Here is a 288,358-nt window from a genome sequence, read left to right as displayed (position 1 = left end):
ATCTTTCTCAAACTTTGCAGCTTTATTAAACTAACACTTGCATAAAAAGTAATTAACAAACTGATTAGAAAGAAAGAAGAGGTATAGAGAGGTTACTTGGTTTACAATCAGATGATTGCTAATCCAAGATAGTTAAAGCTCACTATCAAAGTCTCCTTTAGGTGGAGAAGCCTCTTACAGCGTTGATAACTCACACATTAATAGAACAGATAAAGAAATTTATTACAAGTGATTGATCTAAACTACTGGGATTAGGGCTATATTTATAGTCCTGATCAAGGCGCCTAGAAGGGTTCCAGGCGCCTGAAGGGGATAAAATTTTATCCCCATCACAATAAATCATGCAACATTGTGTTTCAATAAAGTTTCTGGTGCGGGTGCTCAAAAGGATTCCGGGCTCCCAGACCGAGTTGAACTACCATCAGCGACTCTATAGAGTTGAGGCTCCCAGGGGTCGAAGTGGCCATACCAAGTCCAGGCGCTTGGGCCAGGTCCGGGCGCCCCGGACTAGGTCTGGGCACTTGGACCAAAAAAGTCAATATTTTGTTGACTTTTGGTCTCCGTCTTCCGCTCCGGTTATGCTCACATTGGTCTGGGTCTTCAGCTCCGGTTCCACTTACTTGGGTGATTTCGGCCATTTGGAATAGAGCTCACTTGAACCCATTTTTCGACCTTCTTAAGAAGCCTTCCACTCTGGCTTCTCGTCTCTTGAAAATGTCGCGTGCCTTCTTCTTGTCCTCTCGTGTACTCTTTTGCAGCATCTCATTTCTCACATGCTCCGAGCCAGTCGGCTCTCTCTCATATCGTCCTTCTTGCTAGCTGTGTCTTTCGCTTGACTTAGTGTCCTCCTAAGTTCTTGTATACTTAGACACAAGAGTTAAACCACAACATGACCTAACTTAACTTGGTTGATCAAATCAAATTACCTCGGGATACTTACAATCTCTCCCTTTTTGATGTGAGCAACCCAAGTTAAGTTAGAGTAAAAAAAAACAAATAATAGGGATATTTTGTATTTAAGAAAAATATGCAAAAAAGAAAATCTACCTCCCCCTAGACTCACCTCTAATTCTCCTCCTTTGATCACATCAAAAATAGGGTACTTTAAAATTACTTGGAAATAAAACTAAAACAAAGTCTAAGGGAAACAAAGTCTAAAATGACTATTATCTAGAAACTTAGGAAAATATAAATTTCAAAAAAATCTAGATTCTTACAACGAATTTTGAAAAATATATTTTAAATTGGACTCTTTTTTCTGTGAAAAATTACGATCAAATTAATTTCAATAAAAAATTTTACAAAATATTTTTTTAAAAGCATTAGATAATTTTATAACAGTTAAATGCTTAACAACTAGTCAATTAAACATTCATTTCAGTAATTGACTTCTAAGTTGTGGCAAGACACTAGGCTTCTTTGGTTATTGGAATAACAACCACTTCTAGACAAAGTCTCTTAAAGAAAATAAATATATTTTTTTATGAAAGCCCTAGGTCTACCTTTCAAAAAACAAGGCATGAACAAAAGGATAATTTAATTTAAACATGACTTTGGAACCCAAAATAGATTCCTTCCTACCAAGTTAATCAAAAACTTTCTAGAAACATACTTCTGTGATATTCTTTTAATTTATCCCTCATGGTATCTAAACTGTCAATTCAATCTATTATATTTTCTAACTTGTTGAATATGGGAGCATGCACGATTTTCAAATCTTTTATTTCTACTTTCAATTTTTTATTTTCTATTTTTATCTTGTCAAAATCTTCTAATCGACAAGATGTTCCTAGAATTCCTTTTAATTCATCATTTTCTTTTTCTAATTTACAGGAATTTTTTGATAATATTTTTATAAACTGAAATAATTTATCAGGAAGTAGAGACCGTACCTGACTTACCTTGTCCATCCCATAATCTGAACTCCCCCTGAAGTGTTGCTTCCTTCTGACGATGCTCCCCCTTCATCGATGCTCTCTATGTTCATTGAGGATGAGCTTGCTTCTTCTTCTTCTTCTTGGTGACTTGCCACTAACGCAAGTCTGGCAATGGCTTCGATCTCCGATTCAGATGATGTTTCATCCCACGTCGCCTTTAGATTTTGATACTTTGTCTGGACTGATCTCTTGTCCTTGCTCTTCAATTTAGAATAGTAATCTTTCACGTGTCCTTCTTCATTGCAGTGGTAGCATCTTAGCTTTCTTCTTCTTCTTTTGTTCTGCACTTGATTAAATTTATTAGTTTTAAATAACTTTTTAAATTTCCTTACCATGAATGTCGTTTCATCATCATAGAGAGAAATTTCGGATTCTGGTTCATCCATTTTTGACTTTAAGGCAATATTGTGTTAGAGTTGCAAGGTTACAAACATAGTCCCATATTGAAAACACATGAGAAAGATCATGAGTTTATAAGAAAATGATATCTCCATTGGCATGAGACCTTTTGGATAGAGCCCAAGAGTAAAATCATAAGGGTTTAAGCTAAAGTGGACAATATCATACCATTATTGAGATATCTAAATTCTTTTTTATCCTTCAATTGGTATCAGAGCGAGGTCACTCTTCACTGGACTAACCGTCAGAAGAAGCACGAGCTAAAACTATGATCTAAAATTGAACCATGTGGGTGAAACCTTGAACAAAGTAGGGGAAGCCTTGAGCAGGACAAGAGTGACATGATACTTGAGGGGAGCCCTGTCGTCCTTTGTTGGAGGGGGATTGTTGGGATTGCAATGTTGCAAACATAGTCCCACATTGAAAACACATGAGAAAGATCGTGAGTTTATAAGAAAATGATATCTCCATTGGCATGAGACCTTTTGGGTAGAGCCCAAGAGCAAAACCATGAGAGTTTAGGTCCAAAGTGGACAATTTATACCATTGTGGAGATATCTAAATTCTTTTTGATCCTTCATGTTGTGCTTGGGCTCTTTCTTCAGATCTGCATATCTTGTTTTATGAACTTCAAATGTCAAAAATAACTCTTCTAAAGTACTTACCTCTAGATCCTTAGAGATATAATAAACATCTACTAAGAATGCCCATTCAGAATTCCTAGGAAAGGTGTTAAGCGCGTACCTTAGCGAGTCTCGATTGGTTATCTTTTCTCCAAGATTCGTGAGTTCGGTGATGAGCTCCTTGATCCTTTAGTGAAGGTGTTTAACGATTTCGCCTTCTTCTAATCAGCGGTTGTTGATATGGTTTCAGAGCAGGTCTCGTTTTGCTAGTTTGGCTTTGAACGTACCTTCGTGTAGCTTCAGTAACTTTTCCAAAGCTCTTTTGCTGATTCGTAGGCGCTGATTCTGTTGACTTCTTGTAGAGGTAGCACACTCAGTAAATGAAATTCGACTCATCCATTTGCTACGAAGTCTGCTTGCTCCTTCTTAGTCCATTAATACTCTTCTTTGTCCTTTGGTACTACAAAATCATATTTCAATATTAGTAATAAATTAAAGTCCATTTCAAAGAATACCTCCATCTTTCTTTTCCAAATCATGAATTCCCCCTCGAACTTAGGTGGATAGATGCTCGGTTCGGCCATCTCTTGTGCTTTAGTCGGCGGTTAGTTCTCTTGAAGCGTCCTGGCTCTAATATCAATTGTTGGTCCCTTGGCGGCCGACTAGTGGGGGGGGGGGGTGAATAGTATTGGTGTAGTTTGCACTAACGATCTAACTCAGGTTTTGATGAATGACAAATAAGTTAAGTTAGGTATAATTGTGATCTAACCACTTTACCAAGTGTGCAAGAGTTAACCAGATAGGTCGACGGGCCGACCGAATATCTGGTGAGAAGTCTATATAGGTCGATGAGCTGATCGGATAGAAAATGATTAGGGTGATTTATTCCTGATTTAACACACAATTGAAAATGAAAATTTATTCCTGATTTATTTCAGTAGTTGGTGAAAAAATTTTGTGAAGTCGGATAGATCATCTATAGGATTAGTTGGTTTAAAGAATTTGATACCTGAATTACTAAAAAAAAATAAAAAAGTTAAGAGAACAATTACTAGCTTGTTTCTATCTCAATAATTTTAATCATACCATTGACCATTGTAAGAGGCAAGACAAGACTCAATGGTCTTTAATTAGGGCACAAGACACGAGTGTGGTATTCTCTGAGAGCCTATATCAAAAATATAGGGTTTAGGGTAAAATACCACATGCTTTCAATGCACTACTCTAAAATGTCACTAAAGATAAAATTAAGATTATTTTATAATATCAAGGGTCTCACATAGTAGAGAAGTAGAGATCTATTCTCCTACTATCCTATTGTTCACATGTGGTATGAATCATATGATACGATGTTATTCTCTTTACTAATAAAGAGCGTAAGTTTGTCATAAATTTAATATCGTATTGATTTTGATCTAGACATCTCAACACCTAATCCTGAATTCAGCTCATGAATTCTTATTTGGATTCTAGCAGGTTTAGTAACTTTGTTCATCCCTAAATAACTTTGTTCTTGTAATGTTAGGTCCTTCCTTTTACATAATGGCAAATCCATCTGCTTTTGGAACTTGAATATTTTTGAATTACTACAACTGGATCATACCTGCAACCGCATAAGTAGATCGGCGCTATTTTTCTTCTCGAACCGGCTCTCCCGGAAAGCTTCTTGTGCCCTCTCCACCTCCTCGATTTCCTCAGGCGTGCCGAGGTTGGGATCAAACTCCCACACCGGTCTGCCGGCGTGATTGTTGGTTGTGCACAACCATGGGCTGCCACCCTCCATGATCTTGAGCCTCCACATTGTCATATCATAAGAACTGCGCGCGACTTTATTTGAGTTCATGTCGCGGTCCACGTCCAGCAGATGATGACTCCTCCGAGTTCCATGCTGTCGAATCAATCGAGAGGCTTCACTCTTGCCTCGAGTGACTGACTATAATTTTATAGTTGAATTGCGAGGCTTCATTCTTCGCGGGAGTCCCTAAATTATATGAAAATTAGATGGCACAGATGTTTTTAAAATATATAAAAAGTTCATCCTATTTTTATCAAAGTAATAATAATAATAATAATAATAATAATAATAATAATAATAATAATAATAATAATAATAATTAATCCGTAGATGATGGCGGGTCCCACCCAAGGGAGGGCAAAGTCATGAGAATCGAATGACGTGGAAGGCACGATCTAATGTGTGGCTGAGTAGACAATGTCCAGCATGTGGCCGAGCGGACAACGGCTAGCGTGTGGCCAAGTGGACAATGGCCAGCGTGTGGCCGATCAGACAACAACCAACATGTGGTTGAACGGACAACGGTCTAGTGTATGGCCAAACTGACAAATGAGCCAACATGTGACCAAGCAGATTAACATATAGTGAAGCATATCATAACTAGAAGGAGCAATGTGCGCCCGAGCGGATTAAGGATAAGCCGAGCGAAGGACGTAAGACTAGGCTAGCGCAGGTTAGACCCGCTCAACCCCCATGAGCCTCCTCTCACATCTTTTTGGAAGTTAGACCCGCTGACAGCAGGATTGCTCCAACCGACAGAAAGTACATTCTAAGCTTCCAACCGTCATGCCAGAGGATGGTTGGCCTGCTCAAGGAATAATGTCAGGGACACTTTTTAGAGTTATCTTTTCATAGGACATATGGAAAAACATGCCCATACTTTGAGATGTGTGCACAGACACTACAAGATCCTTATAAAGAGGGGGGGGGGGGGGGGGGGGTTCCTTCGCTGCGGAGGTACACACACCATCTTATACTCTCACACTCTAACTACAACATTTTTACTATTCTCTGCCGGAGACTGACTTGAGCGTCGGAGGGCCAACGCCGGGAACACCTTCTCGGCTCGGCACTGACGTTCCCCTTTGATTTCAGGGAGCGCGCAGAGTCTTCTGGTGGACAGCAGATCCCCATGGTGTCTTTATCGAGTCAAGCTATGAGCTTCGTCATCAGGTCGTCATCTCCTCAGATTTTGGACATGATCAAATTGGTGTCGTCTGTGGGAACGTAGTCTGCATCCAAAATGTGAAGATTGAGTACGGTGGACGGCTCACAACTGTGACACTCAATCAAGAGGATTTGGAGGCCTTGATACAAACCCGTGTGGCAAAACTACATCAGCAGCAACAAGAAGTGGCGCTCGGCGGTCGAGCACCCAATGATCCAATAACATCGGTACTCGATCAGTAGGCCGATCGTGGGTCCCGAACCAACAATCTACCAGATCGGCGGACATTCAATCGATCGACAGGAGGCACCCAACACATCGATCCCCTATCATCAGGTATTATTTCGTACTCCACAAGAGGAGCAAGGATGCGCCAAACGGGCACAAGGATCATCTTTGGAAGAGATGGTTGTTCGGGATAGTCAAAAGGGCAAAGCCCCACAACTCGATGACTCCCCTGAATGGGTCAACCGTTAGTTTTGTAGGGTCATTCATGAGGATGAGTTGTCGTCCAACTTCAGGCTGTTGACGATCAGAAAGTACAATGGGTCAACTGACCCGGAAGACCATCTACTTGAATTTGACACTATGTCCACCCTTCACCAATACTCAGATGGAGTCAAATGCAGAGTCTTCCTTACCACTCTCTCAGGATCAGCGCAGAGGTGGTTCCAATGACTGTTGATCAACTCCATACATGGCTTCAGAGACTTTCGAGCAACATTCGTTCAACACTTTGCCAGCAGTCGTCGTTACCAAAAGACAGAAGTAAATATATTAGTGGTCAAGCAAGGGTCCAAGGAGCCACTCAGGGCGTATATTAAGAGGTTCATCCAAGTGGCCATGGAGGTCCCGTCAGCCACCCAGGAAGTTCTACAGAGTGTCTTTTCCCAAGGACTCGTGGAGGGGGAATTCTTCTGATCTCTCATCATGGAACCACCGAAGAATTTCGACGAGCTACTCAGATGAGCAACAAATTCTATCAATGTGGAGGAAGCCCAAGCAGCGCGGAAGAAGGAGCCGATCACCGAGGTTGTAACTGCGCACAAACGTCGGGTAGTGCCTGCCAATATCCCCCCTGGTCGGGCATAATGCAGTAACACTCAGAGCCAAGGGCACATGCCATTCATCATGTAGAGGTTGAGTAGAAGAAATTCAAGTAGCCCCGACAGTGGACTGCAATGTTTTGTTTATTTCACAAGATAGCGTCCCATAACACCAAGGATTGTTACCACATCAACCCTCCACTGCATCAACCTGAGTGGTAAGTCACCCAACGCTGATTGTCGACACTCGAGCGCCATCACCGCCACCGAGCAGATAGGCAACACGGCGAGGGTAACACGTGAGCGGAAGTACCCCGAAGACGATCGCCATCAAGACACGAGACGGGCCCACTCGGGAGCCATCCGAGAGACCGCATATCTTCGTGTGGGAGGAGTAAAATAGAAATAACGTCGCTCGGGGGCAACATCGGGATGATAGCAGGGGGTCCAACCGATGGAGATTCAAACAAGGCTCGAAAGTCACACGTCCGTCGTTTGGAAATCCATGCGGTCGGGTGTAACAAGGAGAAGACTCAAGGGTCAGAGATTAGCTTCAGTCCTCAGGACCTAGAGGGGGGGGGGTGGAGATCGAGCAGGGATCCTCTAGTCCGCTTTTAGAGTCAGCAAAAAACAAGAAAGAAGACAGAAGGGGCAGTGAGACACTTACCTCGGTCACCCTCTGGGTGAAATTGTCAGCAAGTTGACCGGGAGGGAGGGTGACTGCTCGAACTTTAGCGTCCACCTAGGCTTAAGCCAGGGGACCTTGGATATTAATCTTGTGGCTGGGAGAATGAGGTTCAACGAAGGTCGGGTCCCGCCATGTGTCCGTCGACAGCCTTATAATCGTAGTGAGGCCATTGTACCCACTCCGATTTAAAGGGGCTGAGGTAGCATTGGCTCCTGCCTGGGATCGAGGAAGCGGTCGGATGGTGGACACCGAGCCCTCTAGAGGAAGAGGCTAGAGGCTGGGTGGGAATGGAGCCGAGTGGGATCTCAAACAAAGAAAGCGTCCGATCAGGAGAGGGAGGCGTAGTCCATCGAGTGGCTTGAACGATGGGAACGACGGAGGAGGAGCTCTCTCCCCGTTTGGACAGAGGCCTCGCAGAAGGGCCAACGGTTGGCAAAGGAGCGACCATTGCTTCTAGGCAGGGTTGTTTGCGGTGTGTGATGAGGGGTTGATCGGAGGAGGTGAGCTCGGAGGATGGAGCGGCCAACTCGGAGGCCACAATGATCGGCACCATGGACGACCGGGCTGGTGGTAGCTCAGTGGTGGCTGCTACGACGTTGTTGGTGGTTGCTCGGCTACCCTCAACTTCGCCTGTAACTTTTGAGGGGCCGACCGACAAAACGCCTCGACTCTCTAGCTCAGTCATGACCTTAGCATTTATCTCCTCATCCGCAAGGGCACACTTGCCGTGCAGCCATGCTCGGTTCATAATGTTAGTTGCAGAAAAAGGGATGACAATCAGCTAGAATCAAAAGCATGAAGAAAAAGAGTAGTTTACCTAAGGGAGCAAAGGGTTGCATTCAGATGGGACTTAGTCCGAACACATATAGGACTCCCTTCTGAAGCAGCCTGTGGATATGGTATCTCTGATCGGCCAATATCGCGACTTCTTGGAGGAAGTCAGAAGTGGCTCAGTATTGTCCGAGCGAAGGAGGTTTGGGCAGGTCAGTTTGCCAAGCGGTCGAGAAAGGTGGCCGGTCAGGAAGGTACACGAAAAAGAAATGCTCTTTCAAGTGCTTTATAGAGGAAGGCATTCTGTCAAATAGCACAAAGCTTATCCGAGCTTGAAATAGATAGGTGCTCGGCTCGGAAAGATTGGGGTAGAAAAAGTAATGAAAGATGCGAGGCGGAAGGGGGATTCCGTACAGACGGAACAAGATTACAACCCCACACAGGACCCTAAAGGAGTTTGGGACTAACTGTTGCAAGGGAATTCAAAAATATCTACAAACACTCGAGAAAAAAGGATGGATGGGGAAGTTTAAGTCGGCCATGAGTTGGTCTTTAAAAAAGGTAACCGTGCCATCTCGTGGTGTATGGGGATGGGCGTAAGCAAGGGGGATGACTATTTGGTGAGAATTAGGGATGCGAAACGACAGGTGCACTTGGTCAAGTTCATCACCATTGAAATTGGAGGCAATGTAAGTATACCAGAGGCCGATGATAGCCAAAGGAGGTCCAGAGGGTTCTACCATGAAAGGAGCAACAGAGAAGAAGGAATGAGAAAGGAGAAAGCGATGAGGAAGGAAGTTTATTGAAAGGAGGTACCGGTCAAGTGTGCAAAGAAGAAAAAGAAGAAGAAGACGTGGAAAGGGGACAAGAGAGAAGGGGTTACGCGAGGAAGGAGACAGCAAGAAACGCCCGGGTTTAAAAAACCTGCGACATAGCATTCGCAATCGTCCGATCAAGGGTTGCGAAAAACGAGAACCCCATCTAGTCATGGAATTTGAAGTAGTTGGGGTCTCGTCAATCGAAGAATATACGCCAGTCACATCAAACGTGTGGTGGCAGACATGGGACATTTGGCGTGTTGTTACATGGGACAATTAATGAGGTTTATTGGAGAGGTGTGGGCGGCATGCTCGACTTTAATGATTAAAGATTTGCACAATCTTCAAGAAATCAAGATGACACCAACAACAACCAAAAGGCGGCCAAAGGTAGAGGATAAGGGCGAAAGTCACTAAGTGTCGGTCGCGCGCGCCCCGAGCGGAGCTTCTTCCTTTCCATAGCCGAATGGGATGTCCAGACCCATAACATTCACCTCGACAACCAAATGACAATTATGAGCGTCCGAGTGCTTTCTCATAGGATGAGGAGAGGTAGGGAGCCGCTATAAATCAAGTGTCAGATGTAGTTCTCCTGAGCGGATTCAGAGGGTGTTCTGTGACTGAGCAACACAAACCGGATAGGTTGAGCGGCGGATTCAAGATAGGTGAGGTGGATAGCGGAGCGGACTACTAGTCTAGTCAGTTGGACTTGCAGCCTCCTTGGATTAGACTTGAGTGGAAGGCTTGTGATCCGTAGATGATAGTGGGTCCCACCCAAGGGAGGTCAAAGTCATGAGGATCGGATGACGTGGAGGGCACGGTCCAGTGCAAAGCTAAGCGGACAACGACCAGCATGTGGCTGAGCGGACAACGGCCAGCGTGTGGCCGAGTGGACAATGGCCAGCGTGTGCCCGAACGAACAACAATCCAGTGTATGGCCGAGCGAATAAATGAGCCAACATGTGGCCAAGAGGATTAACATATAGTGAAGCACAACATAGCCATAAGGAGCAATCCGAGCAGATTGAGGATAAGCCGAGCGGAGGACGTAAGACCGGGCTAGTGCAGGTTAGATCCGCTCGACCCCCATGAGCCTCCTCACACATTTTTTCGGGAGTTAGAGCCATTGACAACCGACAGAAAATACTTTAGAAGCTTCCAACCATCATGTCAAAGGATAGTTGGCCTTCTTAAGGAACAGTGTTAAAGACACTTTTTAGAATTGTCTTTTCATAGGATGATCCTGTCCGAATCAAGAGTCAGCGGACGCTAGGCACGTGGCGCTCTCTGCTGGATCCTCGAGTGCTTCGGCGAACCTGCAACAAAACCGAGCCGGGAGGGGTGTCCCGGCGACGGTCCTCCGACTCTCAAGTCAGGCGAGGAATGACAAAAAGGTGGCCTCAAGATGAAGACGTGCATACCTCCGGTGAAGAAATGGAGGCCTTATATAGACCCTTCGAAGAAGCCTGGGCGCGCCAATCAAAGCAACCACCTGCATTTGACCATGCCCAGACATGGGTCTGTCAGAAGGGCCATGCCCAGATATGGATCGGTCAGAAAAGGCGTCCATGAGGCCATACTGCTACTGTATCAACCTTTCCATGATGTGACGGCAAGATCCTCCATCGTGCGATCTTGTGTACGGCCTAATCATCAGACATGCTTCTACCGATATCCCATATCCCGAGCCGAGCGCATAGGCCGCTCGGCCACCTTTTTGTCCCCTCGCCCTTATTTTGTCCGGGCGGGTTGCCCGCTCGGCTCTTTGGCCCCTGCCGTTCGGGCTCCCGGTCGGCCCTTCCATCCTCCTGCCTTGGCGTCGGAAACCCAAACTCATGGATGGGTTAGCTCTAACTCCGCTCGGACCTACTCGGCTGATCGGCTCAGCCATTAACCGCTTAGCCAGCCCTTCATCGGTTCTCAAGCTGAGACCCTTCAGGAAGTGGGTCCCCCATTCTTACTGCCGGCAGTGAGTCCGACTGACTGGACTATATGTGTCCGAGCGGGCGGTCGCGCCATCTTAATCTCTCTTTAGCCGTTCGGCCCTTATGCCGAATCTCCGCTCGGCTCTTCGTTTCGGATGCCTTGTTGTTCAACGTGGATGTTTGCTTGCCTAAATCTTCTCGAAAATCGCGCAAATCCTTCCCATTAAGTCGCAGCATGCGCGGTATGACGCGCATTAATTGCGCCTAGTGGCAAGGCGCCACGTGGCTCTTCTCACGTGGCGGCGATGCTTAGTACGATGGGACGCGATTGCTTTGAAATAGACGGTCGGATGAGGGCCTCGTCTTTCGTGACCTGCATCCGACGGCGGAGGCCAACCAACCTCGGCAGTATAAAGCTTCCGTCTTCTCCCTTCGCCGCATGCTTGCTCGTGCTTCCTCCGCCTGCCTCCCCTGCCGCTGTAGCCTCCGACGATCCAGTCCAAGTTTCCGGCTGCTACCTTTTCCCCGGTGATCTTTTCCGCCCGTTTCCTTCTCAGTGAGTCTTCTTCCTTCACTTACTAGGTTTTCCCTGCCCATTTCACCTCTTTCGCTCCCCTTCTTTCGATTTCTTGCTATCCTCTTGCCCCTCCGAGATGGCAAGTTCCTCTGAACCCGCCACCAACGTTCACGGTCCCTGGTATATGACCATGGAGAGTCGGTTTGATGAGGAGGGTGCTCGGCGCCTTGTTCGGACGTATGGGATTCCCAACAACTATGAAATAATTATAGCCGACCCGACTGACCGACCACATGATCCGCCGATCGGCACAATCTGTTTCTTTTTAGACCAATTCCAGGGTGGCCTTAGATTTCCTACCCATCCCTTTATTTTAGAGGTTTGTAACTACTTTCACATCCCGCTCGGCCAACTTGTGCCGAATTCCTTTAGGCTACTGAGCGGGATGGTCGTCCTCTTCAAGCTGCACAGTATCCCTCTTGACCCTAAAATATTCCACTTCTTCTTCTACCCCAAACAATCCGAGTTGGGGACTTTTATTTTCCAAAGTAGAATAGGCTTTAAGTTTTTTGACAATATGCCGACCTCCAACAAGCATTGGAAGAATTTTTCTTCTACATCCGACTTCTGAGCGGCCCCTTTCGAACCAAATGGCAAACCGTCGTGCCGACTCAGCTCGGCAAATTCAGAAGCAACCCGGCATATCTCCATGCGGCGAACTGGTTGTCCGGTCAGCGGTACAAGATCGACCAGTTGCTTCTCAAGGGGGTGTTGTACATTTTCGGATTATCTCCCGTTCGGGCCAATCTCCCCTACCGCATGGGTAAAAGACTCTTTACTCCCTTCGCCTCTTTTATCTAACTGATTTTAATTTCTTCTATTGCAGCTGAAGTCATGTGGCGCTCCAAAGCTACCGCTCATCTGAAACTGAAGGCCGTGGAGATCGAGGCGGCCACCAAAAAGGAGCTCGCGAGCGGGTCTCATCCCACCGCCCGACGGACGCGGGAGAGGGGGCGCATCACCGAAAGCAGTCTCCCCATCCGCTCAACAGAGGTTGAGGCGATCCTGCTTCTCACCGCCGAGTCGGGGTCCCTCGATCGAGATCCACTGGAAGTTCGCGAAGCGTCAAGGGACTCCGGCCTCCGCCACCACAAGAGGGAGCCCCACGGATGCCGATCGGCGTAACCGCCTCGCCGCACGCCGTCACAGATCGACTGGCTCCTCGCCACATGCCCTTCCGGCTCTCCTCCCGGACTCGTCGCCACGTCGGTTGGGTGAAACTTCCACCATAGGGGAGTCCTCCGCCAGCGATCGCAAGAAGCGCCGACCGGCCACCCTACCATCAGACCACCCTCCGATTCCCATCGGAGGAATATTCTTGTCACCGATCGGCCCTCAAGCCCGTTCACGAAATAACCTTGACGGGCCCGCTTGCCAAGCTTTTGAGGCCCAGATTCAGGGCCCTCATGACGCCCAAGCATCTTGACAACAACAGGCCACTCGGTATTCATTTTCTTCCTGTTCCATGCCACTATTTGATTCCCGATTTCATTATTTCCTTTCTGGTGGTGAGCAAATCGCCACTAGCCATCGGCTAGCCGAGCTGGAGGGTCTCCTGGAAAAACTTCAATTGTCGGGGGGTCCGTCGGCCGAGCGGGAGAAACAAACCCTCGAGGCCGAACAGAAGAAGGCTGCCGATCTGGCTGCGGAGGTGGCCCGACTCGAAGACTTGGTGAAGAAGCGGGACGGGGACTTGAAGCGCGCCAGTGGCCGGAAGAGGCGAGCGATTGCTGATCTGGATAAAATGAAAGTCGAAGTCCGGGCCTTAGATCAGCAGTCTAAGAAGCTAGAGGCTGAGCTGAATGCCGAGCGAGAGATCCGTTCGGCAGAGCGCACAAAGGCCGAGGTGGACTTGAAGGCTGTTCAAGACACCTTAACCGCTTCCCGAGCGGCACTCAGAAAATATAAAGAGGGAGAGCCGAGTCGCCTAGCAGCCGCGCGCCAGGAATACCTCCACTCGGAGAGGTTCGGCCTAAAATTCGGTGGCAACGTCTCTTCCACTTTCGCCGAAGCGGTCAAGGTCACCGTGACATACTTGAAGAAAGGGGGCCACCTTCCCGAGGGAATGCATATTCCCGCCTCCGACCTGGCGGCCATGATTGATGATATTCCTGACGCCTTCTTCAACTTTGAAGACCCTGAGTGAGGCGGGTTATTTCGAGTACCTTCTGTATTTCATCCGCTCGGCGGATGTAAAATTTTTGTGCGTGCCGTTCGGCATAATTCTTCTTCTAAAGAAACGCTGCTCCTTTGCTTGTTTTCCTACTCATTGTCCATAATATTCTTCTGTTTGCTTAACGTTGATACTTAGAGTCAGTCCTGCTCTTAAGGGTTCTCTTTCACGCGTCCGATCGGCTTGGCACATTGCATAGAGTCCGAGCGAGGTAGCCTACTCACTTTGCACGTATCCTGCCTGCGTGAAGTCCACAAAGCCGAGTATCGAAGGACCAACTCCCAATCGGGCCTGAATTTTTTAATATTTATAGTTTCCACGGTTTCTTACTTTGATATTCGTTCTTCCGTTCGGGATGTTTATAGCCGATCGGCGCGGCTCTCGATTTTTAACGGTGCTCGTCGGCGCGGATGTTTATAGCCGATCGCGGCTCTCGATTTTAACGACGGTGCTCGTCGGCGGATGTTTATAGCCGATCGGCGCGGCTCTCGATTGACGGTGCTCGTCGGCGCGGATGTTTATAGCCGATCGGCGCGGCTCTCGATTTTTAACGGCGCTCGTCGGCGCGGATGTTTATAGCCGATCGGCGCGGCTCTCGATTTTTAACGACGGTGCTCGTCGGCGCGGATGTTTATAGCCGATCGGCGCGGCTCTCGATTTTTAACGACGGTGTTCGTTGGCGCGGATGTTTATAGCCGATCGGCACGGCTCTCAATTTTTAACGACGGTGCTCGTCGGCGCGGATGTTTATAGCCGATCGGCGCGGCTCTCGATTTTTAACGACGGTGCTCGTCGGCGCGGATGTTTATAGCTGATCGGCGCGGCTCTCGATTTTTAACGACGGTGCTCGTCGGCCGTTAGGCTAATTTTGACGCTTCCGTCCGGCGTAGCTCTTTGCCTTTCACCCAGCTTGGATAATGCCCTCCTAGCCGAACGGCTCAGGGTCTACTTCGTCGAGCATTTTGGCTCGGATAATATACCTCCGTCCGAATGGTACGGGGCCTTCGATCCTCGAGCGCTTGGCTCGACCAATTTACCTCCGGCCGAACGGCGCGGGTTATTTGCTTACAAGTAACCATATAAACCTCTCGGCCGGTCGGCTCGGGGGCCTTCGCGTTACGATGATAATGCCTTATATTCGCTCCTTTGACTTTTCATCTCTGCATTTCAAGTATTTAGTCGAAAAATGAAATACACAAGGTGATTTACAGTGATACACCTTTCACCCCGCCCGGTAAGGCTGGAGGTGGTTCGCGCTCCACGGCCTATCTAGCTGCCGTCCGTCCTCGTCCTCCAGATAATACGCGCCCGAGCGGAGCTTTTCGATGATTTTGAAAGGGCCTGCCCATGGAGCTTCAAGCTTGTCGACGTCGCCGACCGGCTTGACTCTCTTCCAGACAAGATCGCCGACTTGGAACGATCTGGGAATTACGCGCCGGTTGTAGTTTTGCTTCATCCGCTGACGGTATGCCATCAGCCGAACGGACGCCTTTGCCCTCTCCTCTTCTACCAAGTCCAGCTCCATGTTTCTTCGTTTGGCATTGTCATCATCATAGCTCTGGATCCGGGCTGACTCAACGCCGACTTCGACCGGTATAACAGCCTCACCGCCATATACCAAATGGAACGGTGTGACTCCCGTCCCTTCTTTTGGCGTCGTTCGGATGGCCCACAAGACGCTCGGCACTTCATCCGGCCAACTTCCTCCCAAATGGTCGAGCCGAGCGCGCAGAATGCGAAGAATTTCCCGATTGGCGACTTGACTGACCGTTGCTCTGAGGATAGGCCACGGACGTGAAATGTTGCTCAATGCCATAGCTTTTGCACCAATCCTCTAACATCTTCCCTGTGAACTGCCGCCCGTTGTCGGACACTAGTCGGCGAGGGATGCCGAACCGACAAATGATGTGTTGCCAGATGAATTTTTTAACCATTTGTTCAGTGATCCTCGCCAGCGGCTCGGCCTCTACCCACTTGGAAAAATAGTCTACCGCCACTAGTAAAAATTTCCTCTGCCCGGTCGCCATCGGAAATGGACCCACAATATCCATTCCCCATTGATCGAACGGACATGAGATGGTTGATGCCTTCATCTCCTCTGCCGGTCGGTGGAAGAAGTTGTGATACTTCTGGCATGAAAGGCATGTAGATACTGTCCGAGCGGCATCTGTTTGTAAAGTTGGCCAAAAGTATCCGGCCAAGAGGATCTTCTTGGCCAATGAGCGTCCGCCCGGATGACCCCCGCATGATCCTTGATGCACTTCCTGGAGGATGTAGGCCGAGTCCTCCGAGCTTACACATTTCAGCAAAGGGCGCGAGAAAGCTTTCTTGTAAAGCTGATCTCCGATGAGTGTAAACCGACCGGCTCTTCTTCTGAGGAGCCGGGCTGCATATTCATCGGATGGTGTGGTGCCCGAACGGAGGAATTCTATAATAGGTGTCCTCCAGGTCACTTGGAAACGTGAGGCCTTGCATCCGCGACATGCGCCACCAGCGCTTTTTCAATTGGTTCTTGAATGGCGACCTGCTATTGAGCTCAGCGAGTTTGGCTAACTCATCCAGCCCGGTTCTCCGTTCGGGATCTTCAATAAGCATCTCTGAAAGTAGCTTTGAGTTTTCAAAGGCCTCGCCAGAGTTTGAGCCGAACACGCTGATTTCAAAGGTCTGAAAGTTGCCGAGCTACCAATTGTGAATCGAAAGAGTGTCACCCGACCGCCTCCCACATGTCGTCTGCAATCCGGCATGAGGGCCTCATACTCGCTTCATTGTTAGTAGCACTTTGTAATCTAGCCGACGGATAGGTGCATCTTTTCTTCCCGAGGTGAGAGTAGTAATATTCGATCCCACTTCCGAGCCGAGTGGAGGATCCATCCACATATATTCTCCACATAGCTTCCGGCTCTGGCCTTTGCACTTCGATGACAAAATCAGCCAAGGATTGGGCTTTAATCGCCGAGCGGGGCTGATATTGGATGTCAAATTCACTTAATTCTGTCGTCCACTTGATAAGCCGTCCGGACGCTTCTGCAACAGCACTCTTCCGAGTGGACTGCTCGTCCGGACAATAATGGTGTGAGCCAAGAAATACGGTCGCAGCGCCGAGCGGCTAGAACCAAAGCAAAGGCCAACTTCTGAGCCCTGTAAAGATTCACATCTTTTAAATGTGGCTTAGAAAATACACCTGCTGTTCTTCGCGCTCGCCCTCACAAGTGCTGAGCCTACAGCATGCTCAGTTGACGATAGATACATATAAAGTGACTCACCCCCGACCGGCTTGGCTAACACTGGCAGAGAATTAAGATATGTCTTCAACTCTTCAAATGCTCGGTCACATTCTTCATCCCACTGGAACTTAGTGGCCTTGCGCAGGATCTTGAAGAATGGCAGGCTCCGGTCGGCGGTTCTGGAGATGAATCTCGATAGAGCAGTTATCCGACCGGTCAACCTTTGCACTTCTCTTGTATTTCTTGGGGGCGGCATGTCTTGCAGTGCTTTAACCTTGCTGGGATTTGCTTCGATTCCCCGCTCGGTCACTATGTACCCCAAGAAACGCCCTCCTTTGGCTCCGAACAGGCACTTTTGGGGATTTAGCTTGACTCCATATTTGCGCAGCGTTCGGAAGGTTTCTTCCATATCCTTGAAAAGATCGGCCGCTCGGACGGATTTGATAAGAATGTCGTCCACATAAACTTCCAGATTCCGCCCGATCTGCTCCTTGAACACCTTGTTCATCAAGCGTTGATAGGTGGCCCCGGCATTCTTCAATCCGAACGGCATCACATTGTAGCAATATGTGCCGTCGGCCGTTACGAAGCTTACTTTTTCTTGATCTTCCCGGGCGAGCGGCACTTGATGATATCCTTGGTAGGCGTCAAGCATGCAGCCGGCCGTGGAGTCCACCAGTTGATCTATCCGGGGCAGAGGATAAAAATCCTTGGGGCATGCCTTGTTTAAATCTCGAAAGTCGATGCACCTCCACTTGCCGCCCTTGGAGACCAAGACTACGCCACCACTCGAGAACCACTCGCGATGTGGTGGCCTTCAAGTTTTTCCACCTCCGCCGGATAATGGCATTCTCGGCGCTGAAGTCCCTTTTTCTCCGCTTCACCGCCGAGGCCTGCCTGGACATGCAATTCATGCCGCTAGGCTCGCGAAATTCCGTAACTCATGTGTCGACCAGACGAAGACATCATGATTTCGTTGGAGGCATTGGATCGGCTTCTCCTTTCCTCCCGATCGGAGGCGATAAAAGTCGTGGCCTCCGATCGGGTCGGATGGATCTGGACTTCCTCCTTTTCATCATAACTTAAAGCAGGAGGTTCGGTTATGGCGTGTACCTCAATTCGGGGCGCCTTCCGAGAACAAGCTTCGCTCGGATCATCTCTATATAGCACCGCCGAGCGGCCAGCTGATCTCCCGCACTTCTCCTACTTTGTCCTCCACGGGAAACTTATCTTCGGTGGAAGGTTGAGACAACCGCTCGGAATTCGAGTACCGGTCGTCCCAAAATGACGTTGTAGGATGAGGGAGAGTCGACCACCACGAAGTTTATTGTCCTGGTCCTCCCGAGCGGCTCTTCTCCCAGCGAGGTGGCCAGCCAGATTTGTCCGACCGGCTGAACTTCGTTGCCCGTAAACCCGTAGAGCGGGGTCGTCATGGGCAGCAACTCGGCTCGATCAATTTCGCCGTCTTGAATATGATGTTGACCGAGCTCCCTGTGTCAACAAATATGCGGTGAATGGTGTAATTTGCTATTACCGCTTTAATGAGCAGCGCGTCGTCATGGGGCACTTCTACTCCTTCTAAGTCCCCGGGTCCGAAAGTGATTTCCGGTCCACTTGCCCGCCTGGCCGCAGCCCGACCGGATCCTGCCGGACGCCCGCTGCTCGCCTGGAGTCGCCCCGATCGCCCACCAAGAATAACGTTGATCTCGCCCCGGAAGTATTGCTCCTATTTTCCTCCTCCCGAGCGAATGGCCTGATTCTCTCGATGCCCGCGATTCTCCCGCCTCGGAGATCGGTGCCGATCGGGTGTCTCCGATGTCGCCCCTGCAGTGTCCCGGCCACTTCATGAGTCCCACGCCTCGTCGATGGGAGGCGACTGTCGCTCGGCTTTCACGGAACAGATTGGACACAAAGGGAAGACTTGGCAATCCCTCGTGTTGTGCGTATCCGTGCGGTGGAAGTGCGAACGAGGGGTCCACCTCTTCTTTGGCTTGAAGCGGCCCACTTCTGACGCTGCGATCCGGCGTGAGGATCAATTGCTTCGCCCTCGGTCCTCGGTGGTCACGAGCGGCGGTCGCTTCCGCTCGGCATGAACAGAAGGCCACCGAGTTTCCTTTTTCCAGCGGTTTGCGCTTCTTCCACATTTATATATTCGTCCGATGTAGCATGTGATCATAATCTCGGGGCGCTTTCGGATGAGCGACCGGAAGAAGTCCCCATCCACAAGGCCTTGCGTGAAGGCATTCATCATCGTCTCTGGTCGTGGGGATATCCATCGCCACTTGGTTGAATCGCTGAATATAACCTCGAAGCGATTCTCTCGGCTCTTGCTTGATGGCGAATAAGCTGACACTTGTCTTTTGATAACGCCGACTACTGGCGAAGTGGTGGAGGAAAGCCGTTCGGAATTCCTTGAAGCTCGTGATGGATCCGTCCGGCAACCTCCGAAACCATCGTTGAGCCGATCCCGAGAGGGTGGTAAGGAAGACTCTACACTTTACTCCATCTGTGTACTGATGGAGCGTGGCTGTATTATCGAACTTACCCAGATGATCATCCGGGTCTGTTGTTCCATTGTATTCGCCGATCGTTGGAGGCACGTAGTGCTTGGGCAGAGGGTCTCGTAGGATAGCCTCCGAAAATTGACGATTGATCCGCTCGGGGGAGGAGTCCGCTCGGGGGAGGAGTCCGCTCGGGGAGCTTTCCCCTTCCTGTCATCCCGCCTCGGCATTTCATCTGAGGAAGATCCTCTATCTCTTCGGGCTGGTATGGCTTCAGGGGTGCGAAATAAGGCCCGATGGAATGCGACGGTGGCTGGAGGTGCTTCCGCTCGGCCACCAGACGCAGATGTTGCTTGTTGCTCCGCCCGCTCGGCGGATGCTTTTTGTTTTTGCTCCATGAGTTTGGCGGCCCTCATCTCGACCAGAGCATCGAGTTCTTCTGTTGAAAGCGTCACCGTGTGTTGTCGTCCAGCCTCGTCCATTGTCTCCGATCGGATGCAGGAGCGTTCCCACAGACGGCGCCAATTTGATCCTGTCCGAATCAAGAGTCAGCGGACACTAGGCACGTGGCGCTCTCTGCTGGATCCTCGAGTGCTCCGGCGAACCTGCAACAAAACCGAGCCGGGAGGGGTGTCCCGGCGACGGTCCTCCGACGCTCAAGTCTGGCGAGGAATGACAAAAAGGTGGCCTCAAGATGAAGACGTGCATACCTCCGGTGAAGAAATGGAGGCCTTATATACACCCCTCGAAGAAGCCTGGGCGCGCCAATCAAAGCAACCACCTGCATTTGACCATGCCCAGGCATGGGTCTGTCAGAAGGGCCATGCCCAGATATGGATCCGTCAGAAAAGGCGTCCATGAGGCCATACTGCTACTGTATCAACCTTTCCATGATGTGACGGCAAGATCCTCCATCGTGCGATCTTGTGTACGGCCTAATCATCAGACATGCTTCTACCGATATCCCATATCCCGAGCCGAGCGCATAGGCCGCTCGGCCACCTTTTTGTCCCCTCGCCCTTATTTTGTCCGGGCGGGTTGCCCGCTCGGCTCTTTGGCGCCTGCCGTTCGGGCTCCCGGTCGGCCCTTCGATCCTCCTGCCTTGGCGTCGGAAACCCAAACCCATGGATGGGTTAGCTCTAACTCCGCTCGGACCTACCCGGCTGATCGGCTCGGCCATTAACCGCTTAGTCAGCCCTTCATCGGTTCTCAAGCTGAGACCCTTCAGGAAGTGGGTCCCCCATTCTTACTGCCGGATCATAGGACATATGGGAAAATGTGCCCATACTTTGAGATGCATGCACAAATGCTACAGGACCCTTTTAAAGGGAGGTTCCTTCGTCGTGGAGATAGGCGGAACATCTTATGCTCTCACGCTCCAGCTATAGCTTTTTTTACTATTCTCCGTCGGAGACTGACTTGAGCGTCGGAGGGCCAATACCGGGCTCGATATTGACGTTCCCCTTTGATTTCAGGGAGCGCGCTGAGTCTCCTGGTGGACGGCAGATCCTCATGGAGTCTTCATCGAGTCAAGCCGTGATCTTTATCATCAGGTCGTCATCTCCTCATATTTTGGACATGATCAATAATAATAATAGTTTCATTTTTTTAAATTTTAATTAAATCATTCTAATATTAACCTAAATTAATTCCAACTTATTTTTTAAATTTAATTAAAATTATTTAACTTTTTAGAACTTGAACATTATTTGATAATCTAATCATAATTTTATGTTTATGACTATATAGCTTGTAGTTTCCAGTTTTATCCATAAATTCATTTTCTTAAAAAATTAATCTTAACACCAAAAAGAAAAATTACCTCATTGATGTGAAATGAAATTAATGAAAATTCTAGGAGCACAAGACATTTTTATAATACGATACAGTGCATAAGAGTCGGATCCAATCGTTGGGAGTCAAGCAGACGTGACAATCAGAAGTCAAGGAGACTTGACAGTCAGAAGTCAAGGGTAAATGACAGTTAACAATCAGGAGGACATGCCAGTCAACCGTCGGGAGGACGTGGCAGTTAGCAGCTAGGGAAAGAAGAGGTAAGACCACCTGATGTCGTCAGACGCAGGATGCCCGGTCAGGTAATTGCAGATCAGGATCCTAGATCTGAATCAGGATGTGCAATCAGGGTAATGTCTGACCTGCTCCGACTGGTCAGGTTTTCACAACTCGATTATATCTAGGCTTGGTTCTCTCGGTAGGCCAACTCCCGGACAGCTCTTGAGTGATCTCACCACAACTCTCCTGGCCCCTCAAGACTTAGGCCAGATGTTACACATGACAGATCATCTCGAGCTACCCTAATCATACTCGGGCGGGACAGAAGAAGCTACACAACAACAAGGTCAGGGAATCATAACTGCTTGTGAGAGAATAACTGCTGTATGTCAAGGAATATTCCAATGGTTTGTGGTCATCTATGAATAAAACCTTCTTCCAATCCATAAAAGGGTGCCACGCAGTCTCCATCACTAGACAGGTCCTGACACCAGACATTCTCTGATATCAGTAAGACTCTAGAGGTACACACTATCATATAAAAAGGGATGTCCTTTTCCTTGCGCAGGTATGCACTCTCGCACATTTGCACTTGTCTTTTACTTTTCTTTCTCCTTCGTATACTATTTTTTTGGGGGGAAAAGTACCTGATTTGAGTGTCGGAGGACCTGCTCCGGGGACTTTTCCCTGGTTTTTGGCCTCTAACGTTCCGTGTGCTTGTCTTAGTGTGCGCAGAGCTCAAGTACCACCGGCTCAGTCATCTTCGTCCGTTAGCGCCACATGGGGCTCCGTTCTTGTGGGCACATATGAGAAGGATGTCCCAGTCGCCTCTTCATCAACGTTAGCAACAGTTCATCCGATTTTTGTCTGACTTAGATCCCGGAGAGGATCATAATAGAAACCAAAGATAAATATTATTGTTTTAATCAAGTTCTTATTTTTTATTTCACACAAAAATAGAGATTAAATATTTATAATTTAATGAAAGTTGCTTAAATTGTTTGGGAAACTACACAATAGTATATAATTATAATGCTTGACTTTTTGATTGCTAGTGAAACCCTAGGTTAGATCGATGTTTACTATTCCATTCAAGAGAATGTGTGCTCACCTACTCCTTTCAAGAGAGTTTACCTAACTTACCAAATATTCAATTCTTTAGACCTATTTGAACTTACTACTCAGCATTCGATCGTCTGAACCAAGGACTTCCATCGATGTCCAATCCTCATTGACCCATTGACCCACTAGACATCCAGTCCACTGACTTGTTTAGATTTTCCACCTAGTATATTTAATTTATCAAGTCTTCTATCTAGTATCCTATCTAGTTGATCTGTTAGGGCATTTTCTTGCTTAGTATCCGGTCCAAGTGACCTATTAAGGTTTTCTCTTATCTAGTATCCGGTTCAATTGATTTATTAAGACTTTCCTAATTGAGTTAGCTGCTTAGTCACTCATTATTAGATCACAAAATATTTTAAGTTTAAACCTTTTTCTAATATTAAAACTAAGTCCGATTATCTGATGTTTCCTATACTATCACAATTAACTAAACTTCCACCATACAAGACATGGGCTAGAAATGGGAATGCACATGCAGGGCACGTGCTATTTGATGCTAAAAAATATTCAATAAATAAATAAATAAATAAATAAAATGAGATAGAAAAGTAGGAGAAATTTAAAATGGGCTGCCAAAAGTGTTTTATTCTGAAAAAGAAACTGTATTTTAATATTATAAATTTTAATTAAATTAAATAACTTTAATTAAATTAATAAAATTTTAAATAACTCTCTCCCCTCAATAAATTGTGCTAGGCCAATATCAATATCCCCTAAACAAATTGGATTAGTGACTTGGCCCATATCAATAGTTATTATAAACGTGAGATGTCCTTGGGTTTGACATCTTGAGCACCGAGCTTTCATCATACTCGACATCTCAACCACCCATAATAATTCAAATTTTAAAATTATGCAAAGGCCAATATCAATCTGTGCGGCTCCTCTGTTGATTATCCCACACCACTAAAGAAAGTAAAACACAAAATTAAAATTAATCATCATATGAAATGTTAATTTCTCGATCTCTATTGGGATTTGATGCTGGCTTATAATTTAAAGAGTTCTACATCAGCGCCCATAATAATTTCCTAACTACTTACCTTCCCCGCACCCAACTCAATTTTCGAAATGCCCAACATCCCAAGCACCTACCTCGATCTCGAAAGTGCTTGGCATCTTGAGAACTCGCATGGGGTTCCCAAAGTGCACGGATTCCCTGAGGTACTTCGACTCGAGGCTACGATCAAGCTCCATAAAGTCCATCCCTCCATGCGACTTTACCTTTTGAAATAGATTTGGGGCTCTCTAATAGTTAGAGTTTTAAATGATTTTTTATTTTTTAATTTTTAATATTCCACATGAGAGACATTAAAACTTATTACTCTTTTCATTATAAAAAAATCTCTCTATAAATCTCAAATTTCATTATTAATTAATTACTAACCCCACTCATACGTAGAACTATTAGACAAGTCGACCCGTGATCATTTGATAGGACGGAGTGAGTTGACTCGTCATCTTGATGGATTGAAAATCCCTAACCTAATCCTACTTAAAGTGGATTACGGATTAGACGGATTAACCCATGGGAAAAAAAAATTAGATTAAAAATTTCCTAAAAAAATCAAAGAGTGTGATGATGATAGGAATTGAAAATTTGAACAATATTACTGCTTCTACAAAATAAATATTGCTATTAGCTTTCACCTGTAACCATCTATTACTTGAACCGATGAGATAATTAGGTAGATCAAAATAGTATTTGATCTATTAATTTTTATCGTAAAAAATAACTTCACCTCCAATTTGTAATGTGCCCATGTATCTCCTCACAAAATCAACCTTGGCATAGCCCAAAGTTGTAAAAACACCACTGATCCTGTCTGAAATCTGCGAAGACGTGCGCTGACTCTATTGAACGATGATCCTTGATGAAGATAGCCTCCTGGAGACCTAAAAGAATTTCTCCACGACCCTATACACAGTGAGACAAACTAACAAAGTGTTAGTGACCTAAGACCGAGGTGGGGATCCCTGGCTAGACCCTTCGACGCTCAAGTTAGTTTCTCACTCAAAAGTAGAAGGAAGAAGAAGAAGAACAATAACTGAAATATTTAAAAAGAGAGTTTAGATGCTAGAACTTACGTACCTTGGCAACGGAGAGGATCCTCCTTTTTATACTACCTCATGTGACCTCCATAGTCGTGAAGTAATCCCCGGTTTGTTAGGGTTTGTTAGGAGATGAAGTCATCTCCTGAACTTTGTGCAATAATCTTTTTAAGAAATCTTTTTCGTATCCCAGATGTATCTCTTTTATCGTTTGTGACTCATATTTATGATGAGATATGCATATGAACATGTCATTATAATTGAAGAAGATTCTAGAAGATATTTCCTGCTAAGTTTACTGGACTGTCATACTAATATACTTTTGTTAAGCATATTTCGACCGATTGTTCAAGTCAGTCATATATATATATATATATATATATATATATATATATATATATATATATATATATATAGAGAGAGAGAGAGAGAGAGAGAGAGAGAATGTTTCTTGATAAGCATGTTTCGGTAGAGAATGTTTATGAACTTTAGGAGGCTAAGTGCCCTTACACTTGGTCAGACTTTATCCAGGCGAGTGCATATTGGCCATAAGCTGTCGGCCGATAATATACCATAAGCTGCTATAAAGTTAAGTACTTTTACGCTTGGTCGGGCTTTGCCTGACTAAGCGCGTGTAGGCACTCATTGGTGCTTGCTCGACCTTCACTCGATCGGTAATATATATATTAAGAGCTTCTTATAAGGTTAAGTGCCTTTACACTCGGTCAGACTTTGCCTCACCGAGCATGCGAAGGCACATTGGTGCTCAATCGGCCTTCACTCGGCCGGTAATATACTAAGAGTTTCCATAAGGCTAAATGCCTTTATGCTAAGTTGGGATTTGCCTGACCGAGCACGTGCAGGCACTCATTGGTGCCCACTCGACCTTCACTCGATCGATAATATATTAAGAGCTTCTTATAAGACTAAGTGCCTTTACGCTCAATCGGGCTTTGCTTGACCGAGCATGCGAAGGTATATCGATGCTTACTCAGTCTTCACTCGGCTGGTAATATACTAAAAGTTTCCACAAGGCTAAATGCCTTCACGCTCGATTGAGCTTTACTCGGTCTAGCGTTTATGAGCACATGAGTACTCGCTCAGCCTTCGATCGACTAGTAATGTATTAAAAGTCATACATAAGCTTAAGTGCCTTTACTCTCGGTCGGGCTTTGCTCAGTTGAGCATATATATGAGCACATTGGTTCTCGTTCAACCTTCAGTCGGTTGGTAATATGCTAAGGACTATCTACAATGCTAAGCGCCCTTACACTCGGTCGGACTTTGCTAGGCCGAGCGCATATACGCGCACTAGCTCTCGCTTGGCCTTCAGTCTGCGGGTAACATACTGAGAGCTATTTATAAGGCTAAGTGCCTTTATGCTAGGTCGGGCTTTACCTGACCGAGCGCGCGAAGGTACTTTAGCTATATACCTATCTTATCTTTCTTGATCTTGACTTCTTCTTCATTTGGCAGGCATCTTATCATAACCCGTATCACTAGCCTCACCTTCAAGTCTAGTCGAAGGAAGTATGACCGACTAACTGGACACGAGTTTCAATTTTGTTTGTTTGCTCTATTTGCCTAGGTCATTATTTTTTTCTTTTTTTCTCTTTTTATACTTTGAGAATCAAGCGGTTTTTCAAAATTGTCTCTTTGGTAATTGGTCCTTCAACGAAAAGAGAATGTTAGAGGCACTCGAAAATAGGGTGTCTAGGCATATGATTTGGTCTACTTTGTCTATCATAAATGCCTCTTTATGGGTGATCGCCACGTGAACTTTTTTTTCTATTTCTTCAAGTAATCTTTAACATGCTTTTTTATTGACGTCCTATCACATGCCCTTTAGCAAATCACCACCTTTCCCATCGCGAGCCGTTTCATTTTGACGGAGATCCTTATACCCTCTTAAACCCTAACTCTTTTTTTATTTCTTTACTCTCGTCTCCCTTAACTCATTTTCCGACGCTTCTCTTTTTCGACCTTCTTCAACATTCTGCGCTTTCCCCTCTTCCTCGACCTTCTTTTGTTACCTTCCTTTCCTTAAGGATCCAGTAAGTCACTTATTTCTTAAGCGTTTTTGTTTTTCACCATGGCTGAAGAATCCTTAACCCCTTGGTATGCTCAAATTCATTCTTCCTTTACTACTGTCGATCGAACATCCATCCGCTTTCAATATGAAATCCCTAAAGAATATCGTATTAAGGTCCCGCAACCTGACGCTCATCCCTATCTCCCTCCTCTGCATTACTTTTTTTTCAAAGATCAGCTAATTGCAGGTTTACGCTTTCCTATTCCTCCATTCTTGACAGATATAAGTCAATATTTTGGTATTCCCTTATAACAATTTGTCTCAAATGCTTTTAGATATCTATGTGGGGTGTACATGATATTTCACCTCTTTAGTATTCCTCTTACTCCTCAAAATTTTTTTCATATTCTCTTATCCTAAAAAATCGAAGACAGGAGTATTTTTTTTTCAATCTCGCCTGAAGATGGTGTTCTTTGAAGAAATGCCTTCATCCATTAAGGGTTAGAAATTACGTTTTTCCTTTATCAACTTTCCTAGGCTTGTCACATGGTCTACTAAGTGACAATCTTCTTTTCCCCCTCTTCCTGACATAAGAGAGCTTTATCAACAACCAATTTTCTCTGAATATTTCAACAAATTATTGGGTCATCAATTTTACATTCACGAATGGATATGCGGTGATCTTTTATACCTTTTTGGACTAATCCCTATTCAAAGAGCCTATAATGTTCCTTTGGTAAGTTTTGACATTTTAACTATTACTCCTTTACTAACTAAAATACTCTTTTATTTATTGTAGTGGATGCTGTATTCAGAGCTTTGGTTGACAAGGCAATACGCCTAGAAGAGGATGCATTATTAGCTAAGGAACGAGAGCTCAATGCGGAGCTTAACATTGTATCAACTCAAGCTTCTGATGCTCCTTTACCTGAGCCATCTACCCAACCTACGCTCGCTTCTAGTTCTTACACCACCTCTGGGGAAGCATCCACGAGTTTACCTCCTTTACAGGAGGATGCTCCTTTGGTGCCACTAGAACAGGCGCCAGAAACTACTCTTACCAGAAAACGCCCTGCGCGGAGGTTAACATTAACACCCCTCCCCACGAAACGTGTTATCTATGCTCCTAAGGATATACCTACAGGAGATATTCCACCCCCTTCTCCGAAACCTACCCTCTCTTCCTTATACCTTATGCTTACTTCCCCACCTATTCAACCACCAGAGGATCCTTCTCTTCCAATTGTCAATTTGGATCCTGAGTTTATGATGACCTTTCAAGAACCAATTCCTCTACCTAACCAAGGAACTCAGGGTCCTCCTATTCTTCTCTTCTCTCCTCCTTCACTTCACAGTTGTCTATCATCCTCCTCCTCCTCTTCTTCCACCCTCCCAATATAATTGGGAGGGGGGGGGGGGGGGGTTTCTTTGACCACTGTTTGGGTAGAGGTATGTCAACAACTTTAAAAACTCCCTCTACTGAGTTGGCTGATAAATTTTCTTTCGAAGAAACTAAGGTAACATGCCCTTCGTCTCTTTGTTTTTTCATTAATGCACTCTAACAACAACTTTTCTTTCTATAGTGGTGGGTCATTAATATGAGTGTGACCCGCCAACTATATGATTTATCTCAAGAAAACAGCACACTCAAGCAGCAAACCCTTGGAGTGCCCTCTTCTCATATCTCTAGAGAATTAGCAGAGTTATCTAGCCAACTACAAGAGACTCGCAAATTTCTGGAGGCTGAATCTTAGAATCTGAATCAATGGAAAGCTTCTGCAGAGAATTTTGAGTCTCAACTTAAATCAAAGGTCAATCTTCGTGCTGAACTAACATCCAAACTGGATAAGTATACCGCTGAAAATGCCCAATTATCATCTCAATTACAAGCACTGAAGGACGCTCATGATCTAGAATTGGCTGCTAAATACTCTGATTTACAATCTAAGGATTCTGAGCTAGACCTTTTACGTTCATCTTTAACCACAGCTCAAGCAAACATTTCCTCCAAATAGTCTGAATTAAAAGCCTCTCAAGATGCTCTGGCGGGTTATCAGGCGGGTGAAGATGACATATTTGAGAAGAGAAAAAGAATACTGTTAAAATCTCTTGAATTCAATGCTCCCATTGCTGCATCGATTGCCAGAGCTTTCACTCATGGGGCTAAGGGGAGTATAAAGAAACTAAAGGATAAAGGGCATATAACTTATGATACTCCGGCCAATTTTCTTGACTATCGAAAATTGTTGGATACTATGCCCCCTGACTTGTTCCCTAAGCTGTTCTAATCCTAGATCTAATTTCCAAGATGTTTCTGTAATGAAGAATAATTGTTAACTTTTTTCATATTTCTTATGATGTTCTAACTGTTGACACCATTCGTTGCTGTTTCCATTTGATGAGTACTCAAAAATTTGTATGATTTTAGGTTGACTTTAGTTGATTTAGTTTTATTATTGAAGGGTTAAATTACTATTTTTAATTAGGCTTTGCATTTATTTAAGTTTCATCATTCGCTCAGATTTGTTTCATTGCCTTTATGTTTATTATTAATCTTCCTATAAGCAGATTATCCTTATTTTAATTCACACATCATTCTTTGATAACAATTTTTGTCTAACCTTTACCGGCAAGTCCACTTCTATATTTAATTTTATTCAAACTTAATACTCAACCTATCTTTAATGACTAGTCAAGTTTATATACATATATCTTTAACTTATTTTCAGACTCGATCAGCTATTAACAGCTCACCGATCTTATATATATATATATATATATATATATATATATATATATATATATATATATATATATATATATATTCTAAACTAGTCCTAAAATTCGATCAGTTGGTAATAACCGATCGAATTCATAATACAAGAAGTATATAATATTTAATCTCTTTTGGGATCTCAGAATTTTTAAGTTCAACCTTGGTAATGATTTTAATATCTCGGGAATGTAACCTTTTATATCAGCTAGCAATACTATTTCTGAATATGAAAAGGAATATAATATCTGAACGTGCTGATGATCATAGTCGTCAAGCTACTACGGTCAGTTTATGATTAGACTTTCTTAATTGGTAACCACAAAATATAACCATTTTGTTATTCTATTCAGCTATATGCTTCAAGCCTACACTTAGCAAGCTAGTTGAGGATTTAGAAAGGACTAACCGAACTTTGAAAGACAAAGTGGAGGAATTACAAGCTACTTCCAACCTCCCTAATAATGAACTTATTCAGTTACAAGATAAAGTGAAGTCATAGACTGAGTTTAACACTAGCCTAGAAAAAGCCCTATAAGATTGTTGTCAATTGCTACAATCTCGAGAAGAAGAAAGAAAAACTTAGAGTTACAATTACAATGACTTAATTCTAAGCTTGATGTTGAAAAGGCCTTAAAGGATAAAGCTCTCTTGGATACTGCTCACAAAAATGCTCTTCTAGACCAATTACAATTGTCATATAGCTCGAAGTCTCCTGAGTTAGCCCCAGAGTTAGCTTCTAAAGATTTTGCCTTATTTCAAGAATAGGAAGGATTACAAGCCTAGGACTTGCAGAAAAGCTTGCTTTTGAAAGAACAAGAGGAGGCTAAGGCAGAGAAAACTACTTTACAGGGGGACAAGGAATGCCTACAATCTGAGCTTCAAGCATATAAGGCAGGTGAGGAAGAGCGCTGAGAAAGCAGGCGCAAATCTTATTTAAGTTCTCTTGAGTTTGGTAAGGAGTATGCTAGGCATATTGTAGGAACTCTCACCCACTCAGTTGAAGGAGTAATCCAACAACTAAGAGAGGGGGATTTCCTATCTGGAGAACCTCCTCCCCTATTTATAGACCGCCGACGACTTAACCAGGAACTTCCAAAAGACCTCCTAAGCAAATTTGAGTAAACTTCGGATCTTGTATCTATATTTTCTTATAATTTCATAACTACTGTATACTACTTGTTGTTTATCAAATGTTAATAAAAAATCATAATTACTTGTATTTTCTTGTGTAGCCTTCATTGTCTTCAGAACCACCCAAGTATTCATATAAATGAACTTTTTCAATATATTCACCATATGTAGAGAAATCCCATAGAAAAATTATAATCGAAGTAGATCTCATAGTTATCTTTTGAGTGATATATAATGTTGAATGAACTTTTTCTGATGGTCTCTGGGCTTGTATGATAAGTTAAATGTCTTGCTTTTACATATGTAAGGAATCCCCGACCTGTCTAATTGGTTGGTCAAACGTATATTTCCGGATGAAATAACCATACCTAGTATAAATGCTCCTTTGGACTATTTTCGATGATATAATAGATCGATCAGATTTATATACTCGGGCGAGATTAAACATTTGCAATATAAATGCTCCTTTTGACTGTATGATGGATCGGTCGGCTTTGTATGCCCAAACAAAATTAATTTTCTGCACAATAAGTAATGTTGATGCTAAAACCCATGGTTGATCCTAAGGATGATTTAAAGTCTCCAGTTCCCCTTAAGGAAGCTTGTCTGGTCACTCCTTAAGGTCCCCGATCAATTGTATGATGGTTTAAAGTCTCCGATTCCCCTTAAGGAAGCCTCTCCGGTCACTCCTTAAGGTCCTCGATCGGCTATGTGATGGTTTAAAGTCTCTGGTTCCCCTTAAGGAAGTCTGTCTAGTCACTCCTTAAGGTCCCCGATCGACTGTATGATGGTTTAAAGTCTCTGATTCCCCTTAAGGAAACCTGTCCAATCACTCCTTAAGGTCCCTGATCGACTGTGTGATGGTTTAAAGTCTTCGATTCCCCTTAAGGAAGGTTGTCCGGTCACTCCTTAAGGTCCCCAATTGACTATATGATGGTTTAAAGTCTTCGGTTCCCCTTAAGGAAGCCTATCTGGTCACTCCTTAAGGTCCCCAATCGATTGTATGATGGTTTAAAGTCTCTGGTTCCCCTTAATGAAGCTTGTCCGATCACTCCTTAAGGTCCCCGATTGATTGTGTGATGGTTTGAAGTCTCCGGTTCTCCTTAAGGAAGCCTGCTCGGTTACTCCTTAAGGTCCCCGATCGACTGTGTGATGGTTTAAAGTCTCCGGTTCCCCTTGAGGAAGCCTGCTCGGTCACTCCTTAAGGTCCTCGATCGACTGGATGATAGTTCAAAGTCTCTAGTTCCCCTTAAGGAAGTCGGTCCGGTCATTCCTTAAGGTCCTCTATCGATTGTATGATGGTTTAAAGTCTCCGATTCCCATTAAGAAAGCCTGTTTGGTCACTCCTTAAGGTCCCCAATCGATTGGATGGAGGTTTAAAGAGAAGTATAGGACCCTTCCAAATAATATTTCCTTTACCTTTTCTGTTACTCATATCAACAATGTTTGTACAAAATATATGAATGACTTACAGGCATGTCGTTTGAGTTTTTTGCCTTCTGCATCTTGGAGGTAATAGGAGCCCAATACAAGTTTCTGTATGATTTTATAAGGTCCTCCCCATTGAGGTTCCAGCTTTTTAACTTCTCTAACAGGTTTGATGCACTTCCATACAAGATCACTTACCTGAAAAAAAATCTTGGAATAACTCTTTTATTATAATTTTGTCTCATCCTTTGACGATATGAAATGATCCAGATTGCTGCTTTGTCCCGTACTTCCTCAATTAAGTCAAGTTCCATGAGACGTCGATCCGCATTACTATCATCATAAAGCCTTCTTCGATCGGATTCCACTCCGACTTCAATCATAATCACTGCTTCGCCCCCATAAACCAGGTGAAAAGGAGTAATTCCTGTGGCTTCTTGAAGAGTGGTACGATATGCCCACAATACACTGGGTAATTCATCTACCCAGCTACCACCAATATAATCCAATTTGGTTTTGAGTCCTCCGATAATTTCCCTATTGGTTACATCGGCTTGTCCATTACTCTGTGGATACACCACAGAGGTAAAAGCTTGTGTGATGCCATAATCAGAACACCATTTTTTAATTTTTCTGCCCTGAAATTACCTTACATTATCAAAAACTATTTTGTGTGGAATATCAAATCTGTAAACAATATGCTGTTGGTGCGGGAAGCATCCGACGATCGAACTCAAGTTTTGATAATGGCAAAGGGATTCAAAGTTAAGTTTAATTGTTATCTAATGTGGATGATTGAGTGTTTCAGGAAAATCCTAGCTGTGGTTAGGCAAAGGGAAAACCCTAGGGGGTGGTAACCCTAGGTCATAGGGGTGGTAACCCTATGCGGAAAGTCTTGGCGGGTCAGAGCTTTGGGCAAAAGTCCTAGGGGCGGTAACCCTAGGTTGAAATCCTGGTGTCGCGAACCAGGTGGAAGACTGGACGGGTCAAGGACCGGACATCCAACATGAAGACCGGAAGCATCTGACCGGATGCTGAGGACGCATTCCCCAGAAGAGGGAACAGTAGACGTCGGTTCGACCTAGGGTTTCCGGTTGGAAATCCGAAGTTAGAACTGGACAGTCTGGAGACTGTCAAATTTATTTCTATATATTATCGTTTGTATTCTAACTCTGTTTTGCAGGAAACTAATATTTTTATGCAGGGTTAGGACTAACCGGGATCAGTCGACCGAGCCTTGGGATCGGTCGACCGAACCCCCAAGCCAGCAGAACGGATTTCCAGAGGTTGGACTGGGCTCGACCAGGGGATCGGTCGACCGAACCTAGGGATCGGTCAACCGAACCAAGGTTGTGCATCGACTGGATAAGGTCTGCTGGACTGAGTCAGAGCAGCTGATCGGTCGACCGAACCTCGAATAAAAGTTGACAGGATCGAGGCGGAGCGAGCAGATCAGATGAGGTGGTGGTCATCTGATCGGTCGACTGATCCTCCTCGGGTTAAACTTGATCCCGAGCCTTGGGGATCTGGATCAATTTTTGCAGAGCTATAAAAGGGAGTCTCGGGGTGCAGCTTCAAGACAGATCTCTTGAACAGAATAACCTGTGCTCTTCCGTCTGCTGCTTGATATTATTCTGGTAGTGCTCCGTGGTTAGAGCACTGCTGACTAGTTCTTCGGTGGTTTGTGGCCTATGAACGCCGCCAGCTATGTTCATTGCTATTTCCGGCCTCAGCATCTTGAGCATCAACCGGACTCGTTCTTTTTCTGTGCTGACTAGTTCAGGGCATAGACAAGCCAATCTATTGAATTTCTTCATGGCTTCCTCAACTGATAGGTTGCCCTAACGAAACTCCGTGAACTCATCGTAGTGGCGGTTTGTGACCCGCATGTGAAAGAACTCCTTGAAGAATTCTTTCTCGAAGTCAGCCCACGTCATCTGGTTCACTGGGCGCTTCGCTCTAACTCTCTCCCACCACATACGTGCATCTCCTGTCAAGCAGAAGGAGGCACACTTCACCTTTTCATGCTCTGGCCAGTCCAGAAGCTCCATCGTGCTCTCCAGTGTTTTGAACCAGGCTTGAGCATCCCATGGTTCACTGGTGCCAGAGAAGTTCTCGGGCTTGACTCTCTGCCACTGGATCAGATAGGCTTCTCTTCTTGCCTCTGTTGCTGGGGCTACTGGTGCTGTAGGCTGGACTGGTGAAACCTCTAAGACTACTGGCGTTGCTAGGTTTGGTTCCGGGGTGACTGTGGGAGTATTCTGCTGATTAGCCTTTAAGGTGGCTATCTCCTGTTGCTGTTCAGCTAGCTGCTGCTGTAACTGAGCCACTAATGCTGTAAGGTCTGGGGGAGGCACTGAACTGCCTGCCTCGTGCTGGGGCTCAGTAGCTGGTGCCCTTCTAGCTGGGCGTCCTCTTGCCATTTCTAAAGGAAGAGAGGACATACATAACTAAAGCATCATGTTTACATAGCTAATACTATCATGTTAGTTACTATCACAGATAAGCATACTTTAGTTATCTACAAACAGGAAAGCAATAAACATAACAAAGTGAGAGGTATTCTTACTTGGAAGCTGCAGGTTCAATGCTGATGTGTGTGAAGGAAGTATGGAACTTGCTCTGATACCACTCTGTAACGACCCGCCTTCTACTGGCTGGGCTGTAAGGCCAGACCGTCACACTATGCTGTGCTAAGCTGTATCCATGACCACTACTAAGTTTAGGTGCGGAAAACTATACCAATTTAAAACTTTACTAAGCTAACACAAGTTCTGGGTTCTACATGTGCTAAGGGATGCAATCTAAGGTGTACATGGCATATCCTACATCCCCTGTGGTCAAGGAGCTGAAATACAAGGTCTCTTGGTCGAAACCCAACTTCCCAATCGATCCAGACTGAACTCGATCGATTGCAAGCTGTTGGATCGATCCATGGATCGATTCAGATGGCTACTGTGCTCGGGTAATATTCGGGATCGATCGGCTGATCGATCCAGACTGGCCAATCGATCCAACGATCGATTCCAGGGCTCTCTGTTCGCGGGAGCGATTTCTCGATCGATCGAACGATCGATCCCCAAACTCCCTGTTCGCGACAGAATGCGACTGGATCGATCGGCGGATCGATCCAGAAGCCTACTGTTCGCGGAACCAGGCTCCCAGTCGATCCGCTGATCGATTGAGGGCCCCCAAATGATCCATTGATCGATTGGGGTTTCTGATTTCGCAGCAAAACTCTGATTTCAGTACTGTTTCATGCCAAACGCAACTACAAGAGTTCTATAACAGCTAGAAACATACTAATAACACATAACTAGAATTATGAGCATAAATACTAACAATCTAAGCAAGTCTTTCATGATTCAAGGCATTAAAATAACTAGAGATGCGGAAAATAACATTATATGAAAACTAAAGTCTTAGTTTGATAATTTCTCCAAGATCTTTATTCCAGGTTCCATCCACACACATCTTCATCATTGCATTGACTTCCAGCCTCCACTAGTCTATTTTTCCTTTACCTTTATCTGCAGTATAAGGAAAATGGTATCTGTAAGCTTGAGAGCTTAGTAAGAAACCATCTACCTCACTAAAACATTCATACGATGCAATTTATGTTTTTAAAACATGTTATTTGAAATACGTACTGAAAATGCTAAGCATGGCATGACATACAACACATAGGACCAAGAAACTGATCATGACAATAAAAACTAATCATAAACTATCATGTTGTATCAACAGAAAACTAAACTGATACAAAAGATGAATTAAGCTAACACTAATCTGATGTTAAAGCTGTACTGAACTCACATAACTATTTTGTGATGTTTGAAAACTATATTCATAGGTAGATTAAAATAATAATCATGCTGCTGTTTGGGCCCGGCAACTATACTTGCTATGCGCGCATCCCTAACTAGACCCGGGTTTGCAAGTCCCGAATTTAGTAGGGTTACTAGGTTATCTGAACCTAGGGATGACTGTGGGAGTCCAACCCAATGGATATCTAATCTAGTACAGTGCCACTGAGAAAGTAAAATACTGAACATAGCTAATTATTGCTTGTCTTGCTCTTTCTAGGTTATCTGAACCTAGAGCTAGGTTGTCTGAACCTAGAGGCGACTGTGGAAGCCCACCCATTGGACATCTAGTCCCATAAGAGCTGTAGCAAGACTAAATAAGCTGTAAAAATGCTTCTATTGCATTTATATAAGCTAATAAAATGCCTAAGTTGCATTTTAACTGTGTTAATAATTTAATCGAACACTTGGTATGCGCTAGTTCGCATCCTTTGTGCCGAAAGTCTACATACTATTAAACTGAAGCCTAAAATTCATACGGAAGCTACTTATACTGCAGGTGAGGGGTTTCTTACCTCCTGTTCGGATTTTCTTACAAATATAATCGCTAGGTTTTCCAGAGGAGAGATATATTCGACGATCTTCTCGCGTCTATGCGTTCCTCTCGCGGAGGGGAGCGTCCTCATGTCGGAGTCATCGCCGGAAGGTGCTCCGGGTAGCCTAGGGGTGGAACCCTAGCCTTTGCTTGGTGCGCCGAGAGAAGGAAGGAGGAGAAGGGGTCGGCGTGTAAGGGTTTGAGGGAAAGGTTTTCTCCTTTAAGAAAATAACAATTCCTCACTTAAATTCCTTATTTATATTAAGTGGGTAATTCGGCCCAACTCAAATATAAATATAATTGTTCCCCTTTCGTTTCAGCACGACCCTGCTGGGTTCACTTGGTTTACTAAAGCTATCTATAAGTCATAGGGTTCGCTAGGTCTCGGGTTCAATTCCCGCGTAGGGTGTTTTTGTTTTCTATTTATTTTTGCTACTTCCGCTATTCTAAAAATTCCATAAAAATATCCTAAAATTCCAGAAAAATACTAGGATATTTCTAATAATTATTTTGAGAATTTTCGGGCGTTACAGACACTCTGCTCTTTTTAATAAATAGCTCAAAAAATACATAGATAACTATTCCTTTTCTTCCTGCCTCACTAATATACAACCGACAGCATGTTCATTAGCTGATAAGTACATCCACAAGGTCTCTCCTACTACTGGTTTAGTTAATACAGGGACAGTAGACAGATATTCTTTCAGCTCCTCAAACGCCTTGTTGCAGCCCTCATCCCATGAAAAAGAAAGTCTCGATGGACTTCAAAGCTCTCAACACACTGCAATGCGGGCTGACGAGGGAAGAGCTGAATCGAGTGGGTCCACACCAAAATGCGAAGGAATTATGGGACAAGCTGGTCGAACTACATGAAGGAACGAGCGACGCCAAGGTAACTAAGCGTGATCTTCTTCTAAATAAATTATTTAATATTAACATGCAAGAAGGAGAAATGACAAGTCAACTTCATGTGAGGATCAAAGACATCCTCAACGGACTTCATGCGATAGACCACCAAATGGAGAATCATGACTTAATCAGGTACGCCTTAAACACATTTCCTCGAAATACATTGTGGGCATCCATTGTGGATGCCTACAAGATTTTGAAGAATCTCTCTAAATTGAAATTAAACGAATTATTTTGTAAACTTGAGTTACATGAGCAGACGAATGCCAAAACTGAGAAAGGTATTGCTTTGTTTGCAGGTTCCTCCAGAGAAAGGACAAAAACCAAGCCGGAACTTGAAGATGAGTCTGACCAAGATTCTGAAGACGAAGAGTACCTGGTGAACCTAGTATGGAAGATGTTCACCAGGAGGAAGAAGAATTTCAGCAAAAAGGACCTGTAGAAGATCAACTTTCCAACTGAACTAAGGAGCGTGACTTGCTTCGGGTGCAACAAGAAAGGTCACTACAAGAATGAGTGCTCGAAATTGAAAAGCGACAAGTCGAGAACAACCAAGAAGAAGGCTCTTAAATTAACTTGGGATGACTCGTCTTCAGAAGAGTCGAAAGTCGAGGAGCAGAAGCAGCAAAGCCACCTCGCGTTGATGGCCTGCGAGTCAGAATCGGAAGATGGGTTTGAGCCTGAATCGTGCCACGAGTCCGTACTCATTTCCGAAGGCCCCGAAGAGGTATACCTTAGTCTAAATAAGAAAATTTTTAAAAGTCATTGCTTGTTTAAATAAAAAATTAACTACAATTGAAAATGAAAATAAATTGCTCCTTGAGGAAAACCAAAACCTCAAGGAACAAATCATAATTTCTAATCCAACTCAAGATTTAACACTTGAGGAGGAAAATTCAACACTACAAATAGAAATTAATAAATTAAAAGGGTTTTTAGAAAAATTTACAATAAGATCAAAAAATTTAGATCTTATTTTAAATAGTCAAAAAGTCGTTTATAATAAAATCGAACTTGGCTACAAGTCAAGTTCGAATAAAATGTTTATATCACTAATAACTCAACATAAATAACAAACTAAAGCTTGAGTTCCGAAAGCGTGTTTAACCACGCAAGTAGGAATTAATCAATATTATATACCCAAAGACAAAATATATTATGTAAAATCAAATAAACCAAATCAAAATCCAAAACACAAACTTAGACCAACCAAACCAAAAATAAACTATTTCAGAACCTATCAAAAATTAGACTATCATCCAGTAAAATATAATTATAAAAATAATCGACATAAACCCAAAACTAAAACCTAAATCGGATCAATAATTCAGGGGGGCTCCAGAATAGCTGACGCCTCCAAAACTAACCTACCTGACAGGGTAATTACGACAAGTTTAAAAAGGGATAACAGTTTAATTTGACCAACGGTACTGGTGAAGTTTTGGATGATAGTACGTTAGGAAAACTTTCTCTATGCATGTCTAGGAAGATATGATTTCGACCTGGTGCATTTGGCTTAGTGGAACTAATCGAAGTTACCCCTTACGGATCCTAACCAGTTAGACCAAGATTTTGTATTAAGATCAATGGATAGGACTATTTGGAAAATCTCGAAGGCATGGTTACTCTAATGATGTCCAAGTGACTCACCATAGCCCAGAAGTTTATCCAAAGAATGCTTGTTTGTTGAACTCAAAGCTAAACATGAATCTAACACAAAGTTAAAGCAAACCCTAAAAATTGAATTTAACTCATCTCACAAAATTATAGGATTCCTTGATTGAAAAGTTAGATTGGGTGAGATGACTAAGGGTCATAATCAAACTCATATTAAATTAAATTAAATTAAATTAAACTAAACTAAAGTAAATTAAATCAAATTAACTTAAAAATTATTTTAATTTTTTAACTTAAAAATTATTTTAAACCTTTTTAACTTAAAAAATTATTTAATTTTTTTTACTTAAAAAAAATTATTTTAAATCTTTATAAACTTAAAAATTATTTTTAAACTTAAAAATTATTTTTAAATCAATTTAAAATTTTATTTTAGCTCAAAAAATTATAAATTAATTTAATTTAAAAATTATTTTAAAAATTAATATATTGTAAAAATTATTTTAAAAATTAATCTATCCTAAAAATTATTTTAAAAATTATTTTAATTAATCTAAATTAAAAATTATTTTAAATTAACTTTAAAATGAATTTAACTTAAACATTATATTAAAATTTATTTTAAAACATTTTCTAAAAAAAATTATTTAAAATTAAAATTTTCTTAAAAATTATTTTAACTTAAAAATTTTCTTAAAAATTATTTTAACTTAAAAATTTTACCTTAAAAATTATTTTAACTTAAAACTTTTCTTAAAAATTATTTAAACTTAGAATTTTTTTAAAAATTGTTTTTAGTAAAAAAAATTATTTTAAAAAATTTCTTTAACTTAAAAATTATTTTAAACCTTTTTACCTTAAAAATTATTTTAATTTTTTTACTTAAAAAAATTATTTTAAATCTTTTTAAACCTGAAAATTATTTTAAAATCAATTTAAAAATTTATTTAACTTAAAAAATTATAAATTAATTTTACTTAAAAATTATTTTAACTTAAAAAATTATTAAATTATTTTAAAAATTATTTTTTTAAAAAAAATATTTTAAAAATTAATATTTCTTAAAAATTAATTTAAAAATTAATATACATTTAAAATTATTTTATCTTAAAAATTATTTTAAAAATTAATCTATATTAAGAATTATTTTAATTAGTCTAACTTAAAAATTATTTTAAAATTAACTTAAAAAATTATTATTTTAATTATTTTAAAAATAACTTAAAATTTTAACTTAAAAAAAAGGGGTAAAAAACGAGGGGCGAGAGCCCTTGGTATTGCCTTCCGGGGTGCCCGGAAGGCTCTCCGGGCGCCCCACCCCCGCCTCTACTCCGGCCTCCCGGAGTGAGTCCGGGTGCTCAGACCGTCCTATATAAGGGGCGGCGGTAGCACTCCCTCTTCTTGCACCTCACCTTTCCACTCTTGCCAAGGCTCTCACCGAGCTTTAACACAAGAGGGATTAATATTAAAATCTTATTTTCTTCTTCAGTTAGTATGCTGTTGCGAGTCAACCGAGGTCGTTAGTTCTAGTATTTTTATTCACGATACGTCGATAAACTTTCATTCTTCTTCTAAATTTTTAAATATTTCCTATAATTTATTACTTAATATAGTTTTCTTTAATAAATTAGGAAACACCCTAATACTGGTGCTGGGCCCTCGACCGCTAGTACTGACCCTAGGTTCCCTACTGAAGAACTTAGGATTAAGTTTGACTCTATCATTTATATGTCTATCTGGACTAGGTGTTTAGATAGACAGTTTTTCTTGCGCTCCTGCATTCCAACTATAGAGGTCCTTGACTACTACAGCTTGCAGAACCTTGTTTACTATACCAGTTCAGTAAACATAGGTTTATGTGTTGAACTGTACAACAACTTAGTCAGGGTAGATGACTTTACCTATACTACTAGGGTAGCTGGTACTGATATCACGCTATCCCCTACCGTCATCTAGAGCTTTTTAGGGTTACACCCATCTACATGCACTTTTTAGTGATATCCTCCTACGGATCTACCATTTGGTGATCCTTACTCACATATTACCCTTGATACAATTTATTTGTATTTTTTGGGGGGAGACCGAGTACCTACTGTTAATATGTTTAGGTCAGTATCACTTCGAGTTCACGACTATGTCGTCTATAGGGTTTTAGACTCCTACATTTTGTCGTTGACCACTCGCGATATTGCGATGATGCGCCCATTTCATTCTTTCCTCCTTTATGCCTTTTGCCATAGATTAGATATAGACATTAGCCTACATATCTTTTAGGCTATTATCTACTCAGCTAGAGTCACCACCAGCGTATGAGTTCATATGTCGTACTGTCACATTTTGACGACATATATTCCCTCCCTACGTATTGATGTCACCAGAGGTGATGTCCGAGTCTTGACTATGTTTGACGTTGTAGGATCTAGGAACTTCTCTTTAGGAGGTATCCATATAGATGATGAGGGTGTCCTATCTTGGCGGAGGGGGGCATAGCACCAGCCTGACCCAGATGTTGATCCCTTTGGAGGCCGGCAAGAGGGGAGGGGTGAATTGCCCTACAAAAATTAAATCAAAAAACCTTTCTCGGATATTCAACTAATTAACAGACACTTGTAATAATAAAAATAAGAGACTAAATTAAAAGATCAGACACAAGAGGGTTTACTTGGTTTGCAATCAGAGGATTGCTAATCCAAGGCAAAGATGGCGGACTATCTGATTCTCCTCTGGGCGGAGTAGCCTCTTACAGCGTTGATAGTAAAAGAATAGAAAGCACAGAAAGAAATGAATTACAAGTTCGTTAAAAAAGCTTCTGGACCAAGGCTATATTTTTAACCTTGGTCGGGGCGCCCCGAAGGTGTTCCGGGCGCCCTGGGGGATAAACTTTATACCCCAATGATCAGATCGAGTCAAATCTCGATCCTGGTCAAAAGTCTGGTCCGGGCGCCCCGGAGCCCAAAGTCAACAGATGTTGACTTTTTCGTCCGGGACCTCTTCTCCGGTTCAGCTCGTCTCGGTCTGGGTCTTTCGCTCCAGCTCTACTAGCTTGGGTGATCTTGGCCATCCAGAATAGGACTCACCCGAACCCAAGTTTCGCCCTTCTCCTTGAGCAGCCTTCCTTCCTGATTTCTCGTCCCTCGAACGCCGCACACGTTCTTCTCGTCCATCGGTGTACTCTTCCGCGGTCACCTCGTCCCTCAGACGCACCGAGCCCGTCGGCTCTCTCCCGTGCCGTCCTTCTCGCTAGCCGTGTCTTATGCTCGACTTCCTGTGTTCCTAAGCTCCTGCACACTTAGACACAAGGGTTAGACTACACAGGACCTAACTTAACTTGTTTGATCACATCAAAACACCTTGGGGTTGCAACAATCTCCCCCTTTTTGATGTGAGCAACCCAAGTTAAGTTAGGGAAAACATATGCAATAAAAATAATTTATTTGCAATTAAGTCCAAAGATATTTCAATTTAAAAATTATATTCCTCCCCCTAGACTTAACATTTGTCTCCCCCTTTGATCACATAAAAAATGGGGGTTCTTAAACAAGTCTAAAGTAAAAAAAATTTCCGATGGCAAATCTTAAAAACAATTTTAAAAAAATTTCTAAGTCAATTTTCATAAAAAATTTCGAAGGCAGTTATAAAAAAATTCTTAGTAAAAAAAAATTTTAAGGCAATTTTTATAAAAAAAATCCTAAGGTAATAAAAAATTCTAAGTAAAAAAAAAATTCAAAGGTAATTTTCATAAAAAAATTTCTAAGGTAATAATTTCTAAATCAATTTTAAATATTTTCTAACACAAATTGAATAACTCTTTTAAAGCATTAAGTAAATTAAATTAATATTTTTTCTGTAACGACCCGACCCTCTTGGCCCATTTGGCGACCCTCGGGTCGTCGACCGTCGGCCCTTATGTCATCGGCCCATTTGGCGACCTCTCATGTCGTCGACCGACGACCCTTTGACCGTGCCGTTACTCACTAGGACTTTCCACCCCTGGTCAGTGGATTTTTGCCTTCCCCAGGATTCGAACTCTAAACCTCCAGGCTTAAGTATTAGAGTTTATGAATCCTGGTAACCAAGTGAGATCATCTGGTAACCAAGTGTAACCCCTGGTCAGATGATCTTACTTGGTTACCAGGATTCATAAACTCTAATACTTAAGCCTGGAGGTTTAGAGTTCGAATCCTGGGGGAGGCAAAAATCCACTACCAGGGATGGAAAGTCCTAGTGAGTAACGGCACGACCAAGGGTCGTCGGTCGACGACATGAGAGGTCGCCAAATGGGCCGACGACATAAGGGTCGACGGTTGACGACCCGAGGGTCGCCAAATGGGCCGACGACATAAGAGCCGACGGTCGACGACCCGAGGGTCGCCAAATGGGCCAAGAGGGCCGGGTCGTTACAATAAAAAGGCGCCTTTTTATTGTAACGACTCGGCCCTCTTGGCCCATTTGGCGACCCTCGGGTCGTCGACCGTCAGCCCTTATGTCGTCGGCCCATTTGGCGACCTCTAATGTCGTCGACCGATGACCCTTTGGCCGTGCCGTTACTCACTAGGACTTTCCACCCCTGGCAGTGGATTTTTGCCTCTCCCAGGATTCAAACTCTAAACCTCCAGGCTTAAGTACTAGGGTTTATGAATCCTGGTAACTCACTTGGTTACCAGGATTCATAAACTCTAATACTTAAGCCTGGAGGTTTAGAGTTCGAATTCTGGGGAAGGCAAAAATCCACTGCCAGGGGTGGAAAGTCCTAGTGAGTAATGGCACGACCAAAGGGTCGTCGGTCGACAACATGAGAGGTCGCCAAATGGGCCGACGACATAAGGGCCGCCAGTTGGGCCGCCACAAGGATCGCCCAAGAGGCCAAAGGGCCGGGTCGTTACATTTTCAGTTAGTCAATTAAACTTTTCATTTCGATACTTGGCTTCCAGGTCGTGGCGAGGCACTAGGCCTTCTTTGTTATTGAAGCAACAACCACTTCCTTAGACAAAATCTCATAAAGAAATTAGTTGTTTAATTTCCTTGCTGAAAATGCTAAGTCTAATTTTAATTTTAAATTAAACAGGTTTTTAGAACCCAATAGAGGTTTCTACCTACAGGATTAACCAAGTATTTCCTAGGTACATAGACTTTTGATATATTTCTAATTTGACTTTGATGAAATCTATAATACCAATTTAAACCTCTATAATTTCTAAAAGTAGAAATATTTGAACCATTAGATTTTTTCAATCTTTCTATTTCTTCTTTTAGTTTTTCATTTTCAATTTTCAATTTTTCAAAATCCTCTATAAGACATGATTTTGCCAAGATTCTTTTTGTTTCTAAAATTTCATTTTCTAATTTGGTATTTTTATTTTCTAATTTATACATGGATTTTGCCATTGCCTTAATACCAAAGTAAAGTTCATCAGGGGGTAAGAGGCATACCTCACTTACCATATCAGACTTGAAGCCTGAATCTCCCCCTGCTTCGCTACTTCCATCTGAGGTCACTCCCCCTTCATCGATGCTGGGTTCTGATGTACTTTGTTCTTCGTAGTTTGCCATCAGTGCTATCCCGACATATTCTTGAATCTCATACTCAGATGAAGAAGTGTCGTCCCAAGTAGCTTTTAGGTTCTTGTGCTTCTTGGTAATCTTGCCTTTGTCCTTCTTTAGTTCTGGGCAATCTTCTTTTAGGTGTCCTTCCTTTTGACACTGGTAGCAATGCATCCTTCTTCTATTTCTTGGATTCTTTTTACTCTGCATTTCTTTGAATTTATTAGATCTAAAAAACTTTTTAAAATTTCTTACCATGTATGCTTCTTGATCGTCTTCTGAATCTGACTCGGGTTCATCCTTTTTGGTTGTGTTTAGTGCGATCATCTAGCTTGATTCCTTTGTTCCCGCACACCTGGTTTCATGCAATTCAAGAGTGGAGAACAGTTCTTCTAAAGTACTTACCTCCAGATCTTTCGAAATGTAGTAAGCGTCGACGATTGATGTCCATTCTGAAGTTCTGGGAAATGCGTTGAGTGTGTAGCGTATTGTTTCCCGATTTGTTACCGTTTCTCCGAGGTTCTCGAGACCAGTAATCAGTTCTTTTACCTTTGTGTGTAGACTGGCTACCTTATCACCTTTTTCCTATCGGATGTTCATTAGCTTGTTTCGAAGGATGTCTCTTCTAGCGAGCTTCGCTTCGGACGTGCCTTCGTGGAGTTCCAGGAACTTCTCCCAGAGTTCTTTAGCAGATGAATAGCTTCCGATGCGATTGACCTCTTAAGGCGGCAACACGCTCAGCAGGTGATATTCCGCATGGCTGTTTGCTATAGACTCATTTTGCTCATTCTTTGTCCAATGGCTCTCTTCTTTTTCTTCTCCATCTTGATTCATCGAAGCTACAAAACCATATTTCATAATAAACCGAATTTCGAAATCAGTTCTTAGGAATATCTACAAACGTCGCTTCCAGTCTGTGAAGTCCCCCTCGAATTTTGGTGGAACGATGCTTGGTCTGACCATCTCGTTGCTTCAATCGGCGGTTAGTCCTCTTGAAGCGACTTGCTCTGATACCACTTGTTGATCCCTTTGGAGGCCGGCAAGAGGGGAGGGGTGAATTGCCCTACAAAAATTAAACCAAAAAACCTTTCTCGGATATTCAACTAATTAATAGACACTTGTAATAATAAAAAGAAGAGACTAAATTAAAAGATCAGACACAAGAGGGTTTACTTGGTTTGCAATCAGAGGATTGCTAATCCAAGGCAAAGATGGCGAACTATTTGATTCTCCTCTGGGTGGAGTAGTCTCTTACAATGTTAAAGCTTCTGGACCAAGGCTATATTTATAGCCTTGGTCGGGGCGCCTCGAAGGGGTTCCGGGAGCCCTAGGGGGATAAACTTATCCCCGAACGATCAGATCGAGTCAAATCTTGATCTAGGTCAAAAGTTTGGTCCGGGCGCCCGGAAGGGTTCTGGGCGCCCCGGAGGGCTCCGGGCGCCCCGGACTGCTCCAGGCGCCCCGGAGCCCAAAGTCAACAGATGTTGACTTTTTCATTCGGGACTTCTGCTCCGGTACGGTTCAGCTCGTCTCGGTCTGGGTCTTTCGCTCCAGCTCCACTAGCTTGGGTGATCTCGGCCATCCGGAATAGGGCTCACCCGAACCCAAGTTCCGGCCTTCTCCTCGAGCAGCCTTCCTTCCCGGTTTCTCGTCCCTCGAACGTCGCGCATGCTCTTCTAGTCCACCGGTGTACTCTTCCGCGGTCACCTCGTCCCTCGGACGTACCGAGCCCGTCGGCTCTCTCCCGTGTCGTCCTTCTCGCTAGCCGCGTCTTCCGCTCGACTTCCTGTGTTCCTAAGCTCCTGCACACTTAGACACAAGGGTTAGACTATGCAGGACCTAACTTAACTTGTTTGATCACATCAAAACACCTTAGGGTTGCAACACCAGATGCCCAGGAGGAGGAGGTGTTGGTTAGTCATAGGAAAACGTACCGGTTCCACTGTACAAAAATTTTGTACAAGTGTCAAACCTTTCCTTAAATAACCTATTGTGTTCTTTAGAAATTAAATTAGGAATCGCAGACGGAACTTAACATCATTGATTCCAAATTTAACTTATCTGTTCTTAATGGTTTAGATTTGAATCGCAAGCGGAACATAACACTATTGATTCAAATCCACCTATATTATTAATTCCATTAAATATTAATTTTCAAAATTGGCTTCCAGGACTGCATGGCGAGGCACATGGCCTTCTTGGATATGGGAGCAACCACCACCGCCTAGACAAAGCCTTTTAAGGAAAGCTAATATTTAATTTCCTTAAATAACTCTAGGTTAATCAAAAAGAACAATCGAATCACAAATTCGAAAACAAAGAAAACACAAACTCGAAAAACTAATTCGAAAAACTAGATCTAATGCCTCTTGTGTTGGGAATTCATACAAAGAAAAATAACTAGCATGATACAGAAAACAATTGCTAATTATACCTTCTCTTTGTATGCTAATGACCTCGAGATCTTCTGCCATATTCCTCGCCTTGCCTTGGACATCGTGTGGGTGACGATCCTCCAAGATGAACACCACCCAAGAGCTTTCTTCCTCTTCCTCTAAAATCCGGCCACCACCACCACCAAGGAGAAGAGAGCAAAGGGAAAGGGAGAAGAGAGAGGGCCAACCACACCAAGAGAGACTCCTCCAAGAGAATAAGAATTGTATCTCATGAGGCCTCCTCACCACTTCTTTTATAATACTTGTCCAAGGCAAATAAGGGAAGAATTTTTACAAAAATTAAAATCTTCCTCTAGTTTTCCTTTTCCCTTTTATTTTCTTTTTCTTTCCTCTTGATTGAATCAATCACCAAATTAATTTGGATGATGATTTAATAATTTTGTTTTGGCCGGCCACCAAGCAAGGGTGGCCGGCCCCAATAAGAGGAAGGAAATAATTTTTTTTTAATAAAATTTTACAAAAAGAAAAACTCTTATAAAATTTTACAAGCTCTCTTTTCTAAAGTAGGAGTTAAAAAAGGAAAGTTCTAAAAATTAAAACTATGTTTTAAAATTTAAAACTTCTCTTATAAAATTTTCTTTTTTAACATGGTGATAGAAAATTTAAATTTTAAAACTTCTCTTCCTTTTTTTTCTAAACCATGAGGATGGTTAAAAAAGGAAAGTTTTAAAATCGTTTAAACTTTCTTTTAAAACATGTGGCCTAATTCAAATAAGGAAAGTTTTTAAAATTAAAATCTTTCTTTTAAAACTTATAGTTTTCTATAAAGAGAAGATTTTAAAAATTCAAAATAACTCTCCTTGTTTGATTAATGTGGTCGGCCCCTACTAGTTTGTTCATCAAACAATAGGACCGGCCCCTATAGAAGAGGATGTGGCCGGCCCTTGCTTGGTCACCAAGAATTGGACCGGCCCCCTTCTTGGACACCAAGATGGGCTTATATTTGGATGGACTTGAGGTTTTAATGAGGCTACAACAGGGACCTAGAGGAGAAATTGGTTTTGGCCTTCCAATGAGCTTGAGTATCCCGTGCTCGCCCCGAACACACAACTCAAGTTCATCGATAATAACTCATTCCACTAGAGAGTTATTATCGCACTACCGCACCAATCCCAAATTACATTATGGGCTTCTTATTATCATGAGTGTGTTAGTCTCCCTGTGTTTAAGATAACGAATGCCCACTAATTAAGTAAGTTACTGACAATTCACTTAATTAATATCTAGCTCCAAGAGTAGTACCACTCAACTTCATTGTCATGTTGGACTAAGTCCACCTGCAGGGTTTAACATGGCAATCCTTATGAGCTCCTCTTGGGGACATTCTCAACCTAAATAACTAGGACACAGATTCCTTCTATAATCAACAACACACACTATAAGTAATATCATTTTCCAACTTATCGGGCATATTGATTTATGAAGCTAAACCTCACCCTTTGATAAGTCAAAGAAATAAATATTAAATATATGTGCTTGTTATTATATTAGGATTAAGAGCACACACTTCCATAATATCTAAGGTATAGTTCTTTTACTAAGTTAGTACAAAAAGAACTTACTTAAATGGTCCTACTCAATACACTTAGAGTGTACTAGTGTAATTTATTAATCAAGACAAACTAATACTTAATTACACTACGACTATTCCGATGGTTTGTTCCTTTCCATCTTAGTCATGAGCAACTGTTTATAATTTATAAAGAACCGTCAACATGATCTTCTGTGTGTGACACCACACACCATGTTGTCTACTATATAAATTAATTGAACAATTACATTTAACAAATAAATGTAGATATTGACTAATGTGATTCTTTTATTTCAAAAATAAATGTTTATGAAAGCTAGGATTTTAGTATACACTCCAACAGGAGGCAGCAGGATGAGTTTATGATCGCACTATTCGACGAGGCTGCTCCGGCCTCGACACCGCCTCCAGCCCGAGCACCACGTCTCGCTCCTCGCACTCTAGGCGACCGAGTTATCGAACATGAGTTATCTATGACGAGTCTCTGTCAGGAGGTCTCCAATTTTTATTGAGGTATGCTGCAGGAGGTCTCCGACCTACGATGGGAGATGCAACAGGAGGTCTCCGACTTGCAACGAGACATGTGACAGTAGATCTCCAACCTTTGACGTGACCTATCCAGCTCTCGAGAGGATGATCGGATCTGTCATACTGTGCTGATAGAGATGTTATGCTCCTTGAGGTCCGGACCACCCTCCTCCTCATCCCGATAGGCTAGATCGCTACTGTCTATGTGTACTTTATCTTGACTATTATATTTTAACTCAGTTATATTTCATCTCAGATATTGACTTGTCTTGTTCTGATTAATAGACTAGGATTCTTAAATTACAAAAATTGTTTTCAAAATGTTTTTCTTAAATTCTAGGATAAAACTTTTATGTTTTCAAAATTTTTCATTTTTAGAATTTTTGAAAATCATCTTTAGCCTTAGAATAGACCAATCCCTTAGAAAGCATGCTCTTATAGATCTAAGGTTTGAGCATCTCACCAACACACTAGAGCTAACTTGTTTGTGTATTTCTGAACTTAGAAAGGGGTGCGATGCATATGTAAATTGTCTAGACTTAAGATGCTTATTTCAGTGCATCGACATAAGTCTGAGTGTTAAATACAAACCACACGTCAATCATGTTAAGTTATTCAGCTTAGTCAAACACTAACTGATTGAATTAACTTAATCTGATTAACCCAGTGAAAGCTGCTATCCTCTGATAGTTAGCAAGTAACTAATCAGTTAGATAGTTATTTTTGGTGCCAAGTTCAGGGGGAGAATTATTTCAACTTATTTTCATACTTAGTATCAAAATTATTTTCTCCGCTTTGAAAATATCTTTGAAAAATATTTCCTTAAAAATATTCTTTTTAAATCTGACCTTATAAACTTATTTTTACAAATCTAATTTAATAAATCTATTTTTGAAAACTAGTTTTTATAAAACTAAGTCTTTGAAAATTAGAATATTATGTTTCTTAAAAAAATTGATGTTTATATAAAACTTATATACAAACCTAGTTTTGAAAATTCAATTTTACAAACTTAATTTTGAAAATTAGGTATATTTGAAAGTTCAATTTTACAAACTTGGTTTTTTTAAAGTAGGTATATTTGAAAAGTAGCCTTTATAAAAATTTATGCTTGTAAATCATTTTTAAAATTTTTTTAAAAGGCTAGTAGATAAAAATTTAAACTTTGCAAAGTTGGTTTTCTAAGTTAGCTATTTTTTCAAACTTAGCTATTTTTGAAAAGCTAAAAGATAAAGTTTAAAGTAAATTTTCTATATTTTCTACTTTAAACTCCCCCAAGTCAATCTGACTTTAGTTCGGATTCACAATTTCATTTTTCTCTCTCTGACTTAACCATTCTATATTCTTTTTTGATAAATGTCAAAGGGGGAGGGTTAGGTGTATTTAAGTTAGTTAACAAACAAAATACAAAATCAAACCCTAAACCCTAAAAACCATCTTAAGTGATTGCGTACTTTTTGCATATGTTTTCACTAACTTAACCCAGGTTGTCATTGCATCAAAAAGGGAGAGATTGTTGGTGTGGTTAGCACTAATGGTCTAACCGAGATTTTGATGAATGACAAAGTAGGTTAAGTTAGTTTCATCATGATCTAACACTTTAACTAAGTGTGCAGGAGAAGCCTAGACTGGTCGACGTGCTGACCGGATGTCTAGCACGAAGCCCAGCTAGGTTAACGGGTCGACTTGATAGCTAACACGAAGCTCAGACTGGTTGATGGGCTGACCAGATGTCTGGCACGAAGTTCAGCTAGGTCGATATGCTGATCTAATAGCTGGCACAAAGTCCAGATGGATCGACGGGCTGATCGGATGTCTGGCATGTAAGTTAAGGTAAGTCACTGGAGGGGAGTGACTTGGTGAGGACGCGTTCCCGGTTAGGGAACTTAGGCGCCGATCCAACTTAGAATCATTTTGGAACTTTAGTTGAGATCTTGACTAGATTCCGATCTCGGTGAGATGGAATCTAATTACTAGTCTTTTTCTATTGTGCTAACTTTTGTTTTGCAGGGTAATTTAAACTATTATTTTTGCCTCGGACTAACTCTTTCTTGCAAGAGAAGGACATTCTGGAGAAAGGTGTTCCGGGTGCCCGGAGTTGGTCCGGGTGCCTGGAAGGCAAATTCTATCCTCGACAGCTTGGAGCATGTTGATTGGTCCGACGACGTCACGGTCCAAGCGCCCGGAAGGGATCCGGGTGCCCAGAGCCTCCTATATAAGGAGTGTGAGTCCTGAAGCAAAGAACAACAATGACATCTACTCTACCGCGCTATGCTCCTGCGACACTTCTTCTCCGACAACCTGCGGCTCAAGTTCTTTTTATTGTTGTCGGTATTGTTATTTTTTTACAGTTCTTGTACTCAACTTTGTAAACCTGTTTACGAACTATTAGTGATTTTCCAATAAAAGCACTCGATGAGTACGGACCTTGGAGTAGGAGTCGACCAAGGCTCCGAACCAAGTAAATTGGTTTGTGCTAGCATTGCTTTATTTTTATTTTTTCGCTGCGTACTCGCTTCAAATTTTTCGATTGATATTCACCCCCCTCTATCGACTTTTACGATCCAACAATTAGTGTCCACTCAACCTTCACTCGATTTGTAATATATTAAGAGCTTCTTATAAGGCTAAGTGTCTTTACGCTCGGTTGGGCTTTGCCTGATCAAGCATGCGAAGGCACATTGGTGCTCACTCAGCTTTCACTTGGTCGGTAATATATTAAGAGTTTCTATAAGGCTAAATGCCTTTACGCTTGGTCAGGCTTTGCCTGACCGAGCGTGTGCAGACACTCATTGGTGCCCGCTCGACCTTCACTCGATCGGTAATATATTAAGAGCTTTTTATAAGGCTAAATGCCTTTACACTCGGTTGGGCTTTACTTGACCGAGCATGCGAAGACACATTAGTGCTCACTCGACGTTCACTCGGCTGGTAATATACCAAGAGTTTCCATAAGACTAAATGCCTTTACGTTTAGTTGGGCTTTGTCTGACCGAGTGCGTGCAGACACTCATTGGTGCCCGCTCGACTTCACTCGATCGGTAATATATTAAGAGCTTCTTATAAGGTTAAGTGCATTTATGCTTGGTCGGGCTTTGCCTGACCGAGCATGCGAAAGCACATCAGTGCTTACTCGGCCTTCACTCGGTCGGTAATATACTAAAAGTTTCCATAAGGCTAAATGCCTTCACACTCGACCGGGCTTTGGTCGGCCGAGCGTCTATGAGCATATGAGTACTCGCTTGGCCTTCGATCGACCGGTAACGTACTAAAAGTCATACATAAGCTTAAGTGCCTTTACGCTCGATCGGGCTTTGCTTGGCTGAGCGTATATATGGGCACACTGGTTCTCGTTCGGCCTTCGGTCGGTCGATCATATGCTGAGGACTATCTACAAGGCTAAGCGCCCTTACACTCGGTCAAACTTTGCCAGGCCGAGCGCATATACGCACACTGGCTCTTGCTCGACCTTTGGCCATTTGGTAATATACTGAGAGCTATTTATAAGGCTAAGTGCTTTTATTCTCGGTCGGGCTTTACCTGACCGAGTGCGCGAAGGTACTTTGACTATATACCTATCTTATCTTTCTTGATCTTGACTTCTTCTTCATTTGACAGGTCACCTTATCATAACCCATATCAACCACTATCTGTTGAAGGTTAGGATTTGAATGAGGTTGAGTTGTGTGACAAAAGAGGGTCAAGAACCACTAGTCAACCAAAAGGAGGGGAAATGACACATAGACAACTCCGGTGTGCTAAAACATAGTGATGATCACACAATAAAGTGCAAGAGATAATACAACAAAATGGGGTGATAATACTATTGGTGTAAAAAGCACTAAACGATCGAACCTAAGTTTTGATTATGAAAAAGGGTTCATAGTTAAAGTTTCTTGTTCTCTAACAATGTTGATTGAGTTTGCAGGAAAGTCCTAAGTGATCTTAGGCAAAAGAAAGTCCTAAGTGATCTTAGGCAAAAGAAAATCCTAGTTGATACTAGGCAGGTGGAAAGTCCTAGCTGCAGTTAGGCAAGTGGAAAGTCCTAACTGCGGTTAGGCAACGAAGTCCTAGTGTAATAACCCGGTTCTGAGATTCTGGTTAAGTATGACTTAAAAGGTTAGATGGTACTATCCATATCACCAAGGTGCACCTTTCTTTTCGGAAGCCCAAACTTAAGAACTCCAAAGTTAAGCGTGCTTGACTTGAAGAAATCTGAGGATGGGTGACCTCCTAGGAAGTTTTCCAGAGTGTGTGCGAGTGAGGACAAAGCACGCTGAAAGGACCTCCGGTGATCTATGGAGCTAGTCGTCAACCCGATGGGCAATTCTGGTGGCATTCCCGGTTCGGTCCGGGTGGGGCCGCTCGGGCTGGGGCGTTACACCTAGTCTGGGGGACTGGGCGAAGTCTTGGGGGGTCGAGGACTTTAGGTGAAATTCTAAAGTTGAGGACTCTAAGTGGAAACCCTAGGGATCACAAACACCAGGTGGAAGACTAGATGGGTTGAGGAGCCGACGTTCAATATGAAGTCCTGAAGTCTTGGACACTGAGCAAAAGTCCAGACGGTCTGGAGGACCGGTTTGGCAAAAGCTAAACTCTCTTGAGAGGAGTAGGTGAAGACGCATACCCTGAAGAGGGAACAGTAGGCATCGGTCCAACCTAGGATTTCTGAGAAATTCAAAAGTCAGCACCGGACAGTCCAGAGGTTGTCAAAGTTAATTTTTATATATACTATTTTACATTCTAACTTTGTTTTACAGGAAGACTAACATTTTTGCAGGGTCGAATTTTATCTAGTTCAATCGGTCGAACGTCTGGATCGGTCGACCAAACCCCTAAGTAAAAAGATCAGATTTAAGATCGCGATCAAGTCTTGACCAGGGATCGGTTGACTGAACAAGGAGGTTCAGTCAACTGAACGGTGGATAAACAATGAGTTGATCGGACCTGATAAGCTAGCGAGGATAGCGGGACTAGTCAACCGAGCGGTGGGATCGGTAGACCGAATGAAGACTCATCTGAAGCAGCAGAATCTGGACAAAAAGTCAGGGCGATACAGAAGGATCGATCGACCGATCAGAAGGATTGGTAGACTGATAAAAGTCAAAGTTGCGAACAGTGATCCCTAGATCAATGGATCGGATTAGGTTCAACTTGGCTATAAAAGGAGGCTTCGACCAAACATTCAAAAACCATTCAGAACTACTTCAGCTCTTGCGCGCTGCTCCGGAACGATTCGACAACACCCAAACGCTACTCCGACAATTGATGAATGAATGTTAATTCTATTGTTGTCGATAACTTGATTTTATTAATATTGTAATTCAAGCTTGTAATCATTGTTCAAATTATTAGTGATTGCCCAACGAAAGTCATCAACGCTTGCGGGTAGACCTGACCACGGTTTGGAATCGACGATTCGACGGTTCAGAACCGTCGGTTCGACGGTTCAGAACCGTCGGTTCGACGGTTCCAGACAGGTCGACCCTTAACCTTAACCGCTCAAGACGGTTACGGTTCACGGTTTGGAACCGCCGATTCACGGTTTGATTCACGATTCATCACAGTTCGCCACGGTTCAAGATTATTATGTTAAAAAATTAAAAATGATAAATTAAACAGTACAAATTACAAATTAGAAATTAAAATTTATTGGAAAAAAGACTTGCACTTATTTAAGTTGCCTACACACCCCTTTAGGGGAATCAAACCCACGTAGTTCTTTTACATTTTTATCCTTTTATATTTTCACTCACTTCCATTTCCTGTTCCTGTTGTATTTGTTCCTTCAGTATTAAAATCTTCAACTTCGTCATCTGAAAGTTGCATTCCTTGGATTCTTTTCTCCGCTCTGGTCCAATTGTCTAGTAATGCGGCTTCCAATGAGTCGGGAGATAAAGTTGATCGTCGTTCATCTAATATGTTACCGCCGGCACTGAACGTCTGCTCCACAGCAACAGTTGACACTGCACAAGCTAATATTTCTTTGGCGATCACGGAGAGAACGGGAAAACTTTGAGCCTTCTGTGACCACCACTTTAAGATATCGAAATTTTCGCTATCTGCTTCATTAAAATCAAAAGAAGTCGTAAAATAATTTTCAAGTTCCTATGTGGAACTTGAGGATCCTCGTGGACGTTTTGTCCGTTCTTTTAATAAGAGTTGTGCTTTTATAAGTTTTAAATTACTACTAGTAGTTTGTTGTATTTCAGAAATATTAATTTGTGCTCCATATTTTACATAATATTGATTATAAATATCATATAAATAAATTCTAACATTATATATAATATTAACTAGATCAGGGGAAGAAGAATCTTTAATTGGAATTAAAGCGTCATAATATAAAGTTAACATTTCTTATAAAACTTCTAATTTAAATCTAGGATCTAAAGCGAATGCAATTAAATAAATTTCAGGAATTAAATAAAAATATTTTTCCCATTTAGTTTTCATAGCTAAGATGCAAGGAGATAAAGATTCATTATTAATATGTTCATTTAAAACTAATACTATATTAGAAAAATTTTCTAAAACTAATTGAGTAGTGGGGTAATAAACACCGGAAAGTTGTTCGGTTGCATCATTAAATACTTTTAAAATTTCACAAATACTAATACAAATATTTCATTGTTGTGAAAATAAATATATATTAGTATTAGTATTTTGTGCAAAAAAATGAACATAATAATTCTTTATATTGAAATGAATCTTGTAATAATTGGTATGTTGAATTCCAACGTGTTGGTACATCACGTGGAAATTTTTTAGGTCTCATTCCATTAATTTTACAAAACCTACCCCATTGTTTCATTATAGATGGATGAGACCATAAATAAGAAATTGCAATTCTAATTGGTTTAATATAATTTTCTAAAATTTTTAAACCATCTTGAACACATAAATTTAAAACATGGCATATACAACGAATATGAAAAAATAAACCGCCAATAATAGGTTGACAAACAAATTTTAGATCATCTATACAAGCGGTATTGGAACTAGCATTATCTAATTATATTAAAAATATTTTATGAGTTAAGCCATATTCTTCTAAAATTAAACATAATAATTGTGCGGTGTTATGAGTATTATGTGATTCATCAAAAACTCTATAAGCTAATAATCTTTTTTGGAGGTTCCAAGAGTTATCGATCCAATGGCAAGTCACACCCATATACGAATGTGTTTGCCAATGATCACTCTAAATATTGGAACATAAAAAAATTTTATTATCTAATTTACTAAATTCATCAATTAAATTCTTTTTTCCTTGTTTTACTAATTTTTTAATTGTACGAGTAAGTGTAGTCCTAGGAATACGTTTAGCATATGGATTAATAGATTCTTTACAAAAATCTTCAAATGTGCATTTAGATCCAAAACTAAAAGAAAGATGTTCTACGGAAACAAATTTAGCTAATGATTCTCTTAATTTATTATCCGAATATAAAAATAAACCGGAATCGGTACTACCGCTAGTTGAAGAAAATCTTGATAATTGTGTTTGAGAACGGTCGAGTCCATATTCCGTCTGGTACTTCGTTTCTACATGTCGTTTCAACGACCCATAGCCACCGTCGGCTTGGAATTTGTAGGAAGCATTGCAGTGCTTACATTTGGCACGCAATTCTCCCGACGGAAGAGTGACCTTCTCAAAATGTTTAGTGAAAATAGAAGACTTTAGAGGAGGAAGTTCCCGAACCTTAGAAGTAATTGCATCGGTACTTCCTTGTGTTTCGGGTGTCGGATTCGGAAGATGCTCGATCTCATCATTGGTGGATTGAATGTTGGGGTCCTCCTCCTGCGGATACATTATTTATTTTCCCTTCCGAGCTCGAGATGATATACCTCCGCGGCCTCCTTCCATTGTAATTGAAAATTAGAAATGAAAGCGTGTAGAGAATACGAAATTGAGATTAAGAGTAAGAGTAAAGAAGATGTGCGTGAAAATGATGAAATGAGCTCTCTATTTATAGAGTTTTGATAGTAACGGACACTAAATCATAGTCATTAATCAAAAAATGGTTAATTGATCCTAACCATTGAAAAAAATAACCCAAAAAACACCCCCAACGGCTATGAACCGCCGGTTAACCGGCGGTTCCAACGGCTATGAACCGCTGGTTAATCGGCGGTTCAAGCCGTTACAAAAAAAATTAAAAATTACGCATGAACCGGTGGGCTGAACCGCCGGTTAACCGGTGGTTCGCCGATTTTGCAACAATTGAACCGGAACCGGCTTGACAACTTGCCGGGCCGGTTCCGGTTCGACCCGACCAACCGGGTCAATGGGCAACCGACCCGTTGACCCGGTTACGGGCCCGAGCGGGTCCGGGCTAGACCCGGCTTGGGGTCGGGTCTACTTGCGGGCATTAGAGTAGAAGTCATCAAAGGCCCCAACCAAGTAAAACTCTACCTTGTTAGTGTTGCTTTTGCTTTCTTCTGTTTATCCCGCTGCGTTTTACTCCGAAGTTTTAAACGAATGTGAAAGCCACGAGTGCTATTCACTCTCCTCTAGCATGTCTCGATCCTACAAATACTATAGGACCATTAGTGGTCGGCTAGAGGGGGTGAATATCCCTAAAAAAGAGTTGGAAGAATCTCTTATTTTTTGAACTTAGCAAGGAGACAGTATTAGATAATCAAAAATAACATTAAAGAGAATAATATAAGAAAAATAGCAAGAATTCTTAGGAGTTTATTTGGTTACAACTTAGGTGGTTATAAATCCAATGCAGTTAAAAAGGATCCACTAAAATAAATCCTTTATGAAGGCGGAGTAGCCTCTCATAGATTTTGAAAGCTCAGAAACTAACTAGGAATTGAATACAGTGATCGTTAATTAATTCCTAGCTCCAAGGGTTATTTATAGTCTCATGGGAAAAGTTATCGTTGTGCTAACGTGGCTTGGATGCGCCTCCAAAGCCATCCATGACGTCTCCAAGTGGATAAAGTTTTATCCACGTTACAACGGTCAACCAACAATGCTGCTTCGTTGGAGGTGCCCTCAATGTGATTGGAGGTGTCTCGATACTATTCATCCGAGGTGCCTCAGGCACCTTAGAGGCACCTCGCGTCCTGAATGCGATAGCTTCACTGCCAAAGCTCGAGGTGCTTCCAAAGCCATTGGAGGTGCCTCGAGCATTGTTCATCTGAATGGCCAATTGTTGTATTGACCATTCTTTTCCATATGCTCGCTTGGGTGATGCTCTGGCCGTCTGGAATTGAATTCACTAAATCTAATTCTGGCCTTCTCCTCAAGCAGACTTCCTCCCTGGTTTCTCGTTCCTTAGATGTGTCACACACGTTCCTTCTTGTCCACCGATGTACTCTTTCGTAGCTTCTCGTTCCTCAGATGCATCGAGCTTGTCGACTCATTTCTCGTTTCATCCTTCTCGCTTGCTGTGTCTTCTGCTTGACTTCTTGTGTTCCTAAGTTCCTATACACTTAGACACAAGACATCAAAATAACTCAGGATCTAACTTAACTTGGTTGACCACATCAAAACTAATCCAGAATACTTACAATATTTTCTTTTTTTTAAGTCCATCAACCCGAGTTAAGATTAGAGTTAAACTAACAATAAATTTTAGTACAAGAAATATTGCAATTTAGTACCAGAAATAGATTTGCAATAAAATAATGTAAACACAAATTTTGCAATCTCCCCTTAACCCCCTACAATTTCTTCACATCACATAAAAAAAAATAAGGGAAAAAACAACATAAAACATGAGAAATTTTTTGAGGGGGTTTGCTTGCAAAGTACCTAAATTTCTATATTTTTACAGAGATAATTTTTCAGAGAAAATAATTTTTAAGAAATAATTATTGCTAAAAATAATTTAACTATGTTTAAGTTGTGAAAAATCTTGAAATTATTTTTGTCAATGTTACATAGTATCATTCGGATTAGAACAAAAATTTTCATGAAAATACTATTTTTCGTCATAACCAAAATAAATATTTTGGAACAAAAATATGTATTTTTTAGATTTAATGATTATAAATATTTTTAGACTTTGAAAAATCTTGTTAATTTTTCTTAGCATATAAAATATAATATTTATCCAAAGAAAAATTAAGTTTTTTAATTTTTTGAGAATTTTTAATTATAAAAATATTATTTTTGGTGAATATAATAATTTATATAATAGTTAATAAATTTTGAAAAATTTTATTACAATAGTAAACATAATCTTTTATCACATAAAAATTATGTTTTTCAAAAATTTATTTTCTAAATATTTTAATTTTTAAATTAGTTTTAGTTTAAAATATTCATAAAAAATAATATAATAGTTAAAAAAAATATTTCAATTTTTTTTTCTATTGATAGATAATACCTTCAATTTTTTACAGAAAATATTTAAGTAAAAAAATTTGAATAGAAGGTTTACGAAATAATTAATTTTCCTAACTACTAAATTAAATTTAAGCATGCATATAAAATTAATTTAACTGACTAGAATAAATTTTGGTATCCAAAATAAATTTTTACTTATTGGATTTATCAAGTATTTTGTAAGAATATTATTTTTTGATACTTTTTTAATTTGACCCTATGATTTTTCAAATATCAACTATACCCTTTATAATTTCAAAATTTTGAACTATAAGTAAAGTCTAAATTTCCACATGCCGAATTCTTTTCTAATAATTTTATTTTATCTTCTAAGTTTGTATTTTCAGTTTAAATTTTGTAAAGTGTTTTAATGGACATACATTAGCTTATGCTAAGTTAACTTTTAATTCAATATTATCCTTTTTTTTAAATTAACATACTTGTTCTTAATTTGCATAAAAATTTAGATAACATTTGTATTATATCATAAAGTTGATTAGGAGATAAGAGTTATATCTCATTTACCATATTAAATTCATAGTTCGACGCTTTTCCTTCATCGATGCTCTCGATGCTCATATCAGATAAGCTTTTGTCGTCTTCTTCTTGGTAACTTGCCATTAATACAAGTCCGGCATATGCCTCAATCTTTGACTTTGATGATGATTCATCTTAGGTAGCTTTTAAAACAATCAGTCACGGTTTGAAGGAAGGAAGATATGCTTTATCTTTGCAGTTGTAGTATCTGATTTTTCTCTTTCCTCAAAGAATCTTGTTGGCACATTGCTTATCAAAATTGTTAGACTTCAAGAATTTTTTAAAATTTTCTTACCATGTACGCTTGTAATTCATTTTCATTGAGCGATAATTCGAACTCCGGCTCGATCTTCTTAACTTTTAGGATGATGTTGTCATTTGATTTTTCTATATCTTTAAGAGTTGCACATCGAGGCTCATGAAGTTTGAAAGTCAATAATAATTTTTTTAACGTACTTACCTCGAGGTCCTTTTAGATATAGTAAGAGTCTACTATAGATGCCCATGTCGGTGTTATCGGAAATGCATTTAAGGCATACCTCAATGAATCCTAATTTGTTACCGTTTCTTTGAGGTTGTTGAGTTCGGTGATCGGTTCCTTAATTTTGGTGTGCAGTTGAACCATCTTTTTTTTTTCTTTCTTCTATCTGAAGGTTGATTAGTCGATTTCGGAACAGATCTCATCTTGCTCGCCCCCCTCCCCTCCAAAAAATATTCCACTTTAGTTTTAAGTTTAGGATTTTTCCCTCAATCCACGGGCTAACTCAAATACGCCATGGGACGACTTGCACGGGTTGCGGGCCCAGATGGGTTGGTTCGCTTGGATCCATCTTTAAATGAGTTGATAAAATTTTAACCTAATTCGTTTAAATTATTTGACAGGACGGACTAATCCGATAGGTCCAACTCAAATTGACGATTCTACTCATATCATTAATTTCATATTTTTTTAAAAGAAATTTACACTACTATTAAATTAAAAATCTTAAATTTCATATCCACAATAATTTAATTTTTTTTATTCAACTTTTTTATTTCATAAATCTCTAACATTATGTATACTCTCAGCTCTTGATAAGAGGACAGGATACTCTAGACGTAACTCTGGATCTACTTCTGAACTAGAGGTTACTCATAAATAGGATCATATAAATTCTACCTATATCACACATGGAGTCCAAAAAAAAAATTCCCACCAACACGATCCAAGGATCCAGCCTCCTTTCAACAAGCGATGCATCTCGATCGTACTTCCACATTGTTCTAACAAATGTGGCTGGGGACAGCAGGGTACAATTATAACAACAAAAAATAATTGAAGCGACAACTCACGAGAAATTAAAGGCCACAACAGTTGGACAGCCCACCCAAGCTCGTAGGGCATGGCCTAGGCAATCCAAAGTCATTAATAGGCACAACCTCCACAGAAGTCGTAGCGTTGTAACCACCTGATCCGCTTCTGGATAAAGACAAAGGGATTAATAGAAGATAATGACCCCTATCTATTAGCTAGCTCCCATAATGTAAAGACTGGACACTTCTAGTGCACTCCAATGTATGTTAATCCGTGCAGTTCAACATTAATTGATAAAATACTAAAATAATTTTATTCTATCTCTCTCTGCCACACAAACTGTTTTTTCCTTATTTATCTCTACAGTAGAAAGTCACAGATTAAGTGAATCAATTAGGTCAACAAAAGCCCCGCCCCACTCACACACTATATATATATTCATCTTAAAATTTAAGATAATTTTCTTTTCGTAAAACTCTTACAAATTTGTGAAAAAAAAATTTATCAAGAAATTTCGTGATCTTAAATCTATGATGAAAAGGAATATTTGTCATACATCTGTGATGAAAAAAATAAGTTTATAGTATATTTGCGATGATTAAAGATTCATCACAAATTTACAATGATCTAAGGCGCGTCGTAGATTCAGAAAATTTATGATGAATATATTTTTTCGTCATCATAATTGTTGCAAATTTATATGGAAAAAAGTATCAAATCTACAACGAAAATGATGATTCGTCGCAAATCTGCGACGAATCAAAATTCATAGCAGATTTGTGATAAATCAGAATTCATTCCAAATCTATGAAAAAAACATATTTCGTCGCAAATATGTGACGAAAAAGGGATTTTGTCGCAGATTTGTGATACACAAGTTTGCGACGAAAAATTTTGTCACAATATGCAAATTTTTTCTACAGTACCTATCCATTTGTGCATTTTATTTATCGTGTATACAAATCATATTTAAAACTATTTTTATATAAACACAACAATAAACATTCCAAACACATCCTACACAACAATTAAACAATCCAATACATCCTATATGCACAATTCATCGGAACAAGTCATATTTATACAAGTCCAAATATCCAAAATGAAATCATACAAAAATAAATCAAAACAAACATATTCATACAAGTCATATGCATACAACAATCCATCATATCCATAAATATATAGATATCATAGTTCAACAAGTCTCATACCAAATGGTATTAAAAGGAAGAAAAGATACAAATAGAAATCATCGTCCTCTTCTACCTCGGCAAACACTTCCTTTTTCTTCCATTCTTTTTCTTTTCTTGCGTGAAAAAACAAACAAATTAAAAGTAACATTTATGTCTAACTTATCAATTTATTTATATGTCAACAAATAAAACTTAATTCATCATCATAACATATCAGTTGTATGTCTAATATTTATAATATTTATAACATTTATAACAAATAAAACTTAATTCATTATCTTAACATATCACTTATTATTAGGACCGGTTGAGCTAGAAGGGGGGGGGGCATGAATGACTCACTTCGATTTCTTCGTTGACTTGATTTTGTGTATAGCGGAAATTTGAAGGCAATGCTAACTCGTGTATTTACTTAGTATCCACCTCCTCAAGGAGGTGACTAGTCCAAAGATCCACACCACAGTCACTCTTCCACTATGAAACTTCTTCTTCTCGGAACTATACCGAAAGTGGAGAAACCTTACAAGGTTTACAACTCTCTCTCTCTCTCTCTCTCCAAAGAAATAGCTCACAACAACTAGAAGGAAGGAGAAGAGAATGTTTTACAACCTTGAAATAGCTTCTTCTTTGTAGAGTACAACTTGAGAATCTAGTAAGGAGGAGATCTTGAATTTGTTCTTAAGCACTTAAGAGATCTTGAGCACATGGGAGCACTTGGGAGCAATAGACCAGTATATTTTCGGAGAGTTGTGTCTTCGTTTCGTTGTTTTCGACCTTTTAAACACTTCGAAATATAGCCATTTCTCTCGTGGACGTCACCGTGAATCGATTGGGGTACATCTCCAATTGATTCAAAAGTGTCCGTTGAGCACCATCAAGTCCAGATCAACGGTGTATATTATTTCGTTCGAATCTCAATCGATTGGGTCAGTATTCCCAATCGATTGAACTCATCAATCAATCAGTAGATTGATTCAGAAGCACGTTGAGCTTTTGCGCAGAAGCTTCTTCAATCGATCGGCTGATCGATTGGTTTCCTCCAATCGACCGGCTGATAGATACAGGAGCGCTCTGTGTTTTGTACAGAAGCTTGTTCAATCGATCGACCGATAGATTAGTTTGCTCCAATCGATCGACTGATTGATCCAGGAGCGCTCTGTGCTTCACACAGAAGCTTCTTCAATTGATCAGCCGATCGATTAGTTTCCTCCAATCGATCGACTGATCGATCCAGGAGCGCTTTGTGCTTCGAGCAGAAGCTTCGGCTGATCAATTGGTTTCCTCCAATTGATTGGTTGATCGATCCAGGAGCGCTTTGTTTCACAGCTGTGCGTCTCAATTGATTAACTAATCGATTGCTGGCTTCTCAATTAATAACAAGTGGATTAATACATATTTCTTTCAATAAATACCTCATGCTAGATAAATGTCTATTCCCTGGACTTTCTTGCCTTGCATCCGACCTTCTGACCTGCAAGGGCTTTTCTTGCCAAGAATCCGGTCTTTGACCTTCTTGAACTTCTCTTGCCATACATCCAGTCTTCTGACATGCAAGAACTTCTTTTGCTAAGAATCTAGTCCTCGACCTCCTTGGACTTCTCTTGCCTTGCATTCTGTCTTCTAACCTGCAAGGGCTTTTCCTACAAACTTATAATACATGTTATATTCAAATGTATTAACCTAAACTTAAATAATTGTCAACATATTGAAACTTCCAGGTTATGATTATACCAACAATCTCCCCATTTTTGATGTTTGGCAATTTATTTAAATTTAGGCTAATTTTCAACACACTTTAATAATAATGAAATAATAAACAGTAATAGAAACCACACACTATCATTAGCTAGGCATGAACTAACAGTAATAGCAAAACATATACTGTTATTAACAATGCATGAAATTCATCTTAATTAAGCATAAGCAGTAATAGCAAAACATATATGACTGAGCATGAATTTCCTTCTTAATTAAGCATAAACTTCAACTTATATCTCCCCCTTTGTCAAATATAAAAAAGAAACTAGAAACACTCCCCCTCAATGGATGCATTAGGCAATACTTGAGGGGACTCCCCCTAAACCAAAGGACAATAGGGTAACCCCCACGCATCATGCACATAGACACCACGATAATATGACAAATAGAAATTCATAAAGGGGATATATTATAGAAATAGATATATATCACACACCAAAAGGAAAGTCTGAAGGTCACACTATAGACTACGCGATAAACAAAAAACATAAAGTGCAAGAGCATTGTGTCATAAAGATATATAGAAGTCAAATGAGTCATCTCCAGGAGGAGTGGAAGTTGGGTCGCAAGCAACAACAGTATCAAAAATAGAAGGAGGAGTAGAATCAGGAGCAAGAGTCGCAGCAGGAGCAATAACAATCACAGAGGCATCCACATCAGGCGGGACTGGACTTGCGGGAGGGAGAGACTGAGACGAGTGACCTGCCATCCAAGAGCGCACTAAATTCGCCAGAGAATCAAGGCTCGTCTACATCGCAATCTGTCGGTGGCCAATGGTGGCAACCTCTGCGCGCACCTCAGCGATCTCCATGTGCAGCTCCTCAAAATGAGTATCCATGGACTCCTCGAGTGTCTGAGGCTGAAGGTCGCCAGGAGGAGTAGGCGCCTCAATATCCTCCTCTTGATCAGCTGCCGCAGGAACTGGTGCATGTGCAACCCCCTTAGGGTGAGCCCTCGGTCCCTCACCAAGCACGCTCCAGTCGATCCATCGTACTCCCTCCAGACCAACCTCTAATCCAGTCTTCGTGAAGGATCGTGCAGATATCCTGGAGTAGGCGACAGTCATGGGCTCCTGCCCCCCTCCCCCCGAGAGACATCGATATGCATAGAATCCAGCCAGTCGGTGATGACGTGGCCAAAAGGCATATGGACTGTCTGATGCACCGGCTAAATGAAATGGATAATGCAATGAAAGATGTTCAAGGTAATGTTGATGTCAAGAGATTGTCGCATGGCATATGTGTGTGTGTGTGTGGGGGGGGGGAGGCCAATGAATAGCTAGGGCACACAAGATAATAGGTAAAAGGTAGTTAATGACTACCTTGAATAGTGTGTTGTCCCTAGCTGACAACTCAAGAGAGGAGAATGTGGTGATCTGCACAATTGGACCGTCCAGACGACGATGACCAAATAGACTTTGATGCATAGACGCGATGCTAATATGCTCGAAAGGTGGAGGCAAAAGATCAGGCAGTGTGGGGTAAAATACAAAATCACTGGTAGATGGGCGACACCCCAAAAATGTCTGAAGGATCTCATATGAGAAATCCAGACTCCATTTTGCAACACAAGTGCGATACGTAACACCATCAGAGGTATGCAAGTTGTTGTAAAATTTAGACACAAGACCTACATTCACACTCCTTTCATAGGAAATAATTGACTCAAGTTTGTAACACTCAAAGATAGTGTAGACATCAAAGCGGGAATCTTTATAAAACTGGAGATCAATAGACTGAGGAGGGATGAGCTTGAAGGTGTTCCAGCTAAAAGTTTGTTGCAAAGTAGCATTAGGAAAATGTTGATCAGTGGGAGGTAGAGGGCGGGACTACAGCCGAGACGAATCCTCACCCGACTCACTGACCTTTTGTTTCTTCCTAAACGATGAGGAATGAACCGAAATGCAGGCAACACAATGCAATGAATGAAGACGTTGTGCATATGATGCATGAATGGAATGTGCCAAAAACACAACAATATTAGAAACTTAAGGTAACACTCAGAACATAGAAGTGAAATCTAGAAAGAAAGTAGAGAAAAGGTGTAGGGTTTACTTAGGATTTGGATTCTGCATCCAGGCGTGTGAGTTGTACGACGAGGAGACGAGGAAGACAGTGAACCATGTGTTGGTTGGTCCTAGGAAGATCGTACCGGCTCCACTGTACAAAAATTATGTACAAGTGTCGAACCTTTCCTTACAACCTATTGTGTTCTTTAGAAATTAAATTCGGAATCACAAACGGAACTTTACATTATTGATTCTAAATTTAACTTATCTGTTCTTAATGGTTTAGACTTGGATCGCAAACGATGCTTAACATTATTGATCCAAATCCACCTATGTTATAAATTTAATTAAATATTAATTTCAGAAATCGACTTCCAGGTTAAATATGGCAAGGCACTAGGCCTTCTTGGATATGGGAGCAACCACTACTTCCTAGACAAAGTCTTTCAATGAAATCTAATATTTAATTTCCTTATATAACTTTAGGTTTAATCAAATGGAACAACCGAATCACAAATTCAAAAAGAAAAACAAAAGAAACACAACTTCGAATATCTAATCCGAAAATCTAGAATCACTAGCCTCTTGTGTTTGGAATTCATACAAAGAAAATTAGTATGATGCGGAAAATAATTACTAGCTATACCTTCCTTTGTAAGCAATAACCTCTTGGTCTTCTACCATATTCCTCTTCTTATCTCGGACGTTGTGTGGGCAACGATCTACCGAGATGAGAACCACCAACACCTTCCTTTCTTCTAATAAGATTCGGCCACCAACCAATGAGCTCCAAGGGATGCAAGAGCAAAGCCTCCTTTCTCTTCTTCTTCTCTAAGCTAGAACCGGCCACCAAAAATCCCCTCTAGTATTGATGCCGCCGGCCACCAAGGAAGAAAAGAAAAGGAGAAGAGCAAGGACTAGGGCCGACCACCACCAAGGAAGAGAGGGAGGAAAATAGAATAGAGTTATATCTTATGAAGGCACCCCCTCCCTCTCTTTTATAATCTTTGGTCTTGGCAAATAAGGAAAATTTAAATAAAAACTTTCTTATTCTCTTTGCTATGAAAATAAAATTTTAATTTATTAAAATCAATTTCCTTTTCTTATATTAAGTGGTCGGCCACCTCATAGCTCCAAGCAAAGAAAGTTTTAATAACACAAGAATTAAAACTTCCTAATTTGCTTCCGAAATTTTTAATAAAAATTTCTCTAATCATTTTTCCCTTCATGGTTGATTATAAAAGGAAATTTTATAAATTAAAATCTCTCTATTAAAACATGTGGATGATTTACAAAAAGAAAAGTTTTCTCTAAAAGTAAAATCTCCTTTCAATCTACAAATAAGGAAAGATATCAAATCTTAGCTTAATCTTTTGTAGAAATTTATAAAAGGAAATATTTAATTTAAAACTCTCTTTTTAAATCATGAACATGGTTACAAAAAAGGAAAGGTTTATTAAAAATTAAAATCTTCCTTTAATCTACAAATAAGGAAAGATATCAAACCTTTCACTTAATCTTTTGTAGAAACTATAAAAGGAAATATTTAAATTTTAAACCATGCTTCCACATAAGAAAAGATTTTAAATAAAATCCCTTTTTATTTATCTAGTGGCTGGCCACCTAAGCTTGGGATCCAAGCTTTGACCGGACACCTTAAATTGGCTCCATCCTTAGCTTTGGTCGGCCCTAGCTTGGGCTCCAAGCTAGCTTGGTCGGCCACCTTAAGGTAGGTAGAAAGGTAGGTATGCGATGGGTATAATTCTCTATATACAAGAGGCTACGATAGGGACTGAGAGGAGGAATTGGTTTTGGTCTCCCAATGAAATTAAGCTTCCCGTGTTCGCCCCGAACACCCAACTTAATTTCATCAATAATAATTCATATCACTAAATAATTATTATTGAACTACCGCACCAATCCCAAATTATATTTTAGGCTCCTTCTTATTATGAGTGTGTTGTCTCCCTGTGTTTAAGATGTCAGATGTCTACTAATTAATTGAGTTACTGACAATTCATTTTAATTAATATCTTAGTCTAAAAGTAGTACCACTCAACCTTATTGTCATGTCGGACTAAGTCCACCTGCAGGGTTTAACATGACAATCCTTATGAGCTCCTCTTGGGGACATTATTAACCTAGATTACTAGGACACAGTTTTCTTCTATAATCAACAACACATACTATAAGTAATATCATTTCCCAACTTATCGGGCATTTTGATTTATCGAGCTAAATCTCACCCTTTGATAAGTCAAAGAAATAAATACTAAATATATGTGCTTGTTATTATATTAGGATTAAGAGCACACACTTCCATAATAACTAAGGTCTTATTCTTTTATTAAGTCAGTATAAAAAGAACTTTCCTTAAATGGTCCTGCTCAATACACTCAGAGTGTACTAGTGTAATTTTATAGTTAAGATAAACTAATACCACATTACACTACGACTATTCCAATGGTTTGTTCCTATTCATCTTAGTCATGAGCCCCTGTTTATAATTTATAAATAACCGATAACATGATCTTTTGTGTGTGACACCACACACCATGCTATCTACAATATAAATTAATTGAACAACTACACTTAATATATAAATGTAGACATTTTTGATCAATATGATTCTTTATTTCAAAATAAATGTTTACAAAAGCTAGGCTTTCAGTATACACTCTAACACCATGAGCCCTTTTTACCAAGAGGAGAAGAGCGGAAGTGGGAGAAGAAGAAGAGGGCACTTGTCGCAGGAGAAGACTGTCAGAGAGGGCGGCCGACGAAGTCAGGAGAATCGCCAAGGAAATCGCCTAAGTTAGGGCACGGGATGAGTCGAGGAGGAGAAGTTTGAAATGAGAGTAGACTTAGGTCAACAGTGTTAAGTAAGTGATTTGAATTTTGGATTCCCTAATCGATCGCTCGATCGATTGAGAGCAATTGAATCGATTGAACGATCTATTCATGAAGCCTCTGTGCGATTCGGACATGCAACTCAATCGATCGACCGATCGATTGAAACTTGCTAAATCGATCCAGTGATTGATTCAGCGACGCTCTGTGGGTGAGATGCGAGCTTCCCAATCGATTGACTAATCGATTGGGATTGCTGATAATGCTACAGTTCTGATTATTTTCAGAGCCGAGTTTCATAAATGCACAAATAATTATACACTAATTCAAAAATCATAAAATTTGGGTAAACACTAGGTATGTCTTATATTACCAGGGAAAAATAATTTTTGATGAAAATGATCCTTGTTTTCGAAGATTAACACATAATTGGAAATCGTTTAAAACTTCAAAAATTTTCGCAAGTTCATATCTACCTATGCAATAGTAATTTATATCCAAAACAAACTTCAATAGGGTTTTCAAAAATGAGTTTGATATGTATTCCAAAATAAAATTTCCAATCATAATATTTGGGCTAAATGCACATGATTTATACACTTGCTTTCCCTATGATTGGACAAATGAATGTTTCATATGAAATTCAATTTTCTTGACAAAAAAAATGCATCATAACAAGCATTATGACCAAGAGAATTGTCCCTAACCTCTCACCCCCATCTAAACATTATCAAGAGAACAAAAAATAGGGAAATCCTGCCTTTGTGAGAGGCAAAATAAAGGTTATGAGAACTTCAAGAATTTTACCTTTGAGGTGATCATGGAGGATGTGATTTAGTCAATACAACACATTCCCAATTCCCTTCAAAGAAAACTAAATTCTACTTCGGTAAGAGGTTTAGTGAAGATATCGGCTAAGTTTGATTTTGACTCAATATAATTTAGAACAATATCACCTCAAGTTACATGATCACGGATAAAATGATGCTTAACCTCTATGTGTTTTGTTCTTGAATAGTGCACGGGATTTTTTTGTCAAGTTGATTGTACTCATATTATCACAAAGAACTTGGACATTTTTATAGGTATGTTTATAGTCCTCTAGAGTATGGGGCATCCACAATAATTGTGATACACACTCTCCCATAGCAATATATTCTGCTTCAGTTGTGGAGAGAGCTACACAATGTTGTTTCCTACTTGACTAACTTACTAGAGAGGATCCTAGAAATTGACAACCACCACTAGTACTTTTACGATCCAATTTGCATCCAGCATAATCGGAATCGGTATATCCCACTAGGTTAAAAGTTTCGATTCGAGGATACCAAAGGCCAACATTTTGAGTTCCCTTGAGATATCGAAGAATTCGTTTAACGACACTCAAATGTGACTTCTTGGCACAAGATTGATACCTTGCACACATACCCACGGTAAAAAGTATATCGGGTCTACTGGCCGTGAGATTAAGAAGACTTCCTGTAGCACTACGATACACCTTAGAGTCAACATCTTTTCCCTCAAGATCATTATCTAATTTAGTACTAGTGGCCATGGGAGTAGATATATCTTTTGCAATTTCCATTCCAAATTTCTTAAATAGCTCTTTGGCATATTTAGATTAATGAATGTAAATTCCCTCTTTGGTTTGCTTAATTTGTAAACTTAAGAAAAATGTCAACTCGCCAACCAAACTCATTTCAAACTCACTCTCTATTTGATGAACTCATTAAAAAAATCCTTGTTTGTGGATGTAAAATACCGAAAAAGGGAAAATCACCATAACGGAATTTTTGAAATTTTTAGAAATTTTCTGAGTATTTTTCGAACATCGTATGAACGAATTCACGGGGATAAAACTGGGCCCCGGGAAAGCCGGTTTAGGCTACCCCACTCAATGAGGAAAAGTTTAATTTATTTATTTATTTTTCTTTCTTTCTTTTCCTATTTTCCTTTTTCTTTATTTTCTCTCCCCCGCGTGCCTTAACCTCCCTCCTCCTCGCACCGAGCCGCCGACCCCTTGCCAAAACTGCCATGCGACGGTTCCCTCTCCTCTTCCTCTCCTCTGGCCGACGCGACGCTGACCCCGATCCGTCAGCATCTGAGCCCTAGCGTCGTTGTTGTCGCCACAGTCAACACGGCCGAGACTCCCCTCTGCCCTAGCGTCGACGCCCCACTCCCGACGCCACAACCGTCGTGGCCGATCGCTAGCCACCCGAGCTCTTGCCTCCGGCCGATTTCCTATGCCCTAGGTTGGATCCATAGCCAGCCGACTTCCTCCTCCCTGGGCTCGCGACACCGTCGTCCTGCTCCGAGCCCTAGCTTTCGATCGCAACCCCAACTGTGCCTCTCTGCTTCGCCGACTCATTCCTCTTCGATCTTCGCTGTGCACGTCCTACCGCCGGGCATAGTTGTCGCTGGAAGGAGGAAACAGTAGGGAAGGGCTGAAGGCAGAGCATCGCTGCCACTTGAAGAGTTCTCCAGTGGATTTCACCAGTGGAGAAGAAGAGGTAAGATGAATAGATTTGGTTGGAATTAGGTTATGGTTGGACTAGTGATTTTCATTCCTTGATTTAATCCGTAAACTCCACTGCTTGATCTTGTTCTTGATCCGTTTGATTCCAACAGTGAGGTTCTTTTCTGAAGGATTGTGGGATGGCCTGGAGAGCTTCCTCTTCATCACAACAGCCACTGGATCCTTCACGGAGTGGCTACATGGATTGGGGTAAGAAGTGTGTAGAATTTCATTTCATTTCTGAAATGATAGATTGGATTAGTTGATTCGGAATTATTATGTTAGCAGGAAAAGAGTGGACAACAGTAGATCATCTTTCAATGGTGAAAACCCTTTTAGTCGTGAGCCACCATTAGCTACGACAAATTTGGTGAGTTTGTAGGATTATAAGGGTTCATGGATTGAGTTAAATTTAATTGAACTAACGAGAATGGATCCGTAATCAGATTAGGGTTAAGTTAGCTATTTGGTTCATGATAGATTTAGCTCACTAGTTCATATTTGATCTAGTTGTACCATGCGTTATGTGGTTGCAGGACTTTGATAGGAGACAAGCATCTCGACGTCGGATTTGGACTGGATTGGACCTTCCTATTGGAGGCGGGTACCTTGACTTATCTTTGATAATGTCATGTTGATATGTTTAATAGGTTATAACCTTTAGTAATGATTATGTTCATCTTTGCTTCGGTTGGTCACTACCCGATACCTGTTACATGCTTGTTTTGTTTACTTATTATGCACTTCATGTTAGTATCTACCTGATTATACATGCTTATAGGGGTAGTGACACAACCATGTGTTTATTATGTTCAGGATCTAGGTTTTTATACCTTATCTGATCTGTGTACCTTTGATTTGGTTTATTGTCCTATGGTACACATTATATATATATATGGATATTGCTATGCTACTCAGGATATTGTCATGCTTAGTGTCATGCATCATCTCGCATGATTACATGTTGTGTGATAGTCTGCTCCATTATTGTCGAGAACATTGTCAGTTATATAGATCTGCACACACCACCACTTATGTGTTAGTGGTATATCAGGCAGGTGTGTGGCAGTTCTGCTGTTAGGCTCCGTTGGTCCGGTGACTCAGCGTGGTAGTCGGCAGACAGTTCTGCTCTGTTAGGCTCCGCTGGTTTAGTGTAGCAACGTGGTAGCTGACAGACGGTTGGACTTTGTTAGGCTCTATTGGTCCGCTCATGGGTAGTGCAACGCAGCGTGGCAGCCGACAGAGATTCCTCCTCGTCATCGTGTACCGGGAGATGAGAGCATTGTGCTCCCCCACTTATGATTTGGGGTAGGAGGATATGTGTATTCCGACAGCATCCCATCTACTCGGTCACTCATCAGGAGCAGTGATGGCAGAGTGCACGGTTGTCACAATCCTACCCACTCAGTCTCACCATCGTGTGTGAGATGGCTGACTGGCGTCAGGGGTGACCATGACATTGGCGTCATACGCATTTGTGCATTTACTGATTATGTTTGCTGCACTTATATGCTACATTTGGATGGATGCATATGTTTGACATGCATACAGGATTTATGATACTCTCGGTCTGACGACCTGACTATTCTAATAGGAGGCCCTAGTGAGTACAGTTCTCTTCAGCCTTTTCTATTGTGCATTTCCATATTTTGTCCAGGAGACTGTACTCCATAGTTATTACTATTTGTTATAGTTTACTATACATGTCAACTAGGTATCTGCTGAGTTGTTGAACTCACCCCCGTGGACACTATATTTTTCAGGTACCAAGTTATTATGGAGTTGCTTGGAGTATCCTGCCTACCGGTCCCCACGTCACATCAGAAGACCTGTCTTCGTTTTTTTTTATTTCTATTTTGGTATATGTGAGATTTGTGTATTTAGTTTTGTGTTCCGATTTTGTTTCTGGAATGTTGTTTTGTTGTGTGGTGTAAGCCTAGCCGGCTAGCAGTCTTCGTTTTTAGTTTGTATGTGTTGTCCATTGTATTGCCGCTGTGTTTGGTTCTGGTACAGCTGAGTGAGCTGTTAGTTTTACATATAACTGTGTGGTTGTGTTTTTATTGTATCAGCCGAGTAGGCTACATATAAACTGCGTGGTTGTCTGTATATTCCAGCCGCCTGTGGCTGATGTATATTGTGCATGCAGAAATGATTCAGATTGTCACCCATATAGGGGAGATGCTGCCGGAATTTCCTCTGGCAGGGACTCCTTTGGGGCGTGACAGTGGAACCACAAATAATGTCATCTACATATACTTGGGCCACAAACATATCATTATCACTATTTTTCAAAAATAAGGTGGGGTCAATTTTTCCTCTATGAAATCCTTTTGATACTAGGAATGTTGACAATCGTTTATACCAAGCCCGGGGAGCTTATTTTATCCCATATAAGGCCTTTTAAGTTTATATACATGGTTTGGACACTCCAAAGTTTCAAACTCTGGTGGTTGCTCAACATATATCTCTTCTTTTATAACACCATTTAAAAATACTGATTTTATATCCATTTGGTACAACTTAAACTCCTTATGGGCGGCAAAAGCCAACATCATCCTAATAGACTTCAATCTCTCTACAGGTGCATAAGTTTCATCATAATCTAACCCTTCTACTTGATTGAAGCCTCTAGCAACTAATCTAGCTTTGTTTCTCACAACCATCCCCTTATCATCAAGTTTATTTATAAAAACCCATTTTGTATCAATAATTGAGGAACTAAATCCCAAACTTGACTTCTTTCAAATTGAGATAGTTCATCTTGCATTGCTAAAATTCAATCCGGATCAAGAAAGACATCATCAATGGTTTTTGGCTCTATTTGAGAGATTAGGACTACTTGACTTTCTTCATTTCTACAGTAAGATCGAGTTTTCATTCTTTGAGTGATGTCTCCTACTACTTTATCTAAGGGATGATTTGCATGAATCCTAGTAGATCTTGATTCTTGATTTGTTACAATTTCAGGTTCAAGTGGTAAAGTTTCAATTTTCTCATCATCACTCTCTTGGTTTTCTCCCCCTTGATCATTTCCTTCGTTTAGTGTTAATTTTTCTAACTCAAATTGTAATTCTTCATCATTTGTTCTTATAGGGTTCGAAGGAGGATTTTCTTCAAACACAACATTTAATGATTCTTCAACTAATTTAGATCTTTTGTTGTAAATTCGATACACCTTGCTATGACTTGAGTAACCTACAAGAATGCCCTCATCCGCCTTAGAGGAGAATTTTCCTAAATGATCTTTGGTGTTTAGAATATAAACCTTACATCCAAATACTCTAAGATGCTTAATTGTAGGTGGTTTACCAAACCACAACTCATGAGATCTTTTTCTTAGAAACCTATGTATTAAAGTTTGATTTTGTACATAACAAGCCGTATTAATTGCTTCGGCCCATAGGAAACTATGAAGTGAATATTCATTTAATATGCTCCTAGCGGCCTCTTGCAAAACCCTATTTTTCCTCTCAACAACTCCATTTTATTGAGGAGTTCTAGGGGTGGAAAATTCATGTTTATAATCTTTTCCATGCAAAAACTTGTGAACATATCATTTTCAAATTCACCTCCATGATCACTTCTTATTTTGTTTATCTTTTGATTCTTTTCATTTTCTACTCTTTTACAAAAAAACAATCAAGGTATCTAGAGTTTAATCCTTATATTTCAAGAAAAACACCCATGTATATCTAGTGTAATCATCCACAATCACAAAGCAATACCTACTACCATTTAAATAAATATATCTATTACTATCAAATAAATCTATGTGAATGAGCTTCAAAGCATTTGAGGTACTTACAATGTTTTTACCTTTATGGGTAGCTCTAGTTTGCTTACCCATTTGACATGCATCACACATTTTGTGTTTTTGAAACTTTAACTTTGGCAATCCTTGCACCAACTCTTTCTTCGAAAGTCTTTTGATATTCCTCATGTTGGTGTGAGCAAGTCTCCAGTGCCAAAGCCAAGTCTCCTCTTCTTTAGACATGAGGTACGTACTTAGCAAACACATTAGTAGCACCAAATAACTCAACTTGATAAATATTTTCTCTTCTATGCCTATGAGGATAATGGTGTTTAGTTCACTATGCTTGATTAGGCATTGAGATGAGTTAAACTCAACTCCATAACCCGAATCACATAGTTGACTAACACTTAAAAGATTAAAGACCATGTCTTTCACTAATAACATATTTTTTATCACAAATTTTTTAGAAATTCTAATATCTCCCATTCCCATAACTTTTAATTCACCACTATTACCAAAAGAAAAGATACCTTTACTTTTGTGTCTAAACGATGAGAATTTTGATTAGTCTCCTGTCATGTGCCTAGAGCATCCACTATCTATGAACCATGTTGTTGGATGCTCCCCCTCAGCGCATGCCTGTTTAAACACGATAAACCAAATGTTTTGGTACCCAAATTTTGGGTCTGGTAGCAATAACAACAAATTGCTTGGGTACCCAATCTTGCACAATATTAACCCTTGAAGCATGAGTTCTACTAACTAGAGACGTGAATTTGATTTCTTTATGTTATGATTTAAACTCTAAGCCCGCTTTGTTGTACACACCTCTTTGAGCTCCTAGAATCATGTCCAAATATTTTGAGCTTGAAGTAAACTTTTCTAAAGCACCTCTAAGATCATCAACTCGTAATTTCAAAGATGCATTCTCATTTTTAAGATCATCAAATTCATTCATATCATTTTCATGAAGCATGCAAGTTTCACATGACACAATTTCATTCTTAAGTGATTTCAATTCATTTTGCAACTTTTTAACCTTGCCTTTTAATTTAGCTAGTGCATTAGCTAAGCATGCAATGATGGCATTGTTTTACCCCCATATTGAGAGCTGCTCCTGCCGGTCTTCGGGTGGCGCTCGGCCCCCCGAAGCTGATGTTGCTTGCTGCACTGCCCGTTCGGTCTGAGCTTTCTGTTGTTGCTCCACTAATTTCGCTGCTTGCGCTTGGACGAGTGCTTCGAGCTCTTCAGGAGAGAGCGTTACCAATAGTTGACGTCCAGCTTCTTCCATCTTCCTGGCTCAGATTCAAGTGCGTTCCCACAGACGGCGCCAATTTGATCCTGTCCGAGCGCTGAGTCGACGGACGCTGGGGACGTGGCACGCTCCGTTGTCTCCGACTGGTGTAGCTCTCCGACGATCCTGCAAAGAAGCCGAGTCGGGAGGGATTTCCCGGTGATGGCCCTCCGACGCTCAAGTCAGGCAACGAACGAGGTAGAGTAACGTGGCTACAGTAAATAGTTTTCGCATACCTTCGTCGACGCCTGGGGTCTTTATATAGGACCCCGGGGAAGTGCGGGCACGTTTCTCGATGCGTGCACGCCTCCCCCAAACATACCTTAACAAGCCCGTGTCAGAAAAGTACCTCTGGCGCCATTCCGCAATCGTCCAAGCATATCCCGGATGTGGCGGTGGAAGCTTCCACCGTATGATTCTGTGTACGGCTCGGCCGCCAACTCTGCTGCTTGTCGGCGGCAGGTGTCTTGAGGATGATGTTATCCCCTGTCTCCTTTGTCCTTTTGCGCTTCTTGTCTGTTCCAGGGCCGAGCGGATCGACCGCTCGGCAAGCACATTACTCCTGCATCGGTCATATGCTCGGCTGAGACTGCTCCTGCCTGAGTTGTCTTGTGCCCCGGCCGAACAGTGAGCCCGCTCGACCATTGAAACCTTTTTACCTTGAGTATCGGAAACCTGACCCCTAGTCAGGTTGTCTTCCATTCGGTTCGGAGAATTCCCGGCCGATCGGCTTGCAGGGTCCTGTCGGTAGGCCTGCTCCGTCCGGTCGTCCAGTCTCCGGGCTGACTATCTTGACCTTTGACCTCCCCGTGCCGTTGACCCCCCGCTGACGAGGATCCCCTGTCCTTATCACCGGATCAAACGGGTTGGTTTTAACTTGAAGCGTTGATTTGTTGTGTCAAAGTCATAATCAATGTGGATAGAGGTGAAGTTGAGTGATATGCATTTGATGTATATTTGTTAATATGTTAACAACCCAATGTTTATGCAAATATCAATTAGTTGTTAACTTAATGTGATAGTTGTATAAAAGCGATATGCAATTGGTAAATTTGTTACCTACCGCTATAGCTAAGAATGACTTGTTGGCCGAAGGCAAGGTTGTTCTGATCTATAGTGGATATCAACCCACTTGGAGACAATCTATCATCTCCCAAATTCATAATAAGGGCTCTTGAATTTGATAAGCAAGTGGATTTCGTATTTATATGTAAATTGTTTACATTTACGAAATAAAATCATCTTTCTTAAATATGCTCAATTGTGTATTTCTAAATTATTAGAGTTAGAATGTTTTCTTTAAATTTGTGCTCAACTATGAAAACAAACAAATTGATCGGGCTAACTCCAAAGAACTCATATTACCATTGTGGTAAAATGTGACATTAATGGAGAAGAAACGACAATATTTATCTGGAGTCCATGAAGAACAGAAAAAGGCATCCAATGTCCTATCTCCTATCTTCAAGATTGGATCTCACACTATTTCTTTAAGCACTTGGTATTGGATACTGAGTGTACCTTACATATATGTAATGACATAATTAAGTGATCTAAAGAATAGTAGACAATTAGATAATCAATTAACTTCCTACACGTGGCAAAGCAGTTTCCTTGGTCAAGTAAGAAACGCGTATTCGAATTACACTAGTATGTAATCTTAGAATCATTTGAATTGAATTCATTTGATACGTGTGCTTCATGCTTAAAAGGCAAGATGACATAGTTATCTTTTATTTAAAAGGATACAATAGGAGAATGACATATTGAGTCTTATACATATCGATGTATGTGGACAAATGTCAACTCATGCACAAGGAAGTTATAACTACTTCATGACTTTCATCGATGATTACTCAAGATTAGGGTATATATATTTAATGAAATACAAGTATGAGGCTTGTGAAAAGTTCAGACGGATTCAGAAATTAAGTAGAGAAACAACTTGGCAAAAGTATTAAGATACTTTGATCCGATCGAGGTGGTGAGTACTTAAGCCAAGAGTTTCAAGATTATCCAAGAGATAATGAAACATTGTCTCAATGGACTCCGCCTTACATACCACATGTGACAGTATATTTGAAAGGCGAAACCAAACTTTGTTAGACATGATTAGGTTAAAAGTAAATCATGCAAGTCTTCCCAAAGCCTTTTGGGACTACGTGATAGTGACAGTTGTTTACTTGCTAAACAAACTCACAACTAAGGCAGTCTCGACTAATTCATTTGAGACATGGACTTGTTAAAACCCTTAGTTATCTTATTTGAAGATATGAGATTATCCTTCTTATGAGAAGAGGACTGTATCAGAAAAGCTAGATGCTAAGTCTGATAAGTGTATATTAATTGGTTACCCTAAGGAAACTACTGGTGACCAATTCTATGATCCCATGAAACAAAAAATGTTCGTTTCGAGGCATATTGTATTTCTAGAGAAATTGTTTCTCTGGCAAGAAAACAAGTAGGAGTGAGGTTGAACTTAGAATAGTTCAAGTGACTCTAATAGACACAAAAGAGATGCCTAAATAAGACCCACAACTGATTACTCATTGGGATGAGGTAACAGTTGAACTTGTTAATACACTGCCACTTCATAGATCAAGTAGGGCACGTCTAATTCCCAAGAAATATGAATTTCTCATAAGTGAGTCAAGATGTCTGTCACTCATTGTGGATGAGGTAGTTATGAAAAAGTTCTGACAAGTTTAGAAAGGGACTCGTGGTTGAGAATCGTGAAATCGAAAAATAGATTCCATGTATAACCAGGTTTGGAACTTTGTGCATCCACCCGAAGGTATAGTACCTATTGGGTGCAATGTGAGTTTTTAAGATGAAAAATAGACATGGATGAGAGTTTGATTTCTTACAAAATTCACATGAACCTTGAGTGTATATAAAGGTTAGTGGAAGTGTAATCATGTTCCTAGTATTATTTGTTGTTGACATATTACTTATATGAAACCATGTGCTCCTTCTGTTCTTGTCGAATGAATCAAGTTATTTGCTCCTTATAAAAACGACCTCGTCTTCCTCTCATTAGTAGATCCTAGGCACTTTTATACTTGTTGAATGAATTGAGTTATTTGCTTCTATTCAAAATTAAGTATAGTCATGTGTTGTGTGTGCTTGATAACATGCTCATGGCCCCCAGGGCGTAACACAGATGTGGGCGCATGATATCTCTGGCGTAATGGGTAGGGGTCGATTCTCAGGAACTGACGACCTGGGGTTTATCCCACCATGCGTCTGACGCTTGTGTACTTATATGTACCTCCCTCCATATCCGTGGGGCCAACACTAAGGAGGTCATTAGTTAATGTAGTGGATCTCCATTTGATAACATGCTTGTGTGAGAATTTTTCAGCTGAAGTATGCCACCATCCACAATTTCAGCCACTCGTTTTGAGAAAGAAAATTGTTTCAGCTGAAGTATGCCACCATCCACACACCCACTCGTTTTGAGAAAGAAAATTGTTTCTTCTTCCTTCATCTAGATTAGTAGATTGTAAAAAAAATCATGGGTTTTTTTTCCAGCTGAAATCTACGATATTGGGCTTTATAGTATCCAGTTTGTCTACTCTTCCGAGTTAAAATGGGAACTAATTGAGATGAAATTTCTGAGATTCCAATATAGAGTGAGCATTTAGTCGGAGAACTTTATTTCATCAGTTGGCATAGCAAATCTCTTGTGTTCTATTTATGTGATTGTGTAACCTAAGACACATTTTATGTCTGTGGACAAGCAAAATTGCAGATTAAAACGTTATATATCATGAAAAAGAGCTAGTGATGAAAATAAGTGTATGCCCAAGTAAAGCAAAATAAGCACAAAGATAGAGGATTATGTGGTTTGGCTAGGGCTTTTAGCTCAAGGCAAATGCTCCATGAAGTGTTTTTGGTTAGGTTTCTATTTTACATCCTACACCTCACAATATTGTTCTGTTAAACTCTTGATAATGGTTGGAAGTGAGCAACTGTTACATTCCCTTTCAATTTTACTTGAATTGTTTGTCCCTAGGATTCTCTAAGCTCTACATTCACTTTCTTAGAGGTTGTTCATTCATTTCTTTGACACTGAAATAGTCAAGCTCAATAACTTGGAATCTTTTGCAGGAAAGGTTGTTGAGGTATAGAAGGAAGAAGAGTACTCTAGAGGATTCATCGATATTGATCAAGAGAACTGATCGAGACAATTGTATTGATTGTTTAATTCTTTGTATATGATATGCTTGTATAGAGTATAAATGAATATGAAGAGAAAAATGATTGTTGCATCAAATGATATTATGATGATAAAGGCAAAATTATCACTCAAACAAAAAACAAATATTCATAGACATTTTAAAAATTCAATGAGATACATCTTAATATTCCATCAATTTTTTATACTCGCTATGAGATATTATTTATTATGAAACTGAAAATTTTAAAATCACAAGTAGAGACTTACATAACCAAGCCAGGATACATGATGCAAGATACTAGTTGTTTTTACAATTTAATGGCTTATTATGATCATAATAATTTCAATCATACCAGTATATTAGGTAAGATTTTATGTTCTTTAGGGCACAACACACGAGTGCGATATTCTCCGAGAGCCCATATCGGAAATATATTTCGAAACGATGAATAGCTGCTCATACAATTTTTGTTGAAGACTCCCATAATCTCCTACACAAATAAAAAGAAATGATTGAGTATTACTTTTGATATTGTCAAAATAAATGATCCTGAATAAATGCAATAAATTCAGACCAGACAACCAAAGAAGAGTGAAATAAACAAGTTCTTGAGTAATGCAATAGCAAAAACAGAAAACTTTTTTTTTTATTTCACTACAGAATTTATCTTAGTTTTTTTTCAAATGCACCTAAGAGGTTTAAATTTATAGGAATATGTTCAATATTTTTAAACTATTATCATTTGATTAATAATTGACCTAAAGGAAATGAGGAAGTGAAAGAAGGTTCCATATATGTAATACATTGTTTTTCTATAGGGGGTGTTTGGCTAGTAAGTTTGAGAATGAGGAAATGAAATGATAGCAAAAGACAGTGTTTAGATTGTGGGTTTGAGAATAATAATTTGAGGATAATAGTAAAAGATAGTGTTTAGATTGTGAGTTTGAGAATAACAATTTGAGAATAATTTCTACATTTATCAGAACTAGTCAAGCTCATATAACTAGATGAGTTTCATTTTCATTTCTATTCTACTTTACTATCAAACTCATATCTATAGTTATTCCAATTATTTAATCAAATACCACCAAGTAATGATAAATAGCTTGAGTTTTTTTAATCTATTGAATGGTATTTTGGCAATTTTAAGATTTTAAAATTTTAAAGGACATTTTGAAAAAGAATAAGAGGGTAAATTCTAAGCGCTTCAATGAAAATTTTCCATCAAAGAAAAAAGGAACAGTAAAACAAATCGCAAAAATTAAACAAGAATAACATTATTACTTATCACTACACATTTCACGTATTTTCACTTTATTCCTTTATATCAAAATATTAATAAGTAAAATAAAATTGAGAAAGTCTAAAAGGAAAAAAATTACAATCAAAAGATTGACAAAAGAATAAAAAGAAATAGTGAAGCAGTAAAATGTAGAAATAAAAAAATATTGCTCAAAACTAAAGAACGATTAACAAACACCAGCATAAAATAAAGTAAAATAGAAAAAAAAATATTGTTAAAATAAAATCCAAAAATTTAGAAATGTGTAATAAAAATGCATTGCTCATTTTCTTCCTTGCTCGAAATAGGCCAATTTCCTTATGAAGAATTTTTTTTTTCCACAATTTGAGTTCTAAAAACCAAAGAGCAAACAAAAATATATCAATAAATTCATAAGTTTGATGCTCAACTGTGGCATGTGTTCATCTAAAGCATAAAATATAGACATAAATCTATAAATCTTACAACGATCTCCCGAGACAATCTTGATGTCCGCTTGACATTGGAAGAATGATCATGACACAAGGTCGAAAAGCTCTCCTTTGGTTCATAAACCAAATCCCAATCTCACTAGATGTTCTTTTTGTCGATTGCTTCGATCACCTCCAACTCTTTCTTTTTCTGATTCCTCTTGGACGCATTTTAAAGGAGGATTTGCTTTAATTACACATCATGGAGGGAGATGAAGGTGAATGAATACCCCTTCATTTTCCTAATACTGCAACTATTATAATGTCCAACATCTCTCACTCGTCCAACTTAATTTATAAAGGTTATCTTGTCATAAAGACTATGTAAGTCACAAAGACTATATGATGATTAAGTCTCGAAGACTAGAGCAAAAAACTAATTAGTCACAAAAATTAAATAAGAACATCTAATCCATACTTTAGGGAAAATGGTTCGTGCGACAGCAATCACACTAAACAATTATTACTAAAAACATTGTTACACTTTACATAGTTGCTCCATAGAACGAATCAAAGACATCAATAACTTGCGTTTACCCCAAATTAAATCATTTACATCATTATGAACATCTCTAATCCCTCATAATGGCTATTATGTCGAGAGTATGTTCAACATTTCTAATTCAATACAATTATTCACAATTATATTTTATATATTAAACAAAAATATAATTGGTACCAATAAATAAATGCGAAAGATGTAAATCAATCTTAATATTCCTTTTTAGCTAGAATCTATTCATTCTAATCAGTCATTTTCCTAGTTATGCTCCATAGATCGAATCATCCATGGCCAATAAAATACATACTAATGTAGTAGACACTGATTAGAACTCTAAGTAGACAGTTAAATAGTCGCATAGGGTAAAATTGAGATTAACTTATAATCTCAAGGGTCTCACATAGTAGAGAAGCAGAGATCCATTCTCATACTACCTTTCTTGTGGTCATAGCACATGTGGTATGAATCACATGCTGCGATGTTATTCTCTTTACTAAAAAAAGTGCATGTTCTTCTCAAAATTTAACATCATACAAATTTCGATCTAGTCATACCTAATGTTTAATCCTGAATTCTAATATGACCTTAAACAGATTTAGTAAATAGTGAGCTCATTTACTCTAATCATTACACAAATAATCTCATCTTGACACAATTATCAAGGTGACCTTAACTTATAGGTATGTCTCTATTCACAGCTACATAAGTTGTCTCATAAGTAATAGTCTTACCATTATTTATACTTAATAAATAGAGATGATTGTCCATGTGAGTGGACAATCTCAACCTGCCAACATGCTTATCAAGACTTTATTCAAATGTAACAAAGATATATACATTAAATAGATTATGACATTTTCATATATCTAATTATCTTTGCAATATGTTACATTTTTCGAAGTCTCAAAGACTTCACATGTCCTTAAAATGACTCTTTAGTCAATTGCTTAGTAAAAGAATCTCCAAGCATAGTATGTATAGGGATGTACTTAAGAACTATCTTTTTCTTATCAACAATATTCCTTACAAAATTATACTTAATTTTTATATGCTTACCTTTGCTGTGATATTTGAGACCTTTGGAAAAACTATAGTAGTTTGACTGTCACAGTATACTGTAATAGGACTTCCACTATTCTCGACAATCTTCAGATGCTTTAGGAACTTTCTTAACTAGACAACCTCTTGCACAACCGTTGCACAAGTCACATGCTTAGCTTCTATTGTCGACAACGCTACATAAACTTGTTTCTTGCTATTTCATGAGATGACACCACAATTTAGAAAAAAGGTATAGCCATATGTGAATTTTTTGTCATCAAGGTCTTTTGCCCAATCTGTATCTATGTAGCCACTCAAGCTCATATTTGATCCTTGGAAATATAAATAATAATTCACTGTCCCTTTGAGATATCTGAATATCCTCTTCTTCGCTTTTCAATGTCTCGATCCTAGGTTTGACTGGAAATGACTAACTAAGCTAACAACATAGCTTATATCAGGACGAGTACACAATATAGAGTACGTTAAACTACTAATAACACTGGTATATGGTTTTTTCTTTATTTCGACTATTTTTCAAAAGTCTTGGGATACATACTTTTACTCAAAATAATACCTTTCTCTGTAGGTGTTTGTTCAATATTGCAATCTATCATATTGAAGTGTTGTAGCATATTAGTAATATAAGCTTCTTGAGACAAACTCAAAATATTTTTCGATCGATCTCTAATGATCTTTACTCCTAAAATGTACTCATCTTCTCCCATATCTATTATGTCAAATTATGATAAAAGCCACGATTTAACTTCTATCACACACTTTATGTCACTTCCAGCTATTAGCATATCATTAACATATAATGATAAGATGATAAATTTTTCCTTTTCCTTTCTTAGGTAAACACAATGAGCCTCATTGATCATTTCAAAATCATAAGATAAAATGACTTCATTAAATCTTATGTTGCATTATCTTGACATTTGCTTTAGCCCATATATAGATTTCTTAAGTCTATATACTCTTTTTTCTTGACCTTCAGCAATGTAACCTTCTGGCTGTACCATATAGATTTCCTCATCAAGGTTATCATTAAGGAAAGTCATTTTTATATCCATTTGATGTAATTCTATGTCAAATTGTGCTACTATAGCTAGGATGACACGTATTGATACAAACATCACAATTGGATAGAATGTCTCTTCAAAATCAATACCCTCCATTTGGGTATATCCTTTTGCAACTAAGCGAACTTTGTATCGATTAATCAATCCTTCTACTTTCTTCTAATAGCCCTTCAACCCGGAGGAGGATCGATTAAATCCTAAACTTGATTCTTTCTCATAGATTGTCTCATCCATTGTAATTTTTCATTTTTCTCTAACTGAGCATCTCAAGGCTTCCTCAACCGTTTGAGGTTCCTCATCATCAATTGGAAGAATCATTAATACCTTATTCTCAATGTCAAATCTTCTCCGAGGAATAATCTGATGACTATTTTTTTATAGGTTAGATTATTGAGAAACTAACTCATTCATCAACAAATCACTCACACTAGGTTGACTAGATTCAAGCATCTCTCGTGATACCTGATTTGTTGATAAAGAAACATTTTCCTCTTCCTCTATTACAAATAGAGGAATTATCTTATCAACTGCCCTTGTGTTGGGAACTCAGTTTTGAGAAAAGTAGCATCTCTTAACTCTATTTCAGAGATGATTCCATCTTGTTGCTCACCAATGAAGACATACCCCTTAGAAATCTCAGAATACCTTATAAAGATACACTTCTTACCTCTTGGTCATAATTTTCCATAATTGTGAGTCTTATTATGAACGTAGGCAGCTGACCCCAAGGTCTCAGATTGCTTAAATATGGTTTTCTGCTCGTCCAATGTTCATATAGAGTGGATGGAACAGATCTAGAAGACACTTGGTTAAGTATATAGGTTGGATCCAATAACGTATCTCCCTAATACGAAATTGGCAAATTAGCTTGAACCATCATAGACCTAACTATATCTAGAAGAGTTTGATTTCTTCTTTTAGCAACCCTATTTTACTGTGGAATTTCAGGGATAGTTAGCTACATTACATATTACCTTAAACTGATCAGACAAATATTCACCTCCACGGTTAGTGCGCAAGGTTTTAACCTTACGTTCCAATTGATTCTCAATTTTGTTCAAGTAATGATTGAAGCAATTTAACGCTTGATATTTACGAGAAATTAAATACACATGGCCAAAACGTGTGAAGTCATTAATAAATGTAATAAAATAAGAACTTTTATTTCTAGTCTTCACATTCATTGGACCACAAATATTCGAATGAATTAATTGCAATGGTGACTCAGCCCTAATAGCCTTATTTAATGGTTTCCTAGTTGTTTTTTCAACAAGACAATGCTCACATATAAACAAGATAACTTTAGCATAAGCACCTAAAAGACCCTCTTTAGCTAATATATTTATTCGTTCTTGTCCTAGTCTAGTATGCAAAACTCATCATTAATATCAACATCACAAGTATGAGTAATGTTTGAAAAATAAGCATCATTTCCATAATTATTATTTGGTTCTACATCAATAACCATAAAACTATTTGTTACACAACCATTCTGAATTAACACAGAGTTAATGCGAAGTTTCACACAACGATTATAAAAGTTTATACAATAACCTAAATCAAGAAGACTAGTAATAGAAACCAGATTTCGTCGAATCTCAGGAGCATACATGACATTTTGTAAAAAAAAAAGTACATCTGCCACGGAGATTGAGTTTGCAAGTGCTAATGCCTTTGACTTCAATCCTTATATTATTTCCCACATATATCCATTTGTTATCAGCTAATACCCGACGATACTCCACGTATTTAGCTCGATCACGAGCTACATGGTTTGTTGCTCCTGAATCTATGATCCACAAAGGATAAGAATCAGATAACAGCAGTAAACTTCTAACATAATGCTCATGGATCTATCTTTTTTAGCTCAGTACAATCCCCAGCAAAATGACCTTTCTTGCCACAATTGTAGCAACTCAGCTTGCTTGTACATTTTTGTCCATATTTCTTTTCTTTCTTCTTGATTCAGTCTTGCCCAGTAACAGAACCAGTTTCTTTTCTTTTTGCCTTTCCTTTCTTAAACAACATTTTCTTATTCTTGGAATCAGAACCTTCAGCTACAAAAGCTTGGCGAGAAATCCTTACAGATTCTATTCTCTCTGCCTCTAGTTCAACATAGCGTGAGACATCAGTGAAAGTCTTGATACTTTCACTATGAGTCAACTTCTGTTTTATCATTTTCTAAGAGTCAGGAAGGGAGCGGATAACTGCCTAAACTTGTTGTTTATGAGTCAACTCATGACTGACAACCTTTAAGTCTCAAATCATATTTGTCATTTCCCTCAGATGCTAGGTCATGGCAACATTCAGACATTTTTTATAGCTGTCAAACTTAATTGTCAGCTGACAAAACTTACTCAGACTTAGTCCATGCACTTCTCTCTAAAGGCTGCCCAGACAACATGAGTAGATGGTAATAGCTCATACTCAAATATCATGTCATTTACCATTGAACTAATTAATATCCCCTTAGCAGTGAAGTCCTTTTTTTCCATACCTCATAAGCATCAAGATCACTTCTATGTTGTGTTCTAGAACCATCAGCAAGTTCATCTATAAACTGATTTATGGCCTCTAGAACTTCTTGTTCCTTAAGAACATATTGTATCTTAAGGTGCCAGATTTTATAGTTATCCCTATATAATTTTTCTCTTTTATTGAGTTAAGTTATGATGTTCTTAATTGTCATAATCTACAATAAATAAACACATTATTTATTATTTTATTGTAATTCATATGCGTGTAATTAATTATTGACTCAGTGTAAATTAGAATTGATTTACATAATCAAGTGATAACTATGTTTCGACTAATCATTTGTATATTCCAATTTAATCAACATTGATCAGTTATATTACACACATCTCATCAAATGAACTAATCATGCAATGAACATATTATTAAATGAATTAATCATTCTTTCAAGACTGTTAACACATAACATTCTTTTTCAAGTGTGTTAACGCATAACATAATTTTTTATTAAAATAGCACTATTTGTGCAAAACAACAATTTCTATTATATAATTTTATTAATATAAGCTTAATACTGTCCCACATAGTTATAGTGATAACAACTGAACTCTACTTTGCGAGATAAATTAACACCACTCCTACTAGAAAAAATACTAGTGCAATGGGCAATACTATCCCGTTCATCCCAGACTCGATAAAGGCAAAATCAACTTCAGTATCATCTATCAGATCCATATTTAGATCCATTTTTGAATCTTCCACACATTTTTTCAGATCCTCCTTTCAGGATCTTCCTCCTCAGATTCTTCGGCATCCATTTCTAGATCCTTCTCAGATTCTATGAGATCCATTTCTAGATTCTCTGTAGATTATGTGGGATCCATTTCTATATCCTCCTCAGATTCTACAAGATTCATTTCTTCGAGATATGAATCCTCTTCTGATTCTTCAGAATCTCATGCTAAATGAAGTAATTGCTTGCACATATCTGAATATGATTTAGAAAGATTCCATAGTTGGTGTGCTATATCACTAAGATGTTCTGGTAGTGATTGAACTAGAGCTCATCTTCTGTCTTTGTCCAAAATTGGAAACTCTTCTCGTTCGAGTTTCCAAAACAACCGATCAAGCCGACCAATAAGCCATCCGACTCTATGAACCAGGTCATAATCAAGCTCCTCTCTCAAAGCTCATGTTATCGTATATTGCAACTAGTCGTCGTGTATATTATCTGTGGTATTTGGAATTGAAAATAATAATGTTAATACAAAATCGACATACCAATAACAAAATCGGTTAAATCCAATTCTCATATATGTTTGGAACAATATACATACAACATATATAAGCAAATAAGAAAAATAAATTTTCTTATATCTGGAGAGTTCCAGTTGATTGACACACTAGATTGGTCGATCAAGAAACTGAACCCTAAATTCCTTGTCCTCATTAGAACTAAACCAATTGGAATATTTAGTTGTTTTGTTTAATCTAAGTCCATTTAAGACTAACTCAAACTAATTGATCTAGTTAAACCAACAAATAGTTTGAACCGTATTGGGATCTGTTTGAACCAATCTAATATGATATGATTTAGTTCAAATGAACTAGATAGATTAGAATTAGACCATTAGGTAGCCATGCAATTCCAAACAAAAATAAGCATAATTAATTGAAAAATTAAAAAACACAAAGTTTTATTATTTTTCAATTAATTTTATAAAAGAAACTAACTGTTTCAAAAAAAAAAATCTTTGTCGTGAGAAACTTTCACTTTTTTTATTTGTATTTATTTTTATAATTTTTAAAATCTAACTTTTTCTAAAAAAATATTGTTTTTAAGGAGGAACAGTAAATAATTACTGTTCTTTTTCTTTGCCAAGAACAAGGTTGTCATGATGGTCGATTGTCGATCGTCGGCCTCTCAACGCTATCGTCGGTACTCTCCGACCACGGAAGCAGATAGTCAGCGTCCTTTTGGGGCTTGACAATGGCGGTAGATCGCAACTGCGTCGCGATCTTACCTAGTGACAATTGACACAATTGAGGTTTCGCCTGGCGACGGCCACATATGCTCTTGATCTCGTCTTGACGTCGGAAGAACGATCAGAATACAAGGTCGAAAAGCTCTCCTTTGGTTCACAAACCAAATCCCAATCTCACTAGATGTTCTCTTTTGCTGATTGCTTAGATCACCTCCACTTCTTCCTTTTCCCGATTGTTCTTGATGCTTTTTAAAGGAGAATCCATTGATCTTATAACTGGTGCTTTAATTGCACATTATGGAGCCCTTCATCTTTCTAACATTGCCAACAGCATGAATGTACACCATCAAATAAATTGTACAGATAATACATTCATATTATATGTGCACTTTTTTAAAATCAAGATATGCATGAGCAGTAAACTTGACATTAGAAATAATTAAGCTTGGTCTTTGAGTCTTAAAAAGGTGTCTTACTTGTTGAGGAAACTCGCCATTCTCCATTTGCATATTTATTAATATCTTGGCTGCTTTGTGTAATGGTTTTGGATCTCTGTCACCCTGTTCCAACACAAATTCGAAAGAAGTAATGTTACTTCATCTATTACATCATTACGTTCAAGAACATTTTATTAACACAAAAACTAAGACAACCTAACAATAATTGAGGAAATAGTTAATTAAGGAGAATAGATATATATGACTAAATACTTGGGACTAATGAGGCTTGCTGCTGCGGCTGATTATATGACTGGCTTTAAAAACCTTCAGTTGTGCCTTTTTTGTTTGTTATGCCTATTGCAGCTTAGAATCCTCATTACAGTGAAAGACATCATATTATTCTCTAGCCGTTGAAGTTACAGCTGAACAAAGATATAATATTTCTTATGCTGGCCCTTTTAGCAACCCCCAATATCCAAATTCAAACCTTTTTCCACATGTTAATTTTGAACATTTGAATTATTTCTAGTTCTTTCCAAGATCTTAACACAAGAATAATGTTCATTGAATATAGCATTTGACTCATTTTGCATTAACTTGCACACATTATTTTCTTTCTTTGCTTCCTATAAACCTTACTTCCAATCTTTCTCCATAGGGAAAAGGTATGTTGTGTCATTCACTAGATAAAAAATTGTTTGTGAATTTATAATCCTAGGAAATCCTAGCTCTCATAAGATTTGTGATCATAAAAAAAACTGACCTGTCCAGCATCAATTAGAGCTAGCATTGCCCAGCTTGTATTCACTGCATGAACCCTGTTGCCCTCAAGATTTGTGTAAGCCTGCTCAAAGAGAACACGAGAAATATTTAAGTCACTTACGATATATCTTGATAATGTGAAATATAAAGTGGTCCAATCAAAGATCTGTGACACAATTATAATTGTAGGGTACACATTGGAATTGGAATGAATTTATTTAGTAAACTTATATAAAAAAATTTGAATTTGATGAATTCTGTATAATAAGATTCAGATACTCAAGCAGACTTCCACATGATGCCCCAACTATCTGAGGACTACTGCACCAATATTGTGTTGAACAGATAATAAAACTAAAATATAAAGATGAATGAACGAGAAGAAATCAGTGTGTTATTTCATGGATAAACATCTTTGCTAATTCAAAGACATCAAAAGGTCAAATGAAACTCTCTGTAAAGGCATTGCCTTGTGATCTGCTGAAGATGCCTTTCCTGCTAAATTTGATATCTAATTATAACATAAAAATGTTATAAGGAACAAAGAAAGGGAAAATGACAACAAATAATCATGTTACTGGCTACTACTCCTGATTTGACCATAAACATTCAAATAATCCAAGAATATTGCTTCTTTTTTTTTGATAAAGAAGGATTTATTGGATTTTTTATTATTTTAAATAAATTATTCTTTTTTGTAACTTAAGGTTTTTCTGGTATTTTAAGTATTTTTAATATTTTCTATCTTTTGTATTTTTATATTTTAAATCAGTTTAGAGATTTTAAGATTATGAGTATTTTTTCTTTCTAATAAGATTTTTTTCCTTTCATTACAAGTTAGAAATTGAGGATCTATATATTATGATGTTTTTCCTTTCTTTTGTGTTTTAGGATTTGGAATCTGTAAACATGTATTTAACTGTTTAAAGAATTAACCTCTATTCTTAATAAAGTTTCTTTTTTTTTAGTAAAATTTCTCTTTGTTTTTGGCAGATTCTCTTTTTATCTTCTCCATAATTCCCTCTTCTCATCGGCCTGAAGATAATCACTGTCTTTCCCAATGTGTTAGTATCAAAGCAAGGAGATTCCGATTGAGGAAGTCATCATATCCAATGGAAAATTATTATGGTCATGGTCACGGTCGCATCAACAGTCAGGTTTAGATTGAAAAAGTCGGGCACTGTGATTGTAGCATTCAAGATATGATGATGATTGAGGATTTACAGAGGCAAGTCATAGATTTAATCCTGCATCTAGTAGTGCGAGATCTCGAGGATTGTGAGATCTTATATCATGGATCTGAGTCTTCCTTCGAGAACATTTATCACCAATGGACTACATACTAGGAACGTTGTGGTCAAGAGGAGCCCTATGGAAATCTCGATTTTCAAATTAATCTGCACATATTTTTTGGTACATTACTAGTAGAGAATGGATTTTTTATTGAATGGATCAATGAAGTGAGGATGATTTTTTATTATGAGGAAATTTTTGATCAGGTGAAAGTAAAATTGATTACCTTTCAAACTCAGAGGTCTAGCATCAGTAATGTAGGAGCACTTGTGTTGCTCACGAGACCAACAAAGCCCGACTAAGATAAGGGATTGGGAGAAGATGAAAAAAAAGATGAAGTGTCACTTTCTTCCCTTTGGTTACACTCCAATCTTGTTTCGAAAACATCATGCGTTAAGATAAGGTGCAAGATTGATCAATGATTACATCGAGGAGCCTTACCAGGTGATTGAGGAAGATGTGGAAGACACAACCAAGGTGATTAGCGAGCCAGTGCATGACAATGAATCTATTGATGAAAGTATGGCAAGGGATGAGGATGAAAAGTTCGACCAGGGTGGCAATGGTGAAGAGATATTTGATTCTGCTGCACTGACTTCTCTACTTAAAGCACTGGCAATATTACTCTAATCTTCCAAGGTGGTAATAAGCTCTTCTCGGCTGATCCCCCTTACCGGACTAGGTTCTTCAATTTCATCTTTAAAATCGATGCCACAACGTTCTTTATGTTCAAGCATTTTACTCCCGCTGATTTATCAGTAGTTGGAGATTATGAGATAATGGATGAGGCGGAAAGGAAACATTATGATAAGTTTGAGCATATAAGGGGGAAATTCCTTCGCCGTGTTTCGAAGCGGGGGCATTCTCCTGATGATGTACAGTTGCTACTCAAGTTCTACATCGTCTTGGTCATACAGAAGGCATCAAACGTGCAAGGCAAACTGGTCGTGCATTTATTGCTGAAAGTGCAAAGAGAAAGGCAATGCAACTAGAGGCTAATGACAAGGAGGGTTTGGACTGTTGGATATAATTATCTCTATTCGATGGACTTATTTGTAATTTAGTTGCACATGTAAATACTATCCAAACCCTTTAAAATGATCTAACTTATGTTTAGTGGGTTTCAGGTTATTAGATGTGAGTTGAATGTGTAAAACCCTTCCAAAATGTTATCATTTATGGGTTGATAACAGATTGGTTGCCTACATAAGGAGAGGTTCCTAAGGATTTAGGGTAGAATTTTGACTTAGTTTCTTATTTCCCATTGACAAGAAACTTTTCTGCGCCGTCATCCCCTAAGCCCCTTGGAAGATCCTCCTCATTTGCTTCTGTTTCTTTTTCTTCAGGATCTTCTAGATGACGCTAAATGATAAAGATATGATTCTTCAATCAAGTTCTTTGTCATTATGTTTATATATTTATTTTCTTATACTATGTTCTCGATGAAACGAAGATTCATCGAAGATCCATGCTCATATGTTTTTATTTTTTCTATTCGAATTTTTATTTCGGCCTTCTAGAATTCATACGGCTTAGGTTTGATAAGAACTATCATGGACTTCTCTTGTAATATTCTTGTCCTTGGAAAGAAGAGTGCTGCTACTAATTCTATTGTTGGCCATCCGAAGATTAAGACAAATGCATTTAAGCTGGCCACAACTTATTTGAGACAGATTTCAGGAACTTTAGGAGGGATTAAAATTAGAGTTGTTGATACTTCAGGACTCAATACTTCTGCAATAGAACAGTCATCAAACATAAAGATACTCATCTCAACAAAGAAATTTATCAAAGGATGTCCTCTTGACATTGTTCTCCTTGTAGATTGCCTTGATACTCAGACACGTAATCTGAATAATTTGCCTCTATTACGCTCAGTTACTAGTATATTGTGTTCCTCCATCTGGTTTAATGTTATTATCGCTGTCACACATGCTACCTCTACTCCGCCAGAAGGACCAAACGGTTCTTCTCTTAGCTATGAGATGTCTGTAGCTCAGAAGTCAGATGTTGTTCAACAATGTATTCGTCAAACAACTGGAGACATGTGCTTGATGAATCTGGTTGCTCTTGTTGAGAATCAACCTTCGTGTCGAAGAAACAAAGTTGGTGAAAGGGTATTGCCTACTGAGAGAGGTTGGAGAACAGAGATGCTCCTTTTGTGTTACTCTTCAAAGATTTATCTGAAACTAATTCCCTTTGAAACTTCAAGATTCTTCTGGGAAGCTCTTTAATTTCAGGTTTCAATCTCCACCTCTTCCATATTTGTTGTCATCACTTTTGCAGCCCAGAGCACACACAAAGTTACCTGCTAAGCAGGGTGGTGAAAATGATGATTCGGATATTAATTTGGATGATTTATTGGATGTAAACGAAGGAGAAGATGAATATGATCACCTTCCACCCCTTTAAACTCCTTAAAAAGGCTCAGCTTGCTAAGTTTACTAAGGAGAAATGCAATGCCTACTTTGACGAATACGATTACCAGGTTAAACTTCAGAAAAATCAATGGAGGGAAGAATTAAGAAGAATCAAAGAGATGAGAGGAAAAATCAAGCAAGATGATCTTGGTTATGATTATGGAGATATGCGTGAAGTTGTTCAAGAGGGTTCACCTGCAGCTGCAGCTGTGTCAGAAACTTTATCTTATATGGCTTTGCCACCTTCTTTTGACGTAGTGATGAACTTCGACCGGGTTGAGAAGCCTCTGACTATTGGTGCTGATGCTTTAAATACGTAGGTTGCTGACACAAACGATCAGAGGATTGAAGCCGATGAAGCAACCAACTTGGTTGAAATACAGTTTACTGATGAAATTGATACGTGTGAAATATAGTACCTAAGGTGGCATTTGGTTCTCTCTTACAAATCGGAATGAGAATGAGTATCATAGTATTATGGAATGAGAATGAGTATGAGATTCGATATCATTCTTAAAAATAATATTTAGTTAGTTGAATATTTTCAATCGGAATGAACCTAAATTTTCTTTTTTATCCTTAGAGAAAAATAAGAAAAAAAAATAGATAAAAGAGAAAGCTGAATGTGAGAGAAACATACGATGAGAGAGAATGATAAGAGAGAAAATGTGATGGGAAAAAATTAAAAGAGAGAAAGTGTGATGAGAGAAAATGAGGAAAGAGAGCGTGATAGGAGAGATTGAGAAGAGAAAAAGTATGATAAGAAAGAAAGTGTACTGAGAGAGAAAAGTGATGAGGAAAAAATGAAGAGAGAGAAAGTATGATGAGAGAAAATGAGAGATTAAGGAGAGAAAGTATGATAAGAAAATGTGATGAGAGAGAAAGTGTGATGAGAAAAAATGAAGAGAGGAAAAGTGTGATCAAAGAAAATGAGAAGAGAGAGTGTGAAGGAAGATAATGAAGAGAAAGAAAGTGTGGTGAGAGAAAATGTGGAGAGAGAGTATGGTAAGAGAGATTGAGAAAAAAGAAAGTATGATGAGAGAGAAAGTTTGATGAAAAATGGGGAGAGAATGAAGAGAGAAAATGATATGAGAGAGAGTGTGTGATGAGAGAGAATATAAAGAGAAAATGGTAGAAAATGTGTGATGAGAGAGAATAAGGAGGGAGAAAGTATGTTGAGAGAAAAAGTGTGATGATAGAATGAGGAGAGAGAAAGTAGGATGAGAGAGAATAAGGAGAGAGAGTGAAATGAAAGAAAAAATAAACAAATATACTAAGGGTATTTTCGTCTAAAACTTAATTCTCATTCTCATTCCATCAAAATCCAAGGGAAAGTGTGAGTTTCATCCATATCCAAGTTTTTGGGTTTCATTCCAAAATCTTGATTCTATTCCCATCAACTAAACATAAGGTTTGAAAATAAATCTATTCCCTCATTCTCAAACCTCTAAACCAAATGCTACCTTGATTTCTAAAGTTTTAAAATAAAGTTCCATTGGATTGTTGTGGATTCTGAAAAGCATATAGCTATTAATAGATTTTTCAATTTAATACAGATAATCCTCCTCTTGGGCTACCACCCGACATTACTCTGAATTCAAGGATAAGTTCTTTTCAATCAAGGCGATTGATACAAGAGAATTCGTTGGATTTGTTTTATTCTTGATAATTTCTATCATTTTTTATATTTTTAATTTTGAGTATGTCTAGAAATTTTAAAATTATGAGTATTTATCTTTATGATAGAATTTGTTTTTTCTTTATGAATTAGAAATTCAGGTTTATATGTTTTTCTTTCTTTGTGTCTTAGGATTTAAATTCTATATAAATATTATTTAGCTATTTGAGAAATTATCCTCTTATTAAGTTTTCTTTTTTGGTAAAATATAGAGAACATGAGTTTATCTTTGTTTTCGTCAGTTTCTCTTTTTATCTTTTCTTTAATTTTTTGTTCTCGTCAGTATGTAGGATAATCATTATCATATCCTATGTCAATTTCCTTCTCACAGAGAATATTATACGCAAAAACGAACTAGAAGCAATAAATTCGTGCTGATTCTGGGAAGAAACTTGAAAAGATAAATGGGTAATAACTTAGGAATTAACCTTATCTACACAAGAAAGGTAGCTCTCTCCCCAACCACCAGAGTCCAGTTGTTTAGATAACAGAAAGTTGCATGCCTTTCGAATACAAGAGTTGTTCTCGTATGTCCTTCCAGCAGCAAGCAGTCCCCCCACTCCAAACCATGTGCCATAAGTGAAGCAAACACCCCAAGATCCATACCTATTAGGAGTAGTTAACAGTTTGTCAAAAGTTTAAATGCCTAAATAGCAATTTTGTAATGAATGACCGTAAAGATTTTGTTCTTGGCAATACCAAAATAAGACTAGTTGAGAGAGGAAAATGATAGTTCAGTAAGATGGATCTTTAGGAATTAGTAACCACAGTTGCAGACTATAACACACCAGCTTGATGAATCTTTGAATGAAACAGAATATTTAGATTTTCCAAATATGACTTTCTAACTCAGCATTAAAATTGAATTGTCAAATTAACTTTGCCAAAAAAGATGAAGTATTGAAGTATAGGGATAAATATCTCGAAGAGAAAATAAAACCTCTTTACTCTCACCAAAAGAAAAAAATAATATCTCACCAACAAAATCCCACAACCCCAGAAAAAAAAACTCATTAAATGAACCAAAAAAGAATTTTATTAATTCAAAATATTGTTTTTATATATGGTGATCCGGCGATAAGAATGGGAGACCCATTTCCTGAAGGGTCTCAGCTTGATGACCGATGAAGGGCTGACTAAGCGGTTAATGGCTACGCCGAGCAGCTGAGTAGGTCCGAGCGGAACTAGGGATAACCCATACAGGGGCTTGGGTTTCCGACGCCAAGGCAGGAGAATCGAAGGGCCGAGCGGGAGCCGCTCGGCTGGAACCAAAGGGCCGAGCGGGCCGTCCGTTCGGCCAAGATAAGGGCGAGGGTACAAAGGTGGCCGAGCGGCCTATGCGCTCGGCTCGGGATATGGGACATCAGCAGAAGCATGTCTGATGATTAGGCTGTACACAAGATCACACAAGGGAGGATCTTGCCGTCACATCATGGCAAGGTTGATACAGTAGCAGTATGGCCTCATGAACATCTTCCTGACAAATCCATATCTAGGCATGTCCCTTCTAACAGACCCATACCTGGGCAAGGTCAAAGGCAGGTGGTTGCTTCGATTGGCGCGCCCAGACTTCTTCGGGAGGTCTATATAAGGTCTCCATTTCTTCACCGGAGGTATACGAGTCTTATGAGAAATCTTGATCTGGAGACCACCTTCTTGTTATTCCTCGCCTGACTTGAGCGTCGGAGGGCCGTCGCCGGGACACCCCTCCCGGCTCGGTTTTGCTGCAGGTTCACCGGAGCACTCGAGGACCCAGCAAGGAGCGTCGCATCCCCAGCGTTCGTTGACCCTTGGTTCGAACAGGATCAAATTGGAGCCGTCTGTGGGAACGCACCTGCATTCGAATAGGAACAATGGACGAGGCTGGACGACAACACACCGTGACGCTTTCAACAGAAGAACTCGATGCTCTAGTCGAGATGAGGGCCACCAAACTTATGGAGCAAAAACAAAAAGCATCAGCCGGAGCAACAAGCAACATCTGCGTCTGGTGGCCGAGCGGAAGCACCTCAAGCCACCGTCGCATTCCATCGGGCCTTATTTCGCACCCCTGAAGCCGCACCAGCTCGAAGAGATAGAGGCTCTTCTTCAGACGAAATGCCAAGGCGGGATGACAGGAAGGGGAAAGCTCCCCGAGCGGACTCATCTCCCGAGCGGATCAATCGTCAATTCTCGGAGGTTATTCTACGAGATCCTCTACCCAAGCACTACGTGCCTCCGACGATCGGCGAGTACAATGGAACAACGGACCCGGATGATCATCTGGGTAAGTTCGATAACACAGCTACGCTCCATCAGTATACAGATGGAGTAAAGTGCCGCGTCTTCCTTACAACTCTCTCGGGATCGGCTCAACGGTGGTTTCGGAGGTTGCCGGACGGATCCATCACTAGCTTCAAGGACTTCCGAACGGCCTTCCTCCACCACTTCGCTAGCAGTCGGCGTTATCAGAAGACAAGTGTCAGCTTGTTTGCCATCAAGCAAGAGTCGAGAGAATCGCTTCGAGCCTACATCCAGCGATTCAACCAAGTGGCGATGGATATCCCAACGGCCACATCGGAGACGATGATGAATGCCTTCACTCAGGGCCTTGTGGATGGGGACTTCTTCCGGTCGCTCATCCGAAAGCCGCCCCGAGATTATGATCATATGCTACATCGGGCCAACGAATACATAAACGTGGAAGAAGCACAAGCCGCCCGGAAAAAGGAAACTCCCACCGAGCGGGCACCTATTCACGCCGAGCGGAAACAGCACGCCGCTCAGCAGCCACCTAGAGGACCGAAAGCTGAAGCAATCCGATCCCCCCACGCCAGGTCGCACGTACAAGAAGTGGCTGCCGCTCGGCCCAAGCCAAAGAAGAGGTGGACCCCTATGTTCTGCTCCTTCCACCAGACGAATACGCACAACACGAAGGATTGTCGAAGTCTTCCCTTCGTGGCCAATCCCGTTCCCAGGAATGCCGAACGACGGTCTCCTCCCATCGACAGGAGACAAAGGACCCATGAAGCTGACCGGACCCGCACTGAAAGGCGACATCAATAGACACCCGATCGACACCGATCTCCGAGACAGGAGAATCGCCGGGCGTCCAGAGAACGGTCACGACCGTCCGCTCGGGAAGAGGAAAACAGAAGCAATACTTCCCGGGGCGAGATTAACGTTATTGCTGGCGGGCCGACCGGAGGAGACTCCAACCGAGCCAGAAAGGCGGGCGTCCGGCAGCTACAGATCCACGCAGTTGGTTGTAGCCAAGAGCGGGCAAGTGGACCGGAAATCACTTTCGGGCCCGGAGACTTAGAAGGAGTAGACGTGCCCCACGACGACGCTCTGCTCATCAAAGCGGTAATAGCAAATTACACTATTCATCGCGTATTTGTTGACACAGGGAGCTCGGTCAACATTATATTCAAGAAGGCGTTCGATCAGCTGCAAATTGATCGAGCCGAGTTGCTGCCCATGATAACGCCGCTCTACGGGTTCACGGGTAACGAAGTGCAGCCGGTCGGACAAATACGGCTGGCTATCTCATTGGGGGAAGAGCCGCTCAGGAGGACGCGAACAGCAAATTTCGTGGTGGTGGACTCTCCCTCATCATACAACGTCATTTTGGGACGACCGACGCTCAGTGAGTTCCGGGCGGTCGTCTCCACCTTTTATCAGAAGATGATGTTCCCCGTCGAAGACAAAGTGGGAGAAGTACGGGGTGATCAGTTAGCAACTCGGCGATGCTATATCGAGATGGTCCGAACAGAATCTAACTCTGCTCGGAAGGCACCCCGAATCGAGGTAAATGCCATCACCGAAAAGCCGCCCTCTTTAATTTATGAAGAAAAAGAGGAAGTACAGATTCACCCGACCCGATCGGAGGCTACAACTTTTATCGCCTCTGATCTGGAGGAGGAACAGAAGAAGGAACTGATCCAATGTCTCCAACGAAATCATGATATCTTCGTCTGGTCGACACATGAGTTGCCCGGGGTTTCGCCAAGCCTAGCGCAGCATGAATTGCATGTCCGACCGGATGCTCGGCCAGTGAAGCAGAGAAAAAGGGATTTCAGTGCCGAGCAGAATGCTATAATCCGGGCGGAAGTAGAAAAACTTCTGGAGGCCGGCCACATACGCGAGGTGCAGTTCCCGAGCTGGCTGGCCAACGTGGTATTGGTCTCCAAGCCGGGCGGCAAGTGGAGAGTCTGCATTGACTTTCGGGATTTGAACAAAGCATGCCCCAAGGACTTCTATCCTCTGCCCCGGATAGATCAGCTGGTGGACTCTACGGCCGGCTGCGAATTAATTTGCATGCTTGACGCCTATCAAGGATATCATCAAGTGCCGCTCGCCCGGGAAGATCAAGAAAAGGTAAGCCGACGGCACATATTGCTATAATGTGATGCCGTTCGGATTGAAAAATGCCGGGGCCACCTATCAACGCTTGATGAACAAGGTGTTCAAGGAGCAGATCGGGCGTAATCTGGAAGTCTATGTGGACGACATTCTTATCAAATCCGTCCGAGCGGCCGATCTCTTCGAGGACATGGAAGAAACCTTCCGAACGCTTCGCAAATATGGAGTCAAGCTAAATCCCCAAAAGTGCCTCTTCGGAGCAAAAGGAGGGCGTTTCTTGGGATATATAGTGACCGAGCGGGGAATTGAAGCCAACCCCAGCAAGGTGAAAGCTCTGCAAGACATGCTTCCTCCCAGAAACACAAGGGAAGTGCAGCGGTTGACCGGCCGGATAACTGCTTTGTCCAGATTCATCTCCAAAACCGCCGACCGGAGCCTTCCATTCTTCAAGATCCTGCGCAAGGCTACTAAATTCCAGTGGGATGAAGAATGTGACCGAGCTTTCGGAGAATTGAAGACATATCTTAATTCTCTGCCAGTGCTAGCCAAGCCGATCGGGGGTGAGTCACTGTATATTTATTTGTCGTCAACTGAGCATGCTGTAGGCTCAGCACTTGTGAGGGCAAGCGGCGAAGAGCAATGTATTTTCTAAGCCACATTTTAAAAGATCTTGAATCTCTACACCGGCTCGAGAAGTTGGCCTTTGCTTTAGTTCTAGCCGCTCGACGCCTTTTTCTTGGCTCACACCATCATTGTCCGGACGAGCAGTCCACTCGGAAGAGTACTGTTCCAGGAGCGTCCGGACGGCTCATCAAGTGGACGGCGAATTAAGTGAATTTGACATCCAATATCAACCCCGCTCGGCGATCAAAGCCCAATCCGGCTGATTTTGTGATCGAAGTGCAAAGGCCAGAGCCGAAGCTATGTGGAGAATATATGTGGGTCCTCTACTAGGCTCGGAAGCGGGATTGGAATATTGCTGCTCTCACCTCAAGAAGAGAAGATGCACCTATCCGTCCTGGATTACAAAGCTACCAACAACGGAGCAGAGTATGAGGCCTCATAACCGGATTGCAGGCGGCCCGGCATGTGGGTGCTTGGTCGGGTGACTCTCTATTGGACTCACGGTTGGCGCTCAACAACTTTCGCACCTTTGAAATCAATGTTCGGCTTAAACTCTCGTTGAGGCCTTTGAAAACTCAAAGCTACTTTCGAGAGGTTCTTATCGAAGATCCCGAGCGGAGAACTGCAGCAGAGTTAGCCAAACTCGCAAGTTCAATAACACCAGTTGCCATTCAGCAACCAATTGAAAAAGTACTGCTGGTGGCACACGTCGATCGGATGCAAGGCCTCACGTTTCCAAGCGACTGGAGGACACCTATTATAGAATTCCTCCGTTCGGGCACCACACCCTCCGATGAATATGCAGCCCGACTCCTCAGGAGAAGAGCTGGTCGGTTTACACTCATTGGAGATCAGCTTTACAAGAAAGCTTTCTCGCGCCCATTGCTGAAATGTGTAAGCTCGGAGGACTCAGCTTACATCCTCCAGGAAGTACATCAAGGATCATGCGGGGGTCATCCGGGCGGGCGCTCATTGGTCAAGAAGATCCTCTTGGCCGGATACTTTTGGCCAACTTTACAAACAGACGCCGCTCGGACAGTATCTACCTGCCTTTCATGCCAGAAGTATCACAACTTCTCCCACCGACCGGCCGAAGAAATGAAGGCGTCAAGCGTTTCATGCCCGTTCGACCAATGGGGAATGGATATTGTCGGTCCATTTCCGATGGCGTCCGGACAAAGGAAATTTTTACTAGTGGCGGTCGACTATTTCTCCAAATGGGTGGAAGCCGAGCCGCTGGCAAAGATCACTGAACAAATGGTTAAAAAATTCATCTGGCAACACATCATTTGTCGTTTCGGCATCCCTCGTCGACTAGTGTCCGACAACGGGCGGCAGTTCACAGGGAAGATGTTAGAGGATTGGTGCAAGAGCTACGGCATTGAGCAACATTTCACATCCGTGGCCTATCCTCAGAGCAACGGTCAAGCTGAAGTGGCCAACCGGGAAATTCTCCGTATCCTGCGCGCTCGGCTCGACCACTTGGGAGGAAGTTGGCCAGATGAAGTGCCGAGCGTTTTATGGGCCATCCGAACAACTCCTAAGGAAGGAACAGGCGTTACACCTTTTCATCTGGTGTACGGAGGTGAAGCGGTCATTCCGGTTGAGGTCGGCGTTGAGTCCATCCGGGTCCAGTGTTATGATGAAGGCAACGCCGAGCGGAGGAATATGGAGCTGGATTTGGTCGACGAAGAGCGTGCCAAGGCATCCGTTCGGTTGATGGCGTACCGTCAACGGATGAAGCAAAACTACAACCGGCGCGTCATCCCCCGATCATTCCAGGTCGGCGACCTTGTCTGGAAGAAAGTCAAGCTGGTCGGCGACGTCGGCAAGCTTGAAGCTCCGTGGGCAGGTCCCTTCAAAATCATCGAAAAGCTCCGCTCGGGCGCGTATTATTTGGAGGATGAGGACGGTCGGCAGTTAGATAGGCCGTGGAGCGCGAACCACCTCCAGCCTTACCGGGCGGGGTGAAAGGTGTGCCAATGTAAATCATCCTATGTACTTTTTTCAACTAATACTGGAAATGCAGAAATGAAGAATCAAGAGAACAGATATAAGGCATTGGCAAGAAACGAAGGCCACGAGCCGCTTAGCCGGAGGTAAATGGGTCGAGCCAAGCGCTCGAGGATCAAAGACCCAGTACCTTCCGGATGGAGATAAATTATCCGAGCCAAAATTCTCGAAGCAGACCTTGAGCCGTTCGGCCAAGAGTACGTTCTCCAAGCTGGGTAAAAGGGGCATATGGATTATCCGAGCCAAGCACCCGAATAAGTGAAGGCCTCCCAGCCGATTAGGTTCGCAAGCAAATGACCCATGCCGTTCGGCCGGGCACAAAGACTGTTCAAGCGCGAGATAAGTTATGAAGGCCAATGTCGCTCGACCTGGTAAGGAGTTAGCCTTGAAGGCCGTCTAGCCCAGACGTTAAATCATAGAGCCGACCATAAATAACCGCGCCGACGAGCCCGTCGTTAAAATCGAGAGCCGACCGGCTATAAATAATCGCGTCGTCTAGCCCAGACGTTAAACCAGAGCCGACCGGCTATAAATAACCGCCGACGAGCCCCGTCGTTAAAATCGAGAGCCGCGCCGATCGAATACCCTCTAGCCCAGACGTTAAACCGTAGAGCCGACCGGCTATAAATAACCGCTACCGACGAGCCCCGTCGTTAAAATCGAGAGCCGCGCCGTAAAAATCGTCTAGCCCAGACGTTAAGCAGAGCCGCCGACCGCTATAAATAACACGACGAGCCCGTCGTTAAAATCGAGACCGGCTATAAATAACCGCGCCGACGAGCCCCGTCGTTAAAAATCGAGAGCCGCGCCGATCGGCTATAAAAACCGAGCGAAAAACCGTCTAGCCCAGACGTTAAACCGTAGAGCCGCGCCGACCGGCTATAAATAACCGCGCCGACGAGCCCCGGCGTTAAAAATCGAGAGCCACGCCGATCTGCTATAAACATCCGCGCCGACGAGCCCCGTCGTTAAAAATCAAGAGCCGCGCCGATCGGCTATAAAAACCGAGCGGAAAGATCGACGAACACCGTCGTTAAAAATCAAGTCGGTCCGGCGACTATAAATACCCCGAGCGGACGAACGAATATCAGAGTAAGAAATCGCGGAAACTACAAATATTAAAACATTCAGGCCCGATTGGGGGTTGGTCCTCCAATATTCGGCGTTTGTTGACTTCACGCAGGCAGGATACGTGCAGAGCGAGTAGGCCTCTTCGCTCGGATTTTATGCAATGTGCAAGCCGATCGGGCGCGTGAAGGAGAACGCTTAAGAGCATGACTGACTCTAAGCATCAACGTTAAGCAAACAGAAGAATATTATGGACAATGAGTAGGAAGACAAGCAAAGGGGCATCGTTTCATTAGAAAAAAAAAAAATTTAATTATGCCGAACGGCACGTACAAAAATTTTACATCCGCCGAGCGGATGAAATACAGAAAGTACTTGAAATAACCCGCATCACTCCGGATCCTCAAAATTAAAAAAGGTGTCCGGGATGTCGTCAATCATGGCTGCCAGTTCGGGAGGGGGAATGCTCAGGTCAGCAGGAAGATGCCCCCCCCCCTTCTTAAAGTACGCCGTGGTGACCTTGACCGCCTCGAGGAAGGTTGAGGAGACGTTGCCACCAAACTTTTCGCCAAAGCGCTCCGAGCGGAGGTATTCCTGGCGCGCTGCGGCTAGCCGACTTGGCTCTCCCTCCTTATATTTCTTGAGTGCCGCTCGGGAAGCGGTTAAGGTATCTTGGACAGCCTTCAAGTCCATCTCAGCTTTTGTGCGTTCGGCTGCACGGATCTCCCGCTCGGCATTCAGATCGGCCTCTAGCTTCTTAGACTGCTGATCTAGGGCCCGGACTTCGACTTTCATTTTGTCCAGATCAGCAATCGCCCGCCTCTTCCGGCCACTGGCGCGTCTCACGTCCCCGTCCCGCTTCTTCACCAAGTCTTCGAGTCGGGCCACCTCTGCAGCCAGATCAGCAGCCTTCTTCTGTTCGGCCTCGAGAGTTTGTTTCTCCCGCTCGGCCGATGGACCCCCTGATACTTGGAGTGTTTCCAGGAGATCCTCCAGCTCGGCCAGCCGGTGGCTAGTGGCGATTTGCTCAGCCCAACGCTGTAAGGAAATAATAAAATCAGGAGTCAAACAATAGCATGACACATGAAGAAAGATGAATTTACCTGTGTGGCCTGCTGCATATTGTTATCGCCGAGCTGCTTGGGCGTCATGAGGGCAACCTGAATCTGGGCGTCCTCAAAAAGCTTGGCGAGCGGACCCGTCAAGGTTATTTCGTGAACAGGGCTTGATGGCCGATCGGCAGACAGTAAATATTCCTCCGATGGGAATCGGAGGGTGGTCTTGATGGTCGGATGGCCGGACGGCGCTTCTTCAGTTGCAGCCGCTTGTCGCGAAGACTCCCCTATGGTGGAAGTTTCGCCCAACCGACGTAAACGGCGACGAGTCCGGGGAGGAGAGCCGGAAGGCTGTGCGGTAGGCGAGGCCGCTGGAGTCCCGATCTGTGATGGCGTGCGAGCAGGCGAAGTTACGCCGATTGGCACCTGTGGTGCTCCCTCTTGTGGCGGCGGAAGGCTGGAGTCTCTTCGACGCTTTCGCCGAACTTCCAGCGGTGGATCCCCGACCTGAGGGACCCCCAGCTCGGCGGGGGCTGAGGAAACAGGATCCGCCTCAACCTCTGTTGAAGCGGATGGGGCAGCATCTGTTTCAGGGGCGGACTGCGCCCCCCCCCTCTCCCGCGTCTGCTGGGCGGCTGGGAATGAGACCCCACTCGGCGAGCTCCTTTTTGGTGGCCGCCTCAATTTCCACGGCCTTCAGTTTCAAATGAGCGGTAGCCTTAGAGCACCACATGACTTCAGCTGCAGTAAACGAAATTAAAATCAATTAGACAAAAAAGACTAAGAGAGTAAAGAATCCTTACTCATGCGGACGGGGAGATTTGCCCGAACGGGAGACAATCCGAAAATATACAACACCCCCTTGAGCAGCAGCTGATCGATCTTGTATCGCTGACCGGACAACCAGTTAGCGCATGAAGATAGGCTCGGTCGGCACAGCGGTCTGCCATTTGGTTCGGAATGCTGGCCGCTGGGGAAGTCGGATATAAAAGAAAAACTCCTTCCAGTGTTTGTTGGAGGTCGGCATATTGTCAAAAAATTTAAAGCCTATTCTACTTTGGAAAATAAAAGTCCCCAGCTCGGATTGTTTGGGGTAGAAGAAGAAGTGGAATATTTTAGGGTCAAGAGGGATACTGTGCAGCTTGAAGAGGACGACCATCCCGCTCAGCAGCCTAAAGGAATTCGGCACAAGTTGGCCGAGCGGGATGCGAAAATAGTTACAAACCTCTAAAATAAAGGGATGGGTAGGAAATCTAAGGCCACCCTGGAATTGGTCTAAAAAGAAACAGATTGTGCCGATCGGCGGGTCATGTGGTCGGTCGGTCGGGTCGGCTACGACTATTTCATAGTTATCGGGAATTCCATACGTCCGAACAAGACGCCGAGCACCCTCCTCATCAAATCGACTCTCCATGGTCAGGTACCAAGGGCCATGAACACCAACAGCGGGTGCAGAGGAGCTTGCCATCTCGGAGAAGCGAAAGAATGGCAAGAAATCGAAGGAAGGGAAACGAAAGGGGCGAAATGAGCAGAGAAGATCTAGTAAGTGAAGGAAGAAGACTCACTGGGAAGGAAACGGGTGGAAAGAATCACCGATGAGATGATCGCCGCCTAAAAATAGACACTAGATCGCCGGAGACCGCAGCAACAGAACGAGGCAGAAGGCAACGCGCGAGCTAATATGCGGCCAAAAAAGGGAAGGAGGCTTTATACGGCCGAGGATGGCCAGCCTCCGCCGTCCGATCTAGGTCACGAGAAACGAGGACGCCCTCGGGCCGTCCATTTCAAACGGGGGCGTCCCATCGTAAGTGACGCCGCCATCACACAATGGTCGACACGTGGCGCCCTGTCACCGAGTGCAATTAATGCGCCCATACCGCGCATGCTCCGACTTAATGGAGAGGATTTGCATGATTTTTGAGAAGATCTAGACAAGCAAATATCCACATTAAGCGACAAGACAACCGAAATGAAGAGCCGAACGGCTGAGTTTGGCAGAAGGGCCGAACGGCCCCAGGGATATTATAAGCTACGGAAAGGCGGCGACCGCTCGCTCGGACACATATAGTCCAGTCAGTCGGACTCACTGCCTCCTTCGACTAGACTTGAAGGGAAGGCAAGTGATCCGGCGGTAAGAATGGGAGACCCATTTCCTGAAGGGTCTCAGCTTGATGACCGATGAAGGGCTGACTAAGCGGTTAATGGCTACGCCGAGCAGCTGAGTAGGTCCGAGCGGAACTAGGGATAACCCATCCAGGGGCTTGAGTTTCCGACGCCAAGGCAGGAGAATCGAAGGGCCGAGCGGGAGCCGCTCGGCTGGAACCAAAGGGCCGAGCGGGCCGTCCGTTCGGCCAAGATAAGGGCGAGGGTACAAAGGTGGCCGAGCGGCCTATGCGCTCGGCTCGGGATATGGGACATCAGCAGAAGCATGTCTGATGATTAGGCCGTACACAAGATCACACAAGGGAGGATCTTGCCGTCACATCATGGCAAGGTTGATACAGTAGCAGTATGGCCTCATGAACATCTTCCTGACAAATCCATATCTAGGCATGTCCCTTCTAACAGACCCATACCTGGGCAAGGTCAAAGGCAGGTGGTTGCTTCGATTGGCGCGCCCAGGCTTCTTCGGGAGGTCTATATAAGGTCTCCATTTCTTCACCGGAGGTATACGAGTCTTATGAGAAATCTTGATCTGGAGACCACCTTCTTGTTATTCCTCGCCTGACTTGAGCGTCGGAGGGCCGTCGCCGGGACACCCCTCCCGGCTCGGTTTTGCTGCAGGTTCACCGGAGCACTCGAGGACCCAGCAAGGAGCGTCGCATCCCCAGCGTTCGTTGACCCTTGGTTCGAACAGGATCATATGTGATCCCATTCTTTATAAAATAAATATTCAATTTATCTCAATTGATTTTTTTTAAAATTAAACAACCTTTTAAAAATTCTCCCACTATATTTTAAAAATATAATAAACTATAAGAATTTGAATTTGACTACTTAAACTACTTAGAACTTTTCAATTTTTTTTTTTGACTTCTTTAAACAAATAACAAAAGAGAGCCGTACAAAATGAATTTAAATGAAATAGGCAACTATAAGTGCAAACCATGAGCCGTCATCTCGCTGTATCTTTTCAAGAAAACGTGTTGATTTGTTAATACAATCATCTATCTCATCTCGCCGATGACCTGGATATAACTTTTTAAATGATGTCAATGCCTGAATTGTTGATGAGGTGCATTCGACATACCTGCAAATGACATTTGCATTTCAACTACATATAAAAAACTTGAAGTAAATAAACAAGAATTGTTATATTAAGAAATAGAAGTGACGAAATCTTACGAATAGTCGATAATAATATCTTCAAATGTTTCAGTAGGGTTAAGAATCTGTACAAGAAAAAAGAAAGTTATGACTTTGATAGATGACTGACATATCATGTTCTATCCTAATTTTATAGATAAAAATTCTAGGTTATTTTGAACCAACCAAACAGGCATAAATACTTTTTGCGGTATATCTAAGGGATTAGGCTTATCAAGACCATGATTGTGAACCAAACATGAGGTTCATAGAGAAATTTTTGTTAAATTGTACATCGTTCTCATTTCCCAACTCTGTTCCACGAAATCTCACATTATACACAATTAGAAAAGTGTGAAAAATGTCCCTGGATTTAGTTCTTTCTTCAAAGACCAAAAAAGAGACCAATTTGTTGACAAGTTTTCACTTTTTGTTTTTGTTTTTTGTTTTTTGAAATTGAAAAGGAAGATACAATAAGATATTTCAGATATAAACTAGCCACTTCAATTTGTTTGTTGTCGTGAGAGGTGTTCCTCTCACACTTCCCTTGACTATACAAAATTTCTATGGTTCTTGAATTAACATAACAATGCCTTAAACTAATGATCCAAAAATTTAGTTAATAATAATGACCATAATCAATAGTAAAAAATAATTAATGTCATTTTTACATCTTTAAAATTACATTTAATAAGTGCTCATGTGTCTCATCAACACAATTTAATAGGAAAATTAACAACTTCAAGGATAAGTCCTTTCTATAAAAACAACTCCTATTTGTCCAAAGTGAATTAATCTATGAACAAACTCTAGATACATGATTGAGAAACATATGCAGAATGCAATAGCAACATAATGCTCTTGGAGTACATACCTCCAACCAAGCATAGGACCTTGTAGGTTCCCAAGCAGAAACACCACCATCCTTGTTCTGCAACATAACTACAATTAGAAGAAAAAGTTGCTGTTAAGTATTTGCATCTATTTTTGGTGTTGTTACCATTAGTGAAAGGATGATATTAACAGCATCATAAAGCTTCCTTGTTTCAATTGGATCACCAACAATCTCTGGAGTAACCTTAGATAACAAGAGAGCTGCCTGTAGAAGAAACATCAGCATCAACATCAAGAAATTTGGCTTGCCAATAGAAGATAGCAGTTACCTTAAGTCCTTCTGCTGTACAATCTGAGACAGTCCACCCTTGATCTGCAGTTGCAAAGGTCCATGCACCTTTGGAGATGTGGCGGTGCCAAAAATCAAGATCACCAGGGCAATCTTCAAGGACCTTCCAATGAAAAGAAGTGAAAAATTAATGTATATATTTACATATTAAATAAAGGGTAAATATTCAGTAGAAGAATGTACATAATTTAAGAACTTTGTTAAAAAAAAAAATACTAACCTGTGAACTTTTAATGAATTCGTGAGCCTTCTTGAGTGTTTCACCAAATTCCTCAGAAAGATCAATTGACATAATTGCATGAACAGCAAAAACTGTGTCCCACAACTGGCTTCCATTACAGGCCTGCAAAATTAACAATACGGCAACAATTTCTGTACATGATTCTCGCAAGTGAAAAAAACTAATAAGAGTACATGTGTTGCATATTCTAGTGTACCTGCATTTTCATTCCATCTTCAGCTAACCATAGATAATCATATATTCGTGGAAGATGTAGCTTAAATGCCTTTGAATTTGGGTCTTCAATCCAAACACAAAGCATATTAAGTACCTATATAGATGAAGTTTCAGAAGAAAGCAACATTTCTCACATAATTGCTGCATAAATTGTAAAACATTTACCGTGTTGGTCAGAAAGAAAGACTGGCTTGAGTTTTTCATTCACATTCTATTTAACTCGTATGCTACACTAAAAAAAATTTGGATCTAAGGACGAAATTTAGGGACGAAAAATTTTCGTCCCAAATCTACAACAAATTTAGCGACAAAATAAGAAATCGTTGCTATTTAGCAACGAATTTAGTAACAAAATAGTTTCATTGTAAATTGGCAACAAATTATATTTCGTAGCAAAATTCGTTGCTAATTAGCAACGAAATTTAATATTCATTGTAAACTTTGTGACAAAATTCCAGATTCATTGCAAATATTGCAACAAATTCAATATTCATTGCAAACTTTGTGACGAATTAAGAATTCATCATAGAATGGATAAAAATTAAAAAAAAAAATCAAAGTGTCTAAAATCGGTTGATGGACCTAAACAGCTCGAAATGATATGAAACCAGTTTCAATATGTTCGTCTAATTCTCTTGATTATATCTATGCCTTCAAACATTAATTTGACTTAATATATTGAGATCAGTGAATTTTTAAACATGAATTAGATTTTTTTTAAAATATTTGTATTAAAAAAAATCACGGATCTTAATATATTGAGTCAAATTAATATTTGAACGAATAGATATAATCAGGAGAACTAGAGGGATACATAGAAACTTGTTCATATCATTCCGAGCATTTTAGGTCCATCAACCGACTTTAGACTTATTTATTTTTTAAAAAAGACTCATTCCGTGATGAATACAAGGATTCGTTGCAGAATGATCATTTTTTTCAAAAAAAAATGTCTCAAGCTGGTTGATGGACTTAAAGAACTCGGAATGACATGAAACTAATTCTTATGTGCTCCTCCAGTTATCCTAATTATATTCATATCCTTAAACATTAATTTAACCTAATATGTTAAGATTAGTGATTTTTTAAACACGAATGTGTTTGAAAAATCTAATTCGTGTTTAAAAATTCACTCATCTCAATATATTATGTAAAATTGATATTTAAAGACATGGATATAATCAGGAGAATTAGACAAACACATACGAACTGGTTTCATATCATTCCTAACTCTCTAGATCTATCAACCGGCTTCGATTTTTTTTTTTATTTTTGAAAAATACCCATTCTACGTTGAATCCATGGATTCGTCATAGAATGAGAATTAGACAAATACATAAAAACTAGTTTTATATTATTTCAAGCTCTCTTTGTCTATCAAACGGCTTCAGACATATTTTTTTTAAAAAAAAAAAAACCATTCTACAATGATTCCATGACGAATCGATGGATTCGTCGCCAAATCTATGACGAATCCATGGATTCATCTCTAAATTTGTGAAGAATCCATGTATTCGTCACATAATGGTGATGCCAGACAAGATAGCGATTATCCTGCGGGCTACTGAGAAAGGAATATTAGGAGAAAACAAGAAGAGAATCCTCCTAAAACGAAGAGAAATACGTTGTTCTCTGAGTTTTACTACAATAAAATTTTTTATTATGAATAAAAGATAATTCCTCAACATCTATACATGACTTTTATATAGACCACAACCTAAGATCCTAGGAAAGAAATTACAATTAATATATCTTAATTTCAATCTTGTAAAGAAAAGAAATAGATCTTTTAGCCGAAAAGGAAAGTACATAACTGAATGATCTTAACTCAAAACAAGATGCAAATAAAGACAAATCCTCCCCTATAAATACTAGGAATATCAAAATTATCCTAGATATCCTAAAACAAATATGACTAAAAATAGCGAAAGGGCTTTGAAAAGAGTTTGCATGGTGGAATTTGGGGCCGAAACTTGGCGGTTACGGTTTCACCCAAAACAAACGTAGGTTTTTGAATTCGATATGGCCATCGATAGAGCTTAATTATGAGTTTTGAGTCAAAAGTTATACCCTTTTAAAGTTTAAAAGGTCATATTAGGCTTTATCATGGATTGGGACTGCATCAATCTCCCCAGGTTGAAAAGAACTCACCCTCGAGTTCATATTAGTTCGTCAGCATCTATCAAATAAGGAGTTAAGTGCTTTACATTGAAGACATTGGAAGTCTTCAAACGACTAGGAAGGTGCAACCTGTAAATATTGTTGTTAATCTTCTGTAGTATCTCACATGGTCCAATTTTTTGATCCTTTAGCTTATTATACTCTTTAATAGGGAAACAATCATGAGTCAATATAGCCCAAACAAAATCTCCAATCTTAAATAGTACCTGTCGACAATGACTATCGACCCAAGCCTTATACTTAGTATTGCTTTCCATAATTGTTAGATTCGCCCGCTCATGAATACCTTGAAGATGCTTTGCCATCTCATCCACTTTAGGACTAATTCACCCTACACATGGAACACAGACTAAGTCCAGAACCCCTAATACAATCTCAAAAGTACTCAATCTTGTGGTCATGGTTCTTGATCTGTTGTAGGTAAACTATGCTTGAGGTAATGCCAAGTCCCACTACTTTAGTTTAGTTCTTGTGAGGAATCTCAAAAGATTGCCCAGACTCCTATTCACCACCTTGGTTTGTCTATCTATTTGAGGGTAGTAAGCACTGCTAAAGTTCAACTTTGTGTACAATTTTCCCCATAAGCTTTTCCAGAAGTGACTGATAAACTTAGTATCTTGATTTGAAGTTATGGATCAAGGAATGCCATGTAAATGCACAATCTTCTTGAAGTAAAGATGGGCAATCCAGGCAGCATCCATAGTCTTCCTACAAGCTATAAAATGTGTCATCTTTGAGAATCTATCAACCACAACAAGAACTGAATTTGAGGTTCATTAGCTGTGGGTTAATCCCAATATGAAATCCATGATGACATCGAACCAAGAAGCTTCAAGAATGAGTATGGGAGTGTACAAGCATGCATTTGTGAGAACCTCTTAGACCACTGGCATACAAAACGTTGATCAACAAAGTGAGCCACATTGCTGGTCAACTTAGGCTAATAGAAATTGACAAAGATGAGGGTCAATGTCTTATCACGTCTGAAGTGCCCCTCATTATGAGGCTTACTAATAATTGCTACCGTAGAGAGCAGTCTAGAATGCACAACTATAACCCACGAAACAAATAATCATTATGTAAAATAAAATCATATCGGTGACCATTATGTACCCGTAGAGTATTCTTCTGAATGATGAGTCAGCTGTATACATATCTAGAAAAACCTCAAAGCCTACAACGCTGATTACTCATGGTGGTGAGTAATGAAGAACGTCGACCAGGGCATTTGCGACACAATTCATACTTCTAGCTTAGTGCCTTAGCATAGAGATAAACTCTTATAAGTAAGCCACTCACTTGGCATGCCGCCTGCTCAGCTTGTGTTGATCATTGATGTATTTTAATATTTATGATCAGTAAACAAGAAGAACTCCTTCTATACTAGGCAGTATTGCCAATACTTCAAGGAATGCATAATGGCATAGAACTCCAATTCATATGTAGAACAATTTTTCTTAGACCCGGAGAGTGTCTTGTTGAAGAAAGCAATAGGTCACCTAGATTGACTTAGAACACCTCCTGTACCTATGTTGGATGCATTACAATTGATCTCGAATAATTTGTCAAAATTAAGAAGGGCTAGAATTGGTGCTTCGGTCATCCTCTATTTGACCAGTTGAAAGCTAGCCTTTGCTTCTTCAGAATAATTAAAATCCCTACCCGTGAGACATTCTGTGATAGGAGTAATTAGATTCTTGAAATTTTTGATGAACTGACAGTAGAAAGAAGCTAAGCCATGGAAACTTCTGACATCATGCTAGGTCCTTAGTTGAGGCCACTCGATGATTGCATCTATCTTGTTTGATCTGCGTGTACACCATCAGTAGATATAATAAATCCAACGAAAGTTAACGATGTAGTAAAGAAAGAGCACTTCTTCTTGTTTACAAATAACCACTCCGTTTTTTGCTTTTTGAAGACATCATGGAGATGATCGAAGTGTAATACCCATGTCGGACTATAATTGAGAATGTTGTCAAAGTATACCACCATAAACTTTCCCATAAAAGGCCGCAAGATATGATGCATAAACCTTATGAAGGTGTTGGGCGCATTGGACAGTCCAAAAGGCATGACCATCCACTCATATAGCCTATGATGCATCTTGAATATCGTCTTCCATTCATCACCAAGCCTTATTCTGATATGATGGTATCCACTTTTAAGATTAATTTTTGAGAATACCTTAGTACTAGATAGCTAATCTAGCATGTTGTCCAAGCGGGGAATTAGAAATTGGTACTTTATTGTAATCTTGTTGATGACTCTACTATCAATACACATACACCACGAGTCATCATTCTTCAGCACTAGTAGGGTAAGAATTGCGCAAAGGCTCATGCTCTCTCAGATGTATCCTTTTTCCATCAACTCCACCACCTAATATTGCAATTCTTCAACTTCCTTAGGGATGAGGCGATAAGCTAGCCGATTAGGCAAACTCGACCTTAGAACAACGTCAATCTAATATTGGATATCTCACATAGGAGATAGCTCAGAAGGATGATCCTTTGGCATTAGCTCATCAAAATCCGCCAGCAGCTACTATATTTTAGTTGGTAACTCAGCGTCCATGGCAGGAGCAACGCTTTGGCATGGTAACAAAGCATATACAACTCTATGCTCCACTTCATGTAAAAACTTGGATATATAAAGCATATTAGTATTTTTAGCTACTAGAATTGGAGTGATTCCTTCCCACCGCGGAACCAACACAATTTTTTTCCCTTTATGAGAAGGGTATATGTATTCTTCCGCCCATCATAAACAACACTGTAATCATACTACCAAGGTCGCCCCAACAATGCATAACACACATCCATGACCACCACATCACGCTAAACACTATCAAAATATTTGCCAATTGAAAAGAAAATGAGGCATCGCCTGTCTACTGTTACCTCACCTTCTTTATTCAGTTAGGATGACTTGTAGGATCTAGGATGATGATCTATCTTCAATTATAATTTCTAGACAGCCTTAGTGGATATTATGTTCTCATAACTGCCATTGTCGATGATCAACTTGCAGACTCTATCCGCGATCTTGCAAGTAGTGTGAAAAATATTTGTTCTCCACCAATCATCCTCCGAATCACTCTTGAAAGTCAACAGACTCTTATGAACGACCAAATTTTCATGACCATCACTTTAAATAACTTCGTCAGATGCATCATACATCGGATTGCCAATTGTTATTATATCTTCTATCACATCTTCCTCGATCAACAAGTTTTTACCCTTCGGATCAGTAGAAGAGGGCTTCCTGCATTGGTACACCTTATGCCCTTGTTCACCACATTCATAACATTTGATAGGAGTCTTAGAGTAAATCTATAGTGACCGCTATGGTGGCCGCTACCATGGCCATTGCAGTGGTTGCTGCTGTGAAGGGTGAGAATTTTGAGACTGAGCTAGCCAACTGTTCTGATCACTTCTCCCTGCTAGTTTTTTATTTTGTTGCATTTCAGCTGCCAATGCACGCTGAAAGGACTCTGACATCATTGAAAATAAATGACAACTGAGGGCATCTTGCAAAGTCAAGCGCATACCCCCTAAGTATCGTGCCACCTTCTACTCTTCCATCTCAAATAGATCATTTCAGTACACCAGTTAAAAAAAGTCATCTGTACATTCGTCTATCAATCTCGCACCTTGTCTCAATGAGTGAAGTCGTTGGAACAGAGTTTGGGAGTAGGTGAAGGGAAGGAAGTGTTCCTTCATTTTTCCCTTCATATTCTCCCAAATAGTCACTTGAGATTTACCTTGTTTGTCTCGAGAGTGCTGCATCTATTCCCACCATGCTGATGCTAGCCCCTTGAGTTCGATGACAATTAACTTTACCTTCATCCGATCTGGAACTTGCTTGTAGTTGAAGATTTACTCTATTTCGTTGACCCAGTCAATGAAGTCCTCTACTCGCAATGAACTAAAAAATTCAGGCAGATCTCGTAATCTGAAGTCTCTAGTAGGATCCTCTCACCCATGATGTTCTTGAGTTGTATCCTGCCAGTGATATGGGTTCTTGCAGGAAGACTCAGATCCATGATCAAAAATCTTATGATCACCGAGATCCCACGCCACTAGAAGTTGGGTTAACTCTGCAACTTGTCTCCGTAAATCCTTAATCGTTATTATGTCTTGGACATTACGACCATGGTGCTTGGCTTCCTCTATCGAAGCCTGCCTATTATTACAACCGTGACTACGATGACCCGCCATTGGATCTGACGATGACCTTCACTTGGCTCTGATACTCACTGACGCTAGGTAGAATAGTGATTATCTTGAGAGCTACTGAGAAAGGAAGATTGAGGAAAAAAAACAAGAAGATAATCCTCCTAAAATGAAGAAGAATACGTCATTCTCTGAGTTTTACCATAATAAGAAATTTTATTATGAATAAAGGATAATTCTTCAACATCTAAATATAACTCTTATATAGATTAACCTAAGATCTAAATTAAAGAAAGAAATTATAATTAATAGATCTTAATTCTAATTTTGTAAAGGAAATAGATTTTTTTAACTAAAAAGGAAAGTACATAACAGAACGATCTTAATTCAAAACGAGATGAGGACCAAGACAAATCCTCTCCTCTAAATTCCAAGAATATCAAAATTACACTAAACACCCTAAAAATAAAAATTATCAAAAATAAAAAAAATGCTCTAAAAGGGGTTTAAATAGTGAAATTCGAGGCCAAAACTTGGTGGTTATAGTTTCACCCATTACAAATATAAGTTTTTGAATTCTACACGTGTGGCCACCAATAAAGTTTGATTTCGAGTTCCCAGTCAAAAGTGACATCTTTTTAAAGTTTGAAGGGTCATATTGGGCTTCATCAGAGGTTGGGCATGCATCAAATAATCACTTTTTCAATAAATAAATAAATAAATAAATATATCCAAAGTGGGTTGATAGACTTAGAGAGTTTAGAATAATATGAAACCAGTTTGTATATGTTCCTCTAGTTCTCTTGATTATATTCATATCTTCAAACATCAATTTGACCCATATTTTGAGATTAGTGGTTTTTTGAATACGAAGATATATGAAGAATCTAATTCATGTTAAAAAAATTCATTGATATAAATATATTATATTAAATTGATATTTGAAAGCATGGATATAATAGCATAAACCCAAAAAAACACATAGACTTTAAACTTGGAGTTCTAGAGTAACAATTACATTTGTTTTGCAATACAAAATAGCCTCAAGTTCTTTACACTTACTCGATAACTCATTGTTGACTATGAAAACACTATTATAAAAGGAAAAATACAATGAAAAGCAATCATTTCCATTTAGGCCTTTTATTGCATCTATATGTTCTAGTGATGATCACATAGAGTTTATCAATAGAACTCCATCTTCACTCTCTCTTCATTGATACGAGACATCCTAGAGAATCTCAAATTAAAGGTCTTGTCCAAATAAATTTAATTATTATGAAGCAAATTTGCTTGATTCCGTCGGTTGACCGTTGATCTTGTCAATTAGAATATATAATTAGTCGATTAGAATAATTTTGTTGTAATACTCAATAATAAATATACACACTAAGGAAATCATTTTAATCAAGCCAAATAAAATAAAAGGTTTCAAGAATATAAAAACTTAATATTCAAAATTTTAATAATTGTAGTAATTTAGAATCAGAGTAACATGTAGAAAGAATATCTTTTATTCTTCTTCTTGCATCAACATCTTCAAATGAAGAAAGAAGGGTAATTATATATATTCCAATTAAGAATTTTAGTATTTGTATTATGATAATATTGCTTGAAATGAATAAATTATATGCTTAGTTAATACATGTTTCATCACCATGCTTATCTTATTATTCTTATGGTCAATTGCATGTATTTCTATCTGTCATTTGGTTATTTTGATTGTGTGAAAGAGAAGTGTAGAGGTTAAAGTTAGTAAACCTATGACCACATCAATGGTATCTCACTCCACGATAAAATCTCAAATCGAAGGCAAGCTTAAAGTTGAGAGGGTGCATTAGGTTTATAATTGTTATTACTTTTCATTTAGTTTATGCCCTAACTTAAATGAATTATCAAACTTGTGGTGGCATACATGTGTAATTATCTAATATTTTACTTTTTGTTTGTCTGTTTTCTGATGTAGGAAAAGAAGAAAAGGAAGTATAGAAGAGGAAGTGATGGCCGAGGAAGAAGAGGATGATGATTTGATATCTTTTTGTATTTCCTCTATCTATCCTTTTGAGACTATGTTTATGGGAGATTTGATTTGTTAAACTGGAAGAATGTTGAACTTGCTTTAGTTATGGATATTTGAATTTGTATTTCTTGTGTTGTGTATGCTATGTTGGGATGTTAAACTTGAATTTGCATTTGTTGGTATGGTTTGAACCGGTTTAATTTGTATGTATATATGATTTGTATGAATAGGTTAAATGGGGAGGTTCTGTTGAATATTATACGTTTTGCAACTAATTTAGCGACAACTTTTTTCGTTGCAAAATGTTACTATGTATCAAAATTCTGGGACGAAAATAGGTTTTCGTCCAAGAACCTGCGACAAAAATAGATTTTCATCCTAGAATCTGGGGTGAAAAATATGTTTTCATCTCAAATTTGAAGTTCATGAAGCCGTGCACCGGATTCCTATTGTTTGCATGATTTTGGCGACTAGAACTAATTAGTCGCAAATCAGTCCCAAAATTTGGGATGAGTTGGAGATGAAAAATAATTCGTCACAAATTTATGATGGAATATGTTTTTGTCATATATTGAAATCATGAAATTTTGTGATGAATTAGTTTTCATCATAGATTTGCAATGAAATATGTGACAAAAAATAAATTCGTCGTAGATTTGTGACGAATTTTCATAATTTAGTGACAGAATTTGGCAACAGCTAATTTACGACGAAAAAATTTTAGTCACAGATGTTGTCATAAATTGACTAATTTTTTTTATAGTGAAATGAAACTCTACATGGAAAGTTATTGAGGATTAAGTACTACTATATCATCAAAAGTGGAACAGGATGATGCTCACAATGAAAAGTAAGAAGAAAGGCAAAAAGGGCAAAAAGGGAAAAAGGAATTTCTCATAGAGAAGTCCTCAAGTTGAATTCCAAACTCATAAAACAAATGCACATCTAAAGTTTAATTTTAAACATAAACCTTTGTTAGATAAATATGAAATACATGTAAAACTCAAGTTTACATCCATTCATGATATAGCTTTAAAAGGCTATATATATATATATATATATATATATATATATAAATGTTATGCTACATACCATTATTTAAGGATTGCTACGGACTAAATGTCATGTCATTGTTTTATTATTTTTTTATAAAATTTTTTCTCTTTCTTCTTTGTTTTTTTTTCTTCTGCTTAGTTCGTTCTCGTTTCACCGAGAAGCAGTTCACCGTGCCTCGTCGCGTGCCCTCCACCCGCCCTGCCGCCGGCCATCTGCCCATCGTCGGCGTGATCACGGCCGGAATTCGGATGCGTCCGCATGGCCAGGTCCGTATTTTAACAAAACTCATATACATAAATGTTATGCTACGAACCATTATTTACGTATTGCTACGGACTAAATGTGATGTCATTGTTTTATTATTTTTTTTATAAATTTTTTTCTCTTTCTTCTTTGTTTTTTTTTCTTTTGCTTCGTTCGTTCTCGTTTCGCCGAGAAGCAGTTCACCGTGCCTCGTCGCGTGCCCGCCACCCGCCCTGCCGTCGGCCATCTACCCACCGCCGGCGTGATCACGGCTGGAATCTGGATGCGACTGCGCCGGAATCCGGTTGCCTGCCCACCACCACCATTCTAGGCAGACGGAGACGCAAGATGGCGCCGCAAGGAGGAGCAGCGCTGGCCACCCGCGGAAGCATTCGCCGGAGAGGAAGCCGCCTCCACCGCCGAGACACGTATCGCGGCATGCGCCAGAGAGGAGGAGGAAGAGGAGGAGACAAACAAGGAGGTTGAGGTTGGTCCACACCATGGCTGCCGCCACGCCAGCTATGCCGAGGCGGAGGCGAACGGCGAGAAGGTACGTGAGCAGGCCATGGAGCGCGACGCAGAAAGAGGAGCAGTAGCTGACTGGGAGGGTGATGTTCTGGGAGCGGAGGAAGACGCGGAGCGGGTGTAGTAAGGACAGGAGGAGGAGATTCGGCGAGGCTGCCGCGACGAACACCTGCGCTGCCGTCGCAATCTCCGCATCCTGCCCTCATCGGAGGAGGATGGTGCGGGCGTTGAACCAGAGGAAGGCGATCGGGAGGGAGGCGCGGAGAGGAGGAGCAGGGTGGCGCGCTGCAGGGGTGAGGTCGGAATCCATGCGGCGATTCCCGACGGGTTCACCCCCTGGGCTATAGTGTGGGTGGGTCCAGGCGCGGTGAGCGGATGGTCGGCGGGCACGCGAGGAGGCACGGTGAGCGGATGGCCGGCGGGCGAGGAGTCGCGGTGAGCAGTGGCGAGAACGAATAAACACACACAAAAAAAAACTTACATTTAAAAAATAAAAAAATATTAAAAAAAAAAAAAATCAAATTTTGTAGATCGCGGATGAGTCCGCATGGCCAGGTCCGTATTTTAACAAAACTCTCTCTCTCTCTCTCTCTATATATATATATATATAAAAGATTAAGAGAAAAGAAGGGGAAAGAAACTTCTACTATATTTTATAGGCATTGATTCCATAACGAACAGTTAAAATTAGATGTTTTTTTTTTTTTATATATACAAAGGATCAAGACTTTGAAGTTGAGGTAAAGTTATACTTTAAAGCGAGCATCCCAACTTTTTTATTTAGACATTTGTTCTTCCAGCCTTCCAGGAAATTGCAAAATTACCTCATAAGTCTAATTGCAATCAGCATTTGTAATTAACTGCATTCATCAGCAAAAATAACTCATCTCATAACATCAAAGAATCTGCAACATCAAAATCATAGAGTATCCAGAAGGCACATAAAACGGATACGAGTAACTCAGAAAGGATGATAATTTTTTATTAAATACTTCTCTATAAGCAGCAGGATTTGCATCTCAACTTCTAGAAATAGGTTCGTCTAATGGACATGCTGTAGTTCTTGGCTGTTATGCACTTATGATGAATTGCCAATAATGAATCCTATTTGTGCTATAAAAATTGACAGTAATCAACTTCTTCAAATAAATCTTTTGACTCACCTTGTTAACTGAACCAAGGCAAATATATCTAGTATTCTCATCTTCATAATGAATATGCTGGATAGCAATATTAATAGCCTTCTCTCTCAACTTGCTACAAGGCCAATGCATTAAAATAGGTTCAACAATTTTATGAAGGAATGCCCAAACGATGTCTTGTACAAATGGATGTGGATAGTATAAATCTTCCTGAAACATACATCATCAAGCCACAAAATAATGAGCATTTAGTATATACTAATTGATAAGCATCACAACTAATTATAGTCACCAATTACAGATTTATTTAATTCATTTATTTTAGCATCAGCAGGATTTTCTAGTAAATACACTTTGTAGCCTATCATACCTAATCAGATAATGAGATAAGACTTGTTGTTATTGTTGTTTGGTAAATGCATTTTGTGCTTAAGAAATTTGAGGATAAAAAGGTAGACAGGATCACCTTCTAGTTAATTATGGAGGGAAAATGGAGATACAATTACCTCTATTAAGAGAGAAATTACCAAAGCAATAAAAAAAATGACTAAGGAGTGGGGCAATAGATTTCCAGAGTATCCCATTGAGGGTAAGGAGTTGACAAGAGCTAGATGATGTTACATGAGGAAGCAATTAAATCCTATATATGGAGGGAAGAGTGCTACCACCATCATGAGAGAAGGGCAAGCCTATGAACATTTAAGTCAATGATTCCAAGTTCTTGAGATTTACAACTAGACAAAAAAAAAAACCAATTGCTCTTGAAATCAAATGAGAAATAGAGGATGAGCCAATTCAATAAATCATCCATTTAGCAGCTTTGAAGATGTAGGAAGAAATTATGGAGAACAAAAAGTATAACATTCATGTGGGCACGGCATCCATCATTGTTTAAGTGTCTAGCTCTCTAAGGAGTTATCCATGAACCAATTTTATGCTAGGAATCTCAAGGATGCTCGGATAAGAAGTTATAAGTCAAAGATACTTGGTTGAGAGGATCCTAAATTACTCCCAAAAAAATCTACCTAGACAATGGGAGGAGTAAGGACATGTTTAGAGAAGCTAATTTTAAGTGAAATAAATTTTAAGTTCGTAGAATCAACTAACAAGCATTCTCAACTCATATCTTCAAATAACAATTAGCACTTAGACATACATATATATGTAGCTCCATAATATACATGAAGATAATGTATGCTTCAAATGGAGCATTAAAAAAAAACCATCATCCAATAGAAGTTCAGGATGCCATCACACATATATATATCCAGAAATGTAATTTGGGTCATGCAAAAGTATAAAATGTGCTCATATTACCCATGCTACAAAATAATGCATAAAAGAGTCTGGTCTGTATTACATTGCTAGAAGTCAAATTGCACAAGCCACTCATTATAGATCTTATATCCCCATGCTACAAAATAATGCATAAAAGCGACATGTTCTGTATTTCTACTGAGAATGTACTTATTTGGACTGAATGTACTTATGATAAGAATCATGCAGCCTCAGAATTATTAGTTACTCTAAGACACATTTAGATACACCATAGACACTAATAAAATAGGAAAAAGATATAATGACATGCATGATAATAGTACACCCAATCAGTCAGAACTCGGAGAATAAGGATTATATTTGAAGAATTGCACACCTTTGCGCATTCATTACGAGCCTGATTCCAATCTATTTGGTCATATGGGCAATGGAATAGCTCATTTCTTAATGATAAGATTATTGGTGTAATTGGGCCCGTAAATCTTTTCCCGTATATATATGACATAGGCAAGTAAACCATCCGGCAGTGGCACCACATTCGTCCTATAAAATAAAAATATTTGATAAGTTCATAGCTTTGTTGTACAATTCATTTTATAGTTTGGAAATGAAAATTGATGTATAAATGCACCATACTAAAATGTAAATGCCTAAAAAATATGACCATGACTAGAGCTTGCTAGATTCCTTCTCTTAATGCTATCTCTTCTTTGCACTTATCTAAAAGATACTTATTTGTTGCATCCTAAAGGTCATTTAAACCACTTGATAACAACAATAGTCTAGTCTTTATTTCACTAAGTGGAGCGAGTTATATAAATCCTTCTACACTATTGGACTCAATCTCCTAGTATATCATTATCTATATTTAAATAAATTTCATCTATTTTTATCGTTGTTAACCAAGTCTTATTTGATCTCCCTCTTCCTCTATTAATGTGCATATTTATCATGGTTCTTACATTGCCTAACTAGAGTACTTAGTAAACACGTAAGTACGTGTCATTACCATCTTAAACACATCATCGGACTTTTTCCTCATTCAAACCATAGATTGCTTATATAAATGAAACTTACTAATACATAAATGCTAAGAATATATGACCATGATTATATTTTACATGATGCCTTCCCTTGATGTTATCTCTTTTCCACTTGTTTGAAAGATATTGTTTGCTGAATTATAAATGTCACTCAAACCATTGATGCATCTAGATATTCCTGCCTAGTAGAACAACAAACAAACTGTAAAATACCGAAAGTAGGCGAATATTAATAAGGGAAATTTCTGGAATTTTTGGATAGTTTTCGGAAATTTTTCGGGGCTCGTATGGACGAGTTAACGGGGATAAAATTTAGGTCCTAGGAAAGCCTGTTGGGGCTACCCTATTTAAACGAGGAAAAGTTTATTATCTTTTCCTTTATTTATATCTTTTCTTTTCCTTTTTATTTTTATTTCTCTCGTTTTCTCACTCGCCGATTTCCCTCCTTCTCTTCCCTGTGCCCGACGCCTCCTCCTCGCGCCGATCTTGCCCTAACCGCCGTCTCCTCTTGGGGCGACGGTTCCTTGTCTCGCAATTTAAGCCGTGCCGAGGGTTCTAAGCATTTTCTTCTCCTTCTTCCCGAGCTCTGCCACTTCGCTGAGAGACGGCGTTGATCGCCATCCTCCCGGTCCTTCCTCCCTTTTCTTCTTGTTCTTCGATCGCCGGCCGTCGTCGCCTGTGCCCTAGCACCGCCGGGTGCCGCTCCTCAGCCCTAGCACAAGCCACCATCGGCCGGGCTGCGTACCTCTCCCTCCCAAGTCACTCCGGCCACAGGAGTAAGAGCCGACCTCTCCACGCCGAGCTCTAAGTTTTCAGCGCCGACCACCGCCGGCCATATCTTCTCTTATTCCCTTACTGTGTCGTGCCCTAGTTTTGGGTTTGCATCTGCCGCCACACTTTTGCACAATGCTGCCGTCACTTGACCTAGCCAGTCATCAGGAAGCTTGCTGCCATCGTCAACGAAGCCTTGGTCACCTACTCAAGGTGTTGTTCCACTGCCGGCTAAATTTGGTTTTTCTGATCAGTTGAGCGTCAACAGAAGCTTGGGATTTAGGTATGAAATGTTGGGCTTCAATTTGATTCATCTTGCAATCTTGAGATGTTGATGCAGTGTATTAGCATAACATGTGTTGTTTGGGCAGTAACTTTGTGATCCCCAGCAGCGGCTCTGATCTTGTTTCAGCATCCAACATCTTTGATTTTGGATCAACAGTGATACATACGAATTGAGGTAAGGAGTAGGGATTTGATGCATGATGTAGAGGATTGTTAGATTGGTAAATACATTGAATTAGGTTGGAATTGGATTATTATGATGATGGATATGAAATAGGTTTATGGGTTGATATTGGAATTAAGGATGAACTTATTATTTAATTGGATTAGAATTTAGTTTGACTAATTGTTGTATGATAGAATTAGCTAAACTAGACATTATGTTGGATACAGGACTTTGACGCGAGACGAGTATCTCGATGTCGGATTTGGACATTCCTATTGGAGGCGGGTACTTTTGACTTATGTCATTTGATATACATAGTAGTGAATTTAACAAGTTGCATTAATTATGTCCTTTATTTGTTTCGGTTAGTCACTACCCAATATCTGATACATGATTGATTGATTGCTTGATTTGCATCCCAGGTATACTTTATTTGTTTATACATGCTTATAGGGGGTAGTGATATACCATGCTTCACCATGTTCAGGACCTAGGTTTTTATACCTTCTGTGTACCTTTGATTCGATATGATTCGTTGACCTAGGGTGCACTTTTCTATATATATGGATTAGGTCAGGATGTTTTTATGGTTATTGCCATGCACCATTTGCATGATTGCATGTTGTGCGATAGTCCGCTCCATTATTGTTGAGCACATCGCCAGTTACATGGATCTGCACACACCACCACTCATGGGTTAGTGGTCGATTTAGGCAGAGTGTGTTACAGCAGGGACTCTGTTAGGCACCGTTAGTCCGCTCATGGGTAGTGTGACACAACATGTTATCCGGCAGGGATATCTCCCCGTCATCGTGTACCGGGAGTTGAGAGCATTGCGCTCCCCCATTTATGATTTGGGGGTAGGAGGATAGGTGTACTCCGACAGCATCCCGTCCACTCGGTCACTCATCAGGAGTATTGACGACAGAGTGCACGGTGTCACAACCCTACCCACTCGGCCTCACTATTGTGTGAGATGATCGACTGGCATCAGGGGTGACCAGGACGCATCATTGGCATCATATGCATGATGCATTTATTGCTTGTGTTTGTGTTTGCTGCATTTATATGCTGCATATTGTTTGGATACCTATGTTTGACATGCATACAGGATTTCCCTATTCCTCGGACTGTTTGACCTTATACTCAGGTCCTGGTTAGTACAGTTTCTCTCCTGTTTACTTCAGATGCATTTTTATCTTTCTTATCAGGAGACTGTACGCATGATTAGTGCTAGGTGTTATTTCCCTACTTTGTATATCAGTTGTACCTGCTGAGTGTTGGACTCACCCCGCCTCCATTGTTGTTATATTTCAGGATGATGCTGTCAGGAGAGAGTTCCAGTTGCTAGTCCCCTGCAGACCACCAGCTGTAGTTGTCTTTTGGTTTTGTTTTGTTTCTTATTTGACTATGTTTGGACTTAGTCTTGTGTTGGTTTTACTTATGGATTTTGTATGGATTCTTATCGTTGATGGTTTCGGTATGATTTGGTTTTATTCTACTACATGCCTGCCTGGACGGCCGAAGAGGTGAGTTCGTCGAATTTGAGCATTACGAGTGTAGTGGAGTAGGGTGGATTTGAGTCAGAGTACTATTGTTTTTGTTTACTATTATTAACTGTATGGTTGTGACAGCCAGAGGCTGATTAAATTATATTAACTGCGTGGTGTTTGCTTTTATTTATTGTTATGATTCCAGCCGCCTGTGGCTGAGGTATATGTGTTATGTAGAAGTTTCAGATTGTCCGCCGTACAGGGGAGATGCTGCCGAAATTTCTTCGGACAAGGACTCCTCTGGGGCGTGACAATTTATTTGGTATCAGAGCTTAGGTTTTACGATCGTTGTTTTCGTATTTTGGATATTTGGAATAACCTGATACCAATTTATTTGGTATCAGAGCGCCAGAGTTCGACGACGCTTGTTGGATTTCCGTGTGTTGGATTTTCGAGATTTGTCTGATACCAATTTATTTGGTATCAGAGCGGGTTATTATACCTGCTTTTGGTGTTCTGGAGATTTATCGGATACCTGTTGTTGGTATTCTGGATATTTGGGTTAGCCAGGTTTGAGAGTCAAATTGGGCATTTTCGGATTTTCGATATGGTTATGTTTCAGATTTTCATTTCGGATTTATTTGGATTTCCGGCGATATTCTCGTTCAGAATTTTAAGGTCAAAAGATGGGGACTGGACAGCGACGGAACATCTCCAGACAGCAAATAGGTATGATGTTTATTTTATGATTTTTATACTTGTAGTAATATCTGTAATTTAATTTAACAGATATGAGACGATCTACTCGTATTGCTGCGAGACGTGGTGCTGGACGACCACGTGCGAGGACCACGGGATCTCTGGATATGCCAGAGATGCCCACTGTTAGTGAGCCTGTCAGTCAGGGACAGACTCAGCATGCTGCGGGCACGTTGGGCTCTCAGACCCCGACGGCTCCTATAGAGGTACCTACCTCGGTTGTGCCGAGCGTACCTATCCCTACAGTAGTTCCGGTACCATCAGAGGTACCATTGGCGTACCCGACATCTGCTCCAGCGCAGCCTACAGCGTATTCAGTACCACCGCTGTAGGAACCCCAAGGTTGTTTTGGTGTGATCAATAAGTTAAGTTAGGTCCTGTGTGTTTCTAACCTTGTGTCTAAGTGTGCAGGAGCTTAGGAACACAGGTAGTCGAGCGGAAGACGCAGCTAGCGAGAAGGACGACAGTCCGAGGGACGAGGTGCTGCGGAAGAGTACTCCAGTGGATGAGAAGGAAGCGTGCGGTGGTTTCGAGGGACGAAAGCCGGAGCGGAAGATTGCTCGGGGAGCAAGAGACGCAGCTAGCGAGAAGAACGGCACGCGGTGAGTCTGAGGGACGAAGACTGCGGATGAGTACACCGGTGGACGAGAAGGAAACACACGGCGATTCCGAGGGACGAGAAGCCGGAGGGAAGCCCGCTCGAGAAGACCGGAAGTTGGGGTCGGGTGAGCCCTTTTCAGGATGGCAGAGATCACCCAAGTGAGCGGATCCGGAGGAGAAGAACCGGACCGAGGCGGGACTGAACCAGAGAAGAGGTCCCGGATGAAAAAGTCAACGGATGTTGACTTTGGGCTCCGGGGCGCCCGGAACAGTCCGGGGCGCCCGGAGCAGCCCAGGGCGCCCGGAACCCTTCCGGGCGCCCGGACCCAATATTTTCACCAGATCGAGTCAAAACTCGATCTGAACGTTGGGGGATAAAATTTATCCCCCCCAGGGCGCCCAGAACCCTTCCAGGCGCCCCGATCAAGGCTATAAATATAGCCTTGGTCCAGAAGCTTTTCATCAATTCAGAACAATCACGATCATTCTATTTCCAAACACTTGTATGCTTTAGTTGTAGTTAAGCTTCTGTTTTCTGTGCCTAAACGCTGTAAGAGGCTTCTCCGCCTGAAGGAGTTTTTGAGCTTAATCTTCCTTGGATTAACAACCACATCGGTTGTAACCAAGTAAACATCTGGTGCCTCGTCTTTTCTTTTATGCTTTTATTCATCTGCTTAATTCATTTTACAAGTGTTAGCTTAATCGTTCGAGGAAGGGTTGTTTGTTTTTAATTGACAGGTTATTCAACCCCCCCCCCCCTTCTAGCCGGCCCAACGGTCCTACAAGTAGTATCAGAGCCGAGACGCCTCAGAAGGACTAACCGCCGTCTGAAGCAACAATGGCCGGAGCTAGCGACTACCCACCAGCATTCGAGGGGGAGATTTCTTCATGGAAGCAACAAATGAAGGTATTTCTTAACTCTGATATTGGTATCTCTCTAATAATGAAAACAGGTTATGAAGCACCGAAAGACACGAACAAAGAGAAAATCGGCATACGCCTCTGGAACGAGAAGCAACGTGAAGAGTCCATGGCGAATGCTCGGGCAGAGTTTCACATTCTAAGCGCAATATCAACTAAAGATTTTGACAGAGTCGGAGAGTACAAAAGTGCGAAAGAACTTTGGGAAAAGTTCTTAATGCTCTATGAAGAACCGGTTGAAGTCGTCTCCTCAATAGACATCGAGCCGTCATCAGAAGAATCCGAGACGGAAGAAATTACCAAGATAGCCCCAACAGCCGAAGTACATCCCGAGATCGATGAAGGGGGAGAATCTTCGGAAGAAATTAATTCAATAGGGGAAGAACCTACGGCCAAAAAGGTAAGTCAGGTATGGTCTCCATCTTCTTATCAATTGGTTAAACCAGTCGAAAAGCTGCCTAAAGATTTTTTCAAATTAGAAATTGATTCATCAAAAGAGATTTTCGGTTCAGAAAAACTTTTGTATAACAAATCTTGCAAACTAGATTCTTGCGAATTAAGTACTTTATCAAAAGATTTATTTCCAAATATGTTATCGAAAGAATTTTTCGGATTAAGAGATCGACTGTTAAAAGATTTTTGCAACTTAGAATTTTTGTCGTCAAATTCTTGCAAATCACAAAATAGTCTTTCGAACGAATTTTGCACCTTTCCGAAAGAACTTCTTATATTGTCAAAATTTTTTATCAAGTTAAAATTTATGCTATTCAAATATTTTTGTGAAGTAAAAATTCAAAAAATAGAAATTAACATGATACAAATTTTTACATGTTTAATATTCGTGGCTTTAAATTTAAATAAGTGTAATTTGAGAAGTTATGAAAAATTGAAATTGAAATTTAAAACTTGTTGATATAAGTATCAGTATAAAATAAATAAATAAATAAATGCACAGAATTTTTTTTTTATGCTATCAATTTTCTTAAATTTTCTTGCATAAATTTTTGGGCTTAGAAAGATTTATTTTTTGTGAAAACTTAGAAAATTTTTTCAAAAGTCATTCTTTGACATAGAAATTTTTTTTTAACTTGGAAATATTTTTTCTCCGAAAAACATTGAAATAAATTTCTATAATTTTTCTAAGTGTCAAACCCTTAGATTGTTTTTCTTGAAACCCCATTTTTATTGTGATCAAAGGGGGAGAAGGGAAAGTATAAGTCCAGGGGGAGGTAGATAGATTCAATTTTTTTGTCTATCTTTTTTACTGAGGTAGATAGAGTTATTTTTTTTCTATCTTTTTGTACTTAAATTGCAAATTAAGTTAAGTTACTTAATTTTATTTAAAGTCTATTTTACCCTAGCTTAACTTGGGTTGATCACACCAAAAAGGGGGAGATTGTTGGAACCCCAAGGTTGTTTTGGTGTGATCAACAAGTTAAGTTAGGTCCTGTGTGTTTCTAACCTTGTGTCTAAGTGTGCAGGAGCTTAGGAACACAGGTAGTCGAGCGAAAGACGCAGCTAGCGAGAAGGACGACAGTCCGAGGGACGAGGTGCTGCGGAAGAGTACCCCAGTGGACGAGAAGGAAGCGTGCGGTGGTTCCGAGGGACGAAAGCCGGAGCGGAAGATTGCTCGAGGAGCAAGAGACGCAGCTAGCGAGAAGGACGGCACGCGGTGCGTCTGAGGGACGAAGACTGCGGATGAGTACGCCGGCGGACGAGAAGGAAACAGGGACGAGAAGCCGGAGGGAAGCCAGCTCAAGAAGACTGGAAGTTGGGTTCGGGTGAGCCCTTTTCCGGATGGCAGAGTCACCCAAGTGAGCGGATCCGGAGGAGAAGAACCGGACCGAGGTGGGACTGAACCAGAGAAGAGGTCCCGGACGAAAAAGTCAACGGCTGTTGACTTTGGGCTCCGGGGCGCCCGGAACAGTCCGGGGCGCCCGGAGCGCCCGGAACCCTTCCGGGCGCCCAAACCCAGTATTTTCACCAGATCGAGTCAAAACTCGATCTGAACTTTGGGAGATAAAATTTATCCCTCCCAGGGCGCTCGGAACCCTTCCAGGCGCCCCGACCAAGGCTATAAATATAGCCTTGGTCCAGAAGCTTTTCATCAATTCAGAGCAATCACGATCATTCTATTTCCAAACACTTGTATGCTTTAGTTGTAGTTAAGCTTCTGTTTTCTGTGCCTAAACGCTGTAAGTGGCTTCTCTGCCTGAAGGAATTTTTGAGCTTAATCTTCCTTGGATTAACAACCATATCGGTTGTAACCAAGTAAACATCTGGTGCCTCGTCTTTTCTTTTATGCTTTTATTCATCTGCTTAATTCATTTTACAAGTGTTAGCTTAATCGTTCGAGGAAGGGTTGTTTGTTTTTAATTGACAGGTTATTCAACCCCCCTTCTAGCCGGCCCAACGGTCCGACAACCGCCACTTGGATCTACAGTGTACCCGACACCAGTGGCACCTGTGCCCCCAGTGCCTACAGTAGCAGCAGCTGCACCATATCCGGTACCATTACCTACCGTACCTTCAGCTGCGGCCACTTATGTTCACCCGGCAGTACCACCGACGGCTTATGCTTCAGTATATACAGCAGCACCGGGAGTTCCTCCTCCGGTTTATTCCGCGGTACCACCTGTAGTATCAGCTCCAGTGTTTCCGCCAGTTCCTGCAGCCGTCCCGACACAGCTCACTGATATTGTCGCTGCACGAGCTAGGATTCCAGCATTGGCTGAGTCGATGAAGACTCGTTTCACTCTTTTCCGCGGAGATCTCGATCCGAGTATGGCCTTGACATGGATAGAGACGATGGAGCAGACCTTTTTCTATTTGGCTTGCTTCGAGTGGGAGAAAGCAGAGCTGGCTGCCTACCATTTAAAGGATGAAGCTAATGCCTGGTGGATTACTCAGCGTTCTATTATTGGTGAGCGCAACGTCACGTGGACCAGGTTCAGAGAGGCTTTTGAGAGCCTCTTCTTTCCACTGTCTTATCAGATGGCTCGTCGACAGGATTTTATGAGTCTGAGGCAGAACAACCGCTCAGTGACTGAGTATAATACTGAATTCCACCTGTTGGCTAAGTTTTGTCCAGAGTTAGTTGCGGAGGACAGAACTCGCATGATGCAGTTTATTCAGGGACTGGATGGTTATCTGCATGTACGGCTTGCCGGTTTAGGGATCACATCTTACTCTGATGCACTGGATCGAGCTTTGATGATAGAGTTAGCTCAGCAGACAGCATATCCGGACAGAAAAAGGAAGCATACGGGTCAGGCATCAGGGCAGATCCAGCAGACACAGACGACCGGACAGCAGCAGAGTAGTCGCGGTCGGTCAGGTCAGGGTACTTCTGGGGTATCTCGTAGGCCTCAGAAGTCAGGGCGGTCTTCTTCAGGACGTTCCCGGTTTTCTCAGCAGAACCGGCAACCACCTCCCAGTGATACTCATTGTTTCAGATGTGGATCCAGAGATCACCTCACCCCAGCTTGCTCTCTGGGACAGTCAGTTTGCTTTTATTGCAAACTGCCGGGGCACCAGAGCTGAGATTGTCAGCTGAAGGCTCAGCACACGGCTTCCGGAGGGTCAGGTCAGAGGGGACAGTCTAGTCAGTCAGGGGCATATCGAGGAGGGCAGAAAGCCCATTCTTCACATCGTCAGCAGGGAGCAGCTCCCTCAGCAGCAGCATTTGGCATGCTTGGACAGGAGTACTCTAGTGCTTCTGTAGCACCCCAGAGTTTTGTTCCAGGACCTTATTATCCGACTCAGGGGCAGTACCAGACTCAGTCCCAGCCAGCTGCACAGTATCAGTCACCATCCTCTCTGTCTTCTCTGGCACATTGTCCAGCAGCGCCTCAGTGGCAGGCTTCTGCCCAGCCGCAGCAGCCGCTGATAGCGTTACCACCACCTCCTCCTCCAGAGACTGGACGTATTAATGCGATTACCAGAGAGGATGCGCAGCGAGCCGACGGATCCATTTTTCGCGGTATGATTTCCATTTATGCATTTTCCGCTGATATATTGATTGATACTGGTATCTCGCACTCTTTTATATCCCGTACCTTTATGCGGGAGATTGGTAGATTACCTACTGTTAGATTGCAGCGATTGACTGTCTCCCTACCGTCCGGTGATACATTAGACGTCACCCAGGAGATCAGAGGTTGCCCTTTAGACTTTGGCAACATGATACTTACGGTAGATCTTTTAGTATTGGAGATGGTTAAGTTTGATATCATTCTTGGCATGGATTGACTGTCAGTATATCATGCTACCGTTAATTGCCAGACGAGGGTGGTCACCTTTCGACCTCCGAACCAACCCTCGTGGGATTTCACTGGCATCAGAGATGACGGCATATCGATCATTTCGGCGATTCAGGCGCAGAAGCTGTTGTCACATAGCTGTCAGGGTTTCCTATTATCTTTGATTAGTACAGATGACAGCAGTAGTTCGCAGCTCTCCGACGTTCCAGTAGTCCGAGAGTATCCGGATGTGTTTCCAGAGGAGCTACCTGGTTTGCCACCTAGAAGGCCAGTGGAGTTCGCTATTGAGCTGATTTCGGGAACCGCACCGGCATCGAAAGCTCCTTATCGTATGACACCAAAAGAGTTGAATGAGCTGAAGGTTTAACTCCAGGAGCTTTTAGACAGGGGATTCATTCGCCCTAGTGTTTCCCCATGAGGTTCTCCGGTATTATTTGTCAGGAAAAAGGACGGCACCATAAGGTTATGTATTGACTACAGACAGCTGAATGCAGTGACCGTCAGAAATAAATATCCTTTACCACGGATCGAGGATTTGTTTGATCAGCTCAGAGGTACATCAGTGTATTCTAAGATTGATCTGCGATCCGGATATCATCAGCTGAGAGTCAGAGACTCAGATATCCAGAAGACAGATTTCCGTACGAGATACGGTCATTATGAGTTTTTGGTAATGCCATTTGGGCTTACCAATGCTCCAGCGGTGTTTATGGACTTGATGAACCGCATCTTTTTGGAGTATTTGGATCAGTTTGTTATCATTTTCATTAATGACACATTGGTCTACTCTCATTCTGAGGAGGAGCACGCACAGCATCTTCGCACAGTTTTGGAGATTCTTCGACGTCATCAGTTGTACGCGAAGTTCAGCAAGTGTGCGTTCTGGCTATCCTCAGTCGGTTTTCTGGGACACGTGGTTTCTAGCAGAGGTATTTCAGTTGATCCTCAAAAGATCGAGGCTGTCACCAGTTGGGAGCAGCCGAAGTCAGTTCAGGAGATCCGCAGTTTTCTGGGACTAGCAGGATATTACCGACGTTTTGTCGAGGGTTTTTCGCGTATTGCTATGTCGTTGACACGTCTTACCAGGAAAGACGTGAAGTTCACATGGTCCGAGGATTGCGAGACCAGCTTTCAGGATCTGAAGCGGAGATTAGTGTCGGCTCCAGTTTTGGTTTCACCTTCTGGAGAGGATGGATTTGTACTTTACACCGACGCATCTCTTCAGGGTTTGGACGCTGTTCTGATGCAGCACGGCAGAGTAGTCTCTTATGCTTCTCGTCAGTTGAAGGAGCATGAGAAGAACTACCCAGTTCATGACTTGGAGTTAGCTGCCATCATTTTTGCTCTGAAGCTTTGGCGACATCATTTATACGGTATCACATTTGAGATTCTCACTAATCATAAGAGTCTCAAATATATTTTCACTCAGAAGGAGCTTAATCTCTGACCGAGGACATGGATGGAGTTCCTGAAGGACTACGATTGTACCATTAGCTACCACCCGGGGAAAGCTAATGTGGTTGCAGATGCACTCAGCAGGAAGTCCAGAGGGACTTTGGCTTGCCACCAGACTTCAGTCACGGACTTGATTCAGGGTTTCTCTGAGTTAGATCTTGAGGAGCAGGGACCGACAGAGCAGGGTATTCTGGTTACCATGGTTGCTCAGTCGTCGATCAGGGCTAGGATCCGAGAGGCCCAGGCTGGTGATCAGCATTTGCAGTTCATTAGCAGTCAGATAGCTTCTGGGCAGCAGACCGAGTTTACGCGAGACGAGGAGGGTATTATATACTTCCGAGGCAGATTATGCGTACCTCAGTCTCATCCGGTCTTACAGGAGCTACTCCAGGAGGCACACCGTTCTCGATTTGCGATCCATCCAGGCGGGACCCGTATGTATCGAGACTTGAGGCGTTCCTATTGGTGGAACGACATGAAGAAAGACATCGCAGATTTTGTAGCTAGATGTCTTGTCTGTCAGCAGGTGAAGGCTGAGCACCAGAGACCTGCAGGATTACTTCAGCGAATTCCTATTCCTGAGTGGAAGTGGGATCACATTACTATGGACTTTGTGGTGGGTTTGCCGAGGACACGACGAGGCCATGACGCGATTTGGGTAATCGTTGATCGATTAACCAAATCTGCGCACTTCTTAGCGATCCGGAGGACTGATCCTCTAGATCGATTGGCAGATCTGTATTGTCGGGAGATTATCAGACTACATGGTGTTCCGTTGAGTATCATTTCAGATAGAGATCCACGGTTTACGTCTCGTTTCTGGCAGAGTCTGCAGCAGGCCTTGGGTACACAGCTCCGTTTCAGTACAGCCTTCCATCCACAGACAGATGGACAGTCAGAGCGGACTATTCAGACTTTAGAGGACCTGCTGAGATCATGTGTTATGGATTTCGGAGGCAGTTGGGAGGACCATCTGCCATTAGTAGAGTTTGCTTACAACAACAGCTTCCATTCGGCTATCCAGATGGCACCGTTTGAGGCGTTGTATGGTAGACCTTGTCGGACACCCGTCCTCTGGGATGAGGTTGGAGAGGCCCAGATGTTGGGACCTCATAGAGTTCAGCAGGATGCAGAGTTGGTCCGTACTATCAGACGGAGGATGTCAGAGGCGCAGGATCGCCAGAAGAGTTATGCTGATCGGAGACGCAGACCACTAGAGTTTTCTGTTGGCGACCATGTATTTCTGCGAGTTTCACCCACGAAAGGGGTGAAGAGATTTGGCCTCAGAGGTAAGCTAGCTTCGCGTTACATTGGTCCTTTCGAGATCTTGGAGAGGATCAGAGCGGTAGCTTACCGACTGGCACTACCACCGTCCCTGTCAAGCATTCACGATGTATTCCACGTATCGATGTTGAGGAGATACGTACATGACCCGACACATGTGCTGGCAGATATTCCAGTTCCAGTTCAGCCTGACATTACATATGAGGAGGTTCCGGTACGGATTCTCGACCGGAAGGAGCGTCAGTTGCGGAACAAGACTATCCGGCTGGTTAAAGTCGGATGGCAGCATCATTCGGACGAGGATGCTACTTGGGAGCTCGAGGACACTATCCGAGCTCGACATCCCCATCTTTTTACTTGAGGTATGTGATTCAGTTTACCGTTCAGCATTTATACTTCCTGTCTATTGTTAGTACTTGCTGATGGTAGATAACGAAATTTGGGGACCAAATTTTTATTAGTGGGGGAGAATGTAAAATACCGAAAGTAGGCGAATATTAATAAGGGAATTTTCCAGAATTTTTGGATAGTTTTCGGAAATTTTTCGGGGCTCGTATGGACGAGTTAACGGGGATAAAATTTAGGTCCTAGGAAAGCCTGTTGGGGCTACCCTATTTAAACGAGGAAAAGTTTATTATCTTTTCCTTTATTTATATCTTTTCTTTTCCTTTTTATTTTTTTTTCTCTCGTTTTCTCACTCATCGATTTCCCTCTTTCTCTTCCCTGTGCCCGACGCCTCCTCCTCGCGCCGATCTTGCCCTAACCGCCGTCTCCTCTTGGGGCGACGGTTCCTTGTCTCGCAATTTAAGCCGTGCCGAGGGTTCTAAGCATTTTCTTCTCCTTCTTCTCGAGCTCTGCCACTTTGCTGAGAGACGGCGTTGATCGCCATCCTCCCGGTCCTTCCTCAGTTTTCTTCTTGTTCTTCGATCGCCGGCCGCCGTCGCCTGTGCCCTAGCACCGCCGGGTGCCGCTCCTCAGCCCTAGCACAAGCCACCATCGGCCGGGCTGCGTACCTCTCCCTCCCAAGTCACTCCGGCCACAGGAGTAAGAGCCGGCCTCTCCACGCCGAGCTCTAAGTTTTCAGCGCCGACCACCGCCGGCCATATCTTCTCTTATTCCCTTACTGTGTCGTGCCCTAGTTTTGGGTTTGCATCTGCCGCCGCACTTTTGCACAGTGCTACCGTCACTTGACCTAGCCAGTCATCAGGAAGTTTGCTGCCATCGTCAACGAAGCCTTGGTCACCTACTCAAGGTGTTGTTCCACCGCCGGCTAAATTTGGTTTTTCTGATCAGTTGAGCATCAACAGAAGCTTGGGATTTAGGTATGAAATGTTGGGCTTCAATTTGATTCATCTTGCAATCTTGAGATGTTGATGCAGTGTATTAGCATAACATGTGTTGTTTGGGCAGTAACTTTGTGATCCCCAGCAGCGGCTCTGATCTTGTTTCAGCAGCCAACATCTTTGATTTTGGATCAACAGTGATACATACGAATTGAGGTAAGGAGTAGGGATTTGATGCATGTTGTACAGGATTGTTAGATTGGTAAATACATTGAATTAGGTTGGAATTGGATTATTATGATGATGGATATGAAATAGGTTTATGGGTTGATATTGGAATTAAGGATGAACTTATTATTTAATTGGATTAGAATTTAGTTTGGCTAATTGTTGTATGATAGAATTAGCTAAACTAGACATTATGTTGGATACAGGACTTTGACGCGAGACGAGTATCTCGATGTCGGATTTGGACATTCCTATTGGAGGCGGGTACTTTTGACTTATGTCATTTGATATACATAGTAGTGAATTTAACAAGTTGCATTAATTATGTCCTTTATTTGTTTCGGTTAGTCACTACCCAATATCTGATACATGATTGATTGATTGCTTGATTTGCATCCCAGGTATACTTTATTTGTTTATACATGCTTATAGGGGGTAGTGATATACCATGCTTCACCATGTTCAGGACCTAGGTTTTTATACCTTCTGTGTACCTTTGATTCGATATGATTCGTTGACCTAGGGTGTACTTTTCTATATATATGGATTAGGTCAGGATGTTTTTATGGTTATTGCCATGCACCATTTGCATGATTGCATGCTGTGCGATAGTCTGCTCCATTATTGTTGAGCACATCGCCAGTTACATGGATCTGCACACACCACCACTCATGGGTTAGTGGTCGATTTAGGCAGAGTGTGTTGCAGCAGGGACTCTGTTAGGCACCGTTGGTCCGCTCATGGGTAGTGTGACACAACGTGTTATCCGGCAGGGATTCCTCCCCGTCATCGTGTACCGGGAGTTGAGAGCATTGCGCTCCCCCATTTATGATTTGGAGTAGGAGGATAGGTGTACTCCGACAGCATCCCGTACACTCGGTCACTCATCAGGAGTAGTGACGACAGAGTGCACGGTTGTCACAGCCCTACCCACTCGGCTTCAGTATTGTGTGAGATGATCGACTGACGTTAGGGGTGACCAGGACGCATCATTGGCATCATATGCATGATGCATTTATTGCTTGTGTTTGTGTTTGCTGCATTTATATGCTGCATATTGTTTGGATACCTATGTTTGACATGCATACAGGATTTCCCTATCCCTCGGACTGTTTGACCTTATACTCAGGTCCTGGTTAGTACAGTTTCTCTCCTGTTTACTTCAGATGTATTTTTATCTTTCTTATCAGGAGACTGTACGCATGATTAGTGCTATGTGTTATTTCCCTACTTTGTATATCAGTTGTACCTGCTGAGTGTTGGACTCACCCCGCCTCCATTGTTGTTATATTTCAGGATGATGCTGTCAGGAGAGAGTTCCTGTTGCTAGTCCCCTGCATACCACCAGCTGTAGTTGTCTTTTGGTTTTGTTTTGTTTCTTATTTGACTATGTTTGGACTTAGTCTTGTGTTGGTTTTACTTATGGATTTTGTATGGATTCTTATCGTTGATGGTTTTGGTATGATTTGGTTTTATTCTACTACATGGCTGTCTGGACGGCAGAAGAAGTGAGTTCGTCGGATTTGAGCATTACGAGTGTAGTGGAGTAGGGTGGATTTGAGTCAGAGTACTATTGTTTTTGTTTACTATTATTAACTGCATGGTTGTGACAGCCAGAGGCTGATTAAATTATATTAACTGCGTGGTGTTTGCTTTTATTTATTGTTATGATTCCAGCCGCCTGTGGCTGAGGTATATGTGTTATGTAGAAGTTTCAGATTGTCCGCCGTACAGACGAGATGCTGCCGAAATTTCTTCGGACAGGGACTCCTCTGGAGCGTGACACAAACAAACAAAATGGAGGGAGGAATGCATGATGATGCCATCCATGTCTAAAAAGGCATAGACATGGTAGAGTAGGCCTATCGTTCCATGTAGAGAAGTGAAATTGACACTTGTTTCTCAAAATAGAATGGACATTTTACTTATGTTTTATTTGTCAAAGATTTCTGCAGGTGATATCTGTGAATGATGGAATTACTTAAGTAATACAATTAGGTCTAGGTGGAGGAATAAACCGCATGGAATGATGTTCTTAAAAATTCATAAAGGAATGGAAACCCTAATAGTGAGATAATGGAGTTCTCAAATATATACTAAAAATTTGCACCATGTATAAAATTAATATCTCATAGGAATGCAATTTTATGCAAAAAAAGTAGGAACCATCTCTAATCTCCACTTTAGTAGTCATATAGTTCATCTTAACCCTAGTTAGTATCCTACACATAACTTTTGAATAGTGAGAATGTCTATGTAGAAAATTTGGTCTTTAAATTTCCAAGTTGCATAAAAGTTACTTCTATCCAATAAGTTTTATGCTGTAACAAAAACTATACATTAGGAACATTGCCTGCAATAGAAAATTGTATAGTATATGTTATCACGAATGTATGAAGAGTTACGAAACAAGTCTTGATCAGAATTGAAAAGGTTTCAGTATTGTTTCAGTTGTGCTCGGAATCATATCTGAAGTTCATGTCTAATGAGCAAAAGTCCTCATATATGTTGTTATTTATTATTACAAGAGAAGGCAGTAAGTGATTGTGACAACATTCCCCACAATACAGAATTTTCATGTTCTACTAGTTACCATTCAGCTTATCTAAGACATCATCTTTATTTTTACATCCTCTTTTTTAGTTGGAACTAGATATTCTACTCGTTGTTCTCTAACAAATGCATACCTGGATGAACAGGTACAAAGTATGGCAGTAACCACATTTCTGGTGGCAAAGGGTTGTTACCAGCCCAGTCAAACACTCCAAGCACCTGAATGAAATTCAGTACGCAGGAATAAAGCCTCTTCTCTTGGACATGAGATATAAGTAACAACTAGAACGAAAAGTGGTCAAACAAATCCTATAAGGTTTCATTAGTATCACCAAATGTTTCCATGGCAGGAACCCCATTGGGAGCAATGCATGTGGCTATAACTGAGTGTAACCGACCCACAAATGCTTAGTTTAGCGAGGTAACTATCTTTGGCTTGTGGAATACATGGATATCAAGCTTTAATATAAAAGAAAGTCACTATTACTTACGGATAACCACATCTTTCCCCATGATGTTGTACAAGTTGCACTTCCATGGTCTAAGATCCATTTTCTCCCTCTTTCCATTGCCCCATTTCCATCATCAGGTCCTTGTCCGAGCAACCTTAAAGTAACATAACACAATGTCGAACCAAACATAGTACTCTTACCCTCAATATGCAAACCCCACCCTCCATCTCTGTTCTGCAATACATAAGCAGACACAAATGACAATTTAGCAAAGAATTTAGATCAAGTTATATTATCCAAAAAAAAATGTCAAGAATATGATACCTGATGGTTGTAGAGATAACGACAGATCTCCTTCTGGTGTTCAGTTGTCAGAACACTATTTAAAGTTCCAGTAACTTGTAAAGTTATAATCTGCACAAATCAAAAGGCAAAAATTTAATAGTATGACACATCCAATGCCCAAATTGTGTAATAAAATAGTAGACATCTGATATGCGTAATAAAATTGTGTATCATATCTAGTAAGACACATCCACTGCCAAAATTTAAGTTTGTCTGGCAGTAGATTAAGTCAAGTTTTCAGAAAAATAAAAATTCACATAAGAGCAATCAATGCAGGATATTACAGAAGTATAATCTAAAAAAAGAGTTAAGCCCTTATAATTTTTCATATTAAAAGATTCAAGCAAATACCAATCCCGGCAACAAAAACATTGGGCCTGCATTATCCCCAGGCCAGTGTCCATCGTGTGCTTGGTGAGTGGAAAAAATGCTAATGGCCTTTCTTAAGGAAGTGACTAGAGCTTCTTCCGTGACATCTTCATCATCTTGAATCCTGATGATAGGATAGTCCATCTCAAGTGGATTCTCCTTTGCAAACTGCAATAAAGTAAAGAAAATGATATTTGTAATCACTTCCATAAAAGATAACACACACACACACACACAAACTCACTTCCACATGGTTAAGAAAATTACAGAGGCATTGTTTTTCAAAAATGAAAGACATATTGACATATTTTCCCAAAAAACGTAAAAGATACATAGATTGTCGGTTCATTTCATGAATTAGCAATTGAAAGATGGAATCTGAAATATTTGATTATGCCACATAAACAACTCAAAATTAAGGTGTCATTTCTTTTCTAGTGAGAAAAGAATCTGCAAGAGTTGTTTTTGACCCAAATGAAAGAAGTGGCTTACTCAAAGTTGAGAGTCCAAATATTAGAGTATACTCATTAATTAAACTATTTCCTCTGCATATATAACGTAGCAACATGAACTAATCGTGACCTTTCTTTTACATAATCGAATAAAATAACCATAATAGATATAGGCATGTCTTTCCTTTTCCTTTTTCTTTTCTCATGCCAATGAAGTCTATTATCCTCCTTTTCTTTTCCTTTCATCGTTTCTAATGCAGAAATTTCCAGTTTTTTTATATCCTCTACAATCATACGCAACCCTACAATGAGATCTTACAGAAAAAATTTCTAATGGTATCCAGGGTTTTCCGTCCGGGTTGATTACCTTCCCATAGCCTAGCACAGTTTGAAAGCCCTTCTTCAGTGCTGCTTGACCTAACTTATTTGATCCAGCGACTTCATCATGCAGAGGAAACCTTGCCAAACTATTCCTCTTAAACCCAACAATGTTGATCCCTGTGGATGTTTTGATGTGATCAACCAAGTTGGTTAGGTCATGCTTTGTGTTTGATCCCTGTGTCTAAGTGTGCAGGAGCTTAGGAGGGCAGGAAGTCGAGCGGAAGACACATGTAGCGAGAAGGACGGCACGAGAAGGGAGCCGACGGGCTCGATGCGTCCGAAGGACGAGAGAGCTGCGAAAGAGTACACCGATGGGCGATAAGAACGTGCGCAACGTTCGAGGGACATAAAGCCGGGACGGAAGCCTGCTCGAGGAGAAGGCCGGAAATTGGGTTCGGGTGAGCCTTATTTCAGTTGGTCGGAATCATCCAAAAGAACGGAACTTCGGAAGTTGAAGCAAAGAAACAAGTGTGATGGAAACACTGCTCAAGCCGCCTTCATCATAGCTTGAAGGCGCCTTCACCTTGAAGGCGCCTTCAAGACTTGATGAAGGTGCCTTCATCTGGTCAAAAGTAACCGTTTGAGCGCGGATAAAGTTTTATCCACTGACTTGATTAGAGGCGCCTTGGACCTTGTTGGAGGCGCCTTGGACCATCAGGTTAGACTTTCCAGGAGCTATATAAAGGCCCCTGGAGCTAGGAAATATTCATTCATTCAAGCATCCAACTCTGTATTAATTCCTAGCAATAGTTCTGAGCTGTTAGTGTATAAAAGGTTTCTCCGCCTTCAGAGAATTAGACTTTCTTAGTGCGCTTTTCATCGCCTTGGATTAACAACCTTCTTGGTTGTAACCAAGTCAATTCTTGGTCTTTTCTTTCTAAGTCTTTTTGTTTTATCATTTTATTACTATTGCACTATTTGAGTTGAAATCGTTGAGGAGGGTATAATTTTTATTTTTAGGCAATTCACCCCCCTTTTGCCGGTCCCGCTGTACCAACAAGTGGTATCAGAGCTAGACCGCCTCAGAAGGACTAATCGCCGACTGAAGCATGAAGATCAAGACGATGGCTGGAACAAGCATTCATCCCTCGAAGTTCGACGGAGACTTCGCGACGTGGAAACGTCGGATGGAGGTATTCTTCAAAACGGATTTTGATATTCTTCTAATTATGAAATATGAATTTGAAGTTCCTAAAGACAAAGAAGAGTGCCAATGGACGAAGAAGGAACAAGCAGACTTCGTCGCCAACGGAAAGGTTGAATTCTACCTGCTCAGCGTTCTGCCGCCTCAGGAGGTAAGTCGGATCAGAAGCTACGACTCCGGGAAAGACCTCTGGGAAAAATTCCTGGAACTTCACGAAGGTACCTCCGAAGCGAAGCTTGCAAGCGCGACATCCTCCGGACTCAGCTTACGAACCTCCGGATGAACAATGGCGAGAAGATAGCATAACTCCAAGTAAGGATTAATGAGCTAATAACTCAACTAAACAACCTTGGAGAAGAAGTGACGAACCGGGACTCAATCGGTACGTGCTCAACGCCTTCCCCAGAACTCCAGAATGAGCGTCTTTAGTAGATGCATACTACATCTCTAAGGACTTCGAGGTAAGTACTTTAGAAAATTTATTTTCTACTTTTGATTTCACGAATCTCGAGTTGCAGAGCCCAATGGAGTAGAAAAGACTAGTCAGAACATTGTCTTAAAGGCAAGAATAAACGATTCTGACTCCGAAGTCTCGATCGACGAATCCGAAGCAGCTCTATTAGTAAGACGTTTCAATAAATTTTTTAATACTAATAAATTTATATTGCGGACAAAGAGTCTTCAGCGAAATAAAAGGACAGTTCGTTGCTACAACTGCAACGAAGAAGGGCACATCAAAGATAACTACCCAAAATTGAAGAAAAAGGAAAAAGTAAAGGAAAAGCGACAATTTTCCTCCAAACACAAGAACCTGAAGGCCACATGGTTAGACTCATCCTCCGAATCAGACGTCGAAGAATTCTTGGGATTAGCGCTAATGGCTAATCATCAGTTGGAAGAAGAATCAAGCTCAGAAATGAACATAGATGAAGGGGGAGGAACATCAGAAGAAGAAAGTTGCGATGAAGGGGGAGCTACAGATATATAGGTAAGTGAGGTACGTAATCTAACTCCCAAGCAGTCCTTTAAGTTTATTAAATCTCTTTCTAAAGATTTACTTAAATTAGAAAATGAGAACGCTGATTTAAGTAAATTGCTAGATAATTTAAAATCAAAAAATGATCATTTGAAAATGTAAATTGAAAAATCGAAATCTACTGCATGTTCAAATATGTTTCAAAAATCTAAATTAAGAATTTTTGGTAAATTAAACTGGTATATTAGAAAGCATCAAGGTCAACTTAGGAAAATTTCTAAAACTTATGTACCCCCAGATTTTTTATTAATCCTGTAGGAAGGAACCTTTATTGGGTCCCAAAATCTATGCTAAATTAAAATTATTATTAAATTAAGGCTGTCAGAAAAGAGATTAAATGTTTAAAATTTCTTTATGAAGCTTTGTCTAAGAAAGTGGTTGTTGCTCCAATAACCAAGAAGGCCTAGTCCCTCACAACGACCTGGAAGCCGAAATATTGAAATAAAATGTTTAATTAACTTTCTGGTAAAAACATTAAAATTAGAATTAAATAATGCTTTGAAAAGTTTTTTATTAAATATTTTCTTGAAAATTATTCAAAAATAATTTTTACTTTTTTCTTCTAAAATTAGATATTTTTTTAAACTTACAACATTTATTTTTTTTACCCCGTTTTTGCTATGATCAAAGGGGGAGAGATAAGTCCAAGTTGAAAATTTTATTATAAGGGAGCAAGAAAAGTACACGTTCAGGGGGAGTTTGTTTTCAAAAAATTATTTTGTTTTCAAAAAATTATATGGGTTCAAATTCTGTTTAAATATTTTTTTGTTAAAATTATGTTAAATCCATAATTGGTATCACTTAGTTTTATGTTGCAATTTAGTTTAATTACAAATTTATGCTTAACATGTTAGTTTAGTAATTTTTTCTAAATTACTATTTGTCTATTTTTCCTAACTTGAACTTGGGTTGATGCACATTAAAAAGGGGGAGATTGTTGATCTATGTGGATGTTTTGATGTGATCAACCAAGTTGGTTAGGTCCTGCTTTGTGTCTGATCCCTGTGTCTAAGTGTGCAGGAGCTTAGGAGCGCAGGAAGTCGAGCGAAAGACGTAGCTAGCGAGAAGGATGACACGGGAAGGGAGCCGACGGACTCGGTGCGTCCGAAGGACGAGAGAGCTGCGGAAGAGTACATCGGTGGGCGAGAAGAACGTGCACGATGTTCGAGGGACGTAAAGCTGGGACGGAAGCCTGCTCAAGGAGAAGGCCGAAAAATGGGTTCGGGTGAGGCCTATTTCGATTGGCCGGAATCACCCAAAAGAACGGAACTTCGGAAGTTGAAGCAAAGAAGCAAGTGTGCTGGAAACACTGCTCAAGCCGCCTTCATTATAGCTTGAAGGCGCCTTCGCCTTCAAGGCGCCTTCGCCTTAAAGGCGCCTTCAAGACTTGATGAAGGCGCCTTCATCTGGTCAAAAGTAACCATTTGAGGGCGGATAAAGTTTTATCCACTGACTTGGTTAGAGGCGCCTTGGGCCTTGTTGGAGGCGCCTTGGACCATCGGGTTAGACTTTCCAGGAGCTATATAAAGGCCCCTAGAGCTAGGAAATATTCATTCATTCAAGCATCCAACTCTGTATTAATTTATAGCAATAGTTCTTAGCTGTTAGTGTATAAAAGGCTTCTCCGCCTTAAGAGAAGGAGACTTTCTTAGTGCGCTTTTCATCGCCTTGGATTAACAACTTTCTTGGTTGTAACCAAGTCAATTCCTGGTCTTTTCTTTCTAAGTCTTTTTGTTTTATCATTTTATTACTATTGCACTATTTGAGTTGAAATCGTTGAGGAGGGAATAATTTTTATTTTCAGGCAATTCACCCCCTCTTGTCGGCCCCGCTGCACCAACAAACAATTCATTCAGACTTTCGTTCCTCAATCCTCCTAGCAAGAGATACATGTGATGGTATCTGGAATTATTCCAAGCACTTGGTCTCTCTTGCCAACCCATCAATCTCCTTTCCCAAGCACTCCAGACTCACTAGTCTCTTTTCCTGAGCACTCAGAGTTCATCCAGCAATATCCCATTCGGACTCAGGAAGGCCACTTGGGATCTGTGCTCCAGAGTACTCTACATTTATCTAGCTCTTGTTGGATCACGGTCGGTTAGAGGGGGTGAATAGCCTTGAAAAATTAAAACGAACCTTTCTCGATCTTTATAGCTTAAAAACAATCAACACTTGCATAAACAAAATAAATGACTAAAAAATAAGAGGCACGAAAGGGTTACTTGGTTACAACCGGGGAGGTTGTTAATCCAAGGAAGTTGGAACTTATTAAACAATTTCCTTCAGGAGGAGAAGCCTTTTACAGCAGTTGAAGCACTCAATTAAAGAACAAAACAAAACTAGAATGAATCACAAGTGTTGTTCTAAAGCATTGGGACCAGAGCTGTATTTATAGCCCTGGTTGGGGAGCCTGGAAGGGTTCCAGGAGCCTGGAGGGGGATAAAACTTTATCCCCATCGTAACGAATTGCATTTGACGCGATCTGGATAAGAATCCTGGTCCAGACATCCGGACCAAGAAAGTCAACTTCCTGTTGACTTTCGGTCCCGGTCTTCCACTCCGATTCCACTCGCCTTATTCCAGGTCTTCCGCTGCAGGTCCGCTCGCTTGGGTGATCTCAGCCATTCGGAATAGGGCTCACCAAAACTCAACTTCCGGCCTTCGAGTAATCTTCCACTCCGGCTTCTCGTCCCTCGAAAATGCTGCGTGCCTCCTTCTTGTTCGCACACGTACTCTTCAACAGCACCTCGTTCCTCAGACGCACCGAGCCCGTCGCCTCTCTTCTGTGCCGTCCTTCTCGCTAGCCGCGTCTTTCGCTCGACTTCCTGTGCTTCTAAGTTCCTACACACTTAGACACAATAGTTAAAAACCAACAGAACCTAACCTGACTTGGTTGATCACTTCAAAACTACCTTGGAGTACTAACAATCTCTCCCTTTTTGATGTGATCAAACTCGAATTAAGTTAGGGTAAACCAACAAATACCAATTATATATAAAAAAAAATTTGTTGTACTATCCTCCCCCTAGACTTAATTCTACTACTCTCCCTTTTGATACTTTAGAAATGGGGTACCATAAAAATAACTTTGAAAAAAAAAATCTAAATTTAAGTCTAAGGAAAAATTTACAAAAAAATATGAAAGTTTAAAAATTCTAGATTAAGTTTTGAAAAAAAAACTTTGAAAAATTTGCTTATAGAATTTAAAAAAAATCTAACTGTTGAAGAAAAATTTGTTAAAATAAAAATTACTTTTATGGAAAAACAACTTTTTTACAAATAAGTGATGAAATTATCTTTTTCAAAAAAAATTAATTTCTAATTAATTTCTAACCGATATTTTTGATAAACATTGAATGTATTTGTTAATTATAATTAAATGCTTAATAGATAATCAATTAAACATTTATTTCCGTAATTGTCTTCTAGGCTATGGTGAGACACTATATCTTCTTGGTTATTGGAACAACAACCACTTTCTAGACAAAGTCTCTTAAAGAAAGTAAATATTTAATTTTCTCTCTGAAAGCCCCTAAGTCAAACTTTCAAAAACTTAATTTTTGCATGATTTTGGAACACAATATAAGTTCCTTCCAACTGGATTAACTAAGAATATTTTAGGAATATATTTCTTTGACAATTTTCTAATTTGACTCTTGTAATATTTAAAATGTCAATTTAAATCATTATATCTTTTAATATGTGAGCATGCATGATTTTTCAAATCTACTATTTCTATTTTCATTTTTTTCATTTTTCAATTTCATTTTACCAAGATCTTCTAATCGACAAGAAACAACTAATGTTGATTTTAACTCCTTATTTTCTATTTCTAATTTATAAGATGTTTTAGTCAGAAACTTTATAAATTTAAATAGCTTATCAGGTAGTAAGGATCACACCTGATTTACCTAGTCGATTTCATCATCTGAGACTTCCCCTGTAGAGCTGCTCTCTTCTGATGTTGCTCTCCCTTCATCAATGCTCTAGATGCTCATTGCGGAAAAGCTTGCTTCATCCTCTTCTTCTTGGTGACATGCCATTAGTGCGATTCCGGCATAAACCTCAATTTATGATTCTGATGAGGTTTCGTCCCACGTCGCTTTTAGATTCTTGTACATTTTCTGGGTTGGTCTCTTATCTGTGCTTGTGTCCCTTTCGAATTTAGGAAGGCTAGTGGGAATCTGCGTTCCCGAGCACTAGATATTCATCCAATGATTTTTCATTCAGACTCGAGAAGCCCAGTCACGATAGCCTACTACTTGGCCTCAACTTCTAACAACTCATGCACACCTGACCAACGACCCGATAGCCTTCGATAATTCACACAAAACATGACACCTGGCCAACGACCCTATAATGTCAAAGATATAGTCCAATGGTTGTCACCCCTAGTGCCCTACCCCCCTTTGTGCGGCCAGGATGGGTTGTTGTCTCTCTCGTGTGGTAGTCCACGTAGAGATTCCATTCCATCGGCTATATAAGGACTAATGAAATGAGGATAAGTGAAGGTATGATGGTTTTTCTTCTCGCGCGCGGAGGAAACTCTTCTCTACTAAGCACTCACTCTCTCTCACACACACCTTTACGAGTCCCATATCTTGGCTCAGTGTTAAATTGATCGTCGGAGGGACCATGCTGGCCCAAGTGATGTTCTTTGCTTCGTGGGCCACCGAATCTTTGCCAGCTAGGATATGGTTGTAACTTCTACTCCAAAGGCATCACAGGAGGAGAAGCCCGAGTAAGTACAGGACAACATCAAATTAACATTGTCTATGGAAAGAAATAAAAAAAGCTACAGTGACAAAGAGCGACAGAGCAACATCGCCCTCAACTCTTCTGTTGCTTACCAGTCACAAATCCTCTGGTTTCCTCTCCTCATACTCCATGCTAGAGGGAGAGAAAAATCTTCAGAGGCTGACGACGGAAAAGGACAATGAGTTGAATCTCTCAGGCCTACATCTCCATATTCATTATCTCTTATGATGGCAAAAGACGACTACACTCGCCCTCGGTGCACATCCTTTCTCTCCTATGATAGCATAATAAGAGGCTGGAATCTGCCCAGAACAATCTACTCCATAGAAAGAGAGACAAGTGGCACATCAATGTCTCAACGGACTCAACTGTCAAAGAACTCACAAGAACATGATTTGCCTCATACTCCCCCATGAAAGCCAGTGGAGGATTTCTTGCTCCGTATCCCATTTCTTGCTCCGTACAAATAAATATTGTTCATTCAAGCAAAGCAGGCAGTTTCGTCCCTTTTACACCAAAGGTAACATGGGAAAGCACTGCCCTGCTTCCATTCGGCCATTCACCACTTGGTCACCCAACCATACGACACTCAGCTAGCCATATATCTTGGCCGCTCAGCCTAGATCGAGTTATATCTCCCAGCCACTTGGCTAAGATCAACTTATCTCTCTTGACCTTTCAATTAGGATCGAACCGTCTTTCCTTGCCCTTTGTGACACCGAACGGAATAGCAATTACTGTAGGTTATTGAATATATTGACTCACTCATGAATACTAGAAATTATCTTCTAAAAGCTATTGATTAGAAGAGGAATACAAGAAAATAGGAAAATAACGACACTACAAAAAATATTATTAAATAAAAAAATCTTCCCCTAAACATCAATTTAATCAACCCTTATATAGAAAAAAACTCTAAGACACGCAAGATATGAAAAATCTTAACACAAAGGAAAATTCTAATAGAAAGGAAAAAATCATCACAGACTTAAATCCTAAATATTCTAAATGAACTAAAAATCATAAAATAAAATACAAAAGGATAGAAATTATAAAAAAATATCTAAAATATAAAAAATACAAAAATTATAAAAATAATAATTTACTAAAAAATAATATAAAAAAGATCCAATGAATCCTCCTGTATTAGTCACCTAGATTGAAAAGAACTCTTCCTTGAATTAAGAGTAGTGTCAAGTGATAACTCAGGAGGAAGATTATCTAATATCAACTCGATAAAATCTACTAGCAATTGTTGGACTTTAGGAATCCACCGATGAGCATGACATCGTGGACACTTCTCTTATTCATCTTTGCATCACTCAAGAACTTCTCATTGAGGGTTTCCTTCTTCTTCCATTTAATAAAAGCCTGTTCTCTTTGCTGTTCAACTTCTGTAGGATCATCAACAAGAGGTTTGACTAGCATATAGTATATCAGAGGTTCTACCTTGGGTTTTAAAAAGTTGGAAATCTTCTTATGATGTTCAGACCAGGACAGAAACATCAACTCCCACTTCTTCTCTTATGCCTTAGTAGCAACACGAGCTTAGATATAACTCTCATCAATTGTCAAAGCCATTCTATACTTTCTTCCTGCCTTACCTAGTAGTTCTTCACACTCCTCACAAACATCAATAAGGGCAGAGGTAAGGCTGTTTCTGCTTAAGATTCTCATATCCAATTTCTTAGATCTTAAAACAGTAGACTTTTCAATTAGAATGGCATCACTTTTGGATAAGAGAGCTCTAAGATGTTTTCTAATCTTCATCTTAAGTTCTCCATGCAAAAGTAAAGCAATACCCAACTGACCTACAACCAGCAAACTCATTGGCTTCAAATGAGCAGTCACATAAAGCAATTTCTCAGATTGGTATAACAAGGCATCTAATGCTTCATCAGTTTGAGACTTTATATATATCCTAGCCTACTTTAGAAGTGTAAATGCACTTGGCATTACTAATTGAATTTTGATTTTGATGAATGACAAATGGTTAAAGTTAAATTCTATGTGATCTGATACTTTTACCGAGTGTGCAGGAATTGATGAGTCTAGAAGACCTGATACCAAGATGAAGCCCAGTTAGGTATGAGGACCTAATAACTAGTACGAAATCTAGATAGGTCAAGGTGTGACATGATATTTGACAGGAAGTTTGTGCGACCTGATATCTAGCTAAGTCCAGTTGGGTCTATGAACTTGATAACTGCAGGAAGACCTAGTGGGTCAAGAGGCAAGTTAAGTGACTACAAATGGTAAGTAAAGGTAAGTCACTGAAGGAGAGTGATTAGTGAGGACGAGTTCCAATGGGACTATAGGTGCTGGTCCAGCTTAGAGTCATTTTGGAAGTCTAAGCTGAGACCATGATTAGATCTTAGTTTTGATAAGACAGAATCTAATTAATAATTATTTTATTTTTAACTATTCTAACTCTATTTTGCAGGTTATATTTTATTTTATGGATTAACATTTTTTTATAGGGTTAAAGTGTAAAAATTAGTCTCTAATGAACAGTGTCCGAGGTACCTTAGAGTTGCAGGGAGGCACCTCGGAGCTAGAATGAAAGTGTCCTGGATAGGGCGGCGACGCTCTCGCCCAGAGAAACTTTTGGCATAGAAGTTTGCTATGGGAAGACGCCTTGGAGTGCATTGGAGGCACCTCGGAGAGCATTGGAGGTGCCTCAGAGCGTTTGGAGGCACCCTTGTGCGGATAGAAACTGAAGGTCTTGAAGCTAATAGAATCCGAAGTCTGTGCGATCTTTGAAGTTGGAGGCACCTCAGATGAGGTTAGAGATGCCCTCAACACACTTTATAAGCATTGTTTGGCCAACATTTGATATAAAACTTCCACACGAGCTCTAACGATCAATATGCAACTTCGTCTTCATGCTATGGCTATACTACTGCTCTACTGCGCCCGACTGCTACTGAAAGATTGACATCATCACATGAGCACATTCGGATCTCCATCTTTCGTGCTGGTAACAAATTTACTATGTTTTTTTATTATACTTGTTTAAAGGAAGTGTAGCTTGTTACACTATATTGTATTCTTCTTGTACTCAATTACTCTACCGGGAGTTTACTAGTAGAGAATTTAGTGGATTGCCCATTGATAGGTCAGAGGGGCCTAGGTCTTCGAGTAGGAGTCGTCGAAAGCTCCAAATCAAATAATTGACCGTGTTTTATTTTTTCTCATGTTTTATTTTCTTTTATTCCGCTGTGCACTCACTTTTTGTAAAAATTTAAAAGGAACAATTTTTTTTTAAATACACATGACTCATCCCCCCCTCTCACGTGACCAACAGTCCTACAAGAAGTTACAAGGCTTCTTGGACATTTTGATCAAAATCACCATGCGTTGAAGATAATGAAGATGCAATCTTACCTTTATAACGCTATCAATTGGATAATTAGTTTTCACTCCTGAATCACTGAGATCATTGTCAAATTGTTTGTTAGAACCAATGCTACTTACGCTTTCATCCTTTAAATTTCTACCATGATATTCATTAGAATGCAAATATGATTTATTGTGCACCTCAAGTTTTTATCATAGTTTCTTTGAAGAAGTCTATATCTTTAGTAGCTTTCTGGTTTGAACTACTACCCATAGAAGTATGTGCATCATTCCGAATTAATGGCATCTTCATAATGATACCTGAAAACCATTTTCTGGTAGTGTTCTGTCTTCATAGTATATAACAACAACAGTAGGAATATTAGCTAAACCCAAATCCTGATGCCTAGGCATAAGGGTCTCAGAAGCATACCCTCTTACAACCCCTAGGAGAGGCGATTGAAAGGTGAACTAAGACACGGAATCATCAGCGGTGGGCGAGTCCACCGCTCTTGCAGGATTACTTGAAAAGAAGGCAGACGCGATGGAGTCAAATTCCTTGGGTTTTCTGCCCTTTGAAGAGGAGACATCGATGGAGGTTTTCCTCATTAGAATGGTGGTGTCGGTAACACTAGAAGGAAAGAGAAGATGCATTGAGAAAGCCCGAACGAACCTCAGTGAATTTATTTATAAAACCATAAATGGAAGAAAAAACAATGCTAACAAGTTTATTTTTACTTGGTTCGGAGCCTTTGATGACTCCTACTTCAAGGCCCGCGATCGTTGATCGCTTTCATTGAATAATCCACTATCAGTTCGAATAATTACAAAAACATTGAAATAAAATTTTGCAACAAGTAAAGTATACCGACAACTTTAGGATTTAGAGAGTTGCGCTTGCGCTTGTCGGAGTTGTTGGTGCGGTTAGCACTAACGGTCTAACTCAGGTTTTGATGAATGACAAATCAGGTTAAGTTAGGTTCGTCGTTATCTAACACTCTGATCGAGTGTGCAAGATAAGTCCAGCTAGGTCGACGGGCTGACCGGATAGCTGGCGAGAAGTCCAAGCGGGTCGACGGGCTGACCGGACGCTTGGCGAGAAGTCTAGCTAGGTCGACGGGCTGACCGGATAGCTAGCGAGAAGTCTAGCTAGGTCGATGGGCTGACCGGATAGCTAGCAAGAAGTCCAGCTAGGTTGACGGGCTGACCGGATAGCTGGCAAGAAGTCCAGACGGGTCGAAGGGCTGACCGGACGTCTGGCAGGTAAGTGAGGTAAGTCACTGGAGGGGAGTGACTGCGAGGACGCGTTCCCGGGAAGGGAACATTAGGCGTCGATCCGGCTTAGATCCATTTCGGATGTCTAAGTCGAGATCGTGACTAGATTCCGGTCTCGGAAAGACGGAATCTAAGTCATACTAACTTATGCTAATTCATACTATTATAAATGTGCTAATAATATGTTTTGCAGGATATATATTGCCTTGTACTAACTTTGTTTTGCAGGAAAAAGGAGATTTCTGGAACAAGGTGGTCGGGGCGCCCGGAAGGCAAATTATATCCAGCCGAGTCGTCGCCACTGGAGTATCACGGTTTGTGCAGCTACGTCGCATTCCAGGCGCCCGGAAGGGATCCAGGCGCCCGGAACAGCATATAAAAGAAGCCCCAGGCAGGAGCTTCATTAACAATTCATCTGAGAACTCTTCTACTGTTGGTCTTGCTGCTCGACGTTCAGTGCGACGCCAACAACGCTCCGACAAAGTGCTCCTTCAGTTTTTATTTAATTTCCTTGTCGGTATTGCTTTATTTTCACTAGCATTTCCTGTATTCATTCTGTAATCATATTTCGATTTGTTAGTGATTGCCCAACGAAAGTGGTCAAGGACCACGGGCCTTCGAGTAGGAGTCGTCACAGGCTCCGAACGAAGTAAAAAACATTTGTGTCTATTTTACTTTTCCGCTGCGTTTATACTCTAAGTTTTCGAATCGATATTCACCCCCCCCCTCTATCGAATCTAACGGTCCTACAAGTACTTGTGCAACCACCAATCAGACTGGGGGTGAAATTCTTTCTTTTTCCGATCTTCAGTTTTACACTCAAAACTCCAAACTGGTTTATAATTTTCTATAATTTTTTTGCTAAATTGGTGCAACACCAATCTAGATTTTTTTTATTTTCTCTTCCCGCACTACTAATCCAAGACCAAGTCTTGGGATTTTTTTTGGTTATTTATCTGTGTACAGGATGTCCCAACAAGAAGGCTTCAGCACAGTACGACCTCCACTTTTTAACGGGGACGATTTTCCGTACTGGAAGAAGCGCATGGAGGTCTACCTCAAAACAGACTTCGACCAGTGGATGAGCGTTACGAGGCCCTACAAAATTCCAGCAGACACTTCCGGGAATATACTGGATCCTGAAGACTGGACAGCTGATTTGAAGAAGAAAGCATCAACAGAAAATAAAGCAATCAACACTCTACAGTGCGGATTAACAAGAGAAGAACTAAACAGAGTCGGTCCACACAAAAACGCTAAAGAGCTGTGGGACAAATTGATCGAGCTACAGCGACGCCAAGGTAACCAAACGAGACTTGCTCTTGAATAAAATTTTGAATATAAAAATGCAGGAAGGTGAAACGGCGAATCAGCTCCACGCGAGGATCAAGGATATCCTCAACGGGCTTCATGCGATAGGCCACCAGATGGATAATAGAGACTTAATAAGGTACGCATTAAACGTCTTTCCACGTAATAGTTTGTGGGCATCAATAGTGGATGTCTACAAAATTTCTAAGAATCTTTCTAAATTAAAATTAGATGAACTTTTCTGTGAATTAGAATTACACGAACAAACTAATGCTGGAGCCGAGAAAGGTGTAGCTTTATTTGCAGGTTCCTCCAAAGAAAAGAAAAGCAAGCCTGAATTTGAAGGAGACTCCGACCAAGACTCCGAAGACGAAGAACACCTGGTGAACTTGGTAAGAAAAATGTTCACCAGGAGAAAGAGGAGCTTCAGCAAAAAGGATCTTCAAAAGATCAGTTCTCCTTCAGAACAAAAGAACGTGACTTGCTACGGCTGCAATAAAAAGGGACACTACAAGAACGAATGCCCAAAACTGAAGTTCGACAAACCAAAGCCAACCAGAAAGAAGGCACTCAAAGCAACGTGGGACGACTCCTCGGACGAATCAGAGGAAGAAGAGCAGAAACATCAGAGCCACCTCGCACTGATGGCCCGCAAAGACGAAACAGAAGACGAGTCGGAAGATGAAGACGGGTCTGAACCCGAAACAAGCCACGAGTCCATACTCGTTTCCGAAGGCCCGAATGAGGTATATTTTAATTTAAACAAAATTTTTTTTAGAATTATTTCCTGTTTAAATAGTAAATTAACCAAAATAGAAAATGAAAACAATTCACTTCTTGAGGAAAATCAAAACCTCAAGGAACAAATCAAAAATTCAAATCCAACTCAAGATCTAACACTTGAGGAGGAGAATTTATCACTAAAAAAATGAGATCAACAGTTTAAAAGGAATGTTAGAAAAATTCACAACAAGATCAAAAAATCTTGACTTAATCCTGAACAATCAAAAAGCATGTTATAATAAAACCGGACTCGGATACAAGTCAAACTCAAATAAAACTTTTAAGTCGTTAATAACTCAATACAAATCAACTAATCAAGCGTGGGTTCCGAAAGCGTGCTTAACCACGCAAGTAGGACTCAATCAATATTATATACCTAAAGAAAAAATACATTATATAAAATCAAATAAACCAAACCAAAATCCAAAATACAAACCTAAATTAATTTCAAAATCTTAATTTTAAACTTAATTTCAAAATCTTAATTTTAAACTTAAAAATTAATTTCAAAATCTTAATTCTAAACTTAATTTCAAAATCTTAATTTTAAACTTAAAACTTAATTTCAAAAACTTAATTTTAAACTTAATTTCAAAATCTTAATTTTAAACTTAATTTCAAATTTTTAATTTTAAATTGAAAAATTAATTTCAAAATTTTAAAATTTAAACTTAAAAAAAAATTCAAAATTTTAAAATTTAAACTAAAAAAAAATTAATTTCAAAATTTTAAAATTTAAATTAAAAAAAAAATTAATTTCAAATTTTTAATTTCAAACTTAAAAATTAATTTCAAACTTAAAAATTAATTTCAAAATCTTAATTTTAAACTTAATTTCAAAATCTTAGTTTTAAACTTAATTTCAAAATCTTAATTTTAAACTTAAAAATTAATTTCAAAATCTTAATTTTAAACTTAATTTCAAAATCTTAATTTTAAACTTAATTTCAAAATCTTAATTTTAAACTTAATTTCAAAATCTTAATTTTAAACTTAAAAATTAATTTCAAAATCTTAATTTTAAACTTAATTTCAAAATCTTAATTTTAAACTTAATTTCAAAATCTTAATTTTAAACTTAAAAATTAATTTCAAAATCTTAATTTTAAACTTAATTTCAAAATCTTAATTTTAAACTTAATTTCGAAATCTTAATTTTAAACTTAAAATTTATTTTCAAAATCTTAATTTTAAACTTAATTTCAAAATCTTAATTTTAAACTTAATTTCAAAATCTTAATTTTAAACTTAAAAATTAATTTCAAAATCTTAATTTTAAACTTAAAAATTAATTTCAAAATCTTAATTTTAAACTTAATTTCAAAATCTTAATTTTAAACATAAAAATTAATTTCAAAATCTTAATTTTAAACTTAATTTCAAAATTTTAATTTTAAATTTAAAAATTAATTCCAAATTTTAAAATTTAAACTTAAAAAAAAAATTTCAAATTTTAAAATTTAAACTAAAAAAAAATTAATTTCAAAATTTTAATTTTAAATTTAAAAATTAATTTCAAAATTTTAAAATTTAAATTTAAAAAAAAAAATTAATTTCAAAATTTTAAAATTTAATTTCAAAATTTTAATTTCAAAATTTTAATTTCAAACTTAAAAATTAATTTCAAAATCTTAATTTTAAAATTAATTTCAAAATCTTAATTTTAAACTTAAAAATTAATTTCAAAATCTTAATTTTAAACTTAATTTCAAAATCTTAATTTTAAACTTAATTTCAAAATCTTAATTTTAAACTTAAAAATTAATTTCAAAATCTTAATTTTAAACTTAATTTCAAAATTTTAATTTTAAAAATTAATTTCAAAATTTTAAACTTAAAAATTAATTTCAAAATTTTAATTTTAAATTTAAAAAATTAATTTCAAAATTCTAAACCAAAAAAAAAAAAAAAAAACCAGGGGCGGGCGCCCATGGTATTACCCTCCGGGGCGCCCGGAAAGGGATCCGGGCGCCTCGCCCTAAATCAACCCCGGGCGCCCGGAAGGGATCCGGGCGCCCGGAGTCCCCTATAAATAAGGGGCAGCAGGCGCCCCCAACCTTTGCCCCACCAATTTTCACTTTTGCCAAGGTTCACTCCGAACCTCAGTGCGAAAGTACTTTAAATCAAAATTTTCTTGCGGTGAAGACGCTGTTGCGATTCAACCGAGGTCGTCAGATTTATATTTGTCGATGGCTCCTCGGTAAAAATTCTTCCCCTCTCTAAAATTTTATTAGAATTTGTCTTCTCATTTTTTTTCTTAGAATATTTTATTATATATATACAGTAGGAAACGAACAAATACTGGTGTTGGACCCTCCTATACTAGTACAGACCTTAGGTTTCCCACAGACGAACTTAGGATTAAGTTTGAGTCAACTATTTATAGGCCATTAGGACTACCTGCATAGATAGGTCGTTCTTTTTAGTTTCATGTCCCTCCGTTTTAGAGGTTATGGACCACTATAACTTAAGGAACCTTGTAGAATGTACCAGTCCAATAAACATAAGTCTGTGTGCCGAATTTTGTAATAACCTAGTGAAAGTAGACGATCTCACCTATACCACTAGGGCAGCGGGCACTGATATCACATTTTCCCCTACGACTATCCGAGAGTTTTTAGAGTTGCGTCCATCTACCTGTTCCTTTTTGTGCTATCCCCCCAGGGATCTACCATTCGGAGATCCCTACTCACATATTACTCTCGATACGATTTATTCGTATTTTTTTGGGGGAGAGCGAGATCCCACTGTGACACAGTTTAGGTCGGTAGAGCTTCGAGTCCAGGACTACGCTCTCTATAGAGTTTTAGTCCTTTGCATTTTACCACTGACTACTCGGGACATCGCTGTGATGCGCCCATTCCATTCATTCTTACTCTATGCTCTGAGTCATAGGTTAGATATTGATATCAACCTACATATCTTCTCCACCATTATCTACTCGGCTGGATTCGTGACCGATAGACGAGTCCACATGCCATTTTGTCACATTTTGACAGCCTATATGTCCTCGTTGCACATTGATATCACTAGAGGAGACATTGCCCATATGACCGAGTTCGGTGTTATAGCAGCTCGGAACTTCTCCCTAGCTGGTGTCCAGATAGATAGGGATGACAGGACTATGTCTTGGCGGAGGGGGGCACAGCACCAGCCCGATCCAGACGCACAGGTGGACGAGTTCATGCTCGCACTATTTCCAGAGGAAGCCGCACAGGCTCCACCACCACCCCCAGCTCGAGCACCACGGCATGCTCCCCACACTCTAGCCGACCGTATGACCGGACTAGAGAGAGCTATGGCGAGTCTCCAGCAGGAGAACTCAGATTTTCATCGGGACATTCGGCGAGAGGTTGCCGAGTTATGAGCTGCCGGGGATACCCGACACACTGAGCTGATGGCGCTTCTCCGATCCTTGGGATCTGGACCACCCCCTTCATCATCTCAATAGATCTAGTTATGACTCACTTCTGTAGCTACACCACCTATAAAATATTTTGGATCTATCTAGTGATATTTCAGACTTACATTAATTATGTTCTATCTTTTTTTCAAAAAATACTTTCAAAAATTGTTTTATCAAATTATAAGTTAAACTTGTTTGTTTTCAAAACTTTCCATTTTTAGATTTCAAAAACAGTTTTGGCCTTAGACTAGTTTTGAATCCTTAGAAAGCATGTACTCATAGGTCTAGTTTTTGAGCATTTCACCAACACCTTAGGTTTACCTTGCTTGTGTTTGACAAACATAGAAAGGGGTGAGATGCATAGACAAATTGTCTGGACTTAAGATGCTTATTTCACTGCATCAGCATAAGTCTGGACGTTAAATACAACTCAGATATTAATCAGATTAAGTTGATCAGTCAAGTCAACTTAATCTGACTAACCAAGTGAAAGCTACTATCTTCTGATAGTCAGTTAGTACCTAACTGGTTAGACAGCTGGTTAAATTTAAGTATCAAGTTCAGGGGGAGAGTTAACTAAAATTTGTGTGTTTGAAAAATGTTTTATGTTTACAAAAAGTTAAACTTAACTAAGTGTTTGAAAAACTTGGAAGATTAATTCCACCTAATTTTCAAACCTGATTTAAAAAGTTGACTATTAAACTTTACAAATTTAGCTTTTATCAAATTAGCCTTAAAAATTTATTTTGGCAAAATTTAATCTCACTTTTTGCTTTGTTTTGAAAAAGTGAAAAGTAAAAGTAAATGTTACTTAAACCAAAATTTTTTTTTGAAAAGTTGAAAAACCTGATTTAAAATTTTTTTTTACTTGGATTTTTTCTTGGTTTTTTGAACCAAACTCAAATATTTTTCAAGATCAGCTGTTTTACAGTAACTCTACACTATGTGTATCCTTATTCTTTTTGATGAATGCCAAAGGGGGAGGGTTAGGTGGTTAAGTTAGAGCAACTAAATGCAAACTTGAAAAACTAACTTAAAAACCTCGAAAATCATGCTTGATTTTTGCATATATTTATCACTAACTTAACCAGGTTGTCATTCCATCAAAAAGGGGGAGATTGTTGGTGCGGTTAGCACTAACGGTCTAACTCAGGTTTTGATGAATGACAAATCAGGTTAAGTTAGGTTCGTCGTTATCTAACACTCTGATCGAGTGTGCAGGATAAGTCCAGCTAGGTCGACGGGCTGACCGGATAGCTGGCGAGAAGTCCAAGCGGGTCGACGGGCTGACCGGACTCTTGGCGAGAAGTCTAGCTAGGTCGACGGGCTGACCGGATAGCTAGCGAGAAGTCTAGCTAGGTCGACGGGCTGACCGGATAGCTAGCAAGAAGTCCAGCTAGGTCGACGGGCTAACCGGATAGCTGGCACTCGATCACCACTCGATCACCAGAGTTGCATCGCTCGGTCATCAGAGTTGCGTTGTGGAGTAGCAGGATTGTTCTTGGAGTAGCATGTAGGATAAATATTGTGAAAATCAAGTGTGTTTTGCTCTCTAATCAAACCAGCCTTTTACGGGTTGTTGAAGGCACCTTCAACCTCCTTAAAGGTGCCTTTAGCTCGGATTCTTATTCCCGAATCCGCAGTACCGATAATCTCTGCTTTCTGCGAATTTCATCCATTCGAAGGTTCCTTCAAGCTTCTAGAAGGCGCCTTCCATCCCTAGTTCAAGGTGCCTTCAAGCGCCTGGAATGCAACTTTAGCTCCCTTCCACGCGAAGCTTGGGCTCCTGAGGCGCCTCCAACAACCCCGGAGGCACCTCGAACACTATTCATCCGAGCATTTCCTTGTGCATCTCCATTCCTACAAGGCATATTAGTCCACAAATAAACTATACCTTGCAAAACAAAGTTAACATGATAAAATATGAATACTAAATTATTTGACAACCTCTGGACTGGCTGGTTCTGATTTTCAGATTTCTCAGAAACCCTAGGTCAAATTAACACCTACTGTTCCCTCTATGGGGAATGCATTCTCACCTACTCCTCTCAGGAGAAATTATCTTTTTGTCAGATTGGTTATCCAGATCGTTTGGACTTTTGCTTAGCACCCGAAATTTTAGGTCTTCATGCTGAACGTCTGCTCCATGACTCATCCAGACTTCCACCTAGTCCGCGACCACTAGGACTTTCACCTAGAGTCTCCGACTCTAGGATTTCACCCAAAGTGCTCGACCCACCAAGTTTTCTCCCAATCCCTCGATCAAGACTTCGTGCCTAACCGCAGCTAGGACTTTCCACCTGCCTAGAGTCCACTAGGACTTTTGACTAAGACAACTTAGGACTTTCCTACAAGCTCATTCACACTTGTTAGACAACAAGTAACATTAACTTTAGACCTTTTGTCATAATCAAAACTTATGTTCGATGGTTTGGTGCTCCCTAGACCAACAATTTCTCCCTTTTTGATTATGACAATTTGGTTCAAAGTTAAGTAAAACATATCAATAATGTAAAGAACTTAAGCATGAGCATAAGAAAACAATTTGACATAAAAAACATTAAAAAAACACACTCCCCCTTTTATAAAAAATATGCTTAACTTAACTTTCATCTTCATCTCTTCCTTTGACATATATCAAAAAGGAGTACTAAACTTAAAGAGAAAACTAATTTGCAAGGATAGAAAAAGATTTTAATTTTTAATTATAGCGTTAAGCTACCCATTAAACAAATTTAGTTTCGAAAGGGATTTAAAATACTTAGTTAAGTACTTAGAAAATTTAGCTTTTGAAAGGATTTCCTTAAAAAGTTTAAGTAAATACTTAGCTTTTGAAAGAATTTCTTAAAAGTTTAGCTAAATACTTAAATTTTGAAAGAAGAAAAAAAAATTAACTAAATTCTTTAGCTTTTGAAAAATTTAACTAAATTCTTTAGCTTTTAAAACTTAGTTAAGTACTTAACATTTTTGAAAAGATTAAAAAAACTTAGTTAAGTACATAAAAATTTGGTTAAAAATACTTGTTTAAAAACTTATTTTTTAAATAGAAATATTTGAACTTCCTTTTTTAAAGAAAATATTTAAAGTTACTTCAAAAATAGTTAAATTTTCTTTTAAAAAAATAGTTAAACCTTAAAAAATTTCACTTCCAAAAAAAACTTAAAAGGATATTTGAGATTTTTAAAAACTTTAGAGAATATTTAACCCAAACAAACTTTAGTATCTTAACTCCTTTCACTCCCCCTTGATTAACGCTAAAAAAAAATTAATTAAGTGCTTTAAGTTTCCTAGAGTCCAAGCATGAGAGTTCAAGGTAATAAAAGTCTTCAAAACAAACATCTATTTTCCTTAACCAAATGTCTAACCTTTAGCTACGAGCTGTTTACTATAAGGTGGTAGCTTTCACTTGGTTAGTCAATTTAAACAAGTGTTCTAGTTAGTTTGATTAAAATGGATATCTCAATTTTATCAATTTAACATGGTATTTATTGCCCAGACTTATATTGATGCATAGACATAAGCATTCTGAAGTTCATGCAGTACCCTATGCATCTCACTCCATTCTAAGTATATTTCATACACAAGCAAGGTATTCCTAGTGTGCTTGTGAGATGCTCTGGCTGAAACCTATAGGTACATGCTTTCTAGGAGGTAGATACCTAGGCTAAATCCAATTTTGAAAATACTAATAAAATTAGAAATTTTGAATAAAGTAATTTTCCTAGAATTTTAAACCAAGCTTATTTAAAATAAATCATAACTTTTGAATAAGCAATACTATAACAAAAATAATTTTGAAAGTTTTAGAATCTATTCTACTAAGCACATACATAATTGTCTCTAAGTGCACTGAACTCAAGTTCAGGTAAGTATTTTGTGAAAATATTAGCTAGGTTTCACTTGGACTCAACATAGTCAAGTACAATGTCACCCTTAGATATATGTGTTGGAGGATCGGTGGCCGGCTTTAAGGGGGGTTGGATAGCTAGGTCAACCCCAAATCGATTTCTTCTCTACAAGAGGGTTAGTGGACAGCGGAAATACAAAAACTAAAGCAATTAGAAACAAATAAGAATACAAATGCTAACACGCTCGATGTAACGTGGTTCGGAGATGATGCTCCTACTCCACGACGTGTCCTTGAGGTGGACGAGCCCTTGATCCTTCGGTGGATCAGTCCCCGGCAATCTCCGGCTAAAGCTTCTCCTTCTCAGTGGAGCAAACCTCTCACAAAATGATCTCTTCCTCTTTACAAGATGGAGTTTAGATTGGGAGGAAGAGAGTTGAACTTGGAAGCTTTAGGCAAGACTAAGAAGGTTTACAATTAGCACGGTAACCTTCTTCAAGCCCCCAAAGCATCCCTTAAATAAAAGAAGAGAATTGATCAACAATCAACTCAAACCCCGACACCAGTCGACTGACAAAACCATCAGTCGACTGGTGTTACCGTTAGAGGTAGCCAACGGCTACTTTTCAGCACCAACGGTCATTTACCAGTCAACTGCTAAAACTAGCAGTCGACTGGTAGCTATTTTCTGAGCGAACAGAATGCTTCTATTCGCTGCCAGTCGACTGCTAAAACATACAGTCGACTGGTGCAGTCGATTGATAAAACATGCAGTCGACTGGTGCAGTCGACTGCTAAAAGTTGCAACCGACTGGACTGCACCTTGTTAATACTCACACTCATCCTCTCCGGAGTCGCCCTTGAAGTCCTCTTCTTTGGCCTTCGTCCCTCAGATGCACCCGAGCCCGCGGCTCCTCTCCGTGCCATCCTTCACGTTGCCTTGAAGTCCACTTCCCTCGGCTCCACTCCGTTGCTCCTCGTCCGGCGGTCCCTCGGATGCCTTCCACACCATCCTTTACCGACTCAAGGATCCGAGCCCTAGGATGAACTTCCCAAGCCTAATTGCACCAAGCTCCTTATGTGTGTTTCACCAAGTCTTGCAAGACTCAAACAAGCATATCAAACACATATGAAAATCTAACTTAAACTCTTTGACACACACATCAAAACCATGATCGTACCGATCAAACCTAGGTCGATTGCATCAACAATATGATCCCTTACAAAATTGTAAAATATCGGAGAAATAGGGAATATTAATAAGGGATTTTTCTGGAATTTTTGGAAATTTTTCGGGAATTTTTCGGAGCTCGTATGGATAAGTTCACGGGGATAAAAACGGGGTCCGGGAAAAGCCTGTTTAGGCTACCATGTTTTAATGAGGAAAAGATTTATTTTCTTTTCCTTTTTCTTTTCTTTTTTTCTTTTTCTCTTATTCTTTCCCCGCGAGCCCTAATTTCCTCCACCTGATCCCGAGCGGTTTCCCCTCTTCTTTATCCTCGCCGAATCTGTCTCCTTCCTCGCGACGCCCATCTCCACTGCCACAGCCGACGCCGCCCGGAGAAGTGCTGACGGTCACCTCCTCTCTGTGCCGAGCCCTAGTGCTGACCGCACACCACCGACCACCTGTCCTCAGCAAAGGAGCGCCGACCACCAGGTCCGTCACCAGTCGCGGTTGTGCCCTAGGCTTCTCTTCTAGTGCCGCCACCACAGCGACACCGTCTCGGTGCCCTAGCCGCCGGCGACGCACGGAGCCAGTGCCGCCGTCTGCCTACTTTTCCTCGGCCGAGACTTTCTTCTCTTGTGCCCTAGCGCCGGGCCGCACCGCCGTCGCCACTACCGCCGGCGACGCACGGAGCAGCGCCGGTCATCTTCCTCTGTGCTCGTGCCTAGCTAGTCACCGGCGCCCGTCACCCCTTGCTATGGAGATTTCAGTGCCACCGCAGTTACCACTGCTTAGTTCTTTGCTATGGGGCAGAGCCCTTCTGATCTACCCTAGTTCTATCGAAGCCCTTCAAGCCGTGTCTGAGACCTCTCTATCGGGTCATCCTTCTTCGTCATCAGGTGCCGGTAGGAAGAAAGCTACCGACACAAGTTTAGGGTAAACATTGATTTAATCTTATTTAGTTGAGGAATTTATTGTGGATTTAGGCATTTAACTAGGTTAGGTGTCTGATTTTAGAAATGATGATTTGTTGGGCAGCAACTTGACCTAATGTCACCACCCACCATTTGATTGGATCTGCTGCCATCGTTGAAAAGAGGAAAATTACGTAAGTGCTCAGGTTGGTTTGGGAATTAGGGTTGTGGTTTGATTTTATGTGGCTGATCACAAATCTTGATTCTTGCTTGGACAGTCGGTGGAGTTTCCTGCTTGAGCAGCAACCTTTGTCTCCAACAGAATCTTTGGTCCAGCAACCCTAATGTAAGGGTTTGGAGTGTGGTTGAGTTGGCACGTTCTTGATACATGTTGTTATAGGTACAAATTGTTACATAAAAGTAATTTATTATGGGTGATTTTAGGTACGTTTTGATATATGATAACTTATAGTTCATATTTTGAACTTGATATTGGTTAGGTATGATTATTTTGGTTGTGGGTGAATTATACTATATGGTTAGGTTGATTAGGGTTTACCCTAATTTAGGCTTGAGGATTTTATTTAGCCATTTCTTTGGATTTTAGCTAAATAAAATTTCACATTGATTGATACAGGACTTTGACGTGAGACGAGTATCTCGATGTCGGATTTGGACATTTCTATTGGAGGCGGGTACTTTTGACTTATGTCATTTGATATACATAGTAGTGAATTTAACAAGTTGCATTAATTATGTCCTTTATTTGTTTCGGTTATTCACTACCCAATATCTGATACATGATTGATTGATTGCTTGATTTACATCCCATGTATACTTTATTTGTTTATACATGCTTATAGGGGGTAGTGATATACCATGCTTCACCATGTTCAGGACCTAGGTTTTATACCTTCTGTGCACCATTGATTTGATTTGATTCGTTGACCTATGATGCACTTTTATATATATATGGACTAGGTCAGGATATTCTGTGGATAGTGCCATGCACCATTTGCATGATTGCATGCTGTGCGATAGTCCGCTCCATTATTGTTGAGCACATCGCCAGTTACATGGATCTGCACACACCACCACTCATGGGTTAGTGGTCGATTCAGGCAGAGTGTGTTGCAGCAGGGACTCTGTTAGGCACCGTTGGTCCGCTCATGGGTAGTGTGACACAACGTGTTATCCGGCAGGGATTCCTCCCCGTCATCGTGTACCGGGAGTTGAGAGCATTGCGCTCCCCCATTTATGATTTGGGGTAGGAGGATAGGTGTACTCCGACAGCATCCCGTCCACTCGGTCACTCATCAGGAGTAGTGACGACAGAGTGCACGGTTGTCACAGCCCTACCCACTCGGTCTCACTATTATGTGAGATGATCGACTGGCGTCAGGGGTGACCAGGACGCATCATTGGCATCATATGCATGATGCATTTATTGCTTGTGTTTGTGTTTGCTGCATTTATATGCTGCATATTGTTTGGATACCTATGTTTGACATGCATACAGGATTTCCTTATCCCTCGGACTGTTTGACCTTATACTCAGGACCTGATTAGTACAGTATTCTCTTGTTTACTTCAGATGCATTTTTTTTTATCTTTCTTATCAGGAGACTGTACGCATGATTAGTGCTAGGTGTTGTTTCCCTACTTTGTATATCAGTTGTACCTGCTGAGTGTTGGACTCACCCCGCCTCCATTGTTGTTATTTTTCAGGTTGATGCTGTCAGGAGAGAGTTTCAGTCGTTAGTCCCCTTCAGACCCCAAGCTATATTTGTCTTTTGGTTTCTTATTTAGACTGTGTTGGACTTATTCTATTTGAGGATTTGGATATGGTATAGACATTGTATGGATTTTGTGATGTCGATGGATTTTTGGTATGATTTGGATTTATCCTACTATATGCCTGCCTGGTCGGCAGAAGAGGTGAGTTCATCGGATTTGAGTTTTACGAGTGTAGTTGAGTAGGGTTGTTTTTTTCGAGTCTTGGTATATTGATGTAGTTGTTAATTATTAAACTGCGTGGTTGTGTCAGCCAGAGGCTGAATATGATAATACTGCGTGGTGAATGTTTATTTATTTACATGTTATTATTCCAGCCGCATGTGGCTGAGGTATTGAGGATGTAGAAAAGTTTCAGATTGTCCGCCGTACAGGGGAGATGCTGTCGAAATTTTCTCGGACAGGGACTCCTCCGGGGCGTGACAATTTAGTGGTATCAGAGCACAGTTATACGATCTTTTGTTTTCGTATTTTGGATGTTTGGGATAACCTGATACCAATTTATTTACTTGGTATCAGAGCGCCATGTTTGGCGATACTTGTTGGATTTTTTTGTATTTTGGATTTTCGAGATTTATCTGATACTAATTTATTGGTATCAGAGCAGGTTATGGATACCTGCTTTTGGTGTTCTGGATTTTTGGATGTCTATTTTGGTTTGTACGGATTTCCGTTATGGTTATGTTTCGGACTTCCGTTTCGGATTTATATGGATTTCCGGCGATATTCTTGTTCGGAATTTTGAGGTCAGAAGTTGGGGACTGGACAATGATGGAACATCTCCAGACGGTAAATAGGTATGATGTTTATGTTATGATAGTTAGGACATCTATTAGCACTTTATCTTTATTACCTGTTTGGTTGTTGTAGCCCATATTACATGTGATGGGTTAGCCACTGATCTTGGTCGACCCTAATAGAGATCAAGGATTATAGTCTCTGGTGATTTTTCATATCATACCATCAGTAGTTTTAGCTTCTGTTACTACTAGTAGGAGATGGAGGCACATACCAGCCTCTGCTATTGTTAGCTGGGTAAAGGATGATACCTACATATTCCTGTTGACTTAGCTAGTAGAGTTTTTATACTCATATCTTTTGGATATTAGGGTACCTGATACGATGAAAATTGGTCATTGGAGAGTTATCAAGTTTGATCATTGTTGAGAATGGTTTGAGGTTGAGGGATATTGTGAGATCAGATATTGTGATATGTTGATTTCTAATGGTTTGTGAGAGTAAATGTTATGTGGTTAATTAACAGGATGATAAAATTGATATTTGCTTCCTCTGATATTGGACTATGTGGATAAATAATGATTTGATGTTTTGAATGCTAACTTGCTCTCATGTGGAGTAGAGACTAATTCATCTGATATTATGTGGGTTGATATTTTTGAGGATAAAAATGAGAGTGTCTTGATGATCTTGAATTCTGACTTTATCTTTTGGGTCGTACACATTTATGCATATGGTATTATGTGGTTGGATATATCTTAGTTGCTTGTGGAGGATTAAGGTATTTTTGATTAGTTAGTAGATGAATGATTTAGTTTTTGTTGGTTGATCAGTAAAGGATTGCCATACTCTATTTTTAGAGGTTCGAACCTTTAGGTTATTTGTGCTTAGTTATGTATTTAGAGCACATTTGAGTACATGTTTTGTACTGACGTGGAAAGGACTGATTTAGCCATATATCATTATCGGCTTGGATTGGTTTAGAGGATCGATGTATCCTAGTCCGTGAAGACTTTGACTGTGGACTGTATATACCTGGTGGGATAACTTAGAGGGTGCATTGGGATATGTGACCCCACTGATGTAAGAAAGTGTAGAGCAAATTGCTTAACACTTATCGGATATAATCGTTACTAGTGTATACTGGGAGAGTACATTTGGATTTATGATGATAATTTTTTTTCCCATTAGATATAGTCTTGGTAGTCTATGATATTGACTTGCAATGTTATACCATGGTGTGTATATCTTTCTTGTTCCGATACCAGTTCCTTTGAACCTAGAGCAGGGATGTTACTGGATGATTAGGCTTCTTTATTTTGGGTTGCTTTTGATTGATGTATTCATGCTTGATACATATGCATGAATTTTGTTTAGATATACCCGTAACCCATGAGTGTTGGTAGCATAAGGTTGGTCTCTTTGATTGAGCTGGTATGCTGATTTTGCATGTCTATGTTGGATGTATATTATGATTGTTATGTGTTGTAGGAGTCCTGTGGTAGACTGTCCATTTGCAAGTAGTATATGTATCCATGTTCTGATATGGTTTGAAAGTTCCTTGTGGATTATAGATATGTAATTCGGTGTATGTATCTGAATGTATTATTGAAGATATCTTGTTGATTAAATCCGAGATGTAGTATAAGTACATCGGTGGTGTTTTGATGGAGGCATTTTGTCGATTTAATCTGAGTTGGGATGTGTACATATGTGTTTGGTGTGGTATCTAAGGTAACTTTTTGATTATGTTTGATTTGTGAGTGCACCTGGGTTTAGTATGCTTTATTGGAAGTATATGTTGGTTATACTCTTGGCATAGGTGAAGATATGTCATGTGAGTGTTGTTTGAGGTGTATTGTTGATTTTACCTACATTGATTTTTGCACACGTGTTCGGTATGTATTGTTGGAGGTATCATACTGATTATACCTGAGTTGTGAGTATGTTTGGTGTATAATAATTGGAGGATTTTGTTGATCATACATATGTTGTGTGAGCATGTGTGCTAGGTGCATACATTGGTAGCAGTATGATGATTCTACTTATACTGAATGCAGAATGTGAAGTGACTGCATCATGTCATTTGTTGAATTAACCCATCAACTAATTTTCCTATCAGTGGATGACTCACTAGGATGCTGATAGAGTTGATGATGGTTTTGATTAGTTACTAGGTTGTTATATCCTAGGCTAACCACAGCGAATTGTGGTAGAGAGATCTTGTACAGTCTCTAGCTGGATAGTTAGGTGCCATAGGGGTACTTAGGTATTGTTTTGTGGTGGAGAGTTGCTCCCACATATCACGGATTGCTGGTAGCGGAGCATTGCTCCTATATTTATTGCAGATACATATTTCAGATTATTTGTGGTGGAGTGTTGCTCCCACATATTGAGGATTTCCTGTGGTAGAGCGTTGCTCCCACATATGTGGTGTTTCCTGTGATGGAGCGTTGCTCTCACCCTGGAGGATTTATTCTTTGGTGATTTATGTTATTGATGATTAGATTTTTTGATTTATTATCGGAGATCTTATGGATAGGAATATCTGTGATACGGACATTATGTGTCTTGGTTTTTGCCATATAGGCTTACAGTGCCTTAGATGTTTTCAGGGACTCGATGATCCTGGTATGTCGAGGATGTTTGGATAGGTTTCCATTATCTTTGTGGACGATGTTGTGATCTATTACGGATCCGAGGTGAGTCACGTACACTACCTTTGCATAAATCTAGAGATGATTCGACGAGAACATCTTTATGAGATTATCAGTAGTGCTGGTTTGGATTGTCTTTTGTTATGATGTTTGGGACACACGGTCACCAGTAGGAGTGTACCGTGGTTCCACAGGAGATAGAGGTTGTTACCGTTTGGAGCAGCCGAAATCAGTGTAGGAGATCCGCAGTCTTTTGTGACTCGCAGGATATTACAGACCTTTCGTCGAGGGTTTCTTCCGCATAGCTATGCTACTTTCACGCGTGACCATAAAAGGCGTGAAGTTTACTTGGACTGAGGATTGTAAGACCAGCTTCTAGGAGCTGAAGCGGAGACTAGTGTCGGCTTTGATTTTTGTTTTTTTTTTCCCTTCGGAAGAGGACGAATTTGTCCTCTACACCGACGCGTCTCTACAGGGTATGGGTGCTGTTCTTATGTAGCATGGTAGAGTATTCTTATATGCTTATCAATAGTTGATGGGGCATAAGAAGAAATACCCAGTTCATGATCTGAAGTTGGCCGCTATTATTTTTGCCCTAAGGATTTGGCGGCATTACCTGTATGATATTACATTGAGATTCTCACTGACCATCGGAGTCTCAAATATCTGTTCACTCAGAAGGAACTTAATCTTCGACCGAGGAGATAGATGGAGTTCCTGAAGGATTATGATTGTACCATTAGCTATCACCTGGGAAAAGCTAATGTGGTTGCCGATGCACTTAGCTAGAAGCCCAGAGGGACTTTAGCTTGCCACCGAGTTGTGGTCACAGACTTGATTCAGGGTTTCTCCGAGTTAGACCTTGAGGAGCAGGGATTTACAGAGCAGGGTATTCTGGTTACCATGGTTGCTCAGTCGTCGATCAGGACGAGGATCCGAGAGGCTCAGGCTGGTGATCAGCATTGTCAGTTCATTGGCAGTCAGATAGCTTCCGGGCAGCAGACCGAGTTCACACGAGACGAGGAGGGTGTTATATACTTTGAGGCGTTGTATGGTAGACCTTGTCGGACACCCGTCCTCTGGGATGAGGTTGGAGAGGCCCAGTTATTGGGACCTCATAGAGTTCAGCAGGATGCAGAGTTGGTCCGTACTATCAGACGGAGGATGTCAGAGGCGCAGGATCGCCAGAAGAGTTATGCTGATCGGAGACGCAGACCACTAGAGTTCTCTGTTGGTGACCATGTATTTCTACGAGTTTCACCCACGAAAGGGGTGAAAAGATTTGGCCTCGGAGGTAAGCTAGCTCCGCGGTACATTGGCCCTTTCCAGATCTTGGAGAGGATCGGAGCGGTAGCTTACCAACTGGCACTACCACCGTCCCTGTCAGGCGTCCACGATGTATTTCACGTATCTATGCTGAGGAGATACGTATCTGACCCAACGCATGTACTGGCTGATATTCCAGTTCCAGTACAGCCTGACATTACTTATGAGGAGATTCCGGTACGGATTCTCGACCGGAAAGAGCGTCAGTTGCGGAACAAGACTATCCGGCTGGTTAAAGTCGGATGGCAGCATCATTCGGACGAGGAGGCTACTTGGGAGCTCGAGGATACTATCCGAGCTCGATATCCCCATCTTTTCACTTGAGGTATGTGATTTAATTTACCGTTCAGCATTTATACTTTATACCTGTTATTAGTACTTGCTGATGGTAGATACTGAAATTTGGGGACCAAATTTTTATTAGTGGGGGAGAATGTAAAATACCGGAGAAATAGGGAATATTAATAAGGGATTTTTCCGGAATTTTTGGAAATTTTTCGGGAAATTTTCGGAGCTCGTATGGATAAGTTCACGGGGATAAAAACGGGGTCCGGGAAAAGCCTGTTTAGGCTACCCTATTTTAATGAGGAAAAGATTTATTTTCTTTTCCTTTTTCTTTTCTTTTTTTCTTTTTCTCTTATTCTTTCCCCGCGAGCCCTAATTTCCTCCCCCTGATCCCGAGCGGTTTCCCCTCTTCTTTATCCTCGCCGAATCTGTCTCCTTCCTCGCGACGCCCATCTCCACTGCCACAGCTGACGCCGCCCGGAGAAGAGCTGACGGTCACCTCTTCTCTATGCCGAGCCCTAGTGCTGACCGCACACCACCGACCACCTGTCCTCAGCAAAGGAGCGCCGACCACCAGGTCCGTCACCAGTCGCGGCTGTGCCCTAGGCTTCTATTCTAGTGCCGCCACCACAGCGACACCGTCTCGGTGCCCTAGCCGCCGGCGACGCACGGAGCCAGTGCCGCCGTCCGCCTACTTTTCCTCGGCCGAGACTTTCTTCTCTTGTGCCCTAGCGCCGGGCCGCACCGCCGTCGCCACTACCGCCGGCGACGCACGGAGCAGCGCCGGTCATCTTCCTCTGTGCTCGTGCCTAGCTAGTCACCGGCGCCCGTCACCCCTTGCTGTGGAGATTTCAGCGCCGCCGCAGTTACCGCTGCTTAGTTCTTTGCTGTGGGGCAGAGCCCTTCTGATCTACCCTAGTTCTGTCGAAGCCCTTCAAGCCGTGTCTGAGACCTCTCTATCGGGTCATCCTTCTTCGTCATCAGGTGCCGGCAGGAAGAAAGCTACCGACACAAGTTTAGGGTAAACATTGATTTAATCTTATTTAGTTGAGGAATTTATTGTGGATTTAGGCATTTAACTATGTTAGGTGTCTGATTTTAGAAATGTTGATTTGTTGGGCAACAACTTGACCTAATGTCACCACCCACCATTTGATTGGATCTGCTGCCATCGTTGAAAAGAGGAAAATTACGTAAGTGCTCAGGTTGGTTTGGGAATTAGGGTTGTGGTTTGATTTTCTGTGGCTGATCACAGATCTTGATTCTTGCTTGGACAGTCGGTGGAGTTTCCTGCTTGAGCAGCAACCTTTGTCTCCAACAGAATCTTTGGTCCAGCAACCCTAATGTAAGGGTTTGGAGTGTGGTTGAGTTGGCACGTTCTTGATACATGTTGTTATAGGTACAAATTGTTACATAAATGTAATTTATTATGGGTGATTTTAGGTACGTTTTGATATATGATAACTTATAGTTCATATTTTGAACTTGATATTGGTTAGGTATGATTATTTTGGTTGTGGGTGAATTATACTAGATGGTTAGGTTGATTAGGGTTTACCCTAATTTATGCTTGAGGATTTTATTTAGCCATTTCTTTGGATTTTAGCTAAATAAAATTTCACATTGATTGATACAGGACTTTGACGCGAGACGAGTATCTCGATGTCGGATTTGGACATTTCTATTGGAGGCGGGTACTTTTGACTTATGTCATTTGATATACATAGTAGTGAATTTAACAAGTTGCATTAATTATGTCCTTTATTTGTTTCGGTTATTCACTACCCAATATCTGATACATGATTGATTGATTGCTTGATTTACATCCCATGTATACTTTATTTGTTTATACATGCTTATAGGGGGTAGTGATATACCATGCTTCACCATGTTCAGGACCTAGGTTTTATACCTTCTGTGCACCATTGATTTGATTTGATTCGTTGACCTATGATGCACTTTTATATATATATGGACTAGGTCAGGATATTCTGTGGATAGTGCCATGCACCATTTGCATGATTGCATGCTGTGCGATAGTCCGCTCCATTATTGTTGAGCACATCGCCAGTTATATGGATCTGCACACACCACCACTCATGGGTTAGTGGTCGATTCAGGCAGAGTGTGTTGCAGCAGGGACTCTGTTAGGCACCGTTGGTCCACTCATGGGTAGTGTGACACAACGTGTTATCCGGCAGGGATTCCTCCTCGTCATCGTGTACCGGGAGTTGAGAGCATTGCGCTCCCCCATTTATGATTTGGGGTAGGAGGATAGATGTACTCCGACAGCATCCCGTCCACTCGGTCACTCATCAGGAGTAGTGACGACAGAGTGCACGGTTGTCACAGCCCTACCCACTCGGTCTCACTATTATGTGAGATGATCGACTGGCGTCAGGGGTGACCAGGACGCATCATTGGCATCATATGCATGATGCATTTATTGCTTGTGTTTGTGTTTGCTGCATTTATATACTGCATATTGTTTGGTTACCTATGTTTGACATGAATACAGAATTTCCTTATCCCTCGGACTGTTTGACCTTATACTCAGGACCTGGTTAGTACAGTATTCTCTTGTTTACTTCAGATGCATTTTTTCTTATCTTTCTTATCAGGAGACTGTACGCATGATTAGTGCTAGGTGTTGTTTCCCTACTTTGTATATCAGTTGTACCTGCTGAGTGTTGGACTCACCCCGCCTCCATTGTTGTTATTTTTCAGGTTGATGCTATCAGGAGAGAGCTCCAGTCGTTAGTCCCCTGCAGACCCCAAGCTGTATTTGTCTTTTGGTTTCTTATTTAGACTGTGTTGGACTTATTCTATTTGAGGATTTGGATATGGTATAGACATTGTATGGATTTTGTGATGTCGATGGATTTTTGGTATGATTTGGATTTATCCTACTACATGCCTGCCTGGTCGGCAGAAGAGGTGAGTTCATCGGATTTGAGTTTTACGAGTGTAGTTGAGTAGGGTTGTTTTTTTCGAGTCTTGGTATATTGATGTAGTTGTTAATTATTAAACTGCGTGGTTGTGTCAGCCAGAGGCTGAATATGATAATACTGCGTGGTGAATGTTTATTTATTTACATGTTATTATTCTAGCCGCATGTGGCTGAGGTATTGAGGATGTAGAAAAGTTTCAAATTGTCCGCCGTACAGGGGAGATGCTGTCGAAATTTTCTCGGACAGGGACTCCTCCGGGGCGTGACAAAAATGATGTTTGACTTCTATGTGTTTAGTCATTGAGTGGTGTATTAGATTTTTAGTTAAATTTACTGAACTTATGTTATCAATTAAAATTTTTATATTTTTTATATTCTAATTGATAATCTTTTAAAGTGTGTATCGTCCATAGTAATTGAGATGCACATTCTCTCATGGCTATGTACTCTGCTTCAGTAGTGGATAAGGCAACACAGTGTTGATTTCTATTTGACCAGCTTACTAGGCACTAACCTAGAAATTGACAGCTTCTACTTGTACTTTTTTATCTAGTTTGCACCCAGCATAGTCTGAGTCAGAGTATCCAACTAAGTCAAACGTACTAGTCCTAGGGTAGCAAAGTCCTACACTTAGGGTTCCCTTAATATATCTAAGTATTCTTTTTACATTAGTTAAATGTGATTCTTTTGCACAAGATTGGTACCTAGCACACATACCTATTGCAAATAAAATATCAGGTCAAGTTGCAGTTGGGTATAGTAGACTTCCTATTGCACTTCTATAATATTTTAAGTCTACTAGTTTTCCTTTTAAATCAAAGTTAATTTTAACATTAGTTGTCATAGCCATATTTATATATTTAGAATTTGTCATTCCAAACTTTTTAATTAATTCTTTTACATATTTTATTTGAAAAACATAAATTCCTTCATTTGTTTGTTTTATTTATAGACCTTAGAAAAAATTAAGTTTTCCTACTATGCTCATTTCAAATTCATTTTTCATTAATTTAGTAAATTCTTTTAAAAATTTAGTATTGGCTAGGTCAAAAATTATATCATCTACATAAATTTGAGTTGTAAAAATATCTTTTTCTAAAGTTTTAACAAATAATGTTTGATCTATTGAACCTTGGTTAAATCCCTTGGATATCAGGTAGGTCGATAATCGTTCATACCAGTCTCTAGGTGCTTATTTTAGTCCATAAGGCTTTCTTTAACCTAAAGACATGGTTTCGGTGGTCTAAATCCTCAAATCCTAAGGGTTGATTTTCATAAACTTCTTTGATGAACCCATTTAGGAATGCAGATTTTACATTCATTTGGTATAATTCAAATTTTTTATGTGTTGCATAGGCTAGCAACATCCTGATAAATTCAAGTCTAGCGACAGGTGCATAGGTTTCATCATAATCTAATCCTTCTACTTGGCTGAACCCTTTTGCTACTAGTCTAGCCTTGTTTCTTACTATTTTACCTTTATCATCTAGTTTATTTCTGAATACCCACTTAATGTCAATTATGGATTTCCTTGTGGGTTTAGGTACAAGTTCCTAGACTTGGTTTCTTTCAAATTGAGCTAGCTCCTCTTGCATCGCAGTTATCCAGTATGGCTCAGGTAGGACTTCTTCTATAGTCTTGGGTTTGATTTTGGAAATTAGAGCTATTTGATTTATGTTTCTATATGATGATCGAGTTCAAACTCCTAGAATTGGATCACCCAAAATTTGATCAGATGTGTGATTAGAACTTATTCTAGAAGATCTTGTGTTAGGGTCAATAATTTGTTCTTGTGATTCTCTTGGTTCAGGTCTAACTTCATCATCTTCTGTATTTCTTATAATTTGATTAAGTCAGGTAGGTTATTTTCTTCATCAAAAATTGCATTCATTGTTTCTTCAACTTTTAGGGTATTTTTGTTATAAACTTTATAGGCCCTACTGGTTGTGAAGTACCCTAAAAAGATTCCTATTCTTTTTGATGTAAAGTTACCTAAATAATCTTTAGTATTTAGTATGTGGACTTTACACCCAAATATTTTTAGATAATTTAAGTTAGGAATTTTGTTGTAGTATATTTCATTCAGAGTTTTATTTTGAAATTTGTTGATTAATATTTGATTTTGAATATAACATGTCATATTTATTACTTCGGCCTAAAATTGATTACTTAAGTTATATTCGTTTAATATGGTTCTAGCGGCCTCTTGTAATGTTCTATTTTTTCGTTCTACTAGACTATTTTGTTGGGTGGTTCTAGGATATGAAAATTCATGATTGTATCCTTTGGTTTGATAAAATTTGTTAAACCTATAATTTTTAAATTCCCCTCCATGGTCACTTCTAATTCTTTTGATTTTGGTATCTTTTTCATTTTTTGTTAACTTGCAAAAAGTCTTAAAGATTTCAAGGGTTTTATCTTTGGTTTTTAAAAATTTTATCCAAGTAAATCTTGAGTAATCACCAATTATGACTAAGCAGTATTGGTTTCTGCTTAGTGACTTGACTCTATGTGAATCAAACATGTCTAAGTGTAGGAGCTCAAGTATTGATTTAGTTCGATTCAGATTTGTTGACTTGTGGATTGACTTAGTTTGTTTACCTTGTTGACAAGCATTACAAATTATATTTTCTAAATTTTTTAATTTGGGTAGACCTCTAACTAAGCCACTTTGACTCATTTTTAAAATGAGTCTAATATGAGTGTGACCCAAGCTTCTGTGCCACAATTTAATTTCCTCTTATTATGTCAAAAGACACTTGATTGAGAAAGTTGCTAGGTTAATTGTGTAGATATTCTTTTTCCTAATTCCCTTAAATTTGATTTCAGGATTTTTGACATTCTTACTTAAGCACTCAGAATTTGAAAATACTAATAAGTATCTAGAGTCACACAGTTGACTTATGCTAAGTAAGTTAAAATTAAATTTATCAACTAATAGAACTTTTCGAATAACAAAATTGGAACTCAGTTCGATGTTACCTATTCCGATTACTTTAAGTGTTTCGTCGTGGTCGAACACAACTGACCCTAGGTTTTTGAATTTTAGTTGGTGAACTTCAATCGGTGTCCAGTCATGTGTCTGGAGCATCCACTATCCAACATCCATTGGTCCAAATCATTATGTTCCTACACATAAAGTATTTGATTTGGATCCAATTTAAAAGGATTATATTGCAAGATAGATTGATTGAGTTCAACCCCTATTCTCCATCTCACCCAATTTAGGTTGTCAATCATGTTATACCTATGGGTGATAGTGAGATGGTTGATTGTGTTTCACTTAAGTTCGATTTAAGTTAATTTTTAATTAACTTTAAGTTTGATTAATTGATTGATTTTAATTTGAGTTAATTAATTGAGTTTGATTTAGATTTATTGATTCACCGATTAAGTTTAAATTGGGTTGATTGATTAATTTTAGTTTAGTTTAATTGATTAATTTTAGTTTGAGTTAATTGATTAATTGATTGAGTTTGAATTAGGTTCATTGATTAATTTTAGTTTGAGTTCGAATTATGTTAATTGATTAATTTTAGTTTAAATTAATGGATTAATTGATTGAGTGGCAGGGGGGGGGGGGGGGGGGAATAACGCTTGTGGCTTTTACTTTCATTTCTTAAATACGCAGCGAAATATAGAAGTAAACTAAAAACAATCTAGAGTCCAGACCAACTGAACTTTTGCTCAGCGTCCGAAGCTTCTGGTCTTCATGCTGGACGTCCGCTCCACGACCTGTCCAGACTTCCACCCGGTTCGCAACACTAGGATTTCAATCTAGAGTCCCCGACTCTAGGATTTTTACTGAAACTCTCGACCCGCCAAGACTTTTCGCCTAGGGTTACCACCCCCTAGGACCTAGGGTTACCACCCCCTAGGATTTTCCACCTTCTTAACCATAGTTAGGACTTTTCATCACCTAGGGTTACCACCCCTAGGGGTTTCCACCTGCCTAGAATCGACTAGGATTTTTGCCTAAGAACAATTAGGACTTTCCTGCAAGCTCATTCAAACTTGTTAGATCACAAAACAACTTAACTTTAGACCCTTTGACATAATCAAAACCCAGGTTCGATTGTCGAATGCTTCCCGCACCAATAATCTCCTCCTTTTTTTTTATTATGGCAAAACGGTTCAAAGTTAAGTAAAACATAACAATAAAATTTGCTTAAATGGTGGTTTCACTGATTCGAAGCGACCTTGCTCTGATAGCAATTGTAGGATCAATGCACGCTAGAGGGGGGGGGGGGTGAATAACACTCTTGGTTTTTTTTCACATTTTTTTTTGGAAAACACAATTGAGTAAAACGCAGCAGAAGAGCAAGAATAAACGAAAAAAAATATAATGCTAACAAGTTTGTTTTTACTTGGTTCGGAGCCTTTGACGACCCCTACTCCAAGTGTCGTGATCGTTGATGGATTTTGTTGAGAAATTCACTATCAGTTCGAATATTACAAAAATATTAAAGTACAATTTTGCAACAAGTAAAGTATACCAACAACTTCAGGATCTGGAGAGTTGCGCTTTCGGTTATCGAAGTCACATCGCTTGATCGCCGGAGTTGCGTCTCTCGATCGTCAGAGTCGCATTGTGGAGCAACAGAATTATTCTTGGAGCAGCACGTAGGAGAAAGATTGAGAAAATGAAGTGTGTTTTGCTCTCTAATTGAACTAGCCTTTTATGAGTTGTTGAAGGCACCTTCAACCTCCTTGAGCGCGCCTCCAGCTCGGATTCTTATTCCCAAATCTGCGGTACCGATAATCTCTGCTTTCTACGAACTTCATCCATTCGAAGGTGCCTTCAAGCTCCTGGAAGGTGCCTTCCATCCCTGGTTCAAGGCCCCTTTAAGCGCCTAGAATGCACTTTCAGCTCCCTTCCACACGAAGCTTGGGCTAAGGCACCCGATGCGCCTCCAACATTCTCAGAGGTGCCTCGGACACTGTTCATCCGAGCATTTTCCTTGTGCATCTCCCTTCCTGCAAGGCATATTAATCCACAAACAAAATATATCCTTCAAAATAAAGTTAGCATAATAAAATATGAATACTAAATTATTTGACAGCCTCTAGACTATCCAGTTCTGACTTTCATATTTCTTAGAAACCCTAGGTCAAACCGACACCTATTGTTCCCTCAACAGGGAATGCATCCTCACCTACTCCTCCCAGGAGAAATTACCTTTTTGCCAGATCGGTCCTCCAGACTGTCTGGATTTTTGCTTAGCGTATGAAATTTCAGATCCTCATGCTGAACGCCCGCTCCACAACCTATCCAGACTTCCACCTGGACTGCAACCACTAGGATTTTCACCTAGAGTTCCCGACTTTAGGATTTCACCCAAAGTGCTCGACCTACCAAGACTTCGTCCAATCCCCCGGATCAAGACTTCATGTCTAACCATAGCTAGGACTTTCCACTTGCCTAGAGTCCACTAGGACTTTTGCCTAAGATAATTTAGGACTTTCTTGCAAGCTCATTCACACTTGTTATACAATAAGTTACCTTAACTTTGGACCTTTGTCATAATCAAAACTTAGGTTCGATCGTTTGATGTTCCCTACACCAATAATGGTTGTCTCCACCACTATGGGAGGAAGGGGGATGTAGAGGCGCTGTAGAGCTAACGTTATCTCGAAGTTGTAGGTAATGGGTGATTGATCTTGAAACTCTCAAAAAAAATTTGCACTTCAACATCTCTTCTCAATGGGAAAATAAAGATTTTTCAAAAGGGAAATAAAGGAATTTATGATATTTATATTCTTGGTCACTAGACGTTGGGTTAACTTTGTGATTTATCTGTGTAGATCTTGAATCTCATCTTGGATGCTATATTCATGTTGTGAGGCTTCCTTAGCCGGAACTTGCCTAATACGCCCACAATCTCGACCATGATGACCATCCATGAGATCTTAAACTCTAATACCAATTGATGTCAGACTGGATAACGATTATTTTGCAAGCTATTGAATCCGTTGATTTGCACACGAACATTGAAAATAATCTTCTAAAACCTATTGATTCAAAGAGGAATACTAAAAAATAGGAAAATAACAACACTGTCAAAAATATTAAACCAAAAACCCTCCTCTAGACATCAATTAAACAGACTCTTATATAGACCAAAAACTCTAAGACATGCAAAAAAGGAAAAATCTTAACAAAAAGGAAAATTTTAATAGAAAGAAAAAAATCCTAACCAAATCCTAAAAATTCTAAATAAACTAAAAATCCTAAAATACAAAATATAGAAAATACCTAAAATACCAAAAAAAATCAAAAAATTACAAAAATAATTTACTAATAATAATTAAAAAAAAATCAAACAAATTCTCCTGCATCACTTTAGCTAGGATCTAATATTCTCTCTCAGTCATTCGGTCAAGATCAAACCATCTCTCTTAGTCAATAGATCGAGATCGAGACATCTCTCTAGGTTGTCTTGTGGAGATTGAGTGGTCTTTGCCAACCATTCTATCAGGAACGAGTTGCCTCTCCCATTAGTCTGATCAAGATCAAGTTGCCTCTCTTGTCCATTTTATCAGGATCTAGTTACCTTGAGGGCTTTTTGACCGACATTGGGTATCTTCTCTCCCGATAGCCTAATCATACGACCTACCTTTCTTAGCCTTCCAGCCATGATTTAGTCATCTCTCCAACCTTCGAGCTAGGATCAAGCCACCTCTCCCTATCGTTTGGCTAGGATCAAGCCATCTCTCTTTGCCATTGACAGTGAATAGTCATCTCTCCCAAATTTTATAGTTGGGTATACATTGGTCACGTGACCTTGCTTTGAGCTTTAGACACACAACCCTGCTTTAAATTGACTGCACTACCTTATATCTCATACCTCTAGCTAGGCTACCCAGCCTTAGTGCTTCATTCATCTAGCTCAGTCACACGACCACATAGCGCCACCTCAGTCCTTTATCTAGGTCGCACGACCTCAGTCTCGTTACTTCAACTCTGTCTACATGTTCAAATGCTATCGTTCAACACTCAGCCATTCAATGGTTTCTTGGCCTCATTCTCAGCTGCAATGACTCAAGTGGATGTGTCCATAGCTTCCCAAGTGGAGTGGCCAACTTCTTGACTCGACTACGCCGCTCGACGTCTTCCTAAACCTAGGTTTTGTTTCTTGGACTCTTTGACATTATTTGTCATTTTCTCTAGGGTATTTCCTATTTTTAAGTTGTGAACTCAAAACTTGATTTTCAATCTTTAAATCCTAAAACTTTGATTTTTTTTTAATTATTGCCTTGGACATTTTTAGGGTTCTTGCCTAAATTATTTTATACCTTCCTATCCTTAGTGTTGGGTCCAAAAGAATTCATCTTCACAATGATATGATATTGTTTACTTTGGGCCTAAGCTCTCATAATTTTTATTTTTGGGTTATACTCAAAAGACCTCATACCAATGAAGATATCTTCATCTTTTAAACCTATGATCTTTTCCATGAATTTTCAATGTGGGACTTTTATTGTATTACCAATAATCCTCTTCTCAAATGAAGGACCATCATTACTCTCATGGTCTGAGTCTTTTCACAAGCATCCAGTCATTCTTGACCTACTCTAAGACTTCTTGTAAGTATCCGGTCACTTTTAACCTACTTTGGGCCTCCCTGCAAGCATTTGGTCACTTTGGACCTACTTCGGACCTTCCCTCAAGTTCATTCAAGGTCATCCCACATGGAATCCAGTTTGGACCATGACCTTGTTGGATTCAAAAGAATTCACATATCTCCACAATGATATGATATTATCCACTTTGAGCCAAATCCCTCATGATTTTAGTTTTTGGATTCTACTTAAAAAGTCTCACGCCAATGGAGATATCTTCATCTTTTAAACCGATGATCTTTTCTATAAATTTCCAACGTGGGGCTTTGATTATATTCCCAACACTTAGGTAAGGTTGTTCTAGCATGATATGATTTATAATTTTCCTTAGACTTATCATACTTTCTACTTTCATGATAATAAGAACTAAAATCATAAAACTTATTTCTAGCAGGCTTGTTATTATGATATAAAGTAATACCATTAACTAATGGTACCTTAGTTTTGTTTTTAGAAGCTTCCCCTTGATTTGAACTTTCTACCTTGTTCTTACTTGAGGACCTCCTCTTTGGACATTTATTTTGATAATGTCTCTTGTGATTGCATAAGAAGCACACAATATGATCTTTGCCCTTTCGTATCAAGGTTCTGGTCTCTTTTGATTTATTCTTCACCTTAGGTGTCATTGAACCTTCTTTTCATCAATTTGGGATACTTACTCTTATAGTATCCTTTCTCCCTACACTCAAAATAGATGATATGATTTTTATTTTTAACAATCGAAATTATTATACCTTTGCTCGTAGAAATGATACATTCTTTCTCATTGGTTCTGGAAGTAGAGACTTCTTCTCGTGTTGGTGTCAATGAGCTCTCCCTCTCAATCCTTGAGTTGGATACTTCCTCAATTTCTTCCTTGGATGTTGAGCACCTCTCAACATCCAAGTCATCATGCTCTAGTGTCGACGAATCTCCCTCCTTAGGCTCGTCTTCATTTCGTGTCACCGATAGATTTTCATGGAGCTTGGTTAACTTGCCCCATAGCTCATTGGCATATTGATATTCACCTATTTTGCACAAGATAGTGTTAGGCAATAAATTAACCAAAATTTTGGTTACCTTATCATTAGCCTCCAATCTATTCACTTACTCCTCGGTCCATTTGCTCTTCCGAAAAAGTCCCCTCTTTTTATCTTTGGGAGCTTCAAATCCTTCTATTATAGCAAATCATTGCTCTATATCCATCATTAAGAAATTCTCCATTCTTGGTTTCCAAAGATCGAAGCCTCCTAATATGAAAAGTAGAGGTGCTCAGATGTCATGTCAGAATCTATCCCAAGACTCCATTATGAAGTTGAGCTCTTTTGATGATTAGTTCTTGACTTGTTGAAATTTAAGGCTCAAAATCTCAACTTCTTCTTCTTCCACTAGCTCTTCTTCTAGCGATTAGTCTAGTGAAGAGCGACCTTACTCTGATACCACTTGTTAGGACTTGTATGAGCTAGAGGGGTGAATAACTTTGATCACTTCTCGTAGTCTCTTTGTGCTAATCATTGAATGCACAATGAATCTTCAATTCAAAAAGGTAGATCCGCTACTTTAGCGGTCCCCCTAGTGTCGGCCCCACGGATATGGAGGGAGGTATATGCAGGTACACAGGCTATAGGCGCATGGTGGGGTAAACGCAAAGTAGTCAGTTCTTGAGAATCGACCCCTGGTCATTACGCCAGAGATGTCATGTGCCCACCATCTGCGCTACGCCCTGGGGGCAATGGATCTTCAATTCAAACTTGGACATCACATGAACTATGCTTAGATTTTACTTGATATTCACTTCCTTGAGGTGACTAATCCAAGAGTTCATTCCTCACACACAGCTCCACTAAAAATTTCTTCCTACTTGTTAGGACTTGTATAAGCTAGAGGGGTGAATAACTTTGATCGCTTCTCATAGTCACTTTGTGCTCGTTGTAGAATGCATAATGGATCTTCAATTCAAACTTGGATGTCACATGCACTACACTTGGATTTTACTTAATATCCATTTCCTTGAGGTGACTAATCCAATGGTTCATTCCTCACAGCTCCATTAAAAACTTCTTCCTTCTCAAAAATCTTCTAGAGGTGGAGAAGCTCTTTCAAGCTTGAGTACTGAGAATACAACAAGAAATGCAAACAAAAATATAAAAGAAATTGAACATGGGTTTACAATAAGGAACCTTATTTTACTTGTTCTTTTCTTGCTTTGGTTAGCTTATTGATGATTGGAAAATATAACAACACTTATATCTAAAACCTCAATAATCGACCACTTCAAAACTTCATAAAACCCCTTTTTTAAGGTTTCTTTCGGGTTGGGAAATACCCCCCCAATTGATTGGCCTTAGCCCCAACCGATTGTCACGTCAGATCCAACCATTCAAATCCCCCAAAAGGCTCTTTTTTCCCAACCAATTGATCGATAAATTCCAATCGATTGAGCCAATCGATTCCAAAACTTTCTATTCATGGAGAGAATAGCATCCAATCTATTACCTTATTGATTCATAAGTTTTCACTTCATAGAAAAAATACTACCAATCAATTAGCCTAATTGATTGAAAAGACTGAATCAATTAAGCCAATTGATTCAACAAGCTTTTGTTCTCTGAGAACATACTACCCAATCGATTGCCTTAAGCTCAATCGATTGCTTCAATTGATTTAGAACTCCACTGTGCTCCTGAAATAAACCCTCAATCAATTGAATCAATCAATTTCTTTGGGATAATCAATTGTCTAACCCTAAACTTAGATTTTGAGTTTAGGGCTCCTTTGCACAACATCCTAACATCTGTGACATGTTGGAACTTTCTGTTGCCTAGCATTTAGTCAACCTTGACATGTCAGGGCTTCTTCACTAAGTGTTCAGTCAACCTTTAACCCACTTGGACTTTTTCATCTTATATAAAATGGCCGGTCTTCAATGACCCACGTAGATTTCCCTCTTGCTAACTCTTCATTGGACTTCCAATCACCAAGTGTCTAGTCATCTGTGATCTACTTAGAATTTTTCCTTTATCAACTCTCCATTAGACTTCCGATCATCAAGTGTATGATCCTCTATAACTCACTTGGACTCTTCCCTTGCCAACTTTCCATTAGGCTTCTGATCATTAGGTGTTTAGTCCTCCATGTCCCACTTGAACTTTTTCCTTGCTAACTTCCTATTGGATTTTCGTTCACCAAATGTTTGGTCCTCCATGGGCCAACTCCTATTGGACTTTCCAATTCAAGTATCTGATCCTCCTTGACCTATCGACTTCTTTCTCACATATTGTCAAACATCAAAATCCAAGCTAAAGTCGACCCAAGTTTAGTCAAACTGATCAACCTTGACACAAGAATGATTGCACCAAAAATTATTCCTGGCCAGAATTTATCAGACTTTAGGCCTTCTCAATATTTTTATATACCTACAATCGTGGGATTGAGCTCCTCTCCCCAATCAAGATTTATTGGATTTCTAGTCTTCTTAATTTTCTTATTTATTCCCATGACTGAGGGATCAAGCTACTCTTCTCGGTCTTGACTAATTGGACTTCTAGTATTCTAGACATTATCATCGATGCAACCGAATGAGCCCGTCCGACTAAGATAATTTCTCTACCTGATAAGGAAATCAAGACTCAATCTTAGTATCTTCCTACCATCTCATCCAACTTGAAGGGGGAACCCTATGATGTAGTTCGGGTAAACTCGATCTTATTGTCGCTCTCTTTTACAATCTTACGTGGGCCAATGCCTTCTACAGGCTCCATTTGCTCTCCTGACCTCTCCATCCTTCTCGGTTACAACAACTCCTAAACATACACTCCTACTATGTCGAGGGGATCTTCTCCAACCACAATCTCTGACAAGTACTTGATGGCAGTTGTCGCTACCACATGCTTAATCGAACTTCATTTGACTCAACTCAGTTGGTGCAGCGGGACCGATAAGAGGGGGGGGGGGGGGGGAATTGCTTGCATAATAAAAATACCCTTCTCATTTCTTTCAACTCAAAAAATGCAATAATAATAAAGAAATAAACTAAGCGAAATAAAGAGGAGACAGAGAATTTAACTTGGTTACAACCCAAGGGGTTGTTAATCCAAGGCGATGAAAAAGCTCAGAAAGATCTCCTTCTCTGAAGGAGGAGAAGTCTTTTATGTTAGTGCAACCTTAGGTCAAGGTTGACCTGGGTGACCTGACTCGAGTTGACCTGACTCGAGGTATATTTTGATGTTTGACAAGAATGGAGAAGTTATATTTTGATGTTTGACAAGAATAGGAACTTGGGGTATTGTGGGTGCAACCTTTGGTCAAGGTTGACCTGGTTGACCCGACTTGAGTTGACCTGATTCGGGATAAAGTCCAAGTATGGAGACTTGGCACGGAAAGGTCCAAGCAGGAAGCTTGGCACGGGAAAAGTCCAAGTATGGAGACTTGGCACGGAAAAGTCCAAGCAGGGAGCTTGGCACGGGAAAAGTCCAAGCAGCGAGGTAGGCACGGGGAAAAGTTCAAGTATGGAAGTTTGGCATGGGAGGTCAGAGAGGGCTCGGTAGCTTGTTCTCTGGACTGGATGGAGTCGGAGAGGGCTCGGTAGCTCGTTCTCCGGACTAGGTCAGAGAGGGCTCGGTAGCTCGTTCTCTGGACTGGATGGAGTCGGAGAGGGCTCGGAAGCTCGTTCTCTGGACTAGGTCAGAGAGGGCTCGGTAGCTCGTTCTCCAGACTAGGTCAGAGAGGGCTCGGTAGCTCGGTCTCTGGACCGGATGAAGTTGGAGAGGGCTCGGTAGCTCATTCTCTGGACTAGGTCAGAGAGGGCTCGGTAGCTCGTTCTCTGGACCGGACGTGGAAGTCGGAGAGGGCTCGGTAGCTCGTTCTCCGGACTAGGTCAGAGAGGGCTCGGTAGCTCGTTCTCTGGACCAGGAAGACGTTAGGGTTTAGGGCTGGGAAGCTCTAAAACCAACAAAGGTATTGGATCGGTCTTTTGACCGATCTAGTGATACTTTGGCTGTCTGGATCGGTCTGTCGACCGATCCAGTGATACCTTAGTTATCTGATCGGTCTCGTGACCGATCAGTAACCACACAGTAGCTCTCTGTGGGTTATCTGATCGGTCTGGTGACCGATCAGTAAGAAGAGAACAATAGGGGATCAATAGGGGGATCGGTCTGTGGACCGATCCACCTATGGCCTGATCGGTCCATAGACCGATCAGGGCTCTGCAACCACCTCACTATGAAGAGTTGGGATCGGTCTGGGGACCGATCAGACTAGGGTCTGATCGGTCCACAGACCGATCAGGGATTTCCTGGACCGATCAGGTCATAGCCTGATCGGTCCAGGCCTAGCCGTTGAGACATAACGGCTAGATTTCTGTCTTCTTCGCAGGTTCAAGTTATATAACGAGGTGGAGGGCCTCTACAGAAAAATTCTTCTTCTTCTTCTTCTTCCTCCTTGCGATCTGAGCTTTGTTGAGCTCTCTACTGCTGAAGCTTCGTGTGAGCTTCCCTCGGCTGGGTTTCCAACTGATCAGTTGTTGCTGTGGTTGGCATCCGTGAAGTTGCTGCTTCATCAACAGTCGACGAGAAGGCAAGCAAACCAGTGTTTTTACATTCATATTGTTCTTGGCTTCTTGCTGTATTTCTTGTACTCTGATCTTGCTGTTGCAAGAGAAATTGTGGCGAGGTTTCTCCACCCAGAAGGAGTTTTCATTAGTCGATTTTCCGGGGTCTCATCCACCGACGGATTGATAGGATTCGTCCACCTTACGGACACGCCGAGGAGTAGGAGTATCATCTCGGAACCTCGTTATATCGTCGCGTTTGAGGTTTGATATTCTCCCGTTTCGTTTCTATCTTTTATTTCCGCTGCGCTAACTCAAATTGTAGGAAGAAACGAGAATTTGGGGTCGGCTATTCACACCCCCCCTCTTTAGCCGCATCCGAAGGTCCTAACAAGTGGTATCAGAGCGAGGTCGCTCTTCGTCGGATTAACACCCGGGGGAGCACAAGCTAGAGAATGGATCAACTTGGAGAAGACGTCACGATTCCACTCTTCTACGATCGCGACGACTTCGCGTATTGGAAGGTAAGAATGAAGTATTTTCTTATGACTAACCTAGTAAATTGGAATTGTGTACAAGTATGTTTTATTCCTCCGGTGGATAAAGAAGGAGAACCTCTCGAGAAGAAGAAGTGGATGAAGAAACAAATCCACCAATCCATAATCAACGACGAGGTAACGAAAATCTTTGAATTTTTATTACCTAATGATATCTTGTGTAAGATAGGTGGATACAACAATGCCAAGGAGTTGTGGAACAACTTGGCTAAGTTCCATGAGGAGAGCTCCAATTCAAGTCATGAAGATGAGTCAAGTGAGCCAAGTAGCTCACATCATGGAGGTATGGAATTAGAAGTTGAGGGCTACTCAACATCTAAGGAAGAAGAGGAGGAGAGTTCTTCTTCAAGACTGGAGCAAGAAGAAGAAGCCTCTACCTCCGGAAGGGATGAAGGAGAGCTCTTATATCCATCCTCAACCCTAGGTAACTCAAGCAACTTAATTTCAAGTAAATTACATATAATGTGCTTTGAGTGTAGGGAATATGGGCATTACAAAAGTAAATGTCCAAAGAGGATTAGGAAGACTCCACCGGCACCAAAAGTCAAGGAAGCCGGAGTCCCGATATGCAAGGGCAAGGAGCACGTGGTGTGCTTCCAATGCAAGCAAAGGGGACATTATAGGAGTCAATGTCCAAGGGGGAGGCAACCTCACAAGGACAAGAGACCAAGCACATCTATAGGGGGAGCTAAGGCAAACCCTAAGGTATCCTTTAAGGCACATTCTTGCAATTCTAATAAGACACATGCTAGTAGTTTTATTGCAATTGTCAATAGTGATAAGCATGATAACCATAGAAACCGATACATGTCCTTAGGTGCCAAACATGTTAGCCTAGATAAGGACAATGCTAGAAATGTCAACCCTAGAGTTAACTCATCTAAGGTTAAGGAAAACCTAGTTAGGAATCCCAAAACAACTAGACATATGCCTAGGAATACCTCAAAGAAAAATGGAAAATTAAAGCTTGAGGTATTAAAGAAGGAAATCAAGTCTTGAGGTCAAGACTTGACACTTTAGAAAAGGCTCTTAAGAATTTGGAGAAGTCAACTCTAGGATCTAAGGGTCAAAAATCAAAGCCCAAGGACATGAGAGGTTTGGGTCACAAACCTAAGTCTCAAGTGGTCAAGCCCGCTTATCATAATGTTCCATTCGATTATGGAACAAGACCTAGGGCTAAGAAAACCATCACCAAGGTCACAAGGGGAGTCACCCCTAGAGTTGATCTTGATGAGTCTCAAATGACCAAGACTTTAAAGCCTAGGAGGGTCATTAGGAGGATTGCTAGGGAAGTCATCCCTAGTGAATATTTAGTGAACCCAATGAGCTCAAATAGGTATTAGGTTCCTAGGAACGTGATTCCTTCACGCTAGATGGTTTAGAGTGTGCCAACCTTAATTGGATAGGTAGTTAACCTACTCACGGCAAAAGGTGGCATTTTAGGAATTTTCAAGGTGTAATCAAGCCTTGAAAATGAAATTAAAAATTATTCCTAAGGTGATTAGGATGTGCCAACCACATTTGAGGAGTTTTCTAAGTTCAATCTAATTGGCACATAGTGATCTAAAAATCTTTAGTTTATGATTTTAGGTCTATTACACTTAGGAATATAGAATTTATGGTAAAATGATCAAAATTATCAAAAATGGCAACTAAGGCTAGAATTAGGTATTTTCTATACCTTTATATGTTATTTGCCATACATTGTTTGCCATATGCCATGTCATGACATCATATTTATTATCATTAGAAATGTCATGATAATGCTTAGGTTAGTTATATGTCATGCCTTATTTAAGTTTCATACTTTATGCCATGACATCATGACATTGGCACATATTTCCACTTATGATATTATTTTATGTCATGTCATCATCTCTTGCATTTATGATCAATTAAATTGATTTAAGGATAAAAACATAATTTGATATGGAGATCTAATTGTTGTTTAGAAAATGCATGAGAACTTAGCTTAAGATGACCTAAACCCATATCTCACATCAAAATTGACTTGGATGTGTTTGATACACCTTAGATGTGTGTGAGATATTAGGATTATGAGTTAGGATCAAGGTGCATAGTTCTTGTACCTAGATGAGCCTAATTCGAATTTGAGGATCATAGGGAAAACTTGTGTACAAGTCATGTACATTTAGCCCTAAGCTTGTGGTCCTAAATTGAATGGTTTAAGATCATTTCAAAATTGATTTAAAAAACCTTGATGAAGCTTTTCTAGTGATAGCATTCATCATTGAGCAAGGTGATATAAAGATGGATTAACCTTGAGCTATTTCAAAGTATTTCGAACTTTGTATCAAGATTAAAAAATGGAAGTTATTTTCATAGAAAACTATTTTTCCATGATAATATATGTTATGAGGAATGTATTCTCAAAATTTTACAATTTTTGGAATTTTCTGTAACTTTTTAGGGGTTTCTGAATTTCGGGAGAAAAATCAGAAATCCTTATCAGAGAGTCGTGGACCGATCAGAGGAGATCCTGATCGGTCCAGGGAAGTCTGGATCGGTCACTGGACCGATCTAGGGGCAGTGTGGATCAGTCTGGTGACTGTTCTAGTGGAGTCCTGATCGGTCTGGTGACCGATCAGAGCGTGCCAAAATGCTGATTTTCGACTGTTGTCTGAAATTTCAGCTATGGAAGTTGGTGTTTTAGATTTCTAAAGGGTTGAAACTCTCCAAGACATTGTTGGTGCAATGGTCAAGGAGGAGTTGACCTTTAGGGGGAATTTTACCTATTGGTCAAGGGGGAGTTGACTTTTAGGGGGAGTTTTTACTCGTCAAGATTTCTGAGGATGAGTGATATGGGATTATCACTGAGTTGATTGTTGATTTTAGTATCAAGGGGGGAATTAAGGGTTTCAATGAAAGGTATGGGACTTTCATTAGGAAGAAACTTTTGACCTTGATTCACTCCTTTTTGATGTGTGTCAAAAAGGGGGAGAATGTCCAGAGAATGTTCAAGGAAGAACATTGGAGTTTGGGGAGAATGTTCAGAGAATGTTCAAGGAAGAACATTGGAGAACTATTGGAAAACCTAAGTTAGGTTATCGGGTTAACCTAACTTGATTATGGTTTTTGTCAAACATCAAAAATGGGGAGATTGTTGGTGCAACCTTAGGTCAAGGTTGACCTGGGTGACCCGACTCGAGTTGACCTGACTCGAGGTATATTTTGATGTTTGACAAGAATAGGAACTTGGGGTATTGTGGGTGCAACCTTTGGTCAAGGTTGACCAGGTTGACCCGACTTGAGTTGACCTGATTCGGGATAAAGTCCAAGTATGGAGACTTGGCACGGAAAGGTCCAAGCAGGGAGCTTGGCACGGGAAAAGTCCAAGTATAGAGACTTGGCACGGAAAAGTCCAAGCAGGGAGCTTGGCACGGGAAAAGTCCAAGTATGGAGACTTGGCACGGAAAAGTCCAAGCAGGGAGCTTGGCACGGGAAAAGTCCAAGTATGGAGACTTGGCACGGAAAAGTCCAAGCAGGGAGCTTGGCACGGGAAAAGTCCAAGCAGGGAGCTTGGCACGGGAAAAGTCCAAGTATGGAAGCTTGGCATGGGAGGTCAGAGAGGGCTCGGTAGCTCGTTCTCTGGACTGGATGGAGTCGGAGAGGGCTCGGTAGCTCGTTCTCCGGACTAGGTCAGAGAGGGCTCGGTAGCTCGTTCTCTGGAATGGATGGAGTCGGAGAGGGCTCGGTAGCTCGTTCTCCGGACTAGGTCAGAGAGGGCTCGGAAGCTCGTTCTCTGGACCGGACGAAGTTGGAGAGGGCTCGGTAGCTCGTTCTCTGGACTAGGTCAGAGAGGGCTCGGTAGCTCGGTCTCTGAACCTGACGAAGTTGGAGAGGGCTCGGTAGCTCGTTCTCTGGACTAGGTCAGAGAGGGCTCGGTAGCTCGTTCTCTGGACCGGACGTGGAAGTCGGAGAGGGCTCGGTAGCTCGTTCTCCAGACTAGGTCAGAGAGGGCTCGGTAGCTCGTTCTCTGGACCAGGAAGACGTTAGGGTTTAGGGCTGGGAAGCTCTAAAACCAACAGTGCATTGGATCAGTCTGTTAACCGATCCAGTGATACTTTGGCTGTCTGGATCGGTCTGTCGACCGATCCAGTGATACCTTAGTTATCTGATCGGTCTTGTGACCGATCAATAACCACACAGTAGCTCTCTGTGGGTTATCTGATCGGTTTGGTGACCGATCAGTAAGAAGAGAACAATAGGGGATCAATAGGGGGATCGGTCTGTGGACCGTTCCACTTATGGCCTGATCGGTCCACAGACCGATCAGGGCTCTGCAACCACCTCACTGTGAAGAGTTGGGATCGATTTGGGGACCGATCAGACTAGGGCCTGATCGGTCCACAGACCGATCAGGGATTTCCTGGACCGATCAGGCCATAGCCTGATCGGTCCAGGCCTAGCCGTTGAGACACAACGGTTAGATTTCTGTCTTCTTCGCAGGTTCAAGTTATATAACGAGGTGGAGGGCCTCTACAGAAAAATTCTTCTTCTTCTTCTTCTTCCTCCTTGCGATCTGAGCTTTGTTGAGCTCTCTACTGCTGAAGCTTCATGTTAGCTTCCCTCGGCTGGGTTTCCAACTGATCAGTTGCTGCTGTGGTTGGCATCCGTGAAGTTGCTGCTTCATCAACAGTCGACGAGAAGGCAAGCAAACTAGTGTTTTTACATTCATATTGTTCTTGGCTTCTTGCAGTATCTCTTGTACTCTGATCTTGCTGTTGCAAGAGAAATTGTGGCGAGGTTTCTCCACCCAGAAGAAGTTTTCATTAGCCGGTTTTTTGGGGTCTCATCCACCGACGGATTGATAGGATTCGTCTACCTTACGGACACGCCGAGGAGTAGGAGTATCTTCTCCGAACCTCGTTATATCTTCACGTTTGAGGTTTGATATTCTCCTGTTTCGTTTCTATCATTTATTTCCGCTGCGCTAACTCAAATTGTAGGAAGAAACGAGAATTTGGGGTCGGCTATTCACACCCCCCCTCCCTAGCCGCATCTGAAGGTCCTAACATTTTACACACTGAAAGCTCTAAACTATTGCTAGGAATTGAATACTGAGTTGATTGATTAATTCCTACCTCTAGGGGCCTTTATATAGCTCTTGAAAAGTCTATCTCGAGTGTCAAAGGCGCTTCCAAGAGGGTTGAGGGCACCTCCATTGAGGTTGACCGGATAAAGCTTTATCCGCTTCACAAACGGTCACTAGACTGGGTCTGAGGTGCCTCTAATGTCCTTGAAGGTGCCTCGGACAGGTCTAAGGTGCCTTCAAGTTAATGGAGGCGCCTTCAAGCCTGCAGGCAGCACATGCACCTTCAGCACTTCGTTGAAGGCGCCTCTAGCTAGCTTTTCCAGCTCCTTTTGACTTGTTTACTCCTTCCGAAGCTCCGATTGCTTGGGTGATTATGGCCAACCGAAATAGGACTCACCCGAACCCAATTTCCAGCCTTCTCCTCGAGCAGGCTTCCGACCCAGCTTCTCGTCCCTCAAACACCGCGCACATTCTTCTCGTCTACCGGTGTACTCTTCCGCAGCTCTTGCGTCCTTCGGACGCACCGAGCCCGTCGACTCCCTTCTTGTGTCGTCCTTCTTACTAGCTATGTCTTCCACTCGACTTTCTGCGCTCCTAAGTTCCTGCACACTTAGACACAGAGATCAAATAACAAGCATGACCTAACCTAACTTGGTTGATCATATTAAAACACCCACGGGGTCCAACAATCTCCCCCTTTTTGATGTGTATCAACCCAAATTTAAGTTAGGGAAACAAAATAGATAAACAGTAATTTATAGAAATTACTAAACTAACAGTTCAAGCATAAGGATTACAATAGAATTTGCAACACAAGTTAAAAATAATTTTTAAGTAAAACATATTAAAAATTCCCCCTAAACTTGTACCTATCTTTCTCCCCCTTTGATCACAACAAAAAAAATGGGGTAATAATTATCAAGTAAAAAAAAAATTCAAATAAAAAAAATGATTTTTAAAATCCAAGTGCAGTATTTTCAAAATGATTTCTAAGAAAAAAAATCATTTTTAAAAATTTTCTAAGTAAAACTTAGGTAAGACAATTTTTTGAGAAAAAGATAAATACGCATTTCTAACTTCAGAAGAAATTTTAACTTAAAAAAATGTTATTTGAGATTTTTTTTTTAAGTAACAAACATTTTTCTTAAGAGAAAAAAAATATTTTTGAAGAATTTTAAAAAAGATGTTTGAAATTTTTTTTAAAGTATTATTTAATTCTAATTTTAATGTTTTTACCCGAAAGTTAATTAAACATTTTATTTCGATATTTTGGCTTCCAGGTCGTGGCGAGGCACTAGGCTTTCTTGGTTATTAGAGCAACAATCACTTCCTTAGACAAAGCCTCAAAAAGAAATTTTAACGTCTAATTTTTTCGCTGAAAATACTAAGTCTATAGTTTTAATTTAGATCAAATGCTCTAATTTTTTTTCACTATGATATTTAAATTTTCATTTTAGTTTATCATAATTACTCAAATCTAAAGTAGGGAAATTTGAACATGCAGAAAATTGTAGTATATTTTCTATTGTTAGTTTGTCAAAATCCTTTAATTGACAGGCTATTTTTAACTCATTATTAGTTAATAATTTTTCTTATTGACAGGAATATTCTGATTTGCAAAATTCTTTTGACACTATATTTTCTAATTCGAAAAAATCTTTCGATGATGGTTCTAATTTGCAAAATTCTTTTGACAAAATATTTTGTAATTCATAAAAATCGTACAACAACGTTTTGATTGACTTAACCAATTGATCAGGAGGAGGAGACCATACCTGACTTATCTTGTCGGTCATTGATTCTCCCCCTGTTGAGTTGTCTTTTCCGAAGACTCTCCCCCTTCATCGATGCTTATCTGGGATGAGCTTTCTGTGTCCTCGGGATGGAATTCGGCTGTTGGGGCTAACCCTACAGTTTCCTCGATCTCGGACTCTTCTGACGGTTGAGTATCCATCGAGGAGTCGGCTTCTCTTGGTTCTTCGTGGAGCTTTAAGACCTTTTCCCAAAGTTCTTTTGTACTTTGGTAGTCGCCAACCCTATCAAGCTCTTCATTTGGTAGTACGCTTATGAGGTGAAATTCAGCCCGAGCGTTTACCATAAACTCATCACGTTGCTTATTGGTCCAGAGGTGTTGTTGAATGTCTTCTCTATTCGTTGTCTTTGGTCCTTCGTAACCAAATTTCATTATTAAAAAAGTATCAGAGTCTGCGTTAAGATATACCTCCATTTGTTGCTTCCAGAAAGCAAACTCCCCCTTGAATGCTGCTGGATAGATGTTAGCTTCGGCCATCATCTTGATCTTTGTGTTTCAGTCGGTGGTTAATCCTTCTGAGGTGTTCTGGCTCTGATACCACTTGTTGGTGCAGCGGGGCCGACAAGAGGAGGGTGAATTGACTGCACAATAAAAATACCCTCCTCATTTCTTTCAACTCAAAAAATGCAATAATAATAAAGAAATAAACTAACAGAAATAAAGAGGAGACAGAGAATTTAGCTTGGTTATAACTCAGGGGGTTGTTAATGCAAGGCGATGAAAAAGCTCAGAAAGATCTCCTTCTCTGAAGGTGGAGAAGCCTTTTACACACTAAAAGCTCTAAACTATTGCTAGGAATTGAATACTGAGTTGATTGATTAATTCCTAGCTCCAGGGGCCTTTATATAGCTCCTGGAAAGTCTATCTCGTGTGTCGAAGGTACCTCCAAGAGGGTTGAGGGTGCCTCTATTGAGTTTGACCGGATAAAGCTTTATCTGCTTCGCAAACGGTCACTAGACTGGGTCTGAGGTGCCTCCAATGCCCTTGAAGGCGCCTCGGACAGGTCTGAGATGCCTTCAAGTTAATGGAGGCGCCTCCAAACCTGCAGGCAGCGCAGGCGCCTTTAGCACTTCGTTGAAGGTGCCTCCAGCTAGCTTTTCCAGCTCCTTTTGACTTGTTTACTCCTTCCGAAGCTCCGATTGCTTGGGTAATTGCAGCCAACTGAAACAGGGCTCACCCAAACCTAATTTCTGACCTTCTCCTCGAGCAGGCTTCCGACTCGACTTCTCGTCCCTCGAACGCCGCGCACGTTCTTCTCGTCCACTGGTGTACTCTTCCGCAGCTCTTGCATCCTTCAGACGCACTGAGCCCGTCGGCTCCCTTCCCGTGTCGTCCTTCTCACTAGCTGCATCTTCCGCTCAACTTCCTGTGCCCTTAAGTTCTTGTACACTTAGACACAGGGATCAAATAACAAGCAGAACCTAACCTAAACATGATCACATCAAAACACCCACGGGGTCCAACAAACTCCTCAGTCCGACTTGGAGGAGAAACATGTGATGGTATCCAGGGTTTCTCGTCCAGCTTTAACTACCTCCCCATAGCCCAACATGTCTTGAAAGCACTTTTTCCCTAGCCTAATTTATTCGATCTAGCAACTTTCTCATGTAGAGGAATCCTTGTCAAGCTAATCTTCTTCAACCCAATACTTCGATCGAACTTTCGCTCCTCAGTCCGACTTAGAGGAGGGATATATGATGGTATGCGGAGTTACTCCTGAGCACCCTACCTCACTTCCCGACCCGCCAGTCTCCTTTCTTGAGCACTCCCAACTCACTAATCTCCTTTCTCGAGCACTTACAGTTTGTCCAACAACATTCCATTCAAACTTGTGAAGGTCACTATGGAATTGTGCTCCCAAGCACTTAGTGTTCATCCAACTTTGTCCCTTTTGGACTCAAGATGTTCACTTGGAGTCTACGCTCCCGAGCACTAGGCATTCATCCAACGATTTCCCATTCAGACTCAGGAAGCCAGTTGCGACAGTCTGCTACTTGACTCAACCTCCGACAACTTGCGCTTACCTGATCAATGGCTCGACAGCCTCTGACAACTCACGTAGAAGGTGAGACTTGACCAATAACCCGACAGTGCCTGAGGTATAATCCAATGGTTGTCACTCCTAGTGCCCTACCACCCTTTGTGTGGCCAGCCTACAAGCACCATCTCACTCATATGTCAATCCATGAGTTTTCATTCCATTGGCTATATAACTGATGGAGGTAAGTAGGGTTGATCCTAATAAGTTTTGGACCTGAGTCTAATTTTTTTAAACAAAAAGGTTTCTAAATTATAATGTGCATTCATATTCTTTTAGTTCCATATTAACCTAAAAATGTTTTCCAACTGTTTTTTTTAAACAAAGTTCTTATTGATATTTCTAGCTTGACATTGAATTATTTCTTCAATCTTTAGCTCTCTATTTTAAGACCTGAACATTTACTTAGGAGACATGGTTAACCTAAAAACTCAACAAACAATTCAAAGGAATATCACATACACTTTTGCTTATGTTGCAATTTTGTGAGACATTTATTTAAACATTTAGTAAGCATATGAATCCATAGTACCTCACCTTAATGAAGGTTTCTTATAATAGATTAGTATAATTCTTAGTATTATCATAAAGTAGAGAAAAACACAAAGACTCAAACTAAAAGCTTACTCTATCTTCTTCGGTTGGATAGTCTACAAAATTAATAGTGACAAAAAACTCATTTTCATCTATTAAGCAACTCTAGAAATTTTCTGCTAATTTTGAAAGAAAAATACTCTAAACTAATAATTGTAAAAGTAAAAAGAAAAAGAAACCAAACCTTCCAACTATTGAAAAATGATTCTACCAACATATCTTTCATCATTTTTTAAGAACTAAAAAGGGGAAAGAAATAAAAAAGAGTTCTTTCGATCGGTTTACGAGAAGGATTAAAGTGTGAGGGATTATATTAGGTCAATTTACACTACTACATATAATATATTTTTTTTTTTACAAAATTATGGGCCTCTCAAAAAAAAGGGCATGAGTCAGATGACTCTTTTGCCTCCTAATAGGAACGACCTTAAACGTAAGTGAATGTATGATGATTTTTTTTCTTATATCTCGATGCCTCCACAGGCTTAGCTGAGATGGTTAGTGAATGATAGGTTGTCACTTGAGGTTGTGGGTGTTAGATTATATTATTATTGTTAGGCTTTTAATTTCTATTTATTAGCTATTAAGGATAGCTATACAAACATCTCATTGTGTAACTTTTCATTAAGTTTGATGATAATAATAAAGCAAACTCTAGTTTTTTCTCTTCTTATTTCTACAGTGTAGTTAAAACTCGGGGTAGCAAGGCATAAATCTCTGCACCCCGGAATAACTCACCCTCCATTCACTAGGTCTCTCGTTATCATGATTTACCTCCTCCATATTAGTCTTGGGGCGGACTAGCAAGGGCACTAGGGTCAAGCGTTTCGCCTTTTGCCACTAGTCTCATATCTCGATTCAATGCTGACTTGATCGTCGGAGGGACCACGCTAGCCACGCCGGTCCCCATTGATGTGCTTTGCTTCTCACACCACCAGATCTCGGCCAGCTAGGAGACTGTTGTAGCTTTGACTCCGAAAGCATCGGGAGAGGAGAAGCCCGAGCAAGTGAAGAAGGAAGTCATCAATTTTTTTTTTTAAAAAAAAATACTTTCACCTATATATATATACTTCAAGAATAAGAAAATAATTCCCACAAGGTATCTCATTTATCTACATCATGCTAACAATTTTAGACTCCGAACAAAAACCAAATTGGCATTTCAAATGATTGGATTCTTGGATGTTAATACCCAACTATTTCGATCGATAGCAAATCCATCTGCTTTTGGAACTGAATATGTTTGAACTACGTACAGCACGTACCTGCAACCGCATGAGCAGATCCGCGCTGTGTTTCTTCTCAAACCGGCTCTTGCGGAAAGCTTCTCGCGCCCTCTGCGCCTCCTCGATTTCCTCGGGCGTGCCGAGGCTGGGGTCGAACTTGTAAGAAGAAGAATAGAGAGAGAGGAAGGAATAAGATGAGAATAATAAAATCTATTGTTCATTGATATTTGCCCTAAGGACAATACAATATATAATGTTCAAAAGTACTTGGTCAAATAACTAATTAATAAATAACAGAATTATTCTAAGAATAATTCTGAGAATAATTATAACAGAATTATTAGAATAATTCCGAGAATAATTATAACAGAATTATTAGAATAATTAATCCAAATACTAATATGATTTGATTTGGTAATTTGATCCGGTCAATTTGGATAATTCTGTTATATCTCTTTTACCCCCCGACAAACTCAACGGGAGATCTCTGACGTTGAGTTTGCTTGCTAACTTGTTGAAGCGTTGTCTGGATAGTGGCTTGGTAAAGATAGCAGCGATTTGATCTTCAGTAGAAATATAAGAGACGGATAACTGCTGAGTTGCCACACGTTCACGAACAAAATGAAAATCAATTTCCACATGTTTTGTACGGGCATGAAAGACTGGATTTGCTGTGAGATATGTTGCTCCAATATTGTCGCACCAAATTTTTGGTACAATATTTGATGCAAGATGAAGTTCGGAGAGAAGTGATTGAAGCCAAATAATTTCTGACGTTGTATTTGCTATAGCTTTATATTCTGCCTCAGTGCTTGAACGAGATACCGTAGGTTGCTTTTTCGAATTCCATGAGATAAGATTTCGTCCAAGAAATATTGCATATCCACTAGTAGAGCGTCTATCTTCAGGAGAACTTGCCCAATCCGCGTCACTATATGCATGTAAATCTCGAGACGATTGGTGATATAAAAGAAGACCATGTAGAATAGTACCTTTGAGATAGCGAAGTATTCTTTTTACATTATCCCAATTTTGTTCAGTTGGAGCATGCATGAATTGACAAACATGATTTACCGCAAAAGTAATATCAAGGCGTGTGATAGTGACATATTGTAAGGTCCCAACAATACTTCGATAAATCTGTGGATCAGATAGAGCAGGAGAGGATGAAGTTGGAGAGTTGTTTATAGCAATTGGTGTAGACACTGGACGTGCTCCATCCATTTTGGCTCTTTGAAGAAGTCCAGTAATGTATTTGCTCTAAGAGAGAAGGTAGCCATCCTCATGTGGAATAAGCTCAATACCAAGAAAAAAATGAGCAATACTCAAATCTCGAGTAGGAAATTCTTGATTGAGAATACTTAATAAAGTTGTGATACCCTTGTGATCATTGTCAGTTATCAGAATGTCATCCACATAAATAAGAAAAAATATCGTATTTCCATTATTATATTTGTGAAATAGAGACGAGTCAGTCTTTGATCCAGAAAATCCTTGAGCTTGTAACCATTTAGATAGTCGATGAAACCATGCACGAGGAGCTTGTCGAAGACCATATAAGGATTTCTTGAGTTGGCAAACATGAGATGGAAATTGTGGATGAATAAAACCAGGTGGTTGCTCCATAAATATAGTTTCCTCAAGATGACCATGGAGAAATGCATTTGAAATATCCAATTGCCGTACAAGCCAATTAGAACTAACTATTGATAATAATAGTCTGACAGATGTAATTTTGATGACTGGGCTGAAAGTGTCATTAAAGTCAATACCTGGCTGTTGACTAAATCCTTTAGCTACAAGTCGAGCTTTGTATCTTTCAAGAGAACCATCAGCTCGATGCTTAAGACGGAATACCCATTTAGAGCCCACAACATTCATTGAGGGAGTGCGCGGAACTAGAGTCCATGTTCCATTGCGAAGAAGTGCATCAAATTCTGTAGTCATTGCACTACGCCAGTTTGGATCCTTGTTTGCTTGTGTAAAACAGGTTGGTTCAATAGATTTGGAAGAAACCACTAGAGCTCGTGGAAGGGGATATCGAGTTGCATTTGGTGGGCAACGCTCATAAATATCACTAATGGGAAGCATGCGACGAGGAGCATTATCATCTGAATCACTTGTTGATGACGACGAGGAAGTAGGCTGACATGGTGATGTAGATGACGGACTTGCATTATCCGAGGAACCAGAGAGCATATTATCTTCGATCGGCGAGACTTCTAAGATTGGAGCAGCAACCGGAGGTGATTCTGATGGTATAGGAGAGTTATTAGAGAGCTCCGGAGCAGGACCTAGAATTCCATCACTTCTGATAATATTAGGTGGCATTAAGAAGGTGCCACTTGTATCTGGAGGAGAGATTGAAGAAGCTACCGAAAAAGGGAATAAAGACTCATCAAAAGTAACATGTCGTGAAATATAAATTCGTCCTGTTGGTATATGCAAGCAACGATAACCATGGTGCAAATTGCTATAACCAAGAAAAACACATTGTAGTGAACGAGAGTCAAGTTTGTGTTTAGAATAGGGGTGTAACCATGGATAACATGCGCAACCAAAAATTCGAAGGAAAGTGTAATCAGGGGTTTGATTATAAAGTTTTTCAAAAGGACATTTATGATTGAGCAATGGTGTAGGAAGTCGATTTATGAGATATACTGCAGTGCTAACAGCTTCATCCCAAAATTTGCGCGGAACTGATGCATGATGAAGAAGAGCTAAGGCAGTTTCAATTATATGTCTATGTTTTCTCTCAGCAGAGCCATTTTGTTCTGGAGTGTGAGGACAAGAAACTCGATGAACAATTCCACAAGAGACAAAATGACGATGGAGAGCTTGATATTCACCTCCCCAATCAGAATGAAAGGAGAGTATTTTACGATTAAAAGATCGTTCAACTTGAATTTGAAAATTACAAAATATATCAAATAAATCAGATTTCCTTCTCATAGGATAAAGCCAAGTATATTTACTAAAATGATCAATGAATGTAACATAATATTGGAAACCTTGATTAGACAAAATAGGTGCAGGACCCCAAACATCAGAATGGATTATCTCAAGTGGAAAATTAGAAACATGATCAGATAAAGAGAAAGGTAGCTTATGACTTTTAGATTCCATGCAGGCCCTACATGAATAAGATGGAGAGGAGGTAATAGAAGTAGGTAAACCATACCTATTGATGATTGACTGAACAATACGAAGGGAAGGATGACCAAGTCGAGCATGCTAAGTTGGTTTATTTGTGCGTTCACCAACAAAAGCTTTGATTGAAGAACTCAAAGACAATAGAGGCCATTTTGATTCTCCCATAAAACATAATAGCATTTGTTCCTCTATCCTTTATAAGATAATGATTATGATGAAATTCAAAAATGACATTGTTATCAAGACAAAACTGGCGTGTAGAAAGTAAATTTTTAGTGATAGATGGAACATGAAAGACATTGCGCATGTGAAAAGTTCGATTAGATAAATGAACATATGTGTTTCCAAGATTAGCAATTTGCAAACCTGAACCATCGCCTACTTGCACCGTATCTGAGCCATAATATGGCATTACGTCTGTAAGGATATTATAATCTGATGTGACATGATGAGTAGCTCCAGTGTCAATATACCAATCAGTAGATGAGAACTCTGGGTTTTTACCACAAGTAGGCACAGACGAAAGAACTTTAGGATATACTTGTGAAATAGATGGTTGTCTTGAGGCTGTAGGACCACCAATGAAATTTGAATCAAATGGACTAGGACATTGAATACCAAAATGTCCAATTCCAAGACAAATTTGACATTTTACCCTAGACCAATCAAGTCTTTTAGGGCATATATTTCCAGTATGACCGACGATGTGACAAATTTGACATCGGTATGGACTTTGCTTTTGTCCTCTTTGATGTCGTCGAGTATTTGACATCTAAAGTAAAAAATAACTTGTCCGGTGGTAGTGGAAAAAAAAAAAAAGAGATTAAGGAAGAGGAAAGAGAAGCAAAGGGGTTGGCAGCGGAAGAAAATAAGTATTTTTCGTTTGTTCTGAAAAATAGGGAAGAATAAGAAAACTAAAACACGTAGGAGAAAATAAGAGGCTTGAGGGAAAAATTTAAAAATTCGCCGTTTATACGATCTCCGCCTCAAGAAGTTGAGGAAAGATAAAAAAGAGAGATGGCTCTGATACCATGTAAGAAGAAGAATAGAGAGAGAGGAAGGAATAAGATGAGAATAATAAAATCTATTGTTCATTGATATTTGCCCTAAGGACAATACAATATATAATGTTCAAAAGTACTTGGTCAAATAACTAATTAATAAATAACAGAATTATTCTAAGAATAATTCTGAGAATAATTATAACAGAATTATTAGAATAATTCCGAGAATAATTATAACAGAATTATTAGAATAATTAATCCAAATACTAATATGATTTGATTTGGTAATTTGATCCGGTCAATTTGGATAATTCTGTTATATCTCTTTTAGAACTCCCACACCTGTCTGCCGACGTGATTGTTAGTCGTGCGCAACCAGGGGCTGCCGCCCTCAGCCACCTTGAGCTTCCACATGTCGATCGGGTGGAAGACGGAGTTCACCGAAGGGTATCGGAGTGGAAGAAGGTGGGTGTAGAAGCTCTGAAGCTGCCGTACGCTTCGCTCTTGGCTGGGATGCCGAGCATCTGAAGCTCAAGGACTCTTAATAACTAACGTTAAGTTTCGCATTACTTAAAATGATGAAAATCGGAGGAGTATAATGACATTTGCCAAACTGACTAAATTTCCACGAGATACGGGATGAGATCCTCTAGTCCGTAAAGATTAAATCAACTCTTGATCCAATCTTTACATTAGTGGAAGATAATGATCCTCTACCTGTTAACAGATGTGGGTCATTATTTCTCACCAATCTCCTTATCATGGTCCAGGAACGAATCAGGACAAGAGAATCAGAGAATCCATTTCCCTGAGGCACCGGCTAAAAATGTAAATGTAAATGTGAATGTGCACATGAGTTGAGATGATGGTTGTTATTATATAAAATTTTAAGATCAAAATTTAGTGCTTCTAACTATGTCTTTCCTCCTACTTAAGTCACTTACATTAATAACTAATAATTATTCATAATTTATTTTTATTGTATTAATTTAGAGATAGGTTAGTGGAATACTGGGACGAAAGAATGTCTTTTGTCGTATTAAAATATGAATGCGCATGAGCACGTATTGCTAGAACTTAAAAAAATATTTAATAAATAAATAAATAAAATGAGAAAGAAAAGTAGGAAAAAATAAATAGCGCTGCCAAAAATGTTTTATTCTTAAAAAAAATAGTTAATTTAATTACTATAAATTTAAATAATTTTAATTAAATTAATGAAATAGATTATAAGTGACAGAAATAATCGTAATAAAAAATGACCCAATTATTATTTTCTCTACTCTTCTCATTATATTTTATTTTTCTTATCTTACTATTTTATTAAAATCTCCCTCTTTACTAACTAATTTTGGTGAAGCCTAAAATGAATTTACGTTACTATCCTTTTTTCTATTCACACTAAAAATTATTCCAAGGTTTATTAGTAATTCCACAAGCGAAACAATCAGTGATCTAGAATTCGAGACTCAGTTACGATGTATTATTATAAATTTTTCTCATCATTAATTTTATCTGGTTGTTTTATATAAAAAAATATAATTCTCTTTAGTCCTACATCTTAAAATTGACAACACTATATCAAAGAAAATTCTATAAATATTTTAGGCCGACGATATTAAAAATATACTTTTCTTAGTTTCTTTTACTAAGATAAGTATAATATTAAATTAAAATAATTTTTTACATAGGGAAGCCCATTACAGTAGTTTATTGCTGGGATTATCTAGCGTCAACCTTGCATTATTACACTATTACATGAGTCTGACGAATCTTACCCAAATAATTAATTTTTGGTTCTGAACGTAAGGGTGACACTAGAAAATTCAAACAATTCAGATTTTTAAAGACCCAAATAATTTATATACGCGTGTGCACGATCACACTAGTAAGTATTATATATCATCTAAGTCGCATTTGAGCATGTCCTCATATGTACCTTGACCACTTATACTAATAGATAATAATTATCTATAATTTACTTTCTCCTTGATCTAGGGATAAATTAGTAAGGACATTAAAAGTGAACAAATTATCTTTTACCATGTATTTCATCTCAATTTAACTTAAACATCAAAAAGATCTATCGGACAACCAGGGGCGTAGCTACATAGGGTCAAGGGGGTGCGGCCGCCCCCCCTGAAATTTAGGGAAAAAATTAATACAGTGAAATTATTTAAAAGTAATTTAATTATAAATTCTAAAAATATCAAGATTTTTTTTACAAATTGTTCAATTAAAACAAATAAGAGAACCCAAACCTTTTTTTTCTTCTCTCAGCCAACTTTTTTCTTTCTCTCGATATTTTTTTCTCTCCCATTGCCTGTATTTTTTCCCCTCACCCTTCCCATATTTTCTTCTTCCTTCTAATCCCCTTTCCTTTTTTCACTGCCGTGGTCGTCTTCCTCTTATAATCCCCTTATTATTCTTTCCCTTTCCCTAATCCTAATTTTACCCTCAAAATCCTCCGCTGCACATTGATGTCGTTGTCATCCATGTTGTTATCGCCGAACGCCGCTATCACTAACACTGATATCGTTTGCTGCCAGCGTTGTCATTGTCGCTTCGCCGATACTCCACAGCAAACACTTTTTGATTAAGGTAAAGTTTTCTTGCTTTATTTCTTTCGATTACGAATTTAAGTGTTAGAAAAACATATAATGTTAATTTTTCATATATTTATATTTTTGTTTGCTAGTCAAGCATTGTTTAATTTGTTATATGAAGGTGATTAATTTCATTGATCAATTAAATCATATCATTTAATGTAACTCATAATATAATTCACTACAAGAAAACTCACAATTAGCGATGAAATTTAATTTTCGTCGCTAATTAGAAATCGAAATAAATTATAGTCACTTATTTAGCAACAAACTATGTTTCCGTTGCTATTTTAGTGATTGAATTAAGTTTCCATCATTAATTAATTTTCTAATTAAGATTTTTATTCCCAATTTTTCTTTCCAGCGCCCTAAAATTTTCCTCTCTGATCACCACCTCTCCAATCTCTAGCATGTTCCTCTCCTCTCCTCTTCGATCTCTAGCACCAGTATGCATCGTCCCATCGGTATGCTCGATCTTCTCGCCTTCCCTCTCCTCTCTTAGCGATAGCATGGCAGCGGCGTCACAGGGAGAGATCTCGCTTTGGTCGCGACCTCGATGTGAGGTTTTGCCTGGGCTACGGCCTTGCAGCGAGGTGGCGAGATCAGGCATGACCTCAACAGCGTGTCATGGTTAGCTTGAATTTGCCCCCCCTGATTGTAAATTCTGGCTACGCCGCTGCGGACAACCAACCACCTTACTAGAGGAAGTTCCGGCACCAATGCCTAATAAGAAACAAAATTTCAGACGCATAAATTAATAAAAAAATTAATAATATTAAAATAATTCTATATATCATAATCATAGCCACTATAAATTCTCAAATAAAAATAGGAGCTCCTCGTGTTCATCTTGTGCTTATTCTAAGTTATCTAATATGCCGGTCAATCCGACTGCTGCGGTTCGATCTATCCTTTGATATATATATCATTGTCAATGCACCGGCAATCTCCCTCTCACTCATCCTACCTCTTCATCTTGTGTTTCATGTTGAACGGCAATAAAGGTAAATCGATCTCCGACTGCCAATGGTGAGGATCTAAAATCCAAACACTAAAAAAAAAAAAAAAAAAAAAAAATCCTTTCCTTAGGGATTAATTGCTCCTCCTTTCCCTTTTTCCACTCCTTTCCTCTCTTTTATCTTTTCGTAGTAAGCAAATCGCTCTCCTCTTCTCTTTCACCTACCGATTTAGTTGACTCAAATTTATTTTTTCAAAATCTCACATTAGAAAAGACCAAAAATAATAATAGATATTATATTCAAACTCCTTATCATCTCAAAAATTTATAGAACCTGAAATATATGTAATAAAATTTGAGATAGAACCTGAAATATATGTAATAAAAGCTTTCTAGATCAATCGATTTCAATCAAAATATCCTTAATATTTTAAAACTATTATCATTTTACTCTAACCATGAACCTCATTAATTAATTAATTGACGTGAAGGAAATGACGACGTGGAAGAAGGTATATCATATACAAAATACATTGTTTTCCTATTAAGTAATGATCTAAATAAAAGCTTGAGGTTGAAATAACAACCATTTGAATCTATTGAATGGTATTTTAGCAGTTTTAAAGTTATAAAGGGTGTTTTGAAAAAGAATAAGAAAGTAAATTCCAAGAGTTTCAATGCAAATTTTCCATTACGTAAAGAAGGGAAAGTAAAACAAACATAAGTCCTTGAATAATGCATTAGTAAAAATCAACCAAGAATAATATTCTTATTTATTGTTATAGTTAGGACCAGTATGAGTTAGAAGGGGTGAATAGCTCGCTTCACTTTATCAAATTTGAATATCAATGAAAACTTGAAGCGAAGATATTCTATAATATTAACACTTGAATTTTACTTGATATCTATTTCTATGAGGTGACTAATCCAAGGATCTATTTTCTTTCACAGTTCCACTATAAAACCTCCTTCTCGGAGACTTTCCGGAGGTAGAGAAGTCTCGTACAAACTATTCTTACAAGAACACAACAACAAAACACAAACAAGAGTACAAACTAAAACGAAAATGACTTTACAACAATGAATATTATTTTGTTTGCTCTTTTCTTGCTTTAGATTCCCTCTAGGTGGTAGAAAATGCAGCAGTACTTGTCTCTCAAACACACAAGAGCCGACATCTTCAAAACATCATGAAACTCTCTTTTCTAGGATTCTTTTCAGGAAAGTAAATGGCTCTTAATCGATTGATCTTACCCTTAATCGATTGTTATATTGAATTTGACTATTCAAACCAGTAGAATAGCTCTTTTTCGCCTGACCAATTGATTGGTGAGTCATACCAATCGATTTCAAAGCCTTTTGTTCTCTTGAAAAAGCATTGTCAATTGGCCAATTGATTGATAAGGTTGAATCGATTAAGCTAACTGATTCGGTAGCTTTCTGTTTCCTCATGAAATAGCTACCAATCAATTGCGATTCCTTACGTCCCAATCAATTACTTCAATCAATTTCGAATCCTACTGTGCTTCATGGAAAATGCTACTAATTGATTGCCTCAATCGATTAGCATTGCACAATCGATCAAACCAATCAATTCGAGCATGCAAATTGTGTCTAGGCTTTGCCAATTGATTTCACTTCCTAGCAATCGATAACTAACCCTTATTTCATCATTTCTGAAAGTAAAGTCACGTATTGCCTGTATCCAGTTGACCTCAACCTACCAGGACTTTCTTTGCCCAACATTCAGTTATTCGTGAACTATTGGGACTTCCCAGTACCTAGCATTTGGTCATCCTTGACTTGTTAGGGCTTTTCACCAAGTGTACAGTCGTCCTCTTTGATCCACTTGGATTTTCTCTTGCCAACTTCTTGTTCGACTTTCGATCACCAAGTGTCCAATAACCTTTGACCTACTTGGATTTTACCCTTGCCAACCTTTCCGTTAGACTTTCCCTTACTTAACCTCCAGTTAGGGCCAGTCACTCAATATATTTCTCACCTGCCTAACCTCCAGTTATGACTTTCTATTGTTTAACCTCCAATTAGGACTTTCGCTTACCTAACCTCTAGTTAGTGTTAGTGTGTGCACTTATATGCCAAGACACTCCTTATGTATTTTGTGGATAATTATTTAATAAAGGCAAGAATTTATCATTAATTATTTACTTTTCTGTACGTATATGATTAATGATAAAGTCCCACAGATTAATGAGTATATTAATATGAAAACAGTCCTTGATCAGATAGATATCTAGAGGGGACATGGATATCTAGATCAACGCTGAGTATGACTAGGTCGAGATAGACTAGAGGGATGGATATCCAAGTTGTACTTGGGGGTGCCTTGAGTTTAGAGGTGCACTGGACACGACCCGCTCAAGAGGAGACTACATATTAAGAATCATTGGTTATTCCTCTTATAAACGAGTGTAACTGATCTTTTGACTTGAGACCTTCATTTATTCTATGTGTGGAGTTAAGTGCTTTGACGCCGTTAAAAGCAGTCTTTAATCGGATTGTGATTAATACGGTAGTTGGGTGTAACGACAAAACGTAGAGAGAATAGTGTTGAGTCAATAGAGGATTCATCGCTCTTTTAGATTAGGAGTTAACATCCTGGCCGCTTGATAAAGATATTAGTGACTCAAAATCCATGGCCATGGGAAGAATGATTTATCATTCAAGAGGATTCTATTATATCTTGAAAATCAAGTAAAACAATTAATTTGGTAATGATGCATAATGTATCGAATTAATTGGGATGTAGGCTTTAGATGAAGAGATTGAATTACACAGTAATCGGTTCATAGTGGTCTAGAGTTTATGACTGATATTAATTTTATCGCGTTGGGTGGCTAAAAACTGTTGCTAGACGGTTACCTTAGTCTATGTATGGATTTACACTGCTTTCGTGTATAAAACCTAGAGGGTCGCACGCATAGCACGTAGACATGAACAATGGTATCGGAAGCTAGTCGAGATCAAGATCAAATATGGATTTATTTGATACAAAGAAGAGAGAATTCAAATAGCCATAATCATGATGATTAATGAAGAATTCGAAGAGTCATAATAATGATAATTAATGAAGAATTTGAAGAGTTATCATAATGAAGGTTATAAATGAAGAATTTATGGAGCCTATAACTCTTCATCTTCCTAATTAATGAAGATCATAAATGATGAATTTATTGAGAACTTAACTCTTCGTATTCCTTGGAGGCTATAAGTAGTCATCCTCGGAAATATGCAAAGAAGAATTATTCTCTCCGAGTTTTCCTCGTCAACTTCTTCTTCGTTCGGAGGAGATCGTAGTGCTTCTAAGGTTTTGTCGATCCAAGGCTAGCACCTAACGGATCGTGTCAAGTTCGTGATCTAGTGCCCATGGATACCGCTAGAGGGGTCACACGTGGGGCTCTTATCTATCTTATTTGTTTGTGATATTATTCACACCTATCGAGGACTCGAGGTATATTTTTATATAATTTTGTGTAAAACTATATGTACCACGAAAGATCCATAATTCTTTATATGTCTTCCGCTGCGCTCCGAACCCAACAGTGGTATCAGAGCGAGGTTTGTTGTTGGATCATATAGTACGAAGCCGATTCTTCAAAATTTATTTGAAGAATCAATGTTTCAAGAGATTTCAAAGAAATCTTAATTTCTTTATTGCAAATTATATGCCGTAACATTTCATGATATAAATGAATTTTGTCTAAAACCTGTAAAGCAATACGTGTTGTAATTTAGATCTAAATTCCTTATGACATAAGTAGATTAACATGTTAACATCTCCGAGACCTATTTGTCTTAAAAGACTAAGAGGATTAATGGAGATAAATCTTGTAATGAGATTGTGCAAATGCTCAAGAAGTTAATTATGGTGAGACATTTTCAATAATTATAAAATCCCTTAAATATATTAAAGTCAAGATTTGTTAAAAGCCCTCCACTAATAACTATGATGATAGTTAGAGTTTTTACATAAAGTTGGTTCAGCTCAGCTGTGGGCTTATATCAAAACATCTATAATTTATCATAATTATTAGTGGGTTGACTTAACTCAAATTCATTGACTTATTTAGCTCAGCTAAGGTTAATTGATTTGAGGGGCAAGTGTTGAGAATATAAAGCTGTAACGACCCGCCTTCTACTAACTAAGCTGTAAGGCTGGACCGTCACATTATGCTGTGCTAAACTATATCCATGACCATCACTAAACCTTGATGCGGAAGCTGTGCTAATTAAAACTTTGCTAAGCTCTTATCATTTCTTTATTCTATATGTGCTAAGGGGTGTAATCTAAACTATTCATGACATATTTTACATCCCTCATGGTCAAGGAACTGAACTAAGGGTCTTCCGGCTGTTGTCAAGCCTCCCAATCGATCCATGGATCGATTGGAATGGTCTAATCGATCCAGTGATCGATCCAGCATGCTACTGTATGCGGAACTTGGGTTGGATCGATCCAGTGATCGATCCAGCACGCTACTGTGCTCGGGGCAATATTCTGGATCGATCGGCTGATCGATCCAGGCTAATCAATCGATCCAAGAATAGATTCGGGAGCTCTCTGTTCGCGAGGCTAATTCCCCCGATCGATCCCGCGATCGATCCCAGGGCCTTCTGTTCGCGACGGACTACATCCGGATCGATCGGCTGATCGATCCAGAAGCTTTCTGTTCGCGGTACGAGCTTCTCAATCGATCGACTGATCGATTGAGAAGCCTCCAATCGATCGACCGATCGATTGGGGTTTCTGATTTCGTGCCAGAAGTCTGATTTCAGCACTATTTCGTGCCAAATTCACATATACAAGTTCTAACATGGTTATAAACATGCTAATAACGATTAACTGACATTCTAAGCATGAGCACTAACAATCTAACCAAGCCTTTCATGATTCAAACATTAAAATAACTGAAATGAGGAAAGTAACAACTTAATAAAATGCTAAGGTTTCAGATTTATTTCTAGTTTCCCCAAGGTCTTTATTCCAGGTTCCATCCACACACATCTTCATCATTGCATTGACCTCCAGCCTCCGCTAGTCCATTTTTCCTTTACCTTTATCTGCAGTATAAGGAAAAGAGTATCAGTAAGCTTGAGAGCTTAGTAAGAAACCATCTATCTCACTAAAACATGCATACGATGCAGTTTATGTTTTCAAAACATGTTATTTGAAATATATGCTGAACAGGTTAAAACATGGCATGGCATACAAACCAACTAGTCATGGCAACAAGTGTTAACATAAACTATCATATAGTATCACAGGAACTAAACTGATACAAAAACTGAGCATAGCTAATTCTAACTAATGCTAAAGCTATACTGAATTCACATAACTATTTGTGAGAGTTCGAAGACCATATATATAGGTAGATCAAAATAGTAATCATGTTGCTGTTTGGGCCCGGCAACTGTACTTGCTATGCGCGCATCCCTAACTAGACCCGGATTTGCAAGTCCCGAATTTAGTAGGATTACTAGGTTATCTGAACATAGGGACGACTATGGGAGCCCAACCCAATGGATATCTAATCCAGTACAGTGCCACTGAGAAAGTAAAATACTGAACATAAGCTAATAAATTCTTGTCTTGCTTTTACTAGGTTGTCTAAACCCAGAACTAGGTTATCTAAACCTAGAGACGACTGTGGAAGCCCACCCATTGGACATCTAGTCCTGTAAAAGCTGTAGCAAGACTATATGAGCTGTGAAATGCTTCTATTGCATTTAACTAAGCTATTAAAATGCCTAAGTTGCATTTTAACTGTGCTAGTAATTTAATCAAACACTTGGTATGCACTAATTCGCATCCTTTGTGCCGAAAAACTATATACTACTAACTAAAACATGGAATTCACATGGAAGCTACTTATACTGCAGGTGAGGGGTTTCTTACCTCCTGTTCGGATTTTCTTACAAATCTAATCGCTAGATTTCCGGTGGGGGACGATCTTCTCGACGATTCTCTCGCGTCTACATGTTCCTCTCGTGAAGGGAAGCGTCCTCGTATCGGAGTCGTCGCCGGAAGGTGCTCCTAGAGCCCTTAGGCTTGATGCGCCGAGAGAGGAAGAGGAGGAAGAGAGGTTCGGCGGGATTAGGGTGAGGAGAAGAGGTAAGTCACGATAAAAATAAAACTCCTCACTTAATTCCCTATTTATATTAAGGAATTAATTCCCCCAACTTTAACTTAAATAAAATTGTTTCCCTTTCCTTTCAGCACGGCTCTGCTGGGTTCTCCTGGTTACTAGAGTTCACCTTTAAGTCGTAGGACCCAATAGGTCTCGGGTTCAATTCCCGCGTAGGCTATTTTCGTTTTCTATTTATTTTTGCTACTTTCGCTATTCTAAAAATTCCATAAAAATATCCTAAAATTCCAGAAAAATACTAGGATATTTCTAATAATTATTTTGAGAATTTTCGGGTGTTACAAAAGATCAACAAGAATATACCGAAAGTCACATAGATTTGCGATTGGCAAGTTAAGGCCTACTTGATGAATATAGCATGTAGGTACAACTCAGCTGTGTGCATTCTATATGATTCAGGGTTTCAGTCCTATTAGAAATTGTTACCAACCAATTCCCGATTCTAACAGTGAGGGTTGTTGGACTTGAATAAAATAATAGGAGTTATAAAAGACCTTTATTAAATATATTCCATAAATACTAAAATTCTGCTTTAAATTTTAGATGACAAACAAAAGTACCTTATCACTGTGAAGCATTCTCAAGAAAGAGAATATCCTCCTCGGTTCCAACTACCTGGATTGGTATAGGAAACTGAAAATCGTCTTGAGACATGAGAGAAAAATTTACGTGCTCGAAGATGAACCACTGAAAGAGCCTACACCCAATGCTTCAGACGAAGATCAGTCATATTATTCTCAATATATGGAAGATGCACTGGATGTGCAATGCATCATGTTGTCTTCTATGTCTCCTGAGTTGCAGAGACAACATGAGAACATGGGTGCTAGGGAGATTGATCAGCACTTGCGTGAGCTCTTCCAAGAGAGTGCGAGAGTAGAGAGGTATGAAACCTCTCGAGCACTATTTTGTACCATGCTGGAGGAAGGAAACCAAGTTGGGTCTCATGTACTCAAGATGATCGGGTACATAGAGAGGCTCGAGAGCTTAGGTTCCAAGTTAGACCAGGACTTGGTTGTTGACCTAATCCTGTCATCACTGCCTCCATCATTTTCTCAGTTTGTGTTGAACTTCAACATGAACAACATGGACAAGAGTTTGACTGATTTGATGGTAATGCTGAAAATTGCTGAGAAGGATATGAAGGTAAAACCTTCACTGCATGCAATGATGGTCAGAAAGACCAACAAGCGCCCAAACACCGGGAACTTCAATCCCAAGACTAATGCAGTGAAGAATCCTAAATATCAAGCTCAGAAGAAGCTTAAGAAAGGGATGCAGGTACCCCAATCTGATGAGAAGGAGGCCATGTGCTTCCATTGTGGCAAGAAAGGTCACTGGAAGAAAAACTGCTATATTTTCATGAAGAAGAATGCCAGTGGAGCTAATGCTTCAGGTATCTTTATGATAGAGTGCAATCTTTTTGTTTCTTCATCATGGGTCATAGATTTTGGAAGTAGTTCTCACATTTGTGCGAACATGCAGGGTCTAAGTGACTTCAGACAGTTGTCCAAGGGAGAAATGAACCTACGAGTAGCTAATAGAGCGAGAGTTGCTGCGTTAGCTGTAGGAACCTATTCAATAAATTTGCCTAGTGGACTTGTTTTGAATTTAGAAAGCTGTTATTTTGTTCCTAGTTTCTCAAAGAATATCATTTCAGTGTCAAGTTTAGACACCAAGGGATTTGTATTTCAATTCAAGGACAAGTTATGTTCCTTTTATTTGAATAATATATTCTATGGGAATGGTTCATTGAATAATGGTCTTTATGTTCTTAACTTAGATGAGCCGATCTATTGTATTGAAAGTAAGAAACAAAAATTACATGACTCAAACTTAACATATCTCTGGCACTGTAGACTTGGTCATATAACCCAGAAGCGCATAGCTAGATTACTTAGTAATGGGTATTTGGACTCTTTTGAATTAGAGCCCATAGATACATGTGAAGCGTGTTTACAAGGAAAAATGATCAAGAAGCCATTCACCAAGATAGGTGAACGGGCAAAGGAACCACTAGAACTCATACATAGTGATGTTTGTGGACCATTGCAAGTTCAGGCTAGAGGAGCGTATACCTACTTCGTGACTTTTACTGACGATTTAAGTAGATATGGATATGTCTACTTAATGAGACACAAGTCTGAAACTCTAGACAAGTTTAAGGAGTTCAAGAATGAGGTAGAAAATCAACTTGGTAAGAAGATTAAGGCCCTTCGGAGTGATCGAGGTGGTGAGTATCTAAGCCAAGAGTTCATTGATTACCTAAAAGAGTGTGGGATAATTTCCCAACTTACACCTCCTAGGACGCCAGAGTGGAATGGTGTTTCGGAAAGGAGAAATCGCACACTCATGGATATGGTTAGATCAATGATGAGTCATGCAAGTCTTCCAATGTCATTTTGGGGCTATGCCTTAGAAACAGTAGCATACACACTTAACCGAGTTCCAACCAAGACAGTAGATAAGACTCCTTATGAGTTATGGTTTGGAAAGAAACCAAATTTGTCTTATCTAAAGATATGGGGTTGTGATGCTTATGTGAAGAATGAAAATTCTAATAAGCTTGCAGTAAGATCCATAAAATGTATGTTTGTAGGTTATCCCAAAGCTACAATGGGATATTATTTTTATCTCCCAAGTGAGCACAAAGTTATTGTTGCTCAATATGCTACTTTCTTGGAAAAGGAATTTATTTCTAACGAAAATAGTGGGAGTAAAGTAAGTCTTGAAGAAATTATAGACTCTACAAACAGGTTGGAAGATTTACAGTTGGACAATGAGACAGTGCCACAAGCACAAGTGTCTCCTTCATCCGGGATTGCTCAAGAAATGCGAGATCAACATAAGTCTACAAGAATACACCGAGAGCCAAACAGATATAGTTGGCTGGTAACTCAAGATGAGGAAGTGCTACTCATCGAATATAATGAACCGTCGACTTACGAGGAAGCAGTTGCTTCAAATGATTCTGAGAAATGGCTGGAAGCCATGAAATCTGAAATGGACTCCATGTACACTAAACAAGTTTGGGAGTTGGTTGATGTGCTAGTTGGGGTAAAACCCATAGGATGCAAATGGATCTCTTCAAGAAAAAGATTGACAGGGATGAGAACATCAGTACCTATAAAGCTAGGCTTGTGACAAAGGGTTTCAATCAACGTCATGGAATTGACTATGATGAAACATTTTCGCCCGTTGCAATGCTTAAGTCCATTAGAATTTTGCTAGCTATAGCGCCTTACAAGGACTACGAGATTTGGCAAATGGATGTTAAAACTGCTTTCCTAAATGGAAGGTTACAGGAGGAAGTATATATGGTATAACCTCCGGTTTTATAAAATCTGAGAATGCCAATAAATTATGTAGGCTCAAGAAGTCCATTTATGAACTAAAGCAAGTATCTCGGAGTTGGAATCTACGATTTGACGAAGTCATTAAAGATTTTTCTTTTGTCAAAAATCCAGAAGAACCTTGCGTTTACAAGAAGGTTAGTGGGAGCAAGATTACATTCCTAGTATTGTATGTTGATGATATACTTCTTATAGGCAATGACATCCCTAGCCTAGAATCTACCAAGACTTGGTTGGGAGAGTGTTTCTCAATGAAAGATCTTGGAGATGCAACCTATGTCTTAGGTATTAGAATATACCGAGATAGACAAAGCAGGTTACTAGGGTTGAGTCAAGGTGTATACATTAATAAAATGTTGAATAGATTCAGTATGCAGGACTCCAAAAGAGGATATTTACCAGTGTCACATGGTGTGCATCTTTCCAAGGCTATGTGTCCAGGAACATAAGAGGAAAGAAGTAGAATGGACAAGATACCTTATGCTTCGGCTATAGGGTCCATAATGTATGCTATGATATGCACTCGACCAGATGTCTCGTATGCATTAAGCATGACGAGTATATATCAGTCAGATCTTGGAGAGGGTCATTGGATTGCGGTAAAGACTATCCTCAAGTATCTTAGAAGAATAAAGAACATGTTCTTAGTTTTTAGAGGAGACGAGGAATTAGTCGTCAGAGGATATATTGATGCAAGTTTTCAAACAGATCGGGATGATCTGAAGTCGCAACAAGGATATGTGTTTTATCTGAATGATGCAGCTGTTTGCTGGAGGAGTTCCAAGCAGGAGACAGTTGCAGATTCAACAGCTGAGTCCGAGTACATAGCATCTTCAGAGGCAGCAAAGGAAGCTGTGTGGATCAAGAACTTCATAGCGGAGCTTGAAGTGGTTCCTAACATTGTTGATCCAGTTGTGTTATACTGTGACAATAATGCGGCCATAGCGCAGGCAAAGGAGCCAAGGTCTCACCAACGATCCAAGCATGTACTAAGGAAGTATCATCTCCTTAGAGAGATTGTTCAGAGGGGTGATGTGTTGGTTAGCAGAGTAGATACCAGCGAGAATATCGCAAACCCACTCACAAAGGCCTTACCTCTACAGAAACATGAGACCCATATGAGGAGCCTAGGACTGAGAGTCCGTAGTGTTTGGCAATAGTGCAAGTGGGAGATTGTTAGTGTGTGCACTTATGTGACAAGACACTCCTTATGTATTTTATGGATAATTATTTAATAAAGGCAAGAATTTATTATTAATTATTTACTTTTCTGTACGTATATGATTAATGATAAAGTCTCACAGATTAATGAGTATATTAATCTGAAAATAGTCCTTGATCGGATAGATATATAGAGGGGACATGGATATCTAGATCAACGCTGAGTATGACTAGGTCAAGATAGACCAGAAGGATGGATATCCAAGTTGTACATGGGGGTGCCTTGAGTTTAGAGGTAAACTGGACACGGCCCGCTCAAGAGGAGACTACATATTAAGCATCATTGGTTATTCCTCTTATGAACGAGTGTAACTGATCTTTTGACTTGAGACCTTCATTTATTCTATGCATGGAGTTATGTGCTTTGACACCGTTAAAAGCAGTCTTTAATCGGATTGTGATTAATACGGTAGTTGGGTGTATGACAAAACGTAGAGAGAATAGTGTTGAGTCAATAGAGGATTCATCGCTCTCTTGGATTAGGAGTTAACATCCTGGCCGCTTGATAGAGATATTAGTGACTCAAAATCCATGGCCATGGGAAGAATGATTTATCATTCAAGAGGATTCTATTATATCTTGAAAATCAAGTAAAACAATTAATTTGGTAATGATGCATAATGTATCGAATTAATTGGGATGTAGGCTTTAGATGAAGAGATTGAATTACACAGTAATCGGTTCATAGTGGTTTACAGTTCATGACTGATATTAATTTTATCGCGTCGGGTGGCTAAAAACTGTTGCTATACGGTTACCTTAGTCTATGTATGGATTTACACTGCTTTCGTGTATAAAATCTAGAGGGTCGCACGCATAACACGTAGACATGAACAATGGTATCGGAAGCTAGTCGAGATCAAGATCAAATATGGATTTATTTGATACAAAGTGTTGGTGCAACATCCCTTAGGTCAAGGTTGACCTGGTTGACCAAGCTTGAGTCTTGGTTTGGGTTTCGATGTTTGACAATGCAAGGTTGATTGAAGAAGAGTCAAGTAGGTCAAGGATGACCGGATACTTGACTGGGAAGTCCTAGTGAGTGAAGCTAGGCAGGAGGAAAATCCTGGTGAGTGAAGCCAGGTGAAAGACCTAGTGAGTGAAGCTAGGCAATTGGGAAGTCCTAGTGAGTGAAGCTAGGCAAGAGGAAAATCCTGGTGAGTGAAGCCAGGTGAAAGACCTAGTGAGTGAAGCTAGGCAATTGGGAAAGTCCTGGTGAGTGAAGCCAGGCAAGAGAAATCCAAATGGGTCAAGGTTGACCAGACATTTGGTGAGAGTCCAAATAGGTCAAAGGGATTGATCGGATACTTGGCACGAGAAAGAAAAGTCCAAGTAGGTCAGAGGGACTGACCGGATACTTGGCAAGAAGAGAAAAGTCCAAGTGGGTCAAAGGGATTGACCAGACACTTGGTGAGAGAGTCCTAGCTGGTCAAGGGTGACCGGATGCTAGGTCTTATGTACCAACAAGTCATGGTTGACTAGATGTTGGTTTAGGGGGCTTTAGACTTGGTTTTGGACAAAAACCAAGGTTTGGATTGATCCGTGGATTGATCCAGCAGGTTTGGATTGATCCGTGGATTGATCCAGCAGGTTTGGATTGATCCGTGGATCGATCCAGCAGATCTGGATCGATCCGTGGATCGATCCAGAAGATCTGGATCGATCCGCCGATCGATCCGGTGAGTCCCCGCGAACAGAACCCCTCTGGATCGATCCAGAGGTCCCAATCGATCAGTGGATCGATTGGGACGTTGCTGCTTCGCGCGATAAGCGCTGGATCGATCCAGGCATTTTTCCAGAGCACAGAGGCGCTCTGGATCGATCCGTGGATCGATCCAAAGCCTCCCCGATCGATTGGGAGCAATCCAATCGATTGGGATTCGACCGTTGGCGTCGTTTATAGCTGTTGGTGTGCGATTCCTTCAGTAGATCTTCACTGATTCATTTCAGATCTTCACCAGCTCCTCCACAACTCTTCTCAAGCTCGAGATCGCCAGTTCTTGAAGGTTCTTGGAGGCTCTTCCAAGTCAAGAGGCGGATCAAAGCAAGAAGAAGAAACTAGGGTTAGGGTTTGTGCACTCATTGTAAGCTTGTAAGCTTGTATTTCTTTACTACCCTTTCTTCTTCTTGTATTGAGTCTTGTAGGGCTTCTCCGCCCTTGGTAGTTACCATAAAGGAGAGTTTCATTAGTGGAGGGTGTGTGCGTTGTGTGGATCCTTGGATTAGTCACCTCTCTTGTGAGGTGGATACCAAGTAAACCAACCGTGTTAGCGTTGTGTGATTTGTTTCTTGTACTTCCGCTGCGCATCTTAGAAGAAACAAGCAACGCCGAGCAACGAGCGAGGGACGAGCTATTCCCCCCCCCCCCCCCCCCCCCTCTAGCTACTTTTGGTCCCAACACAAAGAAGAGAGAATTCAAATAGCCATAATCATGATGATTAATGAAGAATTCGAAGAGTCATCATAATGATAATTAATGAAGAATTTGAAGAGTTATCATAATGAAGGTTATAAATGAAGAATTTATGGAGCCTATAACTCTTCATCTTCTTAATTAATGAAGATCATAAATGATGAATTTATTGAGAACTTAACTCTTAGTATTTGTTGGAGGCTATAAGTAGTCATCCTCGGAAAGATGCAAAGAAGAATTATTCTCTCCGAGTTTTCCTCATCAACTTCTTCTTTGTTCGAAAGAGATTGTAGTGCTTCCAAGGTTTTGTCGATCAAGAGGCTAGCACCTAACGGATCGTGTCAAGTTCGTGATCTAGTGCGCGTGGATATCGCTAGAGGAGTCACACGTGGGGCTCTTATCTATCTTATTTGTCCGTGATATTATTCACACCTATCGAGGACTCGAGGTATGTTTTTATATAATTTTGTGTAAAATTATATGTACCACGAAAGATCCATAATTCATTATATGTCTTCCGTTGCGCTCCGAACCCAACAGTTAGGACTAGTCACTCGGTAGACTTCTCACCTATCTAACCTCTAGTTAGGACTTTCCATTACTTAACATCCAGTTAGAATTTTCCAAGTCAAGTATCCGGTGCTCCCTTTGAAGATACTAAAGCATGAAAATAAAGAATACTGAAATTATTAAACTATTAAAACTTACAGATCTCCCAAAGTGACGCGATCTCTTGAAAATGAAGAACAAATTTCGTGTTTGCTCATTGTCAGGAGAGCAATCACAGAATCAGAAAGTCCTTCACAAATCTACAAATTAAATCCCTCCTCTTGATTTGATGTTCTTCTTGTCTCTTTGCCTCTTTTTTGATTCTCAATCTTTGATCTCATAGGATAAATGACTTGGATGCTTATATAATAGGAATCCACTAAGGGTAGTATGATAATATGTCTCAATTAAATATAGGCAATGTGTGTATCATGGGCAACCCCCACGTTTTCACGTTTTCATTACCAACGTCTTTCACTCATCCAAGTCAAATCACCAATGCTAATTAGTCACAAAGACTAAATAGAATTAAGTCACAAAGACTACACAAGAATTAAGTCACAAAAGCAAGTCACAAAGACTATACAATAATCAAGTCACAAAGACTATACAAGAGTCAAGTCACATAGAATATACAAGAACATCCATTTCATACATTAGGGAAAATGATTTGTGTGACAACAAGCATACCGAGCCATTGATGCTAAGAAACTTGTTACACTTTACATAGTCACTCTTTTAGCGATCAATGCTAATAAAGTTATTACACTTTACTTAGCCGCTCTTCCAAATAAATCAGAGACATCCATATCTTATCTTTACCCCAAATTAAATTATTTACATCAGGTTGAACATCTTTAATCTCTCATAATAACAATTATGTCTAGAGCATGCTCTATATCTCCAATTAATACAATTATTCACAATCATATTTCATGTACTCAAGAAAAATATAATTGGTCAACAATGCTCAATAATCTTTAACTGCTTCAGGAACCATCTCAACTAGACAGCTTCTTATACAGCCATTGTACAAGTCACATACTCAGCTTTCATTATTGACAATGATACATAAGTCTATTTTTTGTTGCTCCATGAGATGACTCCACTATTTAGCAAGAAGGTATAGCCATATGTGAATTTTTTATCATCAAAGTGTCTTGCCCAATTTGCATCAATGTAGCCCTTCAAGCTCATCTCAAATCCTTGAAAATAGAGACAATAATCTGTTGTCCCTTTGACATATCTGAATATTCTCTTCACCACTTTCTAGTATCTCGATCCTTAGTTGGACTGGAAATAGCTAACTAAGCAAACAACATAGCTTATATCAGGACGAGTACACAACATAGTGTACATCAAACTACTAATGGTACTGGCATATGATTTTTTTCTTCATTTCGGCTATCTCTTCAGGAGTCTTGTGATACATACTTTTGCTCAGAACAGTACCTCTTACTACAGGTGTATGTTCAATGTTGCAATATGACATATTGAAGTATTGTAGCATCTTAGTGATATAAGACTCTTGAGACAAACTCAAAAGTCTTCAATAGATCTCTAATGATCTTAACTCCTAAGATGTACTCAGTTTCTCACATATTTATCATGTCAAATTATGATGAAAGTCATAATTTGACTTCTATCATATGCTTTATGTCATTTGCAACTATTAGCATATCATCAACATATAATGATAAGATGGCCAACTTTCCTTTCTCATTTCTTAGGTAAATACAATAATCCTCATTGATCATTTTGAAATCATAAGATAAAATGACTTCATTAGATCTTATGTTCAATTATCTTTATGCTTGTTTTAGTCCATATATAGACTTTTTAAATCTACATACTTTATCCTCTTGGCTTTCAACAATATATACTTCTAGCTATTCCATTTAGATTTCCTTGTCAAGATTACCATTAAGGAAAATTATTTTTACATCCATTAATGTAATTCCAGATTATAATGTGCTACTATAGCTAAGATGACATAAATTGATATAAATTTCACAACAGAGGAAAATGTCTCTTCAAAATCAATACCCTCAATTTGGGTATATCTTTTTCCAATCAGTTGAGCTTTGTATCAATTAATCAATCCATCTTCTTTCTCTTAATTTTGATAATCCATTTATTCCCAACATCCCTTTGACCTGAAGGAAGATCGACTAAATCTCAAACTTGATTCTTTCTCATAGACTCCATTTCCTCATCTATTGTAATTTTTTATTTTTTTTTTCTAATTGAGTATCTCAATGCTTCCTCAACTGTTTGAGGTTCCTCACCGTCAACTGAGAGAATCATTAATGCCTCATTCTCAATATTAAACCTTCTTCGAGGAATAATCTTACGACTACTTCTTTATAGGTCGAGCTATTGAGAAATCATCTTATTAATCGATAAATCATTTCCACTGGATTGATTGGACTTAGGCATCTCTTGTGACACCTGATTTGTTGACAAAGGAACATTATCCTTCTCCTCTATTGCAAATAAAGGAATTATCTTATCAACTTCAACTCTTATTGGGAACTCAGTTTCCAGAAAAATAGTATCTCTTGACTTTATTTCAAAGATGGTTCTATTTTTTTGCTCACCAATGAAAACATAACCCTTAGAAATATCATAATATCTTATAAAGATGTACTTTTGATCTCTGGGTCTTAATTTTTATATTTATGAGTCTTATCATGAACGTAGGTAGCTGACCCCCAAGGTCTCAGATTAATTATATCTGATTTTTTGTTTATCCAATGTTCATATGGAGTAGATGGAACAAATTTAAAAGGTACTCAGTCATGTATATAAGTTGTAGCTGATAATGCATCTCCCCATTAGGAAATTGGCAAATTAGCTTAAGCCAGTATAGACCTAACCGTATTTAGAAGAGTTCAATTTTTTCTTTTAGCAACCCTATTTTGCTGTGGAGTTCCAGGGATAGTTAGCTCTCTAATAATCCCTTTATCATTACACATTATCTTGAACTGAACCAACAAATATTCACCCCCATAGTCAGTGTGTAGGGTATTAATCTTACGTTTCAATTGATTCTCAACTTTGTTATAATAACGTTTGAAACTATAGAATCCTTCAAATTTATGATAAATCAAATATATATAATTGAACGTGTAAAGTAATTAATAAATGTAATAAAATAGAAACCTCAATGTCTAAGCTTCACATTCATCATATAACAAATATCTGAATGAATTAATTATAATGGTGATTCAGCTCTAATATATTGGTGCGGGAAGCATCCGACGATCGAACTTGTGTTTTGATTATGTCAAAGGGTTCAAAGTTAAGTTGTCCCTTGATCTAAGATGTTTGAACAAGATTATAGAAAAGTCCTAAGTGTACTTAGGCAGTACAAAATCCCTAGCTACGGTTAGGCAGGTGGAAAGCCTTATGGGGTGGTAACCCTAGGTGAAGAAAAGTTCTAGCTGCGGTTAGGCAAAGGAAACCCCCTAGGGGGTGGTAACCTAGATCCTAGGGGGTGGTAACCCTAGGCGGAAAGCCTTGGTGGGTCGAGGTCTTCGGGAAAAGTCCTAGAGTCGGAAACTCTAGATGAAAATCCTAGTGTCGTGGATCGGGTGGAAAGTCTGAGCGGGTCATGGAGCGAACGTCCAGCGGAAAGACTTGAAGACTCGGGCGTTGAGCAAAAGCCTAGTCGATCTAGAGGAACGAACTGGCAACATGTATACTGTCCAAAGTGGAGTAGGTGAGGATGCATTCCCCGGTGAGGGAACAGTAGGCATTGATTCGACCTAGGGTTTCCGGACGAAAATCCGAAGTCAAAATCGGACAGTCTGGTGACTGTCAGACATTTATATTTATGTTATTATTATGTGCTAACTTTGTGTTGCAGGGTATGCTTGGTATTTTGGGACTAACATATCTTGCAGGGACAAAAGAGTACGTTTTGCCTCAGATGAACAGTACCCGAGGCACCCTCCATGGAGCTTGGAGGCACCTCGGGTGCAAGGGCTGAGGAGTTTATGCAGTGGAGCTGGAGGCGCCTTAGACGGTCTTGGAGGCGCCCTCAAGGGCATTGGAGGCACCCTGAAGAGGATAAGCTACGGGGGGTGTGGATCTTATCCACGCTATGGATCCCGGCCTTCGGAGGTGCCCTCAAGGGCCTTGTAGGCGCCCTCAACGGCTTATATCAGCCAGCCTTGACTAGCATCTTGGGACAACACTTTCTAAGAAATCTTTCTTCAGCGCACTACTAACAAGACGATCCGCTGAACCACAACAAGACATCGACGACCAGAAGCTTCAGTTTTACGTTTCGCTTGTGTCGAACTAATTTTCAGTACAGATTAATTGTAATATTCATTTGTAACCTTTTGTAAGATTATAGTTGTTGTCCAAAGTAAACGCTCAACGAGCGTGACCCTTAGAGTAGGAGTCGCCCCAGGCTCCGAACAAAGTAAATCTTGGTGTTTGGTTGTTTGTTCTTATTTCCGTTGCATTTACTCGTTAGTTTTCCGAGACGAAAAGTGAAAGCCACGAGCGCTATTCACCCCCCCCTCTAGCGCTTTTCGATCCAACAATTGGTATCAGAGTGGAGTCGCTTCGATTTGGTGCAACCACCAATCAAGCAATTTTTTGTAGTGATTTTCAGTTTTTCGGAGTCGATTAGAATCGGTATTATTGCCGCCTTCTTATCTAATTTTTTCGTAATCGAATTTTTTCTCGAAGTTGGTGCAACACCACTCGAGTTCGCGTGTTTATTTTTTTTTAACCCGCACTACTAAATCCAAGACCTAGTCTTGGAATCTTTGCTGTTTATTTTTCTGTGTGCGAGATTCATTTCTCAAATGACCCATCAAGAAGGCAACAGCACAACCCACCCTCCGCTCTTTATCGGTGAGGACTTCGGCTACTGGAAGGGCCGAATGGAGTCGTACGCTCAAACTCATTTCGAGGTGTGGATGATCGTCAAAATCGGCCTTGAACTCCCAATTGACGACACCGACAAACTAATATTGTGCGAGAACTGGGATGCAACTCTGATAAAGAAGATAGAAGCAAACGCCAAAGCAACCTATACACTTCAGCGACCCCTTCTCAAGTGCAAATGAGTTGTGGCAAAAACTGATCGAGCTACACGATGGTACATTAGAAATGAAGGTAAGTAAGAGGGATCTCATTTTTAACAAATTATATAATATAAAGTTGTAGGAGGGTGAAACGGCAAGCCAATTGCATGCACGCATCCAAGACCTCCTCAACGATCTCCACGCAATCGGACAAAAGGTGGAAAATAGAGACATAATCAGGTATTCACTCAATGCTTTTCCAAGGAATACCTTGTGGCCATCCATGGTAGATGCTTACAAGGTATCCAAAGATCTCTCTTCAATCAAATTAGATGAATTATTTTCAGAATTCTAATTGCACAAACAGATTAATACACGTCCGACCAAGAAGGGTATTGCCTTAATTACAGTTACAAGCAGAACCCGGGAACCTAAAACAAAGTGCAAAACCCAATCCAAGTCCAAAGAGGAATCAGATTCAGAAGACGACGATGAGATTACTGCCGAGCTCATAAAGCTTGTACGAAAGATGTACAAAAAGAAAAAGGTGACTCAAACAAACACGAAGGTCAAGACTGGAGTTACATGTTACGGCTGCAACCAAAAGGGACACTACAAGCCGGATTGTCCAAACCAGAAGCAATGAAGAAGGAAGGTGTTGAAGGCAACTTGGTCCGAGTCATCAGATGAATCCGAGTCCGACGAAGAAGAACAAGCAAGCTTCCTCGCTCTACCAGTACAAGCACATGTTGCCGAAATCGAGTCCGATTCAGAAACTGAGAGCGAATCAGAAACCGAGTCCGAGCGAAGCCACGGATCTATATCCGTTTCCGAATGGCCTAACCCCACTGTAAGTTCTCTATTCGTCGGGACTCAATCAGGCAATTTACAAAACTTAGTTCCTTATTTGTTAAAGAAATTGGCTAAATCCAACGTCCGAGTCAAGTCACTCCAAAAGGAGGTAACCACCCTTAAGGAAGTGACTTACTCGAGTCCTTTGACTGAGCCAATTCAAATTGGAAGCTCAACTCAAGTTCAACAACTTGAGGAAGAAAATTCTAAATTGAAAACTCAAGTTAAAGAACTTAAAGACACATTGGAACGGTTCACGTTGGGTTCCAAGAATCTTAATCTGATTCTTGGAAAACAAAGAGTCGTTTACAATAAATCCGGACTTGGGTTTAAGCGTAAACAAAAATTTAAATCATATCTGTCAATTATAAATAGATCAAATAGAAACATAATCCAAGCATGGGTCCCCAAGTCGAACTTGGTTAATCAAGATGGACTTGGACTATATTGGGTCCTCAAGGATCAAATCCACTACCTTGATAGACCCTATCAAGGCTATTATCCAGGGGAAGCCAAAAAAAAGACTATTTTTATCAATAGATAGATTTGTTTGATGCTTGCTTTACTGTTTACATGATACTTGTTTAGATTAGGCTAGTTAAGGACCTAACCATGATTTACACTTGACTAGTTAGACCTATGAGTTAAAATAAGGAAATTAAATATTCAATGTTTTTGAAAGACTTTGTCTAGAAGTGGTGGATGATCTCATATCCAAGAAGGTCTAGTGCCTCGACATAGCCTGGAAGCCAACCGTTGAAATAAATATTTAATTAACTTGTTTTAAAACCTGAGTCTAACCCAAATGTAAATCAATCCTTAAATGAAATTTAATTGAAGATTAAAGTTAACCATCTCACAAAATTATTAAGGTTCTCTGATTGATAATTTAGAAAAGGGTGAGATAGACCTAAGTTTAAAGGGTGAGTTGGACCACTCATATTTACGGTCGGATCGTGGCTGCGATCCGGTCGCAATTGGTTGCGATCCCTTCCTGGGTTCACTGTCCCCACCAGGTTATAGTTTAGTTCGGAGCGGACGACCAGAGGCCGCCTGGAGGCCACCGGTGGTGGATAAATGATCAGATTACTGGGCGCCGAGTGAGGGTGTCCTTCGGGCGGCCTCCGACCGTCCGCTCTGAACCAAACTATAACCTAATGGGGGCGATGAACCCAAGAAGGGATCGCAACCAATTGTGGCCAGATCGCGACCACGGTCCAGCCGGAAATACGAGTGATCCATCCCCTGGACCACAAAAAAGTGGTCCAGGAGATTTGCTCTCCCTCATCCGTTGGCCGCCTACGTTCATGCACCCACGACCTAGCCAATGATGTTTCTTCCGCTCTATGCAGCAACGAGGTTGACCACCAACCGCTGGACCTTCTGCACCATTTCTAGCTCTGGCCGACCACGGACACCGATGGCCAGTCTGTCAATTTGGTCGCCGATATTTACGATCATTTCTACATGATAAACACGTGGTCGGCAGTAGCCACAAGTCATTTCTGGCGTTGGACGCCGGTTGCTGGTGGCAACACAATGTTGCGCGTGATTCGGTCGCTACTTCACACGACGATCATTCGCGATAAGTATTCTGGCTCGAGAGGAAAACACTGACACTGAATCGTGATTTCCAAGCGATGTGTTAATGCAATCGTGACAAATATCATGCATTTAGAATCTAAGTCTCTCATATACCAATGTAGATACTAAAGCATGGAAGTAAAGAATGCCAAAATTCTTAAATTGTAAAAATTTATAGTGATCTCCCGAAGTGAAGCGATGTCTTGAAGACTAAAAACAAAATTTCGTTCTTGCTCGTTGTTAGAAGAGCGATAACAAAATCGAAAAACTCTTCACAAATCTATGAACCAAATCCTTCCTTTTCCTTGGACGTTCTTCTTGTCTCTCTGCCTCTTTTTTAATTTTATCCGGTAGGATAAATAACTTAGATGCTTATATAATAAGAATCCACTAAGGGTAATATGGTAATTTGCCCCAATTAAATGTTTGCAATGTGTGCATCATGGGCAACCACGTTTGTACGTTTCCATATATTACCAACGCTCTTGATCTACTTGACTTCTCTCTCACATGTTATCACACAACGAACTTTAAACTTGAGTCAATCAAACTTAATCAACTTGATCAACCTTATTAAATCTTAATTCTGAGTATGATTGAGCTAATAATTATTATACATTTCACATTTTTTTAATTTTAATCCTTCATATCATAATATTAATATGTAAAATAAAACTCAAGAAGTCTTTAAAAAAAAAATACAACCAAAAGATTGACACAAGAATAAAAAGAAATAACTAAGAATTAAAAAAAATAGGAATGAGAGAAAATAATTGTATTAAAGTTTTAAAAAATATATATTGTTAAAAAAGACAAAAGAAGTAACAAAAATAAAACTAGAGAAGAACTTATGACGCATCACCATAAAATAAAGTAAAATAGAAAAAAAAATATTAAATTAAAATCCAAAAATTTAGAAATGTGTATTAAAAATCCATTGCCCGATTCCTTTCTGGCTCGTCAATTTCTTTAGGAATAAAATTATTAGAAAATAGACATGTCTTTTTTTTTTTTAATAATTTAACTATTTAAGTCTGATTAATTTTAGAAATAATTGATTCGATCTTATAAAAAAATTTTATCAGTATTGAGATAAATTTAAAAGGCCAGTGACCGTTCATACAACGACCTAACGATCTTAGTGACGATCTTAGTGGTTCAAACTTCAAACAGAGGAAATGAACTTTTTGCGCTCTCTAGATTTTGAATTTATAGATAAAAAATTTCAAAGTCTATTTACCATTGCATCGTCCGACATTACATGTGAAGTATTTTAGAAAATTATAGTGGCATTCACTCCTGCTCAATAATTGGGCTACTGGCATGGCTCAGGTACGTCATTATAATTTTAAAGTTTGACACCGACTTTCAAAATATTCTACGTCCCAACTACCCATAATTATTATTAGACATCGAAATTCAATGTATCTACTTACAACCTTTTTAAGGTTTGACATCGACTTTTAAAGGTTTTGACCTCTCAACCACCCATAATATAATTATTATGACGCAATCGATCTGTCAAGATTAATCATGTTTGAGTTGACTTCAATTTAAATTTTATTATTTACTCAATATATTAATTGATAAATGAGATGTGATTCATCGGATATTTAATGATGGAGAAATTTAAATGGATCAAAATTGGTTGGACGCTCGGTGATAAAAAATCCAATAAAATATTGACATGAGACCAGAAGTTCCGATGATAAGATTGATCATATGCTAGATGATCTTATCTGGAATCAGGGAGGATGACACGTTAGACAGGTGACATTGATGTTGATCGCGAGTAGACTTTGGATGGGAGGAACTTGGTGCTAGTTGCGAGTGAATCTCGTATCAAGGAGAAGAACTAGAAGCAAAAAAAATGTCAGTTACCGGACTAGGAAGGGGTCTCTATCGCAGGCACTCTGACACTCAAGTCTGACAAGCGATGGAGAAGGTCAAAAATAGTAACAATGAATAATAAACTTTGATAGTGAAGTCTTGCGTATTAGCGCCTATAGATCGAAATCTCCTTATATAGTATTACTTTTCCTTTCTGTATGAATCTCGATGCATTATTAAAATAGGGCTAACCATTATGACACTATGACATCTTTCCTGGAATAAGCTCATAATTCCCATGCTTTGCAGGGTCAAGCTTCCAACTTACAGCTTGCACGGGGAATATTCCCCTAATTCTTCGACAATGGTTACACAAACGCCAAAAAGGAACATTGAGTTGATAAGTCAGTAATGTGTCGTGATGTTAGTGTTGGATCGCGTTGGCCAGCTAGAAGGGGGGATGAATAACCCTGCAAAAATAAAAGAAAAACTACCCTTCTCGAACTCTCAGAATAACACTTGCATAAAATAAATAAGCAGAAAAATAACAAAAAAGAAGAGGCATCGGTTTTGACTTGGTTACAACCGGGGAGGTTGTTAATCCAAGGAATGTGTCGTACTAGTATCTCCTTCAGGCGGAGAAGCCTCTTACAGCAATCACGCACAGAAAAATAGAAGCTAAACTACAAATGAAAGCGTACAAGTGTTGGAATGCTAATTGCTTGAGTTGATGAAAAACTTTTGAACCAAGACTGTATTTATAGCCTTGGTCGGGGCACCTGGAAGGGGTCCAGGCACCTGGGAGGGGATAAAATTTTATCCCCTTCGCAGCAGATCGTGTTTGACCGCGATCCAGTCAAAACTTGATTCCAGGCGCTCGGAATGGCTCTGAGCGCTCGGACTGGTCCTAGCGCCCGGAATGGTTTCGGGCGCCCGGACCACTAAAGTCAACAAAGTTGACATTTAGTCTGGGCCCTCTGCTCCGGTGTTGCTTGCCTTAATTCGAGTCTTCCGCTCCGGGTCCGCTCACTTGGGTGATTTCAACCAACTGAAATTAGCCTCACCCGAACAGAATTTCGGCCTTCTCGAGCAACCTTCTGCTCTGGCTTCTCGTCCCTCAGAAACGCCGCGCGCCTCCTTCTCGTCTGCCCGCGTACTCTTCCGCAACACCTCGTACCTCAGATGACGCACCGAGCCCATCGACTCTCTCCCATGCCGCCCTTCTCGCTAGCTGTGTCTTTTGCTCAACTCCTTGTGCTCCTAAGCTTCTGCACATTTAGACACAAGGTTAAAACACCACAGGACCTCACTTAACTTGTTGATCACATCAAAACAACCTTGGAGTTCCAACAATCTCCCCCTTTTTTATATGAGCAACCCAAGTTAAGATAGGGTAAATAGACATAAAAATGAAATAACTAATATTCCAATAAAGTGCAAAAGGATAGAAAAAATTGGTCTACCTCCCGCTAGACTTATACTTTTCTTTCTCCCCCTTTGATCGCATAGAAAATGGGGTTCCAAGAAAAATCTAAGCGTTAAAACTTAGAAAATCTCAAAGAAAATTTCTAAGTTAGAAACAAAATCTAAGTTAGATAATTTTGCATGAAAAAATATTTTGAAAAAAATTCTAAGTTTTCACAATCAAAATTATTTTTGAGAATTTTCTAAGTAGAAAACTTAAGTAAGAAAATTTTTCTAAGCAAAAAAAATTTTGAGAAATTTCTAAGTTTTTGCAATCAAAATTATTTTTGAGAATTTTTTAAGCAGAAAACTTAAGCAAGAAAATTTTTCTAAAAAATAATTTTAAGAAATTTCTATGTTTTTGTAAGCAAAATTAGTTTTGAGAATTTTCTAAGCGGAAAACTTAAGCAAGGAAATTTTTCTAAGCAAAAAAAAAATAAATTTTTTAATTTCTAAAAAAAATATTTGAAAGACTTTCTAAAGCATTATTTAATTTTAACTTTAATGCTTTATCAGAAAATTAATTAAACATTTCATTTCAATATTTTGGCTTCCAAACAAACTTAAAAAGTTTATCGGGAGGAAGAGATCGTACCTGACTTACCTTGTCGATCTCATTATCCGTGTCTCCCCCTGAATTGCTACTTTCTTCCGAAGTAGATCCCCCTTCATCGATGCTCTCGATGCTCATTTCAGACAAACTTGAATCGTAGTCTTCGTCTTGATGACTTGCCATTAATGCAAGCCCGGAGAAGGCCTTGACTTCCAATTCGGACGACGTATCATCTCACGTCGCCTTTAAGATCTTGCGCTTGATTGTTTGGACAAACTTTTTGCCTTTGTCTTTGTCCTTGTTCTTTATCTTGGGGCAGTTGTCCTTGACGTGCCCTTCTTCATTGCAGTGGTAGCAGCGGATCGCCCTTTTCTTTCTACCCTGCGGATTGTTAGTTTTTGTAGAATTACATAACTTATTAAATCGTCTTACCATCATAACCATTTCCTCGCCGTCGAGGGAAGACTCTGACTCAGGTTCGTCTCTCGATACTTTTAGGGCGATGTTTTGCTTGGGCTCCTTTGTACCTGCACATCTTGATTCATGCACTTCAAATGTGGAAAATAATTCTTTTAATGTAATTTTTTTCATCTACTAGTGATGCTCATTTTGAATTTCTAGGAAATGAATTGAGTACGTACCTTAGCGAATCTCGATTACTTACCTTTTCTCGGAGATTCGAAAGTCTGGTGATGATTTTCTTAATCTTCGAGTGCAGATGTGCGACTGTTTCGTTTTCTTCAAGTCGCGGGTTGGTGAGCTGGTTGCGAAGTAAATCCCGTTTTGCGAGCTTGGCTTCGGACGTTCATTCGTGCAGCTCAAGGAACTTTTCCCACAGTTCCTTTGCTAAGTCGTAGTTGCCGATCCGGTTGACTTCTTGTGGCCGAAGAACGCTCAAAAGATGGAATTCTGCCTTACCATTTGCCACGTAGTTGGCCTGCTCCTTTTTCGTCCACTGGTATTTTTCTTTGCCCTCCGGTGCTACAAAACTGAATTCCATAATTAGAAGTGAATCAAAGTCTGTCTTGAAAAATACATGCATTCGTTTTTTCCAGCTAGTGAATCCCCCTTCAAATTTCGGCGGGTAGATGCTTAGTTCGCCCATTGATTCGATGCTTCGTTCGACGGCTAGTCCTCCCGAAGCATCCTGACTCTGACACCACTTGTTGGATCATGTTGGCCGGCTAGAAGGGGGGATGAATAGTCTTGCACAAATAAAAACAAAACTACCATTCTCGAACTCTCAGAATAACATTTGTATAAAATAAATAAGTAGAAAAATAACAAAAAAGAAGAGGCACCGGATTTGACTTGGTTACAACCGGGGAGGTTGTTAATCCAAAGAATGTGTCGCACTAATATCTCCTTCAGGCGGAGAAGTCTCTTACAGCAATGACACACCGAAAAATAGAAGCTAAACTACAACTGAAAGTGTACGAGTGTTGGAATGATAATTGCTTGAGTTGATGAAAAGCTTCTGGACCAAGGCTGTATTTACAGCCTTGGTCGAGGCGCCTGGAAGGGGTCCAGGCGCCTAGGAGGGGATAAAATTTTATCCCCTTCGCAACAGATCGCGTTTGACCGTGATCCGATCAAAACTTGATTCTGGGCGCCCGGACCACTAAAGTCAACAAATTTGACTTTTGGTCCAGACCCTCTACTCCGGTACTTCTCACCTCGGTCCGGGTCTTCCGCTCCGGCTCCGCTCGCTTGGGTGATTTCAGTCAACTGAAATAAGGCTCAGCCGAACCCAATTTCGACCTTCTCGAGCAACCTTCTGCTCCGGATTCTCGTCCCTCGAAAATGCCACGCGCCTCCTTCTCATCCGCCCCGTGCACTCTTCCGCAGCACCTCGTACCTCAGACGCACCGAGCCCGTCGGCTCTCTCCCATGATGCCCTTCTCGCTAGCTGCGTCTTTTTCTCGACTCCATGTGCTCCTAAGCTCCTGCACACTTAGACACAAGGTTAAAACACCACAGGACTTAACTTAACTTGTTGATTATCCAAAAACAACCTTGGGGTTCCAACAATTAGGTCGATTGAGTTCCTTCCAATGTCCTATCGGACGTTGCTTTTGAAGGGGGTCAGCTTGGCTAAGGGATATAGAACACCTTGAAGATTCGACCTCTTTGAAGACTCGACTCGACCTCCTTGAAGACTTAAAATCTCGTGAATGGGGAGCTTATCCAAATGAGCATTGAAAGCATTGATGAATGGGGAGCTTCAAATGATGAGTCTGATTCAATAAGTGAGGTACAATTGTTACCTCTTGATCAATTTTATAATGCAATTCAGATGCTATCTAGAAGTTTGTGTAAAAATATGACAAAGTATATAAATGCAAAAATAACTATGCATGTTTAAAAGAAGAATTTGATAAACAAAAGATGAAAATGCAAAGTATAAAAATAAAATAGAACTATTATAAATATCTGCATGCTTAAATCCCAACATTTTCGTAGTTCAATTTTGAGAATTATAAAGGGATAAATTGGTATAATAAGATCACATGGACTAAATACTAAAATAGCTAAACATAATATTTCTAAAAAAGTTTTTTGATAAATCTAGTAGACAGGAATTTATTTTCAGTACCTAAATCATGCTTAATCTATTAAATTATTTTTATATTCATGTTTAAATTGAATTTTCTTTAATGATTAACATATTTAGCAAAATTAATAATTTCGTAAATCTTTTGTTCATTTTTTCTATTAAAATATTTTCTATGAGAGCTTCTCCCCCCAATTTGACAACATTCCCCTCCCACTTACTACAAGAAAATAGATATTTTGCGACGATTTTTCTCGTCGCTAATACTTTTTTTCCGTCGCAAAAAAATATTCGAGACGATAAAATTTCGTCGTTAGAGTCGTCGTTATAAGTTTGTCGTAAACTTACATTAGCGACGAAATTTCGTGTATCGTCGCAAAAATATTAGCGACGTTAAATAATGCGTCGCTAAAGTAAATTACTTCACCGTAAAATATTTAACGACGATTTAACTAATAACGTTGTTAAAGTTATAATTAACGACGAATTTATCCATTTCGTCGCTACCATATTCCCTACGATTTTATATATATTCGTCGCTAAACACTGTTTTCCGAAATGCAGGGTGGTTAGCGACGAATGTTCTTAATTCGTCGCTAACACTTAGTGTTAGCGACAAATTTTCTTTAATTCGTCGCTAACCACTAGTTTTATTAAAAAAAAAATTATTTGTTTCCTGTGTACAGATTTATATACATACAAATCAATCATCACAACTAAAACAAAATATAACAACAGATTCAAAAATACTCTAACAATTAACTTATACATACTTCATCACAAATATAATAACAATATTCACAAACCAAATTCAAAATATGTTCACAACCAACAATCCAAACAAATTCACAACAAAAAATCCAAACCAATTAAAAACAAGTCAGAACATCATGTTTCTATCCAAAAGTCTACAACATCAAAGCCTAAGACGGAGGAGGAGGAGGAGGTGGAGCTGGAGAAGAAGCATGGATCAAGGAATCTAATGCTCCAGGTGCCAATCGGTTAAGTATTTGTTCAAACTTATCTTGTCTTGATTTAATTGATGCTAACTCATCTTGCGTGTTTGCTAGCTGAATTTTGGTGCTCGCTAACTCATCTTGGGTCGATTCAAGTCTTTCACGCAATGCAGCATTAGTTGATCTGGATGAGGATGTGGCATCTGAAGAAGTAGACCTAACTGGCTTCGGCCCACTTCCAAGTCCTCTGATGTATCCAGACCGAGTACCGAGGACCTAATACAAAATTTTGAAGATAATAAAACATATGATATGATGATATATTAAGCATGTGGATAAGAGTTTAACTCAACCGTGCATAACAACCAAATATAACAATCTAATCACTAGTTTATATGAAATACTTTAAATAGAACACTACTATCAGTGGGAGCTTGAAAGAAGGTGAGTGACAAGCATCAACATTATAGCTCACGACATGATCCAACTGAAATATTTGCCTTTTTTACTAGTTTTCCTCTTTCTTTTTCACAAATCACAATTAACCATTTTTCAATTATTTTCCCTATTTTGTCCACCTCTGAGGTAAATGGACCGTCAAAGAAGTGGCATGATTTAACTACAATAATAAGCTAAAAGCATGGGACTGCTAGTATGGACAATGTGAAGCAAACATGACACGAATAGCACCAATTCATCTATTGCCACCAGAACTTCAACATAGAAACACTTAATTAACATAACAATCCATATCGCTGATGACTTTGCAGCTACTAGTATTTATGAAGATAAGAAGAAATATCACAAGCAAAGCCACAGAAAGCGTGCCAAAATCGTGTTAAGTATCAAAACATGTTCTTGTCTGGACTGAAATGTGTCAAGCCATCACTGTCTAGAATTTGTAACCTATCATCATTCTAAATGTTTTCTCAACTTCTCGTGATTCAAAAATTTGAGAATTCAGAGAGTTAATTATTGGAGCCATGTGTGTCATTGATTAGTGTGTATTCAAAAAGGCTTTATTATCTTTGTTCCTGCCGAGTAGTGGAGTTATTGCTTGGCTTTGCTTTCTCTTTGTGCAGTGAGCAATATAAGTGTGTTGCAAACAAATTGGTTATCATCATGGATTCGAGACAGCCTTAACTAACAGGAATCCTATGTGCTATTTATTATTGGAATTAGTTATTAAATTATCATAAATTTAACACTGAGGGCAACATTTCATATAAAAATATCGAGACGACATGTCATATATATTTTCACGGACCTGATCACAAATTGTATCTGCAATTTGGAATACATCGATGACATCTTCTGAATTTTGTGATAGAATACACTCATCACGTAGTCTCACCATATCATCCTAGAAAAAGCAAATATGTTAAAAATAGTGTAAAAAATAATTTTGCATAGTTCAAAACAAATCCATTAAATAAGATCATAATATACATATGCAGTTTTTGCCGTGTCCCCAATCCACCCTTTCTTCGAGCTATAATGAGTTTCATTAAAGAGAGTAATCCGATCTTTTCTTTGTGACTGATCAGTCTAAAAAAAATAATGTGTTAATATTTTAATCTACAAACAATATAAGATAATTATAAAATTAACACTTACACCGTCGTAACTATACTGGATGAATGATTTAGAACCTCCACGATGGTTATATGGGAGTTTTCCTCGATTTTCGACATTTATTGCAGATCGTTTCTACAACACAGAATTTTGTATAAACAAAACAATAGTTATGGAACAAATAATTAAATTTTTATATAAATAAGACATTTGTTATAGAATGAGTTACCTGAAATGCCTCAGATTCAAACAGAGTACACATGTAGTCTCAATCGTCTTGAGTCTCACATAACTTAATCGGAATATGCTGTCGACGCTCAGCAGGAGGAAGGTGAGATAGCTTCTTATAATGGTTATGCATTTTAGATCTATTGTCTCTATATCGTGCGCTCATCAATCGGTCGGTCTCCTTCATGACCGACGATGAGCCCTCCTGAAAACTTATATCAAAAGCAGCCTGAAAAAATGGTTAGTAATAAAGGAGTCATTATAAATATGTTGAATTACTTATACTTACTGATATTCGATCGTATATCATCTTTTTATTCTCAGCGGGGATGTGTTTCCAACTCTTAGCTTGTAATGGTGCAAACTTCTTTACCGAGAGGCCTAACTCGGTCATAAATGAAGCTGCATTAGGGCCAATGGGATGTCCATCGCTCTGACGAAAAGTAACGGGCAATCTACCCCGAGCACTGATCTGGCGTCGCAGTCGATCAGAATATGTGCCACGTGTCTCCCTACGTAGCGGTCGCCCTGTAAATGCAATAGTGTTAACAATCAACAGATGAAATAGCTAAATACAATTTTTCTAAATTAAATACAAAACAACTAACTACTGGAAGAACTATCATCTAAAGGTGTCTCCAAAACTGGTAAATGCTCAATCCTCTTAGGCGGCATGGCTGTCACATATTCATCATATATAGATCAACAAATATGTATCAACATATATAGATATCTACAAGTAATGAATTAAAAATAAAGGAAAACATATTTACCATGTTCATAAAAATTAATCACCACTATCATCTGAAAGAGATAATTGATCATCTGTGTCACTATCAATTTCAGTATCTTCATCCTCATCATTAAGAAAACTTTGAGCATCCCTAGTTAGCTCCACTTGTGCATTTGACATATTTATATGTTGATGCTCTACTACCTCTCTCTTTGTGTTTCAAATGACTCTACTACCCATTTTTTTATTTTATTATTTTATTTTTTTTATTTAGTTTTATTTTTTAAATTAATTTTATTTAAAAATAGCTCTCATATTTATATTTTTAAATTTTATTTAGTTTTATTTTTTAATTAATTCAATTTATTATTATTTTTATCAATACGATATTTTTTTAATTTTTATTTATTTTTATTTTTCAACCAATTTTGTTTATTATTTTTTAATCAATACTTTATTTTTATAATTTTATATAAATTTTATTTAGTTTTATTTTTAATTAATTTTGTTTATTATTTTTTATCAATACTTTATTTTTTTAATTTTATATAAATTTTATTTAGCTTTATTTTTTAATTAATTTTATTTATTATTTTTTCATAATACTTGTATTTTTTTTTCAATTTATTATTTTTTTAAGTTTTATTTTCTATTGATTTTATTTTTTTGTTAATCAATTTTTTAATCAATTTTTTATCAGTTTTATTTTTTTTGAATATTTTTTTATATGTTTATAAGAAAAAAGTATAAAAATATAGATCAAAATAAAAATTATATATTTAAAACTAACAAAAATACTAACAATTAATAGTGTACACATTTATAACTTACGAACAAATATTTTTTTTCAAATAAAGAGTACATGTAATAATACAATAAAAACACGGAAATATATAAAACTAGAAATTTCAATCAATATTGCCTCCAAATTATGCTCCGGACGCGTTTGGTGGTGGTGTACCTATTACTTCATACCACAAATGAATACGTGTCCTATAACGAGTGATCCATCCTTTAGTTTCATACGATGAAGGTTGCCACCACCACGTTGGAATGAGTGGTATAGGGTAATGAGGATGTAAGAAAACTTGTACAAAGTGATTGCCAATATGAGCAATAGCTATTTCTCGACGCTCATGGTTTGGAACTGGAGGAGTTTTTAATGGCAAGTGAGTAAAACAACTCCCAACACTCTCACCTAACGTATACAGTACAAGAGAGTACCTTGATGCGATGACAATTCCTAAAGGCATAGAGTCCATCCAATGCATTTCTGGTGCCCACTGCTCGAACCAATTTAATGAGAATAATAGATTGGTTATCAAATTTTGATCTGGATAAAGTTGATTATATAGATCCTTATTTTGAAAACAAACGAACCATTTATTCCGGCCAATCAAGCTTCACAAGTGTTTTATGTCATTGATAACATCAATAAAGATTGACATGTTGTTGTTAAGACACAACCTCGAGATGTATATGAGATGCCACAGCCAACAGAGGATGAAAGCAATAATTCCCGTGAATGAAATCTGTATGATGAAGATTGCATCTCATATATCCGTTTGAGATATATATCCGTGGATGAAGTCCGTATGATGAAGATTGTTCTGTAGGTGGGTTTACATCGGTTTGATGTATTTTTTGTGGTTTTGTTGGTGGGTTGCATGTCTTCATAATCAAACAAATAAAAAAGTAGTGTCAACTTATCATATTTGTTTTTTTTTATGATATTCTCATTGGATAAATGTCTATTTCTTTATATGTGAGTGGCTTATTTCATGTTTTTACTATTTGTACTAATATGTTCATGTTATCCATGGATTTGTATGTAGCAGGTGTTGACCATGTGATTTGTCCGTGTGAAGCATTTGAATGTGATAGACAAGTTGATCTTTTTGTAATTGTGAGTGCATGGATTGAATGTGAATTGTTTGTGCATGGATTGTGATTGCACAATCCATGGATTTGAAGGTGAGTGCATGGATCTGTGGATTTGAATGTGAGTGTGTGGATTTGAATGTGAATTGTTTCTGCATGGATTGTGAGTGCACAATCTGTGGATTTGCAATGTGAATTGTTTATTTATAATCAATTTGAACCATATTCTCATATGATTTGTTTATTTTAAATCTGTGGATTTAAATGTCCATTTATTTGAATGTGATAGACAAGCATTTGAGTTGATATATTTGTAATCCGTGAATTGTAATCCGTGGATTTCAATGTGAGTGCATAATCTGTGGCTCATTTCATTTTTTTTATTATTTGTACTAATGTGCTACATTGCTTCTCTTAACAGATGAAACCAATGCTTACAAAAAGCAGTGTAGGTAACATTCAAAAGTCTGTAAAATTTTTAGCACCTGGTAAGTTGGCCAAGGAGCGTGGATATAGACATAGAACGAGGCATGTTGGAGATTCTACTGGTACTTTCAATTTTGCTAACCTAATATTTTAGATTTTTTTTCTAGAGTTTTAATGATTGATATAATTATATCATTCTTTAATTATCCAGGCAATGCATCAGCCTACAAGAGTATAGGGGGAAATGCATCCGCCTACAAAAGTATAGGGGAAATTCGAAGGCTACAAGTTGAAGAGCAAAAAGCACAATACATCGGCAATCAAGGAAGAATTGGTAAACCTCTAAACTTTATGTAGACATTGTAATTTATGACTTGCAATTTTTTAGGTTACATCCTCTAACTTTTTTTGGTACTTTTCCTTCCAAAAGGTGGAATTTCAGCCCATACTCTTATTGTGCATTTTGAGGGAGATGAATGGAAAGAAAGAGATTTTACAGAAGATAGTTCTTTCTTGGATATCTTGAACATATGCAAAAAGTTTATTGATATATATTCTGTTGGTTTCAAAGTCACGGATGCGGATGGTAAGCTATTGAGAAATGATAAAGATTTATTGGCTATGCTGAAAGCACATGAAGACGTGGAGAACATAGAGATTTATTTAGATGTGGATGAAACTGCCCAACCATTACACTTCAAAATGCCTCAAGACAATCCATCCTTTGGTAGCGATAATAAAGAGTTATTTATTGAGTTCTTTTTTGTGTTTCTCTTTATCAGTGATTTATTTTCTTTAAATTTGTACAGATTCTATCCCAAGAGTTCCAAAAGTGAGAGATGTCACAATATTGGGTGATTTTAAGACAAATGAGAAAGTCAAAGTACGAGGGGATGTGGTAAACGGAACTGAACAAGTTAGTACAGTTCAATAGTTCATATCTGTTTCAAAGAACTTTGATATTGAGACGGGCTTGCAAGCTATTAGTAAATGTACCGTCAACAAGGCAAGTTGTTTGGCTATATAATAATTTAAATATTCCATGAACCATCATTTATTATTGTAATTATATGATTTCTTTAATTAGGATTTTCAAATACCAATTGAGGTTGTTGGTCATTATCTTGTTGTTAAATTTACACCTATGACTGAAGATGGTAAAAGTGGTGAATCGAGGTTTGCTATTACAGACAAATATGCTGATGGTAAGTATATTTGAAATTTAGTGAATTATGAGTTTTCTATTGATTTCAAATTGAACTCTTGATACAATTATTTATTACTTCAATTCATTGAATAGATTCGGCACCTAAAAAGGTGAGAAAAGTTAGAGGAAAAAATAAGAATAAGAAAATTGCAACTCTATAAAGTGGAGAAAAGATGGAGATTGAATTCTACAACAATCGTGCAGTGGGAAAAAATCATAGCTATTGGTCGAGACACTTAGGGAAAATCGTGCGTGACAAGCATATTTGCCCTATACAAGTGAAAACATGGAAGGACTTGACTGAATTAGACAAGCAACACATGTGTGATGCGGTGAAGGTAGGTGAATTGCATTACTATATTAGTAAACATGAATTACATTACTACATTACTGCATGCCCATATATTTGTAAACGTGAATTACATTAATCATTGATTGGTAAACGTGCATTCCTTTTTTTATTTCCTTTAATTCCTTTTTTTATTTATTGATTGGTAATCGTACATTACTACATGAATGTGTTGCAGGAATGCTTTTTCAATAGTAACATAGAATTATATCGTGAGCATACTTTGGAGCATATGAGTGCTTTGTGGACAGCATGGAGGTCATCCTTGAATGTAAATTATGTGAGACCTTGTAAAACTAAAGTTGAAGTTTTAAAAAATGTGCCACAAGGCTTTAATGCTAAAGAATGGGAATGGCTTGTCACTAATAAGTTCTTAACTAATGAGTTCTAGGTATAATAATGTTGATTCAAAGTATTATAAGAAATATCTTCATTTTGCAGTTAAATTGTACTAATGGAAGTGTTGATTGCAATATTGGTTTGTGATTTATGTAGAAAACCAGTAATCAGAATTCAACGAATCGGGTAAATGGAGTAATGTCTCATCGAACTGGAAGCAAGCCACACAGACAACTGATATATGACATGGTCATAAATATTTATATTAATTTTTATATTTATTATTTATGATGTTTTATTTAATTAACATATATAATTTACTTTCCTTTTATATATCTTTCAGGGAGGCAAGGATAATAATCCACCTGACATTGCAAAAATTTTCTATGAGACTCGACATAAAAATGGAAAGTTTGTTGAGCCAAAAGCGCAAGAAAAATATGTAACTATCACTATTTAGCCTTTTAACCTAAATTTGTTATTTATCATTTATTTAAATAACGTTTGAGTGATGAACCTTTGTAGGATGAGATTGTAAAGACTATTCAGTCTACTGCATCACTCTCACATATTGAGGTTGTTAAAAAGTGTTTTGGACCACAACGGCATAGCCATGTCTTTGGTTTCGGAGGTGGAATGAAAAGAAAACATTTTAATTGTTCACAAGCTACTTATATAAAAGATCTTGAGGCTAAGCTTCATGAGAAGGAAGAAGAAAATAATAACCTTAAGAGACGCATGGATGGAATTGAAAGTAGATTAGCAAAAATCGACAATGAAAACCAACCAACTTCAGATGAACCTGCAATAGATGGTGAAGGTGAGTTTATTTTTTTTTTAATCTAACACTCTATATCAGATATATGCAAAATTTTAATATTGTGTAGAAAGGTTGGCATACTTCATCCATCCTTCTCTCTGCAACAATGCTTCAGTAAGTTTCATATTTAATGGCAAACGTAAGTAGCTCTTGAGGAATTCAAATTGTTAAATTGGTTTCTTTATAGTTATTCTATTACTAGTTCAGGAATTCAAATAGTCGAATCTACTACCAACTTTCACAATTACTGAAATTTCAAAGACTAGTAGTATCAGAAACCAACATTACCTTTTTATTCCATGAAAAATAATGGAAGATCCATGAGCTGTTCTTCCATGCGATGCCATAATTTGGTGAAAATTAATCTCTTTTCCAATATTTCTGCGGAATCTCACCTGGCCTTTTCATCAATAAAACTCCCATTTTATCTAAATACTGGAAAATCACCAGTCAGTCTCACAATCTAAAATCTTCTGTTCAAACCATGATGTATTTTTGTATGACTAGTGTTGATTAATAGATGACATCATTTTTAGATGACTAGTATTGTAATTGTTATCTAATACTTGTATTTTTGGACTTGGACATTTAATTGTTCGACTATACCTTTATTTTAATTAATTTTTTCTATTTATATTTTACAGATGATGCCCTGATGGAAGTTAATAGGCTGCCTTAATCGGATGGCGTGCTCTAAAGAAGAATTCAAGCAAGGATCAATTAAGAAATTATATAGTACAATTGCAATATTTTTAAATCGGATGGCGTGCTCTCAAATATTTTTGTACTCAAGGAACTCATTTTGGAACAAATTGCAATTTTGTATATTTTGGAACTCATGCTTATATAAAATATTTTGTTAACCGCAATTCTATTTATTAGTAATGTCATCTATGATAAATTGATACTAATGTCATCTATAATAAATTGATACAAAACTATTTTAAATTTGATCACGATTAAAAATATTTTTTAATGAGGGTAATTAATGATTTAATGAGAGATAATTTTATTATTAGATCGATTTTTAGTGAGGGGAAATATTATTTAATGAGAAGTAAATGGTAGTATAATGACGTCTTTTTTTGTCACTAAAATTAATTTTAATGACTGTATAATCCCATCACTAAAAATATTACAAAAATAATGACGGGATGACTTTACTGTCATTAATTACCTTTACTTAGGAGGGCAGTAATGAAGGTCCATGACGGATAAATTCCCGTCATTATAAGTATTTGATGACGGGTTTTGAACATTTAATGACGACATTTTTCGTCACTATAGATCTATTTTCTTGTAGTGCTATAAGCTCGAATCGTACTTGAAACCAACCTTTTTCGCCATACCCAATTAGTGTAACTATTGCCCTGAATCCACAATAACCATCAGGTTGAACATCAGCAGTGTGAGAAATATAACGCTGCAGAGGCACAAATAATTTCTCAATATAAGTATCATGGATGGATGAAACTGGAGAGTGATCATGAGTCGTTTGAGTATTGCGAACCTTCGACCCCCTTTCATGTCTTCCTCTCCCTTGAGATGTTGCAATCGGTTGAGAGACCCTAGATCCTGAAGTGGAAGCATCTGCAAAAGAAGTTATGCGATGCCCACTTTGCTCATCTCTACCCGTAGGTCGACCTTATGTTCTGTGTTGTATGAAGGAGTTTGAATTGTACTTTGAGATGGATCTTTCATATCGAAAAACTTGTCTATCATATGCTCTCGCATATGTGGACCCATCCCATCTAATATCTCAACAACGTGGGATGTCCTATTAGGTTGTGCTCCCTCGTCATTAAACTGATGTACATGCGTCAACAATCTCCTCTAATGAGTGTTGATACTCTGAAGCGGAATTGGAATGGAAAAATAATGGTAATGTGCAAGATCATGCTCGCATGGCAGTCCGTATACAATTTTAATAGAACAGTTGCATCTATTGACTAGCTGGTGAGATACTTCCTCAATGCATTCTAGTTGACCAAAAATCAACTCCATTGCCTTTAATGAAATCCGACACCTTATTTGACTGAAAATATCATCATGTAAATGTTGATGGCATGAAATGTTGAGAGATCTCTCGAACAACTTCTTAATATCCCCGAACTAAATTCTCAACATCTTATGTATTTTTCCAAAAGATGTCTGTAGGGATGACATGGTGTCTCCCAAATATAACTTTAGTCTCATATGTGCAGACTCTGCCCTATAATAAAAATATATATATTGTATTTTAATACTGAAAAGAATTGAAATAGTACAATAATGAACAAAATTTAAATAATAAAGCTATAAAGTGACTATACCTTTAATTTGAATTGCTCTCAAGGTACATACATGTATCGACCCATGCTAAAACAAACTTCTCTTTGTAAGGGTGTAACCATGTATCCCAAAGGTAATTTAGAACACCCTCGAATCATTGATACTCCTTGCGCATGACATCCCACTTCTGCTGGTAAGAACATCGTGTCAATAAATTAATGAGTGAGTGTCATGATGCATAAAAATGTTGTCACTGCAGATCAAGCATAGGGCGCATTTCTTCATTACGCATTGGTTTATATGCCAAATACAAAGGATGTGATGTGCATTGGAAAAACATGTTTCAATGGCATTAATAAGCGCCAAATCCAGATCTAAAACAAACAGTAATGGCAACGATGCCTTCTTTTCAACCATCCACTTCTTTAAGGTATCTAATGCACATGCCAGTTGCTCTGTCCTCTCATTACTAAGATATACGAACATAAGTGAGTAAGTTCGCATTGTTGATGTGATACCCACAACCTCCAATAGTAGTATCCAATACTTATTAGTCTTGTATGTAGCATCAATGATCAACACAGATGAAAAGTTGACAGACATCTCTAGACTTTTTGGATGAACCCAAAGAATATATGTGATTTCGTTGGTGTTTGGATTTGTACAGTAATTATGGAGGTATTCTTTCTTGATTAATTGGTCCAAGACATACTGAATAGAATTTAAGCTACCCCGTTTAGCGGATTTATTTGTGAAAATAGCATTGTAAATGCTTTTGATCTCCATAGTATTTGACGAGTCTCTTTCCTTCAAAATACTAAGAATTTCATGAGGTGTGGTGCTATTGGTCATGTCGAGAATAAATTCTTTCTATATTGGTTTTAACCTACTCGGGTACTCATGACCATCAATATATTCTGCAAATTTAAAATTTTTTGACACTTTAAAATAATTTTTAAATTATTTTTTTCTAAAACTTTGGATTAATTGATTAAAAATTATTCCTTTTGAAATTTTTCAGTAAAATGACATATAACTGATAATTCTATTTAAACCCCCTAAAAAAAGTTTCAATAAGTTTTTTAAACTTTTCTTATATTTTTCATAATATTTTTTTAATGTGATCAAAGAGAGAAAATTATAGATTAAGTTAATGAGGAGGTATATAATATTCTTTGAATTGATTGTAATTTTTTTTAATAATTCTAAATTAACTTAGTTAAATTATTTTTTTATTTTGGTTTAAATATAACTTAACTTGGGTTAATGCACATCAAAAGGGGGGAGATTGTAAGTACCCTAGATGAGTTTTGATGTGATCAACCGAGTTAAGTTAGGATTTGCGGTTTTGATGCATTGTGTCTAAATGTGCAGTGACTTAGGAGCACAAGAAGTTGAACAAAAGATGTAGCGAGCGAAAAGGATGGCACGGGAAGCGAGTGGACGAACTTGGTGCATCCGAGAGATGAGAAGTTGTAGAAGAGTATACTGGCGGACGAGAAGGATGTGCACGATGCTTCCAAGGGATGAGAAGTAGGGGAGGAAGACTGCTCGAGGAGAAGACTGGAGTTGGGTTCAAGTGACCTCAACTCTGGATGGCCAAAGAATCATCCAAGCGGTCGGACGAGAAAATGATCAGGTCCATGCACCCAGACTATGTCCAAGTACCTGAACCAGGTCTAAGCACTCGGAGCAGTACTAGCTAGGTCAGTGAGTCGTTATAGTGAGGATCAGACTGGAGTCCATGTCAGTAAGACTCTAGGGGCCCCGACCAGGTCCAGACGCGTGAGAACTGATAAGTTATTGACGAAGAGTCGTTGCGGAGTGAATTGAGGTGACCAAGTCCAAGAGCCTAGATTAGGTCTAGGCACTAGGGAGCTACCACATCAGCCAACAGCTACACTCGACCAGTTAGCTATAAATAAAACCCTGGCCCTCGAAGTTAGATATAACACACTTGTATTTTACTTCATGTTTTCAGTTTTCATTTCATTTGTGCTTAACTGTTGAAAGATGCTTCTTCACCATCAATAAAGAAGATTTTCTATTGGGTTAGTAACCTCTCCGATTGGAAACCAAGTAAACTCAGAGTCTTCTCTTACTTTATTTTTATGCATTTATTTTTAGTTAATAACGCATGTTCGTTCTTGCTAAGTCCTGAAAGCAAGAGAAATTTCTAACCTTTGATTGCAGGGCTATTCACCCCCCTCTAGTTAGCCTCCTTGGACCTTCAGTGTCCTCTTTCTTTACACTCAAAACATAATATATGATCTTTATTTTTAATACATGAATTTGTTATAGCTTCATAAGTTGAGCTATCTCAACTTGTAGAGGTAACACATGCCTCTTCCTCATTGGCTCTGAAAGGTGAGGGTTCTTCTTATTCTGGTATCAATGAGTTCTTCCCCTCAATGCTTGAGGTGGATGCTTCTTCAATTTCATCCTTAAATGTTAAACACCTCTCATCCTCCGAGTCCTTATGCTTTTGATACAAAGAGTCTTCCTCTTTAGATTCGTTTTCACTTGACATTGAGGTTGGATCTTTATGAAGCTTTGAAAGCTTGTGCCATAGATCCTTTTCATCTCGATATTGATCTATCTTTCACAAGATATCGTTAGGTACAATATTTGACAATAATTTCATTACCTTTTCATGTGCTTAGATCATTGAACTTGCTCCTTAGACCATTTCTTCTTCTTAAGAAGTTTTCCTTGACCACCTCTGGAGCTTCAAACCCTTCCGTTAGAGCAAATCATTGATCTATGTCCATCATGAGGAAGTATTTCATCCTTAACTTCCAAAGATCGAAGCTTCCAAATCCGAAGGGTGGAGGTGCTCAGATATCATATCAGAATCCATCTCAGGATTCTATTTTAAATTGAACTACTTTGATGTTTAGACTTGTTGAAATTTAGGCTCAAAACATAAACTTCTTCTTGCTCCTCTAGCTTGTGCTTCAACAGAGATTAATCTGATTAAGAGTGGTCTTGCATTGATACCACTTGTTAGGGCACTTGAGAGCTAGAGGGGGTGAATAGCTTTAATCGCTTCTTGTCATTGCTTTGTACTTATCGTTGAATGTATAATAGAAACTCCAATCAACTTTGATGTCATATGCACTATACCACGATTTTACATGGTATCCACCTCCTTGAGGTGACTAATCCAAGGGTCCACTTCTAACTCACATCATCCACTAAGAACTTCCACTTTCTTAGAAATCTTCCAGAGGAGGAGAAGTTTCTTAATTGCAAGCTTGAGGATAAGAATACTATTAGATTTTGAGGGATGTCCTAAGGTAATCGCCTTACACTTTTTACTAAATATAGATTCACCATTTAAGTGCATATTATATGTTTGATTGTCTTAAACTCATTTACTGAATGTTCCTAATATAATTCATAGCATGAGAGAAATTATGATTGGATCATAACTAATGATTATCTCTACATATGTAATTATGAATGTATTAGAAGTTCCCTAGTCGTCTAATTGATGCATTCAGACATCATCAATTCTGTATGACTAACACGGGTTATACTCATTGGTTCTCCAAGTAGCTATTTTCTCACTCGCTAGAGACATTGGGATGTCGAGAGTTAAACGTGAATGCTATTTATGGTAACTAGTTCATTGGAGTGACTCACTATAAGACTTCATATGGTTGTCTATATATATGGATATGTCTGTGAAGCTTTAACTATAGCTCGAGTGCAAGTTTCCTTCGACTTGAGGTATACAAGCCATCTTGGTCATGGAAACTTATAGTTTGACATCTTAAGCAAGCATCTCATTGAGGTGTGGACTCGGGATGATTGGGTATAAGTTGAAATGCTCAAAGATGTTTGGATAGCCCACTAAGGATTCACCGCTCCTTGCGAGGAGACATATACCCTATGGTCACTTGTTAAGATTATTACCCAAAGTCTTTGGCCAAAGTATCACATATTAAGAGTACGAGACTCTTAGACACATGCACGAGTAATTTGAATCTGTAGAACGAGAAAGTATTACTTGAGCTAGGTGTGATATAGACAGTCTAGTGGGGGCAGACACATAGACCATGTCCTGAACCAAGTGGGTATAAGATAAGTGAAAGGAACAAGGTACAACTCACTGTAGCTGCTGAAGGGTTTAGAATTAGTTCTAAGATCAACTATAATTTTTCGGCTAATTGAGGATCATGATGTACTACTAGGTACCACTCATAATTGTTCTATAATTAAGTAGTTAATTATGGATGGACAAGATGAACCGGGAACCTATTGGGTCCACACACTAATGAGTCTCTAAAAACATAGAATAAGTTAAAGAATATGATTCTTAGATCAAGTGATAAATGTTTGGTTAGACCATATATAAGATAAATATGAAAATATTTGTCATAATGGAAGCGCAGATGGACTATATCTCTTATGGTAGAGTTGAATCATACTTGATTTAATCATGAATTAGTCATGAATCAACTTAGTTTAGTTGTGAACCAAACTAAGGGGTTGATGAGCTAATTTTTGGTTAAGAGATAATAGGTTGAATTTGGGATTTCTAATCCAACTCATTAAAGAGGATTATATATAGATGTAATTGGGAGAGAATTAGATACAAGTTTCATTATTTGGTTGATTAGTTTTTGGAAACCCAATCCTCCTCTCCCTATCCTCTCTCTCCCACCACCAACAAGAGGGTTCTTTCTCTTGTTGCCGTGACCACCACAAGGGAGAAAACTCTCCCTTGTGTGCTTCTCTTCTTCTTCTTGATTCCTCTTCTTCGCTCACGACTAGTAACTTTCGAAGGAGAAGCTTGTACTCAAGGAGTTGTCTTGAGGAGTTCAACGTGGATACTGTTAGGAACCATTTACCGGCTAGAAGGGGGTTTGAATAGCCCTACACAAAATCAAAAACAAACCCTTCTCAGACTTAAAGGAACACTTGCATAAAATAAAATAAAATAAAATACAGAAATAAAGTAAAAGACGAGGCTCACAGTTTTTACTTAGTTACAACCGGGGAGGTTGTTAATCCAAGGAAATGAATCACACTAAGTATCTCCTTCAAGCGATGAAGCCTCTTACAGTAGTGAAAGCATAGAAAGAAGAAGCTAAACTAACAAAGTGAAGCGCACAAGTGTTGGAACTCAAATTGCTTGTTATTTTTTAGCTTTTGGACCAAGGTTGTATTTATAGCCTTGGTCGGGGTGCCTAGAAGGGGATAAAATTTTATCCCCTTTGCAACGGATCACGGTCAAATGTGATCTGGATAATATCACATTCCGGGCCATTAAAGTCAACAATGTTGGTTTTTTTCGGTCCGGACCCTCTGCTCCGGTGCTGCTCGTCTCGGTCCAGGTCTTCCTCTCTGGCTCCGCTTGCTTGGGTGATTTCGGCCATCTGGAATAGGGCTCACCCGAACCCAACTTCCGACCTTCTCGAGCAACCTTCCGCTCCGGCTTTTCGTCCCTCGGAAACACCTCGCACCTCCTTCTCGTCCTCCCGCGTACTCTTCCGCAGCACCTCGCCCATCGAACTCACCGAGCCCGTCGACTCTGTCCCGTGTCGTCCTTCTCTCTAGCTGCGTCTTTTGCTCGACTTCTTGTGCTCTTAAGCTCCTGCACACTTAGACACAGGGTTAAACACAATAGGACCTAACTTAACTTGTTGATCACATCAAAACAACCTTGGGGTACCAACAATCTTCCCCTTTTTGATGTGAGCAATTCAAGATAAGCTAGGGTAAAAAGAACTATAAATTTAGAACAATAAATTTTGCAATAAAATGTAAAAAGTAAAATATTTAAAAGTTTAAGCTACAGCTACCTCCCCCTTGACTTAATTCTCCCCTTCTCCCCCTTTGATCACATAAAAAATGGGGTACCAAGAAAAATCTAAAAGTAACTTTTATAAAACTTTGAATTTCCAAAAATAATTTCAAGTAAGAAAAAAAAATTCTAAGTAAACTTTGATTTTAAAAATATTGATAACAATTTTGATAGTGCTAATAATGCAATAATTTTAGAAATATTTTCTAAGTAAAAAAATATTTTCTAAGTAAAAATGGAAAGTTCTTGAGTTAAACACATTTTTCAAGAATTAATTTGTGTAGAAAGTTTAGTAAAGTAAATCTAAAAAAAAATCTAAGAAAAAAATTTTCTAAGGAAAATTTTCTAAGTTTAAAACATGTTTTTGGTAAAGTACAAGAAAAAAACTTTAAGTTAAAAAAAATAAGAAGTTAAAACATTTTTGCATAGAAAAATTTAGAGTTTTCCAAAAAAAAATTGAATGATTATTCAAAGCATTATCTAATTTCAATTTTAATACTTTATCAGTTAGTTAATTAAACATTTTATTTCAATATTTGGCTTCCAGGCTATAGCGAGGCACTAGGCCTTCTTAGTTATTGGATCATCAACCATTTCTAGACAAAGCCGCATAAGGAAATTAGATGTTTAATGCACTCTCTGAAAGCCCTAAGTCCAATTTAAAATTTTTAATTAAGACAAGACTTTGAAACCCAATAAAGGTTCCTTCCAACTGGGTTAATTAGAAATTTCTTAGGAGCATATTTCTTTTAAATGTTTCTAATTTACCCTTTATGATATTTAAAATACCAGTTTAAATTATATCTTCTAATATTTGTGCTATATGTGCATGTATAATTTTTCAAGTCTTTTATTTCTTTTTGTAGGTTTCTAGCTTTAATTTATCAAAATCTTCTAATGGGAAGAATTTTGCTAGAATTACTTTTAATTCTTTAATTTCTTTTTCTAATTTACAACAATCTTTAGATAATAATTTTATGAATTTAAACATTTTATCGGGAGGAAGATATCGTACCTGACTTACCTTGTCAATCTTGTTGTCCATGGCTCCCCCTGAAATGCTGCTTTCTTCCATGTCACTCCCCCTTCATCGATGCTCTTGATGCTTATTTCGGAAGAGCTTTCTTCGTATTCGTCTTGATGACTTGCCATCAACGCAAGCCCGGAGAATGCCTCAACTTCTGATTCGGACGACGTTTCGTCCCATGTCGCCTTTAAAGTCTTGTACTTGTTGGACAGTCTTCTTTCCTTTGTCCTTATCCTTGTTCCTTAGCTTAGACCAGTTGTCCTTAACGTGCCCTTCTTTGTTGCAGTGGTAGCATCTAGTTATCCTTATCTTTCTACCCTGCGGATGGTTAGCTTTTCTTGATTTATATAATTTTTTAAAACGCCTTACCAGCAAACCATTTCTTCATCGTTGAGAGAGGATTCTGACTCATGTTCATCTCTGGTTGCTTTGAAGGTGATATTGTGCTTCGGCTCCTTCGTACCTGCATATCTCGATTCATGCACTTCAAAAGTTGAAAATAATTCTTCTAAGATAATAGATTCTAAGTCCATAGGGATATAGAAGGCATCTACTAGTGATGCCCATTTTGTATTTCTAGGGAAGGAATTAAAAGCATACCTTAGCAAATCTTGGTCGTTTACCTTTTCTTCGAGATTTGAAAGTTTGGTGATGAGCTCCTTAATCCTCGAGTGAAGTTGTGTCGATTCGGTTGACTTCTTGTGGCGGAAGGACACTCTGCAGATGGAATTCTATTTTGTCGTTTGTCACATAGTCAGCCTGATCCTTCTTCGTCCACTGATATTCTTCCTTACCCTCGGGTGCTATAAAACCGAACTTCATTATTAAAAGTAATTCAAAGTCGATTTTAAAGAATACATGCATTCGTTTTTTCTAGCTAGTGAATTCCCCTTCAAAATTCGGTGGGTATATGCTCGGTTCAACTATTGATTCGGTGCTTTGATCGGCGGTTAGTCCTCCTGAAGCGTCCTGGCTCTGATACCACTTGTTAGGACCCGTTGGCCGGCTAGAAAGGGGGTTGAATACCCCTAGACAAAATCAAAAACAAACCCTTCTCGGACTTAAAGGAACACTTGCATAAAATAAAATAAAGAACTAAACTAAAAGACGAGGCTCACAGTTTTTACTTGGTTACAATCGGGGAGGTTGTTAATCCAAGCAAATGAATCACACTAAGTATCTCCTTCAGGCGGAGAAGCCTCTTACAGCAGTGAAAGCACAAAAAGATGAAGCTAAACTAACAAAGTGAAGTGCACAAGTGTTGGAACTCAAATTGCTTGTTGTTTTTTTAGCTTCTGGACTAAGGTTGTATTTATAGCCAAGGTCAGGGGTGCCTGGAAGGGTTCCAGGCACCTGGAAGGGGATAAAACTTTATTCCCTTCACAACGGATCGCGGTCAAATGTGATCTGAATAATATCACATTCCGAGTGCCCGGACTGATTCCGGGCGCTCGGACCCTTAAAGTCAACAATGTTGACTTTTTTCGATCCGGGCCCTCTGCTCCGGTGCTGCTCGCCTCGTTCCGGATCTTCCACTCTGGCTCCACTTGCTTGGGTGATTTCGGTCATCCAGAATAGGGCTCACCTGAACCCAACTTTTGGCCTTCTCGAGCAACCTTCCACTCCAGCTTCTCGTCCCTCGGAAATGCCTTGCGCCTCCTTCTCGTCCACCCGCGTACTCTTCCGCAGCACCTCATCTCTCAAACGCACCAAGCCCATTGGCTCTCTCCCGTGTCGTCCTTCTCTCTAGTTGCGTCTTTTGCTCGACTTCCTGTGCTCCTAAGCTCCTGTATACTTAGACACAGGGTTAAACACAACAAAACCTAACTTAATTTGTTTGATCACATCAAAACAATCTTGGGGTACCAACAGATACGAATAGAGGAGAGGTTCGACAACGTCACTACAGTTGATGCCCTTCTCGTTACAGGTCATTCGTAAGGTATATCTAGTATAAATTTACTTCTTATAAAATTTTATTATCCGATCAAGTTTGGTATGTTGTATCCTTGTATGCGTGTAGTGTGTGTAATGTAATAATTAAGAATTATTATTATTTTATTTTCTGCTACGCATGTTTACGAAATATATTCTAGCACGCGCCCGCATTGGGCATATCCTAATAAATACAACAAGAAATAAGAAAGCAAAGGTAAATACAATCAAAAATGACTTTACAATCAAAGGTTTGTTTGCTTGATCTCTTGTAGCTTGGAAATGCCTCTTGTTGGTCTAGAAATGCAGCAATACTATTTTCAAAAACCCCGAATAACTAGTACAAAAAAACTCTTCGAAATTGTTCCTTTAAAACCTTTAGATTGGGGGCTAATTTCTTCCTATCAGTCGATAGATCTTACCTATTAGTTGATTGATATGGTCTCCGACTATTGAATGGCCTCTAAACATTATGAAACTTGTCTGATTTTGTTGATAATTCAAACATTAGTTGACTGATCGAATTAGTCAAATCAAACAAGCAAATCTGACTCAATTCTGTTTAATTCTAATCGACATTAGTTGACTGATATCAACCATCAGTCGATTGATATCATCAGTTGAGTCTAACAACTATATCAACTTGCTTCTATTTAGTTTTTAAAGTCATCAGTCAACTGATTAAACCCATCAGTCAATTGATTACATCAGTTGATGCTTGAGTTTGAAAAACATAGATATCTGAACGAGCTCCATTTTGCAATGAAAATTACCTCGTTCTGATATTCGAGTCAAAAGTTATGATACTTAGAAGTTTGCTCTGTCGAAACTTCCTCGTTTCATGTCAATTCTTTATTGGACTTTTGACTACTAAGTGTCCAGTCAATCATGACCCACTTGGATTTTCCATATCATGCTAAGTGTTCGGCTCTCAACTAATATATTTTGGACTTTCCATCTCATGCCAAGTGTTCAACTCCCAACTGACCCCCTTTGGACTTAACCTAATTCCCAACTAAGTTTGCTTAGTTTTCAACTAGGTCTTCCACCGCCTATCCCCGCTAGGACTTCCATTATCTAGTTCTCAATTAGGAGTTTCATTGCCTAGTTCTTATCTAGGTCTTCCACCGCCTAGCCCCGCTAGGATTTCCATTACCTAGTTTCCAACTAGGTCTTCCATCACCTAGCCCTACTATGATTTCCATTATCAAGTTCTCAATTAGGATTTCTATTGCCTAATTCTCAACTAGGTTTTCCACCGCCTAACCTCGCTAGGATTTCTATTGTCTATTTCTCAACTAAGTTTTTCATTGCCTAGCCTCGCTAGGACTTCTATTGCCTAATTCTCAACTAGGACTTTTCTTTGCCAAGCCTCACTAGAACTTTTACTGTCTAGTCTCACTAGGACTTGTACTACATATTAATCAAATATCGAAACCTCAACTTGAGTCAAATCAAGCTTGGTCAACCTTAACCAAAGGTTGTTTGCACCAACATCTGAGTCATGGTCTAAACAAGTCATGCGAGTGGAATAATGGCCTTGAATGAAAGAGCTTTGAACTTTAAGTGAAAAGTCCAGGCATATCAATGGTGACCAGATGCTTGGCGAACATATAGGGGACTGAATCCTAGGTGGTGAAAAAGTCTTAGAGAAGATGAGTGACTCGATTGACTGGATGCTTGAGAGAAGACTTAGAGCAGGTTGATAGTGATCTAATGCTTTAGGGGAGACCTAGAGTAAGTTAAGGAGGCTGCTACGACCACAGGGAAAAGGTTATACACTTAAAAAGTTAAAGCTCTCCACCTACGTTTCCCTTTTCTTCTATCATGCATCTCTTGCTCGGCGGAGTGCCCGTGATTGCAATTGGGTACCTCTCAGTTCACCGTGACCATCAGTGCATGGTGGGAATCATGGTTTACCATTGTATCCCGGGAAATAGATGACCCAAGGAAACCTCGAAGCACAACTGGAGGTGGGGCGAATTTATTTCAAGGAAACTGCGATCCTTGCAAGCCTCGGTCCATCCGGCCACTTCTACATTCGCTCGACCGCTAACTTTGTCAGCCTCTGCGTTCGCTCGACCCTCTACTTGCCTGGCCTCTTCTTCTCTTGGTTACACGCCCATCTGATTGCAGCCCCTTCTTCGCTCGGCTAGACGCCTGTCCCGCTGCAGCTCGCTCGACCTCTTCTTCACTCGGCTGCATGCCCATCTGGCCATAGCTCGCTCGGCTCCTTCTTCACTTGGCTGCATGCCTGTACGACCTCAGCCACTCGGCCACTTAGTCTGTGACTCACCTGTCCTGCCACTCACTCGCTTGACCTCTTTGCTCACTCGACCGCTCTGTCAGTTCGCCCGGCTATCCACTCGGTCAATTCGCCCGGCTATCCACTCGATCAATTCGCCCGGTCAGGCACTTGCTCAGTCTGCTTGGCTATTTTCTCGTTCGTCCGGCTGCTCTCTCAGCTCGCTCGGTTACTATACAGTCTACGTTTAGCACTTAGCAAAAATCAGGCCCTGCTGGCAGTCTAAAATTATCTGCTCAGGCCATCTCGATAGATAAGTTGGATTTAATTTGGTGTATTTAAATTCAGCTAATTCCCAATATTTCCGATAATAGATTGTTTTGTCCAACAATCTTGAAACAGACTCGGTTCTGTTGAGATGACCACAGAACAAAGTGTTGAAGTACAACAGACTCAACACATGATGGCCCCACCACCCTGATTGGAACTATGCTAATCAATCACGGGGAAAAGCTAGAGAAGTTCAGTGGACTGAACTTCAAGAGATGGCAGCAGAAGATTCTTTTCTACTTGACCATGATCAATATGGCTTGATTCTTGATCGAGAACCCTCCCAATTGTGCTGAGGATGTTGATGAGCAGACTATCAGTGAAGTGGAGGTATGGACTCATTCTGAGTTCATTTGCTGAAATTATATCCTCAACTAACTTGCCGACTCGATGTACGCTGTGTATAGCATGAAGAGAATAGCTAAGGAGCTGTAGGAGTCCCTGGACAAGAAATATAAGATGGAGGATGCAAGGGCTAAGCAGTTCATCATGGGCCAATTCCTAGACTATAAGATGGCTGACTCCAAGATGGTGATCAACCAAGTCTAGGAGCTTCAGGTGATCTTGTATGAGATCAACTCAGAAGAGATGATTCTGAGTGAAACCTTCTAGGTGGGTGCTATTAAGAAGTTATCCCCTGGCTGGAAGGATTCAAGAACTATCTAAAGCATAAGAAAAAGGAGATAAATATGGAGGAACTCATTGTTAGACTTCGCATCAAAGAAGACAACAAGAGTTCAGAGAGAAAACTATTCTCTTAGGCTACTGTGAAAGCTAACATGGTCGAGTATAGTCAAGGCTTAAAATGGAAGAACCCCAAGTCTTCCAAGATGGGACCCAGAGGAGGCATCAGCAAGAAGAAGTTCTCTGGGAAGTGCTTCAACTATGACTGAGTGTGTCACAAATCTTCAGAGTGTAGAAAGCCAAAGAAGAAGTAAGAGGCCAACCTGAACGAGAGGCCAAAAATGGATGACCTCTGCGCTATGGTCTTTGAGTTGAACCTGGTTGGTTCAAACCCGCAACCATGGTGGATTGATATTAGAGCCACCAGACATGTGTGCTACAACAAAGAGCTGCTCCACAACTTCGAAGAAGTCAATGCAGACAAGCTGTTCATGGGGAACTCAGCTACCTCGGACATCATGGGCCAAGGAAAAGTGGTGCTAAAGATGACCTCAGGCAAGGACCACAGCTAGCGAGAAGGATGACACGGGAAGGGAGCCGACGGGTTCGGTGCATCCGAGGGACAAGGTGCTGCAGAAGAGTATACCGGTGGATGAGAAGGACGTGCGTGATGTTCGAGGGATGAGAAATCGAGGAGGAAGCTTGCTCGAGGAGAAAATCGGAAGATGGGTTTGGGTGAGCCCAATTCCAGATGGACTAACTCACCCAGGGAACAGAACATCGGAAGAGCAAAACGGAACTGCTAGAGCTACTGAAGGCACCTCCAACGCTACTGGAGGCACCCTCGTGCCTTTCTAGTGGAAGGCGCCTTCAAACTATTGAAGGCACTTCCAAACTATTGAAGGCGCCTGTAAACTATTGAAGGCGCCTTCAAACTATTGAAGGCACCTTCAAACCTTCATAGAAGGCACCTTCAATCATTTGAAGGAACCTTAGACTCGGCAAAAAGTGGCTGTTAGCGAGGATAAAGTCGTATTCTCGCATGCCTCACCAGAGGCGCCTTCCAACGTGTTGGAGGCGTCTTCTAGTCTCGGATAGAATTTTTCAGGGGCTATTAAAAGACTTTTAGAGCTAGGAAATTAACAACAACTTTAGTATTCATTTCCTAGCACATTTCTAAGCGTTCGACGAGTGTAATAGGCTTCTCTGCCTACACGAGGGAGATCTTTTCAGTGCTCTTTTCTATCTTGGATTAACAACCACCTAGGTTGTAACCAAGTAACTCCTTAGTGTTTTTAATTTATTACTTGTTTAATTTCCTTTGTATAAAGTGTGCTACTAATTTGAGTTGGAAGATCGAGAAAGGTTCACATTATTTTTAACAAGCAATTCACCCCCCCCCCCCTTGCCGACTGCACAGGTCCTAACAGATAACAGAAAAACTATTAAATGTATCTTTTCAAAAGTGAGGATAAAACTATAGAGAAATTTGCACTGTATAAGAATGAGGTTGAAAACCATCTTAATAGAATGATTAAGGTGGTTTGAAGTGACTGAGGCAGTGAATATGTATCATCGTTCGTTGATTTGTGTACTGAACATGGGATCAGAAATTACAGCTCCTAATACCCCTCTACAAAATGGAGTTGTTGAGCATAAGAATAAAACTCTAAAGGAGATAATGAATGCTCTTCTATTAAGACTTGGACTACTAGAGTTCATGTGGGGGGAATATGTTTTAACAACGAATTACCTTTTAAATAATGCGCCTCGAAAGAAAATAGATAAGAGCCCTTATGAGTTGTGGAATGGAAGATAATCGTCCTACAAATATTTATAAATGTGGGGGTGTCTTATCAAAGTGTTGGTGCCTGATCTGAAAAAGATTAAGATAGGGCCAAAGCTTATTGATTGCATATTTATTAGATACTGGAGATATACAAGAACTCAATAATAGAATCAAGAAATGCCTCGTTTTTCGAGCATGTATTTCCATATAAGACCTGAGAGGTTGCTAGCTCCTCAAAGCGAGCATATGAAACATAAGGTGAAGATGATGATGAGGAACCATTGGAGGCTGAGCTTAGATGGAGTAAAAGAGCTCGGGTAGAAAAATCCTATGGGTCAAATTTTATCACTTTCATGTTGGAAAGTGAACCCTGAAGTTACTCAGAAGCTATAAGCTCTTCTGATAGATCTCACTGGAGAGAGACAATTGCATCTAAAATAAACTCTATCTTGCAAAATTACATTTAATTAGAAACTTGTGGATCTTCCTCCTGGAAGTAAGCCATAGGTTGCAAGTAGATCTTCAAGAAGAAAATGAAGTCAGATGACACAATTGATAAGTATAAGGTTAGATTGGTAATCAAAGGATACCGATAACAAGAAGGCCTCGATTACTTTGATACATATTCTCATATGTCAAAAATAACTTTCATTATAGTATTGTTGGCTATTGTCGCTCTATAAAATCTTGAAATATATCAAATGGATGTAAAGACAACCTTTCTAAATAGAGATTTAGAAGAGAAAATGTATATGAAACAACCAGAAGGATTTCCTATGCCAGAACAGAAAAACAAGGTTTGTAAATTGGTGAAGTCATTATATGGCTTGAAACAAGCACCAAAGAAGTGGCATGAAAAATTTGATAATGCCATGAAGAAATGTGGATTCAAGATTAATAAATGTGATAAATGTGCCTATATGAAAGTCACAAAGAATGACTACGTTATCTTGTATCTATCTGTAGATGACATACTTATCATTGGGAGTAATGATAAGATAATCAAATTCACTAAAGATATATTGAACTAAAGATTTAACATGAAAGACGTGAGCCTAGCTGATGTGATTATAGGAATCAAAATTCTTAGAATAACAGAATGACTTGTTCTAAGTCAATCCTATTATGTGAACAAGATTTTTGAGAAATTCACCAAGGATGATACTACGTTGGCATGCACGTCGATAGATACGAGTCAACATCTATCTAAAATTGAGGTGAAAGTATCTCTTAGATAGAGTACTCTTGAGTGATTGGAAGTTTGATGTACCTGATAAGTTGTACATGACCAGACTTAGCCTATGTAGCAAGTAAACTGAGTAGATACACGAGTAATCCTGATATTGAACACTAGAAAGGGATAACAAGAGTACTGAGGTACTTGAGGTATACTCGTGAATATGAACTACACTATACGAGATATCAATTATGATCGAAGGATACAACTATACCAGTTGGATATCTGACATAAAAGACTCTATGTTTATGAGTTGATATGTATTCACTGTAACACCCGAAAATTCTCAAAATTATTTTAGAAATATTCTATGATTTTTCTGGAATTCAAGAATATTTTTATGGAATTTTTAGAGTAGCGAAAGTAGCAAAAATAAATAGAAGAGAAAATAGCCTACGCGGGAATTGAACCCGAGACCTATGAGGCCATATGTCTTATAGATAGCTTTAGTAACCAAGTGAACCCAGCAGGGCCGTGCTGAAAGGAAAGGGAATCAATTATATTTATGTTAGAGTTGGGCCGAATTTACCACTTAATATAAATAGGGAAAAAGTAAGTGAAGAGTTATTTTTTAACGTAACTCTCTCCTCCCTCACCCTAGTCACGCCGCCCCCTTCTCCTCTTCTTTCTCTCGGCGCACCAACCCCAAGGGCTAGGGTTCCATCCCAAAGGCTCAAAGAGCATTTTTCCGGCGATGACTCCGGCACGAGGACGCTTCTCTCCACGAGAAGAACGCGTAGACGCAAGAGAATCGTCGAGAAGATCGTCTCCACCGGAAAACTAGCGACTATATTCGTAAGAAAACTAGCGTAGGATGTAAGAAACCCCTCACCTGCAGTATAAGTAGCTTCCGTGTGAATTTTATGCTTCAGTTTAGTAGTATGTAGATTTTCGGCACAAAGGATGCGAATTAGCGCATACCAAGTGTTCGATTAAATTATTAGCATGGTTAAAATGCAACTTAAGCATTTTACTAGCTTAGCTAAATGCGATAGAAGCATTCATTCAGTATGTTTAGCTTTAGTACAGCTTATATGGGACTACGGTCCAATGGGTGGGCTCCCATAGTCGCCTCTAGGTTCAGATAACCTAGCTCTGGGTTCAGATAACCTAGAAATAGCAAGAACAGTAAAAATTCAGCTATAACCAGTATTTTATTTTATTAGTGGCACTGTACTGGATTAGATATCCATTGGGTTGAGCTCCCATAGTCGTCCCTAGGTTCAACTAACTTAGTAAACCCTACAAGATTCGGAATTTGCAACCCCGGGTTTAGTTAGGGATGCGCGCACAGCAAGTACAGTTGCCGGGCCCATCAACAGCATGATTAGTATTTTCATCTATTATATATATGGTTTTCGAACTCTCACAAATAGTTATGTGAATTCAGTATAGCTTTAGCATTAGTTAGAATTAGCTCAGCTCAGTTTTTGTATCAGTTTAGTTCCTGTGATACTATATGATAGTTTATGTTAGCACTTGTTGCCATGACTAGTTGTTTGTATGCCATGCCATGTTTTTACCTGTTCAGCATATATTTCAAATAACATGTTTTAAAAACATAAATTGCATCGTATGCATGTTTTAGTGAGGTAGATGGTTTCTTACTAAGCGAAAAGCTTACAGATACTCTTTTCCTTATACTGCAGATAAAGGTAAAGGAAAGATGGAATAGCGGAGGCTGGAGGGCAATGCAACGAAGATGTGTGTGTGAAAAAGGAGTTTGGAATGAAGATCTTAGGGATTTAGCAAGTCTAACTATTAGAACCTTGTTACTTTTAGTTTTCGCATTTCAGTTTGCTTAAAAGTCATGAACTAGTGAAATATGCACCATGCCATGTTTAGAATGCTAGATAACTGATGTTAGAATGCATTTCAGTTAGTTTAGAGTTGGTATATGAGATTTCTGCTCGAACCAGGGCTGAAATCAGGTTCTGATATGAAATCAGAAACCCCGATTGATCAGCCGATCGATTGGAGGCTTCTCAATTGATCAACTGATCGATTGGGAAGCTTATCCCGCGAACAGAATGCGCCTGGATCGATCAGCCGATCGATCCAGCCGAGTTTCGTCGCGAACAGAAGGTTTGTGGATAGATCAGCCGATCGATCCGAGCTGAACCCGCGTACAACGCGTCGTTGAATCGATCACTGGATCGATTGGACATACTGGATCAATCAGCCGATCGATCCAGACGCTAGTTCCCGCATACAGTAGGGTCCGGAATCGATTACTGGATCGATTGCCCAACCTGGATCGATCAGCCGATCGATCCAAATTAGTCTCCGTGCACAGTAGCATGCTGGATCGATCCGTGGATCGATCAGAGGCCTAGTACTAGCTGAAAACACTTTAGTTCAGCCCCAGATGACAGCAAAAACCTAGAACACCCTTTCTAGCATAGCCACAGCAATTCAAGGGGTAGTTTAACCATTAAGTTCAGCTAGTATAGCGATTAACAGAAGCATATTCATTAGTTCAGCAACATTTAATCAGATCAGCTTTCCGCACATGAATTAGACATCATAATGTAACGATCAGCCTTACAGTCTAGCCAGTGGAAGGCGGGTTGTTACAGAGTGGTATCAGAGCCAAGTTCCATACTTCCTACACACACATCCGCATTGAACCTGCAGCTTCCAAGTAAGAACACCTCTCCTCTTACTTATGTTTTCTTACTGTCATGTTTATAGATAGCTAAAGCATGTTGATATATGATAGTGTTTAACATGGTTGATTATAGTTATTAGTTAAATGTGATAGTATTAGTTATGTATGTCCTCTCTTCCTTTAGAAATGGCAAGAGGACGCCCAGCTATAAGGGCACCAGCTACTGAGCCCCAGCACAAGGCAGGCAGTTCAGTGCCTCCCCCAGACCTTACAGCATTAGTGGCTCAGTTACAGCAGCAGCTAGCTGAACAGCTAACTCCCACTGTCACCCCAGAACCAAACATAGCAGCCCCAGTAGTTATAAAGGTTCCACCAGTCCAGCCTACAGCACCAGTAGCCCCAGCAACAGAGGCAAAGAGAGAATCCTATCTGATCCAGTGGCAGAGAGTCAAGCCCGAGAACTTCTCAGGCACAAGTGAACCATGGGATGCTCAAGCCTGGTTCAAAACACTAGAGAGCACGATGGAGCTTCTGGACTGGCCAGAACACGAGAAGGTGAAGTGCGCCTCATTCTGCCTAACAGGAGACGCACGTATGTGGTGGGAGAGAATTAGAGCGAAGCGCCCAGTAAACCAGATGACATGGGCTGACTTTGAGAAAGAATTTTTCGAGGAGTTCTTTCATATGCGGGTCACAAACCGCCACTACGACGAGTTCACTGAGTTTCGCCAGGGCAACTTTTCAGTGGAGGAAGCCGTGAAGAAATTCAACAGATTGACTCGTCTATGCCCTGAACTAGTCAGCACAGAAAAAGAACGAGTTCGGTTGATGCTCAAGATGCTGAGGCCGGAAATAGCGATGAACGTGGCTGGCGGCGTTCATAGGCCGCAAACCACCGAAGAACTAGTCAGCAGTGCTCTGACCACCGAGCACTACCAGAACAATATCAAGCAGCAGAAGCAAGTCCTCTCAGAGTCCAAAGGACAAGGCGGTTCAGGTACTCAGAAACAACAGAGCCACAGCTCTAACTGGAAAGGGAACTCCGGCAGCAAGCGCAAACCAGGGAGTTACCCGAAAGGAGGACCAGCTAGTAAACAACCTAGTTATCCCAAATGTGCTACTTGTGGGAAATTTCACCCTGGAATTTGTTGTAAGGGCACACGAGGATGCTTTGAATGTGGACAGGAAGGGCATATGGCTAAGCAGTGCCCAAACAAGACAATTCTTCCTCAACCACAGCCGATTCAGTACGGAGGCCAGCCAGCACAGCTACATCAGATGCAGGCCGTTCTAGATGGTCAACACATCAGCCAGGGTAGATTAGAGACCCCTCCAGCTATGACCAATGCGAGGATCTACTCACTCACCAGAGAGGACGTAGCAAATGCCTCGACAGTCGTTACAGGTCAGATCAGTATTTTACAGCAAAGTACAACTGTCTTATTCGATACTGGGGCAACCCATTCATATATATCCAGGACATTCACCGAAGAGTTGGCAATACCTCCAGAGGTACTCAGTAGCTAATTTTTGACGACGCTACCTTCAGGAGAAATTATGGCATCCACGAACTGGCTCCGAGCTGTGCCAGTTATTATAGCAGACAAAGAACTCTTTTGTGATCTGATAGTGCTAGATATGACTGATTATGATGTCATCTTTGGAATGGACTTCCTGATCAGATACGGTGCCTCTATAGAGTGTCGTAAACAGAAAGTCGTATTCCAACCAGAAGTAGAAGTACAGTTCGAGTACATCGGAGAACCAAAGTGAAAGGCCAAGAAGTTCCTCTCAGCTCTAAAAGCACAGAAATTAATGGATTCAGGATGTACGGGATTCCTAGCACATGTAGCCAATACCAGTCAGGACAAGGACCAACAGCTAGCAGAGGTCCGAGTCGTATGTGACTACCCAGCAGTCTTCCCTGAGGGGTTACCAGGTCTAGCACCAGACAGGGGGATTGAATTTGAGATAGAACTCATTCCCGGTACAAATCCTATCTCTAAGGCACCCTACCGCATGGCTCCAGCAGAACTGAAGGAACTTCATGAGCAACTACAGGAGCTGCTTGACAAGGGCTTCATACGTCCTAGTCACTCACCATGGGGAGCGCCTGTATTGTTCGTGAAGAAGAAGGACGGGAGCATGCGCCTGTGTATAGATTACAGAGCACTGAACCAAGTCACGATTGAGAACAGGTATCCTCTTCCCAGAATAGATGACCTGTTCGATCAGCTAAAGGGAGTAGCAGTGTTCTCTAAGATAGACCTCAGGTCAGGTTATCATCAGGTGAAGGTTAAAGAAAGGGATATACCCAAGACAGCATTCAGGACTAGATACGGACATTACGAGTTCGTAGTCATGCCCTTTGGCGTGACAAATGCTCCAGCTACTTTCATGGACCTCATGAACAGAGTATTCAGGGACTACCTAGATAGATTTGTTATTGTATTTATCGATGCTATTCTTATCTATTCAGGAACTCAGGAAGAACACGCAGAGCACCTGAGAATAGTATTGCAGACCCTTCAGCAGAACCAGCTGTACGCCAAGTTCACGAAATGTGAATTTTGGTTAGATCAGGTAGCCTTCTTGGGTCACATCATCTCCAGGGATGGTATCATGGTAGACCCTAGTAAAACAGAAGCTGTGAGTAACTGGAAGAGACCCAAGAATGCCAGTGAAATCAGAAGCTTTCTGGGATTAGCAGGTTATTACAGAAAGTTTGTAGAGGATTTCTCCAGGATAGCCTCCCCACTGACAGCTCTCACCAGGAAGAACAGAAAATTTCAGTGGACAGAGGACTGCGAGAACAGCTTCAGTGAGCTAAAGAGGAGATTGACCAGTGCTCCCATTTTGGCTCTACCAGAAAACACAGACAGCTTTGATATTTATAGTGACGCCTCTAAATTGGGACTAGGAGCAGTACTGATGCAAAATGGTAAGGTGATCGCCTATGCCTCCAGACAACTCAAGGAATATGAGAAGAATTATCCTACTCATGACCTTGAGCTTGCAGCAGTAGTGTTCGCTCTCAAAATTTGGAGATACTACTTGTATGGAGCTCAGTGTAGAGTATATACAGATCATCAGAGTTTGAAGTACTTCTTCACTCAGAAGGATCTGAATATGCGACAGCGCAGATGGCTTGAGCTGGTCAAAGATTATGACATAGACATCCTCTACCATCCAGGAAAAGCCAATAAGGTGGCAGACGCGCTTAGCAGAAAGTCCGATGCTACCTTACTATCCCTAGCAGCCATGTCACCACCCCTACAGAAAGAGATCACAGATTTTGGTCTCGAACTTATAGTGGGACAACTCTCTACTATGACATTAGCATCTAACCTGCTTGGTGACATCCAGACAGCTCAAGAGCAGGATCCTGAAATTCAGAAAATCAAGCAAGGGTTAGCAGAATTAGAAAGTAGAGAATTCAGAGTGTCCGATAGTGAGGTATTGTACTTCGGTGACAGACTCTGTGTTCCAGATCAGGAGGAATTAAAGAGGAAGATTTTAGACGAGGCTCACAGGACTCCTTATGCGATGCATCCAGGTACCACCAAGATGTACCAAGATCTAAAGAAATATTTTTGGTGGCCCGGGATGAAAAGAGACATCGCTAGATATGTTAGCACCTGTCTGACCTGCCAGAGGGTCAAGGCAGAACATCAGAGACCAGGAGGAGTTCTGCAGCCTATCTAGATTCCAGAATGGAAGTGGGAAGACATTTCTATGGATTTTATAGTGTGACTACCCAGAACCACGAATGGTTTTGATACCATCTGGGTAATAGTTGACAGGTTAACTAAATCAGCCCACTTCTTAGCTATCAGGATATCTTACTCCATGGAACAGCTAGCTCAGTTATATCTCAAGGAGATCGTCAGACTACATGGAGTCCCACGGACCATTATATCAGATAGGGACAGTAGGTTCACCTCTCACTTCTGGGAGTGTGTACAGTCAGAATTGGGCACGAAGTTAAAATTCAGCACAGCTTTCCATCCTCAGACAGATGGTCAGACGGAGCGAGTAAATCAGGTACTCGAAGATATGCTCCGAGCATGTGCCCTAGACTTCAAGGGTAGTTGGTGCAAATATCTGAGTTTAGCAGAATTTGCATACAACAACAGCTATCAGGCCACCATCGGCATGGCACCTTACGAGGCTCTTTACGGGCGGAGGTGTAGATCTCCAATCTGCTGGTATGAGGGTGTTGAACTGTAAAGCCCGAAAATTCTCAAAACTGTTTTAGAAATATAGTATGATTTTTCTGAGATTTTTAGATATTATTCCGGAATTTTCCGAGTAGCGGAAGTAGCAAAAATAATTAGAACCGTAAAATAACTTAGGCGGGAATCGAACCCGAGACCTATGGTTTACGGATAAGTTTAGTAACCGGTGAACCCAGCAGGGCCGTGCTGAAAGAAAGAGGAATCAGTTATATTTATATTAGAATTGGGCCTAGTTACCCACTCAATATAAATAGAAGAACTTAAGTTGGGTTGGTTTATTTTAGGATTGGTTCGGCACCTCCTCACCTCACGCCACTTTTTCCTTCCAAAACCTCACCGCCGCCTCTCCCTCCTTCTCCTCTTCCTCACGCATGGCACACCAAGGCAAGGGTCCATAGGTTCATCTTCCGGCGACGACTCCAACACGAAAGAGGTTCTTCTCCGCGAGAGGAACGCGAAGACGTGATCGGATCGTCGAGAGGATCATCTCCACCGGAACTCTAGCGAATAGAATCGTAAGAAATTACGATCAAGAGGTAAGAAACCCCTCACCTGCAGTATAATAGCTCCGTTTGGGATTTTCTATGCATTAGATTAGTAATATGCAGATTTTGTTGACATGTAGGGTGTTTTAACCCTCCTCTCAGATTTAGGAATTAGTTGAGCACCTTTAGATGGGCCGGACACGCCTATCCTCTTCAGTTAGGGTTGTAGACGTTGTCGGGTGCCTAAAAGTGGTCTCCCTAATAAAGAGGAGAGTTGGGGCACATTAAGTGTTCGATAAAATAACTAGATCCGTAAAATGCAACTTAGGCATTTTAATACTACAGTTAAATGCATTAGAAGCGTTTAAAACAGTAAATCAGTTTATTTTAGCTGTATGGGACTACGGTCCAATGGGTGGGCTCCCACAGTCGCCTCTAGGTTCAGACAACCTAGCTCTAGGTTCAGATAACCTAGAAACAACATGTTATAGCAGTTAGCTATAGATATCAGTATTTTATTTTCAGTGGCACTGTACTGGATTAGATATCCATTGGGTTGGACTCCCACAGTCGTCCCTAGGTTCAGATAGCCTAGACAACCCTGCTAAATTCGGAACTTGCAACCCCGGGTCGCGCACAGCAAGTACAGTTGCCGGGCCCAACAACATGTTTAGTATTTTCACTTATTACGTATTAAATTTCAAATCAGTTATGCTAGTTGAGTTTGTTTCCAGTTACAGATTCAGTTTCAGTTAGTTTAGCCTATATCCAGTTCAGTGTTCATTTGGTTGCTTTGCCATGATTCAGTGCTTATGCCATGCTTATATGTTATGCCTTATGATTTCAGTATACCATGTCTTAGTAAGTTCAGTGCATATTTTCAAATAGCATGATTTAAAAGCATACTGCATCGAATGCATGATTTTGTGAGGTAGATGGTTTCTTACTAAGCTTTTTGGCTTACAGACACTATTTTCCTTATACTGCAGATACAGGTAAAAGGAAAGTGGACTAGCAGAGGAAGCTGGAGGGCAATGCAAAGATGGTGGGTGTGTATGGAACTGGAATCAAAGGTCCTTAGGGGACGTAGCAAATTGAGCATTAGACTTTTAGCATTTACTTCAGCATTTTATTTATTGGTTTTGATTTCATGTTCTAAGCACTTTTAGTTGTGTGTTGCCATGAACTCCTAAACTATGCCCTATGTTAAGTTAGATTTCTAGTTTATGTCGTTAAAATGTTATTACATGTTGTTAGAATAGTTTATAATGCATTAGTTAGATGTTGTGTGGGGTTTTGGCACGCCAAAGTAATCGGTGATATCAGTATCGCCGATCGGTCTCCGGACCGATCAGGAAACTCTCTGATCGGTCGTGGAGATCCAGATGTATGCCAGGCTTCTGGATCGGTTAGCCGACCGATCCAGACGAGACAAGAGCCACCGGGAGATTTCCGGATGCGATCGGATCGGCCACCGACCGATCCATACCGGATCGGTCGTAGCGACCGATCGAGCACACCGGATCGATCCAGCGCAGTCTTGTCTGAGCGATGTAGCCGGGATCGGACAACCGACCGATCCAGGCCTTGTGAACGTACGGTAAGACGCAGATCGGTGCATGGATCGATCCGAGGGGAGTCATCATTGAAAATACCTCCCTAGCGGTGTACAACTCAAAGTACACTAATGTTAGGTCGAGTTAACATTAATCGGATGGTTAGTAAAATTTTAATTAGCCCAGCAGTACAGCAAAACCGTAGCGATTCGACCTTACAGCCTAGTAGTAGAAGGCGGGTCGTTACAGAGTGGTATCAGAGCAGTGTTCCATACTTCCTACACACACATCAGCATTGTACCTGCAGCTTCCAAGTAAGAACACCTCTACTTTATTTATGCTTCTGGTTTATTATTACAGTTCATGTTTATATACCTACTGCTTGTTAGTATGTGATAGTTTAAACATGATATCAGTAGTTAGATAACTGTGATAGTGTTAGTTATACCTATGTTCTCTATGTCTTTAGAAATGGCACGAGGACGCCCAGCGAGAAGGGCACTAGCTACTGAGCCCCAGCAAGAGGCAGGCAGTTCAGTGCCTCCTCCAGACCTTACAGCATTAGTGGCTCAGTTACAGCAGCAGCGACGACTCCAGTAGTCTTAGAGGTTCTTCCAGCTCAGCCTACAGCACCAGCACCAGCACCAGCACCAGCACCAGCAGCCCCAGCAGCTGAGCCAAGAAAGGAAGCCTATCTGATCCAGTGGCAGCGGGTCAAGCCAGAGAGCTTCTCAGGCACTAGTGAACCATGGGATGCGCAAGCTTGGTTCAAAACACTGGAGAGCACGATGGAGCTTCTGGACTGGCCAGAACACGAGAAGGTGAAGTGTGCCTCCTTCTGCCTGACAGGAGACGCACGCATGTGGTGGGAAAGAATCAGAACGAAGCGCCCAGTGAACCAGATGACATGGGCCGACTTTGAGAAAGAATTCTTTGAGGAGTTCTTTCATATGCGGGTTATAAACCGCCACTATGACGAGTTCACTGAGTTTCGGCAGGGCAACCTCTCAGTTGAGGAAGCCGTGAAGAAATTCAACAGGTTGGCTCGTCTATGCCCAGAGCTAGTCAGCACGGAAAAGGAACGGATCAGGTTGATGCTCAAGATGCTGAGGCCAGAGATAGCAGTGAACGTGGCTGGTGGCATACATAGGCCACAAACCACAGAGGAGTTAGTGAGCAGTGCCTTGACCACAGAGCATTACCAGAACAGCATGAAGCAGCAGAAGCAAGCCTCCTCAGAGTCCAAGGACCAAGGAAACTCTCACACTCAAAAACAGCAAGGCCACAGCTCTAATTAGAAAGGGAACTCCAACAGCAAGCGCAAATCAGGGAGTGACTCAAAAGGAGGACCATCTAGCAAGCGACCCAGTTATCCAAAGTGTGCCACTTGTGGGAAATTCCACCCAGGGGTTTGTTGCAAGGGCACACGAGGATGCTTTGAATGTGGACAAGAAGGGCACATGGCCAAGCAGTGCCCGAACAAGACCGGTCTTCCTCAGCCACAGCAGATCCAGTATGCAGGCCAGTTACATCAGATGCAGGCCGCTCTAGAAGGTCCACTTATCAGCCAGGGCCGATTAGAAGCCCCTCCAGCTATGGCGAACGCGAGGATCTACTCACTCACTAGAGAGGACGTAGCAAATGTCTCGACAGTCGTCACAGGTCAGATTATCATTTTTCAGCATAGTGCTACTGTTCTATTTGATACTGGGGCAACCCATTCATATATAGCCAGGGTGTTCTCCGAGAAGTTAGAAATACCCCCAGAGGTACTCAGTGGTCAGTTTCTGACGGCACTACCTTCAGGAGAGGTCATGGCATCCACGCACTGGCTCAGAGCAGTGCCAGTCATTATAGCAGACAGGGAACTCTTCTGTGATCTGATCCTGCTGGAAATGACTGACTACGACGTCATCCTTGGGATGGACTTTCTGATTAAATACGGTGCTTCCATAGAGTGCCGTAAACAGAAAGTCGTATTCCAACCCGAAGCAGAAGCACAGTTTGAGTACATCGGAGAACCAAAGAGAAAAGCCAGAAAATTTCTCTCAGCTATGAAGGCACAGAAGTTGATGGATTCGGGATGTACGGGGTACCTAGCCCATGTAGTCAATACCAGCCATGACAAGGACCAACAGCTAGCAGAGGTCCGAGTTGTATGTGACTACCCAGCAGTCTTCCCTGAAGAGTTACCAGGCCTAGCACCAGTCAGGGAGATTGAATTTGAGATAGAGCTCTTTCCCGGCACCAATCCTATATCCAAAGCGCCCTACCGCATGGCTCCAGCAGAACTGAAGGAACTTCATGAGCAGCTACAGGAGCTACTTGACAAGGGCTTCATATGCCCTAGTCACTCACCATGGGGAGCGCCTGTGCTATTCGTGAAGAAGAAGGATGGAAGCATGCGGCTATGTATAGACTACAGAGCACTGAATCAAGTCACGATCAAGAACAGGTATCCTCTTCCCAGAATAGATGACCTGTTCGACCAATTAAAGGGAGCAGCAGTGTTCTCAAAAATTGACCTCAGATCAGGATATCACCAAGTCAGAGTCAAGGAGGGTGATATATCGAAGACAGCATTCAGGACCAGATACGGACATTACGAGTTCGTAGTCATGCCTTTTGGCGTGACAAATGCTCCAGCTACATTCATGGATCTCATGAACAGGGTATTCAGGGAGTATTTAGATAAGTTTGTTATTGTATTTATCGATGGCATTCTTATCTACTCAGGAACTCAGGAAGAACACTCAGAGCACCTGAAACTAGTATTGCAGACCCTTCAGCAGAACCAGCTATACGCCAAGTTCACGAAATGTGAGTTTTGGCTAAATCAGGTGTCCTTCCTGGGTCACGTAATCTCAAAGGATGGTATTATGGTAGATCCCAGCAAGATAGAAGCAGTAAGTAACTGGAGGAGACCTAGGAACGCCAGCGAGATCAGGAGCTTTCTGGGATTAGGATATTACAGAAAGTTTGTAGAGGACTTCTCCAGATAGTCTCCCACCGATGCCTCTCACCGAAAGAACAAGAAATTTCAGTGGACGGAGGCTGAGAGCGACATGAACTCAAGAGGAGATTGACTAGTGCACCTATTCGACTCTCCATAAAATAGCTTTGATATATATAGTGACGCCTAAATTGGGATTAGGAGCAAGTGTTGATGCAAGATGGCAAGGTAATCGCTTATGCCTCTAGACAACTCAAGGATTATGAGAAGAACTACCCTACTCATGATCTTGAGCTTGCAGCAGAGTGTTCGCTCTCAAAATTTAGAGACATTACTTGTATGGAGCTCGGTGCAGAGTGTATACAGATCGAGTCTGAAGTACTTCTTCACTCGGAAGGATCTGAATATGCGGCAAGTGGCTAGAGCTAGTCAAAGATTATGACATAGACATCCTCTACCACCCGGAAAGCCAATAGGGTAGCGATGCACTTAGCAGAAAATCTAGCGCTACCTTATTATCTTTAGCAGCCATGTCACCACCCCTACTGAAGGAGATCGCGGATTTTGGTCTCGAACTCATCACGGATAGCTCTCTACTATGACCTTAGAGTCTACCTTGCTTGGTGACATTCAGACAACCGGGACGAACCACAAATTCAGAAATCAAGCAAGGGCTAGCAGAATCGTAAAGTAGAGAATTCGAGTGTCCGTGGGGTGTTGTATTTTGGTGATAGACTCGTGTTCCAGATCGGCAGGAGCTACGGAGGCAGATTTTAGATGAGGCTCACAGGACTCCTTATCGATGCATCCGAGCTCCACCAAAATGTATCAAGACCCGAAGAAACGCTTTTGGTGGCCCGGATGAAGCGAGACATCGCAGATATGTTAGCACCGCCTCACCGTTAGAGGGTCAAGGCGAACATCAGCGACTGTGAGGAGTTCTGCGGCCTATCTGATTCCGAGAATGGAAGTGGGAGGATATCTCGATGGACTTCATAGTGGGGCTACCGTAACCACGAATGGTTTTGATGCCATCCGGTAATAGACAAGTTGACTAAATCAGCCCACTTTTAGCTATCAAGATATCCTACTCCATGGAGAAGCTAGCTCAGTTGTATCTTCAGGAGATCGTCGACTACATGGAGTCCCATGAACCATCATTTCAGACAGATTCACATCTCACTTCGGGAGTGTGTACAGTCGTTGGGCACCAAATTGAAATTCAGACTGCCTTCCATCCTCAGACGGATGGTCAGACGGAGCGAGTAAATCAGGTACTCGAAGATATGCTCCGAGCGTGTGCCCTAGAGTTGGTGCAAATATCTGAGCTTAGCAGAATTTGCATACAACAACAGTTATCAGGCCACTATCGGCATGGCACCTTATGAGGCACTCTATGGGCGGAGGTGCAGATCACCAATCTGTTGGTATGAGAGTGGTGAACAGAAGGAGCTAGAGCTTCAGACAGATCTAGTGGCAGATACCACAGCAGCCATACAGCAGATTCGCCAGAGGATAGAGACAGCACAGAGCCGCCAGAAAAGCTATGCTGATACACGACGCAGACCCCTAGAGTTTTCAGTTGGGGATACAATTTTCCTCAGAGTAGCTCCCATGAAGGGAGTCATGCGTTTTGGGAAGAAGGGCAAGCTAGCTCCCAGATATGTGGGACCATACCCTATCACGAAGAGAGTGGGCAAGGTAGCATATGAGCTAGAGCTACCTCAGGAGATGTCAGCCGTCCACAACGTATTTCATGTCTCCATGCTGAAGAAGCATATTCCAGACGCCACCCAGGTGATTGAGCCCCAGTTGGTACAGGTCCGTAATGATCTCAGCTATGACAGTCGGCCTATTCAGATAATAGACCGAGCAGTGAAGAAATTACGGAACAAGGAAGTACCATTAGTCAAAGTCAGCTGGCAAAATCACACAGCAGCAGAGGCGACTTGGGAGACAGAGGCCAGCATGAGACAGAAGTACCCAGAATTGTTTTAAGTTCGGGGACGAACTTTTTATAAGGTATGGGGGATTGTAAAGCCCGAAAATTCTCAAAACTGTTTTAGAAATATAGTATGATTTTTCTGGAATTTTTAGATATTATTCCGGAATTTTCCGAGTAGCGGAAGTAGCAAAAATAATTAGAACCGTAAAATAGCTTAGGCGGGAATCGAACCCGAGACCTATGGTTTACGGATAAGTTTAGTAACCGGTGAACCCAGCAGGGCCGTGCTGAAAGAAAGAGGAATCAGTTATATTTATATTAGAATTGGGCCTAGTTACCCACTCAATATAAATAGAAGAACTTAAGTTGGGTTGGTTTATTTTAGGATTGGTTCGGCACCTCCTCACCTCACGCCACTTTTCCCTTCCAAAACCTCACCGCCGCCTCTCCCTCCTTCTCCTCTTCCTCACGCACGGCACACCAAGGCAAGGGTCCATAGGTTCATCTTCCGGCGACGACTCCAACACGAAAGAGGTTCTTCTCCGCGAGAGGAACGCGAAGACGTGATCGGATCGTCGAGAGGATCATCTCCACCGGAACTCTAGCGAATAGAATCGTAAGAAATTACGATCAAGAGGTAAGAAACCCCTCACCTGCAGTATAATAGCTCCGTTTGGATTTTCTATGCATTAGATTAGTAATATGCAGATTTTGTTGACATGTAGGGTGTTTTAACCCTCCTCTCAGATTTAGGAATTAGTTGAGCACCTTTAGATGGGCCGGACACGCCTATCCTCTTCAGTTGGGGTTGTAGACGTTGTTGGGTGCCTAAAAGTGGTCTTCCTAATAAAGAGGAGAGTTGGGGCACATTAAGTGTTCGATAAAATAACTAGATCCGTAAAATGCAACTTAGGCATTTTAATACTACAGTTAAATGCATTAGAAGCGTTTAAAACAGTAAATCAGTTTATTTTAGCTGTATGGGACTACGGTCCAATGGGTGGGCTCCCACAGTCGCCTCTAGGTTCAGACAACCTAGCTCTAGGTTCAGATAACCTAGAAACAACATGTTATAGCAGTTAGCTATAGATATCAGTATTTTATTTTCAGTGGCACTGTACTGGATTAGATATCCATTGGGTTGGACTCCCACAGTCGTCCCTAGGTTCAGATAGCCTAGACAACCCTGCTAAATTCGGGACTTGCAACCCCGGGTCTAGTAGGGATGCGCGCACAGTAAGTACAGTTGCCGGGCCCAACAACATGTTTAGTATTTTCACTTATTACGTATTAAATTTCAAATCAGTTATGCTAGTTGAGTTTGTTTCCAGTTACAGATTCAGTTTCAGTTAGTTTAGCCTATATCCAGTTCAGTGTTCATTTGGTTGCTTTGCCATGATTCAGTGCTTATGCCATGCTTATATGTTATGCCTTATGATTTCAGTATACCATGTCTTAGTAAGTTCAGTGCATATTTTCAAATAGCATGATTTAAAAGCATACTGCATCGAATGCATGATTTTGTGAGGTAGATGGTTTCTTACTAAGCTTTTTGGCTTACAGATACTATTTTCCTTATACTGCAGATACAGGTAAAAGGAAAGTGGACTAGCAGAGGAAGCTGGAGGGCAATGCAAAGATGGTGGGTGTGTATGGAACTGGAATCAAAGGTCCTTAGGGGACGTAGCAAATTGAGCATTAGACTTTTAGCATTTACTTCAGTATTTTATTTATTGGTTTTGATTTCATGTTCTAAGCACTTTTAGTTGTGTGTTGCCATGAACTCCTAAACTATGCCCTATGTTAAGTTAGATTTCTAGTTTATGTCGTTAAAATGTTATTACATGTTGTTAGAATAGTTTATGATACATTAGTTAGATGTTGTGTGGGGTTTTGACACGCCAAAGTGCTGAAATCAGATTCCCCGGGTGAAATCAGACCCTGATCGGTCTCCAGACCGATCAGGGCCTGGCCGTGTCACTGGATCGGTCAGCCGACCGATCCAGCCAGACACAGTATGCTACTGTGTCCTCCTGGATCGGTTAGCCGACCGATCCAGCACGAGACAGTAGCCACCAGGAGATTTCCAGATGCCTGGATCGGTCAGCCGACCGATCCAGACATACCTGGATCGGTCGTAGCGATCGATCAGGCCACACCTGGATCGGTCTGCAGACCGATCCAGGTGCGTACAGGAGCGATGTAGCTTCGGGATCGGACAACCGACCGATCCAGGGCCTTGTGAACGTACCAGTATCAGCAGATCGGTCTGTGGATCGATCTGGAGGGGGGTCATCAGTTGAAAATACCTCCCCTAGCCGGTGTACAACTCCAAAGTACACCCGGAATGTTAGGGTCAGAGTTAACATTAATCAGATGGTTAGTAAAATTTTAATTAGCCCAGCTTTCCGCACAGTATAGCACAGCAAAACCGTAGCGATTCGACCTTACAGCCTAGTAGTAGAAGGCCGGTCGTTACATGAACAGAAAGAACTAGAACTTCAGACAGATCTAGTGGCAGCTACCACAGCAGCTATACAGCAGATCCGCCAGAGGATAGAGACAGCTCAAAGCCGCCAGAAAAGCTATGCTGATACACGGCGCAGACCTTTAGAGTTTTCAGTTGGGGATACAGTATTACTCAGAGTGGCTCCCGTGAAGGGAGTAATGCGTTTTGGGAAAAAGGGCAAACTAAGTCCCAGATATGTGGGACCACACCTTATCACTAGAAGAGTTGGCAAGGTAGCATATGAGTTAAAGCTACCCCAGGAGATGTCAGCTATCCACAATGTATTTCATGTCTCTATGCTGAAGAAGCATATCCCAGATGCCACCCAGGTGATCGAGCCCCAGTCGGTACCGGTCCGCGAAGACCTCAGCTATGATAGTCGACCTATTCAGATAATAGACCGAGCAGTTAAGAAATTGCGGAACAAGGAGGTACCATTAGTAAAAGTGATTTGGCAAAATCACACCACAGAAGAGGCAACATGGGAGACAGAAGCTAGTCTGAGACAGAAGTACCCAGAGTTATTCTAAGTTCGAGGACGAACTTTTTATAAGGTATGGGGGATTGTAACGCCCGAAAATTCTCAAAATTATTTTAGAAATATTCTATGATTTTTCTGGAATTCTAGAATATTTTTATGGAATTTTTAGAGTAGCGGAAGTAGCAACAATAAATAGAAGAGAAAATAGTCTAAGCGGGAATTGAACCCGAGACCTATGAGGCCCTATGTCTTATAGATAGCTTTAGTAACCAAGTGAACCCAGTAGGGTCGTGCTGAAAGGAAAGGGAATCAATTATATTTATGTTAGAGTTGGGCCGAATTTACCACTTAATCTAAATAGGGAAAAATTAAGTGAAGAGTTATTTTTTAACGTAACTCTCTCCTCCCTCACCCTAGTCACGCCGCCCCCTTCTCCTCTTCTTTCTCTCGGCGCACCAAGCCCAAGGGCTAGGGTTCCGTCCCAAAGGCTCCAAGAGCATTTTTCCGGTGACGACTCCGGCACATGGACGCTTCTCTCCACGAGAAGAACGCGTAGACGCAAGAGAATCGTCGAGAAGATCGTCTCCACCGGAAAACTAGCAACTAGATTCGTAAGAAAACTAGTGCAGGATGTAAGAAACCCCTCACCTGCAGTATAAGTAGCTTCCGTGTGAATTTTATGCTTCAGTTTAGTAGTATGTAGATTTTCGGCACAAAGGATGAGAATTAGCGCATACCAAGTGTTCGATTAATTTATTAGCACGGTTAAAATGCAACTTAAGCATTTTACTAGCTTAGCTTAATGCGATAGAAGCATTCATTCAGTATGTTTAGCTTTAGTACAGCTTATATGGGACTACGGTCCAATGGGTGGGCTCCCATAGTCGCCTCTAGGTTCAGATAACCTAGCTCTGGGTTCAGATAACCTAGAAATAGCAAGAACAGCAAAAATTCAGCTATAACCAGTATTTTATTTTATTAGTGGCACTGTACTGGATTAAATATCCATTGGGTTGGGCTCCCATAGTCGTCCCTAGGTTCAACTAACCTAGTAAACCCTACTAGATTCGGAATTTGCAACCCCGGGTTTAGTTAGGGATGCGCGCACAGGAAGTACAGTTGCCAGGCCCATCAGCAGCATGATTAGTATTTTCATCTATTATATATATGATTTTCGAACTCTCACAAATAGTTATGTGAATTCAGTATAGCTTTAGCATTAGTTAGAATTAGCTTAGCTAAGTTTTTGTATCAGTTTAGTTCCTGTGATACTATATGATAGTTTATGTTAGCACTTGTTGCCATGACTAGTTGTTTGTATGCCATGCCATGTTTTTACCTGTTCAGCATATATTTCAAATAACATGTTTTAAAAACATAAATTGCATCGTATGCATGTTTTAGTGAGGTAGATGGTTTCTTACTAAGCGAAAAGCTTACAGATACTCTTTTCTTTATACTGCAGATAAAGGTAAAGGAAAGATGGACTAGCGGAGGCTGGAGGGCAATGCAACGAAGATGTATGTGTGAAAAAGGAGTTTGGAATGAAGATCTTAGGGATTTAGCAAGTCTAACTATTAGAACCTTGTTACTTTTAGTTTTCGCATTTCAGTTTGCTTAAAAGTCATGAACTAGTGAAATATGCACCATGCCATGTTTAGAATGCTAGATAATTGATGTTAGAATGCATTTCAGTTAGTTTAGAGTTGGTATATGAGATTTCTGCTCGAACCAGGGCTGAAATCAGGTTTTGATATGAAATCAGAAACCCCGATCGATCAACCGATCGATTGGAGGCTTCTTAATCGATCAGCTGATCGATTGGGCAGCTTATCCCGCGAACAGAATGCGCCTGGATCGATCAGCCGATCGATCCAGCCGAGTTTCGTCGTGAACAGAAGGTTTGTGGATAGATCAGCCGATCGATCCGAGCTGAACCCGCGTACAGCGCGTCGTTGAATCGATCACTGGATCGATTGGACATACTGGATCAATCAGCCGATCGATCCAGACGCTAGTTCCCGCATACAGTAGGGTCCAGAATCGATCACTGGATCGATTGCCCAACCTGGATCGATCAGCCGATCGATCCAAATTAGTCTCCGTGCACAGTAGCATGCTGGATCGATCCGTGGATCGATCAGAGGCCTAGTACTAGCTGAAAACACTTTAGTTCAGCCCCAGATGACAGCAAAAACCTAGAACACCCCTTCTAGCATAGCCACAGCAATTCAAGGGGTAGTTTAAACATTAAGTTTAGCTAGTATAGCGATTAACAGAAGCATATTCATTAGTTCAGCAACATTTAATCAGATCAGCTTTCCGCACATGAATTATGTAACAATCGGCCTTACAGTCTAGCCAGTGGAAGGCGGGTCGTTACATTCACCCTGGGAGGTGCAACCATTTTCTAGAAATCTTCTAAGAAACAGTAATAACCAGATCCAAGATGGAATCTGAGTTTGTAGTTTTTAACAGATGTGGTGAAAAGGTTGAATGACTATGACAATTCTTAGAAGATATTCTGAGATAACTGAAACCTATGCTGACAATTTACATACATTATGATAGTAAATCAACAATCAGTCGGGCATAGAGCCATATGTATAATGGTAAGTCTAGATATATACGTCGTAGATATAAGACCATTAGACAACTACTCTCAACAAGAGTTATCGTTGTTGACTATGTGAAGTCAAAGGATAACCTAGCGGATCCACTAACCAAGGGGTTAAAAAGAGAGTTAGTTGCAAGCTCATCGTGAGGGATGGGTTTGTGTTGGTGCAAAGGAAACCCAACCTATGCAAACTAGAGATCCCAAGAACTAGATTCAAAAGTACAACCTAATTGTACCAATAAAGTGGCTTACTATGGGGGAACAACCCAATGAATCAGTGAAGGATGGAGGTTAAGCACATGACTTTTAATGATCCAAGAAGAGTAATGTGAAATATTCTTAAGAGATCAACTATGTGAGAAAGAAGTGGGGCCGCTTCGGAGAAAATTGGAGGCACAATTCTTTGAACTTCTCACAGAACTAGACATTTTTATGGCTAAGAACGAATACACTCATGAGAACTGAGTTGTATTAGGGAGAATCTTGGGTGAGATATGTCAATTCTTACACAGACGGTAGAACAGTTCAAGGACATCACGTCTACTATCAGCCTGTAAGCAAATAGATCTTCACATGGGAAGGTTCAAAGGGTAAAACCTACCTATCCTATACTAAACTCAATTACTGAATGCTATCACATACCTTATCTCCATTCATGTGGGAGATTTTAGATATATGTGAATGGAGAAGAGGTGAAAGAAGCATAAAGCTCCATTGTGAATGAGACTTTAGTCCAACATTGGGAGTTTCAAGTCATATTAGTTGGTTTATATTGATTCACATACATTGATGATGTGAATAAATGCTTCGGGAGAGGCTCTCTCTCACGCATGGGTGAGCAGGGAGTGTGTGCAAATCCAGGGTTTGCATTACACTGAACCAAGTTGACTCGTGTGCAAGCACGACCTGCGTGCGCCAAATGTCGAACTGGTCTGGGCAAAACTTTACCCAAGTAGAAAAATCAATATTTTGCCACATAAACTTTTTACTGCTTATTTAAGGGTGTAACGAACGCATTAAATTAAAGATAAACAATCATTAATGTTGTCCATTAGTCTGACCTCCTATATAAGGAGGCTGCGACCACATGCAACAGGTTATATACTCAAAAAGTTGAAGCTCTCTACCTACGTTTCCCTTTTCTTCTGTCATATTAGTTGGTTTATATTGATTCACATACATTGATGATGTGAATAAATGCTTGAAGAGAGACTCTCTCTCACGAGTGGGTGCACAGTGGGTGCAAATCCAAGGTCTGGATTGCATTGAACCAAGTTGACTCGTGTGCGAGCACGACCTGCATGCGCCGAATGCCAGATCGGTCGGGGCAAAAATTTGTCCAAGTGGAATAATCAATATTTTGTCACATAAACTTTTTATTGCTTATTTAAGGGTGTAACGAATGCAGTAAATTAAAGATAAACGATCATTAATGCTGTCTATTAATCTGAGCTCCTATATAAGGAGGCTGCGACCACAAGCAAAAGTTATATGCTCAAAAAGTTGAAGCTCTCCACCTATGTTCCCCTTTTCTTCTGTCGTGCATCTCTTGCTCGGTGGAGTGCCCGTGATAGCAGTCGAGTACCTCTCAGTTCGCCGTGACTATCAGTGCTTGTGGGAATTACGGTTCACCATTGTATCCTGGGAAATAGATGACCCAAGGAAACCTCGAAGCACAACCGGAGGTGGAGCGAATCTATTTCAAGGAAACTGCGACCCTTGCAGGCCTTGGTCCATCCATCTGCTCGAATTCTGCCTTCGTTCGGCCTCTAACTCGGTCGACCTCTACATTTGCTAGGCCCTCTGCTAGCCCGACCTCTTCTTTGCTCAACTGCATGGAAGTCCGACCGCAGCTCGCTCGGCCCCTTCTTCGCTCGGTTGCATGCTCGTCCGATCGCAGCTTACTTGCCCCCTTCTTCGCTCAGCTGCACGCCTGTTTGGCCTCGGCTGCTCAATCACTTGGTCTGCGACTCGCCCGTCCTACCACTCACTCGCTTGGCCTCTTTGCTCGCTCGGTTGCTCGGTCAGTTTGCCCGGCCGCCCGCTCGGTCTGCTTGGTTGTCTGCTCGCTCGCTTGGCTGCTCGCTCAACTCATTCAGTTACTGTGCAGTCTACGTTCAGCACTTGGCAAAAACCAGCAGGAGCAGCCTGAGATTATCTGCACAGGTCATCTCGACAAATAAGTTGGATTAAATTTAGTGTATTTAAATTCAGCTAATTCCTAATATCTTCGGCAACAGATTGTTTTGTCCAACAGTCTTGAAACAAACTCAATTCTGTTGAGATGGCAACAGAACAAAGTGTTGAAGTGCAACATAATACATGAAGGTCCCTTCGCCCCGATTGTAACTGTGCCAATTGATTACAGGGAAAAGTTAAAGAAGTGTAGTGGACTAAATTTCAAAAGATAACAGTAAAAGGTGTTCTTCTACTTAAAAGGTGACAGTGAAGATGATCTTATGACAATTGTATTGATTGTCATATGAATCAATCTATCATCAACGAGTTATGATAGATAAAGTTAGGTGGTTTTAAAGAGAGAAAGAACGAGAACTAGGAGAGAAGGGAAGAAAGAAATTGGTAATTGACTGAAGACAATTGTATTGATTGTTTAATTCTTTGTATGTGATATGTTTGTTTAGAGTATAAATGAATATGAACAAAAAAATGATTGTTGCATCAAATGATATTATGATGATAAAGGCAAAATTATCACTCAAACAGAAAACAAATATTCATAGACATTTTTAAAATTCAATGAGAAGTATTCCATCAATTTTTTATACTTGCTATGAAATATTATTTATTATGAAACTGAAAATTTTAAAATCACAGGTAGAGACTTACATAACCAAGCCAGGATACATGATGCAAGATACTAGTTGTTTTTACAATTTAATGGCTTATTATGATCATAATAATTTCAATCATACCAGTTTATTAGGTAAGATTTAACGTTCTTTAGGGCACAACACACGAGTGCGATATTCTCCGAGAGCCCATATCGGAAATATATTTCAAAATGATGAATAGCTGCTCATACAATTTTTGCTGAAGACTCCCATAATCTCCTACACAAGCAAAAAGAAATGATTGAGTATTACTATTGATATTGTCAAAATACATGATCCTGAATAAATGCAATAAATTCAGACAACCAAAGAACAGTGAAATAAACATTAGTTCTTAGTAATGCAATAGCAAAAACATAAAAGTTTTTTTTTTATTTCACTACAGAATTTATCTTATTTTTTTCAAATGCACCAAGAGGTTCAAATTCATAGAAATATTTTTAGTAGTTTTAAAGTATTATTATTTGATTCATTTTACTCCCGACCATTAACATCATTAATTAATTGACCAAGGAAATGATGACGTAGAAGAAGGTACCATATATGTAATACATTGTTTCCCTATTAAGGGGTGTTTGGCTAGTAAGTTTCGTAATGAGGAAATGAAATGATAATAAAAAATAATATTTGAATTGTGGGTTTGAGAATGACAATTTGAAAATGATTTCTAGATTTATTGGAATTAATCAAACTCATATCACTAGGTGGGTTTAATTTTCATTTTCATTTTCATTCCATCTTATTATCAAACTTATACTCATAATCATTACAATCATTTAATCAAATACCACCTAAGTAATGATTTAAATAGCTTGAGTTTTTTTAATCTATTGAATGGTATTTTGGCAATTTTAAAATTTAAAAGGACATCTTGAAAAAGAATAAGAGGGAAAATTCTAAGGCCTTCAATGAAATTTTCCTATTAAAGAAAGAAGGAAAAGTAAAACAAATCTAAATCCTTGAGTAGTGCATTAGCAAAATATCAAACAAGAATAACATTATTACTCGTCACTAAACATTTCACATATTTTCACTTTATTTCTTTACATCAAAATATTAATAAGTAAAATAAAATTGAGAAAGTCTCAAGGAAAAAAAAATTACAATCAAAAGATTGACAAAAGAATAAAAAGAAATAGTGAAGCAGTAAAATGTAGAAATAAAAAAATATTGTTCAAAACTAAAGAAGTAACAAATGGAAAAGTACAGACGATTAACACACACCAGCATAAAATAAAGTAAAATAGAAAAAAAAAACTGTTAAAATAAAATCCAAAAATTTAGAAATGTGTATTAAAAATGCATTGCTCAATTTCTTCCTTCTCGAAATAGGCCAATTTCCTTATAAATATTTTTTTTTTCACAATTTGAGTTCTAAAAACCAAAGAGCAAACAACAATATATCAATAAATTCACAAGTCTGATGCTCAACTGTGACATGGGTTCATCTAAAGCATGACATAAAGAACTCATAAATCTGTAAAACTCATAATAATCTTCCAAGACTATCTTGATTTTCGCTTGACGTTGGAAGAACGATCATGACACAAGGTCAAAAAGCTCTCCTTTGGTTCACAAACCAAATCCAAATCCTACTGGATGTTCTCTTTTGTCGATTGCTTCTATCACCTCCAACTCTTCTTTTTTCCCATTGCTCTTGGATGCTTTTTAAAGAAGAATTCATTGATCGTGTAACTAGTGCTTTAATTGCACATCATGGAGGACGATGAAGATGGATGGGCACCCTTTTATCTTCCTAACATTGCAAATATTGTAATGTCCAACATCTCTCACTCATCTAAGTCAATTCATAAAGGTTATCTTGTCACAAAAACCATGTAAGTCATATAGACTATATAATGATCAATTTACAAACACCAGAGAAAAAACTAATTAGTCACCAGGGAAAATGGTTCCCTTTTAGATAGAATCTATTCATTCTAATCAGTTACTTTCCTAGTTATGCTCCATACACTGAATCATCTATGGCCAATAGGATACGTGCTAAAGTAGCACACACTGATCATAACTTCAAGTAGACAGCTAAATAGTCACTTAGGGTATGATTGAGATTAACTTATAATCTCAAGGGGTCTCACATAGTAGATAAATAGGGATTCATTCTTCTACTACCCTTCTTGTCGCCATAGCACATGTGATATGAATCATATTCTATGATGTTATTCTTTTTACTAAAATGAGTGCATATTTTTCTCAAAATTTAACATCATACAGATTTCAATCTAGACATAACTAATGTCTAATTTCGAATTCAACATATGAATTCCAATATGGCCTTAAACAGATTCAGTAAATAGTGGATTCATTTACTTCAATCATTACATAAATAATCTCATCTTGATACAATTATCAATGTGACCTTAACTATATCTAAAAGAGTTCAATTTTTTCTTTCAGCAACCTCATTTTGTTATGGAGTTATAGAGATAGTTAGCTGTCTAATCATCCCTTTCTCATTACATATTGTCTTGAACTGATTAGACAAATATTCATCTCCATAGTTAGTGCGCAAGGTTTTAACCTTACATTCTAATTGATTCATATTTTCGTTCAAGTAACGATTGAAGCAATCTAATACTTCAAATTTGTGAGAAATAAAATACACATGACCAAAACGTGTGAAGTCATCAATAAATATAATGAAATAAAAACTTCCATTTCTAGCATTCACATTCATTGGACCACAAATATCTAAATGAATTAATTACAATGGTGATTCAGCTATAATAGCCTTACCAAATGATTTCCTAGTTACTTTTCTAGCAAGACAATGCTCACATATAGACAAGGTAATTTTAGCATGAGCGCCTAAAAGTCCCTCTTTAGTTAATTTATTCATTCATTCTTGTCCTATATGTCTTAGTCTAGCATGCCAAACTTTATCGTTAATATCAGCATCATTAGTAAGAGTTGTAGGATCGAGACATACTGGGGGGGAATAGCATTGAATAGCATTCATGGCTTTAACGTTCGTTTTTCGTAAAACACAGAATAGGCAGCAGAAAGTAAGAAACAAAGAACAAGGACACCAATGATTTACTTGGTTCGGAGCCTGTGATGACTCCTATTCCAAGGTCCGCGATTATTGATCACTTTTATTGGGCAATCACTAATTTCTCGAACAAGATTACAAGTTGAAGTACAATAGCTATAAAAATTAAGTTACAGACAACAAAAGAATAAGAAGTTGTTTGTTGATTGTTGGAGAAGCATTTGGGCGTTCTTGAATCATTCCGGAGTAGTGAGCAAGAGTGGAAGATGTTCTCTATAAACTATTAATGTCGAAGCTGCTGGTCGAACCCTTTTTATAGTTGAGTTGAACCTGATCCAGATCCTCTGATCTCGGTAACACTATTTGACTTGACGTTGATCGATCAGTCGATCCCCCTGATCGGTCAACTAATCCTGGCTGAATCTGCCCAGCTTTACATCCAGATGCTACTGCTCGGATAAGAGTCTTCATTCGATCGACCATTCCCATCGTTCGATCGACCGATCTTTCGATGATCCCGGGCTTATCTGGTCTGATAAACCCAACCCGATCAAGTCGTTGCTTATCCACTATTCAGTCGACTGAACCCGATGTTTGGTCGACCGATCCCTAGGTTGAAACTTGGTCGTGAGCTGATATGATCTCTGGGTTTTGATCGATTGATCCCAAAGTTCGATCAACCGATCAAGGCAAATTTTGACCCTGTAAAATGTTAGTATTCTTGTAAAACATAGTTAGAATAATATGCAAATAGTATATAAAAATTAACTTTTGACAGCCTTCAGGCTGTCCAGTTCTGACTTTAAGTTTCACTAAAACTCTAGGTCCGACCTACACCTACTATTCCCTCTTCGGAGAATGTGTGCTCAACTACACCTCTCAGTAGAAATTACCTTTTGCCAGACCAGTCCTCCAGACCATCTAGACTTTTACTCAGCATTCGAGATTTTAGGACTTCATGTTGAACGTCTGATCCACGATCCGTCCAGACTTCCACCCGGTGTCCGCGACCCCTAGGATTTTCACCTAGAGTTCTCGACTATAGGATTTCACCCAAAGCCCTTAACTCGCCAAGACTTCACCCAGTCCCCTAGACCAAGACTTCGTTGCCTAACTGTAGCTAGGGCTTTCCACCTGCCTAACTACAGTTAGGACTTTTCTTTACCTAAGATTACTTAGGACTTTCTTGCACACTTAGTTCAACCTTGTTAGACAACAAGAAACCTTAACTTTGAACCTTTTTCCATAGTCAAAACTTAGATTCAATCGTTTGGTGCTTTCTGTACCAACAAGAGTAATGTTTAAAAAACAGCCATCATTTCCATAATTATTATTTGGTTCTACATCAAGAACCATGAAACCAGTTGTTACATAATCATTCCCAATTAACACAGAGTTAATGCGAAGTTCCACACAATGACTATAATGTTGGAGTGTATACTGAAAGCCTAAGCTTTTGTAAATATTTATTTGGAATAAAGAATCACATTTGGTCAAATTATCAACATTTGTTTGTAGTTGTTCAATTAATTTATATTGTAGATAACATTAGTATGTGGTGTCACATGCAGAAGATAATGTTATCAGTACATTATAAATTATAAACAGTAGCTCACGACCAAAATGGAAAGGAACAAACCATTAGAAGGTCGTAGTGTAATTAGGTATTAGTTTATCTTGACTATATAATTACACTAGTACACTCAGAGTGTATTGAGTAGGACAATTTGAGGTCGTTTCTTTTATACTGACTTTATAAAGGAACAAAGACCTCAGTTATTATGAAAGTGTGTGCTCTTAATCCTAATATAATAACAAGCACATATATTTGATATTTATTTCTTTAAATTATCAATGGGTGAGATTTAGTTCGATGAATCAATAAACCCGATAAGTTGGGAAATGATATCACTTATAGTGTGTGTTGTTGATTATAGAAGGAAACTGTGTCCTAGAGATACTAGGTTGATAATGTCCCCAAGAGGAGCTCATAAGGATTGTCATGTTAAACCCTGCAGGTGGATTTAGTCCGACATGACGATAAGGTTGAGTGGTACTACTCTTAGACTAAGATATTAATTAAATGAGTTGTCAGTAACTCACTTAATTAGTGGACATTCGATATCTTAAACACAGGGAGACTAACACACTCATAATAAGAAGGAGCCCAAAAATGTAATTTGGGATTGGTGCGGTAGTTCAATAATAGTTCTCTAGTGGAATGAATTATTATTGATAAAATTAAGTTGTGTGTTCGGGGCGAACACGGGATGCTTAATTTTATCGAGAGACCAAAACCAATTCCTCCTCTCGGTCCCTATCGTAGCCTCTTATTTATAGAGTACTATACCCACCTATACCCACCTTCTATACCCACCTAAAGGGGGACGACCAAGCTAGCAGGGCCGACCTAAGCATGGTTTGGGGTGGCCGGCCCTAGCTTGAACCCAAGCTAGAGGGGGCCGGCCATAATTAAATTAAAAAAGAATTTTAATTTTAATTTTTATTATGTGGAAGATATAATTTATTAAAGAGAATTAAAATTAAAATATCTCTCTTAAAAGGATCTATAAAAGATTAAAGAAAGAGATTAGATCTCTTTCCTTATTTGTAGATTGGAAAGATATTTTATTTTCTCTTTAAAAATTATTCACATGTTGAAAAATTAAAATTATAGAAATTTCTTTTTATCAACCATGAAGAGAT

The 288,358-nt window shown here is 39.9% G+C and overlaps 1 protein-coding gene across 1 annotated transcript; it reads right to left on the bottom strand.

The window, feature by feature from the left end:
- Positions 1-81,205: 81,205 nt before the first annotated feature.
- On the bottom strand, positions 81,206-206,669 carry LOC122019585 (cycloartenol synthase 2-like). Its single transcript, XM_042577040.1, has 21 exons — positions 206,451-206,669; positions 204,171-204,273; positions 203,796-203,977; positions 199,336-199,452; positions 141,281-141,466; positions 140,909-140,998; positions 140,624-140,818; positions 140,267-140,351; positions 123,406-123,572; positions 121,773-121,961; positions 110,387-110,500; positions 110,170-110,292; positions 109,930-110,052; positions 109,767-109,865; positions 109,641-109,697; positions 108,806-108,852; positions 108,567-108,710; positions 96,785-96,962; positions 90,967-91,047; positions 90,240-90,323; positions 81,206-81,413 (listed from the first exon to the last, which is right to left on the bottom strand). Exons 1-21 carry the CDS (start codon positions 206,667-206,669, stop codon positions 81,270-81,272), a joined length of 2,727 nt encoding a protein of 908 aa, XP_042432974.1. The 3' UTR covers positions 81,206-81,269.
- Between the last annotated feature and the right edge of the window lie 81,689 nt (positions 206,670-288,358).

This window comes from Zingiber officinale, chromosome 9A, assembly GCF_018446385.1.
Source record: "Zingiber officinale cultivar Zhangliang chromosome 9A, Zo_v1.1, whole genome shotgun sequence".
Taxonomy (NCBI): domain Eukaryota; kingdom Viridiplantae; phylum Streptophyta; class Magnoliopsida; order Zingiberales; family Zingiberaceae; genus Zingiber; species Zingiber officinale.
The sequence above is the reverse complement of the archived record's forward strand: the minus strand, read 5'-3'. Positions and strand labels throughout refer to the sequence as shown.

Coding starts and splice junctions, on each gene's coding strand:
- LOC122019585 (XM_042577040.1), bottom strand. CDS start 206,669: ATGCCTGATCTCGCCACCTCGCTGCAAGGCCGTAGCCCAGGCAAAACC. Junction 204,274..206,450: donor TGCTAGAGATTGGAGAGGTG/GTGATCAGAGAG, acceptor TTACATTTTTAG/CCGGTGCCTCAGGGAAATGG. Junction 140,352..140,623: donor GGGGAAAGATGTGGTTATCC/GTAAGTAATAGT, acceptor AATTTCATTCAG/GTGCTTGGAGTGTTTGACTG.